This window comes from Ornithorhynchus anatinus, chromosome 8 (genome assembly GCF_004115215.2).
Source record: "Ornithorhynchus anatinus isolate Pmale09 chromosome 8, mOrnAna1.pri.v4, whole genome shotgun sequence".
NCBI classification, from domain to species: domain Eukaryota; kingdom Metazoa; phylum Chordata; class Mammalia; order Monotremata; family Ornithorhynchidae; genus Ornithorhynchus; species Ornithorhynchus anatinus.
In genome coordinates, this window is record NC_041735.1 from 17,597,205 (window position 1) to 17,857,720 (window position 260,516).

Here is a 260,516-nt window from a genome sequence, read left to right on the forward strand (position 1 = left end):
TCCTCTTGCTAGCCTGCCACTCCCTCCCGTCCATATATACCAGACCATCACTCTCTCCACCTTCAAAGCATTAAAGTGACATTTCCTCCAAGAGGTTTTCACCAATTGAGCCTTCTTTTCCTCAGATCATTCTCCCTTCTGCATCATCTATGCATTTGGATCTGTGACCTCTAGGCATTTAATATTCACCCCACCCCCAACACCACGACGCTTCTGTACATATCTTTAAATTATATATTCATATTAATGTCTGCCTCCTCCTTTAGACTGTAAGCTCGTTATGGATAGGGAAAGTGTCTACTAGTTCTGTTGTATTATTCTCCCTCAAGCCCTTAGCACAGGCTCTGCACATAGTAAGCACTCAATAAATGCCATTGATTGAGTGACTGATTGAATCCTAACATCCTAGGATAGAAAGATCTCACAAGAGGTCTACAAGTTCTCTCCCCCAGTTCATCTGGGGAAGAGGGGGAGCAAGACCTGACAGACATTTGACTCAGTTTAAAATCATAACTACAACAAATATTTATTAATCATTTACTATGCACCAAGCACTATACTAAGCACTGAGGTAGATATACGTTATTCAGGTTAGATACAGTCCCTGTCCCACATAGGGTTCATGGTGTAGGTAGAAGAGAAAACAAGAACTGAATCTCCCCATTTTAGAGATGAGAAAACTGAGGCCCAGAGAAGCTAAGTGACTTGCCCAAGGACTCACACAACAGGCAAATGGTGGAGCTGGGATTAGAATCCAGATGTTCTGACTCCCAGACCTGTGCCTTTCAGCTTAGTCTTAAAGAGAAGATGTTCTGTGATCTAAGTAGCTGCATAAATAAGAAAGTTCTTCCTCATGTCTAACCTAAATTCTTACTGCTGGATTTTACCTCAAGTGGGAAACTCTTCTCCTTTACCCTAGCATTTTAGAGAGCTCTTCTCTTCCTTTAGGTTGGGGTTCTTGGAAAAAAGTCACCATGATCTCCATAGATAGTGTCTAATTCTGGAATTTCTACTTTAAACATATTAACCCTGTCTCCCTTCAGAGCCGAACAAGCGCCAAACACACTGCAGGTTGCTATGCTCTGTACTAGGCTCTTGAGAGCCTGGAGCCAGAAGTACCACACCTTTGGACTTGTCCAAAAATGAAATGAGCAACACAGAGGTCAGAGTTTCCAGAATTAATAGGTTATTTATGGACTATGAGGGACAGGGGATACAGAGGATGAAATGAGTGAGTGTTAGCCACTCTATCTCACTGCCTGATTGTTGCTAAGCAATGGGCCAGGCTCTGATGATTCTTTACATATTTAAATGTATGAAAAATAACCCAGAGATCCATATGTGCCTTACAATACTAGAGCACTGGTTTAGGGTATGAAAAAAAAATCTTGCTTTCTCTCTCTCTGCTCCCCGTCCCCCAACACTCCTATTTTTAGTTTAGGATTTGAATTCTGAATTTGATCAGAACACCATGGAGACAGTATAAGCTGAATTGATGAAAAGGAAAATAGAATTGGGAGATCTTTCTTTACAGAGGCAGGCAGGAGGAGGCGACAGCACACATAGGCACTCATTTGTTTTCATTCCAGTAATACTTTTGTAACAAAGGCTACTGCCCTCAGGGACACCAGCAGTCCTTTTATTAAGGCAACACTGTCCAGGATTGGTTTTTCACAGTGCTAAAATATTTTAAAATGCTTGACAGGCATGCCCACAACATCACACATGTCATGCTGGGCAAAACAGTGTGACCTGATGATGTCATAGACTGGGTTGGAGGCTGAGGGCACTTCTTCCAGCTCCCCACTGTTACTGCAGATCAGGGGATCAAAGCTGCTAGAAAGAGGCCATCAGCCACTTCCCACCCCAACTCCCACCCCCCACCGAGCAGCTCTGCCTCCAGCCTGGTGGGAGTCTGAGCCCAGTGTTTGGGTCACACAGAGCTGTCAGGTTGTCCCATCCCTTTCCACTCAGACATGGTCTCTCTCTTCCCTGGAACACCCTTGTCTCTGGTCCCAAGCACCCCAGTGGCAGCGATGACAGGGAGGAGATTGGTGAGGAGGGAGCAAGCATAGAGACCACCTTTTACCTCTTTCACTCCAGAATCTGAGATCAGGAGGTGACACCTGAGGGGTCATGCTGGTTGGGCTGGGCCTAGCTTTAGTGAAGAGGCTTCTATAATCTTCCTCCATAATCTAAGCCTCTGCACTCCAAGTTCTTTCTGGCCATCGACCCTGGAACTCGCTCCTTGTGAGCCTTCAGCGGAGGTGAGGCTCTCCATGTGTACCCAATCCATTGCTGGACTTGAACCCCATAAGCCCTTGTCCAGAGTCCAGTTTCTGGCTCCAAATGCTGACAACCAAGAGAAGCAGAAGTTAGGGGCAGGCCCAGGGTGTTGCCCCCACCAGCCAAAGGATCACTGTTGCCTCCATCACAGTACAGTTTTCATGAGCCAAACAGCTGTTTTGGGACCTTTACTTATGCTGGGACCAAGTTCTGTCCTTCACCACCTTACTTCTGGCACTGCTCTGAAGCACCTTGATAAAAAGGCACTATCAAATGAAACAGGACTGGACTTATCACTTCTGTGGTCCTGAGGAAACCAGAATTTCAAGGTTCAGGGTCAAAAGTGAAGACTTTAAAGAATGGCACTGTCTGCCGCTCATGTGGCTCCACTGCTTATATTGCTACCCTCCCCAGAGCCTGGTGTCCTACACCATTCCAGTCTCCATCTGTGGGGCAATCGAGTGTTTCAGAAACACAGCTGCTGCCATAGAAAGTAATTAAATCCTCCCTTCAAACACTCCTTCAATCCATTCCTGCCCCAAGTTATGAAAAATTGCTATTCCTAAAACCATTCAATACCTACTATGCCACAAGGGTGGGGAGGAGAGAGATCAGGGACTCTGCCAGTTCTTGGAAAGGAATGAGACCTAGAAAAGGCATCCTGGACTAGCATTAGGGATAGATGCTTTCTCAGACTGGACCAGATTCTCCTCCATTCCTTGTCCTGCTCCACTGAGCTTAAACTCTGGATAGGGAATAGAGGAGAACCTGGTCCAGCTCTGGTAGTTGCTAAGAAAGCCCTTTAGATCTTGTTGGCCAAGTGGAGAGTGTGTCCATCTAAGCCAACTTCCCCGCCCAGCTACAGTATCCCCTCTCAACATGACAACAATTAAAAGCTAAAAGGGGACATTTGGTCATTGGTACATATTGAATGCTTACTGTGTGCAGAGCACTATACTGAGCACCTGAAAGAGAACAATACAACAGAGTTGGTAGACACTTTCATGGCCCATAAGGACAGTACAGTCTAGAGAGGAACAAAAATCTTTAAAACTCTTCCCTGAACAAAAAGTAATTAAAAACTCATCCTGGAAGAAACCCGCAATAAATAAATGTCCTTGAGTTTTATTTCCTCAAAGATTACATTGGGTTAGCTAGGCTCCTATCCTGCTATTAGCCTGAGTGGCCTCTAGAGCCCAGATGTAAAGGAGGAGACTTCTGAGGGTGGAAGACAGCAACCCTAAATATCAGTTATTAATCAAGTAGATTACCAGCCCAATCCATAGTCACAAATTGAGAAGCAGTGTGGTTTACTGGAAAGAGCATGGGTTTGGGAGTCAGAGGATATGGTTTCTAATCCTGACTCCTCCACTTGTCTGCTTTATGACCTTGGGCAAGCCACTTAACTTCTCTTAGACTTAGGCTTAACCTGGTCTCCATAGGTCTATCTTTGATTTTTTTTTAATTTGCCATTCAAGCCAAAGATGACTTGGCTGTATTTTACATTTAATTAAGATTTATGTCCCCAGGAATCAAACCACCAAGCTTAGCTTTCATCCATCTTGGCCTCATACGTTCCTCTTAAAACAATTTTCCAGCATAAGAATTTTTTAGATTTCATCTTGACACATAGAAATCACTCTTAGAAATTTAAGAGAATTAATCAGAAAGGGAACTCTCTTAACCTGAAGCCCAGAACCTTTGGCATCAGGGCAAAGATCCCTCCAAGTGTCCCATTGCCTTTTGACATAGTTAGTATCTGGCAAACTGCAGCAGCAAATTTCTTTCTACTACTCACTTTGGAATCAATAAGGGTTTCTAAAGTGGCCTCCACTGAGAATTGTGCCCATCACATTTGAGTGACTATATGATGAAACTGACTCATTCCTGTCTTTAAAAGAGTTCTACTTATAAGAACAACCACGAAACTTCTTAAAACTTGGCATATTTTCCCTTACTTTCCTCCCATTTTTATTACAATTCATGTGTTCATTGGGCTATTAAGGACTCTTGCTGCTTTTCCTGGGAAACCACACCCATGCACATCCACATATGAAACCAAGACATCCAGGCACTGCATTCTAAATTCTTCTTGGATATATATCTGTTTTAAACAGGAACAAGGGTCATGTGTTTCTGTTCAGTCATTTCCAAATAAAAGAGTTCACAATAGTTTGTCAAAAGAAAGAGGACCACAGCAGACATTAATGCATTAAAATCTCATTTTGTAACTATACCAACAATTGGTATTTCTCCAATTTTTTTTTTTCCAGAATACCCCATTTTTGCCACACTTTCACCTGAGAAGATAACCAGCCCCAGCATCTAATTTAGGGTTTGGTTTGCCAAGTTTTCCACAGGGAGTCTGACTTCATCACTTCATCCAACTGAATGAAGCATTTAAGCTTTCCTACTCCAGTCCCCATCATTATCCTCTTACCCTGATACTAGCCTGAGAAGCCTCTAGAGCCCAGATGGGATGGAGGAGAGCTTTAGAGGCTTCCAACAGCCCTGAATATCAGTTTTCAATCAAGTGGATTCCCAGCCCAATCAGTAGCCACATATTGAGAAGCAGTGTGGCTTAGAGCACGAGCTTGGGAGTCAGAAGACGTGAGTTCTAATTCCAGATCCTCCACTTGTCTGCTGTGTGACCTAGGCAAGCCACTTAACTTCTCTGCAAAATGGGGATTAAGACTATGAACCCCAGATGGGTCAACCTGATTACCTTGTATCTACCCCAGCACTTAGAACAGTCTTTGGCACATAGTAAGAGCTTAACAATTACCATAATTATTATATGGATCAATGTGCTGTCACAAATGAATACATTCTAGAAGACCCATTCCCTGCAGGGACAGCCCAGAACCTCTTTAGAACCTTTAAAATCCTGGGGAGACTGTGGCAGTTTTAATAGGCTGTTAATTAGATTGTAGATTAAGGAGATTGTAGATTGTGCCTATTAACTGCACTAACTCTCCCATGCGCCTAATAAATACAATTGATTAAACTATTGAGGAGTCTGAGGAGAGCCACTTAGAAGTACTGTTTTAATCCCTCATATCCAATCCGCCACCAAAACCTGCCGGTCTCACCTTCACAACATCACCAAGATCTGCCCTTTCTTCTCTATCCAAACTGCTAGCTTGTTGGTACAATTTCTCATCATATCCCTACTGGATTACTGCATCAGCATCCTTTGTGATCTCCCAACCTCCTGTCTCTCCCCGCTTCACTCTATACTTCACTCTGCTGCCCGGATTATCTTTCTACAGAAATATGCTGGGCATGTCACCCCTGCTCCTCAAAAATCTCCAGTGGTTGCCTATCAACCTTCGGATGAAGCAAAAACTTCTCACTATTGGCTTCAAAGCTCTCCATCACTTTGTCTTCTCCTACCTCACCTCTCTTCTCTCCTTCTATAGCCCAGCCCACACATTCCACTCCTCTGCCGCTAACCTCCTTACTGTGCCTCGTTCTCGCCTGTCCCGTTGTCGACCCCTGGCCCACATCCTAACTCTGGCCTAGAATGCCCTCCCTCTTCACATCCACCAAACTAGTTCTCTTCCCCCCTTCAAAGCCCTACTGAAAGCTCACCTCCTCCAGGAGGCCTTCCCAGACTGAGTCTCACTTTTTCTCTGATCCTCCTCCCCTCCCCATCACCCCTACTCCCTCCCTCTGCTCTATCCCCCTTCCCACAGTACTTGTGTATATTTGTACATATTTTTTATTCTATTTATTTTATGTGTATATATCTATAATTCTATTTATCTATTTTGATGCTATTGATACCTGTTTACTTGTTTTGTTGTCTGTCTCCCCCTTCTAGACTGTAGGCCCGTTGTTGGGTAGGGATTGTCTCTGTTGCCGAATTGCACTTTCCAAGTTCTTAGTACAGTGCTTTGCACATAGTAAGTGCTCAATAAATACGATTGAATGAATGAAAGATGTTATCATATGACCCAGTGGAAAGAGCACAGGACTGGGAGTTAGGAGACCTGGCATCTAATCCTAGTTCTGACATTTACCTATTATGTGACCTTGGAAGTTATTCTCTGTGCCTTAATTTCCTCATCTGTAAAATGGGGATTCAATACCTGTACTCCCTCCCTCTTAGACTGTGGGATCCATGTCAAACAGGCCCCATGTTTGATCCTGTTTGGATTGTATCCCCCCAGTGCTTGGCACATGATAATAATAATAATCGGGTTATTTGTTAAGCGCTTACTATGTGCCAAGCACTATACTAAACACTGGTGTAGATACAAGCTAATCAGGTTGGACACAGTATTTGTCCCACATGGGGCTCACAGTTTTAATCCCTATTTTACAGATGAGGTAACTGAGGTATAGAGAAGTTAAGTGACTTGTCCAAGATCACATAGCAGAAAAGTGGCAAAGTTGGGATCAGAACGTAGGTCCTTCCGACTCTAAGGCCCATGTTCTATCCAGTAGGCCATGCTGCTTCTCTAGTAAAAGCACTGAAACACCACAATTACATTGCAATAAAAGTATTTATTGAGCACCAATATTAGACTGCTGAATTTGTAACTTGTTATTCATAATTCACTTACTGTCCTACATATTTTTCTCTAGGAACATCCAGACTGGAAATTCCCATTGGGCTGGCTTTAACTGCATCACATATTCCTTTACTTCAGCTGTGCAACTCTAATTGGCTTTGGTTCTGAAGAGAGGTTTTTTTGTTGTTTTCAATCTTCTCACCAAATAGATCAGATCTCTCTGTTCCTTCTTTACGATGGTGACTACTTAAATTTGCAGTTAGAAATAGCCAATTATGTTCTTCATGGGTCTCAGATGTTTCACCAGAAGAGTCCAAAACCAAACCCCAAGTAGGAGGGGATTTAATGACTCCAGAAGGAAATCACATTTGCTCAAATGATGCATGAACAACATTGATAAATTTATTTGCTCTGCCTTTCCCACAACCAGATGCTTGAAGGAATGCCAGCAGAAGAAGCCATGACCATGTTGTAACTGTAAATGGTGCCTTTGACTAATTGGAGCAAAACATTGTTCTAGGGAGGGAAAAAAAAAATGTGCTCTTATCGTTCCACTGGACCATTTTATTCCCAGTGCAGGAAAGGATATATATGATGTATAGTCAGAGAAGATACAATGAGAAAAAACAATGACTACAAACCAAGTGTTTAGGCTTTAGTGAATATTGATCCTTTAAACATTATCAGTTTTTGTAAAGTTCCCTTCCTTGATGCTTCAAATCCCAGATAAATGTGCTGTTTCTGAGTCTAGATTCAAAGAAACAAATTGCTGGAAAGAATTCAAGAGATCATCTGGCTAGGCTTTTGCTCCAGCTGGTGAATGGCAAACCATCATTCCCAGATGGTGAACTCTCCTTTTCTTTAAAGATCTCTAGAGATGGAGGTGCCATGACCTTTTCTGTAGGATATTTCATTGTTCTAACATACAGAGCTCTCCAATCCTCCCTATGTCTAACTGGCCACCCTTCTACTTTAACTGAACTCTCTCCCATTGGCATGGGAGTGAAGAGTGCAATGTAATTAAAGTCAATAGCAACTACTTGTTCCTCCAGACTTTAAGTGGTCTTATTCTTTACCAGTGTACCCACAAACCTCCCCTTATTCCTCCTTTCTCTACTGTGTACCCCCTCAAAATAGAAAGGAAAAAAAAACCAGATCTCAAAAAGCAAAGCAAAAAAAAAAGGACAGAGGAGTCGTGAAGCAGGAATCCTGTACAATTCAGACCCCATGCAATGTCCAAATTAATGAAAAAATACCTCCTCAGCTGGGCAAAGAACAGGACTTACTAAAGAAATGGCCCCAAAGAGGTCAGAATTAAGACTTTAATATTTAACTTTTTGATAATTTAGTACCTTGAGGGGAGATAACATGCATAGCCATTCTGACAAAATGGTTGTGATGTATATGCCTGATATCTCATCTGGATTCCATTTACAGGAAATTATTGGTATACCTGCAGAAAAATGGAAGAGCTAGAGTTAAATGCTGTTTCTCAAAAGGAAAAAGAGGTCATCCACTTGATGAAATTGTACTGCTTGTGACAGCTGCTGGAAAAAATGAAATGTTAATAAACTTATTGTTTTCTTGAGAGAGAGATTTCAAGATTTTTTATATTGCTCAGGGGGTCCTGGGCAAAGGAGCCCTGAATATGGGGAGTAGATGGATAGATTGGATCAGCTCAAGCATCTTCAAATCAATTCTTTTCAATGACTTAGAGCCCTTTGCTACGTAAATTGAGTTTGTCAACTAAGAAGGAGAGCAAGGAAAAGTCTCTCTCACAATTCTCCTGAAATAACAACTTTAGTGAGTTCTGGTAAGGGGACTTCAGAAAAAACAGCACAAAGCATCTCCATCTCTCACCACAGGAAGGACCACTTGTGCTACACAAGGGTTAGCTTTCCAACTTTTTAATGTGCCTTTTCAAAAGCTTTGGTTGCACTTTGACAGAGTCTCGTCATAATGAGGGATGAACCTTACTTCAGTCATCAAATCTTCAGGACTGAGAACCTGAATGAAAACCTGATTCTAGCTACTGATTCTCCTAGCACCATTCTTATTCTCTTGTCCCTGCCAATCAAATTTTCTTAGGAACAGTGAGTGCAACAAGTAAGTGGCCAGAATGCAACATATTATGAAATAAATGGAAACTAAATACATAGAAAATTAAAATTACATACAAAACCTATTTATGGCCAAATTGACTGTAGGGTAGTGTTAGTGTTGTAGCATCATAGAAAGGTTGTGAGCTGGGGGAGGGTGATGGTACATGGTTAATTCCTGCAGTAGTCACTGCGGTCTTCACTGTTATCATTAGCCAGGTATTTTCAGAATTCTTGCTGAGGCTGTCCACCACATGAGATGCTCTCTGGTGGGGTTTTTTTTTTGTTTTTTTGGGGGGTTTTTTTTCAAATGGTATTTGTTAAGCACTTACTATGGACCAGACACTTTACTAAGCACTGGGGGAGACACAAGATAATCAGGTTGGACACAGTCCCCATCTCACAGAGGGCTCACAGTCTTATATCCCATTCTACCTATGAAGTAACTTTGGCACAGAGAAGTTAAGTGACTTGCCCAAATTCACCCAGCAGACAAGTGTCAGAGCCTGGATTAGAACTCAGGTCCTCTGACTCCTAAACCCACACGCTTGTTTTGTTGTCTGCCTCCCCCTTCTAGACTGTGAGCCCGTTGTTGGGTAGGGATTGTCACTATCTGTTGCCAAACTGTACTCTCCAAGTGCTTTGTACAGTGTGCTGCACACAGTGAGCGCTCAATATGATTGAATTAATTAGGCTAGGCTGCTTCTTCAATCAGAAACCTTCACCACTGACAACATAGCTCCAGCAGGCATTTTCCTCCTTTTGGCTATTTCACTCTCTCATCCCCTGTGATCAACTTTGGTAGGAGAATATTTCCTTTGAAAAAAGGCCAGAGACTGGGCAGTGTGGGACAGGGCTTGGGGAGGAGGAGATCATTTTCATTAGCTAAACTGCAGAAACAAAAAAAAATAGAGTCTTTGGGCACATTCCATCCCCTTATTCTTCAGCATCACACTGCGATACTCACTTTGACCCTTCATCTCACCCTTGCACTTGGATTTGCACCCTTTATTTTCCCCTCCATCAGCCTCACAGCACTTATATACATATCCAAAAAGTACTTATTTATAATAATATCTACCTCCTCCACTAGCTCATTATGGGCATCTATCAATTGTTATATTGTGTTCTCCCAAGCACTTAGTAGGGTAGGTCTGCACATAGTAAGCGCTAAATAAATATGATTGATTCCTTCATTCATTAATCTCAGGGGAAAGGTGACAGCAAGAACAGACAATGAAGCAAGTGGAGATTGCCACAAAAATCCAGCAGGATACACCCACCACCGCATTAGCCAAGTGTGATGAAATGTTTACATGCCTCTTTGAACCATGAAAAATGTTAATTATGCCAGGGACCCTGAAGGAAACGAAATATTGATCCCCATGATTTGGAATGGTTGAATTCACTGCCTGCCTTTGCTTTAAGTTCTAAGTACTCTCAATTGGAAATGAGACTTTTCTTCCTTAGTCAACCTTCTTTAAGGGCATAGGGAGTCAGAACACAGGATGAAGCCTGCATTTTCTCTTTTAAAATGGAAACAGTAAGTTATTAAACAAGATTTGGCCCTCTCCTTCATTTCCTTAATGTAGTACCTACCCTTTACTGGGAGGGCTACTGAAAACACAATTCATCCCCAAAGTAAAAGTAGATGTTTCAGAACAGGGAGAACCTGGCATACATATTGTAATCCACTGACTCATCCCCTGTTTCCACAAAAGAGCTGTCCTGCACCTGAGCTGCCCTAGTTGGGTTTGCCAAAGGAGGTCATTAAAACTGGGGATGTAAGAAACAGGCTCTGCAAAGAAAATTGTCATTTGAAAGTTCATACTATTGAAGGGCTAAAGGGGAAGAGAAACATAAAGAAAAGGAGCAATTAATAACAACTTGAAGAAGCAATGGAAATAAGTCCAATGCCAACTACAATTCAGTTAACTCCCAATTAGCTGAGCTAATGGAGTGGTGCTAATGGTGGTGAAAATAATAGAAAGCAATGGCTAATACAATATAGAGAAAACTATTTGGGACTTATGAGGGCAACAGAGAATGGGGGGAAATGCTTAGTCCATACCACTGCTTTCTGGGGCTTAGTCCTGGGAGCTGGAGACAGGGCTGCAGAACCAGTTCCAAAATCCCAGCCCTAGTATTTTGGAGACAGATCTCTAGTAAGCTGAGCAAGTCCATGGTGAGGGTCAGAGATGCTAGCCACTGTCAAAAGCCAGAGAAAGAAGACCTAGTGGACAGCAGGAGGGGCAAATCTTCTACCTTTTAAATGCCCTTCTACTCAGCTCGCTGCTCTCAAAAGTAATCCAACTCCACAATGGGAGTCAGTTGGATTTTAGGTGGAACAAAGGAAGTGGCAGGGTGCTAAAAACTGGCAAAGTAAAGTTCTTGAGGTCTGTCAGAGAGATAGAGGTGGCAGGTAATGAAAGTCCTAGGTTCACTATATTGAAGCAGGTGTGTCTAACCTATCATGTTGACCCTTGGATTGTGAACTCCTTAATGTTGGTATTTTTAATCATTTAGTATGTGCAGAGCACTGTTCTAAGCGCTGGAGTATACAGGGTAATCAGGTTGTCCCACATGAGGCTCACAGTCTTAATCCCCATTTTACAGATGAGGTAACTGAGGCAGAGAGAAGTGAAGTGATTTGCCCAAAGTCACACAGCTGCCAAGTGGCAGAGCTGGGATTCAAACCCATGACCTCTGACTCCCAAGCCCGGACTCTTTCCACTGAGCCATACTGCTCCTTGAGGGCAAGCTTCACATCTACCAACTCTATTGCATTGGACTCTCCCAAGCCCTTAGTACAGTGCTCTGCACAACAGTAAGTGCTCTATAAATACCATTGATTGATTGATTACAGAATCTGAGAGATTCAATAAGGAGGCAGATAAGAGAAGGTTGTAAGGTAACAAACAACTGGTGAGTATAGGTGTACTTCCCAACAAACAACTGGGGAGCACAGGTGTACTTCCCCACCTAAATCAGTGCTCTTGCAGAAAAACTTTGAAGACAATCTATACTCTGCCCCAAAATGATCCTGAATCCTTCCCATGGGTTTTGGGTTCACAGAATGCTTCCTCTAATTGCCAAGAGAATCAAAAGTCTTAAGAAGGGAAACATCAATGTGGGGAGAGGGATTGTCATTTTTAGTGTCGTTAAAGTGTTTCTTTCTCCACAATTTGCTTTTGGGACAAGTGGATGAGGCTAATTTCCAAGGCTGGAAAACACATACCAAAGTTATTATTCACAAATGGGCAGGAGTGGTGAATTTAAGTATAGATTGCATCTGCCCAGGACAACAAACAAGAGGACAAAAATCCTATTGTATTGCATTCTATTGTGCAAAGATATAGTTCAGGCTTTAGTTCGCTGTCATTGAAAAAGATGTAAGGTGTGTTAAAAGTGAACACAAAAAGCTTCATTCACCTGGAGGTTATGAATATAGGCCTGAGAGTACATGTCTCTTGGGACCCTTCACGCCTCATACTGGGACCTGGGTAAATAATTTAATCCTTTGGTAGCTTTGTTTCCCTGAAAATATTGTCTCACTGAACCCAGCTCAAGGGACTGTTTTGAGGATTAATGTGCTAATGGGGGCAAAGTGCTTTAGAAATGAAAAACCATATATGAAAGTATTATTAAATCCCTGTGGAGTGTAGCAAGTGACAATAAAATAGCAGTAATATTTTATGCTCTTTGCCAAATGTGTGTCACCCTCGATAACCTATAAAACAGTCTCTAGCCCACACTGCAAATGAAAGGAAGTAGGACACTTTGATAGAGGAAAAATGGAGAATATTACCTGTCAGCAATGACAGGGAAAACTGAGTAAAAGTGTTTAACTGCTCAAGCTAGTACTTAAAATACACTGCATTCAATTTTGGGTAATTTATCCAGATCTACAATTAACAGTAAAGGGAGCGTCAAAAAAATCATACCATAAACTTTCATTTTAACCCCACAACAAACTTTTTGTTTTTAAGAATGTCTTAAATTATGTTTTGCTATAGGTGTTCCTCACCTGAGCCGGTTTTAGTACCTTCCCAATAACTTGAGAAGCAGCATGGTCTAGTAGAAAGCTCACAGATCTGAGAGTCAGGAGACCTGGGATCTAATCCCGGCGTCTCCACTGGCCTGCTCTGAAACCTTGGGTAAGTCACTTTACATCTCTGTATCTCAATTTTCATATCTGTAAAATGAAAATTAAACAACTGTTCTCCCTCCCCTTTTGACTGTAAGCCTCATAAGGGATAGGGACTGCGTCAGATCTGTTTGCATTGTATCTACCCTACCCTTAGCACATGGCTTGACACACAGTAAATACTTAAGAAATGCCATTATTATTATTAGTGAAGGTTTCAAACACAAAATTAACAAAAGGATTTAAGGGATCTACAATACTGTATTATTATTATTACTACTTAGTCTGAGTCCCATGAAGGACGGGGACTGTCTGACCTAATTGATTTGTATCTTTCAGAGCATTTAGTATAGTGCTTGGCACACAGTAAAAGCTTAAGTAGAATTATTATTGGGAGAATACAATAGAGTTAATAGACATGATCACTGTCCTGAAGGAGCTTATAGTTTAGTAAGACAGACATTAAGATAAATTACAGGAAAGGGGAAGCAATAAGATATAAAAATCCTATAAAAGGATCCTAAAAAGTGCTTCGGAGTGGGTGTGAGTATTCAAGTGTTATCTTCTATACTCTTCCAGTATCTACCCTACTCTCCTTGTTAATATCAACCAGAGAAATGAGCTTAAGGCCTACACAATGTGAAGGTGGTACCACAGATGACAGTCAGGTTTCATATTTATTCAAAAATATATGCAGACAGTCCTCTATAATTGGAAGAACAAAGAAAAGTGTGGTTAGTGGGAATTGTAGCCTCTCAGAACAGCATCTGGAGAGTACTCTACCAATCTCAGCTTCGGGAGAGGCATACCCATTCCATTCCTAGATTGGGCAGTAGCTAGCGAGTGGAAGGCAATCTGCTACAAGTCAAAAGTCACCTGTGCTGGTAAGTAGTGGCATGGGAGAGAGTCGAGGGCAGAGACTCAAGTTTACTGCATGTGAGAAAGCAATGGTAAACCACTCTGTATTTTTATTAAGAAAACTCTACGGATACACTATCAAATGGTTGCAGATGGAGGTGGGGTGTTCTAGGAGTGATGTGTCCACCAAGTTGCTATGGGTTGGAGATGACTCGGCGGCATTAGACAAGTGGGAATTTAGCAGATGATGCTGCTTCAATTGCCCCTCCTTCCTTGGCAGAGAGAGAATTCAATTTAATTTTACATTTCTGGTTGGTGCTATATGACTGCCCAGTGCTGCAGACTCTGATGTGCGCTAATATGCAAGAAGTGTTCATGAACTGAATGGAACTTCTGAAAACTGAAGGGTTGATCCAAGATTCCCCTTTATTTCTTTTGTCTGTGAGAAAAAGAGAAGGAGAATGTCTTTCAGAGCCAATTCAGCCCATCCTTTCTCATCTGCCTTCATCAGTACCTCACTCCAGAAATGAACTAGGGGTCCTTTGGTTCTAACATTAACATTCTTTTGGAAATGAAACAACCCTTCTCTGGATTGTTGCACATGACTTGTAATAGTCACAGCATTTATTGAGCACCCACTGAGTGCAATGCACCATACTAAGCTCTTGGGAAATACAGACAAATGACAACTTGTTTCCCCACAAGGAGCCTGAATTCTAATGGAGGAGATAGGCAAAAATATTTACAAGCAGAGTAATTAAAATAGTTGAATATACAAATGAAAAACATATGTACTAAAGTACTTGGGATGGATATAAACAAGTGCATAAGAGCTAGCGAGATGCTGGTAAATTAATCAGGGAAGGCTTGTTAGAGGAGGAAGTAGATTTTAGGAAGGCACTGAATGTGGGGAGACCTCTGGTCTGTCAAATTGCAGGAGAGCAGGAGTTTCAGACCAGGAGAACAGTGTGAGCAAAGGAGGGAGATGGGAAAGAGGAGAGAGCTAGGTACAGTTAGATAGTTTGTCCTCCTCACCTGCTAATTCCCATCTTGTTCTCCTCACTCCTCTCAAACTAATACATGCAAGGTCAGGGGCAAGTTGGTTGACAGCCTGGAAACCAAGTGTGGAGAGTGTTTACTTGATGTGACAAAGATTAAAACAGGACACTCAAGCCAGAAGGGCAGAACAATCGCTTTAAAAGGCAACCACATTTACTAAGTTCCTGCTTATGGGCTCAAAATGACACTTTATCACCTCAAAGAGGTTTGCGCAGTTTCCAGAAGGGCCTTAAGGACCACAGTGGAAAACATGGCTCCTAACCCTGTCACCTTTGATGCTGGGCAAAGTTGGGTTCCCCACCAAGGCTTAGGAGGGACTGAATTACAGCTGAGACCCTCTTAATTCACAAGTCACAGAAAATCACTAGGCTATCAAGTGGATTTGTGCCTCACATTACTGACTGTGGCAGAATAACAACTTCCATGAAGAAGCTGCACTACCCGTTCTTGAAAAGTCCATTACACAAAACATCTTCCACAATAAACACTCTTGATTTATTGGTGATTTCATTATTTTGATGGGAGAATAGAGAAAAGGATAGGATTTTTTTTTCCATTCACACTAAGGCAGGTAGCGGAATCACAAGATTATTGAATACTAAAAAGCTAATGCAATGCAGATGTTTACTTTCTTTGATTCCTGTCATTTTCCAGAATGGAGTCAGCCCACAGTGAGCACTGACTTTGTCACTGATGATGATGGAGTTTTGCTTCCAGAAAAATAAGCCTTGGTTCTGAGACTTCAGGTCAGAGAACCTGCACGAGAGAATTTCTTACACTCCATCTCTGCCAGTCAAGTTATGGCTGGGGCATGGAGTGCAACACACTGGGAAGTACTTGCAAAAGTCATTTACAGCTGACATGATAGTGGCACAGGGCCAGTGTTGTGCTGGAGTGCCATAACCCATAAGAAGTGGTAGTCATTGCAATCTTCCCAACTACTTTGGGGAGCTAACATCTTATGGTTTGGATTTTATCAGCACCCAGTGCTCTCCCTCTCAGAAATCTCTCAAACGATTTCCTATTTGCTTTCAAAATGTATCACCTTTTTCCTGTGCCTCTAACTCCATCACCTCTTCCCTTTTAGAAACACTCAAATCCATTCTTCTTCCCTCCCTGACTCCCTTTTTCAAACATGCCTTCTGACAGCAACTTACCCTCTGCTTACATTGTCCCCATGCTAAAATAACTTTTTCTGAATTCTGCTATACCTTCCAACAACTGATTATGTCAGTACTCCTATTTCTGTCCAAACTCCTCAAACAGGTTCTATACACATGCTACTTCCACTTCCTCTCCTCCAACTACCTTCTCTCCCTCTACCAAGGTTGCAGACCCTCTACAATTGGTTTCTGCCCTTTTTCAGTCCACTGAGACTGCACTCTCCAAGATCATGATGGTATTTCTTAAGAAATTATATAATAATAATGCTGGCATTTGTTAAGCACTTACGATGTGCAGAGCACTGTTCTAAGCGCTGGGGTAGATACAGGGTAATCTGGTTGTCCCAAGTGAGGCTCACAGTTAATTCCCATTTTACAGATGAGGTAACTGAGGCACTGAGAAGTGAAGTGACTTGCCCACAGTCACACAGCTGACAAGTGGCAGATCCAGGATTCGAACCCATGACCTCTGACTCCCAAGCCTGGGCTCTTTCCATATATGTCAAGCATTATACCAAGCACTGGGGTAGAAACAAAATAATCAGGCTAGTGGCAGTCCCTATCTCTCAGCAGGCTTACAGTCTAAGTAGGAGGGAGAACATCTATTTACATCCCCATTTTAGAGAGAAGTTGCTTACCTAAGGTCACACAACAGGACAAGTGGCATATTCACCAATGATCTCCTTTCCAAATCCAAGATTCCATCTTAATTCTCTTTGACCTCTCAGTTACTTTTGACACTGTGGACCAGTCTCATCTCCGGAGAACACTTTAATCCTGGTTTTATTGACACCGTTCGCTCCTGGATCTCCTGTCACCTCCTCTTCCCTCTATTTTTCCAGCTCTTCCTCTGCCTCCCACACTTTAATTGTAGATGTCCTTCAAGGCTTTGTTCTGAGTCTATTTTCTTCATTTTCCACTTACTCCCTTGGGGAGATCATCCCCTCTCAAGGTTTCAAGTACCACCTCTATGTGGAAGATGCCCAGAAGTAGCTACATAGCCCGAACCTCTCACCTTTACTGCAATGTCATATTTCCTCTTGTGTTCAAGACATCTACACAGGAATGCCTAAAACTGAACTCCTCATCTTCCCTCCCACAAATCCTCTCTCCCTGGAATTTTCTCATCACAGTCGATAGTGCCATTATCCTCCACAACCTCAAGCCCACAACTTGGCACTATCCTTGTTTCCTTTCCCGTTTCCAACTCCTATATTCAGTCTTTCCCTAAGTCCTGCCAGTTTTTCTTCCACAGTATTACTGGTATACCTCTTCCTCTCCATCCAAATGGCCACCATGCTGTTCCAAAACACTTGTAAGACATATCTCTGTTTAGCTATTGCATTAAGCTCTCACTGATTTCCCTGCCTCCAGTTGTTATTTCACTCTACTACCTGGATCATTTTTCTAAAAATGTAATTCTCCATGTCTCCCCTCCTCTTGAAAACCTCCAATGGTTACCCATTCTTTTTCATATCAAGAAGAAACTTTGAGGCACTCAATCAGCAATCTCCCTCCCACTTATCCACTCTTCTCCCAGCTCAACCTCTTCATTCCTCTCAAACTTACTCATGCTGCCTCATTCTCAACTCTGCCTCTGAACTTTTTCTGAAAGTTTCCCCATCTTCAAACCTGTCTGAAATCACATCTATTCCAAAAATCCTTCCCTGATTATTTCTCTCTTCTCCACAGGTTATATTCTCCCAACTACCACTTCAGTACTGATTATGAACTTGATTTTTTCATAAGCATCTTTATCATTTCTGTATATATGGAATTATATACCCTACTATTTAGACACACATAGATAGCCATCTTTCTTTTCTTTTTTATTATCTGACTTCCCACCAAGGTATAAATAAATCTTTGGGGCCAGGGATTGTGTCTTTTTCTATGGTACTCTCCTGAGCACTTAGTTCAGGACCCTGCAGATAGTAGGGGCTCAGTAAGTATTATTGATTGATTTCTTCTAGGCTTGTCCACCTCATATAGGACTTTAGGTGACTTTTCAGTCTGTAGCCTTCCCCATTATTGGCATAGATCCAACAGGGCTAGCTAACCCTAGATTTCTTGATTCCCAGAGCAAGTTGCTTTTTTACCTCCCACTAGACTAAAAGCAAGGCTGACTTTGTAAATAAAACTCTTACCTTTCTGAGGAAGCATGACTATTTGTGACTATCCATGAAAGTTTCAGTCAGGATAGATCACAACCCAGTGGCTTCTGCATATCCATCAGATAGACAATGCAGAAGAACATAAGCAATAATCCACTCTATTTATTGGGCGCTTACTGTGTGTGCAAAGCACATACTAAGCCCTTGGGAGAGTACAGAACAATATAACAGACACATTCTCTGCCCACAATAATGTTATAGTCTAGAGGGAGAGACAGACAATATAAATAAATTACAGATATGTACATAAGTGTTGTGGGACCAGGGGGAGAAGTAGTGAATAAAGGGACCAAGTCACGGTGATGCAGAAGGGAATGGGAGAATAGGAAATGAGGGAGGGATTAGTCAAGGAAGTCCTCTTGTAGGAGATATGCCTTCAATAAGGCTTTGAAGGTGGAGAGAGTAACTGATGGTTAGGAAGAGGGAGGGCATTCCCAGTCAGAGGCAGGACTTGGGCAAGAGGTCAGCAGTGAGATAGACGAGATCAAGGTGCAGTGAGTAACTTGGCATTAGAGAAGGAAAGTGTGCAGACTAGGTTACAGTAGGAGAGTAGTGAGGTGAGGTAGGAAGGGGCAAGGAGATTGAGTGCTTTAAGGCTGATAGTAAGGAGCTTCTGTTTGATGTGGAGGTGGGTGGGCAACCATTGGAGGTTCTTGAGGAGTGGGGAAGCAATATCATAAGATGTCAGACCATTGACCCATCCAGTCCTGTATTCTGTTTCTGGATGTACAAAAGCTTTAGCTTTCAAATTTATGCTCAAGAAGAATTTCTGGGATTCATTTGACCAGTGAATCCCAGTTTTCTGACAAAAAAAAAGGTGGCTAAATCTGCTCTTGATCAGAGCAGAAGGAAAAGAAAGTATATGTCTCATTTGATGCTCAGAAAGTGATGCTCAAGCCATTTGTCCTCTGTCATTCCCCACAGTACTCCAATCTCAAATATTCTATGCTGCATTAAATGATCAGATGCTAACCAGGAAGCTTTCTAATTAAAATACAGTGCTATGACAATGCTTCCCAGCTCAGTTCAAGACCTGTCCTTCATTGCTAACTTCTGTCTAGAAAACATCCTTTCATTCCTACTGAAAGCTGATAGGCTCTTATAATCCAATTCATAGCCCTTTTACTCCTAGCTCTGGCCTCAAAGAGCAGTACACATAATATACACTGAAATGATGCAGAAGTTATCAAAGTGGTGGGCAGTGAAAAAAAACAAAGGAATTACAACTGTCCATTTGTGTCAAATTGACCTGATTCAAAGCAATACTCCAAAATTATTCTACTTTATTCTGTTCCTGTGACTTTAATTTTCTTTCCTTAAGAAAACAGAGTGGGTCTGTCAATTTCTCTTCAGCAAAATGATATTTTTTTTAATAGTTATACACTCTTGGGAACATTCCAGTTGTCAAATAAAGGAAAGTTAGGAATCTTTTCAAAGCAGAAGCTAACCTTTTTCTTTTTTTGGCTAAGCCTTAGGGTTCACATTGCCTTTATTCAAAAGTGTTATCCAAGGACACCTGCAAATTAGTGCATTTCCACCTGAAAATAGTAGAGAGATAACACCTTATTCCTGTCCTTTACCAATTCTGTCATAATGCCTTCTGTGACCATCGTGTTGTGAGACTGACCTTTCAGGTCAAAGGAATTTAAAGAATGAGCACTCAATTTACTTTCATGTTCTCTGTCAGTTTTCACTGCGGTGCTAATCTGGTTTATAAACCAATCTCATCCTTATTCTTACCTAAGTGTTTCAGAGGAATCAACCAACATCAAAAAAAGAACCTGATCTAACAAAGTTAGGAAAGAAGTGTTGTTGTTTTGTTGAAAATGTTATAAATGATCCATCTGTACAAGTACTAGCTGAAAAAGAGTGAAATGCAGATACTGGAAACACTCAATATTATGTTTATCATTTCAGAAATGTTGCTTTGATGATTTGTTCATTCTGACAGAGCTTCACCTAGAATTTTTCATTTGAGTTCCTGATCTTTGGCTCCACGGAGTGAAAGTTTCATGAGAGAGAAAAAATGGAAAGTAATTACCAACCCAGAAAAATCTTTTGAAGTCACATGGAAAGAGAAACATTTAAATTTTTCACTGCACTATCAGAGCCAGCTCTGGTATGAGATTAATGTTCTGAAATTGATGTGATTGAAAGTGACATCAGAAAATAAGTGTATCATGTTGTTATGGTAACTAAATGACTCCTGATGAATCGCACATATCCAGCCCTTCAAACATGGCCAGAAACAAATTACAGACTATGAGGTCCTAAATTCAGCTGGTAAACATCTCTACAACCGCTCCCTTTTGGTAGAGTAAGGGCTAAAATCCTGTCCCATGACAGTAGACAATAAAGGGAACTTCTTGAATAAACTACTGGGCCACATGTGACTATTTGTTTACCATCCTTTGCATTTGGAAAGATATTAAGGTATCTAGGCACCAGAATCTCACGGCTCAAAGAATGGACAGGAGCTAAAATGGAGCAGGACCTGACACATAGGCTCCAGGGAGTCTGCCTATCTTGCATGTGCAATCTTTCTTCTGCTCCCTCCCACACCACACCAAAACTAGAGGGATAGGGATGTACTGAATGCCCTTTCTGACCCCAGTGGCACAGGTAGCTAGAAGCTGTTTCCAGTAACTTGGCCCTAAACACACACTCCCATTCCCCAAAAATATAAGATCCTTTTCATATGGGGCCATAATCCTTTGCCCGGTGCTCAGCACTACATCCCTAGTCTCTTCTCTGGCCAAGTGCGATCTAATAGCAGACTCAGAATCTGCCTTTATCTAGAAATTTCAGGCAAGATAGTGATAACCAATCTGAATTTCAACCTGTGCCCTAACCAATTTGTTCCTACCAGTTTCTCATGCTAGTCCCCTGGAGACTAGCAAGGAGCAAGAGAATATTGCTGAAAAAGGGTCTCGGGTAATTTATCAGAGGACAGATAAATATGAGACTCACGTGCCAATACTATGAATAAATTGCCTCAACTAACCACAGTTAGAGGTTAAAACCTAGTCACAGGAGATACCCAGGCCACTGCAGTGCTTGGTTGATTTGGCTTGATTTTTTCACCTCTACCTTATCCAAATGCCAGTTTAGCATTTACCCTCTTCAATAAAGATTGACAAAGAGAAGAAAATGTTTTGCAAAAATCTCAGAAAAATGTTATTTTCTACAAGGGCAGTTTAATTTGTTTGTGGAGATTTGCAAAGAAATACTTTCTCTTCACCAGTAGTTGAGATAACCTAAAATGGTAGCTGAGACCGATAATGAATTGGAAGTCCATGGCTACAATAGAAGAAGCACTTCATCTTTTTCTGCAGGTTTTTCAAAGATGGTCTCTAAACACCTAAATTAGAAAAAGGTTTTTGCTGATCTCACCTCTTGCCCCCTCTATTCTGATGCTCAGGTAGACAATAAAGGTTGATAGGATCAGATTCAACCCCATACATCTCTGCATTTTCCAAAAGCATCCTGAAGGTTGCCAATGAAGAAAAACCTTTCTATCAAGCTCTCAAGTATGATACATAAAGCAGAAAGAAGTCTAGAGTAGATGACATCACCTACAAGTGAAACAGGAATTACAGCCCAGCACCCAAGACATTTTTCTTTCTAATCTATGCAATGTTGGAGGAATGAGTCCTACATGAACTCTCCCTTTCAGAGGGAGCACGTTGTCTTCCATGATATTTCCTGTTTACTGCTTTAAGACTTTCTTCTCCCCATGTTCATTCTGTAAAGTACTTGTGGGGAAGGACTGTGTCTACTTTATTGGACTCTCCCATTCACTTGTTCACTACATAGTAAAAGTTCAATAAACATCATTGATGGATTGTGTAAAATGATTAAATTTATTAAGGGATGTTGTCAGTTTGTTGAAAGCTTGGCTGAGGAATGAGTAAACTACTCATTGGGTAGTTGAGGGGAGGAAAAGTTTCTTCGGGATTTAATTAATGACTTTTTTATGATTTGCATCTACGCTTTTCCTACTTTGACTATTTGGGAATTTGGGTCTCCTCCTCCCATGGATGAGCCCATGGTTTTTAGATGTTCCCAAGGGTCTAGACCATGCCCTGCACAAGGTAGGCATTCAAGCAATACTGTTGATGATGATAAAAAAAATATATAAAGCCAAGTCCTAGACTCTACAAAGCATCACACACATTTTGTCCCTGAGGTAATATGTCACATTCAATGATGCATCGATGAAAAAAAGGTCTTACAGCATTTCTGACAAAGTATATTAGGTCTGGCATGAAATCTGAAATACGATTTATCCACTCAGAAGCATTTCAGTGCAGATGTTTCAGGTTTTCATTTAAATAATGTAATAACATATGTCATTACACACATATAAACACAGAGATGAAAACAACTTTGAGGATATAAAGTGTCAGAACAGGTAATTTACAGAAGGTAAGGAATTTCCATCCCTGAAGACTTAAAAAAAAAAAAAAAAGAAGCATCTACCCTCTGTGCTGGATGAAAAAATAGAGCTGGAACAGATTACTTCTTGAGGTTCCTTCCAGGTCTAAGATAACAGGGTTTCTATATTTGCATCCAATCAATCAATAGCATTTATTGAGCACTTCCTGTGTTCAGAGCCCCTGGGAGAGTCCAATAGAAGTAATTACTGAAAGTGTCCCATTCCCCCCCTTTCCCCCCCAACGTGTGACTCACAATCAAATGGATTCTCCATTCCTTTTGGATCCTGCTGTGACTGGTCTTCTACTGAACAGGCAGCACTATTAGCTTCAGGGTACTTATTTAGCTGTGGAATTTTTTGAGACTGCTGTCAAGGGGCTGATTTTTTCTTCTTGGGAAGACTTTAAGGGGTCTTAGCATTTTTTACTTTCTACCCAGAAATAAAAAAGTGGGAGAGGACTATCCTATGAATCCCCACAAGGGACAGGGACCATGTCTAATTCACATCTATGTATGTTCTCCCAGCACTTGATACAGTGCTGTGTACACAGTGTTTAATAAATGCTGTTACTATCACTACCAGCCTGAACTGGGTTGCAGGGCTTTACCGGACTAGGCTTGACCTGCTTGCTGTGCTCAGACTGGACAATGTGGAAAGGTATGCTGGTCACTGAAAAGGATGACTGACCCATGCTCTCTTTGCACTTTCCAAGCTATCTCAGGCCCCTTGGTGGTGGATCCTGGTCAGGTCAGTATTCCCTCTCCAGGAGAGCAATGATGACACCCTCCCGTTTGATGTTTTGCACATCCTAAAGGACCCACAAATATGGCAGCCCACAGGATTATCACATGCGGAATGCAAGCTGAACCTGGACCAAAGGAAAATAAATGTCAAGTTGAGTGTGGTCCCTATCATTCACTGATGAAGCTGGATCAGGTCAGATTAGCATCAAGTCCCATTCTCCATTTCTGACAAACATCAGAGTTACTCACTCAATCTTGTTTTCCCCATAAACACAGAAAGTGAATTACAACCTAGAAGTTTTCCTGCTCCTGGACCAACATGTTATCCATCATAATGGATCTTCCTGTTCTTTTCCCCCCAGGCTGTCTCTTTGGATTCTGGCTAAACTTCAAAGACTATTTCCTGTTTTCTATGCCCAAGTGTCTCCTCCCTGGGCCCACAGTCGGTTCTTACCTCTTCCTCCCTGATCCCCACAAATGACACCAGAACCTAGTTTTCCCCCCTCTGGTAGCCCATTTCCATATGCTTCTTTCACTCCGATCTTTTACTTTCTTGAAGCCTGCTTCATCCTTTATGAAGTTATATTCAGAAAGGACCTCAAACATTGTGTGTGTGTGTGTGTGTGTGTGTGTTGGGGGGTGGGGTTGAAGTAATGCAAACATGAAAACAAAACAAAAGTAGGCCAGAGAGAAGGGACCTTCCATGGTAACAGCAAATCTTAAAACTAATCCAGCAATCATATCTACCAAGGAATGGTATTTATTAAGCATATACTGCATGTAGAGCACTGTACTAAGAGTTTGGAAAAATACAACAGAGTTGGTAGATACACTCCCAACACACAACAAGCTAATCAACACCACATCCCTGTATGATCATAAAAGCCTGCAAGACACTTTTGGGGAAAGAGCCTAGAAAAGAGAAGGAAACAGACACTTTTCTCACTAGAGATGAAGCAGCGTGGCGCAGTGGAAAGAGCACGGGCTTTGGAGTCAGGGCTCATGAGTTCGAATCCCAGCTCTGCCACTTGTCAGCTGACTGTGGGCAAGTCACTTAACTTCTCTGTGCCTCAGTTCCCTCATCTGTAAAATGGGGATTAAGACTGTGAGCCCCACGTGGGACAACCTGATTCCCCTGTGTTTACCCCAGCGCTTAGAACAGTGCTCGGCACATAGTAAGCGCTTAACAAATACCAACATTAACATTAACAGTGCTCTGCACATAGTAAGCGCTTAACAAATACCAACATTATTATTAAACAGGGGTGCCCAGCACAAATTCCCCAAGGCCCTGCCAAATTCCCCAGTACTGCTCCCTCTTTTCTCGGGGCAAAGAATTAACTCTCCCAGTTAGAAGAAAAGTGAAGAAGGGTGTGGCAACAGAGCACACATAATCTGCACAACCACGCTGGAAATTTTTTTTGTAAAGAAACCCAAGTCACTATGTTTGTTGAAAACTCCTAAATATTTTTTGCCTTCAACTGTAACTAAAAACTAGAAAAGCTGCAGGCTGACCAGTGCTGTGGACGCATTCGTATAAGGGGTAGGAACCCTTTATGGAAACCAAGAGTGGCTGAAAAGACTGCAGCAAAGCAATCTCCAGCATACTCCCAGGAAAATTCATTCATTCATTCATTCAATAGTATTTATTGAGCGCTTACTATGTGCAGAGCACTGTACTAAGCGCTTGGGATGAACAAGTCGGCAACAGATAGAGACAGTCCCTGCCGTTTGACGGGCTTACAGTCTAATCGGGGGAGACGGACAGACAAGAACAATGGCACTAAACAGCGTCAAGGGGAAGAACATCTCGTAAAAACAATGGCAACTAAATAGAATCAAGGCGATGTACAATTCATTAACAAAATAAATAGGGTAACGAAAATATATACAGTTGAGCGGACGGGTACAGTGCTGTGGGGATGGGAAGGGAGAGGTGGAGGAGCAGAGGGAAAAGGGGAAAATGAGGCTTTAGCTGCGGAGAGGTAAAGGGGGGATGGCAGAGGGAGTAGAGGGGGAAGAGGAGCTCAGTCTGGGAAGGCCTCTTGGAGGAGGTGATTTTTAAGTAAGGTTTTGAAGAGGGAAAGAGAATCAGTTTGGCGGAGGTGAGGAGGGAGGGCGTTCCAGGACCGCGGGAGGACGTGACCCAGGGGTCGACGGCGGGATAGGCGAGACCGAGGGACGGCGAGGAGGTGGGCGGCAGAGGAGCGGAGCGTGCGGGGTGGGCGGTAGAAAGAGAGAAGGGAGGAGAGGTAGGAAGGGGCAAGGTGATGGAGAGCCTTGAAGCCTAGAGTGAGGAGTTTTTGTTTGGAGCGGAGGTCGATAGGCAACCACTGGAGTTGTTTAAGAAGGGGAGTGACATGCCCAGATCGTTTCTGCAGGAAGATGAGCCGGGCAGCGGAGTGAAGAATAGACCGGAGCGGGGCGAGAGAGGAGGAAGGGAGGTCAGAGAGAAGGCTGACACAGTAGTCTAGCCGGGATATAACGAGAGCCCGTAATAGTAAGGTAGCCGTTTGGGTGGAGAGGAAAGGGCGGATCTTGGCGATATTGTAGAGGTGAAACCGGCAGGTCTTGGTAACGGATAGGATGTGTGGGGTGAACGAGAGGGACGAGTCAAGGATGACACCGAGATTGCGGGCCTGCGGGACGGGAAGGATGGTCGTGCCATCCACGGTGATGGAGAAGTCTGGGAGCGGACCGGGCTTGGGAGGGAAGATGAGGAGCTCAGTCTTGCTCATGTTGAGTTTTAGGTGGCGGGCAGACATCCAGGTGGAGACGTCCCGGAGGCAGGAGGAGATGCGAGCCTGAAGGGAGGGGGAGAGGACAGGGGCGGAGATGTAGATCTGCGTGTCATCTGCGTAGAGATGGTAGTCAAAGCCGTGAGAGCGAATGAGTTCACCGAGGGAGTGAGTGTAAATGGAGAACAGAAGAGGGCCAAGAACTGACCCTTGAGGAACTCCAACAGTTAAAGGATGGGAGGGGGAGGAGGCTCCAGCGTAGGAGACCGAGAATGATCGGCCAGAGAGGTAAGAGGAGAACCAGGAGAGGACAGAGTCCGTGAAGCCAAGGTGAGATAAGGTACGGAGGAGGAGGGGATGGTCGACAGTGTCAAAGGCAGCAGAGAGGTCAAGGAGGATCAGAATGGAGTAGGAGCCATTGGATTTGGCAAGAAGGAGGTCATGGGTGACCTTAGAGAGAGCAGTCTCAGTAGAGTGGAGGGGACGGAAGCCAGATTGGAGGGGGTCTAGGAGAGAATGGGAGTTAAGGAATTCTAGGCATCGATTGTAGACGACTCGTTCTAAGATTTTGGAAAGGAAGGGTAGTAGGGAGATAGGACGATAACTGGAGGGGAAATTCTCAAGAGGCTGAAAAGCAATTTATTAATCTTGCACCAAGTAAAGAGCTACTGGGATTGTCCAAGCCTTCCCCAAATACAGAGCAAGATGAAATCAGAAAAGGTAAAAAAAAAACCAACCAGTTGAACTCAGAAATGAGAGATACCAAAAGAAAATGGCAGCAAGGCACGCAGAGAAAAAATAGATCAATATGAGAAGCAGATAGCAAGGATGAGGTTTGCAATTAGTAGTTGATGGTGGGAATGGTGAGGAAGATAGCAGTTTTTCAAACTTATTTACTCTACACAGGTCTTGTTATCTGGGTACAGGGTCAGAGAATGCATTAGTAATTGAATAGAGTCTAAATTAATACATTAGCATCCATTCATGTACGTATCACTCTCAAATTGATCGGTTTACAGCTAGAGAAAAATCTCTTTGTAACCAGCTACTTTATAATAAAAAACACATTTTAACAAGATTCTTCATTGGTTCTCACAACTTCATTTAGTAAAGCATGATGTTATTAAAGAACCCCAATACAAAGTACTCTCATTTAACAAACTCCTCCATAAAGATATCCTTTCAGTTTAAGAAAGTTTGCTGGAATAAGAATTAACAAGCTGACTTCCCTTCCCCCTTCACTCAGCAAAGCTAACAGCATAACTTCTTCAGTGCACAACCAATTTCATATGGTTCCCTCTTGTCTTCATCTCCCTAGAACAAGGTATGTTTCTGTTCCCTGTGCCATGCATTGTGGAAGCCCAGGGAAAAACTAATTTGTTCATTAATGAGCCTTGTAATGAACTCTGTTTTGAAAGTCCTTTATCTCAGCCCCTTGGACTCAGATCTTGGATATTTAAAGGTCCAAGTGAAGAGTATAAAAAAAAAGTCAACCAATCAGCTTTTTGAATCATTTTTGAATCATATATTGATAAAGCAAAAATGTACATAGGTTATCAGAAATTCATTTACCCCACATGGAGCACAGAAGGAGAGAGAGAGAGAGAAAGAGAGACACACACCAGAGGAAGTTCTGAGGAGAGGCCTGGTCACTGAAGTGATATCAGGAGCTGGCTGGCCACCCCCATCATTGTGCTCCCACCAGCCTCTTCTGCCTCTCCCCAACTGGCTCCCCCTTTGTCCCCACCACAGTTTCCTCTATCTCCCCTCAGCTAACAGGGTCCTTGCACTTGTCACCACTATGGGAAGAGGAGAGGATCAGGCATACCTTTCAGCTATGGTTGCTTTTTTTTTTCAAAAAAAAAAAAAGGCCCACTGGCAAATACAACGTCTCACCAAGTAAAATCTATCAATAACTTTCCCTGAAGACTCTGTTTACAAGGATTTCCAACTCCTTACTTGGAGAGGACTTGTTCTTTCTGAAATACCAAACATCTTCACTCTCCACAGCAGCTCAGTTTGAAAATGCTAGGTTAGAGGCTTGGGTTTCTCTGTCACTCCTTTTTCCAAAAAGTGAGCTTCTCTGGCTTTGTCTCCTCACCCGCCCTGTTGAAAAGACATGAACCATTCTGAGGCTTCGGCAGAGCAGAGGGAGAGGCAGAGAATGAATCTCAAAGGCAGGACCCTTGGAGCTGCTGCCCCAAGAACTGAATGTTCTCAGATAAAGAATCAAACCAAAAACAGTAGAACACGTTTGCTTTCAGTCCTTTCTAGTTCCTCACCTGTTGCTATCCACTACTGCTGCTGGGTGCTCCCTTGACTGACAAAACTGAGGGGTCAAATTCTCATCTGTTCCCACTTCTCTTTCAGTGTGGTCTGCTGCAGTTATCATTCTACTGTAATGAAAGAAAAAAGACCTGAGGGAGGAAGGTTTAAGCATAACTTCAGGACACCACTTCTTCCACTGTTTCCCCAAAGAAAGATTCATTCATTCATTGGTATTAATGAATGATGTGTATATATCTATAATTCTATTTTTTTATATTGATGCTATTGATGCCTGTTCACTTGTTTTGATGTCTGTTTCCCCCCTTCTGGACTGTGAGCCCATTGTGGGCAGGGATTATCTCTGTTTGTTGCTAAATTGTACTTTCCAACACTTAGTACAGTGCTCTACACACAGTAAGTGCTCAATAAATATGGCAGAATGAATGAATTTGTTGAGTAACAACTGTGTACAAGGACTGTACTAAGTATGAAAGAAGAATGCAATAAGGGATAAATAAGACTCAGTCCCTTGCCCTTGGGGCCTGCAGTCTAGGAGGGCTGTTTGGGAGGTTGACAATTAGCTTTTGAGGAAAGACTGAAAATAGACAAAACAGCAAAAAGATTCAAGTACACTGTTGAATAATCTTCCTGAAATCTACAAGGAAGACAGATACTGTCATTGAAGCAAGGAATGAGCCAATGACAGGCTCCCTTCAGTGAGGGAGGGTTTGATCCCTGGAACTCTGACCCATGGATCTGCACAACTCAAGCTATTTCTCAGTAGACATGATCCCAAGCCTAGCTTCCCACCCACTGGGTCAAGTGGAAGCTTCCACTGGGCAGCCAAGAACCCTGGTTTTGAAAATAACAAACGGTATTTGAGGGCTTACTGTGTGCAGAAAACTGAACATTACAATGAAGTTGGTAGGCTCAATCCCTGCCCACAAGGAGATTAGGGTTTACAGTCTTGACAATGAAGAGTAAACAAAAAATGGTTATACACAGTGAGAGTGAAAATGAGTGAAAACCTTCAATGTGCCAGATACCAAATAATGAAAATCTAAAATATCACAAAACTCTCCATTTAAAACCTATTTACTTAAAAACTTATTTTTTTTTAGCTTTTGTTTCTATTTTTTGACAGAAATCTCTTCTCTAGACTGACTGTAAGGTCATGGTGGATGGGGAACTAATCTAACAAAACTGTTGTATTGTACTCTCCCAAGTGTTTAGTATAGTGATCTGTACACAGTAAGCACTAAAATACCATTGATTGATTTTAAACTCTTTTCTATAAGTACCATATTGATCTGAAACCAAAACATGGCTTCCTAAACTATTTTCAGCAACAGGTATTGAAGGCATGACATAAAATATGGATGTGTAAAGAACTGCAAACACCATGTTAGTTCTTTGAAGTCTGACTAGCTTTCACTTTTCACAGGCTCCTAGTAACTGCTTCCTGACTTCCTATCCTTTCTCTGCCATTGCTATCCCCAGGAATAAATAGTAAACCTTGAAAATCCTCACACTGTGAGTCTTTCTTCCTGCCCAAATAGGCAAAGATGAGGGAAAAGAATTACAAATTTATCTCTCTCTGACTCTAGCAAGCGGCAAAGATGACAAACAGAACAAAAAAGAATTACATCCTCCACACAACCATCTTCCCTTTTCCCCTGGGAAGTTCCTTAAGGTGGGACAGAGAACAAGACATCCAACTACTCTAGTGCATGGAGAGCACATGCACAGACACACTTTGAGAAGGGGAGGGAAAGGAATGGGAAGACAGAGAATAGCTGAGAAATGTTTTGCTGTGTCAAATTAGTTTTCCTTCCTGAAGAATATAACTTTAGGAGCTCTTCTTAAATCCAAGATCCATTTGGTTTTGATATTTTAATTTCAAAACAGAATCAATGGTATGTGCTAAGCACTATCCTAAACACTGGGGTAGATAAAACAAAAATCAGGTCAGACACAGTTCCAGTCTCACAAGGGGCCCACAGTCTAAGTAGGAGAAAGAACAGGAATTGAATCCTTGGTTTACAGATGAGGAGACTGAGGTGCAGAGAAGTTAAGTGACTTGCCCAGATCACACAGCAAACAAGTGGCAGAGCTGGGATTAGAACCTGGGACAGATCAGGACTTGGGCCAAGTCTCCATGACCTAAATGAAGAGGAGAGTTGAAACTACTACCTTGTTAAATCTAGACTGTAAGCCCCTTGTGGGCAGGGAATATACCTATTAACTCTGTTATATTGTTCTCTCCCAAACACTTAGTACAGTGCTCTGCATACAGTAAGCACTCAATAAATGAATGATTGGGGCAAAAACTCAATAAGGTATTTACAAATACAAAATAGAACAGGTAACCACAAGAGTGACCTGTCAGTGGTGGAAACTGTGGTAGCAAAAATAATATCTGTAGCCTTTGTTGAACACTTACTATGTGCCAAACACTGTACTAAGCTCTGGGGAAGATACTCTGGCGATTCTGTGGGGTTATTGCAAGTCTCCAGTGTCCTGTAGCCTGGCTGTTCTGGAACTCAGAGAATTCCAGAATGTATGACCATGGCCAAAGGGGTACCTCTTTCCAGACATCATTATCTGTCCGCAATTGTTCTACAACTAAAGGGCTTTTTGAATGACCCAGAAATGGGAGAGCTCAGCTAACAAGCTGTTAACTTGAAAGGAGCTAGTCAGTGGAGTTCTACCACAGTGTAAGAAAGGAAAGAAACTTCTAAAAAGTCTAAACAATAAATCAGCCAGACCACTTTGTTTTCTCACTTCCTGTCTTTTAGGACAGGTGAAGCACCTCATTTTGGGTGTAACCATTCTTTGCATCATTCACTTGGCAGGTCAAACAAAATATTTCAGCTAATTACACAGATGAGAGAGTTTTCATCTATCCTGCTGACAGTGATTTTTATTTGTATGTGGGTCTGAAAAAATTAAAATAGTTAGGCAAGCATCATCCCCTTCTGAACTGTGCACACAATTAACCTTTAATGGGCAGCTCTTTCCTTTCTCCTTGACTCACAAGGTCCAAATCTTTACCACAAATTTTTAAAAAATCCCCCCCTTTCCCAACTGGGACATATAGGGATCTCTAACTGTATCTATAGATGCAACTAAAAAATATCCATAGCTCAGAAGCCCCTGTGGCTCAATGCTCGATAGTGCCCTGCTTGCACTGGTTTACAATGAGCCCATTCATCACATCATTTGGCAGCCTGCACCAAAAAGCATCACTTAACCCTACACAGAACCTGTGTGTCTGTAGTATCCTCAAAGTGGAGAAGCAACATGATCCAAGGGAAAGAGCACGGGGCAGGGAAACAGGGGACCTAGGTTCTAATCCCAGCTCTGACATTTGCCTGCTGTGTGACTTCAGACAAATCACTAAACTTCTCTGAGACTCAATTTCCTCAACTGTAAAATGTGGAGATTAAATACCCACACCCATTCTCCCTCCTCTAGGGGCAGGGACTGTGTTAATCTGATTATCCTGTATCTATTCTGGTGCTTGGTATAGTTCTTGGCACCTAGTAAATGCTTAACAAACACCACAGTTATTACTATTATTCATAGTAAGTGAGGGAGAGGAAAATAAGGACCTACAAAAGGGAGTAAGCCAAAAAGTTCACAACTTGCCACTTCCTCTTACTCTCTGTGGAGGCCTCAGAACCCCTGCAGGGCAATGCTGTGGAAGGTAATTAGTCTTCAATGATCATCAGCCACAATTTCATCTGTGCCCCTTGCCAATGCTCTGAACTTCTAATTTGTCCAATTAGAGTGTTTTAACCCTCCAAGACCTTATCTGGAAACATTAACTATTTCTGCCTTGTGAGGGCTGTCAAGGATTGGAGTGGGCTGACATGATATGTATTCTCTTGTCGCCAGCATCATCAGCAAGCCCTGTTCCAGCTAAACCACCATATAGGACTATTCCAGCTAGCTCCCAGCTCCCTTAAAACTCACAATCTAAAGCAAGTGCTGCTGATGTGGACAAACAACAATGAACTAATGGACGGAGCAGAAAACAACAGAGTCTGCCCAATCAGAAGTTTAAGTAAAGCTAGAAAGGTGTTTTTTAATGGTATTTGTTAAGCACTTATTATCTTTCAGGCACTGTACTAAGCACTTGGGGTACATACACACTAATCAGGTTGGACACAGGCCACGTCCCACATGGGAGTCACATTCAATACCCATTTTACAGATGGGGTAATTGAGGAACAGAGACATTAAGAGACTTGCCCAAGATCACACAGGGAATAAGTAGTGGATCTGGGATTAGAACTCAAGTCTTTCTGATTCCCAGGCCCACAGTCTATCCTTTAGTCCATGCTGTTTCTCATGTATTTTTCTTATTTAACTCATCAGTCTTACAGAGTTCAATGCATCTAGCTGAAGGGCAGGAGATGAGTGAGGGGTCATGGCCTCTCTACTTAGAATGTTTTTAGGGGAGCTAGAATTGCAGTCTGGCACTGAAAGGGAAAGGGAAGGGATTTGGGAGAGAACGTACCCACAGTGACAAGAAATAATAATTATGGTAGATGCAAGATAATCAAGCCAGACAGTCCAGTGAGGTGTTTATGTCCAGACTTAGGGCAGCAGGTTTAAAGAAGGTGCTAGTCTGCCCCGCTCCAGGTTGAACACAGCTGGACAGAGACGAGAGTTGGCTTTCTTCATCGCTTCCTATGTACCAGGCATTGTACTAAGCACTGGGGTAAATACAAGGTAATCAGTTTGGACACAGTCCCTGTCCCACATTGGGCTCACAGTCTTAATCCCCATTTTACAGATGCAGTTACAGGCACAGAGAAGTAACAGTTCTTTTGCCAGTCTTCAAATACTTATGCAGCCACAGCAGCCTCAAGGCAAGAGGACAGAAAGCAAAAGGGCCCACAGAGGCTTTTTGTATATGTAGTCTGCAAATGGCTGTTTTCTCTGATTGGCTGTGTTTAGTCCAGTGAGCCCTGGAGGCCTAAAATGGCAGGAAGCAGGAAAGCATCCCTGGTGAGAAGTGCCAAGTCATGAGTGAGAGATGGACTAAGCAGGCATGGGGAAAATTAGTGAGGGTTGAATTAAGTTGAGGTAGGGAGCCTGGTTTCTCTGGTCCTATTCGCCAGGGAGGATAAAGTGGCTACTTATCTCCATGGAATCCCTGGCCTTGGTCTCCCCTCCACTCTTTCCCCTTTACTGACCACCACAGCCTAACCTCTACCTGCTTCCACCCTCAGGCTCAAACCCCAGGAAATTGGTGTCTCCTGACCTGACTTGTACAGTGTATTGGATCATTGAGCCCTGGTCCACTTTGTCCTGGAACTAGAAGCGCTTGAAAGGCAGCTGTCTAACCTGAGGAACCAATATTTTTCCTGCAAGCTCTTCCACAGCTCACCCACCCACTCTGCATACTTCCTGCTCTGCAGCTCTCCAGGCTTTGGCTGTGTGTCAGCCTAATTCATTTTGGCAAATACTCTCTCCTCCAACCACTTAATGAAATAAAAGATTATAGCCTCCCTTGCTTCTAAATACCAACTGAGGCCCCTGAAATTAAGTCATGAAAACTTCATTACAAAATAATCTTTAATAGCTTTCATTAAAGCAGCAGGATCAGAGAAGTGGATACCCTGTGAGTGAAAGAATCAAATTCCTATAATTTCCCAATGCCTTATTTGCCTCTGAAATAGGGTCTTTTGTAAATTAATACGTTAATTGTTTTTACCCCCATATTAGACTTGTGGGTCTAAATTTTGGCTTGAATGCCAGATTAGTCAAATAAATTAACAGCTTTGGGCTGGGTATGGTACCTGGCTTCCCCACTCCTGGGGAAGGTCCACATTCAATCAGTGGCTTTTATTGAAACACTTATTGTGTGCAGAGCACTGTACTAAGCACTTGGGAGAGTAGACTATGAGCCCGCCGTGGACAAGGAACATGTCTGTTATTCTGTTTTGTTGTACTCCCCCAAGGGCTTAATGCAGTACTCTGTACACAGAAAACACTCAATAGACTGAGAAAACAACATAAAACAGAATTGGTAGACACATTCCTTGCCCACGAGGAGCTCACAGCCTAGAGGGGGAGGCAAACATAAAAATAAGTTTTGGAGGTATACATAAATACTGTGGGGCTGAGGGTGGGGTGACTATCAAGTGCTTAATTTGTACAGATCCAAGAGCATAGGTGATGCAGAAGAGAGAGGAAGTAGGGGAAAAGAGAGCTTAATCACGGAAGGCCTCTTGGAGGAGATGTGATTTTAATAAGACTTTGAAAGATGGGTAGATAAAGATAGATAATCTGTAGTATTTGAGGGGGGAGGCTATTCCACCCCAAAAGGAAGACATGGGCAATGGGGTCGGCAGTAAGACAGATGAGATGGAGGAATGGAAATATAGAACAGGCTATGCTAATTATCAAGAACACTGCCAAAACACCTTGTGTGTGGATGAGTGATAATTATATATATTAAGCATTTCCTATGTGGCAAAACACTAAAAATACTTGAGTAAGTAGATGCAAGATAATCAGGACGCTGAATTAAAAGGTTTAGGATTATAAGACTCATATGAACACTCCATCTGGAGACAGGTTTGCCAGTCCCTGCCTGGCTCCATCCTCAGCGAAGAAGCAATACAGCACACTCTACCGTATTTTTGAATATTTTCTCCTATGCATCCACTTTTATGATAATGTGTCTGCCTCCCTGACTCAGTGTGTGTGTGTGTGTGTGTGTGTGTGTGTGTGTAATTTGTCCCTAGTGCCACCCCACAAGGGTCCCTTCCCTAATTCACCCTTAGCAGGAGCTCTACAAACTCTGCACGAACAGCTCTAGAAGGGCTGGCTATTCCAGGTGACTTCTGAGGCCACTGCCATTTCTCTAGGTGGCGATGGTGGCCAGAGTGCTGGCAATCAATCAGTGATGTTTATTGAGAGTTCCCTGTTTGCAAGACACTATGCTAAGCAGCAGCCTCATCTCAGTTGTTTTCTCTGGGCTGGGCTGTAGCATCACCTCTGCATCCATCTAGTGGTGATGACAACCCTGTTTCAGCTTGCCCAATTTGGGGGAGTGGGCCAGGCTGCTAAGGCCACTTCTATGACCACTTAACCCTCCCCTCTTACCTTTCCCTTTTTTGGTCTCTTCTCTCTCTAATCAATTAGAGTGGATGCTCCTTGTGGATACAGAACAGGTCACTTCATTATTCTATAGTTCCCCAGCACCTAGTACAATGCACCACACCAAATGGGTGCTTTATAAATGTTACTTCTACTATTAATCCCCTTCTTTTTCTCTGTCCCTCTTTCTTCAATTCCTTTTAGGCCCTGCCCCTGGAGACCCCACTCCTATCCCACCTAAGAAGATCAGAATTGCAGTCACCTAGAGAGATGTGTTCCAGACCTGCTCAGATGACCAGGGTGAGGGAGGCTGAAGCACTCATTACAAAGCTCTGCTTTCCCATGGTCTGCTTCTCACCTCTTCCCCTCCCTCAGTGTCTTGGGGCAAAACAAGACTGCCAGCCTCCCCCTACTCCTTGCCCTGACTCCCTGGTTTATCTATTCAATTTCTGCCCTGGCACCAAGTTATTTTATCACAGCACGAAATGACCGAACTTCTCAAATGCAAGGCTCTGATGTCACACCCCAAAACAATAGTGTTAGAAACATTGGGAAACCAAGCTGAGCTTGCCTAGCATGACAAGAAATTGGGTAAAATGTTTGTGATGCCTCAGTCCAAAGAACGGAAGAATATTGAGGACAGTTTATGACAAATAAAGAGGCTTTTATTGCAGTGTTATTGCCATATTTTGAGGTTTCTGGTTGGTCCATCTCTATATGACCTCTTTAATCCTCAATCTCTGACTACTCAGTCTTTCACTGGCTCTTTCTCCGTCTCACCCCCTATCTGTGGGTGATCATGGAGTCTTTTCTCAATTTACACTCACTCCCCTGGGGAGAGCATCTGTTCCCACAGCTTCAACTACCACTTCTAGCCAGACAACTCCCAAATCTGCTTCTCTATCCTCGGCCTCTCACTTCCTCTGCAGTCTCCCACCAGCACTTTAAACTTAATAGGTCTAAAACTGAATTTCACATTTTTCCTCCCAAATCCTCTCCTCAGAGCACTTATCCCATTACAGTAACAATACCATCCTCTCTGCCTTTGAAGCCTGAACGATTGGCATTATCCTTGATTTCTCCCTCAATCAATGGTATTTATTGAGTGCTTACTATGTACAGAGCACTGCACTAAACACTTGGGAGAGTATACTATAACAGAGTTGGCTGACATGTTCCCTGCACAAAACAAGCTTACAGTCTAGAGTCAACACTCATCCAGGCCATTGCTAAATCATGCAGTATTTCCTCCACAGTATTTCCCAAATTCCTCCCTCCCTTTCCATCCAAATGGCAACTAGACTGGCGCAGGAGCTCTCTATATCCAGACTAGACTACTGTTTCAACGTCCTTTTGTCAGTCCTTCCTTTGTTTTCCCTATGGCTCAGTGTTCTTTTTAGGCAACCTAGACTAGGAGATAGAACCCTGGATACCCAGTGGAGAGGTCAAAGTTAGGACCAATCATTTGTTCTTTGTGCTTATTCATATTAATCACTTCTCTAAGGTAGAAATGATCCTTAATAGGCCAAGTGCCTGTCTGGCTCCATAGTGATGAAGGAAACATAAGTTTAGATTAAAAAGTGGTAATTTCTCACTGGAAAATAAAATGATTGAAGTTAATTGCTCATTAAGCTCAGCGAACAGCATTTATTTTCTTAATTAAGGCACAAAAAACTGTATTTGCTTTTCCCGTTTAATAGCGCATACATGTCTCCTGCCTATGCAGGTCACTTTCTAGGAATTTAATAGCTGGGTCTTTCTTCAGACCAGTGGCTCTGCTGGCCCGGGCAGCCTGACCTGGTCATGTGAGAGATCCAGCTCTCCTGACCATTGCCTCTACAGTCAAATGCAAAGAGAAGACAGGCCTTTTAGGCCAAAATGAGGAGAGATAATTCAGGGGGTAGGGGGAGGGGAGAGGGAACTCTAGTAACAATTGCCTTGGTATTTTTATAAACCAAGTTTTTACCATCTATATCAGCCTTGCTGGAGATTGGGTAGCAGGTTGATTCAGTAGGTTCCCAAGCCAGTCTCTGGGAGGTTTTTCTGATTTGAGGGATGGATCCAGAGCCAGGAAGAGAAGAGGATAAAGCCCACTGGGACTGAAGGAGAAATAGCCATGGCCCTGGCTAACAGTGGGATTAGCATTCATAATGTGAGCTACCTACCCCAATAAAGCCCCTCTCCAGTCCTTCTCAGCACTGCATTGGGAAAGATAATTGGCACTAAGATAGCTGGCACTAAGGCTTACTCTGATTCATAGCAGGAAGAATGCACTCAAATTATTCATTACCACTACAATGCAAGTTCCTCATGGTCAGGGAATGTGGCCACCAAATCTAGGAAAAGCAGTGAGTCCAGTGGTTAGAGCACAGGCCTGGGAGTCAGAAGGACCTGGGTTCCAATTCCATATCCACTATTTGACTCCTGTGTGAACTTGGACAAGTTGCTTAACTTGTCTGTGCCTCGGCTACCTCATCTGTAAATGGGGATTAAAACCGTGAGCCTCATGTAAGTCACGGACTGCATCCAACTCAACTAGTTTTTATCTGCCTCAGTTCTTAGTACAATGCATGGCACAAAGTAAGCACTTAGCAAATACCATAAAAAAATCTGTTGTATTGTACTCTCCCACACACTTAGTTTAATGCTATATACGCAGTAAATGCTCAATAAATACTATTGATTACCTCTCATTCCTCTACTGAAATGATTGGGAAGGCCAACTCTTCATTAGCAAAAAATACAGATTATTTATATCAAAAATGCATTTTAGTCTTAGTTATTTCAGTCAGAAATTTTTTTGACTCAAGGGGTCTAGAAAATCAAATTAAAGGAAATCTTTATTATCCCAATAATTTGCTTGTAGAGCCTGGCCTCTTTCACCCCAGATAGAGTCCCGTTCTTAACTGCCCTATAGCTCTAATGGAACTTGTACAGAGAATCCAAACTGCAATTGTTTTTTGGTACATCTTTCCATTAAAGTGTTTCTCGTGTTCTATTCATGCCTGTATTTTTAGGGACTAAAAACAAGATTTTGGCATGAATCTAAAGCCTACTTTTGTCATTTCCATCCATTCCCATATGCTGTGGGTATCATTATAGTACAGTAGAAGATGAAAAAAATCTACACTTCTTATATCCAAATTGCACTGTTCCCTACAGAAGATAATTCTGCTCTTTTCTCCTTTGGGCAAGTACGATAAAATAATCTACCAAATGTTCATTAAGTAAAATATAAATAGATCTTAATACAAAAAGATTACCTTAATTCTGCCTTAGCACATGTTTTCTCTATGCATTCTGGACACAACACAGTGGGGTGTTGGGAGCATGCATATGAAATAGGAAGCTTTCTTTAATGTGGGGTTCATCAAAAACATAACCCTGGCAGTAAAGGACTGGTACAGGGTATATAACAATGACCAAGTCTTTCATCAAAAACAACAGACACATATCAATCCTAATAACAAAATGTGGTATTGTAAAGTGTTTGTGTGTGCTAAACACAGTGGTAGGTGCAATACAATCGGATCGGGAGGAATCCCTGTCCTAACATAGGGCTCTCAGTCTAAGGGGAAGAGAAGACAGATATTTAATCCCATTTTATCAATGAGGAAATGGAGGCACAGAGAAGTTAAGTGATTTACCCAATTCACACAAGAGGCAAGCAGTGGGCCTGGGATTGGAACCCAGATCCTGTCACTTCCAGTGCCTTGTGGAGGGTTTACATAAGGCACAAGGTACCTGGCCACCCATGTATATTTCCTCCACAATATTTTCCAAATCCTCCCTTCTCCATCCAAATGACCACAGCCTGGTCCAGGTGCTCACTATGTCCAGACTAGACTACTATATCAACCTCCTTGTATGAGTCCTTCCTTAGGTTTCCCTAAGGCTCAGTGCTCTTTTCAAGCAACCTAGACTAGGAAAAGGAATGCTGGATTCTCAATGGAGAGGTCACAGTTAGGACATGAGTACATGTCATGATTATGCATGAGAGGGTCAGCGCTAGTTATTCTGCAGCACTTGAAGCCGCCTTCTGCTTAGCCTGTTTCCCTTCTGCTGCAGCAATACATAGATCCTCAAAGGACTGAATAGCTGGATGCCAGATCTGATGCCAAAATTGGACAAACAAAACAGCCTGGAATAGATACCTTGTGTTTGGGTCAATCTGTAGTTCAAAAAAACATAATCATTATAGAAATCACAGATCTATAAGTTGTATCGTCTCAAGCATTATGAATTTTTGATCTTTTACCTCATCGATCCCCGTATTGCCTCCTGTAGGTAATTTCTTATAAAGCCAAATCAGTAAATAGCTCTGATACTCATATTTATATTGTCCTATGCAGATTGATATTTTATATGAGACTAGAACATAATTCATTGAGGAATTGTGCTTTTCCAGCTTCCAGAATATCAAGCGGATGTGGCTTATCTTCCAAACTGTACACCCTAAGCTTCACCTAAAGAAACAAGTCCTGTCTAATTTGAACTTTACTTTTCAGGTGCCTTAGATACTACTTAGAAAGCTGTGTCTTTGCATAATTCAAGGAGTAATTACTAAACAGATAAGATAAAAATAGCTCCATATTCTATGAGTGCAATTGTAGGATAATGAAATGGGCAAAAAAAAGCCTGGGTTCACCCATCCTATAAACACAGCACACTGAACTAATTTACCCCCTTCTAACAGTACGCAAAAATAAAGGGCTTTACTTCTGAAATAATTTATAACATCACTCCCTATGGTAAAAAGGATGGACTCGTTGCTCTGGGGGCTCTCTGAGCCCCAACTTCAAAACCTGGAACACGATGATGCTCCCTGTCTCTTTCACAAGGCTGTAGCCTTGGCATTATCCTTGACATCTCTTTCAACCCACACATTCAAATCCTGTCACCAAATCCTGACTTTCTACCTTCACAACATCGCCCTTTCCTCTCCAGCCAAACTACTACTCTGATCCAAGCTTTTATCATATTCCAATTTGACTACTGCATCAGTCTCTTCATTGACTTCCCTACCTCCCGTAATTTCGTACTCCAGTCCTTTCTTCATCCTGTTGGCCAAACCATTAAAAAAAAAAATTCAGTGTATATCTCCCCAGTCCTCAAGAACCCCCAGTAATTGCCCAACCACTTCCACCATAAACAGAAACCCCTTACCATTGGCTTAAAAGCACTCAAATCAGCATGCTCCTTCCTACGTCACCTTTTAGATTTTCTACTAGAACCAGCCAGGCCCACATACTTCACTCTTCTAAAGCCAACCAAAGCCACTGTACCTCAAAGTCATCTATCTCACTGCCAATATCTTGCCCTTATTCTGGTCTGGAACTCCTGCCCCCTTCATATATGACAGACTACCTCTCTTCCCATCTTCAGAGTCTCAAAATCAAATCTCCTCCAAGAGGCATTGCATGAATAAGCCATCATTTTCTCTATTTCCTCTCCCATCTGCGTTGCTATGCACTTGGATCTGTACACCCTTTAAGAACTTGATATTCAACCCCCCTCAGCTCCACGGCATTTATGTACATATCTGTAATTAATTTTAATGTCTGTTTCCCACTCTAGATTAGGAACTTCTTGTGGGCAGGCAACATGGCTCCCAACTCTATTTTACTCTCCCAGATACCTAGTACAGTGTTTTGCACATAGTACTTAATAAATACATTTGACTGGGCATCCTCAATAACTATGTCCACTTGCAACCATGAAATGGAGATGGCTAATTGGACCTTAAAATAATTGCGGTAATTGTTAAGTGCTTACCATGGGTCAAGCACTGTTCTAAACATGGGGATAGGTATAATGTAATCAAGTAACTAAATCACTGAGGTTACTAAGTGAGCTTAAAAGTCACCAAAGTACCCCCAAAGAGCTAATACAAACCCTCCAAGTCTCTGAGCACCCCATACAAGACGCAAGAGCATCGCCCAACTTTTGCTGGCCCAACCCGGGGCTCACTAACCTGGAAGCAGCCATAATCCTTGGGGCAGGGGAGTAGATCTTAGTCTCATCTGTGCAGCAGCAGGACATCAACTTCAGGAAAGCCTCATTCAGGATCATAAAGTCAGGGGTCCACCACCTGGTGGGCAAGTTCAGAATCTCAGCTGCAGCATCACAAACCAATTATTTGGGCTGAGAATCAAAGATACAGACACTCTTCTTTAAATACTTTGTTCATTTCTATCCAAGCCCTTCTTGGGTATTACTTCCCTAGACAGGAACAACTATCTGAGCTCACATTGACCCTTTGAACAAAATCATACCACCTAGCATATACACCCTATAAGTTTAGTGCCATTGTTCTTGTCTGTCCGTCTCCCCCGATTAGACTGTAAGCCCATCAAACGGCAGGGACTGTCTCTATCTGTTGCCGACTTGTTCATCCCAAGCGCTTAGTACAGTGCTCTGCACATAGTAAGCGCTCAATAAATACTATTGAATGAATGAATGAAGTCTTCTCTCCTACAATCCTTGAGAAGGAAATGGGTGCCTTCTGGTGGATACATTCTAATCATCCTAGTTCACTTGGGATGATTTCCTTTACCACCTACTGTAGAGTTAACTTAGTGCCCATTTTCCAAAACCACCTCCCTCTTAGTAAGTGGATCATTGTGCTTCATGTGTTCTCCCAGCGAGATTTGTTGGCCCTGATTCTATTTCCCAGAGGCTTTAGCAAGAGAACGGTATGCAAATCATTAGGTAGGTTTGAAAGACCCGTTAAAAATGCAGTCCAGGAGATAATTCAGGTAAATCATTAGGTGGCTGCAAAAAATTATCTTAAATTCCCCTTTTTCAATTTGGATCAATCACTTGTATTTTTTGAGCACTTACTATATGCAGAACACTGCAATAAGTACTAGGAATAGTACAATATAATGGTGGAGTTGGTAGACACATTCCCCGCCCATGTAACTAGGGCTAAATTTTCAGTGGCCATTAGGTAGTTGCACTCATCAAGAATATGTGGAACTTTTACCCAAAGTGTAGAAGTTTAGTTGTCTTGGGGATTTTTTTTTATTAGTAGTAGTATTTTTTTGTGGCCCTGTAAATATTTTGATACTTAGTACTGTGATGTGCCCAGAGTTGTTGAACGAGAATGAAGGAGGAGAAGGTAAGTGAATGAAAGTTCTCAGCATGAAATTGTCACCATCCCCATTATCATCAAGATTATTTACTGAGTTTCTATCGTTTGCATAACAATGTCCTAGGAACTTGAGCTCAGAACAGCAGTGCTTTGCGTAGTAAGTGCTTGACAAATATAATCAGCACTTAGGAACACCTGACCTCGAGCAGCTGATTGTCTAACTGGATGGCAGCAGATTCATTCAATATAAATCAATGAATAAACAGTAGGCAAAAGAGTAAGAGTATGAGTAGATAAAAGAGGATAAATAAAAAATATACAGCTAAGTGCATAAGAGCACTAATGTGGCTGAAGTGCTTAGTATAGTACTCTGCACACAGTAAGCATTCAATAAATTCATTCAATTGTATTTATTGAGAGCTTACTGTGTGCAGAACACTGTACTAAGCGCTTGGAAGGTACAATTCAGCAATAGATAGAGACAATCCCTATCCAACGATGGGCTCACAGACTAGAAGATTACTGATTGATTGACTGATCAGGAAGGTTGGGGACTAGGCCAGGAAGGCCTCCTGGAGGAGAATTTCTAGAAGGTTTTGAAGGAGAGAAGGTACATGGTGTTGCAAAACAGTGGAGAAAAGGATCTTCCCAGCCAATAGCAATGGGTCAGAGTTGAGAGTTGTTAGGGAGGGATGGAAGGAACAGGCCTGGATTGGCCACCTGACATTTCTGACCAATGCCACAAGGGTCAGTTGTGCCAGGGCTCTTGAGAGAAAAAAAAAATAGTTCCATAGCAGACATGTCAAGCACACTGCCTCATTCTGGATCAATTGCAGTGGAGAAGGGGAGGCAGGTGAATGACATTATTGCAGTTTTTCAACCCCACCACTGGAGCTTGACTAGAGGCTGCCAAGTTTGCTGCTCTTGCTAGAAGATATTCTGTGAGCTCCAGCGGGTTGCCATGCCTCCCACCCCCCATGGCCTGAAATCCCTGGAGAGCCACGGCTGTCTCCAGTAACAGTGACAGCCCTGTTATCCTGGAGCAAGGAGATGGGCTGCCGGCAGGCACTGGGGAGGCATGGTCTCTGCTGCTTTCCTCATCTGCTTTTGTGCTATTATCATACTACACACTGCTCGGTGAATCATCTCCTTGAAGCATTGCTCAGCTTTCCCTTACTAAACCCTTTACCTCCCCTTTCTATTTTCCCTTCCTATTGAGGTCACCTATGGCTTGAGTCTATTCTCCCTAAACATTTCACCCCTCACCCCCACAGCACTTTTGGACATATCTTTTTAATAGCTATAATTTATTTTATTGTCTGTATCCCCAGATAAACTGTAAAGTCATTGAGGGCAGGGATGTATCTACTTATCCTACTATACTCTCTCAAGAGCTCAGGACAGTGCTCTGCAAACAGTAAGCACTCACGTGTCATTAATTGGGTTCAGCGATAAACCTCAACCAACTGTGTGGTGTCATCTTTAAAATATGTAAGGCAACTGCCACAGATTGGTTCATAAAACTCTTTTTAAGTCGACTGCCTAACCTCTACCTGGCAAAAAAAACGCACACACACATCTTGCTGCCCTAGAGCATTTTTACATAGAGCTCTTGGCAACTCTTCTCATTCTTCTGGAATTTGCCAATTCATCATTCAGTAGTATTTACTGAGCACTTACTATGTGCAGAGCACTGTACTAAGTGCTTGAAATGTACAATTCGGCAACAGGTAGAGACAATCCCCGCCCAATGACGGGCTCACAATCTAAACCGGGTAGGCAGACAGCAAAGCAAAACAGAACAAAACAAAAACAAGACATCATCAAGATAAATAGAATCAAGGGGATGTACACCTCATTAAGGAAATAAATAAGGTAATAAGTAATATATACAAATGAGCACAGTGCTGAGGGGAGGAGGAGGGAGCAGAGGGGACTCAATGAGAAGTAGCTTCACCTAGTAGAAAGAGCACAGACCTGGGTTCTAATCCCTGCTATGCAATTTTTCCTAATGTTTGATCTTGAGCAGGCCACTTAACTTCTCTGAGCCTCAGTGTCCTCATCTATAAAATGGGGATTAAATGCCTGTTCTCCCTCTTAGTAGATTGTGATCCTCATGTGGAACAGGAACTGTGTCCAACCTGATTAACTACCCCAGTGCTTGACATTTGTCAAATGTCATTTGCTTGACAAATGTCACTGCTATTATTGAGGTGTCTTGGATAATACTTTTCAGAACAATGTTCAACCAATTCTTGGCATCTTGATTAGCTGTAGTGATGCATACAATTGTCATGACCTGCTGCCAAACAATGATATAATCAATGCAAAGCTATTGTTTAGACCTGGGAGAATCAAGCATGAGTTAATGAGACCTCATTATCTGGGGAAAATTGGCAAAAATCAATTCATAGTTAAAGGGAGTAGAACTCTGCAATCAAGGTTTTTCAAACCTCCCCCCACAGAATTATCCCAAAGCATATCTGGATTCAAAAGACAATGATAAATGTGGGATAAATGATAAATTGGCAGAGATGTCACTCTTGCTTTACAAGAATGTTCCCCAGTCACCAGAAGAGTAAAAAAGATTACGTAGGCCAACCTAAGGAAGTCAATTAAACTACTTCCCTACCTAAGAGCAGATGATAAAATAATGCATAAAATTGAAAGGTGGTAATAAAAAGAAAACCTAAAAATAGTGAGGTTTCCTCCCACCTCAAATAAGGTGAATTTGGATTTTCTGGCCTTGAAAATGGCCTAAAAGGACCAAAATGGGAGCGGGGGCGGGGAGGGAACCAGCTATCTTTCTGGTTTCGTCGCCTAGATGAGGGTTTAAGCTTCCTGCTAGAAACCATCCGCAGAAAGCCACACACTAATATCACTGACATGGTCTGTGGCACAGGCAAAGCTGCCTTTCTTTTCCCCATCTCTCTGGGTTTCTTCTAAGAAGTTCAGAGTTCAACAAATAGATCCTCACAACATTCCGAGAAGGGCAGACAGCAGACTCCTGTCCTCACACTCATTTTAGAGGTGGAGAAGCTGAGGTAGGATGGCAATAAGTGGTTTGCCCAAGGTCATCCTAATATTCTTTCAAAGCCACTATTTGATTGTTGCTAATGGTACCCCCATTTGAGTAACCCCCTGGTGAGTCTTAGACATCGGCCCTGGCATATAGATTCATTATCTTCTTGAAAGAATGGAAGGAGAATTTTCCTAGAATGATAGGCTGTTAAAGGAGGAGGTGCAGAAGTGAAATTCTTCAGCTGTTACTGGGATTATAAATATTTTCTTGTAAATATCAGATCACTGAGCTGGAAAATGGCTGTGATTCTGTTTACATCACAATCAGGGCAAAATACTGGAGATAATGGCTTTCAGGTAGAAAAGACTTCACAGTGAAACACAAGTGCATTCATTTCCTATTGTAAATATTCATCATTGCATGAAAAACCCAGGAACACTGAATTGCAGGGTATTAAAAGAAATGTTCTGCTCTACCATGGTTAGATCTATCCTCCTGCTGAAATTTTTAAAAAGCAATTCTTTGGGTGTGTGTGTATGTATGAAAGAAAGCACTATGCATTAATAAACACTAACTAGAAAACAGAAGAGGAGCTTGGTAACAGGGTACAGAGAAGGGAAAATTAGATATAGAGGAAAAGAGTGGAGTAGGAAGAAAAGAGGAAAGGACACTGAGTTATTCATCTTATTGGAGTTATTCATCTTATTGAAGCTTAGCATGTGTACTTCCGTTATGTGTCTGCATGTGAAAGAAGCAGAGAGCAAGCAGAGCCCAGCCTCTGGGCTTGCCTCATATCTGGCGGCAATTTCCTATGATTTGATTTGGCCATGAGGGGTTAGGTTCCACTTTGCTATTGATTTTTCTCTAGGGACTCGATGTACAAGGGAAATGAAAAAGATTAGTTTCACAACCTCCTGCACAGCCCCCACAGAACAGCTTGTTGGCACTAGTGATGTATTCTGTTGAAGACTTAATAGAGTCGATACTGATCAATGTCAAGAATTTTCATTTCTTTGTAGAAGTAGAGGATTTAAACTAGAAATAAAGTAACTGGAAATATGTCTTTCAGTGACTAATTTTGAGATGACTTGAAAAAGAAAAAAGAACTATGGACTTTACGATGATTTGCTTAACACTATCATACCTTATAATAATAATGTTGGTATTTGTTAAGTGCTTACTATGTGCCGAGCACTGTTCTAAGCACTGGGGTAGACATAGGGGAATCAGGTTGTCCCACGTGGGGCTCACAGTCTTAATCCCCATTTTACAGATGAGGGAACTGAGGCACAGAGAAGTTAAGTGACTTGCCCACAGTCACACAGCCGACAAGTGGCAGAGCTGGGATTCGAACTCATGAGCCCTGACTCCAAAGTCCGTGGCATTAGGCCTTAAATAGGCATAAGGTCATACAGTCACTAGGTCCCTGCTGCCATGATAAAGTTCAAATGTATTTGAAAAGATTTATGCAAACTGGGACTAGGGAAAGGACATTTTCGATTCTTGTCATAGTGACAAATCACCAAAAGGCACAGATGCAGAATAAAATCATATGAAAAGTCTAAATCCTTTCCAGTCCTCCAAGAATTCTGATTGTGCCTGAGTCCTCTCAGCAGACAGTTACCATTACTGAATTGTCTGTCAAGCACTCAATTGTTTTTACTGAGAGCCTACTTTGTGCAGAGCACTATACTAAGTGTTCGAGAGAGTACGATATAACAAAGTTGGTTGACACATTCCCTGCCCACAATAAGCTTACAGTCTAAAATGGGAGAGAGACATTAATATAAATAAATAAATAAATAAATAAATAAATAAATAAATAAATAAATAAATAAATAAATACAAGATAAGTTCTTTGGAGCTGAGGGAAGAGTAAATAAAGGGTGCAAATCAAGTGCAAGGGTGATGCAGAAGGCAGTGGGAGAAGAGGAAATGAGGGTTTAATCGGGAAGACCTCTTGTAGATGTTTGTGAGCCAGAGTGTGCTCATTTCTGTGCCCCAAGGTAGCTCCTCTTTCTCTTGTGTATCACAATCCTGCTTCTCTCAGGAGCGGATTGGGTTGGGGGGCAACTGGTCAAGGGAAAGGCTGCAGCTACTGAACTTCTCTTTTCCTCCCTGCTTTCTTTCTAGTTGCCCCCCAAACCTGGAGGAGAGGATCAGAGCCCAGACACCCAAGTAGCTAGTGGCTGATCTTCCCCTTCCACCACCACCACCATAACTCCGGCCTTGGTGAAACTCAGAAGGTAAAATGGGGAGTAAGACCGTGAACTCTATGTGAGACAGGGACTGTGTCCAACCTGATTGTCTTGTATCTACTCTTTGATTAATTCAGTGACTGGCACACAGTAAGAGTTTAAATACCTAATACCACAAATTATTATAAATTATAATAACTGAATTATCAATTTTAAGTGATTTATTCATACTAATATCCAACTCCCCTTCTGGACTGTAAACTCAAGGGCAGGGAACATTTCTGTTAATTATGTTGTGGTGTATTCTCCCAAGTGGTTAGTACAGTGCTCTGCACATAATAAGAGCTCAATAAATATCACTGAATGATTGATTGATTATTATGTCTAGGATGAAAATATCAGCCAGTTCAAGAGAAATCACATCTCCGCCAGGAGGCCTTCCCTGATTAATTCCTCATTTCCCCACCATATTCCCTCCATCTGCTACTATAGCACTTCTGTGCCACATAAGCATTTGGATATTCACAATCAATAAATCAGTGGTATTTTTTGAGCCCTTACACTGTGCAAAGCACTTTACTAAGTGCTTGGAAGAACATAATACTCTAGAGCACTTACATACTCTATTATTTTTTCCTCTCTGTACTCTATTTTAAGATCTATCTCTTCACTAAATTTTAAGTTCTTTGAGGGTGGGGATCATGTCTCCTAATTCTTTTTTAGTCTATCCCAAAGATTTAGCAGGGTGCCCTAAACAGAGTAGGTGCTTCATAAATACTATTTATTGAAAGCACTTAAATACCAAGTCACTTCACTTCTCTGTGCCTCCCTCAGTTACCTCATTTGTAAAATGGGGATTAAGACTGTGAACCCCATGTGGGACGTGGACCGTGTCGAATCTGATTACCTTGTATCTACCCCACCGCTTAGAACAGTGCCTGGCACATAGTATGTACTTAACTAATTCCATTTAAAAAACATTTTAAAAAGACTTTCTTTTTAGTCATTCATGCTTTCTACTAATTTCCAGGTATCATTAAGGTCCAACTAAAATGGAAAGAAATCCCTAAGTTTTCTGTGGAAAATAGATAAATAAAATTATTCCCCTTTATTTGAGTATTTCAGGTATTGATTTACACAGAGACAGATTTTCTTTTAAAAGAGTTCATTGATTTTTTAATAATGGGTAACAACAAGTGCTGAGTATGGAGCATTTCTTTCAGTAGGCACTCAATAAATATCATTATTACTCCTATCAATAATCTATTGTCAACATGGAATAACTGGTACCCACATGTTGCGGTTTATTATAATAATAATTGTGGCATTTGTTCAGTGCTTACTATCTGCAAAGCACTGTACTAAGTGCTAGAGTAAATAGAAGATAATCAGGTCCCACATGTTGCTCAAGGTGTAAGTAGGAGGGAGCATAGGTAGTCCCATTGTGCATCTGAGGGAACTGAGGCACAGAGAAGTAAAGTGACTTATCCAAGGTCACATAGCAGGTAAATGGCCGAGCCAGGATTAGAATCCAGTCCTCTGACTCCCTGGCTGGGGCTCTTCCAATAGGCCATGATGCTTCTTGGATACTGATTCTCCATATAGTCAGAAAGGATCTTGAAGAGTATGTCCCAGTAAAGATACACTATAACAGATATACGTTATTTGTAAAAATATCAGGATCTGCTAGAAAGTTATGCCTTATGATATGCTCTTCCTACTCATGCTCTATATACTGAATAGATTATTTCTTGATTGTCATCTAGAATAAGCCATATAAGGATTTCTGTTGTCTTATGCCGTTATCTGCCAAATCACTACAGCATGCCTAAAATGAAAGCATTTTACATTACGTATTCCAATAAACTGAGAGGCTTTTTAACAATAACTTTCAGGCACTGAAGCTATGACATTATACATTATTGAACTTTAATAACACTAAACTATGAAGTTGTCTATTAAGAAATATGTAGGCATTTGTACTGCTGAGAAGATTGCTTATATTAGTTATTTTACTTCTATTATTGTGGCACAGACTCCTGCTAAGTCTAGGAAATCTAAAGTCAGTTATTCAGAAACCAGTTGTACCGGGGTGGATTTTTGTATTGTCAGAACTTCCCAAAGCATCAGCGGCATAAAAGAAAAGAACTGGGGAGTAATAATGATGATGGACTGCGCTAACAGATTACAACAGGCACATCGCTGAACTAAGTGCTACAAAGAATGGATGGACATTAATTCAAATACCCTGTCTGGCCCATAAGGAGCTCACAATCTGGGGAGAACAAACACTCGGGGAAACAGTGACAGGAAACATTCAACATTTCAGAAATAACAGCAGTCAAAAATGACATTTCATTTCTCCTAATCATTTTAGTATTTGTTAAGTGCTTACTATGTGCCAAGCATTATAGTAGATACAATTTAGTAGGTCAGCCCCATCCCTGTCCCAAATGGAACTCACAGTCTAAGTATTATAGAGAGCAACTATAGTCTTATGCTATATATGTATAGTGTAGTGTAGTATAGTATTTAGCGAGAGGCCAAAGAGAAGTAAGGTGGCCTAGTGGAAAGAGCACAGGCCTGGGAGTCAGACAACCTGTGTTCTAAACCTAGCTTTGCCACTTGTCTGCTGTGTGATATTGGGCAAGTCACTTAACTTCTCTGTTCTTGTTACCTCATCTTAAAATGGGCATTAATACTTTGAGGCCCATGTGGGACACGGACCGTGTCCAACCTGATTACCCCAGTGCTTAGTACTGTGCCTGGCACTTAACGGATACCATGAAAGATAGCAAGCTACTTAATCTAGAGGATTATAGTCTTCATTTTATAGATGAGGAAACTGCCCAACAATATAGCAGACAAGTGGCAGATCTGGAATTAGAACACATGTCCTCTGACTCCCAGGCCTATGCTCTTTTCACTAGGCCACACTCCTTCTCACTGGCCTCTCACCCCTCCATCCCAAGCATCCCTGTCCAGACACCTCAACCTTCCCAACATTCCCAGTGTAGTGACAGCAACCTCTGCCTGTCCTCCACTCCAAAGGGAGACAGGAATTCTCTTCCATCAGATGTCTCTGACTACCATCTGACTACTCTAGTGACCTCCACAACCCCAAAAAGTAGGGGAGATCTGGGTCACTCCTTGGGTTTCTACTCCCCTCTCTAGATGCGCTCTTCAGCTAATAGTAGTTGAAAAGCCAATAAGCAAGATTCCAGGGAGAGTTGTTTGTTTGCAACTCTGTTAACATTATGAAGAGTGCCTGTCACCTGCTTATTGAAACAGTAGGAGGGAGCTGTTTACTAAAACCAGGGAAGCTTCTCTCCCTAGTTGTTCCCAGCGGGAAAGAACATCAGATAAAGTACAATTAGCCCTTTTACACATTAGCATGTCAGAATTAATATGAGATAAAAATAAGCTAAGGATCCCAGGAACAGGGTCAATCTGCCTGACTTCTACACCAATCTGGAGCTACCCAGAGAACGTAATCTCACAAGAAACAAAAGATGACTTTTAGCAATCCAAGAAAGCAGATTTCAGCCCATCCAGAAAAATGTAAATCCTTTTTTCCTTTCATTGAAAATGAGGCTGTAAATGTTTAGGGCATGAAGGTACATGCTGGTTTGGGTTGTTGCTTTTCTGAAAAATATTTTGATTTGTTCCAAGCAGAAAGAGAGAGAGAGAGAGAGAGAGAGAGAGTTGTGTGTGCATGTTCTGCTTTGAGTGAGATTACAGGAATGAGCTTTATTTTCTTGAAATAAAAAGAAGCATAGCATAGACTGGTCCCCTAAATTCTCATGCCATGTAATCCAGCAGAGAGGCTGCCATCTGAATGTCCTCCCTCTGATCTTCTCCTGACCTCAGACAGCACCACATCCTTCCTGTCCCACAAACCCATAACCTTGGCATTCTCCTCAAGAGAAGCAGCGTGGCTCAGTGGAAAGAGCATGGGCTTTGGAGTCAGGGCTCATGAGTTCGAATCCCAGCTCTGCCACTTGTCAGCTGTGTGACTGTGGGCAAGTCACTTAACTTCTCTGTGCCTCAGTTCCCTCATCTGTAAAATGGGGATTAAGACTGTGAGCCCCACGTGGGACAACCTGATTCCCCTGTGTCTACCCCAGCGTTTAGAACAGTGCTCGGCACATAGTAAGCGCTTAACAAATACCAACATTATTATTATTATCTCTTTCACTCAACCCACATATTCAACCTGCCACTAAATCCTGTTGGTCCAACTTTCACAACATCGCTAAAATCTGCCCTTTCCTCTCCAACTGCTGCCACATTAATCCAAGCACTTATCCTATACCACCTTGAAAACCATATCAGCAGCCTTGCTGACCTCCCTGCCTCCTGTCTTTCCACACTCCAGTCAGTACTTCATTCTGCTCCCCAAATCATTTTTTTTACAAAAACATTCAGTCTGTGTTTCCCCACTCCTCAAGAACCTGCAGTGGTTGCCCATCTACCTCCTCATTAAACAGAAACTCCTCACTACTGTCTTTAAAGCACTCAATCAATCACTTTATCCCCCTCCTACCTCACCTCGCTGCTCTCCTACTACAACCTAGCGCACACACTTCACTCCTCTAATGCCAACCTATTCACTGTACCTTGATCATATCTATCTCACTGCCAACCTCTTGCCCATAATCTGCCTCTGGCATGGAATGTCCTCCCTCTTCATATGCGACAGAAGATGATTCTCCCCCACTTCAGAGCCTTATTGAAGGCACATCTCCTCAAAGGGGCCTTCCCTGACTAAGCCCTCATTTTGTCTTCTCCTACTCTCCCTTCTGCATGCCCCTTTATTCACTCCTCCCTCAGTCCCACAGCACTTATGTATATTTCCTGAATTTATTTATTTACTTGTATCATTGTCTGTAAGGAGCATCATTAGAGACTGCCCACAATGAGCTCAGCATGATGTTATTAAGGCCCCAAGGACCCCTCAAAATCCCAAACCATGAGACATCAGCCTTGCTCCCCAGTGGTCTCCCAGAAAATATAAATGCCACTGGCCAAAACATTCTGATTTTCAAATCCCATTGGCTGCATAGTATTCATTCATTCATTCAATAGTATTTATTGAGCGCTTACTATGTGCAGAGCACTGTACTAAGCACTTAGAATGAACAAGTCGGCAACAGATAGAGACAGTCCCTGCCATTTGACAGGCTTACAGTCTAATCGGGGGAGACGGACAGACAAGAACAATGGCAATAAATGGAGTCAAGGGGAAGAACATCTCGTAAAAACAATGGCAACTAAATAGAATCAAGGCGATGTACATTTCATTAACAAAATAAATAGGGTAATAGGGTAGTAGTGAGAAGTCCTTGCAAATCACTAGCTGAAGCGAGGCTTGGTTTTTCTTGATGTCTTGATGAACAGATTAACCAACAGCCTCCAACTTTTTTATCTCCAGAGGAAGGCTTATTATTCATATGTCTTTTGAAGGTGTTTTTCTGCTAAGATGCCATATCAAATTCTGTAGTAATGGCTCTGACCTTGTAGATCAAACTATTTTTTTTTGGATTATGGCTTTTACAGTGACATCTGATATTTCAGAGAATGTTATGCATCATTTTAAGTTGTTATTCTCTTCTCTACTTGTACCTCACCACCCTAGGACAATTATTAGTTCAAAAATGCTACAGAATTCTGAGATGTGATAGTGGCAGTATGAAACCAAGAGTGTGCCTGAAGTGTTAATAGCACTAAGAGTAGAGTCGGTTTCAAAGGGGTATTAATGTTCTGGGGGGGTTTATAATATGGAAGTCATTTTCATGTATTCACTATTCAAATGTTAATCCTGATACTTTTCACGTGCAAATACGAGTGAAAGATTTCTCGGTAGGACCCACTAGATGTTAAGCTTCTTGAGGGGAGAGGAAAGGGCACACGCTTGGGAGTCAGAGGACCTGTGTTTTAATCTTGCTATTGTCACTTACTTGCTGTGTGACCTTGGTCAAGTCACTTTACTTCTCTGTTCCTCAGTTTTCCTTATCTGTAAAATGGGGATCTAATACCTCTTCCACCTCCTACTTAGGCTGTGATCCCCACGTGGGATCTGATTATCTTGTATCTATCCCAGTGCTTCATAAAGTACTTGGCACATAGTAAGCACTATACGAATACTATTAGTATTATTATTTCTACTGTACTCTCCCATGTGCTGAGTACAGGGCTCTGCACAATATATTCTACTGATTGACTCAAAGTCTTGGTCTAGGTTGTTGAATTTGGGGCGTCACCAATATTTTAGAAAAGCAAAAACAAAAAAACTAAAAACTTTTATCTCAATAACAAGGTTCCTAGTCACAAAGTATTGCAGTTTGCAAACTACAAATTATATAAGCACATTGCAACCCAGTAAACAAGATTGTGATATTCTTTTTATAATTACAGCAGCTTGGAACTAAACTCATCTTGGAAACAGTATGGTTGTGTATACAAAGCAGAGTACTAGTTTCTTATCCTGAGTGTCAGAAGAAAAAGGTTCAATGAATTGTGGAATAAAAAATGAGTTGAAGTAAAAAGCAATAGAAAAAAATGTGTTGTTACAGAATTACTGTCATCCATCTCCTATGACACCATCAATTCCTTGACTGAAAGGAAACCAAAGAACTGAGATGGAAAAATTTCACAGTAAGTTCATAATAAGCATATTTGCATGACAAATAATTTTATAATTATTATTTTAATTGCAATGAAAATCTAAGGGGTGGCAAGAGGCTTAGGGAAAACCTAAAATCCATGCCTACAGTATTACAAAAGGAATGAAAGGTGTACTTGTAAAAGTACATTTAATAGATGTTCAAAGATAATCTCCCCGTTTGATCTTTTTCTTCATTTGTAAGATTCATTTGTAGACTGAAAATCTCTGGAAAGGGGTAGAAGAAGCTGCAGAGTCCGGAACACAGCAGTCTGGAAGGGGAGTGCTATGCCAGAATTTGCCAGGGTTCAGAAACTCCAGGACCTCTGGGCTTGAAACTGCAGGCACGAAAGTAAAGGTAAACATCTATATTTTATGTTTGTGAATATCTGAGATGTTCTTACATCTACAGTACTATATCACTACGCTCCTCTTTCAAATAAACTTGTTTTGACCGAATGTGTGGGCACATATTAATGCAGCCACATGTTCCAGCTCCTCTCAAATAAAAATGCAAAATTTCATCACTGTTGAGCCTCAGCTACTCTTTCTTTACAAATTAAACACCATTAACATTTTGGTTCTGGCTCTACAGAACCCCCACCCCTATAACACTTTCCTACATATCTTTATACTCAGTTACTTCCCCTATCTGTAATTTATTATTATTAATGATAATAATAATAATAATGGCATTTTTAAGCACTTACTATGTGCCAGGCACTGTACTAATCACTGGGGTGGATACAAGCAAATGGGGTTGGACAGAGTCCCCATTCCACTGGGGCTCACATTCTCAATTCCCATTATACAGATGAGGCAACTGAGACATAGAGAAGTGAAGTGACTTGCCCAAGGTCAACTACAGACAAATGGTGAAGCCAGGACTATATCCCCTGACCTTCTGACTCCCAGGCCCATGCTCTATCTACCACACTGTGCTGCCTCTGCTGTTATTTATTTTAATACTGTCTTTCCAGTTAGATTGCAAACTCCTTGAGAGTGAGAATTGAGTCAACTTGCTCTATGTGCCCTTCCATGTGTTTAATACAGTGTTTTCTTCAGAATAGGCTCTCAATAAATACCATTGATTGATTGATTGACCTCGAGCTAATTCATTCAATAGTATTTATTCATTCATTCATTCATTCAATAGTATTTATTGAGCGCTTACTATGTGCAGAGCACTGTACTAAGCGCTTGGGATGAACAAGTCGGCAACAGATAGAGACGGTCCCTGCCGTTTGACGGGCTTACAGTCTAATCGGGGGAGATGGACAGACAAGAACAATGGCAATAAACAGCGTCAAGGGGAAGAACATCTCGTAAAAACCGATGGCAACTAAATAGAATCAAGGCGATGTACAATTCATTAACAAAATAAATAGGGTAACGAAAATATATACAGTTGAGCAGACAAGTACAGTGCTATGGGGATGGGAAGGGAGAGGTGGAGGAGCAGAGGGAAAAGGGGAAAATGAGGCTTTAGCTGCGGAGACGTAAAGGGGGGATGGCAGAGGGAGTAGAGGTGGAAGAGGAGCTCAGTCTGGGAACGCCTCTTGGAGGAGGTGATTTTTAAGTAAGGTTTTGAAGAGGGAAAGAGAATCAGTTTGGCGGAGGTGAGGAGGGAGGGCGTTCCAGGACCGCGGGAGGACGTGACCCAGGGGTCGACGGCGGGATAGGCGAGACCGAGGGACGGTGAGGAGGTGGGCGGCAGAGGAGCAGAGCGTGCGGGGTGGGTGGTAGAAAGAGAGAAGGGAGGAGAGGTAGGAAGGGGCAAGGTGATGGAGAGCCTTGAAGCCTAGAGTGAGGAGTTTTTGTTTGGAGCGGAGGTCGATAGGCAACCACTGGAGTTGTTTAAGAAGGGGAGTGACATGCCCAGATCGTTTCTGCAGGAAGATGAGCCGGGCAGCGGAGTGAAGAATAGACCGGAGCGGGGCGAGAGAGGAGGAAGGGAGGTCAGAGAGAAGGCTGACACGGTAGTCTAGCCGGGATATAACGATAGCCCGTAACAGTAAGGTAGCCGTCTGGGTGGAGAGGAAAGGGCGGATCTTGGCGATATTGTAGAGGTGAAACCGGCAGGTCTTGGTAACGGATAGGAGGTGTGGGGTGAACGAGAGGGACGAGTCAAGGATGACACCGAGATTGCGGGCCCGAGAGACGGGAAGGATGGTCGTGCCATCCACGGTGATAGAGAAGTCTGGGAGAGGACCGGGTTTGGGAGGGAAGATGAAGAGCTCAGTCTTGCTCATGTTGAGTTTTAGGTGGCGGGCCGACGTCCAGGTGGAGACGTCCCGGAGGCGGGAGGAGATGCGAGCCTGAAGGGAGGGGGAGAGGACAGGGGCGGAGATGTAGATCTGCGTGTCATCTGCGTAGAGATGGTAGTCAAAGCCGTGAGAGCGAATGAGTTCACCGAGGGAATGAGTGTAAATGGAGAACAGAAGAGGGCCAAGAACTGACCCTTGAGGAACTCCAACAGTTAAAGGATGGGAGGGGGAGGAGGCTTATGAATCTTCAGAGTTTATGAATCTGCCTCCAGTTCTACTCTTCCTCAGCAACCACTGCAAGAATTCCTCACCATTGGCTTTAAAGCACTCAATCGCCCTTCCCCTTCTTAGCTCGCTACTCTCTTACTCCAACCCAGCCCGCACATTCATTCCATCCCTCTAATGCTAACCTTCTCGCTGTACCTCGATCTCGTCTATCTCACCACCAACTTCTTGCCCACATGCTACTTCTGGCCTGAAACGCCCTCCCTCCTCATATCGGACAGATAATTGTTCTCCCCCACTTCAAAACCTTATGGAAGCCACATCTCCTCCAAGAAGACTTCCCTGACTAAGCCCTCCACCTCTTCTTCTTCTTCTGTTTGTTGCTATACTGATTCATTCAATCGTATTTATTTGGTACTTACTACTTGTAGAGCACTGTACTACTCATCAAACTATTTTCATACAAATTTTATCAAAGAGCTCCTCACTTAAAAAAAATTTCAAAATCAGACAACTCTCCTACCACTGCTTTCTGTTACCCAAAATACAGACGTAAAGATGATTCTGAGAACAGTTGTTCCAGCTATTGTTCCAGGTAGGTTTTCCACAGTGCGAAGCCTTAAAGATTTTATTTTGAATAAATTGCTAAGGGTGGAAACAATCCCTTGATAGAGTTAACTAAGGGAGATGTACATTTTGTCTTTTAACAGCTTTGGTAAGATTTATTTGGGAAAATTGTGCCATGGCAACAGTTTTCTAAAGTATGTTGATCTCTTACTGATTGGACTGCTAACTGTCTTCTTCTATGTCTTAAAACTCCTAGCTGATATATTTAGTCTCAGGGATCTTAATTTATAATTGGGACATTCACACCTATTCACTAAGAAGCTTATTGCAATCCTTTAATTAGCATTCTAAATTTCCTTCTCCTATTATCCCCTCTTCATTTTCCCTCCTTAAGCTTTCCCACACCCACTTCCCCTGAGTATACCTCTTTAAGCTCTGCTGGGCTTGGAACACAGTTCTCCTGCTTCAAACTTCGGAATCCATTTGGGGCCTATTTACTAGTTACACTTGAATGATTAATGTGATGAATGCAAATTTATCCAGTGTCTTTTTTTTTCCTCCTGCACTTTCATATTCTTCATTGAATTAATTTTCAAAAAAGTGTATTCTCAAGGGGCAACTCCTGATAGCTTTTCTGTGATTTAGACTTAGAGACTGGAGATGTGCCAAGAAAGGTTTACTTATCTGCTCTCTCCATCAAATATAGATGAGGCAGCTACAGCTACGGATTTGTCGTGACGGGAAAGAAGAGTGCTTTCATTTTGGGCCGCCTACATTAGATACTGCTCCCTGTGATGGGAAAGTAGTGTTAGGAGGTGCTTGGGGCAGCAGTGTTATAACAAAAGAAATGAGAAGAACAACTGCTGTAGACCTAGCTTGAATGACTTTGAGTGATTGCCTCTATATTCCCTATGTAAGGGAAGAAATATGGTCTAGTGGAAAGAGATGGGCCTGTGAGTAAGAGGATCTGGGTTCTAATAATGCCTCTGCCACTTGTCTGCTGCATGACCCCGGGCAAGTCACTTCACCTCCCTGTGCCTCAGTTTCCACATCTGTAAAATGGGGAATAAATTGTATTCCCTCTCTTTACTCTGTGAACCTCATGTGGGACAGGAACGGTCTAACTTGGATATCTTGCATCAACCAAGGGGCTTAGTACAGTGCTTGGCACATAGTAAGCAGTTAACAAAGATGATTATGATTATATTACATCTCCTACATGAACTTCACTTCATGTATGGCTGCTGTTCGATTCTCATGAACTATACCAGGGAATCAAGCGGTAGATCTTTAATCAGTGCTGGTTATATTTTTACTCAAGAATACATTGCTTTTCCCTTAAAACAATAATAGAGATAGTTATGAAGCTCTTAGTGCCAAGTACTATGCTAAGCCCTGGGTAGATACAATGTGAGCAGATTGGACACATTTCCTGTTCTACCTAGGACTCACAGACTAAGGAGAATGCGTATCTTATCTATATTTTACAGAAGAGGAAACTGAGGCACAGAGAAATTTTGTGAATTCTCAGGGTCATACAGCAATGCAGTTTTCCTCCTGTAGAACAACATAAAAATGAAGAGAGCCAGAATCCCTTCAAGAATATAATTTGTTTAAATGGATCTGATTTCAAGACTGCAAACTAAAAAACCTAACTTTTAAAACATCAGTTTTAAACATCAGTTCGAGGTCAGTGCCTTTCAGGCTGGAGATGGAATTATTGGTCTAGTGTAGTGCAGCCTAAAATGGTGGATCAGAGGTGGAGTTGTGGGGAGGGCTCTCAGCTATCAAACATGTAACTCACTCGCATAGGAATGAGTTGAGATGGGAAAGGAGGGGCAGAAAACAGTAGAGCAAGCTGAGGCAGAATAAAAACAGATTAGAACAGCAATCCATGTACATTTGCATTAAATGCAAGTATGAATGGGCATGTGGGTTTGGAATTTACCTAGAGATAGATGGAGAGATAGAGTCCTCAGTTAAGAATGATGGATGAGAGTCAGACCTGAATCTTTCAGACAGAGAGCCTGTGCAAAGGAATTGATGATGGGGCAAGTGGCTTGTGCAGCACTATACACACTCTCTCTTCCTTACAAAACTTGTTCTTGTTGAGGCATGCAGTGCAATGAAGAATTAGGCTGGAAGGGGAGCACCACATTGCAAAATGTATTGACCAATACCTCTTCTTTCTCATCAGTCTTTACAAAGGTTCATCCGGGGTGCCTGCTCCAGTCTGAAGAGATTATGTTGGGTTTTTTGTTTTGTTTTTTAGCTGTTAGTGTGGATTTCCAACAGAGTGGGACTTTGTCCGAGGTTCTGAGATATCACTTAATATTTTCCTCCTGTTCTTTGAAGGTTTCTGTGACAAGTTAACAGCTGGTCTTCTATCAACCCGCATGAAACAGCTCCCAGGGTTCTGACACATCTGTGGCTAGCCCTGGATGAACCTATGAGCCAATCCCTTGGAGAGACACTCTAAACTCTGGCAATTTTCATGAGCCCCAATTAAGAATTGGTGGCATTCTTAGCCATTCCCATTTTTATATTTCCCCAGACTACAGGTTTCTTTTAAGAAAGAGAAAATAATGAGATTTGAGTTTGTAATTACGTTAATTTTCTGCAATGATGTTAATTTCCCGCCCAGTCTCGGGAAAGCTCAAAAGGGAGCTGAGTACGTATGAGTCATGTGTGGGAGCTGGCCCAGCATACCCTCTAAATACACCCAGCCCCATGTGGGGACAGGGACAGGGGCAGAAGGGAGGTGAGACTCCTGTTTCATGCTGGTGACAATCTTGTTCTCAGGATAGAGCAGTTTAGCTAAAACCTGCAGCACCAGGAGACTGAATGCACCAACTTAGTGAGAATGTTACACTCAGCAGAGATGGGCGGCCATGGGAGGCCATCCATTGAATAAATAGGAAAAAACATTCAGGGTTTTCTCTGGGTTGGGTCAGAGGTGGAGCTGTGGGGAGGGCTCTCAGCTGTCAAACATGTAACTCATCTGGATAAAAATAAAGTGAGGTGGTGAAGGAGAGGCAATAAACAGTATGTGGTTTTCCCCACCACATACGCATACTTCTGCATTTTTAGATTTGAAATATTAAGAATTGAAAATGTATTTTTTTTTTACAAAAGAGTAGTTATTTCTTCTCTTAAATGTGACTAAAAAAATATAGGTGACATGTTAAGAGCCTGACTCATAGATCATTGCTCCCACAGATGAGGGCAGAGGTTGTCTCCAGCATCAAAATATTTTGATTCAGGGTTTAGTTTTGAGTTGCTAATGGAGTTAATAATGCTGTGTTCCCCAGAAAGCCACATTTCTTGTTGCTGAGAAGTCCTAAAAGAAGAAAAGTTTGTGGCATTTCATAGCATATGGTACCCAATCAGGGAAGACCAGGAATGAGAAAAAGTGTGAAACACTGTGGTCTAGTGGAAAGAGCAAGGCCTGGGAGTCAGAGGACCTGGCTTCATTACTGGCCAGCTGTGTGATCTTGTGCAAGTCACTTCTCTGTACCTCAGTTACCTCATCTGTGAAATGGGGATTCAATGCTTATTCTCCTTACTACTTAGACTGTGAGCCTCATGTGGGACAGGTTCCGTCCTTGTACTTACCCCAACGCTTATACTTCTTGGCATGTAGAAAGCACTTAACACACACCACAATATTAAAGGTCCAGGTAGAATTTGCCAATCCTTCTCTCTCCAGTCATGATCCTATGAATGAGCTCTCAGACCTTCAGAGCAACTCCAGCAAATCTCCTCTGGCAGATGCTTCCTTGCCCCCATTCATCCCTGCACTTAGCGGCTATGTTTTCCCCATTAGGCCAGGCAATGCCCCTTCAGTTTTCAGATTCATACTGGCTGGGCAAAGTCCAGCAGGAGATGTCCCACAAATTTTTCCGGTGACAACCAAATGAAGGAAACTCAAAAGTGTGATGAAGTCTTATCTCAAACAGATAGTTACCAGGTCAGCAAAAAAGGAGAGGCAGGAGAAGAGATACAGAGGGGGAAACAGCACCAAAATGGGCCAAGATCAGGATCTGTTAGGCTTAGAGTTGCTCACTGCCCAACAAGAAGCACCACTTAAAATAGGAACTGGACAGGAAACTCAAGGAATTTCAGCCCATATACACTGTCCACTATGAAGTTACTATTGCTTTGAAAACTTTCCATTTTCACTCAAAAAAAAAATTATGGTTTTTACTAAATGCTTACCATGTGGTAGACACTGTACTGAGCACTGGGGTAGATACAGGATAATCAGGATAGGCACAGTCCATGTCTCATGTGGGACTAACAGTCTTAATCCCCTTTTACAGATAAAATAACTGAGGCACAGAGAAGTTAAGTGATTTAAGCTCCCACCACTCAATCTAGAAGGCTTACAAAGATGACAGCTGCTTCCCTTGGCAGATTTCTGAGCTCTTCAAGCTGAAAGTTGCTTGTTACCTCCTGAGATGTCAATTTGATGCCTGACTGGAAAAGGTGCCTATGTACCCCTTTAAATAACTGAAACCGCATATAAGGGCACTGGGTTACGAGTGCTTGCGGTTATGAAAGTGAGAAAGAAAACTGCAAAAATCTGGTAGCCCTACCTTGTTTCCTTCCTCCCACAAAATTCTTTGAAATTATTTTTACAATTTTAAAGGTTCCAAGTTCTAAGATTTAAATATACCAAGTTATTTGGAGGATTCTCTCAACCAACAGCAATCCTCAATTATTAAATTCAGCAGGGCATGTCATAGTCTTGCCAAATCCAATGGCTCCTACTCCAATCTAATCCTCCTTGACCTCTCTGCTGCCTTTGACACTGTCGACCATCCCCTCCTCCTCCATACCTTATCTCACCTTGGCTTCATGGACTCTGTCCTCTCCTGGTTCTCCTCTTACCTCTCTGGCCGGTCATTCTCGGTCTCCTTTGCTGGAGCCTCCTCCCCCTCCCATCCTTTAACTGTTGGAGTTCCTCAAGGGTCAGTTCTTGGCCCTCTTCTGTTCTCCATTTACACTCACTCCCTTGGTGAACTCATTCGCTCTCACGGCTTTGACTACCATCTCTACGCAGATGACACGCAGATCTACATCTCCGCCCCTGTCCTCTCCCCCTCCCTTCAGGCTCGCATCTCCTCCTGCCTCCGGGACGTCTCCACCTGGACGTCGGCCCGCCACCTAAAACTCAACATGAGCAAGACTGAGCTCCTCATCTTCCCTCCCAAACCCGGTCCTCTCCCAGACTTCTCTATCACCGTGGATGGCACGACCATCCTTCCTGTCTCTCAGGCCCGCAATCTCGGTGTCATCCTTGACTCGTCCCTCTCGTTCACCCCACACATCCTATCCGTTACCAAGACCTGCCGGTTTCACCTCTACAATATCGCCAAGATCCGCCCTTTCCTCTCCACCCAAACGGCTACCTTACTGTTACGGGCTATCGTTATATCCCGGCTAGACTACTGTGTCAGCCTTCTCTCTGACCTCCCTTCCTCTTCTCTTGCCCCGCTCCGGTCTATTCTTCACTCCGCTGCCCGGCTCATCTTCCTGCAGAAACGATCTGGGCATGTCACTCCCCTTCTTAAACAACTCCAGTGGTTGCCTATCGACCTCCGCTCCAAACAAAAACTCCTCACTCTAGGCTTCAAGGCTCTCCATCACCTTGCCCCTTCCTACCTCTCCTCCCTTCTCTCTTTCTACCACCCACCCCGCACGCTCCGCTCCTCTGCTGCCCACCTCCTCACCGTCCCTCGGTCTCACCTATCCCACCGTCGACCCCTGGGTCACGTCCTCCCGCGGTCCTGGAACGCCCTCCCTCCTCACCTCCGCCAAACTGATTCTCTTTCCCTCTTCAAAACCCTACTTAAAAATCACCTCCTCCAAGAGGCTTTCCCAGACTGAGCTCCTCTTCCCCCTCTACTCCCTCTGCCATCCCCCTTTACCTCTCCGCAGCTAAAGCCTCATTTTCCCCTTTTCCCGCTGCTCCTCCACCTCTCCCTTCCCATCCCCACAGCACTGTACTCGTCCGCTCAACTGTATATATTTTCGTTACCCTATTTATTTTGTTAATGAATTGTACATCGACTTGATTCTATTTAGTTGCCATTGTTTTTACGAGATGTTCTTCCCCTTGACGCTGTTCATTAGACTGTAAGCCCGTCAAACGGCAGGGACTGTCTCTATCTGTCTCTATCTGTTGCCGACTTGTTCATCCCAAGCGCTTAGTACAGTGCTCTGCACATAGTAAGCGCTCAATAAATACTATTGAATGAAAGATGGGTCCAGTAGGATTTTTTTTTGCCATCCAGTGAGAAGCAACATGGTCTAGTGGATAGACCACCGTCTGGGAGTCAGAAGGACCTGGGTTCTAGTTCTGATTCTGCCACTTGCCTGCTGTGAGACCTTGCACAAGTCACATCACTTCTGTGCCTGTTCATTCATTCAATCATATCTATTGAGCGCTTATTGTGTGCAAAACACTGTACTAGCGCTTAGTTTAGCACTGTTCATCTGAACAATGGGGATTAAGACTGTGAGCCGCACACATGTGGAACTGGGACGGTACCCAACCTGACAGCCTTGTGTATATCCCAGCGCTTAATACAGTGCCTCGCACATAGTAAGCACTTAACAAATACCATTCAAAAAATCCAGTGTGGGCACATGCTCCAGGAAACTACGGATCTCAGCACCAGTCACCTCCTAAACAAGAATAATAATGAGGGTACTTAGCTCTGTGCCAAGCACTGTGCCAAGTCCTGGACTACTTACAAGATAATCAGATCGGACACATTTCCTGTCCCACGTGGGGCTCACAGTCTGAAGGAGGAAGAGAAGTATTTGAACCTCCTTTTACAGGTGAGGATACTGAGTCCCAGAGAGGTTAAGTGACTGGCCTGAGATCACACAGCAGGCAAGTACCCGAGTCAGGATTAGAATACAGGTCTCCTGACTTCCATTCTTATACTCCAAGCACTCTCACTCTTAGTTCCTCTCAAGGTAATCTATTTACTGTGCCTTATTCTCATCTCTCTCATCTCAGACTTCTTGTTCACACCTTCCCTCCTACTTGAATTCCTTCCCCTTCAAATCCAGGAAACCACAGTTCCCACCACCTTCAAAGCCTTTTGGAAATCCCATCTCTGCCAGATCTTTCCCAAATTATTTTTCTTCTTCCTATAACCACTTAACTTCCACCTAAGCATCTCTGCACTAACTACACACAAATACATTTCCACATTAACCTGTGGCACTTTTGTATATAATGATTTACCCTACTATTCAAACACTAACTATACATTGATTTATGCTATTATTCAAACACTAACTCATCTCATCTTGCTCATTTTGGGCAAGGAATGTATCTGCTTATGGTTGAATAGTACTCTCCCAAGTGCTTAGTACAGTGCTCCCCACACAGTAAACGCTCAATAAATATAATTGAATGAATATCTGTTTTTTTCTCTATATAATTTTGTATCTGTCTTCCCTGGTTAGGTCTTTGAGGTGGTGCTCTGCAAATAGTAGGTACTTAATAAATACTACTGGTTAGCTAACTGACTCTCACAAGGACACTAGGACTTTATCCTCAGGCTACTTGTGCTCATTATCGCATCCAGGGTCCTGTTTTGACCAAAGGAGTTTCCCAGATGGCTGAGTAAGTTTCTTAACACTTCATAAACACTCTGCCCCTATTGTCTTTACCAAGTGGCGAAAATTTTGGACCTTTCTTGATGCTGAGACCCCAGGGGAGCTTCTCTTTGGTTTTGGCAGAGTGGAAAGAGCATGGGTCTGGGAGTCAGAGGTAATGAGTTCATTCATTCAGTTGTATTTATTGAGCATTTACCCCGTAATAAATACAATTTACTATAATAGTATAGTATAGTATAACTCAGCAACAAATAGGGACAATCCCTGCCCACAATGGGCTCACAGTCTAGAAGGGGTGCAGATGGGGTGGGTAGGTGGGGTGAGAGGGAGGGGGGAAGGAAAATCTCTAAACCGAGCTCTGCTACTTACTTTTTTAAATGATATTTGTTAAACGTTTACTACGTCTCAGGCACTGTACTAGTACTGAGATAGATACTAGCTAATCAGGTTGGACACAGTCCATGTCCCACATGGGGTTCACAGTCTTAATCCCCATTTTATAGATGAGGTAACCGAGGTACAGGAAAGTTAAGTGACTTGCCCAAGGTCACACAGCAGCCAATCGCAGAGCTGGGCTTAGAAACAAGGTCCTTCTGACTCCCAGGCCCATGTTCTATCCACTAGGCCACACCATTCATTTGTTGTATTAACTTGGGCAAGTCACTTCTCTTTGCCTCAGTTCCCTCATCTTCAAAATGTGTGTTCAATACCTGTTCTCCCTCTTACTTAGATTGTAAGTCCCATGTGGGACCTGATTATCTTGTATTCATTCATTCAGTCATATTTATTGAGCAATTACTATGTGCAGAGCACTGTACTAAGCACTTGGGAGAGTACAATACAACAATAAACAGACACATTCCCTTCCCACAACAAACTTCCCAAGCCCTTAATACAGTGCTCAGTATATAGTAAGCACTTAACAAATACTACAATTATTGTTATTTACTTAGTGGTGTGTATTTTATCCTTGGGTTGTCTAGATATTTTTTTTTAGATTTTTTACTATTAAATGTTCTTGAAAATGTAATTCTTCTAAGGTATTGTATCTTCACTCCCTCTGATCTCCCCTCTTCTCCCCACAATGTAAACTCTGTGAGACTGGGGATGGTGCTTCCTGTAATTCATTGTCATTTCCTTGGAACCTAGTTTCTGAGAAATTTATTAAGCCTCATGAGCCCTCAATAAATTAATACAGTACCACAATACCAGAAACTGGGTTATTCCATTTCACAGATCACTCAATAATATATACTGAGTGTTTTCTCTGTTGAGAGCACTAAACTAATCTTTTGGGAGAGTAGACCCTATTATCCCTGCCCTCAAGAAGCTTATGATCTAGAGGGGGAGACGGACAAAGACTAGAGCCAACCTGTGGTGCTCAGAGTGAAGGAGGATCCAGCCTTTCAGTATTAAAATAAGTATTCCACTTGCAGGGAGACCTAATTTATAGCATGCCCTTGGGATACAAATAAATGTCACAAAATTACTTCAATATGCTATCCAATAAGGGGGGCAATGGTCCAGTTACGCTATGGCATAAAAAAGACCAAGTAGCTAGAAATCGTAGACAAGGGGGAAAAAAATCTGCTTTAAATATTCCTAGTAAGAGTCCGCTGACCAGATTTCTCTTGCTAGGGCAGTTCAGTCGTGTCCATTTTTATCATCCCAGGGAATTTTTCTGCCCAACTTGAAGTTGGACAGTACAGTGGTCACTTCCTTCGAATATTTTGGCTGCTGTTTATGTGATTTAGGCACAAAGCCAGGTACTTTTCACTTCTTTTCATTTTTTTAATATAAACTTTGCCATCTTTTTAAGATTTCTCTTTTCTTCTTTTTTCTCCAGAAAATAACTCTACTATTTCTTTCAGTAGGGATTCTAAACTTGGGACTTATACAGTATCATAAAAATAGCTAAGTTGATTGACACAATCGCTCCCACACAATAACAGTCATTATTACTCAGAAGATCAAAGTGACATATTATAATGTTAAATACAGTACCATTTTAAGTGGTGTGGATTTCACCGAAATTAAGACTAAAAAGCTGCCAGTGAGACAATGGCAATTTGAAAAATAGTTAAGGAATCTTAAAATAATTTAGCGAACTCAGAATTTTTGCAGTTTTGTCTGTTCTTTTTCCCTATTCCTCATCTAGGTAATGTCTATTGCTCAGTGAAATGAAATATTGAGACATATCTAGATAAATGTTTTTCTCTTGAACTATCTTGGCTTTCTCCATTGATCAATTCACAGACTAATCTATCAATTTTCTTCATTTTGTCCATATAAATCACAGCTTAATACTCTGTGTCAAGTGTGATCCGTGTTCATAATTGATAAACTGCAAAGAGAAATTCAGATTTTAAGTTAGAAAAAGACTGCAAGAGCAGGTAGTGGTCTAAGCAACATAATCAATCGATCAATCAATGGTATTTATTGAGTGCTTACTGTGTACAGAGTACTGTTACTAAGCACTTGTTTTATTACTATGTAACAGTTTAGCTGAGTCAGAGGTAAAAGAAGTAAAAAATAATGCAAATATATAGGATATCCCTACCAAATATTATGATTCTTGATCCTTCACCAATATTTCTCACTACAGCTGCCTCACACTTTCTTCCAGGATTTTTCCTCTTGCATTAGATTGTAAACTCCCTGAGGCTAGGGATTGTGTTTAATAATAATAATAATGATGATAATGGCATTTGTTAAGCACTTACTCTGTGCAAAGCACTGTTCTAAGCGCTGGGGAGGATACAAAGTGCTCAGGTTGTCCCACGTGGGGCTCACAGTCTTAATGCCCATTTTACAGATGAGGTGACTGGGGCTCAGAGACGTTAAGTGACTTGCCCAAAGTCACACAGCTGACAAGCAGCTGAGCTGGGATTTGAACCCATGACCTCTGACTCCCCAGCCCAGGCTCTTTCCACTAAGCCACGCTGCTTCTCTGGTTGCATTGTGCAATCCCACTTCCCTGTATTTTATCTTGGGCTTTTCTACCAGGCTGCTCAGTGTGACTCCCACCTCCCATTTTTGTGTTATCATCTCACCTCTTTTCCCTTTCCCCTAATTCCATGGAGTTCTTTATTCTTCCTCAACCCCACAACCCTTTCTCCCAGCATAGCTTTATTCCTGCTTCCATTGCATTCCCCAAGCCCTAAGCCCTAACTTGGCACACCGTAAAAAACTAAGAGAAGTAAAGTGACCTGCGCAAGTTCCCAGAGTAAGGATGTGGCAGAGTCAGGATTATAAACCAGGTCCTCTCCCTCTCAGCCCCATGCTCTTTCACTAGGTCAAGCTACTTCTCAAAAATATATATTGATTTGAAGGAGCGCTTTATGAATCCTCACTGATATTATTGGTTTTGGTTTGTAAACAGCATGGCCTGAGGGACAGTGACAGAAACTGGGAGTCAGGAGACGTGGGTTCTAATCACAGCTCTGCGGCTCGCATCTCTGTGACCTCAGATAAATCGATTAATTTCCCTGTGTCTCTGTTTCCTCATCCGTAAACTAGCTGTTCAGTTAAGACTGTGAGGCCCAAAGTGGAACAGGAACCGTGTTTGATCTGATTGTATTGTATTGACCCCAGGGCTTAGCACATAATATGGTGTCAAAATCATTCATATTAATAACTCGAAGGTAGGGACCAAAATACCATCCTTCAAGGGGACCGCTCAACCTAAAATGAACCCAGTGAGTGTGGGTAAAGGCAAATTACTGCCCTTGCACAACAGCTAGTACCAGCCTAGACTGGTCTGGACCTGGTAATACTGTAAAATGGGGATTAATAATGTTGGTATTTGTCAAGAGCTTACTATGCTCAGAGCACTGTTCTAAGCACTGGGGTAGATACAGGGGTCATCAGGTTGTCCCATGTGAGGCTCGCAGTCTTAATCCCCATTTTACAGATGAGGTAACTGAGGCACAGAGAAGTTAAGTGCCTTGCCCACAGTCACCCAGCTGACCAGTGACTGAGTCGGAATTCGAACCCATGACCTCTGACTGCCAAGCCCGGGGTCTATCCACTGAGCCACGCTGCTTCTCTGGGAGCCTCAGGTGGGACACCCTGATGACCCTGTATCTACCTCAGCGCTTAGAACAGTGCCCGGCACATAGTAAGCGCTTAACAAATACCAACATTATTATTAGAGTCAGCACTTATAATAGTCTATTATTATAGTCGATCGGTGGAACCCCGGCTACGATCGTGGACCGAAACAGGGCTGAGGCACGTGTGGCGCTGAATCGATCGGGGTGGGTTTCGACTGAGATGTACATCCCCCTGATTCTATTTATTGCTATTGTTTTTGTCTGTCTGCCTCCCCCGATTAGACTGTGAGCCCGTCAATGGGCAGGGACTGTCTCTATCTGTTGCTGAATTACTAATAATGTTGCTAATATTGGCATTTGGTTAAGCGCTTACTATGTGCAGAGCACTGTTCTAGGCGCTGGGGTAGATACAGGCGAATGAGGTTGTCCCACGTGAGGCTCACAGTCTTCATCCCCATTTTACAGATGAGGTACCTGAGGCACAGAGAAGTTAAGTGACTTGGCCACAGTCACCCAGCTGACCAGTGGCTGAGTCGGAATTCAAACCCATGACCTCTGACTCCCAAGCCCAGGCAGATAGGGACAGTCCCCGCCCTTTGACGGGCTTACGGTCTAATCGGGAGAGAGAGGGAGAGAGGGAGAGAGGGAGAGAAAAGAGAGGGAAGGAGAGGGAAGGAGAGGGAAGGGGAGGGAAGGGGAGGGAGGAAGGGAGGAAGGGAGGAAGGGAGGAAGGGAGGAAGGCAGGAAGGAATCCCGGAGGGCCCCCTGCGAGGCAGGTTGGGGCCCGGGAAAGGAGAGGAAGGGAAGGGTCCCCGCAGAGCGAGCGCGGGGCTCGGCTTGGCGTCCGGCCGCCAGGGGGCGCCGAGCGTCGAGGGCGTCCGGCCGCCAGGGGGCGCCGAGGCCCCGCACAGCCGCGCCGGCGCCCGGGCTGCTCTCCGCGGAGCGGGGACGATGGGCGAAGCGGAGGCCGGCGGCGGTGGCGGCGACAAAGCCCCGGCCGAGTCGGCGTCGGGCCCGGCCGAGGAGCCCGTGGTCTGGAGCCCTGAGGTCGAAGTTTGCCTTTTCCACGCCATGCTGGGCCACAAGCCTGTCGGTGAGAGGAAGCGGCGACGACACGGCGGAGGCCGCGCCGAGCCCCGGGCTCGAGTAGGGAGCGCGGCGGGCGGGCGGCCGGGGGGGGGCCGCGGGGAAGGCGGAGCCACGGAGGCCGGGCTGCCCCGCTCGGAGGGCAGGCGGTGCCGGGGCCGCAGGGGACCATGTCCAGCCCTGCCTTCCCATTCTGGACTGGCAGGGGCGACCGATGGCCAGGATCCCACCCCCTCTGCCTATGGCCCCCTCTGACAACATCCCCCTCAGCCCATGGCCTTCTCTACCAACCACCCCCTTATCCCCTGGCCCCCTCTGACAACAACCGCTTCAGCCCCTGGCCCCCTCTGACAACATCCCCTCAGCCCATGGCCCTCACTGGCAATGACCCCCTTACCCTGCGGCCCTCCGCCCATGGTCCCCTCTGACAATACCCCCCTCATCCCCATGGCCCCCTCTGACAACACCCCCCTCATCCCCTGGTCCTCTCTGACAACAACGCCCTCATCCCCTGGCCCCCTCTGACAACAACCTCCTCATTCCCTGGCCCCCTGGGGCAACAACCTCCTCAGCCCCTGGTCTCCTCTGACAACAACGCCCTCAGCCCCTGGCCCCCTCTGGCAACAACCTCCTCAGCCCTTGGTCCCCTCTGGCAACAGTCCCCAAAGCCCATGGCCCCCCTGACAACAATGCCTTCAGCCCATGGCCTCCTCTGACAACCACCTCCTCATCCCACGGCCCCCTCTGACAACAACCTCCTCATCTCTTGGCCCCCTCTGATAACAATCCCCTCAGCCCACGGCCCCCTCTGGCAAAATGCCCTCAGCCCACGGCCCCCTCTGACAACAACCTCCTCATCCCACGGCCCCCTCTGACAACAACCTCCTCATCTTTTGGCCCCCTCTGACAAAACGCCCTCAGCCCATGGCCTCCTCTGATAACAATGCCTTCAGCCCGTGGCCCCCATTGACAACAACCCCCTCAGCCCTCAGTCCCCTCTCACAACAACCTCCTCATCCCATGGCCCCCTCTGACAACAACACCCTCAGCCCACTGCCCCCCCGACAACAACCTCCTCATCTCATGGCCCCCTCTGACAACAACCCCGTCAGCCCACAGCCCCCTCTGACAATAACACCCTCAGCCCATGGCCCCCTCTGATAACTCCCTCAGGCCACAACCCCCCTCAGACAACAGTCCCCAAAGCCCATGGCCTTCTCTGACAACAGCCCCCTCTGACTTTGGGCCCTTTCCCACAGGGTGAAGTCTCACCTCTCATCCTGTAGGAAGGCTCTCCTGCCTGGCTCAGCTTTTTTATTAGTAGTAATAATAATTGTGGCATTTGTTAAGCGCTTACTATGTACCAAGCACCGTACTAAGTGCTGGGGCTTATTCAAGATAATCGGCTTGGGCAAAGTCCATGTCCCCATGAGGGGCTCCCAATCTCAATCCCCATTTTACAGATGAGGTTACTGAGGCATAGAGATATTAAATGACTGCCCATGGTCACATAGCAGGCAAGTGGCAGAGACGGGATCAGATGCCAAGTCCTTCTGAAATCCCAGGCCCCGTACTCTATCCACAAGGCCAGAGTAGATAGCAAGTATTCTTGTGGACCCTTCACTCAATCACTATTGACTGAGTGCTTACTGTGTGCAGGATGCTGTAGTAAACACTTGGAATCAAGCAATCAGTAGTACTGATTGAGCGCTGACAGTATCAGACAAGTGCATTAGGTATTTGGAATCAATCAACTATTAGTACTGATTTAGTGCTTAATGTGTGCCAAACACTATACTAAGCATTTGGAATCAATCAACCAGTGGTATTGATTGAACACATATTGTATGCAGAGCACTGTACTAAGTGCTTAGTAGAATGCAATAGAGTAAGTAGATACTATCCCTGCCCTCAAGTAGCTCACAGTCTAGCTGGGTAGACAGACACTAAAATAAATTACAGTTAGGGGAAGGAACCGAGTTTAAAGATATCTATGAAAGTGCTGTGTGGAGAGTACCTAAATAGTTAGAGAGTGATGACTGCAATACACTGGTTATGGAGTACTGGGGAGATAACAGTCAGGGAAAGCTTCCTGGTGGAAATGTGATACTCTTAACTTGGGGATTTACATATACAGCTGGTCCCCATTTCCCCTGATTTGAGCCAAGATATCCCTGGTGGTAGAAGCAAAAGAGAAGTAAAGGTCATTTAAGGTGGAATTTCTCTGTTGGTCTTCCCTACCACAGGTGTGAACCGTCACTTCCATATGATCTGCATTCGAGATAAATTCAGTCAGAATATTGGACGTCAAATTTCCTCCAAAGTCATCTGGGACCATCTGAGTACAATGTATGACATGCAAGCATTGGTAAGGAATTGCATTCCCACATCTCAACCATGTGTGATGGCCTAGGGTTTTTCATGTAAAAAAAACCTGAGATTATTTCTTTTTGAGCCCTGTGCTCCTCCACATGATAGAAAACTCCCAGTGGCTGCTTAGATGTAATCTCCTGAGCCCAAGGATTTAAATCGTACTTGCTGTTCATATTTAAAAGTGGTGTTTTTACTCAAAGTGGAGAGTCCTGCTTGCCTGCATTATAGTAAAATATGTGCATGCCAGTATATATATATTAGGTACCTAGAAATTAAAATTGAGAAAAGGTTTATAAATCATGTCTATAAATCAAGTAAAGTTAAAAATGTATGATTAAACTTGCATCCACCTCTTACAAGTCTTATTGTTCTTTAACTTATCTGGTGAAGTGGGGGAGTGAGCCCTAAGGAGCTCTCACTTTTATGGTGCCAAGTGCAGTCTTATTAAAATCACATCTCCTCTAAAAAACCTTCCCTGACTAAACCCTTATTTTGCCCTACTCCCTCTCCCTTCTGCATCGTCCTTGCAATTGGATTTTTATCCTTTAAGCATTTGATGGTTACCTTATGCTCAGTTCCACAGCATTTATGTATGCATCTGTAATTTATTTTAAATTTTTTTCCACATTTAGACTGCAAACCTGTGGACTGGGATCATGTCTACCAACTCTGTTATATCGCACAATCCCAAGTGCTTAATTCAGTGCTCTGTATACAATAAACACTCAAATACAATTGGTTGATTGATAACCATGTAGTTTATTGCATTTATAACATCACATATCCAGAAGGGACCATAAACCAGGGACCAGCAGCCAGTGCCTCACAAAGATCTGTGCCTAATTCCACTAAAATGATATTGTTGCTCTTGTCTTTAAGATTTTTTTCAGTGATAGGGATTGCACAAACTCCTTTGGTAGCTGGTTCCATAGGTTGTGAGGTTCTTATTTCTTTAGGCAAAGCCCCTGACTAAAAATGAAAAACATTTTTAAGCTTAAAGACAAATTCTCTTATAGTAACTATCTTCTCTATGATTTTTGACTCTAATTTTTGTTGCTTCTTTCAAGACCCATCAAATAGCAAAATGAAGAACCACTTATCATGACATATATCTTTAGAGGCTGCTCTGTGTTAAATGTTGGGATAGATTCAAAGTTACCAGATTGGACAAAGTCCCTGAACTACATGAGGCTTGCAGTTTTACTCAATTATTCAATTAATGCTATTTAGTGAGCATTTACTGTTTGCAGAGCACTGTACTAAGCACTTGGGAGAGTACAGTAGAGTTGGTAGACCTGATTCCTCCCCTCAAGGATCTTACAATATAATGGGAGAGACAGACTTTAAAATAAATTCAGATAAGGGAAGCAATTAAGAGGGAGGGAGACTTGGTAATCTACCCCATATTACAGATGGAGCAACAGAGGCATGGAGAGGTTAAGTGATTTATCCAAGGTCACACAGGCCGGTGGCAGAGCTGGAGCTAGAACCCAAGTTTCCTGTCTCCCACTCTCATGCTCTTTCCTCTGGGCTGCTTGATTACAGTGTATGGTGGTTTTTTTCTTGACCTGTTCAGTGCCTCAGGTAAACATTTCTGGAAGAGGATGACTGACTCCAACATAACATTCATTTCAACATAATCTAGAGTTTGTAGCGTTATTTACTATATATTATTAAAATCATATAGTTTATACAAGTCCTCAGTGTCCAGACTTCTGGGATCCAGCTCTCATCTGCTTGAGTAAACTTGCATTTTAGAGACTCATACATTAGCTTTTACAGATTTTGATTTGCTTACCCTTATTGACAAACCTTTTTTCTTTGTTTCTTTAAAAACAAATTGTACTTTATTGTACTCGATGTCAGCATGAGTCAGAGATTCTTCCATTCCCTAATTCAGAGAAGAATTTTATCCTTCCTGAAGAAATCATTCAAGAGGTTAAAGAAGGTAAGAGCTGATGCCAGGTTAAAAATTCGGTTGAGTTCAGATTAGAGAATCACAAAATTGCTTCATTTACTCAGCCTTTGAACAAGTGCATCATGTGCCAGCCTAAATCCTGTGTTCCACATCAGTAGCCTTGGTAATTAAGGCCTGAGAAAAAAAAACCAACATTGAAATGTGCTTTTTTTTAAAAAAAAAAAATTAAATGCATTTTTTCAGCAACTCCCAAGTGGTGTTTCTGTGTATTAGGTATTCAAAACTGAAGATTATTTTGCTATTGCTATTGGTTTTATTTATACAGTATTTAAGTTAACCTAAAAAACTCAAATAATTTTTGAGTAAATCTCTAAAATCCTCCTTTGGAGTGTGTGCTTTGATATCCAGTTCTTTTGCAATTATACTGCATAATATTTCCTTTGGCAATAAAAGCAATTTTACACATTGGCAGTGAAACTGCTCCCAATCTAGTGTTGAAGAAACTTGCCCTCTGGCTTATTTCATCTCATCTTGGGACATTTATTCTAACCTTGAAAAGTAACAGTGTTCTTTTGGAAAGTCTGAAATCCATACTTTGAAATAGTATTTCTAAATTCTCTCACTTCAGCTTCAAAAACAGCTATTCACTTTGTGTCCTGTATGTTGTAATTAAAAAAAATAATAAAAACAAGTTAAATTTTTTGAAAGAGAGAAGATAAACCAAATGATCAAGGATTTTTAAAATTAGTTTTCCAGCGCAAAAAGCATAATTTTGCCACTAAATAAAACTAAGATATGCCCTCTCCTGGACTATTGCAATTAGATCAAATCACCGTATTTTAATTAGGGCATGGCAGACCTGGAAAAGATTAGAAAATACCCAAAATGATCAGGGGGATGGAACCACTTCCCTATTAGGCTAGAATGAAAAAGATAAGGACTTTTCAGCCTGAAAAGATGAAAGCTGAGAGGAGATGCAAGATCCCAGAATGTATACCTGTAATGGTGATTCAGCAAGTACCACATTACCAGGTCAAGGGAGGCATCCATTTAATAATAAGAATAAGAATAATAGTATTTGTTAAGCACTTTCTATATGCCAAGCACTGTTTTAAGCACTGGGATAGATACAAGGTAATAAAGTCAGACACAGTCCCTGTCCCACAGTCTTAATCCCCATTTGACAGATGAGATAACTGAAGCACAGAGAAGATACATGATTTGCCCAAGACACAGCAAATATGTGGCAGAACTGGGATTAAAATCCAGGTCCTTCTGACTCCCGGGTCCAGGCTCTAGCCATTAGACTGCAGTGCCGGCAGATTCAAAATAGAAGGAAAAACTTTTTTTAAACAATGAGTAGTAAGCTTGTGGAAGTTATCTCAGGAACTTTTGCAGGCAGAAGATATCAGCATGTTCAAAGAGATTTGTGGATGAAAATCCCATAATGGGTTAATAGAAAGCATATTTAGGGATTTGGGGTGACCCATCCCTAGCCATGAGGATGTATGTAAAGATGGAAATCATCACCTAGTTTCTCCAAATATCCTTTGCTACTGTCAGAACTCTGGACTGGATGGACCACAGCATTTCTTATGGGCAGTCTACTAATTAGATGTATGTAGCACTCTTACAGAAGGTCAATAATTGTATTTCTCTTTTCACTTCATATGGAACTTCTTAGGAAGTAGATTTAAGAAATGGTCTATTATAAACAAGCTTTTGAAAAATTTTAAAATCCAGGTATTCATTGGACAAACACCCCCCCTTCAAACAAAATTCTTTGTAAATGGACAATTGCATTTATTCCTTAAGTGTTTTGGATATTATTGATTTAGGTCTTTCACCTGTTAAAATAGCAGAAAATTCTGAGACAGGATCCACCTGAATTTTGAGGTACTCTGCCTCTTCTCCTCTAGCATAATATGAATGTAAGGGGCCCAGGTAAAAGGATTTGTAAATTGTTTAGGATTAATAATCTTCAATAGTTTGCCTAATGGTTGTTTTAACAGGAAAAGTAGTGATTGAAGAAGAGATGAAGGAAGAGATAAAAGAAGAGCTGGAGCCACACACTGGCACTGAAGATGGTAACCATGTGAACTGTTTTATACTTTCACCAAGCTTGTGCAGGAGACAATACATTCTGCCCAGAAGTTTAGGATCAAAGTTTGATCTACCTTAAACTATTTTCTAGAGAATGAATTCCTTTTGATAGTTAACCAGTTTTTCAAAAGCCTTACCACTGAGAAATACCTTTGAAAAGTGCAATGTTAACTGAGTTCCTTCTGTTAGGTGTAGTAGTTTTGAGCTTAATTGAGTTACAGTAATATTTGTAATGTTATTGCACTGTAAAAGCTTTGTTATCCAACACTTTTCCAACCAGTAAAGCTCTTCGAACCACATTTCTGAACACCCCCGAGTACCACAGCAAGCTTGGAAGATTGATTCCCTGGAGGGGAAGCCTCCCCGGTACCAGGAGTTTGATTCGTCGGTACTTTGCTGTGATAGGGAGGAGACCTGACGAAGTCCAGCTACCTGCAAATCCCCTGAAGCTTCTGTAAAGCTTTCCCCATACCTTAGCCGGGCTGTTGTGCCGCTTTCATCTCCCATACAGGTCAAGGTGCTCCTCTGTTTGACCTAGGAAAAGCTCCTTCCTGGGAGTGGTCCTCCTGACAGCCCTACTTCCTCCGCCCTGATGACAAAGCTTTTACTGTAATGGAATCTAGGCACTTTATTATGACTTTCTAAAACCAGTAGAACATATTCGGGCAGCGGCAGCTTTGTAGGCAAAGCCAACTTTAGCAATCAGATGACTATTACTACTACGGTGCCCTCTGCTACAAAAAGAGAGGCTATTTTGTTATCGTGTCTTTTGAAATATCAAACTAAGACTTCTGTCGGAAAAAGGAAAAGGTAAGAAGGACCATAGGCCTTTTAATTAGATAACTTCTTCAATGTGTGTGAAGAAAGTACTGTCTCCTGGCGATTACATGTAGATGTTTGAACAGTCCGAATTGCAGATGTGAAGGTGACTAAATACTTTCAGAAGGTCACAGATATTGAAAGTAACTATCTTTTTTTCATGATAAATCTTTTTTGTTTTATTTGTAATTTGAGCTAGATTGTTTTAATCATCTTTCAGTTTACACACCTTCAGGAAACTTAGGAAAAGCAGCTGAAAAGTCCAGCGGCAAAGAGAAAGAAAAGAGTTCATCTGATACTGGGTCCAAAGAAGGAGCAGACAAGAGGAAACGCAATCGAGTCACAGAAAAAGTCTTAAATGCAAACAGCAACCCTTCCAGTCCAAGTGCAGCCAAAAGGCGCAGAACATAAAAATCTGCTGTGTACGGCAGTAGTGAATATTAAAATTTAGCACAGAGTAGAAAAGAAAAAATGAATTGTTAGGGTGAGTCAAGATAAGGTGCAGGTGAACCTATCTCATATGGTAGTGATTGCTGAAGATATAGCTGATAACTGAATACTCAGGATACCAGGGAGGAAATGGCAGTTTTGCAAGTGTATACTTAAGTCTTTGAAATTATAAACAACCATTATAAGATGCATATCCTGTGTGTTCCTAAAATGAAGTTTCAAGCCCATAGTGGCTGAGATCAAGGAGACTCGGCTCTTAAAAGACTTATTTATTTAAAACTCTCATTTTCTTTTCCTCCTTAATGGTTAATATATCTTTTGGGGCACTGTGGACCAAACTATTCCTTTAACCAGAGTAAATTACCACAGTGAACAAGGTAGACTTAAAGGGAAGCTGTTTCAAACAGAAGGCTTCCTTCCTGGCAGAGCAGTGCTGTCCTATCCCTAGCTCTTAGGTAGATGCAATAAAAAGGAGCATTGTTTGACAGAACAAAATATTTTCTTTTTTGTTTTTTACCCCCTTGAAGTAACTACAACTCTCTCCTTGGAGATGCAGTTATGTTTTTTTTTTCCCAACTGCAAACCAGAGTGGACTTAAAGTAAGGATATTAGCATTTCCAGAATGAATGTTTCATAAGGAAAGGACCTTGAATACACGACCTTCTAGTGTCACACAGGATTTCTCTTCTAGCCATCAGAGACACCGTAAACTGGATATTTTGCCTCCTTCAACTTGTACTGTAATAGTGTATATAATTACTTTGGAATTTCACTATTTAATTTTTAAGAGAAATATTTTACTAGTGTTTTATATGGAAATAATATTGCAAAAGTTTAATCTTGTGTTGTATTTTTTCTGAGCAATTTTTGTTTTAAGTTCGTATCAATATTTTGTGATACCAGTTGCTCAATTTTATATGCTAGAATATTGAAAATTTGTAGCAGTTCTTTTTATTATTATTTTTGAATTTGCTAATCATCCCAACAATGACAGGGTTGGGGAAAGTTTGACCAACATGTTTAAACTGGTAAATGAAACTGGCTCCAAATATTGGTTGAATTACAACTTTGCTAAAGGCTTGACTACTCAATAAAAAGGCACAAAGAAAATCTAGTCTCTTGTAATTTTGAAAAGAAGTAGATTGACACTTAAATTCGATGTGTTTATTTCATGGCTTCTTTGTTAAAGAGTGAATTGTTCAAAGCTCCTCTATTCCTGTGTTTAATAATTACCCTTTAGGAAACAGTAGGGTTTAAATTGGGTGAGCTCTTTGATAGTGGATATTATTTTGGTTGAATTAAAATAGCACAGGAAATGTTTAGTAGAAATTTCTTTCCTGTCTCGGGGTTTAAAAGATAAAAATAGTCAGTGGTGGAATGCTGAAACCACGTTATCCTCTTTTTCCTCCTGCCTATACTTTATATTACTCCTTTGCCACATAGCAGGAAAATGTATTTCTTTGAGCAATAGTACAGTTTTTAATTTTTTTCAGTAGCATGCTCTTCAGAAAAAAAGCACCACGAATTGTTACCATTCTATCGTAGTGTTGAAAAGGTCAGGTCATGTTCATAACAGTCTCTTGGCATTTCAGTGATATTTTCCTAAGCCCTAAAATGAGCATGTTTTTAATTTTCTATTTTTTCTCCTATTCTAATTAGCAAATGATTTTCCCTTTGTTAAATAATTATAATTCTACTGAAGTACTTTCTACCCATGAGTCATTGGATCTGGTATCTCAATTTGGGTGGGAATAAGAATTAATGAGCACACGATACATGTTCATGAAGCATTTTGAGTCCCTTCTCTGAAAGGTATTTTATGTGTATTTTAATGTAGTGAGCTTTTTCTTTTCACTTCTGTTCTTTAAAACTCAAAGCCCATGTATTATTCAAAAGATAAGTTTCTGACAGTGGATTTTCTGGAGCCCACCCTGGGACTGGAAATAGTACAGGTTGGACCCTGGTTCCCCTTCTCCAATTCCCCAACAGAGAAGAGAAGCACTTCTATCATCATGCTTATCCCTGAATTAAGATAGACAGCTAAGGGAGTCACTCACCTTTGGGTGGGATGCACCTGCTTTTGGGGGTTGCCCTGGGGTGGCAGGCCAGACCCTTTAGCAGGAGCGAAGGCTGCTGTTATCACTGCCAAAAAGAATCAGTCATTCAGTTGTATTTATTGCATGAACTGCCCGAAAGAACAAATGGATTTTGGAGCAAATTAAACCATAGTGGTCTTTGGAAAGCCAAATGACTCGACTTAGATTAGCATATTTTGGACACATAATCAGGAGGACTGATTCTCTGGAGAAGACACTAATGCTAGGAAAAGTCCAAGGAAATTATGGAAGAGGCAGACCAGCAGCTGGATGGATCGAGACCATAACAATTATAAAGGAAGAACCACTAGAAAGGTTGCAGATTATGGCAGAGGACTGGACGTTCTGGAGAAAATATATTCATGGAGCCGCTATGAATCTGAAGTGACTCTGACCCTTAATAATAATAAACAGTGTGCAGTGCACTATGCCAAAGGACAGTACAATAGAGATAGAAGACATGATTCCTCCTCTCCAGGAGCTTGCAGTGTAATGGAGAAACAATTTTATGGTAAATCAATATGTACAAAAATGCTTCAGAGGTTATGAGTGTAGAAGAGTTGAAGTAAGGGGGAGAATGCCCTCTGGGGAAAAGAAAATTTAATCTGAGAAGGCCCCGTAGAGGAGGTGGGATTTCAGAGGAAGGGAAGGCAGGGAGGTTGCTATGAGCAAGTGGTTGGGGATGTGAGAGACCAGATTAAGGCACAGTGAGGTGATATTCGGAGGAACAAAAAGTGTGAGCTGAGGTGTGGTGGGAGAGGGGTGGATAAAGTAAGAGAATTAGTGGAGTACCTTAAAGAGTGCTTGATGTGGGGAGGAACAGGTAATCACTGATAGTTTTTGAGATGCCTGTAGGATGATATTTTAGAAAAACAATCTGGGAAGAAGTATGATTTACAGAGGGGAGAGCCTGGAGGCAAAGAGATCAGTGAGAGTGTCAGGAGAGCCAGACTGTGATCAGGTTGGTGGCTGCTTGGCTGAAGATGGGGCAAAAAGGGGTGATGGCAGAGTCCCGATCAGGAGTGGCAACAGTAGTCAACCTTACTGTCATGACTGAACAGTGTCTCCTGGGCCAAAAATGACTTTCCCGCACAGCTAGAAACATTGCCTCCAACTCCTCTTCCTGGCCTGGAAAGGCCTGTTTTGGCACTCAGCAAGTGGTGGTGCTCACTGCCTGCACCCTCTTGGAATTGGCTGGGGATGTTGGCAAATGGAGGTTTAGATAAGTCTCCATTTAGTTTGCCTGTCTCCCCTACCTATTTTCTCCTTGGGTTTTCTTCTTCTCTCCCCTCTTTCTATCCCCTACCTTCCCCACCCCTAAACCTCTCTGAAGCCTGGTCACCTCCCATATACTCTAGACTTAGAAAGAGCAAAAAGCCAAATCGATGTTTAAAGAATCATGGTGTGTATGGGGATATCTTCCAGTGTCTGAGCCCACCCCAGTGTTAAAAACCGAGGCCCAGGAATTGCTTGGTCCTAATAAATTGTGGACAGGGAAGGCTGAGTAACCATGATTATTGCTAATAATTATTATTATGGTATGTAAGTTATGTAAGTGCTTACTATGTGGCCAGGCACTGTATGAAGCGTGGAGGTGGATACAAGCAAATCAGATTGAACTCAGCCCCTGTCCCACGTGGGCCTCCCAGTCTTAATCAGTGGAAAGAACACGGGCTTAGGAGTCTGAGGTCATGGGTTCTAATCCCTGCTCTGCCACCTGGCAGCTGTGTGACTTTGGGCAGGTCACTTAACTTCTCCTTGCCACATAGTAATAATAATAATAATGTTGGTATTTGTTAAGCGCTTACTATGTGCCGAGCATTGTTCTAAGCGCTGGGGTAGACATAGGGGAATCAGGTTGTCCCACGTGGGGCTCACAGTCTTAATCCCCATTTTACAGATGAGGGAACTGAGGCACAGAGAAGTTAAGTGACTTGCCCACAGTCACACAGCCAATAAGTGGCAGAGCTGGGATTCAAACTCATGAGCCCTGACTCCAAAGCCCATGCTTTTTCCACTGATTATGACCCATGTAGAGAAGCAAGGTCAGTGGAAAAGTCATGGGCTTGGGAGTCAGAGTTCATGGGTTCTAATCCCTGCTCTGGCCCTTGTCAGCTGGGGGGACTTTGGGCAAATCATTTAACTTCTCTGTGCCTCAGTTACCTCATCTGTAAAATGGGGATTAAGAATGGGAGCCTCACGTGGGACAACTTTCTATCGTGATTACGTTGTCTTGTTTTTGTCCGTCTGTCTCCCCCGATTAGACTGTAAACCCGTCATTGGGCAGGGACGGTCTCTATCTGCTGCCGAATTGTACATTCCAAGCGCTTAGTACAGTGCTCTGTAAATAGTAAGCGCTCAATAAATACTACTGAATGACTGAATCTCCCCCAGCGCTGAGAACAGTGCTTGGCACATAGTAAGCGCTTGACAGATGCCATCATCATCATTATTATTATGACCTTCTGACTCCCGGGCCCTTGCTCTACCCATTACCCCATTCATTCAATAGTATTTATTGAGCGCTTACTCTGTGCGGAGCACTGTACTAAACGCTCGAAATGGACAATTCGGCAACCGATAAAGACCATCCCTGCCCAGTGACAGGCTCACAGTCGAAACGTACCTCGTGCTGATTCCCCTCCACCCCTCTCCCGCAGGAGACACCTGGGGAAAACCCTTAGGTGGGGTTTTCTTTTAAAACCCACGTGCCCTTTAAAACCCGATTTTTTTTTTTTTACCTGAAGTTATGTATGAGAAACCAAGGTAGAGCCCTGTTTTTTTCGGTTAGAAATTCTGGCATCTTCCAGGCACACGGGAGGGCCGGGCGCGGGCCTTCGACCCTCCGAAGGCGGGTGGAAGCGGGCGGAGCCGCGGCCCCCACGTGGCTTTGGCTTTGTATCCTCCTCCCCGCACCCTCACCCCCCACCACCCCCTTTCACTTTCGTTTCGGCCTCTTCCCCTTCGCCCGTCGGCCGTCCTCCCCGCCCCAGCATGACGGAGGACGGCTATGACTCCACCTGGGAGAGCGACGGCGAAGAGGAGAAGGCGGAAGGAGCAGGAGGAGGAGGAGGAGGAGGAGGAGGAGAAGCCGCGGCCGGGGCGGCCCCCCAAAATGGGGCTGGCGAGACGGAGCAGCCCGGGCTGAGCCGAAGCCCCCCCGGGGTAAGCGCCGAGAAGGGGGACCGGAGGAGGAGGAGGGAGCAGGCGGACCCCCGGTGTCCAGTACCCCCCTCCCTGGGCTCGCTCTTAACGGCCGGTGGCTGCCAAACCATCCTTCCTTCCGTTCCCGCTTTCTCCTCCCCCACCGGAGGGTCGGGCATTCCCAGGGAGGAATCTGCTCCCCCTTTCACTCCTATCCCACCCTCGGCCCACGTCCTCCCGCTGTCCTGAAATGCCCTCCCTCCTCACCTCCGCCAAACTAACCCTCTTCCCCCCCTTCAAAGCCCTACTGAGAGCTCACCTCCTCCAGGAGGCCTTCCCAGGCTGAGCCCCCTCTTTTCCCTCTGCTCCTCCCCCTTCCCCTCCCCTGCGCTGAGCCCCCTTTCTCTCTGCTCCCCCACCATCGGCTCCTCCCCCCTCCCCTTAGCACTGTGCTCATTTGTATATATTATTTATTACCCTATTTATTTTGTGAATGAGGTGTACATCCCCTTGATTCCATTTATCTTGATAATATTGTCTTGTTTTTGTTTTGTTCTGTTTTGCTCCGCTGTCTGTCTCCCCCACTTAGACTGTGAACTGGTTATTGGACAGGGATGGTCTCTATCTGTTGCCGAATTGTACATTCCAAACGTTTAGTACAGTGCTCTGCACATAGCGCTCAATAAATATGAATGAATGAATGAATGAGGGGGTTCGGCCCCAGCCCTTCCCCGTCCGCTGCCCACGGGCCCCATCGTGCTGGCAACGACCTACCCACGGCCCCCCAGCCTTGCTGCCCCCACAGTCCTAGATTCCCATGCCCTCTCCAGCAGGTATCCCTGACAGTCGCACTTCACCGGGCACTTTCCTCAGGCTTGCAATGGGGTCATATGCAAAGGAAATAACTTTCAGGTTTGTTTTGGGGTTTTTCTTTTGAAGGAGGATGGGGAGCGGTTTTTTGCATTGGGAACGGATTGGGTCCCTGGTTCAAGAAGAATGGGGTCGGCTGGTGTACAGAGTGTTGGAAAGGAATTTGTGATATTTAAATACGACCACCCCTCCTCACCATAAATAAAGCCCACTGCCTCTTGAGCTGTCTCCTCACAGTAGTGGAATCCAGTTATAATATAGGATCTCCATGGGCTGGCGAATGCCTAAACCATCCCGAACAGATGGCTGGTTATATATTTTTTTCAATCTCCAGGGATGGCGACTCCACCACCTCCCTCCTAGCCTGGTCCGTTGTTTAATTACTCTGACAATTAAGGAGTTTATGTCCAACCAAAATCTTTCCTGCTTCTTCAATTCCCTGGCCTGGGAGAACATTTGTTTGCATTCTTCCAATAAAAATCCGTAATAGACATAAGATAGTTAAGTCTCGTCAAAGGCTTTTAATTTCCAGCCTTCTAATTCCTTTAATCTTTGCTTACGGGGCCTATTTTCCACCCTTACATCATTTTCATCATAATTTTCTGAGCCCACTTCACTTTTTCCACATCCTTTTTAAAGTCCAGTGATCGACACCCTAGCAAGGTCAGATCCGGGGCAAAAGTATGAGAAGTTCTAACCTCCTGGCCCTTGCATATCATAGCTTTCAAAAGACGGCTTTTTAAAAATAAGATGGTGTTGCCGGCTCATATCTTATTTTTGCAAATCTGGGAAGTCCCTCGTCTTGTTCTGCTGCGTCTCTTCCATTTCTCTCTGGAGCAGACTTCCCCATTGTTTGCTCCAAGTTGCTCAAACATCCATTGAAAAACTGAGAATTGTGGTGCTGACCATTTCTTTAAAAATAATTTGCTTATCTGTGGATTGCATCCAATATTCCATGCTGGAATTGCCCTCCTAATAACCATAGCAATTCCAGGCATTTCCAGGAAGCATTGTGGCCTGGAGTTCTGGACTGAGAACGAGTATCCTGAATTATTATTGAGTAATGGATCACAAGTGGAAATTGGCTTCCCCTTTTTTCCACATTTTTCCTTCCTCTTTCCCTACTTTTCCCCCTCCTTCCATCCTTGAGTGAATGCAGCATGAAATTTACACACGCTTTGAAAGGGCTCCCCAACTACTGACTTGCCCCAGCACCTGAATTCAACAAGCAGTTGTGAATGGATTCAGGAAGATTTGCCATATAATAATAATTATGGTACTTGTTAAGTGTTTACTGTGGGCCAAGTGTTGTACTAACCTCAGGAGTAGATACAAAATAATCAGGTTGGACACAGTTCCTAACCCACATGGGGCTCACAGTCTAAATAGGAGAGATTGGAATTCAGTCCCTATTATGCAGGTGAAGAAACTGAGGCACAGAGAAGTTGAGACTTGCCCAAGTTCACACAGCGGAGCTGGAATTAGGTCCCTCTTTGAAGATAGGATGGCTTTGAGCTACCTCTCCATCTAGCTTTCAGGGGTTTCAATTCCATCCAGATCTCTCCAGGACAAGATTGTGTACTAGTAAGCAGGGTAGGGGTGGGGGTAGAGAGACCCTATATTCACCCCAGCCTCTTGGGGGAAAAGCAGTAAAGGCTCGGTGGAGGTGATGGGGAGAGGGGGATATTTGGGGAGTCCCTGAAAAGGAAAACTTGGTCAGCTCTTCTTGGATATTCCCATTACTGTTGGGAGCTTGGACCCGATCAACTGAAACAGCCTCAAGCCTCTCTCTTTTGGAGCCAGGGTGCCCTAAACCCACTGTGCCTTATTTTAGCTCCTGGGCTAGACTCCGCTGGCTGTCCATAAGCGTGAGGAAAATCCAATATTTTATGTATTTTCCACATCTCCAACACAGTCCGGTTAAGACCAGATAAAGCAATTTCCAAATGTGGCTGCATTTTTGGCAGTGGAAATAGCAGTAAAACTGTCTTGGTTCTGACAATTCCATGAAACCAGATTGCAGTATTAAATCTTGGAGCTTGCCAATATTTCAGGACTTCGAGGCAGAGAGGGTTGCATTTTTCTGAAGATCTTCATGTAGGAGAGAGGGAACCCCTTTGCATGGCAATTTCCAAGGCTAAAGCTGTACCTTTTCTTTCCCCTTTTCCTCCTGACTCCTTTCCTAATCTCTTCAGTCTAAAAATAAATTTGGCCACTCCTAGTGCTACAAGGGCTATGTTTTTAATCTGTAGTTTTGAGAATGGGTGACTATTTCTTACATTCTTCTCTGTGCATTTTACTGGGCAAGTCCACTTACAGAAGCTTGGCCCAATTTAGACACAGGCCTGTCTTAATCTCCACCATTTCCTCATTGTTTGGGTGCATGGGGATCCATTATTCATGCGGTCTTAGACTCAAGTTAATATTTTGGTAGGATCTTTCTTTTTTTTAACCAGATCTCAGGCATATGGCCTCAGCCTCCCCTTCTCCCCTTATCACAGAGTCCTAGTGCATTTATGGAACTACATAAACATACAACTGTGATAGATGTCTTTTAGTATTTCATTAGATACATGGGGAAAGGAATCATATCTACCAGCCATTGAGTTGTACTTTTGCAAGTTCTTAATACAGTGCTCCACACAAAGTAAATGCTCAAATACCTTTGATTATTTTTGTTGCAATTTATTCCATTTTTACAAATTAAATACACTGCAAACAGTCTTGCTAATCTTGATTCACTGAAATAAATAGGTTTCTGGCCAAAGCAGGACTCTGTTCCAAATCATTTCTCTCTAAAAGTGCTTTTGGTAGTAAAAACTCTTCCATTTTATTCATTCGTTCATATCTACTGAGTGCTTACTATGTGCAGACCACTGAACTAAGCACTTGGAAGATACAGTATAACAATCACACACATTCGCTGCCCACAACAAGCTTGCAGTCTACAGAGGGAGACAGAAATCAATATTAATAAATTGCAGATATGTACGTAAATGCTGTGGGTCTGGGAGGGGGGCTGAGTAAAGGGAGCAAGTCAGGGCAAGGAAGAAGGGAGTGGGAGAAGAGGAAAGGAGAGCTTATCCATGTACTAAAGGTTATCCCTATGGAGATGTCCTGGAGGAAGGAGGAGATGAGAGATAGTAGAACAGGTGAGAAGCCGGGTTTTGAGGTAGATTTGGGAGATAGTAGTAATAATAGTGGTATTTAAGCACTTACTATTTGTCAAGCACTGTTCTAAGCACTGGGGAAAATACAAGATCATCAGGTGAGATGCAGTCCCTGTCGTATCTACCAGCTACAGGGCTCACAGTATAAGTAGGATGAACAGGTATTGAATCCCCATTTTACAGATGAGATACGGAGCCCAAGAGAAGTTAAAGGTAACACAGCAGGCATGTGGAGGAGGTGGGATTAGAACCCAGGTCCTCTGACTCCCTCTGGGTAGGAGTGAGACTCTTTCTACCAGGCCATGCTGCTCCTCTAGTGTATGAAGGAGTTGTGAATGTGGAGGTCGTAAATGAAGCCATGGAGAACATGAGCTCCTCCTAGCAGCGAGTGTAAAGTGAGAAGAGGAAGAGGCCCCAAACAGAGCCTCGGGGACACCAACAGTTATTGGATGGAAGGCAGAGGATGAGCCAGGGGAAGAATGAGAAGCATTGATCAAAGATAAGAGGAGAAGCAGAAGAGAATTGTGTCAGAAAAACCAGATTGTTTTCAGTAGAGGGGATTGGTCGACAGTGTTGAAGGCAGCTGAGAGGTCAAGGAGAATCAGGAGGAAGTAGAATTCCTTAGATTTTTCCAAGAAGGAGTTCGAAGATGACCTTGGAAAATGAGGTAGCATGGACTGAACAAGATAAAGATAATATTGTAGAGGATCAAGAAAGGAGTTGGGAGGTGAGGAGTATTTGGAAAGTAAGGGGAGGAGGGAGAAGGAGTGATAGGTGGAGGCTGCGTTTATGTAGGTCGAGGGGGACTTGAGCACGTTTGAAGGAAGAGGGGAAGGAGCCATCAAAGAGTGAATGGTTAAAGGGAAAGATGAGTGGGTGCAGGGGATTTAAGAAGGTGAGCAGGGCTGGGGCCTGAGGCACAGGGAGAAAAGCTAGAGTTTTGAAAGCTGGTGGGAGACGTCTTGAGAGAAGGGTGAAGAGCGTGGAAGTGGTGGTGGAAGGGTGCTGTGGATGTGAGAAAGGTTGGCTTTGGGGAGTTCCATGCCTCATTGTATTGATTTTGTCAACAGAAGAATTGGCTAAGTCAGCAGGGTGAGAGAGAGGAGTGGGAGTTGGAGAACTGGGATTTCAGAGAGGCAGCTAAAGTTCTGAAATAATTGGTGGGGGCAACTGGCATGGGAGTTGATGAGAGAAGTAATGTAGCTAAGCAGAAGAAAGGCCAAAGTTATAGCAAGTAAACATGAATTCAACATGGCTGAGTGGGCCTGGTGCCTAGGTTTCTGCCAACAGAACTCCACAGCAGGAGCAGAGGAAGCCCTCAGTGGAAGACATCCAGGATTGGAGATTGAGAATTTTACTGCCTGTTTGGGAGATTTGTTTGTTTTGAAGCAAATTGTATCTATCAAAAACAAATTAATTTCCTCTGTCTCTAGTCCAGGTTGTTCTCTCTCCTAGTGAGACTCTTCAAGCAGTATTTTAGTCTTTCCACATTCCAGGTTTGCATTGCACTTTGGTATTTGGTGCTCCTTTTATTCAACTGGGTGGGTGTTGGAATTTTCTCAAATTGATTTTTAAAAATCATTTATTCTTAAATTTTTCCAAGCAAGGCATAAAATCATCCTGAACTCAAAAACTGCTTCAAGCTTGTTACAACCTCGTTAACTAAGACACCTGAACCTCAGGGAAAGGAGATTTAGAGTCCTGTTTAACTCCAGCATTCAGTTCTTGACTGTTGGAAAAATCTGACTCCTGTCATTTTCCAGTTTTCCTTATAAACATCTCCTTTGTAGTCACTTCACTTTATTCTCAGCTTTCTCCCATTTCTCCCACACCTTCCAGCAGTGGTTCTTGCTCCACATGTTTTGCACCTGCCTTGCCCCTCTCTCCTCCAGAGGGAGAAGTGACTTTGCTCATTCAGGGCTGAGGCCTCAGTTCGATCCACGAACTCCAGGTCACTTTCAGAATCCAAATTTGCTTTTGCTTTTTTTAAGGTATTGCTTACTATACGTCAAATGCTATTTTAAGTGTTGGGGTAGATACAAGTTAATAAGGTTGGACATCGTCCCTGTCCCACATGGCACTCACAGTCCAAATTGGAAGGAGAACAGGAGAATTGAGGAACAGAGGAGTTATGTGACTTGTCCAAGATCACACAGCAAGCAACTGGCAGAGTAGGGATTAGAATCCAGGGCTTCTGACTCCCCGGCCCATGCTCTTTCCACTAGGCTGTGTTTCCTTCTTCTCTTTGCTTTGACCTAATACTCTTCCTCCTCTCTACCCACTGATTCCCTTCTTCATTTCTGCTTTGTAGTAGTAGCTAGTGATTAGCGGGGAAATGGAAGGGAAGTTGGCAGGGAGAGCTGCAGAATCACAGGAGTTGTCAGCTGAGTTAACCCCAAGATGCACCGGAGTTATATACCTGGCAAATGTTTTTTTCTAAAACCCTATAATGTCAGTCAACCAATTCAAGTTAACACAGATCTCAAAGAAAGGCCGAACCTAAAAAAAAAAAATCTTACATGCAAGTAAGATTTTTAGCCATTGTTCAAAATACATGCTTCACCACTGGTCCTGGAACTCAGGTTCCTGATGGGATTTGCTGTCATTGGCTCCATAGCAAATGTGTAGAAGAGCTAATATAAATGTCCTTGCAAATGTTTCTTGTAAAATCTCTTTACAAGGCTGGTCTGTACAGAAAAGAAGGTAGAACATCCGTTGTTCCTGCCTGTTCTGTTTGCACTGTATGAAATACAGTGAGTGTTGACAATTGGTCTGAGCAAAGGAAAGAAAGTCGGAGTTGGTGATATGAAACAGAGGAAGAACACTAAATGTATGTTCTTGATGGTGTTTAAGGCTTCTTCAAATAGAACCACCTGCCAGTCTGTTCCCAGGTGTGGGTACCTGGGAAAACCTCAATTGTCAAATTTAACTGTTGATTTTCCCCACCATGGATGATGAAGCACCAGATGCAGTTATTTGTTGTGTTATAACCTTTATTCATTATCTCCTGCTTTTCAGCTTCAGGTAATCGGTTCACGCAACTGGAGAGCAGCACGGGACATGCAGAGATACCGACATGAGTATCCGGTATGTCTCCTCATTTTTAGGTTTTTCAAACTCTTTAATCATCTTGTATGGTCTTCTGGATATTATGATGTTGGATATTGAGCCAGATCGCCTAGTCAGTGTTCCCGTGTCCTGGCTTTTTCCTCCTGTTCTCAGAGACAAATTATTACTGACATACATTTTTCAGTATGTAGCGTATCATGTTGAGCTGAGCTTGGGAGCAGAGGTCCTGATTTGTTCCTTAGAAGTGTTCAAACAGCCCCACCATCTTTTTAATACAGTGTCAAACATCCTGCAGAAACGCAATCAACACCCACTGACTAGAAGAACTTTAGAATTTCTAGCAGATTATTTCTTTCCAACCCTTTAGGTCCTTCGTTAGTCTGTTAAACTAAGAGCCAGAGTCTCCTCTTTTCTGGTGTAAGGTTGTAGTTTCTAAGATGTATATTAGGTATCATATTTCTTTGAGTGAATTTTTAGTGATCCTCACATTCCTCCCATCTCCTGCTTTTCCTCACATATCCCCCACCTCTCCCTTTTTTCGTTTCTTTCTTTATGATGATCTTGGTCCCAATTCAGTAAGTCAGCATCCCCCTTCAGGACACTTCTCTCCCAGCTTGGACCCTAATTTGGAGGAGGATGACAGAACCTATTGAGTGTATTCAAAAGTCTGTGGGGCTCTAACACTTTCCTGTTTTTTTAGGACTACAAAGATGAGGGTGAAAGTGACATGGTTAATCTGAGATTTTACAAAAACGAAATTCCATTCCAGCCAAATGGTAAGGTTAAAAAAAATCTGTCCTTCCACAGTGCTACATTGACTAACCTCAGAAATCTGTGTGGCATTCTCATGACTCTCTAGCTCATTGGACCAGTGATTGTGCATTTGTAAGCTTTTTACCCCAATTAACCTTAACACTTTTAGAGTTAAACTATTGGTTTTAGGTCACTATTACTTCTGCTATTACTATATGCTCTGCAATAACATCTTTGTATTAAATTGCTTCAAGAGCTTCAAGTATGTTCTTTTCAACTATGAGCCCCTGTAAGATAGTGACCATGCCTGTTGATTTAAGTCTAGCTCAAGCATCTAGTTCTCTGTTCCGCAAAAATAATAATTGTGGTTTTTGTTAAGTGCTTACTACATGCCAATCACAGTACTAAGCACTAGGGTAGATAGAAAATAACCAGGTTGGACATAGACCTTGTCCCACAGAGGGCTTCAATCTAAGTGGGAGGCAGAATAAATAATGATGAGGAAGCTGAGGCAGAGTTAGTGGCTTGCCCAAGGTCACCCAGTAGGCAGGTGTCAGAGCCAAGATTAGAATTTAAGTCCCATGACTCCTAGGTCCACGCTGTCTCAACTAGGTTCATGGTATTGCTCTGCTCCCCTGGGCATTTAAACAATAGTTTATGTTGGTGAAGGGGAGTCTCATTCTGTTCTCCCAACACCTCAAAGCTCTTCATTTCGAGCCTAACTAGTCACTAGTTAGTCACTAGTCTCCAAACTGGATTTGGAGAAACTTTTTCTTTTTCCTTTTCTTTTACTGTGTTTCAGGACACCAAACCCCTTATAAATAAAATTTTTGCAGTAGTCAATGAGTATGCCCTTCTGTATGCTGCAAGGGGTTCCTCACATGTAGGCAGTTGCAGAACCATTCTTGAAGTAAGGCTGAGGTAGACATCAAAAGACAATGGGGTTTCCCAAGCCCAGATTTCACAAACAGCCAGGTCCAGACCTACATTTTGACTCCTGTGTACTCTCTCCAGGGAAAGGGTTCCCTGACAACATAGAACACTCTTATTGACTCACATATTGTAGTTTTCTTCTGTTCTCTCCAGTTTTCCCACTGCTGTTTCAATCATGGCCTAGTGGCAAGAGCACGGGCTTGGGAGTCAGAGGTTGTGGGTTCTAATCCTGACTCTGCCACTTGGCTGTGTGACCTTGGGCAAGTCACTTAACTTCTCTGTGCCTCAGTTACCTCATCTGTAATATGGGGATTGAGACTGTGAGCCCCACGTGGGACAATCTGATTACGTTGTATTTACCCCAGTGCTTAGAACAGTGCTTGGCACAGCACTTAACAAATACCATCATCATTATCATTATCATTATTAATAAACATGACCAGCTTCACTGCCCCTTGAGCTCTCAACATTGGTGTTTCTGTTGACTTCCCTCCAGTCCATTGGTCATGGGGAGAAATCTATAAAAACGTTAATTTAGACTGTAATCTCCCTGAGGGCAGAGATCTTTGCTGAACCATGTCCCTCCCTTCTTAAAGTCGCCTCCTCCAAAAGGCTCCTAATCAGTGTCCCATTTTCCTGGATATGCCATCTCACCAGCCACCTCAGCAGTAATGTAATACAGACCTGATATTTGCTCACCTGTTTTATCACTATAGGTATTGTTTCCCACATATACCTTTTGTATATTTGGCAGTCTGTGTCTGCTTGTCTTCCGCATTAGATTGTAATCTCCTTGAAGCCATGGACCACGTCTTTATTTCCCAAAACTTGTAACATAGGGCCATGCACGTAGTAGCCATTCAATAAATGTTGTTGATGGAAAGGATGATAATACAGGGAGATCAATTTGAAATGTCGCTACCATTTGACTGTTAATTGATGATTATGAAACGCAACCCAGCGTTAGCGTTTATCTGAAATGACTTAGTCGTGAGGGACTTAAATCCTAGGAGAGCAGTCCAATTGATTATTAATGAATATAGAACCTAGTTGATTCCCAGAAAATCTGGTAATCAGTAGTAATAATAATAATAAAGGTATTTAAGTACTTATTAGGTCCTAAGTGCTGGGTTAGGTATAATATAATCAAATTAGACAATAGTCCCTGTCCCATAGCGGGCTCATAGCTTAAGGGAGAGGAAGAACAGGTATTTCATTGCATTTTATAGATGAGAAAACTGAAGCACAAAAAAATTAAGTGACTTTTCCAAGGTCACATAGCATGCAAATGGTAGAGCTGGAATTAGAACCATTAGAATCCTACTTCCTGACTCACAGCCCTGTGCTCATTCCACCAGGTCACCTGCTTCTCTATCCATGGGGCTTGTGTATATTTGTGTTTCAGGTCTACATATTAATGAGATTCTTAAGAACTGGAAAAATGACTACGACATATTGGAGGACAATCATTCATATATACAGTGGTAAGTCCAGGGTGCTCTGGGGTTGCACAGAAACTGACTGATTCTGTACAAAGGAGGGATCGTGTTCTCTGGGTGTAAGTTTAGGCAGAGAGAACTATTTCCTTAAAAGGGATACCTATGCCAGAGAAAAGTTTACCATATAGCCAACATCCTATCCTCCCATCATAATCTCAAATGCAAGATAAACCCCTTATGTTGTTCCCCCATTAAATCAGAAATCTCATGGTCTTCCAAGAACAGTTCAGTGACACCTTTTCAGGATAGCTTCTCTCTCTTCCTACCTAAAGAGAGGTAGAGTGCAACTATGTTGGATGAATGTGTGTTTACGTCCAAAGAATTCTGCCAGAATGTGCGTTTTCACTAAGCATTTCACCTAGAGCTTGATGGCAGAATTAGAAACCGTTCTTTCTAAAGTATGTCTCTAGATGTAGCATGGTCCAATATTAGAAACAGTTGTGCCCATGCACAGGGTTGGATGCAAGGCAGAACTGTAGTGCAAGTGTTCCCTAATGCAGGGTTCCACAAGAAAGCAGTCTCATGTTCTAGGGGAAGTGGGTGCAGTAGAGTTTATTTGGAGTTCAGAGATGATGCTGGGAGTGCTCCCAGACTATAGAAAATCATGACATAATTTGGCCCTAACATGGTGGAGGAATTAAGAAATTTTCTTCACATAACATGAATCTGTTCTGGTGTAATGCAAGTCACAAGTTGGAGCAAGAAGATTCTGGGTAGGAAGAAATGATCAGTCAGTGGTATTTATTGAGCGCTTACTGTGATCAGAGCACTGTACTAAGCACTTGTACTAAGCACTAAGTACAATACAACCGAGTTGGTATGCGTCCCCTCCCTCAACGAGCTTGCAGTCTAGAGGGGGAGACAGACATTAATAGAAATTAATAGCCTACAGATATGTACATAGGTGCTGTAAGGCTAAGGGTGGGCCTGTACTGAGTGCTTACTATTTGCCAAGCACTGTACTAATTACTATGTGCCTACAGGTGGTATAGATCAAAGCTTGCTACTAAACTTCCCAGCCCATGTTACTGGATGAAAATTGGTGTTTGTGTTTAATACTGTAAAATACCAATGAGTGGTAAGAAGGAAAGGTGTTCTGCTAGTGGTCGGTATAACAATGATACAGGAATATGTATAGAAAAATATCAGGCATGGTGGTACTTTGAACCATCACCCTATGCCCTGTTCCCGCCAAATCAATGATTACTAGAACATGATTATTTCCAAACACAAGGTTCTTCAAAAACACAGCCCCTGTGTTATAGGAGAACTCCCTGTATTAAATAGACACTAATGATGGTATTCAAGTGCCTACTATGTGCCAGGTACTGTACTAAGCACTGGGGTGGATACAAGCAATAAAATCTACTGCTGTGCTTTGGAGTGCAGTCCTTAGCCTTAGAGTAATTGGGTAGTAGTAATTATACCTCTGGGTTATTAGGGATGTTTGAAAATGACAAAGCCTTCTATTGTTCAGCAATTGTAGTGAATATTTGTCTGTTAGAATTCCAGGGTTGTGACTGTAGCAAACGGGGCAGGCAGCTGCCCTGGGTGCAGTGGAGAAATGGGTTAAGAAAGGCTCATGGAGCAACATTTCCTCACCTCCTGCTACCATTTTGTGTCCCACTGCCCCCACCTTGGGCCTCCATGGATGCCACGGTGGTTGGGCAGCAAGGAGCAATGGTCTGGACACAGTGGGGAGGAGCCAGGATGGCAAAGGCTAACTGGCAATGGTCCAACCACCACAGTCTTTCTCTTTGCCTCACATCAAGCCGCCCTCTTACTGCCATAGCAGCCCCAAAAAATCAGTGCAGGCCCAGGATCAAGTTTTGGTTGCCATAGTGCTCCCAGGCCACTGCCAGCCCAGAAACCACTCTGCAATTTCCCTATTGCCACTTCTTCCCTTTCTCCCTCACCTCCCTCACCCCCGCCCAGTACACATACACACAATTCCCCCCCTCTCTTCCCACATCCACCTCCAACTAAATGAGTAGCCTCACTTTGGGAGGGGAGGGGCAAAGAGTCAGGTGCAAAAGCAGTGCATTCCAGCATAAAATTGCAGGCTTCTGCCACCCCTGTGCAACACAATGGTAATAATCTTTTCAGAGTTCTTCTGTCTCACAGGAGCTAATTATATCAACACTACTCCTTTCTCTAACCTCTGAAATTAGCATTTTGACTGCTGTGCCTGACTTGCAATCTTCTTTCCTCTTCAGGTTATTTCCATTACGGGAACAAGGAGTGAATTGGTATGCGAAGCCCCTTACAGCTAGAGAAATTCAGGTTTGACATTTCACATGCCTCTCATTTCACCAACTTATATTTTTTTAATGAGAGGCTGATGTACAAAAGGGGCCCGGATGGCAAAGCTCCCCCATCTTCATTGTCTTTGGTATTTTTATCCCTTCGCCTCCTTCCTTCTGTCACCATTAACTCTGAGGAATCAATTCTGATCTGAACTAGGGAGGAATGGGGAGAGGTCCCAAATCTGATGCAGATAGGAAAACTGTATCTCTCTTGTGGGGATTTTGCTTGTTGTAGCTTGAGGTACAGTTTTGTTTTAGTTACCTTTTAAGAACTGAAGTTGGGATGAGGCATTTCTTCACTAAAGCCTAAAATTGTCCTGTTCTTTCACTTCTCCCCACTGTCAGCTGCCCTTGCTGGTTATGAATTTGTACTTCCAGGAAAACGGACCAGTCAGTAGACTGTGTGTTTCCTGCAGTTGCATTTAAAATGAAACATCCCCAGGCTGCTGATTTTGTAGCTGTCCATGACTGTTTTGAAATGTGTTGTTTTAGACTCTTGAAGAGACACTTGAGAGTCTGGCATAGAACCTAAAATTCCAGAAAGAATCATTTTTAAAAAGGAAGGGTTTGTGATCGAATTTGCTCCAACGTGGCCTTGACTTTTGACTTAAAAAAATAAATAAAAAGATCCAGAGTGTATGTTTTGCAGAATTCAAAACTTGGTATTAAAAGCTAAATTTTTGATAAAGAAACCCCTGAGCAATAGACTTTGACTCTTGGAGTTGCTGCTAGTACTCATGTAGAGATGTTTGTGCTTTGGCTCAGTGGAAAGAGTCTGGGCTTGGGAGTCAGGGGTCAGGGGTTCTAATCCCAGCTCTGCCACTTGTCAGCTGTGTGACTGTGGGTAAGTCACTTAACTTCTCTGTGCCTCAGTTTCCTTATCTGTAAAATGGGGATTAAGACTGTGAGCCTCATGTGGGACAACCTGATTACCCTGTATCTACCCCAGCACTTAGAACAGTGCTTTGTACATAGTAAATGCCTAACAAATATCAACATTATTATTATTTTTCAGGAATTCAAAAGTTCTGATGAAGTTATGAAAAGATTTGTCCAAGCTTATGAGCTCATGTTGGGGTTTTATGGGATAGAACTGGTGGATCCTGAATTGGGGGTAGTGAAAAGGGCAAACAACTACCCGAAGCGATTTCAGAACCTGAATTGGTGAGTTCCAACATTTTTTTCATGTTTGGGGGCCCACATTCCCACCTCCTGGTTTTCCGGCAGATCAAATGGGGGGGAAAAATCACTTCCCTGCAGCCACTTTGCTCTTTGAGCAAAAGAGCAACCCCTACTCTGGGTCTGCTGCCATACAGAACCCTCAAACCCACCCAGAAAAACATTCAGACTGTTTGATCTTTAAATCCTCAAGATGGTGCTGGGACATGAAGTCCTTCCCACTACCCCAGGCCAGGTGATGAGAGAGCTTTTTTAGATCCCTTTGTTGTATGTTGTACTAGTCTATGGCTGCTTGGATTGTGGCAGAGATGAAACCTACAAGTTCCCCACACCAGGGGCCTTGGCCAGGCTGGTAATGTCTGAACTTAACCTCTGAAAACAGCAGATCTGAACATCTAACCATTATCCCCTCTCACCCTCCATCCCAACTCTGTCCCAACATCCCCCAGTCAAGGAGAATTTACACTAGATTGTAAAGTCCTTGAGGGCAGGGATTGTGACTCTTTTGTACTCTCCCAAGCAATTAGTACAGTGCTCTGCACACAGTAAGATCTCAGTAAATACTGTTGATTGATTGATTGAGAAGTCTGCAGGATTGTTGGGCAGTGGCTGCTGGAATAGAGGTGGGAGAGATTCATTCATTCATTCAATAGTATTTATTGAGCGCTTACTATGTGCAGAGCACTGTACTAAGCGCTTGGAATGAACAAGTCGGCAACAGATAGAGACAGTCCCTGCCGTTTGACGGGCTTACAGTCTAATCGGGGGAGACGGACAGACAAGAACAATGGCAATAGAGAGATGCCCATTTCCCCACCAACTACTCAGTTTACAGCAGACCTGAGGTGGTGATTTCTTGGGCAGAGAAGGGGAGGCAAGCAAGGAATTCTATTTTTTTTGTTTTGGGTTATTTTATGGTATTTGTTAAGCGTTTACTGTGTTTCAGGCACTGATCTGAGTGCTTAGATAGATGCAAGCAAATCAGGTTGGACACAGTCCCTTATCCCACATGGGGCTCACAGTCTTAATCCCCATTTTACAGATGAGATAACTGAAGCACAGAGAAGTGAAGTGACTTGCCCAAGATCCCACAGCAGACTAGCAGTGGAGCCAGGATCAGAACCCAGGTCCTTTTGACCGCTAGGCCCATGCTCTATCCACTAGGCCACGCTGCTTCTTGTTCAGAGCCTGAACCTAGCCCGTTCTTCCTCTTCCCCTCTCCCCTCCCCCACACCTCAGGACTGCTACAGATTGAGCAGTTACTGGTGAAATGGGCACCTCTCTCATCATTTCCTTAGGGTATGGGCAGTGGCTACTGGCTGGCATAGTTTCCTCTTTAAAGCAAAAGGTAGAAGGTCTCATTAGTTTATTTGCTCCAGGCTCTTCAAAGCCTTCACCTGGCCTTTCTCTTTCTCACACTGCTTTGTATAAAAAATCCTGCTAGAAAACTAGAATGTTTTTGGACCTGGGGATAGGATATCAGGGCATGGTCTTAAATATTTTCTATATTGAAAGAGGTGAACTTTTGTTCTATATAATAAATGGCTGGGTGGTTCTTGCCAGCTGCTCAGATAAAAAAAATCAAGTATACAGTCAATTGCAGAATATTTGAAAGCCCATCCTATAATTTCCTCATTAATGTTCTCTGCCATGCTTCATGAACCTTAAAATAAAATGAGATTAATGTAAATTCAAAGCCCCCTGCTGCCTTAAATGTGGCAGACTGATCACTTCTGAACTATTATTAATAGCAAGGAAAAACCCTTGCCAATGGATCCTTAGCTCTAAAAGAACTTATTTCTAGGAGAAAGATAATCTAGGACTAGAGGCTGGAACAAAAAGATCTCTGCCCACAGGAGATTAAATTTGTGTTTTTTAATAGCCTGACCATCTTATACTCCTTTCATTTCTTTTCACCCTCTTAGTTTTTCCTGTTCTCTTCCAGGCACAGTCACAATAACCTCCGGATAACTCGCATACTCAAGTGTCTGGGTGAGATGGGTTATGAACATTACCAAGCCCCTCTGGTCAAATTTTTCCTGGAGGAAACCTTAGTTAAACACCGTTTACAGAATGTCAAGCAAAGTGCCTTGGATTACTTTGTGTTCACAGTCAAAAACAAACATCTTCGGCGAGAACTCGTTTACTATGCCTGGAAGAATTTTAAACCACCTAATAAATTTGTCTGGGGGCCTCTTCAGAAACTTCAGAAATTTCAACCCCAGTTATCTATTTTTCAATCGAGTGTGGATGGAGAAGGTTCAGTTGACTCACAAAACGAAGGCCCAGTGGAAAACCAAGCCAAAACTTGCAGGATGAAAGAAATAGAGAGCAGTGGAGTGGGTTTACAGAAGGATTCCAAGGAGAGGAGTTCATTATTGGCAGCAAGCAAAGGGAGTAGTCAGAGAGACCACCAAGAAGAGGAACTGGATGCCCCTCACCCTGAGAAAGAGAAGGATGAGAGTGGGGAAGCTCAAGGCAGGGAAGGAAAGAGGCTGGAGCCTGAGAATCTAAAGGAAAGCAAGAAGAGGAAATATGAAGTGAATAAAATGGAAGATGACCCAGGTGCCAATCAATGTCAGGGTTCTTCTGACATTGAGAAAATAGCTCTCAACTTGAAAGAATGTGCCCTTGAGCAGAGCAGTAGTGAGCATCCCAGCAGGCCCAGGAAAACCATTTCTGATGAAAATGAAATGCCCAGTACTGAGACATTGGAATATGATATGATTGATGAAGTAAGGAAAAAGCGGAAAGTTGACCAAGAAGGACTAGAGAAAGTGCCTGTGGCCACAGTGGTTGAAAGTGGTGACTGTAAAGTAGGGTGCCTCCCCAGCAGTCCAGAAAGCACTGTCAGGGATGTGAAAAAGGCAGAGGAAGATGGTGACAAGCATAAGGATACTGAAATCACTGAAGAGGCTGAAGTGAAACCCAAAGCAGTAACTGCAGATACCATTGCCCCCATGAATCTCTCATCCAGCTCCTCCAGAATCATCAGGCCGGATCTTCAGTCTGGCTCACGAGATGGGCCTGCTGAAGAGGTAGAGACCACTGGAATCTCCCTCGGAGCAGAAGATAAAGCATCAGGGTCTGGAGTTGAGGAGCACTTGGACAGAGAATCTCCTCCTTCAGAGGCCTTCAGCAAGGGAGAAAAGGATGGGGCAGGCAACGGTGCAGCTGTTGAAGTCAAGGCCTTGGGCCAGATGAAACCCTTGCTAGACGAAGCAAAGCGCCCTGAAAACCCAGATAGAGAAGCCATGCAAAGTGGGGAGCCCTTAGGGAATGAAGCAGAAAGCAAACTGTCAAATTGCAGCAAAATAATTGAGAAAGGGTACCATGATCTTGACTTCAAGGAAGGAGGTTCTACAGAATTATAAGAAACTTTCAAAAAAGTCTTTCCACAAACAGGTTTATGGGATGGACTGGCTGAGCCCAGCAGCTTGTGACTTTAAACAGAAAGGATTTTCAAGGTGAGAGAGATGTGAATCTGCAATTGCCATCAGCCTTTTTGGTCCTTCTGTTGCCTATCCCCTCTGGCTCTTTTTTGTAGAATCAAGAGCAAAGGATCAGAGACCTATATTAGAACCATCCAAAATGTTGCTCTCTTTGCAAGTGAGTGTTTAAAATAATTTTCTAGTCAATTTCATGTTCTGCCATATTTGCTTAGTTTGAAAGTTGGCACTACAGTGAATAGGGGAACCAACTTGTTTTCTCTCCAAGTGTCACCTGTGAAGTTCCCAGCTGCAGCTGATCCAAGGCATCCCTCTGATTGAAACATACACCTTCTGACATTCATCCCAAGTTTGAACTCCACTGCTGCTGTGTCTAAGAAAAATGGTACAGGAAACCACAAGCAGTTGTTTTAGCAGTAAATGACTCTAAATCCTCATTTGGAATAACTATACTGAGTGAATATTTGACCACAATTGCTCATCTTAGCCTTTTCCGTGGACTTTCTTCTCTGAACCTTTGCAGGGGGTGAAAGTGACTCCTTTCATCCTGAACAGGTTCCCTTATTAGTTGCTGTTAGTATCCACTGTTCTAAGTATAAAGTCCATGGTTTATTTTGAGGCTGATATTTCTCTTTTCTTTTTCCCTCTTGCCTCTAGGAATTTTAAACAAAATTTTCTGCTCTTCCATTAATGTCCAGTACTTTTTCCTGGGTTTTATGGATCTGTTCATTCTCAAAACCTGAAATTGTTTCTCTGACTACTACAGCTTCTCACTGTATTTGCACTGGGGAAATATCCCCCCAGAAAAGGGCCATAGCTGAGTCCCAGTCCCCTCACTGTTGTAATGGGAAAGAGAAAGGGGTCCCTTGCTCTCAGAAACGACACTTTGTCTGGTATAAGCTATTATGGGCATTTGCCTTTGCCATTTGAAAGTTGTCCACAGCCCACGGAAAGGCATAATCAATTCTCAGGCAGATGTAGCTGGGGAAACAATCCATATTTACTCTTTGTGTCTCAGTTCAGTCCTGTCGATTTAAGGGCCCCTCCCTCCCCTCAACCTTCTCTGCCCCAGAGGTGTCACCCAATAAAACAGATTAACTGCCTTCCTCTTTTCCCCCTTTTGATTTTTTTGCAAATGCCCCTTCTCCTTTAACTTTTCCAAGATGAACAAAATCTCTACTGTGACCCAAACCAGAATGAGAGCATAGACAAAGTCCAAACCAGGGCTTAGAAAACAAAGATTTGCTTTTCCATCAAGTGACTGTGAGGGGCCTCTGCCTCATGCCTCCACCTCCCCCCTTCCCCACTACCTCTGTATTGCAGAATTGTGCTTCACCTACCTCACAGAGTGGTTGTGCAGCAGAGAGAATGAGCACAAAACCCTTAGGATCCTTGAATGAAGAAGCAAAAATGACTTGGAGTCCATTTATGTAACAGGAACTCTTGGTTCCAGGCAGGGTGCTGCCATGGGCTCAGTCATCATGTTACAAGACTGGTTCAGTGCAGCCTGGGTTGTGACTTTTCCTTTCAAACCTTGTCATTTGATGTGACAAAGGTTTATCTGTGCTGGAGTTGACTTTTTAACCAGGTATTTGCATCCTAAAATTGATTGGAAATGTTTTTGGGTTTTTTTTCCTGTTTTAAAGACGCTTTCATTCTCTAAGTTTTGGTTTTAACTGAGTTATTGGAATTTGTTCCGAGAGAAAAAAGGCAATGATTCCTGAAAGAACCTTTAACCACCTCTTCACAAATGTTTGCCCATGATGCGCTCTTCATCTCTTGGTTCTCATTTTGTTATCATTTTTATTAGCAGTCTCCTTTGAAAAATTGGTCTCTGCTCTCTTTCCTCACGCAAGGTCAGTGATGTGAACTGAGCAAGACATTTCAATGGTTAGACACTAAAGTATATTTTAAAAAAATATGATTGGATTGTCTTTCCCACAGTTTCTTTGGGAGTGACTTCTTGAATATTTTTTTTTTCAGTTGGTACAGTGAAACTAGACTCTCTTAATAAAAGTGAGTTAATTGCCAGCCAGTGAGTCTTGTGGTCTGTAACCAGAGGTGATCCACCTGTGCTGTTAGAATATGACTTGTTAGGTGGCTGACAATGGGGCGTTTTGCTGCTAGATCTTTTTTTGCCAATCCAGATTAACAGTGCTAAAAACACTATGTTTAGCTTGTGCCACAAAATGTTTTGCCAGTAAACTTGTCTTCCTGTCTTCCTCATAAATGTCTAGGGAGTGCATCTTATTACAGCTTCTGCCTTGAACAGGATGGGCTTTAATCCAAGGTGAAGGTACATTGCAGGAAAAGTGAGGGACACCTAATTCACTCTGCCAGTCAGGCTGGTAGCTGGCACCAGGATTCATCTTTGGAATAAACTTGATGGTGGGACTAGTAGTCTTCACTTGGAAAGCATTAGTCGTCTTCATATGATATACTAAAGTTAGTGGCTGCATCACATTAGGCTTATCCCAGCCCCAATATACATCTTTCAAAATGTAGGGGAAGCAGCGTGGCTCAGTGGAAAGAGCCTGGGCTTCGGAGTCAGAGGTCATGGATTTGACTCCCGGCTCTGCCATTTGTCAACTGTGTAACTGTGGGCAAGTCACTTAAGTTCTCTGTGCCTCAGTTACCTCATCTGTAAAGTGGAGATTAACTGTGAGCCTCACGTGGGACAACCTGATTACCCTGTATCTACCCCAGCACTTAGAACAGTGCTCTGCACATAGTAAGTGCTTAACAAATACCAACATTATTATTATTAATAAAACACTTGCCTTTTTCAGGCATGTCCAGTGTATATTTTGTAAAGAAAACAATTTTTCAAAGCAAATTTGTCCTTAAAATTCTCAACTTTTTGAGTCATGGAATGCACGAGCAAATGTGCAGAGTGAATCTACTATACTCAAAGAGCATCATAAACTAGCCACCATGCCAGTGGTCTAGATCCTTTGATTTGAAATCCTCCTTCTCCTTTGAGGATGAATTTGGAAGGACACAGATTTTTTAATTTACCCAACCACACTCCCTGTGGAATTTTAGAGTGTGTGTGTGTGTGTGTGAGAGAGAGAGAGAGAATGAGAAAATGAGGTAGGGGTTGGGCACCACAGTGGAAAAGATTGTGAGTTCCATGTGCAATGAGGACCTAATTACCATATAGTATTTAGGTCCTCGTTGCACATGGAACTCACAATCTTTGTGGATTTGGAGATTAATATAATTTTAACTGAACATTTGATGGCAGGCATCTTGCTTTTTCAATTATGACAAGGAATCGGATTTGGCATTCACTGGTGCAGGCCCTGGCAGGTTCAGCGGAGAACACAAACACATCAAAGACTGAAAGGAGACCTTGGTGAAATTCCCATTTGAAATGATGCTGAAGCTATTTGAAGCTTAACGACTGGTATCCAATAATGTTTAGGGCTCATCTCACCACATTCACATTTTGGCAAGAACTAATTAATTGCCTGGCTTCATCCAAAATTAAGGATACAGGAACAGGGAAGCTACTTTCCCCCAATCTTTCCAGTTAGCCCCTATGACACACGCTACATTCAAGCACATTCTATCTCTCTTTCTCTCTCTCTCCCTCAATCCCTCCCTCTCTCTTTCTCCCCCCACCCCCTTGGGAGAGCACAGTTAAGACACATGGACCATCCCTTCAAGGATCAACTGGTATGCTGTGTGTGGTGTTTCTTCTGTCACATATCGCACACAAGGACACACCCAGGGAGATAACCTCCGTGATCCTTTTTTAATATCTAACTGAAGAGCATCCATTTGCCCCAGTTCTGGGTCCAATTTGAGGATATCCAGCTGGTCCTTCTGCACTACTCCCATGAGGAAGGCCAAAAGTTTTCCATTTGATTAATCAAGCCAACAACTTTGTGGGTGGTAGGAATCCCTCCTCATGATGGCCTGCTCATCTTCAGTGTCAAGGTGCCAGATGTGCGACTAATCAGGAGGAAGGACACACACTTCTTGAATAGTAGCTTAAATAATACGTCCTAGCCCTAAAACCTCCAATCTCTGTTGCAAAAGCAGCATGCGAAGTCAACTGGCCAACCCAAGCCCTGTGTGTCAGGTGAGAATGAATCCTTTTCAGTGCCCCACATCCTTTCTCAAATTACCTAGGCCTTCTGGTTCTCCTATTTATCTGATCAATGGTGGGGTCAGATAATTGAGAGTTTACTGGAACTAATTCAAGTTGTGTTTTAGTCAAGCATGGTAATTGGACCTTAACAAAGACTACAAAGATTCTCTTTGCCTCAACTAAGAGATGAGAACCTTCAAACAGTTGGAAATTCTAAAATGCAGTGGACTGAAAATCTGAAGGCCCTATGTAAAAGTCTCATCTAAAGAGTCCAAAAAAATGCACCACAACTCCTGATTAATCTATTGTATTCATCCAAGTTCTTAGTACAATGCTCTGCACAAGTGCTAAATAATTGCCAACAGTGTAATACTGTACTCTCCCAAGTGCTTAGTACAGTACTTCACACAGTAAGAGTTCAAGAAACACAATTTATTGATTAATTGACCAATTCTCCATTTAGTTTCCAGGTGGAGATATTTGGTCACTATCCCTTAAGATTTTATTGCTGAGGCCCATGTAATTCCTCTGAGATCTATTTATATTTCAGTTTTCTTTGATCAGCAGGCCAAGAAGGGTGGGAAAATGGTCACTTTTCCATCATTTGGTGTAAATAGATCTCCTTAGGATCATAAAGTTCATACTAATAATACTTGTATTTAAGTGTGCCAAACACTGTACTAAGCACTGGAACAGAACATAAGATAATCAGGTCAGTCACAAATGGGGCTTTCAGTCTAAGGGGAAGGGAGAAGAGAGATTTAATCCCCATTTTAGTTTTCTAGTATTAGTTAAGTGCTTTCTATGTGCCAGGCACTGTACTAAGCACTGAGGTAGATACAACTTAATCAGGTTGGACATAGACACTGTCCCACACGGGGCTCACTGTATTAATCCACATTTTGCAGATGAGTCACAGAGAAGTTAAGTGACTTGCCCAAGGTCACACAGTAGACAAGTGGCAGAGCTGGGATTAGAACCCAGGTCATTTTGACTCCCAGGCCTGTGCTTTTTCTTCTAGGACATGCTGCCTCTTCTGATGAGAAAACTTCTCTGTACCTCAATTAAGTGACTTGTCTCCAGTCAAATAGCAGGTAAGCGGTGAAAGGGTGTGGACTAGTGGAAAGAGGCCAGGCCTGAGTGTCAAAGCCTGGGTTCTAATCCCAATTCTGCTACTTGCCTGCAGTGTGACCTTGAACAAGCCGCTTAACCTCTTTGTGCCTCAGTTGCCTCATTTGCTTAGTATAGTACCTGGCACATAGTAAGTGCTCAACAAGTACCATCATTATTATTATGAGTCTATTTGGACTGTGAGCCCCATGTAGGATTGGCTTGTATCTTTTCCAGCACTTAGTGCTTGACACATAGTAAGCACTTAACAAATACCATTTAAAAAATAGTGGTGGCAGGATTAGAACCCAGATCCTCTGACTCTTAGTCCCATGCTATTTCTGTTAGGCCACACTTCTGTTTAACTGCAACTCTGCCTCCTGAGGAAGCAGTGAAGGGGCAACAGAGTTGTCACTAAATTAGCTCCTTAAACTGCATTTGATTTCATTTCTCCCTTATTTGGAGTGGTTTCATTATCCTATAGAAAAGCTACCTTCATGTAAGTGTTGAAGAAGATAACATTTCTTTCTCCCAGGAAAGTTCCCAGATAGAGGTGTCCTTTCTCTTGCCACTCTTGGGTTTCTCTCCAATTACATGGCTTGGTGAAGAAGGTTCCCAGATGCTCTTCTGGGGCTGATTGCCCTTTGGCTGGTATTTCTTGGATTCAGGAGAGCCAGGTGTATGTGGGGTGAATAAAGAAGCAGCGTGGCTCACTGGAAAGAGCACGGGCTTTGGAGTCAGAGGTCATGGGTTCGAACCCCGGCTCTGCCACTTGTCAGCTGTGTGACTTTGGGCAAGTCACTTAACTTCTCGGTGCCTCAGTTACGTCATCTGTAAAATGGGGATTAAGACTGTGAGCCCCACATGGGATAACCTGATTCCCCTGTGTCTACCCCAGCGCTTAGAACAGTGCTTGGCACATAGTAAGTGCTTAACAAATACCAACATTATTATTATTAGTTTAGGGCAAATGGAGTCATTGGTCTCACCCTAGAGAATCACTGCTTCAAGACTGCAGACAGAACGTTTTCCCTTAATCTTTGAATCCAGAGAAAAAAGCAGTTAAGCATTTGCTTCCCAAGCTATACTTTGGGTGCCTTACTTTGTGACTGGCAGGCTGACTTTTTTCCTCCCCGCCACCACCCCAACCCGCAGGTGAGAGAGACACACCCTTCGCTCCACACTGGAGCGCTGCAATCTTGAATACTGTCTCTCTGTCCAGGGTGTGAATGGCTCTCCTTTCATGGCTGCAGGTGTCACTCAGCTGGCTGGACTGCCCCCTTTCCTCCCCCTCAACCCCCTCAGTAACCGGGCCTCTGTTCCTGAGCTCTGCTCCTCTTGGCTGCGAGTTCCCGAGCTCTGCCCCTTCAGCTGGAGACTCAGGTTTCTCTGGATGCAGCACAGGGAACTCGGCTAGCTGGGGCTGAGAGGTGGAAGAAGGTTCCCTTGAAACCAGGAGCGGAGGAGGGAGTGGAGCAGAGTCCAGGAGAGCTGTGAGGTGCAGCCCAGCAGCCATGGCTGGATTCTCAGCCCTGGGGCTACTCGTTCTTTGTCAACTTGTAGCAACGTCCTTAGCTCAGGTAAGACCCTCTCTCACTGCTTAGAATGGTCAAAGCCAAGGGAAAAAATCAGGTGAATAGCATGTTTGCTAGTTTCAGTCTGGCTTTCAAAGAGTCTGTAATACCAGAGGTGGAGTTTTAACTTCAGTTTTTCAGCAGATGGAGAAGAATCATACAGTGCAGCTCTGCAATTTAGCAAGCTTACAGAGGCTAGCTTACCTTTTTTTAATTGTTATGCAGGTATCCAGTCACTGCTCCCTGGAATCTGTGTTTAACAGTAATAGGCAGTGATAGTCAAACTCTACCAAAATACTTCAGAAAAGTTTGGGGTTTTTTTTATCCTTTCACTGGAAGGAAGAAGAGGTTATTCACCCATTTCATTGCTGCCTCCTCTCTTGCAAAGATGCTTTTTAGCATATAGAGGCAATCTCTCCCAAGCTCTAGGGTAGCACATCACTCTACTGGTGATTTATTTAGTATCTCACTTGGAACCTTTGGCAAACAGTTCATTGAAGATCTCCATCTTAAATGTTCAACTATATTAGAATACTACATTATATTTAATATATGCATACATATGCACATATATATGTATGTATATAGCCTAAACAAGTGAGGAGTTCTTAAAGCTAGCTCTGAGATCACAGCCCTGACTCTGACAGGAAAAGCTCAACAATGAAATCTTTGTGCACTCCTCTATCCTAGTGGGGCAAGTTACCCTCTGGAGCCCACTCAGTAGAGCAGACTTTTTACAGAACTAAAAGGAAAAAGAAACCCAAAACAAACTATCCCTACCTCCCACCACCTCTGTACTCACTCACAGAGGAACCTTTTTCAGGGCACACAGGCATCATTGTGCTAGCTTTTCAGACTTTCCCCCTCAGACATTAATAACTGAATCATGGATTTTTTTTCTTTTTCCCTGGAGCTCCATCAGTACTGTAAGGAGCTTCAATACACAACGCTTATGTTCATTTTAATACTGCTGCCTGCCAGAGTTTGAATGACATCAGGATGCCTGAACTGATTTGTTTTTAAGCTAACTTGGTGCTCTTACCACAGATAAGTTTGTATTCAGTGCACGTGTAGCTCCAGTGGCTGCTGTGAAAGGAGATAAAGACAATGCCCATCTCAACTCAACCCTGCCAGCAGCTTCACTCGGGTCTGTGGGCATTGGACGAGTCATAACTGAGAGAGATTTGGATTAACTTGGCCCCTGCTAGTTTCCTGTTGCTATAGGGAATATTCTGCTCCTGGTAACATGTGTCCCTGATGCCACCTTTCTGTTTTCATTTCCTTCCCTTCCTCCCAGAGAGCTGGACCCCGTGGGCCTCCAGGACCTCAAGGGCCTCCAGGATCCGCTGGCAAGGACGGGATAGATGTGAGTTTTTCTTGGCAAGGAAGAAAGGGGGAGGGAACCGTGGCCGGAGATTTGGGGCACTTCAGATATAATTTACCCCTGGTTAAATAGGGAGAAGGTGGTGGGACATGAGGAAAACTACTTCCTGCATTGCCTTCTACAGGATCACAAGCTACCCGATACGCAATTCCAAAGTTCAGTGGCAGAGAGGGTATCTTTTTCCTGCAATCTGTTTCAAATGTTTGAAAGAAGAAACAGATCTGTAGCCCTGTACTGTGAAACAAAGTCCAGTATATGATCAGGAAGAGGGAGCCCGCTATGTATAGGCCGCGACTTGATTAATGCCCTTTTGGTGTGCTATGGTTTGATTCTGGCAGGTAGAGTAGCATCTGTGTGGGGAGGAATAAATACTGTGTATGAATGGGGATTTTAGAATCAAAGATTAGGACCGGGGGAAGATCTTGTGGAGAGAGCCAAAGATAGTGGATGAATTTCAATCCCATTCCCTTCCTCCCTTTCAGGGCTGGTGTTTAGGTCCTTCCTGATGTCACTGATGATTTTTTATCAGAGTTTTGCATCAAAGTGAATTTTCCTTCTGCCTGGTGCCACTATGATCTGCCTATGCCTACTGCCCAAAGCATATATTGTTGGTTATACGCAGAGTTTTCAGGCTCTGGAATTGAGGGAGAAACACACATTTCATTGTTAACCCTGAGATGTCCCATTTTCTTTCCAATCGTTAAATGCTAATGTGGAAATGGGATCATTTTACTCAGCCTTAAACGTGTGCCCCAGAAGGAACTGGATTTCTTGACTGTGTTTCTAATGGTTTTCTCTTCTGCAGCCTTGGCTACTCAGCCTCTGTCTCAACCACTTATAGTCAATTTTGGTAAACCATGTTGCATGTTAATAGTAGAAGAGAAAGTTCAGAAACAGTGGAGCTTATCCAACTCTGCCACTGCTCTTGATTTTAAAAAGTAATAGTGACTCAGCCAAATGTCCCTCCTCAACTAGATCGCCCTCACCCCATCCCCCTTTTGGAAGCTATTTGGAAGTTAAAATGGAGAAGAATGGCGCAGGACAGACTGCATAGAACTAAACAGAACAAGGAGCTAGGAAAACACTGTGCAGTCCCTTGTCCCCTAATAAAGAGGAAAAATTCCCACTAATACGGGTGGTGATTAATATGTTACATCCATACTGGTTCCCGGACTTTCCTTGCATTCATTCTGTGTCTTGGGCTGTCACCAAGCAGGGTTGAGGGAAGCCTCAGAATAACACAGAAATGTCTTATGACTAAAGGAGAGAATTTTGTACAATTTATCTCTTCTGTCCAGGGGAGGGGGAGTGGGATCCACCTTGTGAATATTCCTTGATCATTTTTCTCGATACTCTCATTTTCTGATTGGTGTCTTTTGCCCTATAATATAACTGTGAAGTTGCTGCTCTCTTTCAGACCTATTCAAAGGTTTGTTCTTTCCTCAAAAGTAGAAAATTCCCTAGTAGGTTTGGAGTCCAAGCCCAGAGACCTCTGCAGTAACATTAAAACTGTCCTAACATTTATCCCAGCTTCTGCTTTAGGATCCCACCCACCTTTTGTCTCCAAGTTCCCTGCTTCGGCTCTGAGGTGGCTATTTTGTAGCTTTATCCTGGGGAGGAGCGTCTGTCAATCTTTTTCTAATGCCCACTGACTTGCTCCTCAAGGCAGGCATATCTAAAGAATAAGAGGAGGGTATTAATGCATCAGTTCCTTAGAAGCTTTGCTAAAATGCCACCCAAGTATGGGGCAGCATTTGAGGCAGTATCTGTTTTTTGCCCCTATTATTATGTAGAAGTCCTTTCTGACCCTGTGTAACTGGGTTTCCCAGAGACTGGAAAACTCAGCACTCTTCTGAGCTATTATAAAATCCTTGCCTTTGCCCTGTAATTAAGGGAACAATGGAGACAAGTAGAAGATTTATAAAGTTTTGACATGAAACCTGGGACTAAATTGGTCTAAGTCAGTCATTCCAGGCTATTTTTCCAAGATTTGTACGATGCTCTGTCTCTGATAAAGTCTTAGGGTAAGAATTAAAATGAAAATAAATGTTAGCAATATATAAACTGGAGTTTGAGCTCTTCAGATCCCTGTGTCTGCCAGACATAAGCAATGTCTCCAGGAAAAGGTGAGTAGAAAAGCTTCAGGAGCTTCTGATGTTTCTAATGAACTTCATGATTGAGTCTGACTGGACTTTCTCATTGATTCTCTGCTAATCCAGTGCTGCTTCCTGAGAGTAAAATAGCAGATAGATCTGTAGCAGTGAACATGGGGAAATATGGGGCCCTCAGATGGAGAAAGCTGTCTGCACCTGGGAATATATATTGATTTGTTACTCAGGGGCCACTGTTTTCTTGTTTCAGGGAGAAGCTGGTCCCCCTGGTCTGCCTGGACCACCAGTAAGTATTTCCCAAGTTAACTAGTTTGAGAGCAGATTTTTTGCATCTTTGGAGTAGGAGCTTGGCCAGCTCCTAAGTTCATAAGTTGGAACTCATGCATAAATACCAGAAGCAATGGAAAATTCAGCTCCTGCTTTGTTTGACATCAGGTGGCATATTTTAAATACTTCCTATGGCAAGGGAGATTGAAGAGGGAGGGATTTCACTAATTTTATGTCATTTGTATCCTCCCCCTTACTGGGCTAGAGGGTTTGTCTAGAAATGAGATTCCTGTTCTTTGACAAGAACCCAAGAAAGAGGAGGGGAGGAAGAGGGAGAAAAGAAGGAAGAAGGGACAGATAAACTTTAGAGATGCAGAAAAGGATAAGGTAAAGAAGAAAGGAATAAAGAAAGGAGACTTCCAATTTGGGTAACTTGTTTTGGATTCTGGCTTTTGTTTGATATTTTACCTGATAAGTGACAGGGTAGGATAAGTTCCTCATCCATAACTTTATTGCCCCACATTCATTTGGGTGAATTAATGTTCATATTTTGACGGTGAAAAACTTATTCAATTCCAGTTATAGATAGCAGCAGCAGTGGGCTTTGGAGCCTTTGCCATCTTGTTGGGTTGGTAAAACAAAATTGCCTACAGCCTCCATGGACTTTTTGGTCCTCCATCCTTTTGATGCTTGCCTAATAGGAAGCTTCAGAGCATCTCACACTGCAGGAAATCTTGAGAGAAATAGCTTTCAGAGTGTCATTTCAAATAGAAGAGAGTTATTTTAGCCATTCAAGCTGTCTGCTCAATCACACAACCATCCTGGATGTCGTGGGCCATGGTGTTCCAAGTGTGTTTTTCACCCTTGCTGGGATTGGATGGAAAAGCAGGACAGAGCCCTTGAGACTGATGGCATTCACTGTTTCCACCTTCTAATCTCATTCAGGGGCCTAAAGGTACCCCAGGGAAGCCTGGGAAGGCCGGAGATGCTGGGCTGCCAGGACTCCCAGGAGTGGATGTAAGTACTGGAAACTCTTCTCAAACACTTTCAAGCATTTGAAAGTGTCTGAGGTTCGAAGGTTTTGCTGAAGCAGTAGATGTGGTTATTGACCTGATTTTCTCTATTGAACTTCTCAGCAAATTTATTATGAGTGAATAAGATTAATTTTAATTTGCTGTTTCCTGATAGGGTGCTTCTTTTGTGCGGGAGAACCATTTATAGCAAGTACTTGCTCTCTGTCCTTCTGCAGGAGTGAAGATTTGACTATTTTCTGCCTTAAATAACAATGAAACGTGATGGTCATTGTAGAACTTCAGAAATTTGGTGATAATTGAAACATATTTTGAAAGAATAGGATTTTACCCTGCTTATTATCCAGGTTCTTTCTGCTGTTTCTCCCTCCTGATACCATCTCCCTTTCTCTCAAAGGTTTACAGGGGCAGCCGAGGCAGGGAGATAAAACTTAATTCACCCCACTTTACTTCTCAGAATCAGCTCTTGTGAAAAGGTGCAATTGGAGAGACATCCTGGATTAAGTGGGTCTCAAGATTATTTTTATATTATCCATATGATCAAGGAGAGTTAAATCCCTGAATCTTGTTCCCATTGTTGTAGTCCCCAAAATTTCTCCAGCATGCATTATTGTACCACATGCAAATAGTCTGACTACAACTTGAATTTTCTCTTTTCAGTTTAATCCAATAACAATGTCTTCTATTTTGTCTGGTCCTTTCCAGTGTTAAAATTAACCCGCACCCCCCCCCCCAAAAAAAAACACCCAAAACCACCCACTTTCTAACTGAATTGCTTGTGGTCCCTGCTGCTCCCATAGTACATGGGCTTTTCAGAGTGTGGGGGTTGGGTAAGGAGGGTGTGACCAGCCAACAACTCAAGACGGTGCCCAGGGCTTCAAGAGATAGTAGAGTTGCTGTTAGGGGCACCCAGAGTGATAGCAGTTTGGTGATCAGGGGCCAGGTGACACAACCCCTGCCCAGCTCAGTCCCTACCACCTCAGAGTTCCCGTCCCTAGACTTTGTCTTAAACAGAAGCCAAGATCGGGCTTCCAGTATTAGTCCTTCCTTAGACCAAGGTCTTGGGGTTTCAGTGCTCGACAATTCCTTCTTAGTGTGTTTTGGTTTGCTTTCTAATACCGTGAGACCCTAGAGAAGAGTCCCCTTCCCAGCATCTTTCACCCTCCTCCTGCTTCATTTTTCCCTACTGAGAATGTTTTACTGCTGGTGTAGGTCGAAAGCTCAAAGTACTCTGTTCCTCTCTCTATCTTTTCCCTCTCCCCCCCACCCCTTCTCTCCCTCCCAACCCATTAACTTATTTCCTTTTTTCTCCAATCTTAACTTGGCTGTGGAAAATTTCAGCATGGGAAGCAACAGGTAAACAGAAAGTGTCTAACTCAAAATCTACATCCTCTCAGATCTGACTCCACTAGCCAACTTCTCTCTTTCAACTTTATTTTCCTCTACAAGCCAGAGAGCAGGAATTAACCCCTGATTAGCCTATAAGGAATTTTGTGGTTTCTTTTAAATGTACTCTGTAGCAATGGTATGTGTTATACAGTGGGCACTGTGTGGAAGGCTTGCCATGTAGTACAATGCAGTTGGCATTGTTAAAGTTCTACAGCTGCCCCATTAAATAGGTGCCTTACTTGTTCTAGGAAATTAGTAGATGCCTCATTTGAATAATATTTTACTTGTTTTTCATTTGATGCCATCCGCATAGATATGCCCTTAGCTCCTGTATCAGGTTGGGCAGTACAAAAATAACTGGTTGGGAAAATGTCAAGCCAGAATAAAGGGTACATTTGATCTGTTGAATCTCCCTCCCCCCCAACCCTCCCCCCCAGACCACACACACACTCCCCCTAGTTTGTGTGTCTCACTCCTCTATCTTCCTTCCCAGGGTTTGCCAGGTCATGATGGTCCCCCAGGTCCCAAAGGCCCACCTGGAGAAAGGGTAAGTTACTCTTCACTTATTTTCAAAAGAAATTGCATCAGACTTACGATTTCTAGAGCAGTTAATGAAATTCAGGATATCCAGCATAAATCTGGTTCTTGTTAGCTCTACCACCTCAGCTTGGTTTTTGAGTCTCAAATTGCTGAAATTCCTAATTTCATGTGATGCCACAACCCCCGACATCTGTCTTCCTTCCCAGAGACCCAGAGGGGCAGAATCTGAAAGCTGTGGCAAAGGAGAGATTGCCCTTGCTTCAGTTTATATCTGCTGGTCAACATGAGGAAAGACTATTATCCATGGTGATGTAGGTGGCTTTAAATCTGGAGAGAGAAGCTCCCAAGCATCTTTGTATAGGGAACTTTTAGGGGCTTCCTAACACCTAATCAATTAAGCTATGGCAAATAAAACTGAAGTAAAAATATAAAATACAGACCCCAGACCATTCTGCCCTTGAAGCTTCTGTCATTCTCACTGGATGTCATGGGAAAAGGTTTTGCAGACTGGGTTTGGGGATAATAATGTTGGTATTTGTTAAGCGCTTACTATGTGCCGAGCACTGTTCTAAGCGCTGGGGTAGACACAAGGGAATCAGGTTGTCCCACATGGGGCTCACAGTCTCAATCCCCATTTTACAGATGAGGTAACTGAGGCACCGAGAAGTTAAGTGACTTGCCCGAAGTCACACAGCTGACAAATGGCCGAGCCGGGATTTGAACCCATGACCTCTGACTCCAAAACCCGTGCTCTTTCCACTGAGCCACGCTGCTTCTCTTCTTCTGCTTCTCTGGGGATGCCACTGCTACTCTTAGCTGCAGTCAGTGTTTAGTCTGCTTGAGAAACAGTGTGGCCTAGTGGAAAGAGCACAGGCCTGGGAGTCAGAGGACCTGGGTTCTAATTCTGGCTCTGCCAATTGCTTGTTATGTGACCTTGGGCAAGTCATTTCACTTCTCTGTGCCTCAGTTTTCTCAACTGTAAAATTGGATTCAATCCTATTCCCTTCTACTTAGAATGTGAACCCCATGTGAGACAGGGACTGTATCCAACCTGAAAGAACTTGTATCTACCCCAGGGCTTAAACTAGGTCATTGGCAAATAGGTAGCACTTAACAAATACCTTGGAAAAAAAAACGACCAAAAGGCAAGAGCAGCACCTCTGGGCACAGCACCTAACAGGCAGGTGGTAGTCAGTGGATTTCAGTCATAACAAAGCAATTGCCACATGGTGAACTGAAGTGGAGAGAATACAGGCAAGGAGGACTGAAAAAACAAATTCAAGATAAATCAATCAATAATATTTATTGAGCACTTTGTATGTACAGGGAACTGTACTAAGTACTTGGGAGAATACAGTAGAGCTGTTCCCTATTTTTTAATGTTATTTATTAAGTGATTACTATGGGTCAAACACTTTTCAAAGCACTGGGGTAAATACAATACCCAAGTAAGACACAGTTCCTGTCCCACATGGGGTTCACAGTCTAAATAAGAGGGGGGACAGATATTGAATCCAAATTTTGAAGTGGAGGAAACTGAGGCCCAGAGAAGTTAAGTGTCTTGACCAGGGTCACACAGTAGGCAAATGGTTGAATCAGGATTACAACCCAGGTCTTTTGGCTCCCAGGTCTGTGCTCTTGGCAACACTGCTTTACCTGCATGAAGGACAATCTCTGGAGGTGCAGAGTAGCTGAGGATTGCTGGACAGTGATTGTGGGAGACAGACTGGTTGGTGTAAGGCAGACAGGAACAGGAAGGTACTTTAAGAACAAAGTATTTGGGAAAACCATGCCACCAAGAGACTTTTTTTAATGGTATTTAAGTGCTTACTATGTGTCAAACACTGTTCTAAGCACTGGGGTAGATACAAGTTAACTATTTTGGACACAGTCCCTGTCAGGCATGGTACTCTCAGTCTAAGTAGGCAGAAGAACAACTGAAAACAAATGCAAATCTACTACCACTGCCAAGGGCAATCTTTCCAAATGCATAATGGGAAAGGGACCAGGTCAATAGCATCATCTTTGAACCTGAAGGTCAAATATGCAGTATACATCAGTTGGTAATTCAACAGATTCATGTATACTGCAGGTTCAAGGGATCCTCATGCCCTGCAGGGATCCTGACTACCAGCTCTCCCAAGAGCTTAATACAATGCTCTTCACACAGTAAGTGTTCAATAAATTGTCTTGATTGACTGACTGATTTTCTGACTCTAGGGAGCATTAGAAATGGATTTCAAATCTCTCTCCTTCCCTGTGGCCCTGTTCTCAGAGGCAGAGGTGGCCTTTCAGGAGAAGGGACTTTTTGTCCCATTTTCTGAACAAGGGTCAAAAATAGAACCCTAGATTCTCCTTGGCTCTATCCCAGAGTGAAAACATGGGAACAAGACATCCTCAGTTATGCTGTGGGCAGAGTATGTAGGTTTTAAATATGTGTATATGTCAGGAAATCTATGTGAGTTTCCAAACTTGGCCATTTCATGCACTCTGACCAAATCCATCTCACTAACTCCCCAGTTCCCTGGTAACTCGCCAATTCCCAACTAGGAATATCTTCCCCAGAGGCAGCAATGGATTAGAGAGAAGTGAGGCAGAAAGGATTCCAAGGGAGTGTTCAAAGTCATGTGATGGATTGTTGTAATCATTGGGTGATGCCTGGACGTCAGAACTTTTGTGTGTGTGTGTGTGTGAGGGTGTGTTTGTGTTTAAGGCAGGTAAATGCACTGTTCTGTGTTTAAAGGCTGGAGTTGTAGTTTTCAGTCTTGAAAGGCAGAATTCTAAGCCCTTAAGGTGAAAAATGAGTTTCACCTCAAAAGAAGAGGAGGTGCTTGCTGCAGGGCAATGTCAGATTCTTTCCCACTTGATCTTGGGAGCAAAGTTTGATTTTTATTGGATTAACTTCCCTCCCAGCAGGACTACTGTTAATGAAACAGATGAGTTCTCTGAATCCGGCATTTTCTCCAGGTCACTTCTTTGAATTTAAAAGGGAAAGTGGAGGTAATTTGAGTTGGTATGCAGAGGGGGCATGTCCTTACTGTGCGTTAATAAAGACCTTTATGACTGTAGGAATGTAGTTCCCTCTGCACTAAGGAAGTGTTTTTCCCAAGTGGAATTTCTCAGGAATTCTGGTCTCCACTACCCCAGACTCCAGCAGGGTGGCAGGCAGTAAGCAAACTTGTGGTAGGCACCGATTCAAGAAATTAATCTGGAGGATCTTGGGAGCAGATTTTCCTATATAAGAAAAAAAACAACCTTTATATTCCCAACAGAGGGGCTATTGGCATGGATTCCTTTGCAGACACCTTCAGTTTAGAAATTTCACATGGAAGTTTGTCACCACAACTGCCCAATCAACTTTGATCCTGGGAATGGTGAGAGTTTGGGATAGAGTCCCAGTTTTTACAAGCTGTCCTATTTTCCTGCATCTCTCCCATCTCCAGCATATTCCCTTAACACCAAACAGATGGCCAGGCAAAGCAAAGTTGATGAAGGGAATTTTCCTAGAGTCAATTCTCATTCTGGCCTAAAATAGCAGGGATTGCACCAAACACACATGCATCATTGTCACCCCAGAAATCAGTCAATCAAATGTACTTTTTGAGCACTTACAGTATGCAGAACACTGTACTATACACTTGGGAGAGTACAATATAACAGAGTTGGTAGACCTGTTTCATGACCACAAGGAGCTTACAGCTCAGAGGACTGACTGTATGCTTTTTGGTTTTCTCTATCCCCCTCCTGTCCATCTCCGTCACTCCCTTCCCATCCTCCTCCTCTGCTGCCATCGTCAGGGTGTTCAACTGAATTCCCTAGGACCAGGGTGTTGGTGATATAAGCAGGGATGTGTGAAGGTTTTTGTGTCTTCCACTAGCTTTGTCTAGGGCAGACATGACTAGAACATGTCATAACTTAAAGAGCCTAAACCATTTTTTTAAAAATGACTGATATCATACAGTGCTAAATATTAGACTCATAACTTGAGGAAGCTGAATAAATCATTATTGAAAACCAATCTCCTGAATTAAAATGTGAATAAATGTGTGGTGAAGATGATCCCCTCATGGAAATTCTGCCAACCCAAATAATGCCTAAGTGCTCACCCATTCATGAGCCTGGTCACTGTATGATTTCCATACCCAGGAGTTGTTAAAGTAAGTGTAAGAACAGCAAAGCAATGGAAAGGATTTAACTGAACAAGCAGTTCAGATCAGTGGCTGGAAAAAAGCCCAGAAATCTCTCCTCGGGGTTGTCTGAGGTACTTTCTCAAGGTGCCAACTTTTACACACCTCTGTGGCAGCTATTCCCTGGCACCAAGGGGCTGTAAGGGAGTATGTAGGAGGTGCAGAGAAGGCTGGGGAATAGGTGAAAAATTCAGGGGCATCTTTCTAATCTTTTATTCTCCAAATATACACTAAGCAATATGACCTCCTAGAAAGAGCATGAGTCTGTGAATCAGGGACCCGGGTTCTAATTTTAACTCTGCCACTTGCCTGCTGTGTAAATTTGGGAAAGTAAATTAACTTACCTGTGCCTAAGTTTCCTCATCTGTAAAATGGAGATTCAATACCTGCTGTCCCTCCTCATCAAAATGTAAGCCCCATGTGGGTTAGGGATGCATCTGACCTATTTACCTTGCAAGCTGCTACTCCAGAGCTTAGTACAGGCCTTGGCATATAAATGCTTAACAAATCCCAGTTACCATCTGGGTGTACATGACTAAAACTTTTAAGCATAGTGTAGAGTCCTGGACTTTAAAATTAAGTTGACATGCCAATGTAGTTAAACTTGAGGACCTTCTGACCAAGCCCAATTGTTGTATTCTGCATTGATTTCTGTAGGAACAGGCTGACAATTATGGGGTGGAAAAATGTTTTTTGCTGCAAACTGGGGGATTCAGAGAATGGGCATAGACCACTAGAATTGGACTGAATGCAGGGTTTGGGGAAGCAGAGTTTGGGAGATTGTATGGGAACAATGTCCCAGTTATCTAGCCCCTGAAAATTATTTCCTAGGAATTCAATCAGAGTTAGAACAGTGAGAGATTTTTTTCTTCCCACAATAGAGTGTTTGGGGTGTCCAAAACAGAGCTGTTTGCAATCCTGCATTCTGTTGTTTGCCTCTGACCCCCAACAACAATGAATCAATTATTTTTTAAGCTGAATTAACGGAAAATGATGTTTCTCTTTAATCCTAGCAGTAATGCTGGCAAAAAAATGGTGACACACAATCTGCTTTGGCCTCTTTGCCTAGCACAGATCCATGCACCAAGTTCCCAGAACAATGTTGTCTTTCTGCTCAGGCAGAGTAAACTGACTGAGGGAAGCCCTTGCCAGAGTGAGTGTAGGCTGCGTCTCTCATTTAAGCAGGGGCTCCAGGACCATTCTGGAGGGCAGAGCACCGGTAGACTCTCAGGGAGTCTAACCCAGCCTAGCCCGGACTCATTTGGCATTCCCGATGTCTTGCTTGCACATTTTAAACGACTTTGGCACTTAAAGGACTGAAAACTAAAGTGGGCCAGGTGTCAGTTGTTCCTGAGGAGTGAGTAACTGGTGCTTGTTTGGTTGAGTTTTATGCAACTAGAAATATGGAGAGGCTCTAGAGATGAACTGACTACAATACATGCGGCTTAATCAAAAGACCCTTGGATTCCTGTTTACATTTTTGAAACATAATGCGAAAAGGTCCCCATCTAATATCTAAATAAGTGAATATGAAACTTGTGAGGTGGTAATTGATTACCACACTGAGAGGCAGATAACTATGCAAAGTATTACAGAGGCCAAGGGTAGAAGTAAATAAATGTAAAGTAAAGAAGTAAAGAAGTGAATAAAATGATACTGTACAATTGCCAAAGGCTGTGATTTGGAAAGACAAGTAAATAAAGGAATCAAACAAACCCCAGTTCCATATGCTGCCCATCCATTGTATATCCCTGAAGACCAGTCTTCCCCTTCTACCTGCATTGTGTTAGCTTACTTCAACCCCCTCAGGGAAAGCAGCACAGCTGAACTGACAACTTAGAAATGTAAACAGCTGGCAGTGCAGACATCAGGCAGAAGGTGTTTACAGTTGGTGTTGCTTTCCTCCTCCAATATTTAGGAGTTCTCTATCCTCTTGCCTGTGATGAGTCTCTTGTGTGTGGGTGTGCTATGAGCTAAGAATGCCTTTCCATTTTCTTAGTAATTAGATGAGGTGATTACTGTTGAACAGGATCATTGTGGGTTCTGGGTGTACCAACCATTGATCTAGGGGCTCTTAAAAGGGTTGAACATAGATTCTCCTGCATCTTAATAGCCTATTCACTTCCTTTGACTGTTGAGTTTGAGATGTGGTCTTGCAGCCTCACTAGAGATGTTAAGATTCCCCTCTGTGGAAAGGGGAGCAGTCAGTGGACAAACTTGTACTCAAACTCTCCAGTGAGGTGGTGAAGCTTTCCTTATTTCATGATAATGATAACCGGAACTCTTGAACTGAATAATGGCTGCAGTGTTTCTGCTTGATTTCTTGCTATCAAGGGTAGGACATTCGAGTAGGTGAAGAAATGAACTAACCAAGCTAACTGGTGTGATGTAGTGTTTATGGGGTAGGCAACTGGTGTCCCGAAGATCACTCAGCTACTCCTCTTCTGTTTGTGGATAAGATCAGATTGTATGAGGGGGATGTTGGGTTGGGGAGAGAGGATGGGGAAGGGAATGTGGTAATCCATCTTTCTCCCTGAGCACATAGGGGATCTGACTAACCATGGTTTTGAACATGCCTCCTGGGATAAGTGGAACTCTGCTCCCTTTTACTCCCTTTTCTTCCCCTCTAGACTGTAAGCTCCTTTTGGGTAAGGAACGTGTCTACTGACTCTATTGTACTCTTCCAAGCACTTAGTTCAGTGTTCTGCATACAGTAAGAGCTCAATAAATAGAATTGATTGAATGATTGATTTAGCCACTTCAGGCTCCTCAGGATGGACTGACCTCCAGAGACCAAACCAGTCCATCCCCCTGCCCCTCAACAGTCCTGAGCAAACAGGTGCCTATCTCAGTCACTCGAAGGTGGTGGGAGGGATTTGAAAGTTGGAATTTACTTGGCAGTTTTTTTCTCTTCTAGTTCATTTCTCAACAGTCACTGACTGTTTTCAGAGCTCGCCTTTCCCCTATGATTTTTTTTCTGACATGTTTATTTGTGTTAACACCTAAGGAAGACAACAGAAGAATAGAAATTACCCAGATGTCAGGTTTAGTGTCATTAATTAAGTATCATTTGATGACTTTGATAACAATTATAATTTTAGGACAAGAGTTAAGATGACAAATTGCTTTCCAAATAGCAATTTGGGCTTAATGTTCCCCATCTGACATCTATAACCTGGTGTGTCTTCTGAGTCTAAAAGCGGGGAAAAAATCTGCGCAAGGTCACTGATAGGGGTGGGAGAGGCACCTGCTATTCACTGGATATTCTAGGACAATGGGAACAAACTGTGGAAACCAAGACCTGATGGGAGGAGAGAGTCTGGAAACCAAGAAAACCTTCTCAGCCAGGCCAGAGTCTCTTAGGGAGCTGGGGTTCCAGGCAGGCAGTGCCAACTCAAGGAGGATTGAAGAGTGATGGAGGGAGTGAGGAAGAGAGGTATGACTTTCTGTTGGCTTATTTATAAAGTTGAGGCAGCTCCTCAGGGATTTTCTATGAGGTTTCACCCAGAGTAGTAGTTTCAAATGGGAAATACCTGAGAACCAACTTTCTCAAGAAACAAAGGAAACCTTTGGATCTCCCCTCCACCACTCCCAGGTTTGTACTGCCACCTAAAGGCATAGGCTGCTCAACACTGGGTCACAAATTACCAGTGATGTCCAGTCCTGCTGTCCAAAATCCCTCTCACAGGTGCTGCATCTCCAAGCTTTCCTGAGCAATTCTTCATGCCCCCAAAAGAAGCACTCCTGGGCACAGCTGCCACTTCTCATTCCAAATGTAGGGTGGGACTTTGAGGAAATCAGGGGTTGGGATTTAGGTGCTCCCCTCCTACCCTCCGGCTCAAATATTGCCAATCTCAGGGCCCAGAACCTGATGGAACCAGAATCAGATGGAGCCACCTGAGTCAGAAAGTCCAATAGGGTGAAAAGTCGAAGGTTCCTGCCTCAGCATAAGTTTATTGACTGCAAAAACTGTCTGACTGGCCCCAGAGCCTGGGGGAAGAAAAGACTTGAAGCCTGTGGGGACTCCACTTTCTCCACCTGGCCTGGGGCCTGACAGAGGGGGGAGATGCCTGTGGAAAACTCTGGGGCCATGCTGGGTAGTGCACTTCTCCCAGGAGGGAGGCAAGATTAGTAGCTATCATATTGGCAGCTCTGCTTCTAGCCAGGCTCATACAGCTCCCACATTCTGTCAAAATTTATTGAGAGGACAGTGGCCCAGAGTGCTCCCTTCATCCACCAACTCAGCACTGCTGTCGATTATTACAGTGCTCTGCACTCAGTAAGCGCTCAATAAATATGATTGAATGAATGATACATTACCTCACTCTGAGAAATGACCCTTTAGTGCCCCAACTATGCCTTTAAGGGCCCCAAAAGAGTTAAATCCCACCCAGTCTGCCTCGTTTCTGGCCAAGAAGGAGCAGTTGACAGCTAGGTTAACAGCATTAAAGGAGGCCCAGTCAAAGAGTTGGATCAGATGTTGGCTAGGAGGCTTTTGGGCATCTTGTTGTCTACAAATGGCTGTGGCTGTGAGTTTACTTTGTTGGAGAAAGGCAGTGACACATAGCTTACTAGACTCTAGGTGGCCCAAACCAAGCTTAGCAGAGGGGACTGTCTCCATTCCATGTGAGGGTTGTAATTCACACTGGGTTTTTTTTCCACAGGGTAACTTGGGACCTCCAGGACCACCTGGACTGGGGGTGAGTATGTTTGTTTTTTTTATTTGCCTTGAGGAGAGGAGTAATCCAGGAAGAAGCTGGACATTTCCTAGCTGAGTCAGAGATAGAGGATTTAATTTGTAATTTTCCTCTTGCCAACATGAGGCTTTGTTCAGCAAACTACTCTGGTTGCCAGTTTCCCAATTTGTAAGGTGGGGAAAGCCCCAGCCTGCTCCACTTCTCATAAAAGATATAATGGCTGGAAAAAAAAAAAGAGTAGATCTCCTGGGTGGGAATTGGGTCAACTAAATTTATTGTATGCTTCCAAGGGTTTACTCCTGTGCTCTGCACACAGTAAACACTCAATAAATACATTTAATTGGGAGAAAATCACTAAATTCATGCAGAAAATTATCTTCATTTGTTTATGGCTCCTGAGTGGTGTTTAACTTTTTAAGATGAGGACTATTCCCTACTCTTACAGTCACGGCACATGGACAGCAATCTTCTTAGCCTAGAGTTGCCTCTCCTTCATCCATCTCTCCAATTCTGAGAGCTGTGTTGTGGTTCATTGTTCCTGTGGAGAGCAAACCTGAATGGGCAGAAGGAGTTGGGTCTTATCTGTACTGTCCTATTCCATTGTCAGGAAAGAAAAGTCATTTCTCCTAGGAGCCCCTATATGATTCTGACTGAAGTTCTCACTGGGTTTAATATGCCATCTGCTCGCAAGAGCAAACTCAGATCCAGAGTTTGGTTACAGAAAATGGGGGTGAGCTAATGGTGGTATTTGGGTCACTGTTTGGAGAAAGTCAGTACATTCAGTTCTCCAATAATGTGGGGTTGAAAACTCCATGTTAAGGAAATCTGAGGTTAGGGTACCCTTACCTTGACCAACTCTGCCAAGTGCATAATGGTTTTGTCAATTTTGCAGTTGCCTTCTATCAAAGCAGGTATATATTGCCAGAAGAATGTTTGCTAATCCCCAATAATGTTTGAACAAAAATTGCCATAAAAATGTGCATTATAGTAGAACTGAGCATAGCTTTTGGGTATATTAGCTTCGGTAAGAATTTAGTTCTGGTCAGAGAAGAAAAGCAATATCCACACAATTTCTCAGTGGGCTTTTGAGTTGCTTTCAGCAGAGCATTTCCCTCTCCTCCTTCACTTAGTGGATAGTTCCAGCTTTTTCCTCCAGAGCATTTGAAGGAATCAGGAATATAAGAAGGAATGGGAGAAAGTAGTAAAAGGCATGGAGGAATGAAGAGATGGAGAACGGGGCTTTGTGTTTAGTTTACAGGGTCTAATTTCCCACTAAGTCACTCACTTTCCTCTTTGGACTTTGCAGGGTAAAGGACTCCCAGGGCCTCCGGTGAGTACAAAAACCTTCTGAAAAGAGACTTGCTTTGGGTCTTCCTTAAAAGTCAGACCTCTCACTTCTCCTCTTGACCCTCCAAAACCAACCCACCCAAGCCACTTAGACCTTGAGCCATAGGAGCTAGCTTAAATGGAGAGAGGCTGCTCCAGTGGTGATTGAGCTTGGCATAGAGCCTCAGTGATTTATGGCCCAAGTCAGTCACCTCTTAGAAAATGAGCTAGCTCCTTTCTTGTTATTGATCAAAGGCCCCATCTTCATTCAAAAAACATCCAAACCACCATCTCCCCACCCTAACTCTCCTTCCTTACCTGGACAAACTCAAGGCAGCTTTAGTATAGTTTCGTGAACCTTAGACCCAGGTGAATTTATGCAGGCTCTATAGAATCCCAGATCTGGCCAAAGTAGATGCTGCTGTGTTGATGGGTAGGGCAGGCATTTTACTTGTTTTTTGTATATTTTGCCTTCAAACAGGGGAAGGCAGGACCCAGCGGGCTCCCTGGTGGCAATGGAATCCGTGGTCCCACTGTAAGTGGTTCATTTTCTTACTCTCCCCCTCTCACTGTGCTTTTACACTCTCTACTCTCTCACTTCTATCTCTTGCTCTCCGTCTTCTCTCTCACTTTCTTTCCAATTCCATCTCTAACTCCATCTTTCTCTTTCATGCTCTTCTGATATTGTTTCTTGATGTATATTAAGAACCCACAGTGCTCCAGGGGGTGGGGAAAGTAGAAACTTAGTTACTAGAATTCACTTTTCATTTTACCTGATGTGTCATACTGTCTGGTTGTAGGCCACTCAGTTGCTGATGGAAATTATTCTTCTTCTTTCCCCTTTTTAGGGACCCTCTGGACAACCTGGTCTTCCTGGACCACCTGGTCTCCCTGGACCTCCAGTAAGTAAAGACCCTAAACACACTAAAAGCATGGAACCCTCCCACTTTGTCAAAATGTGTGGGGTAGATTTTTTTATTTTCAATATTATTGTTAAGAATGGGCATTATGGGTAGGGCACAGGTGCTGGTCCCAGGCTCCTTGTCCTGTGAGCCAACCTTGAGAATTCCCCAGCCCTGCTCCCTGCCCTCCCCAAAGGGGCTGGCTCAGAGAGTCTGGGGAACTTGCCCATACTAAATCTGGCTCTGCTTTGCTTTTATTCTCCTTTAGCGTCATCAGGGTATGAACCCGGGAGGAGCCTAAATGTGTTGCTTTGTCAAATCTGTTAACTGCAGGTCATGGGCAAGTGTTTAGTGGGATCAGACTAGTCAACTGGATGAAAAAGTAGATCTTTATTTTGCCTTCTAGGGACATCCAGGAATCCTTCCTGATGGCACTAGTGACCTCCAGGTACACTTTTTTTCTCATTTCTTTTCCAATTGGCCTCAACAATAAGTGTGTGGTCTCTCTTGAAGAGAAGCAGAGAGCCAATTTCAGAAGCATAGGTTTCTCTTAAGGAAGTCATTTCTCTATGTGCTGACTCAGCCTTCCCATCTGTAGAAAGGGCTAATTCTACTTGCCCTATCCTTTCCTCCTAGGGGTTTCAGAGAAAACAGTAAATAGATCATGCTTCCTAATGCATGGAGCTTCCCAGGATAGAGGGTCTGTAAATATGAGGAAGTTAAATGCTGTCAAATTTGGTTTATTGTATGAATGTATCTTATTTCTGGGCTTTGTATTTGTCATGGAAATAGTGGCATTTAAAATCATCCTTGCACTTAATGCCAATTTTCTTATCCACTGGATGGACTATCCACAGAAAATGTTTCAATTCTTACCCGCGCTATGAGTTTATCTTCCTTTTTGCCTTCCCTCCTTCCTTCCTACGTGGCCTGACTCAGGCCAGCCAAACTCCAGAAGAAACCAGCTGAGCCCAAAGGGTCTAGAGAGCCCAACTGTAGTTTCATTTGGGAGTGGTCCAGGTATGCCTGAAGCATCGTGTTTGTACTGTTGTGCACATGGACAAAGAGAGACATTATAGCCTCGTGGAAATAGTGTGGCATTGTGAGTCAATAGATCAGGGTTCTAGTCCCAGCTCTGCAACTTGCCTGCTGTGTGACCTCTAACAAGTTATTTAAGTTCTCTGTGCCTTTGTTTTTTCAGCTGTAAAAAATGGGGATAAAACACTTGTTCTCTGTCAATCCATTGAGGGTATTTGAGTGCTTATTGTGTGCAGAGCACTCGGCTAAGTGCTTTGGGACAGTACAGTACAACAGACTGGGTAGATGCCTTCCCTGCCCACAAAACTTACAGTGTAGAGGGGGAGTCGGACATTAATATAAATAACTTATAAATTATAAATAATTTGTGTGAATATATGGCTAAAGGTAGATATGTACATAAGTGCCGTGGTGCTGAGTCTCTCCCACTTAGACCATGAGCCCTAGGTAGCATAGGGACATTTGTTCCAATCTGATTATTTTTTATCTGACCCAGTGCTTAACATATATTTGGGTGTGTATAGCAGGTGCTTAATAAATGCCATTATTAGTAATATTGTTGTTTTGTGATCAGTCATATTTGAGAGTCCTAGTGGATAGAGCCTGGGCCTGGGTGCCAGAAGGTCCTAGGTTCTAATCCTGCCCCTGCCACTGGTCTGCTGTGTGACCTAGGGCAAATCACTTCACTTCTCTGTGCCTCTGTTTCCTCATCTGTAAAATGGGGATGAAGACTGTAAACTCCATGTAGGACAGAGACTATGTCCCACCTGATTAGCTTTTATCTACCTCAGTGCTTAGGACAATGCTTGACACATAGTGCTTAACAAATAGCATTATTATTATTATTACTATGTACAGTGCATTTAACAAATGCCATAATTATTATTACTGTGTGCAGTGCACTGCATTAAGCACTTGGAAGAATACAACAGACTTAATAGATATGATCCCTGCCCTTGAGGAGTTTACAATCTAGTGGGGAGGCAGACACTAAAATTAAGAACAGATAGGAGGAAGTAATAGAGTTAATGTATGTACGTACCACAAGTGCTATGTGGACTATGAGTACCCAAATGCGTAGGTGACTCAGAGAAGTGGGAGAAAGGGGGGGATATTGGATAGGAAGAAGAGATAAATCAGAGAAGGCCTTCAGAAGGAGGTGAGATTTCAGAAGGGCTTTGATGATGGAGAGCAGTGGGGTCTGCTAGTTGTAAGTGTTGGGCAAGGGTAAGTTTCTGGCAGAGACAGGGCATGGCCAAAGGTTTGGCAATGGAAGAAATGACAAAGGAAGCTCAGACAGGCTTGAGAGCAATGAAGTAGACAAACTGGGATATAGTGGGAGAAGAGAGAGGATGAGTAACGGGTAGAGAGTTGATTAGGTGCCTTAAAGCCGATGAATGGGAGTGTCTGTTAGGAATTTACACACGTGAAATTTTTTCACTTAGTGCCCTCTTCCCCCTGATTTTCTCCTATCCTGTGAAGGCTCTATTGTTTGCTCTTCTCCTTGTCTACTTAACTTCAGGTGTGTCTCCCTCATCCTCTCCCACCCCTGCCCATTTAGCAGAGGAAAGCTTCTCCTTTCTGATTTATCTGCTTTTCTGTATTCTCCAAATCCCTTTTCCCTTCCATAAATCAGATAATCGAGAGCTGACTGTAACCGGTCCTCAAGAGAAGCAGCGTGGCCTAGTGGATAGAATATGCCCTGGGCAGCAGAAGGATCTAATCCCAGCTCTGCCATTCACCTGTTGTATGACCTTGGGCAAGTCACTTAATTTCTCTGTGCTTGATACTTTATCTGTAAAATGGGGATTAAGACAGTGAGCCCCATGTAGGACATAGACTGCATCCAACTTGTTACCTATAGCTACCCCAGAGCTTAGTACAGTGCCTAGCACAAGTAAATGCTTAACAAATACCATAAAAAAAGGAATAAGTTCCAGTTTTCTACACATTGTTTAAGGAATGCTGACATTTTTTCCTCTTTGCAGAAAACTGAGTGAGAACAATCTGAGAAATTTCTGGGGCAAATTTGAAACCTGTTCTGTCCAAGAAACCCCAGTAAAGCATAGGCAGCAATGACTGTGATGTTTCACATACATTGCTTTTGGGGGAGGGAGGTGTTTGTTCATTCTAACCTTGGTTTCCAACACATGTCCAGTTTCATAAGCAGGGTTAGCATTTCACGAATTGAGCATTTTTTATGTGTCTAGTTCAAAATTCATATTGAAAAGATCTTTTTGAGGAAACTGTTTATTGCACTATCTGTTGGCACCTCCTTTCCGAAGATAAGAATTTTTTATTCTCGAAAGATTTTTTCTTTCCTTTTTAAGGAAAATGTTTCCACATTTTCCAGAAGTAGAGCCAGGTTTCTGGCAGTAATGAGCTAGTGGCATTTTGGAATTTCACAGCTGTTCTCCTCTCCCCTCCTTTGTTTCCTAATTAATTAGATGCTTAGAACTTGAGAAGAGGCCCTTAGGAGCTGAGATTTTTTTCAATTTTTAAGACACATGAAGCAAAGAGTCCAGTGGAGAGTCTGGAGACCTAGGTTCTAGTCTCAGCTGTGCCTCTAATTCACTGTGTGACCTTGGGCGAGTCACCTGACTTCTCTGGGTCTGGATTTTCTGCTCTATAAAATGGAGAAAATGTGCCTCATTTCCCCTACTGCCTCTCTTCTCCATTATGCATCACCCTTGCACTTGGATTTATATACTTTTAGTGTGTGGTATTCACCCCACCCTCTGCCTCAAAGCATTTTTGCACATGTCTATAATTTATTTTATTTTCTCTCTCCCCCTCTAGACTAAACTCCTTGTGGGCAAAGAACATGTCTGTCAACTGTTATATGGTACTCTCCCAGGCACTTAGTACAGTGCTTTTCACACAGCAAGTACTCAGTAAATTTGATTGCTTGAATCAGGAAAGATGAAACTTTAAGGAAGTTGCTACATAAATAACTATAGAGTACTCCCAGGAGGAACAGTTGGTAAAGATTTCAGAATGAAAGTCAGAGGGATTATTATGGAAACAGCACTATCTCATTCCAGGGTCTTGTCTCAGATGAGAGGCTGAAAGGGTCCTGTGTTTGTTCCCAAATCCTAGTAAACACCAAGGAATTTGTGAGTAGGTCAAAAAAATAGTTCCTAAGAAAAGATAGATTCAGAACCAAGTTGTACATTTATGAAATGACAGGGCTTGGAAAAACCAGCACCTTGTGTGTCCATTTTTAGTGTCTGTTTGGCTTTGCTTCCAAATATCTGGAGGATTTCCTAAATTTAGATGGCAGAAATCATTCTGAGTTTCCAAAGCCCCAAGCTAGGCCTCTGCCCCTCCCTGGGGTTTATTAGACACCCTCTGTTTGACTTAACTTCCTGAGTAGTAGCAGCAGCAAACTCTGGTCCTGAGAACTCCATCATCTAATAAAGAACACTGTTATGATAAATATATTAACCCAGAATTCTGCCTGCCTTTCTAGTGCCCAGCAGTCTGCCCCCCTGGTCCACCAGGCCCTCCAGGAATGCCGGGATTTAAGGTAAGAGAATAAACCCTAAACAGGTAAACAGATTTTTACCAATTCCTATGTGAGCGAACCTACATATTTCAGAGCAGGTGAAGGTCTTGCAAAGTACCCAAAACCCAGCACAGGCCAGCAAATACGTTTCCAAGTGAAACTTCCAAAATTCATTTAAAAGGGAGGTATCATTTGTCTGAACCAAATAGTTGAAATGAGTCTGTTATGTACTATCCAAAAATGAGTCCAGATCATCCAACCAAAATAAGTTCATCTCAGACTGAAGGATCCTGTCCCAATTATCTTGCTGTAGTAGAAAGTGAGGGTCAGTGTGGTTAGGTAGAAAGAACATGGCAGTGGGAGTCAGGAAAGTCTAGGTTCTAGCCCTCACTCTGTCAATGACCTGCTGTATGACCTTAGCCTCAGACTGTGTGCTTCAGTTTCCTCAGCTGTAAAATGGGCATACCTACCTCTTCCTACTTATAGGAATTTTTGTGGGGATAAAATGTGATTATTGATGTGAAAATGCTTGGGAAAAATAAAGGGCTATGCAATAAGAATGTATTATCATCCTTAATAAATAGGGCTTTATTCATTTCCCTAGATGACTATGGTGTCCTGTGGTCTATTGTTAGATAACATTGGCTCATGTCTCATAGCCACAGTTCCAGTAACATGGGTACTTGGTCAGGGCCATACTCTCTTTTGGAGAATGCAGGTCCCTGTCATTGAGGTAAAAAAAAAAAAAGATAAAGGTGTTTCCCTTTTTAATGTGATTGGGGGGGGGGCCTTATAGTTGTAATGAAATGTCTATCATTCCTCTTAATGAGTGATGACTATTTTCCACCAGTTAAACATCTGACAAACAGCAGGTCACAAAGGAAACCTCAGCTTGCTAGCAGTGAATTATTTTTCAAACATCAAACAGACAGTGCTGGAAACTTAGAAGCTGTGTATTTCTACACAGTCTCCTTTGTCTCTGCTTCTACAGATCTTGCTCTTCCCCTGCACCGTTGGTTTTTTTGGTCACCTAAAATGCAAACTAGTGCACAGGCTCTAGAGTGAAGGACTTGAACAGAATATCTTTCATAGTCATTCATTCCATTCCCTAGGCAGAAATGACCCCTGAACAGAGCTTGGGCACTCTGGGTTTCTTAAATAATTCCTTATTGTTATAGTCAACCCCACCAGACTTTTGTCTCAGGATTATTATTGCCAGGACTAGGCTCACTAGAGCATGGCTGCCTAATGAATGATACAAGATCCCAAATCAGAAATGTACTTTAGAAGTTCTGTCTTGGAGCTAGAGATTCCCAGTCATATGTTGTCACCATGATGAATTTGGAGATGTTTAGTTCATAGCTATAGAGCATCCACAATATTCTAGGAGTTGATCCCTAGCCAAATTTAATCTGAGGAATTTTGGCAGTCTGAGACTTTAATCAGTGGAAGATATAAAAGCACAAAAGGCGATGAAGGGCAAATCATGTGTATTTGTTCTGATTTCAGGGACACACTGGATACAAAGGAGAGCAAGGAGAAGTTGGAAAAGATGGTGAGAAGGTAACTGCTCCAAGTAATAGCTATTCACTGGGGAGGGTGATGGAAAGAATAATGTGATTGCAGTCAAGAGGCTGTAGGATTTGGGAGCAAGCTTCTCAAGGGTTCTTTGAAGGGGGAGTAGTTTTGTTCACTTTGAAAGCTAATCTCACTACTGTACGCACATGTACATGGCAGGTAGTCAAATTAAATCTAGACTTTGGATCTGGTTGGAATGGAGGTCAGTAGAAATACAAAAGTAGAAGCTTGGGACATATAGTTGTCTCAAACTGTTGTAGTGAGTTGGGGGAAAACACAATATTTTAAACTAAAGAATGAGGAGTTTGAATGTTGCCAAACTGTGCCCCTGAAGAGCTTTTACATTTAAAGCAGCATGGTCTAGTAAGAGCAGCTTGACCTAATGGAAAAAGCATGGGCCTGGGAGTCAGATGACCTGGGTTATAATCCTGGCTCTGCCTATTGTTTGCTGGAGTCACTTAACTTCTCTGTGCCTCAGTTTTCTCAACTGCAAAATGGGGATTTAATATCTGTTCTCCCTCCTACTTAGACTGTGAGCCCCATGCAGGACAGGGACTATGTCTGGCCTAATTAACTACCCCCATGCTTAGAACAGTGTTTAACAGAGGGTAAGCCCTTAGCAAATATCAAAAAAAACTAACTACAGGTGTAAAGCATCCAGGAATACCAGTGTCAGGTCCATTTAGGCCTTGTCAATGGAGGAAATCTAGTGGAATCAGCAACTTTTCTCCTCCCAAACCAGGGACTCACTCCTGAAAGACCTTTTCACCAGTTCCTCTGCTTGACGAGTTCATAGTAATTATTTCAGCATGGCAACAGTAGCCAAACCATGCTTCTTTGCTTTCTAGTATCCACTGCTCTCAATAGCATGACCGCTTCCTCTACTTTAGCAAATGGACTTCATCAAAGACATTCTGGAGAGACTGTCGCTTAAAGGTCTGGTTTCTTATCTGGCTTTCCAACACTCTTAGCCAGATTCTTGTCTGAGTCTTTCTCTTTCATTTATCAGGCAGTCTGGCCCAAAACTTTTCCATTAGCATTTTAGGAGCTGGACTGGTGCTTTTTATAAAGTGGGGTCTGGTATTTTGCAGTTTTTCTAACCTGGAGTGTGTCCTCCATTTTCAGGGTGATCCAGGCCCTCCTGGCCCTGCAGGAATCCCTGGAACTGTTGGTCTGCAGGTAAGAACCAAAGAAAGGCATCTGGAGTGAGGAGGCCTGTGGTTGGATGAGTAGTTGTGGGTGACATGGTAGGGAACCTAGTTGGAACCAGGATGAGTTCTAGAACAGTTGGAGTGGTCCAGCGTCTAGGCCTAAAGGTTGTGTGCATTTCAATAATGTAGGAAGCCACAAATGCTACTAAGAGGCGGTTGGAAGACGGAGAGTGGGACGGAGAATGCAGTAGAATAGAGAGGACTCTGCATTAAAGAACCTTCCAGAGGGACCTTGCCAAATAGGTGTTTCCTTGACCCGTGGTCACTGTAGCAGAAGAACAGGTATAAATGTAAAAGAAGTTCCATTCAGTGCTAAACAAGGCTAAACACTCAAAGGTCTTTCAGGGGACTGAAATGAAATTTTTCATAGTTCTGGTGCCAGGAATCACTCATCTGCTAAAACTATGCAGCAACAAAGATGAAGGTGATGGTTCCAGCAGCTTCAGGTCCCAGCAGAGCAAAGGTTTTTTTCAATACCATTACGCTCTTCCAAATGAAGTTGGAATAAGATGAAGGTCTGGTTTGGAAGAAACGTGATCTAATAGAATGAGCATTCATTCATTCAATAGTATTTATTGAGCGCTTACTGTGTGCAGAGCACTGTACTAAGCGCTTAGAATGTACAATTCGGCAACAGATAGAGACAATCCCTGCCCAATGATGGGCTGGGACTCGGTGTCAGAAGACCTGGTGATATTGGGCAAGTCACTTAACTTCTCTGGGCAGTCAATTTCCTCATCTGTAAAATACCGATTCTCAATCCCCTCATAGACTTTGTCCTGAGTGAGACAGGATTATCTTGTTTCCAACCCAGTCTTAGCACAGTGCTTGGCACATATTAAGCATTTATAAATATTATTATTATTATTAGGCAGATACCCCATATGTCTGACTAGATAGTAGAGGCAGTCCTCCGTTTCTTCAGCTGCCTTTGTCCTAGACTCTTTTTTATTTCCCATGTACTCACCCAAAACAGTGATTTCAAGAAATGTCTGTGCAGTCTTTTTTGGTTATTGTGGAACTTCTCTCCTGAGGTTTATTTGGAGAGTAACGAGTCCAGCTCTTCTGGGTCACTATTGCAGTTCCTGACTGAGCTCTACAGCTCAGCTCTCTCTTTCAGTGCTCCATTTAAGATTCTCTTTACTTCAGGATTTATTTGTTCCCCTTGCTTCTCTTTTTCTCACAGGGACCTCGAGGGCTGAAAGGATTAGTTGGCCCATTAGGGGCATCTGGAGACCGAGTAAGTATCCCTTGGCCTGGTCTAGCCTTCAAGATAAGCTCATTATGGTCAGGGAATGTGTCTGCTAAGTCTGTTGTATCATACTCTCCCAAGCACTTAGTACAATGTTCTACATATAGTGAGCACTCAATAGATACCTTTGATTCAAGAAATCGGCATACCACAAGTGGGATGGACCACAGCAGATGAGGTCCTCCTTTCTGATAGTATCCCTAGCAGTGTGGCCTAGTGGAAGGAGCACATGTCTGGGAATCAGGAGTCCCAAGTTCTAGTCCCAGCTCTGTCACAGTTTGGTTGCATGACCTGGGGCAAACCATTTATCCTCTCTGGTCCTATAGAGAACAAACCCAGAATGCAATGATTGCCCTTAGCTTATGTTCTATTGCCATGCCAAATCTATGCTCAATTTTCTCATGTGCATTTACTGTATGGCAATACTTGCCATGCTAAGGAAGCAGTCTAATTCTTTCCTTGCTTCTAGGGACCTATTGGTTTCCGAGGGCCTCCAGGAGCCCCAGGACCTCCAGGGAAAGCTGTATGTATGAATTCCTCCTTTGTATAATTGCATTTCTTTGCTTCCCTAGAGTCATATTTACTCTAACTCCCAGAGCTTAGGATCACTGCCAACATTTCAAACTCTCTTTCAGACCCCTGATTTCCTCCCCCAATGGCTTAGGTCCAAGAAGTTCTCCTTCTCTTCTCACTTAATCTGTTCCCCGCAATCTAGTACTAGGAGAGACATTCCCAGGACTAGAACAGACCCCAGCAAGTGGCCCAAGAGAAGCCGCAGAAGCACTGAGACTCCATCCAGTAAGCTCAAATGGGGCCTTCTGGCCTCTATACCTGAAAGAGTAGTTTGCTGCTCCTGTATTGTATTGGCATAAAGCCTCAGAGATGCCATAGCACCTTGCGATTCTCGGAAGGCCTATCTCCAGACTTACATGATGACAATGATGATTGATGGTTCATGGAAATGGTTTTAATGGGGAACACAAAAATAGCAGATCCCTGTCCCAAAGAGTACATTTCTGGCTCCCTTCTCCCTGTTTCTACTAAAAAAAATCCTTCCAAGGCTATGTTCTTTTGAGATTTCTTTCCACTTTGATCTAAACCTTAAGTTACACAGCACAGAATTGGAGTAATTCAGGCCAGACAGAGGTAGTGATACCACCAATGGACTTTGGCTCTCATACTTTTTAATGCAGGAATTCTGTGTACCATATTATTATCACCACCCCTAGCCCTCTTCTCATTATCATCAATTAATTCTTAATACAGCATTAATTAACTGCTGTAGCAGTTCCTAAATAGATTGTATAAAAGTCTCAGTTTTTATATTAAAGGAGCTTCCATGGTGACATTTTCAGGATTGAGACCTGCACTTTTAGATTTCAGTGGCCAGCGTACAGTCTGTGTTTTGTGATTTCTAGGGGGATCGAGGAGACCGAGGACCACAGGGATACCCAGGACCCAAGGGTGACCTGGTAAGAAACAGAAAATCTCCACCTTTTTAAGGAACCTAAGAGATATGGGAGCTGGAAGGTCCCAGGTTGGATATGGGGTTTGGAGTTAGAGGGTGTACTGCTATCTCCTAAGAGGGAGAGAGGAAATATCCAGCTTTTCCTTTTCTTCCTACCATCCTCCAGAAAAGGATGTCTGAGTTGACATTACCTGGATGGATTGAGGATAGATTCCAAAATGTTTCCCCCAATTCCAGAAGTGTCCCTGATTCTATAGGAAGGCATCCTGCTACTAGACCAAACACACTGGTGTGCTTTTAGGGCTCATTTCACCTGTATGGAGTCAAAGTTCTTTGTGCTGAAATTCCCAGTGAAATTCAAGTATGATAAACAGCATGAATTCCTAAACTCTCACACACTCATCAGAACTGTTGGGAAGCTGAAAATAAACAGCACCTGCTTAGTGATTCCTGGTCTTCCCCTGCTAGATTGTAACCACCTTGTTGGTAGGGATAGTATTTTCATTGTATTTCTCCCAAGTACTTAGTGCTGTGCACCCAACAGTTGCTCAGTAAATGCAATTGATTGATTGGCAGGGCTGACTCCTTAACCAATTTGTTTTGCTGTAGTTAGCCATTCTAGGAATAGGAATGTGTTTTAAAGAGGAGTTCTCTGTTACCTCCTGACTCCTTCATATCAATTCATTGCCCTTTTTTAAATCACATGAGACTTTGGGAATGGTTATTGGGATTTTTTTTCTCAACCATTTCCATTTTTCTCATCTGTGGACTGTTGTTGAATGTCAGGCGATCAATAATCTTCTTTGTATTTCTAGGGTAGGTCTGGTCCCAGAGGAACACCTGGAGCTGCAGGACCGATAGGAGAGCCTGTGAGTGACTTTGATTTCACTGAACCCGCTACACCTATATTTCGGAGGCTCTGACAGATGCAAATGTAGTTAGGAGACAAGTTATAGGCTTCTCATGTCTTATCCTTTTTAGTTGCAGTCTCTGTCATTATTTTCTATTTCTGATTAATACCCTTTCAAAATGTGTTAAAAATTGAAGCAGAAAAAGACTCCTATTGGGCTTATTTACATTTGGTATTTTTAGAGAATGGAAATCTGGTGGAAACTAAAATAAAGACATTTTCTAAGGGAAGCAGCGTTGCCTAGTGGAAAGAGCACAGGCATGGGAGTCAGAGGACCTAAGGACTAATCCTGGCTCCTCCACTTGTATTCTGTGTGTCCTTGAGCAAGTCACTTACTTTCTCTGTGCCTGTTAGCTTACGCGTAAAATGGGTTTTAAAATGTGAGCCCCATGTAGGACATGGACTCTGTCCAACCTGATGAACTTGTATCTACCCCAATGCTTTGTACAGTGTCTGCTATACAGTAAGCACTTACCGTATACTACTTTTAAAAAAGCAGCATGGCCAAATTGGAAGACCACAGACTGCAAATCAGGAGACCCATGACTTCTAAAATCGCAGCTCTCCCACTTGCCTGCTGTGTGACCTTGGGCAAGTCACTTAACTCTGACTCAGTTTTCTCAACTATAAAATGGAGATTAAATACCTATGCTCCTTACCCTTAGACTATTAACCCCATGTGGGACAGGGACTATTTCTGAACTGATTATCTTCTAACTACCCCAAGGCCTAGCGCAGTTTTTGGTACATAGTATGCATTTAACAAATGCTACTATTGTTGTTGCTATTATCATTATTATCATCATTATGGGAAAGGTCTCTAATTTGTAATGGTGCTAGAACGAGCTGTGGGTGGAGGATCTGAATTGATGGTTCAAGGGGCAAAGTTTTCTTAAACTTAGTGGAATGTTCTATTTAGAAAATACATGAGTAGCTACTCCAATTTGAAATTGGGGTGGAATGAGCAGAGCACCTTGTGAGCTTCAGGCCCTTAGAGGAAGGTTGGGAAGCTGCAGGTGGCACAGCTGTTGCCTCTGTCTCCTCTTCCCTGGAGTGGTCACGTCCTGCTGTGCTTGCTTTCAGGGTATGCCTGGCAAAGACGGGAGGGATGGAACCCCCGGACACGATGGTGAGAAGGTTTGTAAAACATTGTTCACCCCCACCTGCACACAGAGTATCAGCCTTATAGAGAGGCCCAGCCCTGGGACATACCAAAGGGAATTCAACCCCAAAAGGCAAACAAGATCAGCTGGAAAATTAAGAAAAAAATGAGATTCAGGTAATTGTGGTTTACTTGCTGGGCTCAGGTCAGGCTGAGACCATGAATAACCTGGGCCAAACTAAGGGAGGTCTCCAAAATCTGGGTCTTTAATTTCCCCTCAGCTAATTTGTTCTTTATGAGCCTCTCTGGCAAAAGATTGGTGGGGTCTAAAACAAGGTGTTTGGATTATCAGTGGATTTTAGTCATCCAGGATCTCTGATACCCCAGACCAGGAATAATAAAGCTTGTAAACCTTTCAATAATAGAACCCCCTGATATTCTCCTACTTCCTTATATACACAGCCCCATTTTACACAGGTCTGCCAGACGTCTGGGGACCTGCAGGAAACTGGTTTGAGAATGTGGGTTTGGATAACCGGGGGAATTATTAGCAGAACATTGGCTGATGCTCCTGGTCTCCCTTCATCTGAAAGTCATTCCTCAAAGAGAAAGAAAATGAAGCTGTTTCATTGTTTTCACACATTCTTCTACCACTCTTGGAACTCATGATCCCAAATTGTGTATCATGGGATCCCCTTTTTGTTATATATGTGTGGGGGTGTCAGAGATGGGCCTGGATATTGTCCTGTTCCAAGTGTTGGGATATTTCTCAGCCCTTCTCTGAATCCTCCCTAAATCCTTCAAGTTCCTTCTCTATCCCTTGCAGCTAGCCTAGGACTCCGGCCCCTTCAGGTCTGGTTCTCCTCCAAGTCGTCATTCCCTTTTGATCTCTCTGCTCTGTTTCCTAACCTTTCCATATTTGCAGGGTGAGGCCGCCCGGTTTGGTGCTCCTGGAGAGAAGGGCCCAAATGGACTCCCGGTCAGTATAAGTTTTTGGTTGATAGTTTAGAGTCCACTAAAGTGCCCTGGGGAGAACATTTGTTGCCCCAGGTTAGTGAGCTATCCTTTCAGGTTACAGAATACTCTATTCCCCTCTGGGCATGCTAACTCTCAACCCTTGAAAAATCCTACATTCTGGATCATCACTGGCTCTTCTTGGGTGGCAAGTTAAACCTGTGGAAGCCAGGCTTCTTGACTGGCTAACTCTGAATGGAGTGAAGCTAATGATAGGTGGAGAAAGGGAGATGAAATGAACTAAACTATAAATTCTGGGCCAACAGACTTAGACTTCGATTTGAGGGTAAAACTTGGACCACTTTCTAGATTGCAGGTACCTTCTTTTATAGGAATAAGCTGCCAGCTAGACAGAGTGCAGGTTTTTAAACCTGAAGGGCCTTGAGTAGCAAGGACAGACTGTATGGACTGTGGAAGCATGTGGAGATGAATGAGAAGAGGACTTCAGTTAGGTGCTCTAACAAAGTCACTTCTTGGACTCTCCACATGAAAGACCAGGAAATTCTCTCTGAAAGTGTAGTTCTACCAAACTGATTAAAGTATTTGAGCCCCTTAATTTTCAATGTAGATTCAACTCTGCCATAATGTACCATAATTTGCTTTTTGGATCAAATACGAACAGGGGATTTGGAACCATTGTCTGTCAACAAAAGCCTCTTTGGGTATAGCATTGCCATGATGTTGGAAGAAGTGATTTATATTTGTGTGCAGGATATTAGACATAGTGAATACTACAATGTGAATTTTCCTTAATACAGAATTTTCCAGGAATACAACCCTTGTGCTATAGGAGAACTAAGTGTACTCCAGTTTAAATTACTGCTCAAAGTAATCAAACTCCTGGATCTAACTTGATTATTCTGCTTTCTTGCAGGGTTTACCTGGACACGCAGGAACCAAAGGCGATAAGGGAGAAGTAGTAAGTGAATTCTTCAAAGCACAAATTCTTAGAGGGGAAAACTGTTCTCTGTGTCAGATGAAGACCCCATATTGTCAGTTCCCTCTTAGGAATTATTATTATCATCATTATTGCTGTGCTTATTAAATGCTTACTCTGTTCCAAGCACTGTGGTAAGCGCTGGAATAGATTCAAGATCATCAGATTGGTCAGTCCCTGTCCCACAAAGGGCTCACAGTCTAAGAAGAAGGAAGTAGGATTTAATCCCCATATTATAGGTGAGAAAACTGAGGCACAGAGAAGTTAAAATGGCTTACCCAAGGTCATAAAACAGACAGATGGCAGACTTGGGTTTAGAACCTTGCTCTTTCCACTAGGCCATGCATCTTCCCTAAAATAACTGTGGTATTTATTAAGTATTTTACTATGTGCCAAGCACTATAGTAAGCACTGGAGTAGGTACAAGATAAGTTCCACATGGGGCCACAGTCCAAGTAGGAGGGGAAACAGGTATTGAATCTCCATTTTGTAGATGAGGGAACTGAAGCACAGAGAAGTTAAGTGACTTGGTCAAAGACATACAGGAAACAAATGGCAGAGATGGGATTAGAACCCAGGTTCTTTGACTCCCAGACCTTTGCTCTTTTTACTAGGGCTTGCAGTTTCACCCTTAGAAATTTTCCTGTCATTAGTTCCTCATGCTTCACTCAGATCATGATAAACTGTTATTCTATCAGCTTTGGTCTAGACACAATTAAAAGGCCCCGTGAAGCAGAAGAATCTTTTAAATAAGGATATGGACTCTCCAGGCTACAGGAAGATGTCAGTCAGTCGTATTTATTGAGCACAGACTGTGTGGAGAACAATAGACACATCCTGTACTTCTGACCTGTTTCCCATATGCTGGCATTATCAGAGCTCTGATTAGACAGGGCTTAGTTTAAGCTCAGTGGAACAGAAAACTTGAGGTCCTCCAACTATTCCATTTAAAAAAATTAAACTGAGGCGGAGCAAAGGAGTTAAGTTGGGGTCATGCATCAGTCTCATTAAATACCTGTTGGTCAGATGGGGCTGTCTATAACCGTCAATCAGTCAATTGTATTTATTGGACACTTACTAAGTGAAGAGCATTGAATTTAGATTTTTGGGAGAGTGCAATATTAGTCTGGCAGAATGCACTACAATTTATTCTAGGTCTGCCAATCTCGAAAACTCAGTTTAACTTGCCACCACTTTGTCTTCCTCTTTACCCTATTTATTTTAAGAACCACATCATCTGCCTAAACAGGCCAAGAAACAAAAGCATTTATCCTACTATCTGCCATTAATGTCCCTGGGTTCTCTATCAGATTAGGGAGAGTGCAGATAGAATAACAAATTATTTTCTGAAATCTAACTGTAAGACCTTGGGCAAGTTGTTTAAACCATGAGGCAATCCTTACTTATCTCACAAGTCTTTGAGGAAAGGTATTTTGTCCTTCTCTTGCTACTGCAGGCTGAGGACCTGGCCCAACAGACAGTGGGAGAACTAGATTATTTAAACCATTCTTGCCTTAGCTTCAATAAACCCAGCACTCACTAGCCCATCAATAACTGATGGTCTCTGTCCTGCTCCTTCATTCATTCGATCATATTTATTGAGCACTTACTGTATGCAGAGCAATGTACTTTTTGTCAGTAACTCAGTCTCCACTAAGTTTTCCAGCCATTGGCCACTCCAACACTGCAGTAAAATTCACTTTTCTCCACTCTTTGGGTGGGGTACATGCAGCCTGGTATTCTTGGGCCACTTTGGGGGACCTCTTAGCTAATCTTAGTTCCACAATGAGACTTCTCTTCTTGTAGCCTCATTTATGGTGGTTTGGACCTTACTAGAAAAGGCCCTCTCTTCAGACTGAGATTGGAAAAAAACAAAATAAAGGGGAAAACAAAACTGCAACTGAGATTTTTTTTTTTATCTCCTACAGGGTAAAGCTGGAGAGTTGGGAGAAGCAGGCCCCTCTGGGGAGCCAGGAATCCCGGTAAGAATCTGGTCTATTTATCCCTCTCAACAACTTCAGAGAACTGCTGATAAACGTTCACCCTCAGCAGCTGCTAGGGACCTCCCAATCCATGGGGATGAGGGGGTCCATTGTCCTCATGGCATAGGCTTCAAGACAGCAAAACATTAGTTTTGTCCCACAAATTTTAGGTCAGAGTGGGCGATCAGAGCTTACCCATCCCACTCCAATATGTCAGCTCCACTTTATTGCCTCTTGCTGACAGGCTGTGATACTGCTCAGTCCCTGCAGGATTCCTCTCACCCCATGGCTCCAGGAGCAGAGCAGGGGCTCCTTTCACCCATCCCCACACCTGACTCCTTTAGCCTGGGGAATGCTCAGGAAGTGAGTTGGGTATTGGGGCAGTAGGGCCCCTGAGATGGTGTGAACCCCAATGGGGTCAGGATGAGACTGTGCTTGGAGCTATAATGGCTTCTGCAGCAGCTGCTCCCATTCTTGCCCCAGTGCCAGTGGCTCCAGATAAGCTGGTCCAGCCCAAACTGGCACCAGAGCCACGGCTGCTCATCCAGCAGTGGAGGAGGACAAGGACATTGTATGGCAGCAGTACTCTCTTTCTTTTCCTTTCCTCTCCCTCTCACCACCTCCTCGTTGCTCTCCTTCGCTCCCTCTTTTCCTCATCCCTCCTCCTTCTCCTCTCTACTCCACCTTCTTTTCCCCTCTTTCTTCTTCCTTCTTTTCCACTTTTCCTCCCTCTCCTTCTTTCCTCCACTCCTCAAGGCCCCACTCGATCCTCGATCCCATCACAAAGTCCCCACATTCCCAGAATGGAAAGTTGATGTCACTGTCAGGCTTGTTTGCACCCCCACCTACTTGGCAACATGCTCATTGGCGCCTAGGCAGGGAGCTGGGAGGGTGACCCAGATGAGTGGCTGGCACTCACCTTAGTTTTAATTCTAAGGAGGGTAGTACAGGTTGATGAGCTAGCCCTGTGAGCAAAGTCTCTATAAAATGGAGAAACCTCCCCACCACCCAAGGCCATATGAAGCCCATCTTCCTGCTTGTTGTTGCTGAACAGGGTAAGGTCCTTGCCCTTTAAGTCCTGGCATACTAAAAGATGTTGGTGTTAACTTGGGTAGGTTTGTTCCTAGGAGGAATCCTGTATTAAAATCAAGGGAAAAAAAATGTAAATACTTGTGTTAGTGAACTAGACTGAAAAAGTCGATTATTCAGAAATAGTGGCCTAACTTGATAATTGTAGCAAAGAAACAACTTTGTTTCTGCTTTGTGGGAGTATAGGGAGACGTCGGGGTTCCAGGGGAGAGAGGAGAACCTGGTCATCGAGGATCATCAGTAAGTAGTGCTCTGACTTTTAATCTTATCAAAAAAAACCCTCAAGTCCACTGATCCATGCTTAGGAAAGGGTCCTCTCTTTGGATGAGAATCAAATGAAGGACAAAGCAACAAACTGAAGCAAGAGGAGTTGGTTAGTCATTACAGGGTAGCAACTCAGCCATAACACTCTGTTAATGTGGCCAGCTGGTTTGGTGGTGTTTTTGACCTTGACCATGAATTGCCTCTCAAGGTTGAAGGCTGAAATCTGAAACAATTGGAAAATGCTGCCAACAGCAGACAACATAAAGATCTGTTTTATTCTCACTCTTCCTCCAGAAATAGCAGGAAGTACTAGGTGGGAGGCACAAGAGAGGATGTTTCATCCAAGGAAGTCAGAGCTATGTTGGTGCCGGTTAAACTGTACGGACAGTTTTCTCATTATGTGGCAGCTGTTGGGTTACAGTTTGGCCTGCCCCAGGACCTGTAGTTTTTGGTTCATGGTGATTGATTCACCCTGAGAGGGGTGCTAATTTGCCAGTTCTCTGTGCCCTGATGCCTCTGCAACAGACATCAGTGAGGAAACTGATGTTACTGCCTTCTAGTCCACCATGAACGAAGTGCATGAGATTATCCTAGTTAGGACAGGTATTCTGTAACTTGCCTCAACTCACTGACACTCATGGTTGAATTCTGTTTCTTAGGGATCCCTTGGCCTTCAGGGCCCAACTGGAGTCCCAGGCGTAAGAGGCTTTCAGGTGAGTGAGGTCACTGAGTCCACTGTGGTTTCCACTGTCAGAGCACAAATTCCAAGTGGTTGTATGGGCAACCTAATGGCTGTGGAGATTGTGGCATGGCCCTTGAGCCATGGGATTTGGTCTGGAATCATCAGCATTGATGGGATTCCGTGGAACCTGAAGGAAGGACCAAGTTGCCCTAGCCAGGCCCCTGATTACAAAAGCCTTGGGCCTCGGGAAGGGATGGGCTGAGGCAAGATCAAACACAAAATGCTGTCTTCTCAACTCTGTCCTGTGGGTAAACAACATGGACCCAACAGACTCAGTGGTTCTGCCCTGTCTTCCTCCCTCAGTGCTCAGTGGTCAGCCCTAGGACCTCTAAAGATAGGAGATGCAGAATGATAAAAGGATCTGGGAAGGGAGGGAGAAGGGGAGATCTACTGGCCTCTCATCCATGGAATCTGGCCCAGAGAAAGTGTTTGGAAGATCAGAGCGCATTAAAAAAGGGGGGGGGCAATCTTCTTCTTTCAAAGGGTGTTCTCATTGTTGACCATCAATCCCCTTTGGGTTTGATTACATTCTTCCCTGGGTTTATCTGTGTTGTAAGCTTTTTGGGGTCTGGGGTACAAACCACTAAAATGTGTAACACTTTGGGTTGTCTATAGGGTCGGAAAGGCAACGCTGGGGAACCTGGCTTGCCTGGTCCAACAGGACTACGGGGTGAACTTGGTGAACGAGTAAGTGATTCCCTTTGTTGATCAAAAAAAGGAAATACGGCTATTTGGATGACAGTTTTAAACAGCTAAGCATCATTGCCACCTTGATCCATTTGGTATCTCCTGGGTGTACTCTGAAAAGGAAAAGCTTTTCCTACCCCGCAGTCCATGAGCATCCTAGATCAACTAGGTTGCTGACTCGCTGTGTAAATCTGGAGAAGTTGCTTCACCTCTCTGGCCCTCTATTTCCATAACTATGAAATGGGGAAAATTATCTACACCCTTCCTTTCATCCCAAAGGACACAGACTTTTATTGTATTTTGACTTGTATGGTGTTTTATTTGACCTTGATTCTTCTAGTGTATTGTAGTTTTTTGCGAATGGGGGAAAAAAAACCCATCAACTGCCAAGTAACTTTGTTTTTTACTGGTTGGAAAAGAGAGAGCCTATATTTTAAATGTCACAGTTGTGTAGTCTGTGCTGAACTCTGGGCTTCACCCATTCATGGGTTTAGCTTCCCAGGCTCCTCACTGAGTCTGGGGCTACCTCTTAGCTTTAGGACTGGTATGATTGTTTTGCTCATCTGTTCTCTCTCCTTCCCTACAGGGTCCTGGAGGAGCAGCTGGTCCCAAAGGAAACCAGGTTAGGGAAGAGCCTGACAGACCCTTTCCTTTTGGTTTCCAATTTTCCAGCTGCAAGGCACACCTCAGGAGGAGTGTGTTGGGTGTAGCTGTCAAATGAGGGATCCCAAGTTATGCAAGAATGGCCAGAGAGGTCAAACTCTTTGCAAGTGATGATATTGAGAGTGATTTTTCCACATAAGAACCTGCCAATGTTCTCCTAATTTTGTGTACACACAGTGACTACAACCAAGATGGCTACCTGACCCCTTCCATTTTGAAATGGGTAAACCCCCTTGTCTCTGACGAAAGACAGTGTGCCCTAGTACAGTCCTGCCTAGGGGAGCAGGGGAAGCAGGCCAGCTTCCATCAGATACCAACAGGAGTATGGGATGATTGGGTCATCTCATGGGGTAACCACCTGAGTTTCACAGTTATATCACTGCTCATTTAGATAAACACCAAATTAAGCTCTGTCTGACTCGCTGCCTGAGGAACAAGGGTAGTTGTTGGGTTTTGCCACATCTTTCTCAGAAGTTCTATGGAAAAATCTTCAGAGAGATCTACTTATTTATTTGGAAAAAAACAAGAGTTACCTTTTTCTATCCTTCCTTCTAAGGTTAACAGATTCATAAATTAAAAGGCAATATAGGCATTTGAGCTAATCTTCACAAGCAAAACAACTTTTATAATCAGTCAAGTTGTCTTCATAGAAGATGCAGCTATTGTCCTGATTTCACTCCAGATAGTGCTTGCACATTCATTTCATGTTGATAGAAGATGCTAAAACAGTCTAAATCTCATAGAAGATTAATGTGCAGATACCAAAAACAAGCAATTTCAGTCTTTATCCTTTCCAGACACTTGTTGGATACGTATTATCACCAGGGCTATTTGGGAGTGGGTCTTTTGAGACTGCTCCTCATCTCTTTCTTCACCCCCTTTCCCTTTTTCTTTCCCTGCCACTCCAAGGATAGGAATACAGGTCTGGCCACTCCTCTCTTGCTCTGCTAGCTTATGGATCCCTCCAATCTTTCCCAGGAGGGCCTGGAGGCAGGTACAGCAGGGAAGATCCCTGTTCTGGGCACTAAGCCCTTAACCCATATCAGGGGAGCATTAGAGATGAGCATGAAGACTCCACTCCCCACCCATTTTCTAGGCCGTGAAAGCACAGTGTAGTCAGTATCACTGCAAAAACCAAGTGCCAGACTTAGAGGAGTGCAGTACAGATCAAGTGATGAACTTGGGGTTAGGGAGGAGTGTGTTTGGGAGCAGGGATTTTTCATTCAGAATTTACTGAATTCAACACAGGCATAAAAAGCCCTTCCCTTTGCTGCTTATTAGGAAGAATAAGAAGAATTTTGGAATGTTTTTGTTGTTGAAATAACTTGTATTTGGAAGAGAAGGTATAAATGTGGGATTTTAGGTTCTGGACCCATTCCCAGTGATCCCAGAGAAAACCCCATAGTTTCTTCATGTTTTCCTGAACTTTTTCTCCCACGCCTTTCCCCCTGTCCTCCAAGTCTCTCATTTCTCCCCATTTTTGTCCCTCTTCTTGCCTCCCCCTTTTTCTGCCTCTACCTCACCCCTCTTCCTTGATTCCTCTCCTGCCCGTTGCCCCTATTTTATGTCTTATTTATTTCCTTCCATTCTTATCTTCACCTCCAACTCTATTCTTTCTCTCTTCCATTTTGTTCTCTATCCCAACCCTGCCTGTCACTTACCTGCCTCTGTGTTTCTCCTCCCCTCTTTCCCAGACTCTCCTTTTTCACTCTTCTTGACCTTCATCTTTTCCGGTCTCTCCTCCTTTGCATCTTATATCTCTCCACCTCTTATCCACTCCCACTTTCGAATGATCTCTTCTTATGTCTTCCTTTTCTTGTCCATTACCTTGTTTCCTCTACTCCCTTTTCCTCCTCCTCCTCTTCCTACTTTCTGCCCCTTTCCTCACCTCCCTATCTTTCTTGCTGGGACCCCCTGTCACCTTCCAACTTTCTCTCCTCCTCACCTTTATGCTCTCTTGGATCTCTGGATGTTGAGTCCACATTGGGCTGGGGCATCTGGCTCTGCCCCCCTTCGCTGGGCTGCGTCACTGCCTGCAGGCAGCACCGGACCTGGCTGCATCTGGGCCTTGACACCTATGAACCACATTCCTCCTACTATTTTGGTGTCTGGCAGTGATCAGGCCCCACCGACTTTCAACTGTACTGGGTCACGATGGAGTTGGGAATGATGGACAGACAACTCTCAGGCCTGAGACTTCAGGACCGAGAATCTCCCCCAAAGCATTGGTTATAGTGATTGTGGTTTTTGCAGTGCCACCCACGCTGTCTCTTCCCTCCTGGTCATGTTCCCACTGGGGCTCCAGACTATCTTGGACCTGAACTCTGCCACCTTTTGGCCAGGGGCAGCAGAAACTCCTCATTCTCAGATCCAAGTAGGCACACCCTTGGCCTCCTGGTCATGATTCAGCCACTGTACTCTCCTGCTGCCCAGAGAGACCCGACGAGACCCAGGAGTCAAGGAGATAAACTGGTATTTGCCATTGTAATCGTGCAATATATGAACAGGCTTACAGCAGTAGAGCCAGCCATCCCCTTGCTACCTAAACCTTGTGAAATCTGTCTATTTATAGATTCATTTCAAGCGCCCTCTGGCGGTGGAACGGGAAATAGCAATTATTGCAAAATATCCGTGACATGAGCTACTCAGTAGTGAGCAGTGTCTTGTGTTTATCACTAAACTGAGGCAGAAATGATGTACTTGAAACATATTCTTGAAGCCCGAAATGCAATTGCAGACCTGTCAGGTCTATACAAACCAGGGCTTCCAAGTAAGAGTTCATCAGACCGATTTGGGGTCAGTTTCATAAGAATTATGTGCCACCTCGCTTCTAAGCTGGGGTCAGATCCTGATTAAACCACAGAAGGGTGAAATTTTTAGTAGACAAAAAATTCCACTGATCTCATTGTACTTATTTTTCTTTTGCTTTCTTTCTCTGACACGATGTAGCACTTTTTTCTTCCCTTCTGCTGCCAAACTGCCCAGTGGTACCACATCATCCACATCCCATCAAAACCAGGATATACTTTATAAATCCGCTCACTAGAGGCTATAAAAACAGGCAAGACAGAAGTCATATACAGTTCACAGAAGATGGGATTAGGAAATTTCAAGTAGAATAGCTCACTTCCCTACAGGTAGTGGCTTTTTAAGTTGTCAAAAAGGAAGAAATTTTCCACTTGGGCTTTGACCCCCCAAAGTTGGTTCTAGTACTCTTCTGTTGTCATTTTTAAGTAGATATGTATATATAACTGTGACTGTAAGTATAGTTTGAGAGGTGTGTGTGTGTGTGTGTATGGAGAGAAAGAGACCTGTGCTATCCCTGTTTAAATATGACACTGCTGGTGGTAGTCTTCATCTTTGTGAACTACAGTTTTCATTGGGCACTTTCATTGGGCATGCTGTTAAAGGAAGCAGGGAAAACCTATCTAGCTTCTTTTCCCAAAGGGACTGAACAATATGTTCTTAAATAAAGTAACTCAGGAACCAAGGAGAGGCTATAAGATGTTGCAGTCTCTTCAAAATCTCAACACAATTATCCAATTACACTTCAAGTCACAATGCCTACTACACTGAACCTTGTACATAAGAGGGGTCTGGGTGATAGTTGAACCTATTTACATGGGTTCTACTGAAATTCATAACTATAATCCAAACTGCTTTGTTATCTGAAATACATAGTTCTAGGTTGCTGGCAATTGAAGACCACCTGATTTGGCTTCAGATAGAGCTCATTTATTGAACCTGGTTCATACTATTGATATTAATTTTTAAGTGCACATGGTCTTTTGTTTGCCACTGGGCCCTTGGCCTTCATGTAAACAAATTCATTCAGTGGTGAACCAGCCAGCTCTACCAGTGGCTCATCAGGAAGTCCAGGAGGTTATTGGGTAGAGGGACTACTGGGAATGCTTTATTAATGCAGTGTATCATTTTCAGGGTTATCGCTGGTTCGATGGTCTTCCTGGGGACAAAGGAGAATTGGTAGGTTCAGTTAAGCTATCAAGACTGGAAATAAAAAGCTGGGAGGTTATGTGCATGCTCAAATTCAAATTTGTAAAGCCCAAGTTTGTTGGATGGCCATAAATGAAGGTATCTCTGATCAGCTATTGGGTGGAAATGTTTTCAATCTTTCTGGTACATGGAAAGTTAGAACAGTGGCCTGTTCATGTTGGAACTTTTAGTTTAGAGGAAGCAGGCTGCTGCCTGGATTCTCAGCACAGCTCCAGAGATAAGCTAAGGTCCCTGGATAAATGGGTGGCCTATATGTCAGGCAGTGGCCTGGAGGTAAAGAATATAAATGGAAGTCAGCCAGCTAGGGCCTATGAGCAGTCTTCTCTACACTTTTAATTTAATATAATCATAACTAAGATAATGCAACTTTGATAGATTTCAGCCTTGGTAGCTACTAATCAGCTAAGTATATTTTCCCTCTTCCTGCTTCCCTTTTCTAGGGTCCAAATGGCCCCGTTGGACAAAAGGGAGAGGTAAGTGTTTTACCAGTCATTGGATTAGAAGATTTTAGGATACACATTTCGTCAAATGGCTCCACACAACTTTCATTGTGTAGTCCCCATAAGGCATTTCCCCAGCAATAGAGGGATTCCCTTTCTTCCTTTTCCTTTTATTTAAAGCACTATTAATCAGCTTCTTCTTACATCAAACTGTCCTTTGAACATTGGACCTAGGTGGACATCCTTGTATAAGATTTGACACAGAATATGTAATCACTTGCATAACTCCTCCTTGCATTCATCACACTTAAGTGGAAATGAGGAACTCCAGGAGCTAAATTCAACTGTTAGTGAGTATTTTGTTGTTGGACAAAGAAGGGAAATAATCAGGTAAAATCATTTTGGGGGAAATCATGGATGCTAGAGCTTGGATTAGTGTGTTGGGTAATGACATGATATGGTGGGTTACAAGAAGTTCATAGTGTCGGACAAAACAGTAGGATGCAGCAAATAGCTTGTGATTGATAATGACAATTGCTTGTAATAAGACGTGCCAGGAAGCTGGAGCAATTAGGTCTCCCTACTTAACTGAATTATACGGTTTACCACAGTGTACTTTCAAGTCCACAAGCATCAGGGTGAGACATTTTCTAAAATGCCTTGGAATGGCTTAAAATTTGGATCATTTTCAGAGGAAAGCCACGTCTTTCCTGTATACTTGTTTATTCCCAAATATCTAATGTGATCTTATATGTAATGAAGGCATTTAGTATCTAGTTGGTGCTGGTGATGATATAAGTGAGGTCCAGAGTTCTGCATATGCAGGGATATGATTTCTAATATGTATATCTAATATGTTTTATTTTGTTTGGTTGCTTCTTTTTAGGCAGGGTAGTAGAGGTGAGCTGGGCCCTAAAGGTATTCCAGGCCCTAATGGCACATCTGGTATCCACGGGATTCCAGGCCATCCTGGTCCAGTGGGCTTCCAGGGCATTCAAGGTGTTCTTGGGATTACAGGAAAACCCGGAATTCCAGTAAGTATTCCTTTTTCCTGTTGAACACATACATGAGTGTGCCTGAAATTTGGGCAATCTTTACATGTGAACAATGTCAGCTTTTGGATTCTAGCACTTCAAAGTGTAGAAATAAATGGTTGCTAATATGCCACGATATCAGATATAAGGGAGGAGACAACAATGCAAGTTTTTTTTTAATTTGGGATTTTGCAAGGACTCAATCCCCATGTTATAGAAAAACTGTATGTTGAATAAATAATACCTCTTAAAGCCAAGTATTGAAGGAAAACTGGACTTCATTTCCCAGTTAAGGTCCACCCATTCCTCCCATAACAAGGGGGATGTAGTCTTGAAGAACTTTTGTTTTAGCAAATTTGCATTTTTAGTAACTATCAATTCATTGGGAATTAATGAGTTGGGGTAAATTGTTCAAAAATTCTGCAGCAACTAATATTTTTCTTTACAAATTCCTATATTACTGTTACTTCCACTACTAGTAGAATGTTTTACATCCCTCCCATTCATTGTAATTGTATTAAAATACTGTACAGTTATGAAGCCACAAAGAAACATCAGGAACTGTATGGTTCAGGACAGGAAGGCTAAGCAGACGTTGGGAGGTGTAGCAACCAATGCCAAACACATAGCACAAGCTGTTTTCTAAACTGAGTCTACTTGTGCCTTCTGGTCCATATACCCAGAGCAGATTCAAAACAGATTGTGAGAAGAACACACTGCATCATATCACTCGATCAGTGCTATTTATCGAATACCTACTAAGTGCGGAGCACTGTATCGCATAATTTGTTCTGTCAGAAATGGCCACATCAGCATAATCTATTGAGAGTCGCTATAAATGAGATATGATAGCAGTTGATCCTCTCAGTTCAATAGGAAATAACAGAGTTTGGAATTGTGCATTGAAGAACGTCATGTTCTTAGATGGAGATTTCTGTGGACAGGCATAAATGCACTCTAGTAAAATGAACAAAGGCACCAAATCCTATACCGCCCTTCAGCCTTTGTCCCTTTTAAGCCCTTTACAGCAGCAAAAGAAACATCGCTTTAGCGTCAGGCCGTCCTCTTCTAGCATCCGAGATTGGTGATAGAACATGAGCTTTTGGAACAAGTGCTCCAAGCTCCAAACCAAAAGTCTGGATCATCTCAGAATTGGGTGGGACAGATCCTTCTTAGTACGGAGCCAAAGGGAGGTCCCTTAGGAGCCTTTTATCAGGAAATGAGGGAGCTGTGTGGGATGGGAGAGCCTGAAAAAGTGGGGCCTCCTATAATCTAAATGTCTCTGGGGGCACCTGGACTGTTTGCATTTCTAGGACTACCTATCCCAGATGTGCCCAAGCCAAAGGACTAACTGAGGTAGCGATTCAGGGTCATGCAAACCCCTGCAACTCCCTGGCCAATGCCAGGAGTTTCTATGTGAGGCTGCTGCTGCTGCTGCTGTCTCTGCTGCTTTCACATCGGGAGACCCAGCAAAGCTAGGCCAGTGCAATGACTGCAAGTTCCCCGAAAAAGAGGATGGCGCCAAACCAAGTCAGGAAAACTCAAGGAGGCTAAATTCTTGGAGGCATGGGGTCTACCTTTGTGATGTACCAAGAAGAATGACTCCTTGAAGTGTCCGTGATCCAGAGCTATTTGCCCTGACCTGGCCTCTCAGAAGGGAGTGAAAAAGTAGCTGAAAGAGACTACAGTCAGGGCTTCCAGGACTTGCCTTCCATGACTATAATGTGAAACATGCCGAAAGCTTCCACCTGGACAAAGTGGGGCATCTGTTTTTGAAAGGGTGCTGATTACTACTCAGTAGCTTTGAAATCCTGAATATTCCAAGAGTTTGTTTCTGAGCATTAGAGTCTTTGAAGCCTGCAGCTTGTTAGCCCAACCTCCAGAAGAGAACCTTGGGGCAGTGGGTCCTCATGACCATGGGGACAAATGTCCAGAAGAAATCTGGCACCTTATAAACATTTGTAATCATGTCTTACATTTGCATGACTTTCTCAAGGAATGATATATTAGAAAACAGAATCTAAACATTGCAGGCAATTGTATGAACACATATTAGTATCCATAACTGCCTTGTTGCCTTTAAGGCTGAGATTCTCATCTTTCTAGAAGAGTGGATTTCTTGTAAATAAGCTAATTTTCAAGGTCACTGAGCATGTGAATTGATTTTTTGGAAACCAAAGAGGCTGACCTGGAGCATTAATGATTTGTTTAAATCTTTTTTGTGGATTTCAGGGCAAAGAAGCAAGTGAGCAACACATTAGAGAGCTTTGTGGGGGCATGATAAGTGGTAAGTATCAGGGTTCAAAAAGAGGGTATAGAAAAGGGACAGTTGCTACGTTTCTTCTAGCAGAAACCTGAAATGCAACAATGACTTTGCCATCCTTCATGTGTCTGCCCTAAATGGAGGAAGCTGATATTATTGAGCAGAACAATGTAGGTACATGCTAGTTAAAGACCATGCTGACACTGAAGAAGGCACATCAATGAGCAGATCTGGGGATGGGCAGGTTAAAGAGAATTTGTGCTATAGATCTTCCCCAACCTGGAACTCTCTTCCAATCAGTTGATCAATCAACTGTATTTATTGAGCACTTACTGTTTACAGAATACTGTACTAACCACTTTGGTGAGTACAATGTAATAGAGTTGGTAGACACATTCCCTGCCTATGAGCTTAGTTTAGAGGGGGAGACAGACATTAATATACATAAATTACAGACAGATATGTACATAAGTGCTGAGGAGCTGGGGGGGGTAGGAAGGGTGAAAAAAGGGAGCAAATCATGGTGACGCAGAAAAGAGTGAGAAAAGAGGAAATTAGGATTTATGAAAGGCATCTTGGAGATGTGCTTTGAATAAGCCTTTGAAGGAGGGGAGAGTAATTGTCTGTCAGATATGAAGTGGAAGGGCATTCCAGACCAGTGGCAGGACATGCGTAAGAGGTCGGCAAGACAGACTAAATCGAGGTGCAGTGAGTAGGTTGGCATTAGATGAACGATGTGTGCCAAGTCCCCTCCCAAATCTGCCAGACTCCAGCTCTCCCCATTTTTAGAGTCCTCCTAAAATCCAACCTCCTGCAGGAAGTCTTCCAGATTAATTCCCCAGTGGCATTAGAGTTTACTTATTTACCATCCTCAGCACTGGGGAATATATGTATATTTTTATTTGTGTACTTGATGGCTTATTCTGCTATTTCATCCTGATATATTTGTACTAATTCATGCTTTTCTTCTTCCTCCTGCTGCTATTTTAGTTTGTGTCTGTCTACCCCTGCCTCCCAAGATCCTTGAGGACAAGGAAATGCAGCAAGAGGGAATTAGGTCAAATATTAGAATTTCTTGATTTTAGTAGCAATATGAGTGCTCACTGGGTGCAATGAACTGTACTATGTACTTGGGAATGTACAACACAAAACAGCGACACATTCCCGGCTGACAACAGGAAAGATGACACAAAGATATGACGTACTAAAGTAAACAATTAAATGTATAATTGAATAAACGTATGCAGAAGTGCTGAGATGGATATGAATAAATCCATAAGAGCTAGAAATGGCAGGTGGGTTTGATTAGCTTGAGGTATTGGAGATTGAGGGGAGGACTTGTTAGAGGAGGTGAGATTTTTGGAGGGCTTTGAATATGGGGGGAGCTCTGGTCTGATGGATTTTAGAAAGGAGGGGAGGTCCAGCTCGGGTACAACCTGGACAAGGGCATGGAGGCAGGAGAGTTGAGATTGAGGGACAGTAAGAACGTTAGCTTGGAAAGAATAGAGTGACATATTTGGTGAAAAGAACAGATATTTTAAATGAGGAGAATTGACGGAGAACTTGAGAATCAATCAATTGTATTGAGTACTTACTGTGTGCAGAGGACTCTTCTAAGCACTTGGGAGAGTACACTATAGCAGAGTTGGTAGTCATGTTCTCTGACTACAAGAAGCTTACAGTCTAGAGTGGGGGACAGATGCAAATATAAATGAATAGTGGATATGTACATAAGTAATGTGGGGCTGAGTACGGCGTGAGTAAAGGGTTCAAATCCAAATACAAGGATGATTTAGGGAGTGGGAGAAGAGGAAATGAGGGTGTATTGGGGAAAATCTTCTTGGAGGAGATGTGCTTTGGAATCTGATGAAGAGGAGTTTTTGCTTGTTGTAGAGGAAAATGAGAAACAATTAGAGGCTTTGAGGGAAAAGGGAGATGTGTGATGAGCTATGCTTCAAGAATATGACCCATGCAGCTATATGCAAAATAGATCGGAAGCATTGTGGGGGCCAGTTGGAGACAGGTAGAGTAGCAAGGACACTGGTAAATATGGTTGATGGATTGTTAGAATGGAGCGCATTACAGATTACATTTTAGAAGACGGTATTTATATGGGATTGGGTAAGGTCACTCCTACCTGGAAGTAGGCTGAACTAACTAACCTCTTGGGGCCTTTTCCAGAGCCTCTGGTAATATATCCTTTGAAAAAAGTGTTCAGGCAAGCATAATAGAGAAACTATTAATTACAATTTTACCTGTCTACAAAAATTTAGTATAAATCATACATAGAAAGTGCTGGAGAAAGCTGCTGCTTCTGCTAAGAAAGAGGTCTTTGTAAAAAGGAGTTTTCTTGCATCGTATAAAGGGGGTAGAAGTCCATCAACATTAGGCTTATAAAACAAAAGCATTTAAGTGTTTTTGTTTTGTTTTTCTTCCCCCAAAAGAGCAAATTGCACAGTTAGCTGCCAACTTGAGGAAACCAATGGCACCTGGATCAATTGGCCGTCCTGGCCCAGCTGGCCCACCAGGACCTCCTGGTTCAACAGGATCCATTGGTCATCCTGGTGCTCGAGGCCCTCCTGGATATAGAGGCCCAACAGGCGAGCTGGGAGACCCAGGCCCCAGAGGTGAGTATGACTTAGTCCTCAGTTTGGTGGGCTGCTTTGGCCAGTCCTTGGTTATCTCTAGTAAAGGGAGAGCCAAAGAGTATGGATGGTTGAGTATATTTTATGTGGTAATATAATAGCTAAAACTAAGAAGGAAAGTAGTAGCAACAGCATTTGTTGGGAGTCAAGCAATCCAATTTATATTTATCTAAGTGCTTAGTACAGTGCCTGGCACATAGTAAGTGCTTAACAAATACTGTAATTATTATTATTAACGGGAAGCAGCGTGGTTCAGTGGCAAGAGCCCGGGCTTGGGAGTCAGAGGTCATGGATTCGAATCCCGGCTATGCCACTTGTCAGCTGTGTGACTGTGGGCAAGTCACTTCACTTCTCTGTGCCTGGGGGATGAAGACTGTGAGCCTCACGTGGGACAACCTGATTACCCTGTATCTACCCCAGCACTTAGAAGAGTGCTCTGCACATAGTAAGCTCTTAACAAATACCAACACTATTATTATTATTAACCCAGTGTAGTTAGGATTAGAGTGTGTTTGAATGTTTAGTTCAATAAAAACTGTTATTCATTTAATTGTATTTATTGAGCACTTACTGTGTGCCATACTGTGTAAGTTGTGTTAAGTAGTTTAATCAGCAGTACCTACTGACCTGCTAATAGTCCTCATTATTCTCTCCTTCATTCATTCGTATTTATTGATCTCTTACTCTGTGCAGTATCCTAAGCACTTAAGCACTACACTAAGCACATATTATCCAGTGTTATTCAGGGCCTTGCCAAACTAGAAAGTTGTACTAGTCGGCATGTCATATATGCCTCATAAATGTGCTGTCATATCAAGTGAGGGAGCCATTTGTTTCTTCCCGGGTTGTCTGCTAATCTATTGGCTCAGTTGAAACTGTTTCCTAACCAGCAGCTTTCCTGAGGCTCCAGGGAGTTTTCTGTCAATTCTGCTGTGGTCCTAGCAGGGCAGTCCTGGACAATTAGCAGGGTTTTATTCTGTTAGACTGATTAACGAACAGTCCTCAATCTCCTGTGAAACTTGTTTAAAGGAGTCTCCTACTCTAATCTGCAGTCCTCTGATTGTGGGTGGCCATGGTTCCTGGGCTTTCCAGAGGAACTGACTGAAATCCTCTGACTATATAATCTCCCAGTTGGTCAGCCCTGACATTAGGGATTTTTAATTAACCAACATCTCCCATTCCCCAAACAAACCACATTTTCAAATACGAATAGCAAAAATAGTAATATGAAAAGCTCTCAGTTCTGGTTTGTTCATAGCTGCACCAATTATTGGATTTAACACATTTGAGAACTACTATTTTAGAGATGTGTAAGTTTAAACAGTAAATCACTGCCTAAAGCAAAAGTCTTAGACAAGACTACTAGGTTGAAAATTTTAGAATTACACTTTTAGTTGTCTTAAATTTTCTTCTTTCTCTCACTTTCTTGTCCTTTAATTCCCTTTTCTTTTTCACTTAAGAAATTAATAAGATTTCAAAAATGATTGGAAAGTATATTGTGATTTGATAAAACAATACTTTCTATATTTTGAGTTTGGTTATTCAAGACTTTAAACACTAGAGGGCAAACACAGAGCGATGCATTCCCAAAATGGGAAGTTCTTTTTGCTATGAAATGATTTTGTAATATTCACACTTTTTTTTCAAATTCCAGAGCATTTAAAGTCTTACTAGGCTAATACATTATAGTGCAAGATTATAGTTCAGACCAGTACTGGCTATCAAGGGTATTAAAATATTTTCCATACCTTAGAGTTGTAATAAGTAGTTTAATCAGCAGTACCTGCTGACCTGTTAATAGTCCTCATTATTCTCTCCTTCATTCAATTGTATTTACTGAGCGCTTACTGTGTGCAGAGCACTGTACTAAGCGCTTAGAAAGTACAATTCAGCAATAAAGAGACAATCCCTGCTCAAATGAGTGGTTATGTAAAAGTATTTATGCATAAGTATTTCAAATGAAGGCTTTTTTTGTGCTCCAATTGTGTGAGAGAGTATTTAAGTGAAAGTTTTCTACATTTCTTAAATTCTTTTTTTATGGTATTTAAATGCTTTCTATGTGCCAGGCACTGTATTAAGTGCTGGGGTTGATACAAACAAATCAGCTTGGACACAGTCTGTCCCCCACACAGGACTCAGAGTATTAATCCCCATTTTACAGATGAGGTAACTGGGGGACAGAGAAGTTAAGTGACTTCCTCAAAGTCACAAAGCAGACAAGTGGTGGAGTCAGGATTAGAACCCAGGTCCTTCTGACTTCTAGCCCCATGCTCTACCATTAGGCCCTGCTTGCTCTATACTTTGTTTCTCCTCAGGGGTTTTGGCCTTAATCCCCTGTTAGAGTGGTCCTCAACCCTCCCACCCTATAGCCTTATAGGCTTTGGTGGCTCTCAGGGCTAACCAGAAGCCTTCCTGAGGCTTCAGAGAGTTCTGGGTAGTCTGTCCTGTTGTCCTATCAGAGCAGCTAGCAGGGTTTACTATGTTAGAGTGATTAATGAATAGGTTGGAAATTTTAGAGTTATACTTTTTCTTAAATTTTCTTCCTCCTCTCAATTTTAATAACATCTTTTTCATTTAAGAAATTTAGTAACATTTTTAATGGTATTTAAGCATTTACTATGTGCCAGGCACAGTACTTACAAAGTACAGTGCCAGTGCTAAGTACAAGATAATTTAGGTGGGACACAATCCCTGGCCCACATGAAGCTTATAGCCTTAATCCCCAAAAATGTTAAGTGACTTGCCCAAGGTCACAAAGAAATCAGAGCTGGGACTAGAACCTAGGTCCTCTGACTTCCAGGCCTGTACTCTTTCTACTAGACCACTCTTCTCTTCAAAAATTCTACAGGGCTTCCCTCTCCCTTTCTTCTTCTGAAATAATGCCACGGAGCCTTCCGAACACAGAATTAAGTGAACATGGAGGGGTTTTATGTTTCTTCAGTGTAGAGGAAGAGACCCCAGGAATTCTGACACTTAAACAGAGTAAAATGATTGCTTTCTGCTACTCTAAAAAATATTATGAAATGTCTCTGTAGGAAGTCAAGGTGACAGAGGAGATAAAGGATCGGTTGGAGTAGGTGTTGATGGGCCTGATGGAGATCAGGGACTTCAAGGTAGGTTTAACTGTTTTAGTGAAACATTTTTAGTATTTCTGCAGATTGTTATAGTTGGGTTGTCAATAGCTGATTAACTTTAAATTCCTGTGTTTGAATGGATGATCCATTTTAAATCTTTTATCACTTCACTTTCTAAATAAGAAATATTGATCAGATTTCCCATACAAACCTATTGTCCAACCACACAACCTAATGAACTGCAGAGAGGATGGCATCCTCCTACTTCTTACCTCATTCTTTACTTTAAGAATACTTAGGCAGAGATTCACTGCCTGTGCAGTGGAGGTATAGACATCCACTCCACTTTCTCTCTCTCGGGTGCTCCTTTAAGCCTCACTGGGAAAGGATCATAGAGGAATATGACAGCAGAAACTGAAATGATGGTGAAATTACCATTTCCACATAGAATCAAGTATTCTCAAGTCACACCTCATGCAAAGGTATCACTGTCCAGCCCGAGGGTCAGAGAAAGGTTACATTTTCCTCCAATTACATGTGGATAAGCAGCCCTCCAAGACAGGGGAGAGGGAAAGAAAGGGGGTGAGTACTGGGCTAATTCCAAATGTTTTATGCCAGAGTGGGTGTCTCTTTTATGCCAGAGTGGGTGTCTCTATCTGATCTTCTTATTCTAAGATGACATTTCTGTGGTGAAATTCACCTAGGGATGCATATATGGCTGAAAAGTCAAATGCAAAACCCAAAATGACCCCATACTCACTCAGTCCTTTATTGGTGGTAGTATCTGGTCCTGGTTTTAGGTTTCCTTAGTTCTTTAGCTGCCAAAATAAAATCACTGAACACAGAAAAATTCATTCCAATCACTCATAAAAGACACCACCTATTCAAAATAGAAAATAAATATCCTATAGAGTCTAGGAACTTCACTCAATAGTTGTGGACAAAGTTCTATTTCAGAAGGAAATTCCAGTCACTTCAACTTCATTGTGACTCTAATGAACAGTAATAATAATAAAAAACCCTAATAAAAACAAAGACCCTGATAGTGCAGAATTAGGGATTTTAATTGCAACTTTGAAAAATAGTTGTTCAACAGTACATAAACCCTGTGAAGCTCATAATCCGTTAACCTCAGGAGCTGTTTCCCAAGCCTCTAGTACAGCGCCTTGAGCACAGGACCTGTTGGTATAACTTTTCCCTCAACCGTTGATGTCTGGCTTGGGCCAGAAAAATGGTACACATACCTATTTCAGAAACAGGTGACTATCTTTCAGAAACACAATGATGTAGTCTCACCAGCAGCAGCAACATCTTCAACGTCATAGTAGATGTTGAACTCTTAACAGTTGGAGGTGGGAGAGAGGCAACCTCTAATGCTAAAAAGATCGTTTGAGAGAAAGCCCAAGCAAGGTACATCAAATAATATGGAGTTTCGACAAGCTGCAAGATCTGCCTAACATCTTCCCCTCCAATCTTTCTTAAGGTCCTCAAGGTGTGCCTGGAACTAGTAAAGATGGTCGAGATGGTGCTCATGGTGAACCTGGATTCCCAGGTGATCCTGGTATTCCTGGTGCAATTGGTGCTCAGGGAACTCCAGGAATCTGTGATACTTCAGCCTGCCAGGGAGCTGTTATACGAGGAGGAGGAGAGAAATCTGGTCCCAAAATGTCATAAAGTGTAACAAAAATGAAGTGACTGAACATTTAACTTAATAATGAATTAAAGTAATTCTCCTTGTGATGGACAGTGTACTTTCATCAAAATCGATGTGCCAATATTTCAGTTTTAGATCAAAGCCTTTACCAAAAAAGTAATGATTTTTCCCATAAACAATACTTTTGCCTGCAAGCTGTCTCACCTGCCCTCTGCAAGATTTCCTGAATGGAAGATGGTTCTGTTTTTAGGCATCTCCCTTCATTACATTTGATGACTTTTTTAAAATACTAATCATTTTCTAAGAACATTTTATGACCCCAATCATTTTCCTTCTCTAATCAAAAATGTTGCAGTCTAATATTTGGGATATAACATGTTTGTGTTTGTGTATATATATATAAATTTAAGCTAGAAGAATTTTTGTATTTTCCCAAGTAAGGATATTATTTTATTTCAAAACCCTCTTCCTAGACCCTGTGTATTTACCAGAGGGTGTGAGAATTCCAGGTAAGGGAAAGAAGTGACTTAAAACATCAGGTCAATAATCAATTTTGTAAAAGTAAAATCATTATTTTAAAAACTCATGCATAAGTATGCATTGAGGCCTTGTTTGAATCTCATATTTTTCCATTTATTTTGTCTGAAAAATAAATTGCTAAACCTTGTGAATTTCTGATTTAAACAGTATTTATTTTAGGTGACTTTGTATGTACAATAAATCCTGTTGGTGTTATCTGTTGTAATAAATAAAGCCACTCAAATCTGTTTTAGTCCTGAACACTGTAGTTTATCAAGCATAGCAAATACAATATGAAAATATTCTGTGCATTTAAATAACTCACTGCTCTTGGGTGGTAAAAGAGTTTATTTAAAATAGTACTGTATTCTGCAAACAGCACCGAATGGGTAAAAATATAGGTTCAAGGGAGGAGGGAGGGGGGCGCGTATATACTTCTTTAGGGAAGGTAAACCACTCAATATAACCTAATTACTTAAGATAAACTCAAGAACAATTTAACTTTCAGTGTTCCAAATGTAAAGTGCATATTTAAGGTATTGTTCAAGACAGAACACAAATCTAGATAGAATATTTTAGAACATGTTAAAAAATGGAATTCTGATAATTGAGCAAGTCCTAACGGTAAAGATACTTTCACACTGGCTCTGATCCTCAACAGGTCTAAGAGGGGCATGCATAAATAAATACGTTTTAAATAATTTATACTTACAAAATATATTTTGCAAGTAAATCAGTTGTGGAATCCCTTTCAATAACTGAAGTGTCAATGTTAAAGTAGCCCAACAGTAGAATTCCAAAACTGAAGAAAAGTAGAGATGGATCATCTTTGCATCTGTAAAAATACTAGGTACTCAGTTCAAGCTACTTTATCTCCATATCTGGGCTATTGTGTAGGTTTTCTTGGACTGCACATGTCAAAGAGTCTGGTCTGGTCAGCTTTAGTCTTCGGCCTGTTTTACCACAAAACACACTCTCAAACTCCTAAAGAAATAAAAATAAATTAGTATAATGATTTCTTATATAACACACTAAGGTATAGGACTACTATATTCAAAGAGCCCAAACAACTAAGTTAAGCTAGGTAAAACTATTTAGAATCTTTTTTTTTTTTTACAAAAGCTATGCTCACAAAAGTGTAGCTGACTTATAAAACATCCTACATAAACATATATATTAAAAAGTGATTCCTAATCTAAATATTAGCCTGGTCACACAACAGAGTTGAGTAAATCTGTTGGGGAACTGATATGATTAGGGGTTAGGAAAATAGCCTAGAAAGATAAAAAGCTTACAGAAAATATGATTGGAGTTTACTAAACCATGTGACTGGGATGTTCACTAAATTCCACAACCCCAAGATGAAGGGGAGCCTACAGGGAAGTTGGAAGGTTCACAACAATCAAGGAAACACTCCTTTACATAGAAAAAATGTAAGCCACATAACCATGCTCCGTACAGAACAGAGATTTGGCTATACATGGTGGAAGGGGGATAGAAATTTGAATGGGCCAGAACTTCTGCTTTGGTATAGGGAAAAGCCCAAAATAGTTGCACTCTGCTTATGAAAATTGTTCTGCTGCAGTGGTGGCCCGTGGCCCCACCCCCAACCCCTTCTGTCCTGGGAACCTGAATCCAAAAGTTGACAAGGGACTGAATACCCTCCTCCCCACCACCATCCCGAAAGACCTACAGGGAGCAAACACCACCTCTAGAGGAACAACCCGCAGATGCTCACTCCCAGGCCACACAAACACCCACCATTACTCCCCTCTAATTGCGGCTCTCTCTCCCGTCCCCAGGGTGCTTGGAGTCAGAGCCGAAGGGGTGTTCCACTGAGAAAGAGGGAAGAGCCGGCCCAGCCCTCCATTTCTTGAGGGAGTTGAGTTCAGGCCTTTGCTCCCACTGGGCTGTGGGGACAGTTGCTCCATGTTCAGAGTGGGGAAGAAGAGAGAAATAATGACCCCTTTCTGGGAATTTATGTCCTTCGCTTAACAGGGGAAGACAGGGTTGGAGAGAGGAGGATGCCATTGCCCAACCTACCATGATGACATCACATTACATTATACGACCATCATATCATGATGCCATGGACAATCCAGCTAGAATTTTTTTTTTAGTTTCAGCAATGCTTTTGGAAGAGAGGTTTAAAAGAAAATAAACAAAACCCTTAAAACAGCAGGGAATTCAGGAGCCAAGTGTTTGTTCAGAAACGTCTTAAAGCGCTCATATCTCAAAGCAAAGGCTAAGGTAGAAACATTGCATGATGCTCAGATCTGTGTGGCCTGCCTTCCAAACTGATTTGCATGGTTCACACTGGCAAGGGCAACAGTCATCACACAACTGGTCTATGGAGTTATTGCTGGTTTTAGACTACTGAACTAGACAGAGGTCTGGCCCAGTAATAACAGCATTGCTTACAATCCTTTTAAACCTATTTTGGTGAACATAAGCAAGCATGATGGAGGGGAAAAACTGCTACTCAAGCAATTAAAGATAGTGACACAAACTTATGAACTGCAAATCAGCATCAGATCATGCGAAGGTGAACAGGATGAAGGAAAGAAGTTGTGATAAGGGGGTAGGGCACTATGGGTCTTGGAGACCACAGTGATTTAATGAAAAAGAAAATGCTATCCCAGTTCTTCCAGTAGACACAAAGCTTGCTTAAAAAGTATGGGGGGTAAAATATATGTGTGTGATAATTAGGCTTTTTTTCCCCAATACCTGAGTAAAAATGGTTATTTAACTTTATTCTAAATTTAGTTGACCTCTTTCCAATGGGGGGAAAAGGAAAAGAAAAAACTATTAGGAGTTCGATTTCTAGATTCAATTCTAGGGTAGTGGGGACGCACATATAAGAACTATATTTCCCATCCCCTTAATTCTTACACAAAGTAGTTCTTACGCAAAGTCTGGAAACTCTGAATTTAAACTAAATTGCCAATGAATTTTCCCGGTCTCCTAAAGAAGCACTACTTCCCTTATAAAAGCATGAACATATCTTAAATTATTCCAATTTTTTTCAGTTAGTGTTTCAAAATGCTTACTTTTGAAGATCCAAATAGAGAAATTGGGATTTGCTGTCAAACATCCAACTCTACATACACTTACATAAGTAGTGCCACCATAATGGCAGTGTCCTTTAATATTAAATGCACATAGATAATGCATGCTACTGAATTCTTTGTAGTTCTAATCCAAAACTCTAGCTGTGTCAAATTGCCATGAACCTGCTATATGACAATTTGTTGCTGTAATCTATTTAAACATATAACTTGCTACATTACTACTGTATACTTTCACCCAATCTCTGGATGACAATGCTCCATAAACTTCTGCTCATTATTAACTATCAGAATATTAGAAGAACTAAAGATGAAGGGGCAGACAAAATGTATTAGTTCTTTGCCTCTGTGCCCTTGTTAATAAAACTTTGCCAACCTTTTTCAGGGAATCCCCATGTCTTTCCTGAATGTATTTCAGGAATGCTGTTGTCCACTGTAAAGTTGTTGCTTTATCTGTCTCAGCATTGCAGAATGGAACTAGAAGATTCAACTCATCACAGCAAATCCGGATTCTGCGCCTGCACGTAAACCCCAAAGTAATTATGAAGGGGGAAAAAAAGAAAACTAAACATTTTAAAATGTTCTTTAGTCTATCAAATGGTAGCTCTCACAAAGGCTAATATTTCAGTTTTCTAAGAGTCAATTTTCATATGCAAATGCTACTGGATTTGAGAAGTGATGGAGTTGGAGGGGTAGATTTTGATGCAGGCAGAAGAACTCCTCTTAAGAGATAGCCAAGAATAATGAGAGGGTGGGTATAGGTTGGAAAAAGAGTTGAAGTGAGGGGGAGCTCATGCCTGATGGTTCAGATTGTGTCAACAAGGTAGTCAGTAAAGTCGCTAAGAGTGAGAGGGAAGAGATGTGGGCACTAAGTATAACAGGAGGGAGTCAGTGTAGGACAAATAGTATTATGGAGCACAATAGAGGGCAGAGTACTAGCAAATAAGATGAATGTGAAACAGCCGAAGTCAATCTAGTAGCCTGAATTTCTACCTTCAACAATGATCGGCGGCATAAGCACAGGAGCCGAGAAGCATACTGTGGAGGTGATACAAGGCCGGGGATTAGTGGTGTAAAATTGAGAGAGGGACAAAGGGGTGATGGAATTGAACAGGAGTGGAGGATAAGTGGACTGAGTGGATCTGTGTGCTGAGACAGACGGCTGGGGAGGGAGTCTAGAAATCAGAAGTCTTGGACTATGAGAGGATACTTTTGCAGGAATCTGGGTGATTTTACCCAATCTCTTGATGAGACTACTCCATAAACTTTTGCTCATTATTAACTATTAGTAGAAGAAATAAAGATGAAGGGACAGAAAATGTATTCGTTCTTTGCCTCTGTGCTCTTGTTTATAAAACTCTGCCGACCTTTTTCAGTGAAAGTTTAGGAGGCTGCGTGGCTCAGTGGAAAGAGCACGGGCTTTGGAGTCAGAGGTCATGAGTTCAAATCCCAGCTCTGCCACTTGTCAGCTGTGTGACTGTGGGCGAGTCACTTAACTTCTCTGTGCCTCAGTTACCTCATCTGTAAAATGGGGATTAAGACTGTAAGCCCCACGTGGGACAACCTGATTACCCTGTGTCTACCCCAGCGCTTAGAACAGTGCTCGGCACATAGTAAGCGCTTAACAAATACCAACATCATCATCATCATCATCAAAGGAAGGTTAGGAGGTTGTATACAGAGGATAGTGGAGAGTGGATTTCAGATTTGGTGAGGATAGATATGATACAATGACTAGCAATGATTTGATCCAGTGTGTGTCTGGGCTGGTGAGTGGGTGAGGTGTGGGGCAGGGAGGCCATTTACTTTTAGGTTTGTCCCAGAAAGTTTTGGGGAAAAAAGTTACCAATAAAAACTTGCTTTCAAAATGTGTGCCATACTGAAGATGATATTCTTTTCATTCATTCATTCAATCACATTCATTGAGTGCTTACTGTGTGCAGCACTGTACTAAGTGCTTGGAATGTACAATTCTTTTCCTTTTTAAAGAAAAAAAATCATTTCCCCTACTCGTCCCACCCAAATTATTAAATGTAGTAGTACTATACTAGCTTAGTTTTTCTTGAGATGCTGAGGCCCAGACATTTTGAATGTGATACCAAATTTACTAGTCTACTTATCACTTACAATATCAAATTCCTAAATATATCCAGAAATTAATACATTTGTCAACTACCCAATTATGGCAACAAATTGCATTACTGTAGATTCAATTTAACATCTGCCCAGGCAATAGCTGTAAATACTGAGACAGTGTATTATGATTTGTTTAAATTTTCCCCAGTCAGTATCTGCAGACTTCTCCCCAACCCCCACCACAGAATCCTCTGCCTGGAATAAACCTCTAGAAACCATCTAGTCTACCTTCCTGCAATTGAGCGCGATTGTATTGAAAAACATCACAAAGAAAAATAATTTTCCAACCCTAGTTTTAAATGTCACCCAAGAAAGAAATTCTACAGCCATCTTTCACCTTTTACAGGTCAGGAAAGGCTTAACTTTTAAATCCATAATCCAAAATTATTTTTATCCATTTCTCTAATAATTGTTTTTTAAAACCAAAAGTACAAAGTCAACTCAGTTATCCATGGTCTAGATGAAGGGTCTGAGAAAAACACGGATGAAAAAACTACAGAATTATGAATTTCAACATACCTTCCACAACAAACCACATTCCAAGTTATTAATAAGTAAAATTGGTTACAATTAGACCTCTTTTCAGATCCCCTGGCCATACTTATCCTCTGGGGAAGATTCTGCTGAGCAGGGAAATGGCTAAAAGCAGGTAGAAGACATAAGACATAACAAGGGACTTGAAAACCTCTGGGCCTCAGGGCTAGTAATTGGCCCCTGGATAATTGAGAGGTGACAGTAAATACTAGTACGGTAAATACTGTACTAAAATCGGTATTGTAGCTAAAGTAATATTAAAAGAAAATATGCTTCTAGAAATGTGAAACTGATTGTGACCAGACATTACCTGCGGTCTCTTTCCATGCGGTTATGCCTCTCCCGGCGCTGAGAGCGCCCTCCCAGTAGTCCACTTTGATTTTGATCTTCTACACTTGATTGCGTCGCCTCTGAAGATTGCCAAACAGCTTGGGGCGTTGTGTTGCTCTGGTTTTCTCCTACATTTTGAATTTCACCAAGAGCTCTCCGTTCAACACTTGTGTCCAACTGACGAATTCGATTGCGATTTCTTTTATTTATGGCTTGTTTACATAAAGCTTCTTCTTTGCAAAACAAGGAGAGAGCAGTATTTTAATTTTTGATGCTCAGATTTAGTTACACCTGAACTTATTTAATGAGTTACAATTAAATGTTTTTGCTGTAATTTTTAATCTCTGTAACAGAAAGCTGGATCAATAATCATACTGTTCTCAATCGGCAATCCAACCAAATTATTTGAAATCTATGTGCTCCATGCAATTAATTAGGTTTGCTTTTTGCCACCAAAACCTAACAAAGCCTGATTTGTTTGGTTAAATTAGGAATAATCATATAATACTTTGCAATTTAAGTATCTTGTTAGAGTCACTGAAAACTCTGAAGAGATTCTTGTCATTTACCTTTTTAAAATGAAAAACAATTCCATATTAGTGTAAGACCTAAGGATAAAAATTGTTCAATTTTTCAAGTATTTAGAGAAGACAAATTAAAGACAATTCCCTTCTTTTCCCTTTCTTCCCCTTCTTCCTCTTTCCTTTCACCACCCCATGACCCATTTAAGCCCTACCCTGACCCACCTAAGGTGACCAGAATTTTGGTCACCTTAGTCTTGCCCCTGCCCCAATCAAAGAACCTGGCAGGTGGTTCAGGGACAAGACTGTGGGTTCTGGGGATGGGCTGAGGAGCTCTTCTTGACCTTGATCTGGCCTAAAAGATTGGCAGGAGCCTTAATATGCTGAGCTAGGGATTCACTGTCTCTCCCACCAAATAACTGAGCTAGCCCACAGAGGCTTCTTCCCCTTGATCCAGAAAAACGCAGACTTGGGTGGCAATCCGAGGGTTTCCCCTTCCCTTCACTGAGTTCTGGAGCCCAGGTTGGGGTGGGGTGTGGGCGGGGGGGCGGTGACCCACTAGGCTCCAGTGCTGGGGACTAGCCCCTTTAGGTGTCCCCACCAAACCTGGGTAAGAACCTTTTTCTCTCTATCAGATCTAGAAAGAGCCCACTCACACAGGAGGCCAAAAGGGGTCTTTGGAAGCCCTGCCCCTTACCCAATTTGAAAAGTTGGCACCTTTGTCCCTAGCTTTAGTCTTAGAAGCTTGAAGGATTTCAGACCCCTAAATGAAAGAGACAAAGCCTAAAATAGATTATGACAGTCCATGACTTGGTTGATTCTAAATTCATAACAGAAGAGAAAGAGGAGCAACAATTTGTATTTGGCTCTACGACTCTAATTCAAGGTTCAGTAACCAGGGGGTATGCTCAGTTCATGGAAGATGATGATATTTTTAACCTTTAGAAGACTTTTAAGTCAATTTAGCGAAGTGCCCAGTGTAATTTTTAAAGAAAAAAATTATGCTGCAGAAATTGTACAAGGTAAAGATTTGCCCAGCCTGATTTGCACCCACACTGACATTGATGCATAATTTTCATATGCCCATTGCTTTGCTTCCTGCCATCTTCATTAAAAAGGATGACAGGTTTTAAGTAAGGGTGGGAAAAGATTCCTCTACACTATGGTTAAAAAAAAAAAGCCTCAGCTTTTGTTCTTAAAAGTAAAACAGCAAGACACTGGAAGGACATGCTTCTCACACTTAAAAATACAGTCAGAGGTGGTGGGAAGATATTAAATTCACATATGGGCCACCTCCACATCCTTAGAAAACAAAAGACACATGTTCATCCAGTCACACCACAAATACACTCAAACAATTTACTATACTACTTTAAATATTTGGCAGAATATTTTTTTAATTTTGAAAAATATGATAGCAACATAGGTCCCATTAAGCTCAATGACTTCTACAACACTGTTTCCTTCTAAAAATGAAACTATTTTTTCACCCGACCCCTTTCCTCCACTAGATTTTTCCAATCACTGTTGACACCACCATCATCCTCCCTATCTCACAAGCCTGTAACATTGGCATTATTCTCAACTCCTTCTCAGCCATACAAACCACATAGTCTGTCATCAAATCACATCAGTTCTATAGTCACAGCATCTCTAAAATCCACCCCTTCCTCTGATGACTTCCCTAACTTCAGCCTCTCCAGTCCATAGTTTGCTGCAGCACAGATTTTTTTATATTCTACACATCTTTTCCCACTCTTCAAAAACCTCCAATGTCTGCCTATTCATCTCGGTTTAAAACCGAAACACTTCATCATCAACTTTAGTCGATCAATGGTATTTATTGAGTGCTTAGGGTATGCAGAGCATTGTACTAGGAGAGTACACTACAACAGAGTTAGCATTCCCTGTGCTTACTGTGTGTAGCACTTGGGAGAGTACAATATAATAGAGTTGCCAGACACGGCCCCTGCCCACAAAAACCTGACATTCTTGCTCATCCTCTGTGCGGTGCTGAAAAGACACAGCACCTGACTTCACCCTAACAATCAGGCCCATATTTACCAGGGCCCTAACAGGCCAGGAAGGTTGCATTGGCTTGGAAGAAAAGCAGCAGTAACCTATCCTTGAGCCTTAGGGGGCCACTACTCCCAGTCAATCAGTTTCCGCTGGTCGGGGCTACCCTCGGTTGGGGTCCGCACATTATGGACAACAGAAATGCTAACGCACAAATGACACGACCCCTTCACAACTCGGTGTCATGACTTCATTAAAAAAGATTCAAATACTATCTAGCCTCACTCCTCTTCCCACGTCAACCCAGCCCACACACTCCATTTCTCTTACAACCTACTTACTGAGCCTTGATCTTGACCCTCTCACCACCTACCCCCTTGCTCAACACAGTCCCTCCTGCCTGGAACTCACATCCCCCTTCAGACACAACAGACCTCCGCTTTGCTTTCCTGAATTACCAAGTCCTACTAAAATCACATCCCTTCCCTGATGTTCTTCCCACTCTTTTCTCCCTCCCTTCTGAACCACCTATGCACTTGGGTCCATACCCCTAAGTACTTTGATGCTTACTTCGGCCCTACACCCATAGCACTTATGTACACATCCTAATCTTTGTCATTTCCCTTCTCTGTAAGCTCCTAGAAGGCAGACAGCGTGTTTACCAACTCTACTGTACTCTCCCAAGTGCTTAGTCTATTGCTCTGCACAAAGCAACTACTTAATAAATACCAGTGATTGAATATTACATAGGATATATATCTTACCTCCTACTTTAATCCAAACCTGCTCAGGTAAAGTCTTGTTTCTACTACCTAGAGTCTGTTTTGTTGATTCAATTTCTTGCTGATAACAGAATGAAAATGTCCTGGGCAAGCCAACATCCTGATGTTTGGCAGTTTCAAGTATAGAGCATGAATTACTAGAACTCTGGAAAATAAATCAAGAAATGCTAAGAATGCCTTTTGATTAGCGATGGGCATTTTGATTTAATCTTTACTCACAAACTCTACTTTAACAAAATAAATATGACAAATGTGATGTAAATAAACTTGAGAGTTAAATCCCTGTGGCTTTAATATACTGGCATATTTGATTATTTCAGATATTAACTACACAAACACTATGGAATTCTTAAAAAATGGTTCAAATGGAAAAATTTATAAATTTATCTGTATCAATAAAATCAGTGGAATCTTTACAACTTATTTAAACCAAAGGTATTACACCTTATTGGGTCAATTTAAATCACCGAGAAGCAGCATGGTCTAGTGGGAAGGAATCAGGCCCAGCTCGGCGACTTGTTTCCTGTCTGGCGCTGGACAAGTCACTTCTCTATGCCTCAGCTTCCTCAGCTGTAAAATGGGTATTAAATACTTAATCACCCATCTTCCGACTGTGAGCCCCAGGTGGAACAGGGATTGTCTGATCTGATTCTCTCTACCCCAGTTCTTAGCACAGAGTAAGCTCTTAACCAATATCAGAATTACTATTATTCTTAATATTCTTAACACAAAGGACTTTTCCTACCTGCGTTTGGGAAATACTAGAATTTCCACTAGTAGAACTGGCACTTGTGGTAAATAACGGATACGTAAACTGCAAAGCAGTAGTGGCAGCCGCAGTCTTATTTTTCACCATTGTGGTACATTTGTTCTGCTGCTGGTGAAGAGGAACATTCATCAGTTCTGGTGGATGGCGAATAAGTGTTACCAAACTGCCAAAAAAGAAAAAAAAAAGACAATCCAGAACAAATCAAAAATATGCAGCTGATTCAATAGCAGTCATCTTTTTTGACTGCTTGCCTATTTTCCAAGAAACCATGTTCCATTTCAGTACATATGGATGGGCGCTAGATAATTTTGAAATTTAAACTTTATTCTATAGGAAGTTTTTTTGTGCGTGTGAGTTAAAATTAAATTCACACATCATTGGCATCTGTATAGAACTGGCATCTAGCAAATTAGTTGTATTGATGGTATTGAGAGCCTTTCGAGTGCAACGCATAGCACTAAGCACTTGACAAGGTACAACAGAAGCAGTGTCTCTTCACATTTCAATGTGAATTTTAAAAAGTGAGGTTTAAAGAATTAAGTGCCATATTTCAATAGAAATTATTCTTGGAATTTTAAAAGTTCAACTATATCAAACCATATACATTGGTTTACAAAGTCTTCAAAACTAAATAAGTATTTAAAACACACTTGTTAAGAGTAACTCCAGATTCCTGGGATTCCTGGCACCTGGGTATTTCTGTCTGGATGCTGTTGAATCTGTCTTCCAAGCGAACCCGGACTCCGGATTTAGATCTTGTTTCTGGCACTGGGGCCAGATTTTCCGCAGCTGTGTTTTCTTTGTTTGACCCACCAACGCTTTCTCCGTGTTTCATTCTGACGACACCATGGCCAATGGCCTCCACAGAGTTGCTGTTGGGCGTTTTCTCCACCTGGTTGGCCACAGTCACCGGCAGATTCGATTCACTAAGCAGCATCATCCTGAGCTCTTGAAAATCAATGTGTCCCAGACACTGATTCGAACCCACGAAACTACTATCGGAAGTCAGGCCCGACTGGCAAATCACTGGATATACTGACTGGCTTCCAGTGCTAGCGGAGAAGCTGGGTTGACTGGGGTTAGCGGAGGAGTGGTATTGGGTTTGACCCAACCCGTTGTTACTCGAGAAGGCATTATTTAGCCTGGCCTCAAAGTCCCCTTCGTTGGCCTGGGCCTCCATGTGGGAGTAGAGGATGTGCTGCAGCTGCGTGTACTCGATCTCCGTCATCTCCACCAGGTTGAGGTCTGTGGTTGTAAAGCTGAGGCCTTGCTCGCCAAAAGCGGCCTCGCCGGAGGGGCCCTCGGCAGCATCCAGGCCGGAATGGCCGATGGCAGAAGTCGCGGTTGTTGCAGCTGCGGCGGCCTGGGCTGCGGAGGTTTGGGCCTCTCTGGGCATGGCGCCCGACATGACTTCCGGCCACTGAGGAAGTCGCCTGCCGGGTCGGCTACCTGTGGGCTAGGACAATAATAATTATTATTATAATTATGGTATTTGTTAAGCGCTTACTATGTGCATAGCACTGTTCTAAGTGCTGGGGTAGATACAGGGTAGTCAGATTGTCCCACGTGGGGCTCACATTTTTTAATCCCCATTTTTACAGATGAGGTAACTGAGGCCCAGAGAAGTGAAGTAACTTGCCCAATGTCACACAAGAGACAAGTGGCAGAGCCGGGATTAGAACCCTCGACCTCTGACTCCCAAACCCGGGCTCTTTCCACTAAGCTACGCTGCTTCTCATATTGGAAAGATTTCCATACTCAGAAGTTTGAAAGACTTATGACCGGCTGAAAGTGGAATGAGGCAGCAAGGGATATTATTTTTAGGGTAAAGACTTTGCTGATAGTGGAAAGACTTCCATATTCTGAAGGTTGAAGGAGGAATTATGACCGCTTGAGAGTGGAATAGAGCGAGGGGACCTCCTCGTGTTCCAAGAGCCTTTTAAATCGAGGCCTCCCCCTTTCCCCTTAGCCAGGAAAAGATTCCCTGTCAGGAACCAAGTGGGAAAGAGGCAATGGGAGCCTTCGACAACTAGGGTTTTTTCGCTTTTAATTGTTGAAACTGAATGACTTCATCGGCCGCGGGATACTCCCTCCCCTTTTCCCCTTAGCCAGGAAAAGATTCCCTGACAGAAACCAAGCGGGAAAGGGGCAATGGGAGCCTTCGACAACTAGGATTTTTTAGCTTTCAATTGTTAAAACTGAATGGCTTCATCGGCCCCAGGTTAGTCCCTCCCCCTTTCCCCTTAGCCAGGAAAAGATTCCCTGACACAAACCAAGCGGGAAAGGGGCAATGGGAGCCTTCGACAACTAGGATTTTTTCGCTTTTAGTTTTTGAAACTGAATGGCTTCATCGGCCCCAGGATAGTCCCTCCCCTTTTCCCCTTAGCCAGGAAAAGATTCCCTGACAGAAACCAAGCGGGAAGGGGGCAATGGGAGCCTTCGACCACTAGGATTTTTTCGCTTTTAATTGTTAAAACTGAATGGCTTCATCGGCCCCAGGATAGTCCCTCCCCCTTTCCCCTTAGCCAGGAAAAGATTCCCTGACAGAAACCAAGTGGGAAAGGGGCAATGGGCGCCTTCGACAACTAGGGTTTTTTCGCTTTTAATACAGAAAGGCGTCGCGGCCTGCCTTTCTTTCTGGAGAGGCGAAGGCCTACCGACCTAGGCCAGAAGAAAAGGGGGGGGGGGGCCTACCGACCTGGGCCGGCCGCCCCCCGCGGGGCACCCGGGAAGACCTCGTCGACAACGCGCCCCGCCTCCATTCCCCTTCTTCTCCCACCTACCGGGCGGGACCGTGGTGAGGGGAAGGGGGTGGCGGGAGGGAGAGGGAAGGCCTCTCCCCCCCGCCAAGGGAGAGAGCGAGGCAGAGGAGGAAAGGCGGGAGGCCAAGGGGGCGGGAGGCCAAGGGGGCGGGAGGCCAAGGGGGCGGGAGGCCAAGGGGGCGGGAGGGCGGGCGGCTCGCGCCGAGAGGAGCGCGCACCAAAACCCGGGAAGGCGGAGGGCGACGGGCGGAAGGGCAAGCGGTCCTCCCGTTGGGGGAAACTGATGCCCCCCCCCCCTTCCCAACGGCAAGGCCCGCCCCTTCCCAACGGGCGGGGGACCGGGGAGCTGAGGAGGAAGCGGGCCCGAACCATCCTTAAAACACCTCGCTGGGCGCCGCCTTCACCTTGCTCGCCTCCGAGGCCTTTCCAGGGACTTTAAGGAAGCGCAACGAATGGCGGCGGCGGGACTCGCGAAGGCCGTTGCTCGCGCCGGTAGAGCGCGAGGCGAAAAGGCGCGCGGGCAGGGGCGAGGAGAAACGCCTTGGCGCGCGACCTCGCCTCAAAGAGCGCCTGCGCCGTGGCCGTCCCGGACTGCGGTCAACGTGGGCCGCCGAGCAGCTGCCCCAGTTGCGAAGTCTCCCCTTGCCCCCTTCCCGCTTGGATCCTGACAGGGAATCTTTTCCAGGCTAAGGGGAAAGGGGGAGGGACTATCCTGCGGCCGATGAAGCCATTCAGTTTCAACAATGAAAAGCGAAGAAACCCTAGTTCACGAAGTCTCCCATTGCCCCCTTCCCCCTTGGTTCCTGACAGGAAATCTTTTCCTGGCTAAGGGGAAAGGGGGAGGGAGTGTCCTGCGGCTGATGAAGACATTCAGTTTCAAAAATTAAAAGCGAAAAAAACCTAGTTGTCCAAGGCTCCCATTGCCCCTTTCCTGCTTGGTTTCTGACAGGGAATCTTTTCCAGGCTAAGGGGAAAGGGGGAGGGACTATCCTGGGGCCGATGAAGCCATTCAGTTACAAAAATTAAAAGCGTAAAAACCCTAGTTGTCGAAGGCTCCCATTGCCCCTTTCCTGCTTGGTTTCTGACAGGGAATCTTTTCCAGGCTAGGAGGGAGGGACTATCCTGGGGCCGATGAAGCCATTCAGTTCCAACAATTAAAAGCGAAAAAATCCTAGTTATCGAAGGCTCCCATTGCCCCCTTCCCGCTTGGTTTCTGACAGGGAATCTTTTCCTGACTTAGGGGGAAGGGGGAGGGACTAGCCTGCGGCCGATGAAGTCATTCAGTTTCAACAAAAGCGAAAAAAACCCTAGTTATCGAAGGCTCCCATTGCCCCATTTCCGCTTGGTTTCTGACAGGGATTCCTTTCCAGGCTAAGGGGAAAGGGGGAGGGACTATCCTGCGGCCGATGAAGCCATTCAGTTTCAACTCTTAAAAACGGGGAAAGTAAGCGTAGGATCCGAATTTGGGGGACCTGCGGTAGGGCAATATAACCTAGCAGCCATCATGTCCCTCTCCTCCTGTCTTTTTAGAAGGGTGAGGGGAAAGCCACCCCCTTAACCTTATTTCAAAAACATGTACTTCCTTTTGCAACCCAGCCAAATGCCAATGCTCGACTACGCCTACTCATCGGGGTTAAAACGGTATACTAGAAACTGAAAATTAGTGACGTTTCCTGCTAGAAGGAAAAAAAAAATCACAACCGGTATCCATGTTGCACTCATAAAATCCCTAAATCCTCATGCTCCCTTTCATATCTGAATAACAAAACTTTTTTTTAATTCGTAGTTACCTAAACTGAAAAAGTAAGACGGCCCAGGTTTAAGCAGGCTATCGCTGTTGGCTCATTTGAAATTTGCAGGGCTACTGTCCGTATCATTTTATAAAATTAACCTCTCGGTGGTCATGCCATAATGGGCCCCAGCAAAATAAGCACAAGTTGTAATTACAACGCTCTCACTACATTTAAATACGTGGTCTTTTTCTAGACTGTAAATTCGTTATGGGCAGGGACTGTGTCTGCTAATTCTGTTGTATTGTACTCTCCCAAGTGTTCAGTACAGTGCTCTACACGTAATATGCCCTCAATAAATACCATTGCTTGCTTATGTAGACTGAGCCCCACCCGAGAGGACTGTGCCCAACCTGATTAAGTTGTACCAACCCCAGCGCTTAAAACAGTGCTTGACATTCAGTAAGCTCTTAATAAGTGCCATTATTATCATTTCCACAGTGCCAGTACATATTGTTTCCAAAACAAGAAAATTGATTTGAAAGAACCCAAGTATTTTTTAAGAATTCAGTCCTACATCAGTTTACTTATAATTTTTAATAGTGCAGCAAAAAAGTAAACTCGAAATAGTGCAGTTATTATCCACCTTAAAATTTTACCAGATTCATTCATTCATTCATTCATTCATTCAATAGTATTTATTGAGCGCTTACTATGTGCAGAGCACTGTACTAAGCGCTTGGGATGAACAAGTCGGCAACAGATAGAGACAGTCCCTGCCGTTTGACGGGCTTACAGTCTAATCGGGGGAGACGGACAGACAAGAACAATGGCACTAAACAGCGTATTTCTCTAACCTGGGGGAGGGGGTGGGAGAATCTCAGAGCTATTTAATTACAAGAGTGTCTGATTGAATTCTGGAAATAAATAGGCTAAAACTACAAGGGGTGTATTTCCAGAAGCCCCCAAGTCACCCGCTGAGCTACATTAGGATTTTCAAATATTTTAAAAATACAATTAAAATTTTTCAAAATATAATTTAAAAGTAATTTGTTGTCAATAAGAACATTTTCAGTAATTATAAACAATTCTGGTTATGAAAAGCTGGCTTCCAGTTTGATTGTAGGTCAAACAATAGTAAAAAAATATCACTTTGAACATAACTTCACATTAGGTAAACCTACTGCTGGGAGGATTTCAGAGGTAATAGGGGAAATAAATTTATTTTGATGTATTCTGTGGAAATTAAGAACACTTTCAGATTGCGATAAAGTGTTAAAATTTTTCTCCACACTGAATCTAAATTTTGAATACTTACTCCAAATTGTTTTCTAATAGAATTGTGCTGTGGTATATTGTCATCAGCAAAGTGAAAAAGACAAGCCAATAGTTGTTCCCCTCCCCCGATATCAAAAACTATTTACCAGTGGCTTCAAGGATCCACCAACTCCCTCTGTCCACTTCCTCACCTGCTACTCCCCTGCTTGCCTTGTTCACTCCTTCCAAGCCCACCTCTTAACTGTACCTTGCTTTCAACTTGTCTAATGCCATTTCCCGGGCCTGGTACTTCCTTCCCCATGAATAAGTCAATTGTATTTATTGAGTGTTTACTGTGTAAAGGGTAATGTACTAAGCACTTGGGAAAGTACAAAACAGCAATGTAACAGGTGCATTCCCTGCCCACAATGAGTTTACAGTCCAGAGGGGGAGGCAGACATTAATATAAATAAGTTATGGATATGTACATAAGTGCTGTGTGTCTGGGGGTGGTGTGAATAAAGGGATTAAGTCAGGGCGATGCAGAAGGAATTAGGAAAAGAGGAAATGAGGGACACAATTGAAGTAGCCCAATGTGGGACATGGATTGTGCCCAACCAGATTACCTTGTATTAAGTTAGAACAGTGCCTGGCATATTGTAAGTGCTTAACAAATACCGTTAAAAAAAAATCCCACCTCTTCCAACAAAGCTTCCCCTGACAAAGCCACAGTCTGCATTCCATCTATCCAGCAGCTGTCTCTTGTAATTCTGAATGTCATAGCAGTTGTGTGTTCATATATATACATACATATGTATGTCAATTGAATTTTCATTTGTTCTGATTTTATTGTTTGTAGTTATTTTATATTGGATCCCCCTGTCAAAATGTAAGCTCCTTGTGTTAAGGGACTGTATTTTTGTGCTTCTTTTACTTTTAGGAGGTTCTTTATACCACCGCTACCACTAGCTTCCATTCCTGCTTTCAGATCTGTTTTTTCTACACCAAGTATTTTTCATTTTGAAAATGAATAAACCCAATAGCTTGAACATCCATTTGCCAACCATCCATAGATTCCATCAAAAATGAAGTAAAATTGGTAATGCCAGAAATCTCATAAAAATAGTTGAATAATAATAATAATATTGGTATTTGTTAAGCGCTTACTATGTGCAGAGCACTGTTCTAAGCACTGAGGTAGATACAGGGTAATCAGGTTGTCCCACGTGAGGCTCACAGTCTTAATCCCCATTTTACAGATGAGGGAACTGAGGCACAGAAAAGTTGTGACTTTCCCACAGTCACACAGCTGACAAGTGGCATACCTGGGATTCAAACCCATGAACTCTGACTCCCAAGCCCGTGCTCTTTATTCCACTAAGCCACGTTATCCATCCCCATCTCCATATCAAGCAAATTCCTTACCCATGGTTTCAAGGCGCTTAGTCAGCTCTCCTCCTCCCAACTAACCTTGTTAATCTCCTACTGCAACCCAGCTGGCACACTTCATTCCTCTAACACCAACCTACTCATTTACCTCAATCTTATGTCTTGCCACTGGCCCTTGGCCCACATCCTCCTTCTGGCATGGAACTCGCTCCCCATCTTCATATCCAACAGACCACCACTCTCCCTATTTTCAAAGCCTACAGAAAACATATCTCTTCCACGAGGCCTTCCGTGACTAACCTTCAATAGCCAACCCTCTGCATCACCTATGCATTTGGTTCCATACCCTTTAGGCACTTTGATATTCACCCCACCTCCAGCCCCACAACACTTAGGTACACATACAATCTCTCCTTCTCTGCCACTTCCCCTATATGTAATTTACTCTGTCTCTCCTACTAGGCTGTAAGCTGTTTTGAGGACAGGAATCGTGCCTACCAACTCAACTATATTGTACTCTTCCAAGCACTTAGGATAGTGTTCTAAGCACATCAAGCACTTAATAAATATCATTCACTGATGGACGGTAGCAGCAGGAGGAATCCAGATGGCACCATCACCAATCACAACTGCTATGCTGTCAACTCATTTAAAGCTGAGGGAACAGGAAGTCATTTCTTCCTCCCACTGTCCAGCCTCTGCTTCTGGGTGGTGTTGGGCTAGAATATTCACCTTTCTTTGCCTTTTTCCCTTTGGGTGGGTCCCCATTCCCAAGAGTCCACCCCACACTCTTCCCTGCAGGAGAGGAGCCACCAGTCTGATCTTCCAGCCTGGGCCTCTTTCCCTGTCCCTCCTCTAATTAGGGCCCTGTGCTGGTCTGGTCTATCCAAGTCACCTGCTTTCTTCAGTTTCTGTTCCAGAGAGTGCTCCCAAACTCCGCTTGATCAGTTCCAACCTTTGTCTCCCCTCCGTAGGGATTCTACAGCTGCCTTCTAAATGAAAAGGGGCAAAAAGAGGTGGGGTATGTCAGGGTGGATGGTATTGAGTCGGTCAGTGATATTTACTGAGCATTTACTCTAAGCAGGGGCACTGTACTAAGCAGAGTTGGTAGAAACATTCCCTGACGGTTAGAGTTTACAATTGAGGAGAGTCAGACGTTAAGACAAATTATGGATACGGGCCTAAGTGCTACAGGTGGGGTGAATTTCAAGTACTTAATGATCCAAATGCATAAGCAGGAGAGGGAGCAGGGGAAATGAGGGCATAGTTGGGGAAGGAGTCTTGGAAATGTGATTTAAATGAGGACCTGAAGGTGTAGAGTGTGGTGGTTTGTCATATATGCAGGTGGAGGGAGTTCCAAACCAGAGGAAGGACATAGGCAAGGGGCTGGTGGTGAGACAGACGAGATAGAGATACAATTAGGTTGGCATTAGAGGAGCGGAGAGTATAGGCGGGGTCGTAGTAGGAAATCAGGTAGGGAAGGTAGGAGGGGGCGACCTGACTGGGTGCTTTCACGCTGACGGCAAGTGATTTGTTTGACAAGGAGGTGAATGGGCTACCACTGGAGGTTTTTGAGGAGCTTGGAGAAGTGAACTGAACAGTTTTTTAGAAAAGTGATCAGGGCCGCAGAGTGAAGTATAGACTGGAGTGGAAAGACACAGGAGGAAAAGAGGTGAGCAAGGAGGCCGATGTAGTAGTCAAGGCAGGATATGACAAGTGCTTGGGTCGGCATAATAAGTTTGGATGGAAAGAGTGGATTTTAGCAATGTTGTGAGAGGTCACGGTTGCTAATTCCTGAGAATGATTTTACAAAAAGAATTTGTAGAAGCCAGACAGCTGTTCCCAAATGAACAGCCAGCACTCTCCCCACAACTTTTGCTTTGCCAAGAAAGTTTGTCAGTAATTTTTCATCTTTATGTTTCTAAAAATCACTTCAGCAGTTGGTTACCCTGCTGAAGATCCAAAAGTGCAATACAGTGAAAAGTGATTTATTTTTCTAAATCTCCCAAATCAATTTATGCAAAAAGTCAGACATTTTTTGTAGATGTTTATTCTACTTATAGTAACAAAAACTTACGAAGTCCCATGTTTTAATGTACAGTGATATACTTTGTGATATAAAATACAATTTACAGAAGTTTCTATCAAGTAAACCTAAACAAACACACTAAATTTTTACATTTTTAGGTGTAAATTAGAAACATTTTAGTTGTTCTTTTAAAAACGTATATCACACTGGATACTTGAGCTTTATACCTACGTAATTTAACATTTTAACTATTGGATACACAGATCACCCAAATGACTTTAAGTTCTTGATGTTTTAGGAACCTGAAAATTTGTCTATTTATAAAGTGTAAAATACGTAGTGATGTACAATGGAGCAACAGACCCCAAGAAGCAAATGATATTTTCTAACTTTACATTTGCAAAAGTCATTTATGAAAATATAAAAAATTAGCAAAGTGTATTTGTACACAGTCAAATAAATTAGCAAGATTTTCTATTTCACAATTCAGAAGTACTCGAAAAATACATGAAAAGAAGTATACTGTATTTCACAGTGAAGCTTTTCCACTTAGTTTTTAGTACTTTAACTAATATCACTTTTATTTCAGACTTTATGCAAATGTTTCTATTTTCAGTGGTAAACTTTTAAATACACTATCAGTATTATTGACTGACAAATATTAACAGTTCAGAATTTAGATATATCCTACTGGAATAATGAAGAGTTAAACAGGAACATTCTGCAAACAAAATGTTTTTCATTACTCAGAACAACCAAAATAATTTTAAGATGCACACAATTTATTTTTGGCTAAATTTGTATATTCTAATCATTTTCCCATGAACTGTTTAAAAACAACAGGTATATTTTGGATTTAGGGACATTATAACATTTTGTATGGCAATATAAATCTGGCAATACCATGTTGTATTTTAAACCAAAATTCTTTCCTGGTTGAATATCATAATTCAGATTCCTTTATATCAAAAAGGAAGGATAGTGCACTTATAAGCTTAGCATTTCTTAATACTCCAATTATTCTAGTAATACTGTTTTTCCACAGTCTTTTGATAAATACATACAGTCCACCTATTGTAAAAACACAGGACAGCAATATGTAGCCCCCTTATAAAGCACTTTACTACAGTCCTGTAGAAACATTTTTTTTTTTTTACAGATACATGAGATGTAAAGGTATGGCTCCGAAGGTCCAATGAAATTCCCTTATAAAATTACAATAGTCAAGTTACTGGAAAACATAACTTTATATTCTGAAAAAGCAATATGCTTTTTGTAGACTTTTCCCATTTTTGCATTAATTATAAATGGAAATTTTAAGAACCCCAAGTAAAAAAAAAAAAGGATTTTAGAATTGTAAAGAAGTGAAATTTTGTAGGAAAACATGTTACACAGAAAATTACAGTAAACTGAAGTCTGTTATGTTCTTGTTTTCATCTACCAAACAATGTTCATAAATGTTCAAAAATGTCTTCGTTCATCAACACATTTTGTAAGGCTGGCTTTAAGAGGGATTTTCATAAAGATGAGAATATGTACACCAAAAACCCCAAATGAAGTCTTTTATATACAAGTCAGGCAAGTGTGGGGTACAATTAGGTTCATGTCTGGGAGGAAGATGATGAACCTTCTACTTCAGCTGTTTTTTTTATTTCCTTCGGTTCTTCTGGTTTCAAATCCCTAATTTCTTTACTTTTACTTCGATCCTTACGATCTTTTCCTCGATCTCGATCTCTATCTTTTTCACGGTCTCTGTCACGTTCACGGTCTCTGTCTCTTGCTCGATCCCAATCCCGGTCTCTGCTTCTTGATCTATCCCGATCCCGGTCTCTGCTTCTTGATCTGTCCCGATCCCGTCTTCTGTCTCGATCTCTTTCACGGTCCCGATCTCTATTTCTGCTTCGGTTTCTTTCCCAATCCTTGTTCCGTTCTGATTCTCTTTCTTTGTCTTTGTTTGGGTTTCTTTCTTTGTTTTTATCCCACTCGCGATTTGTGTCTTTTTCTCTGTGTCTTTCCCAATCTCTGTTTCTTTCCCAGTCTCTTTCCTTCTCCCTACTCCAGTTTCTGCTTCGGTCTCTCTCCCAAGGTTTACTATGATCCCGGTCTCTTCTTCTTTCTTCAAATCCTCTGCTTTGTCGATTCTCTGATGCCTGAGTTTCAGGCTCATCTAATGGCTTTTCTTTAGAACCTCCTTCAAACCTATCTCGTGGTCTGGCTTCAAAATTCTGGTTTCTGAACTCATGATTTTTGCCATCTCTGAAGTCTGATGAAGGCCACTGGGCCTCTGATTCGGGTCCCTGCCCAGATGTATTTGATAAGGAAGCAGAAGGGCCAGCTTCATCCCACCTCTCCTTCCTGTGTTGGGGTGGGTGGCTTGGAAGATCAAGCAGCGGCCTGGGACCTGATTTCATACCTTGTTGAGACTGCCCCTGAAAGTGAAATCTTGAAGGGGGCGGTTCATTTTTTTCAGAAAACGGTGCGGATCCTCTTGGTCCACCAAACTGATGTGGGGCTGGACCTCTCTGATTTGCAAATCTTGGTGGTGAATTTACCCTTTGTTCTTCAAATTGTTGTGGCTGAATTCCCCGAGGGCCTTGCATGAAATTAGGAGCTGAACCTCTAGGGCCATCAAACTGGTTGGGGTGGGGGCCCCTGGGGCCATCAAACTGGTTGGGATGGGGGCCCCTAGAACCATCAAACTGATTGGGGTGGGGGCCCCTGGGGCCATCAAACTGGTTGGAATGGGGGCCCCTGGGGCCATCAAACTGATTAGGATGGGGGCCCCTGGGACCATCAAACTGGTTCGGATGGGGACCCCTGGGGCCGTCAAACTGGTTGGGATGGGGGCCCCTGGGGCCGTCAAACTGGTTGGGATGGGGGCCCCTGGGGCCGTCAAACTGGTTGGGATGGGGGCCCCGGGGACCGTCAAACTGGTTGGGATGTGGGCCCCTGGGGCCGTCAAACTGGTTGGGATGAGGGCCCCTGGGGCCGTCAAACTGGTTGGGATGAGGGCCCCTGGGGCCGTCAAACTGGTTGGGATGGGGGCCCCTGGGGCCATCAAACTGGTTGGGATGGGGGCCCCGGGGACCGTCAAACTGGTTGGGATGTGGGCCCCTGGGGCCCACAAAATGACCAGGTGGAGGTCCTCTTTGCCCTCCAAACTGAGAAGGCGGAGGTCCTCCTCGAGGTCCTTTAAATTGAGATAACAAAGGTCTTCTTTGGCCTCCAAAAGGGAAAGGTGTTGGCCCTCTATTTCCCATAAACTGGGACTGTTCTGGCCCTTCATACTGTGAAGGAGGTCCGGTCATCTCATTGTATTGAGACTCTTGAAACTCTCGTTTTTCCCCATGAGGATCCCTACGATCTTCCACTTGGGATGGTGATACTCCTCGTGACCCAGCAAGATATGTTGAAGGACCTCTGTTGTCATTGAAAGGAGGTGGCCCATGCTGCCCAGAGAATAATGAAGGAATAGGCCCTTTTTGTCCAAATCTGGCAGGTGGAGGCCCTCTTTGTCCATCATTGTTGGAAACAGTATTTTCTTCTGAAAACTGAGGTCCTGGTCCTCTTGGTCCTGGAAAATTTGGTGCATGAGATCCTAAAGATGCACCAAAATTTCGTGATGGAGGTTCATTTTGTCCTTGAAACTGTGGCTGAGGTGGACCTCCCTTTTGTCCAGGTAGAGGGAATGAAGAATTGCCTCTGTTGTCATCACTGGGTTTAGACTGTGCTCCTCTTTCTCCTTCTGCTTGAACCGAAGGATCACTTTTTTCTGGAAACGGAACACTTCTGAGATCTTCATACGGGGATGAGCCAAGAGATTTTTCCTGAGATGTAAACGCTGCATTTGGAAAAGGATCTCTTGCCCCTATTTTAGAATTAAAAGTTGACCCATCATTTGGCCCAAAGAAATTTGTCTGCAGAGGTGCATTAGTGGGTGTTGGTAACAATACTTTCCGTAGAGGCTTTGATGCAACTTCCCCAGGAACTACTGGATGCAAGCTTTCTGACTGTTTAGCTGTGCTTTCTAAATTTTCAGTTTTACTGTTAGGAGCACCCGGGTCAGAAAATGTGGCCATTTTTTCACCTGAAACCCACTGATTACTATAGGGCAACTGAGTAGTAGGAATTATTTCTTTATCTCCTTGTGATGGTGTTGATACCTGGCTCAAATTATCAGCTGCAGGAGTCTCTTTTGTACATGCACCACTAACTAATGTACTTAGAAGTGTCTTTGACTGGGAATTATCACCCTCATTATTCTCTGTAACCATTCTCCTAGCTTGACGAGGGTCTCTACTTTGTCTCGGATCACAACTTGGGTTCACTGCTGGGGTCAGCTGATTTGAGGATGAAGATGAATCTGACTTTTCTACTGTTTGTTGTTCTTGCTGGAATAATTCATTCTTTGTCAAAGAAGATTTTGGAGGCGGTGACATTAAAGCATCTGAAACTGAAAAGTGAGCCATTGAGACCCCAACTGCAGCCCTTTGTTGCCTAAGGGCTTCTTCCTGTTCTTCTAGTTGTCTTTTCTGTTCTTCGATTTGCTTATTTAGTTCTTCTAACATTTTCTGCTGTTCTACTAAAGAAGGAGCAGCTACGTCAGTCCCATATTCGGTTGATTTTTCTGCGGAACTACTTTTTGTATCGGTGCACATTTTATTAGGTAAGTCGTCAATCGTAACTTTAGCTTCTTCTAAAATGGTTTCATCTTCTGGGTCATAAGCCACATCTTCTTTTTCTGATGTTTCACAGGTGTTTTCAATCTCATACCGCTTTTCACTTTCAGCAGCTGGGGTTTCAAAGGCTTTCTCTGGATCATATTCTTCTTCAGGATCATAAGGTCTATCATCTTCCTCTTCCTCTAGAGCTTTGTCTTTTGACATCTGACCAAATTGCTGAACAATTGGATCAAGCATTGGAGTAGTAGTCATTCCTTCATCCACAGGTATTTTAGCCTCATTACCTGAAGACTGAACAGGTTCAGAGTCCTTAGCAGTGGATTCAAATGCTTTCTTCTTTCCAAAAAGAGTCTGAAGAATGTGCTCTAGTGGTGAGGCTGTTTTTGAAGTGGTCGAATTAACAGAAGAGGAAGTTGGGACTGTAGTGGCTGTTGAGGCTGTCACTGGAATTGATGGAGTTGTAATACTCGGGCCCACTCCTGTTTTAAGTGATGACAGTATTTTTAAAACTGAAGAGGATGCCGGGGCTGTTGCTGGCTCTGGAAGAGGGGGTGGAGGTGGAGGAGATCCTGGAGGTGTGGTACTAATAGGCGGGTACTTCGATTGTTTCTTTTCTGGTTGAGAAGTTGTAGTTCCTTTGGGGTAGACTGACACTTCCGCTTCTTCTTGAGCTTGAAGTCGGTTTCGCTTTTCGTCAGTCTTGTCCAATTCTCCAGAAGTCGAAGAGCGTTTAACTTTCTGACAAATTACTAAACCAAGAATTATATTTGGACGAAGGGACTCAAGGCCTGAAACACAATGAAATAAAATAGGCATCTTTAGAGTATTGTAACAAAGCCAACTTTTATACTTTTAGCAATAAAATCCCCTCAGGATTGGCAGTTCTCAAATATGGGTATCCAATAATTTTGGAGGCAATTACCAAATAATAACAATAAAAAACATTGTCCCTGAAAAGTTGCATTTATCATATATTTCTTTGTTTTCATTTGTCTAAAACCACTGAAACATTAATAGCCTAACTTTAAAAGGCACAGCCCCCCTCCAATATGTTTTAATATTCTGAATAATGCCACTGCAAGAGAACGACTGTTCTGGATTCTCTGATTTTGATCCCCTGAACTCCCTCCCTCCACCATCACTCCCACACATGAGAAATTAAATTTTTGCTGCTAACTTCAAAATCCGATTCACTTCAGATAAAATATTTGCAACATAATATGATATTTAATTACTAAATTAGGTATAACAGCAGGGCGAAAAAGACGAACATTTGGGTAAACATAGGATGAAATAGCACTGAAACTACATGAAAACACATATACACTTTTACACATGTACATAAATTACACCAGGGACTAATCCTCCAGTTTAAAAATAGATTATTCCTAATTTCACGCTGTGAGGGGGGAAAGTCAAATGCATCACAAAGTTCAAGCATCCACAATCAAGCTCCTTGCATCTCCAGTGGTTACATTTCTTGATTTCCTTAGTGTTTATCTTCTATTCACTACTATTTTGTGTAAAACATCATTGAATTGTAAAGCAGCAATCTATTTGAAAATATACATCTCCTTTATAGTATGGTACAAAATTCCTTATAGGAAGTACAATGTATTCTCAAATTGCTAGGGCAGAACAATGCTAGAATAAGTATGTGTTCTCTTTTGAAGTAGAGTGAACTGATAGTATGCCTTCAGTTTACTACAAATAAGAATTGACTTTTACATTTTCAATGTTTGAGTCATTAACTTAAATGTAATAAATGTATTTCTAAAGCTTGGAGAAATAAGTAAAAAGAGGAAAAGGAATTAAAGTATCAAGGAAGGTTTACTAATAAGCATAAATGACTATATTAATGTCCTGTTACTGAGATTCACAAAATGAAGCTTTACTGAGTTTCATTAAACTATTCTACTGATCCTTCTTTAGATTCAAATAAATTAAGCCTAGAATTATCTAATGTTTAAATAGCAGTCTCTTTAGATAAAGTATTTGATATTTAAAAGGTTAATTTTAAAAATTAAATTTCAGGATATGTATATCAAAGTACACACCAAACATAGAGGAACTAAAATCAGTGGCAGTTTTTTTGTGTTCCAATGTTGAGCTGACTTTTCAATGGCAAAAATTTTAAAAGACATTTTATTAGGGAGTAAACATATTGAAAAGTAATGAATTTAAACTATAAACATCAAAATTATTTTCAATGAATAAGAAGTTAAAGCAATACCTTTCTAGTAAAGAGAATTATTGTATTACTCCCATAAAGGACCCTGTACTTTATAGCCTTATAAACAACTCATGATTATCCATAAAATTGGGAGTTTGGAGCACAAAGAAAATGGAAAGCCAGATTAAAATCAAAATAATTTAGATTGTGTGATCATAGTTTCATCTCATTTTCTTTGCCCTATCTACTTGTAGATGCTTATGATCACAAAAATGACCAAGAACACCACCATCACCACCAAAAAAAAAACCCCAGGCAATTAGGGAGGGAGATAAGAAGGAAGTAGAAAGAGAAGCAAACATTAAGTCCTTGAGGGCAAGGACTGTGTCTATTCATTTCTACTGTACTCTCCTAAGAGCATAGTACAATGCTCTGCACACATAAATACCACTGATAGAAGCAAAGGACATAGACTGTCCACATTGTCAGCCTTGGAAAAAATTTCAAGGAAAAAAGAGGATTCAAAATGTGAGCCATTGTATCTTAATTTACACTATCCATATATTTTAAAATACTAATTTAATCTATATCTTAAATCCTGTGCTTAAATTTGTAGTAAATATGGCAATAATTGCAAAATTTGCCTTATTTAAAATACTATAGCTCTGGACATAAACTTGCTTAGGTAATGCTAGTAGTTTTTTGCATACATTTTGCATCCAATTTAGAGATTTCAAACTTATCTTTTAGTGTATTGATAAAATTAAATTATGTTCTACTGAGATCCTGAGCTAGTGTGAAAAAATACAAGTCCTATCCATTTGCCAGTCAATTGGACTAGTTTCACATACTGAGATGCTTTCATTCTTCAAAACACTCCCATGAATGTTGTCTCCTAAACTCCGAGATCCTTAATAAATTGGAAAACCATTTTACTTAACCTAAAACAAACTGTGGCCAAATCTTCTTGTCAGTTAACACTTTAGAGACTAGGGAGATGTACAAGAAATTAAGGGACATTGAATAGCATGAACATTTTGAAACTACGTATTTCGAATGAATCAAACAGCTATATATTTGCAATGAGACTAAAAATCTGATTAAAAAGAAGCTTTAAATTCTCACTTATATTTGAATGTTAAATTAACAGGATTTTTTAAAAAATGAGGGGTTTACCCAGGCTTATTAGCTACATAAGCAAAATGAAGATTATAGAAAAAGGTCAGCTGCAGTCTTCTGCAACTCAATAGTATTGAAGTTACCATCATCTACGGAACAGAAATTAGGGTTTCATTCTAACACATTTCCATAAAGGATGAAAATGGCATTAAAAAAAACCCCTGGACTCCAAATTTATTTTTAAAAATCTCCAGAACTATAATCTCAGTAGAATTTAAAATTATCAGCAATTCACTAGCTGCAAGACATTTAAGTTAGAGGAAATTCATAAGACTAGCACTCAAGAAATATAAAACTAGGAGAACTGAGAAGTCTATGTTAACTATTATAAAATGTTAAATCACAAATAGAATGCAACAAAATTGGGAGCAGAAAGAAAATAAGTTGATCAAGGAGGCCAGTGAGTTGGCCATTTGGTAGGATTTTGCAATATGTACTTAGCAGAGATCAAAATCAACTACTCTGTCCTGTTCAAAGTGTAATACTGGTTCCACTATGACAAAATGGTGTTATTCAGAAATTGTTTACAATTGCCAATTTTTACTAAAAATGTAATTTTTTACAGTTGTGACTCCTGTGTGTATTTCATGAATTACTTTACAAATCTATTAATTTCAGTTAACTTTTTACCTTCAAATCATCAACGTTCTATTGAGGTAAATCTGTCTACACAAGACTTGATTTAAATGATACCCTCATCATCTGCTGCTCTACAGATGGACTTACTAAGAAATTATAAATAAGGCATTTAAACGTGAAATGCAGTTGTGACAGGACTGTCTACAACATGAATATGCACCATGGTCATTTTCTTAAAATCTAAACTTCATCTTGCTGAATGTGTCACTGGTGTCCAAAATAAAATTCTAGTCAGTTTAATGCCCAATATGCCAGCTACAGGGAAAAAAGACTTATGAAATAAAGATTTTAGGGTATTAAAACAGAAAAGAATTGCCCATTTTTTTCATGATTCTACCTTTTGATATTTACTGGTGGAAGCAATATTTACAGATAATAAAACTTGTGGCAGATAGGGCATCTATTTGTCTTAATACCCTAATAAAATACAAAAAGATGGATTTGAAGGATAAAAGGTAACCAAATGGGTTTAAAGCAAATGTTCTATTTGTAGTTCAATATCCTTTTGGAAATGGGCAAACAATTGAACAGGATTTCACTTAGGACTCAATGATGTAAGTGAACACCAGTTAACTTGTTCACTTCCAAACTTCAATTTGTTGGCCACAAAATTGAGAATGTTACTCCTTTAGGGAAATAGGATTAAGACATGTAGTCTTGAAGGGTGCAGAAATTGGATGAAACAATATGGAAAAAGTGGCTGAAGAAAAAAGGGTGAAGTATAAGGACTGGATTGGAAGTCAGAAACTCACTAGAAGTGTAACTCCACTGAATGAACAAAGCTACTTCAATTTTCTCAACGTATAAAGCACGAAGGAGCTTTACTTACCTACCCAGTTTGTAGTGTTGAAATTATTTGTAAAGCATATGATAAGATGTATAGCATTAAAAGGAAGGAATCACACATAGAAGTTGTTGCTGGAAGAGCATTACCCCTCTTCCTGAGGGAGGTTTGAAAACTCTGGGTATGCTTCAATGCAGTGCAGTAAACAAACCAGGCAAATCAGTAGTAGCCTATGGCATCATGTGGGTTAAAATGAGCTCTTTCAATTTGGATCTATTATATGTCAGGATTTTTTTTGGAGAAGCTCCAATTTCAGAAACCATGTTTTAAGATTTAGGAGAATTCAGCATTAACACTGATAAAATAAGATTTCTAAAATATTCCAAGAGAACTAAGGACATTCACTTTTAAAGGAGAAAGGGAAGCCTCTTCAAAGGTGATGTTTAAAGAAGGCCAGGACCAACTAATTCTCAGCAATGACTAAACACATTTGACCATGCTTCAATAGGCAACTTTTGATAAAAGTGGAATGGAACATTATAGCTTCTAAAGATGGTTATAGGGCCCCTTATTTCATCTTCTCAGTGCTCGTTTCAATCCCATCAAAGGAAGCTTGGAGATAATGAAGTCCATCCTTTCTCGAGAGCCGAACTAAGCAGCCTGTCTGTTTGGCTTACTCAAATTTCTCACCCTTCCTCAAAAAAAAATTTGTTTCTCCCAGTCTGCTTCCCAGTGTTCCACCATATAGTACTTAAATTGAATATTTCCCTACATGTACTCAAATGTCTGTACCTACTAAAATAAAATGCAAACTCCAGCTAAAATAATGTTGTGTGCAAGTCTTATGAGTACTTCAGAAGGAACTGTCCCCTTTGTTACCATTTTCAAAACTAAATTGTCAGGAAATAAATGTATAATGCTCTTCTGATAAATCAAAGGTACAGAAGTCCTCATCTTCGTCGAGACATCAGTCCATCAGAATGCTGCAAACAAGTTGGTGCCTGAATTTCTGTAGAGTGATTTACTGAAATTTGATATTTTCCAAGAGGGATACTAAAATGTGTGGATTTAAGGAGACAATGACAGGTTTTCATAAAATACTTTTATTGATTTTGAAGGGGGAGATAGGGCAGGATATTCCATTCAATCTGAAGTCTGATTACAGTTCTAGTTCCAAACTTACACATATATACATAACTGAAGTTGCTTACCTGAACTCACAGCATCACTTAGCTAGTATCAGAACACAAGTAAGGATGGACACAAAAATTAATAGCAATTCAAGAATTCTTATATATTTCTCATGTGAGAAGTTTAAGTGAAAGGAACCTCTTAATTCCAACCCTAAAAGGGAAGATAGCAGCAATGCCCTTCAGGGTTCATTTGGAAAAGTAGTATCTCTATTTAATCCATGAGAAATAAAATTGGGAGTCCCTCGGAAACTGTGAACTTATTTTTTTATGGTTGGCACTGTTAGTTGGAACTATTCTTATCGCTGTGACCGAAGCAGACCCTATCCTGTCCCCAGCCTCTGCTGTCTCTTTGGTCACCAACAGTCACTGCTCCACCTATTCAATGGCTGGTCACTTCTGCGTCAAACAGAAACTCCTTACTATTGGCTTTAAAGCACTCAATCAGCTTGTCCCCCGCCACCTTACCTATCTCCTATCACAGCCCAACCCATACACTTCACCACACTTCACTCCTCTAGTGCCAGCTTGCTCACTGTGCCCCAATCTCATCTAGCTCGCCACCAACCCCTTTCCCACATCCTTCCTCTGGCCTGCAAACTCTCTCTCCCCCCCATATATGCCAGAACACCACTCTCCCCCATTTCAAAGCCTTGTTAAAGGTTACATTAAGCCCAAGAAGTCTTCCTCAATTAAGCCCTTTCCCCAGCTCCCTCTCCCTTCTGAGAGGACTACGCACTTGGATCTATGACCTCTGGTCATTTGGTATTTGCTCCGCCCTCAGCATTTATGAATGTATCTATAAACCATTCATTTATATTAATATCTGTCTTCCCATGTAGACTGTAAGGTCCCTGTGGTCAGGGAACAAGTCTACCAACTCTGCTGTACTGTACTGCCCCGAGTACTTAGTATGGTGCTCTGCACACAGTAAGCACTTGATAAATACCACTGTTGGACTGAATGGCCACTGTCATCCTGCCCCAGTTTGGAAGGCCATGAGTTACAGTATAAAATTTTGCAGTCAGGTGCAGATAGTATTTATTTTACCTATTCATGGGGGATTCCCTACTAATCCTTTGAGAATACCCAGAGACAACTACTTTGACATTCCTAATCCAACGCGTCTGAAAAATCAACAAGCACACACTTGAGAAAGAAAGCATCATGGCTTATTGTGATGCCTATTAAATGCCAGGATTAATTAGGAGCTAATCGTGTTCACGGAATCCAAAAGCAACTACTGTTTCAAGCAGTTGAATTTAGAGTGGACTGCATTCATGGTAGCCCAGCCTCCATGAAAATAAATCCTGACTCATGCTTGCCCCCTCTCCCTCCATCAGTCAGTACACCAGAAAAATTTATTATCTTCTTTTCAGCATCTATTCCCTGATGTTTGGTTTAGAGGGTTAATGTTTTTGAATTTATTTGATATAGGAGGTTGCTGAATGAGGGTGGGGATGATGTAATTTTTAAATTTGTATTTATAAATAAAAATTTATGTCTGTCCCCTCCACTAGAATATATGTTCCTTGATAGTAGAATTCATGTCTATTTACTGTACTGCACTCACCCATGCACTTAATACAGTGCTCTGGAAACAGTAAGTGCTAAATACTATGGTTTGTTTTTATAATATATAATATTTTAAAATATGTAAGTGATGGCATTAGTTTTATCATATTGAGCACACTACTATACAGTTACTGAAATACTATCCTGTTTTTCCAGTAGTTTCCCTTGACCACTCATATAACCACCTTGAATTTGTTGGTGATGGCACCAATGTTCTTTATGGTGCTTCAGTTATCAGAGGGAATAAAATCCACTCTCTGCATTATTGGAAGGTATAAATAGAAACACCCTAACCCTGAATACCATCTGTGTGTGACTGTAAAATCTTTAGAAAAGCAGCATGGATAACCTAGTGAAAAGACCATGGACCTAACAGACAGGGGACCTGGGTTCCAATTCCAAATCTGCCACTTGCCTGCTAGGTGACCTAGGGTAAAGTCACTTAATTTCTTGGTGCCTGTTTCCTCATCTGTAAAATGGAGATGAAATACCTGTTCACCCTCCTCCTTGGACTGAGAGCCCCATGTGGGCCAGGAATTCCTGATAATCTTGTATCTATACCAGTACTTGGCACAAAGTAAGTGCTTAACTAATCATTGTGGTATTAAGTGCAGGGGGGTGCACTTATTTCTATTCACTGGATCACAAATGCCTGTATATAAAAATGGTTACACATTGTTTAAAAAGCTACCTTTCATATGTATGTGTGTGTGTGTGTGTGTGTGTGTGTGTGTTCAATTGATATTCACCCCACTCTCAGCCCCATATCACTTATGCCATTGACTGATGGATTTCTGTAGGAAGAACATGTGTGGCAGGAAGCTTAGAATGTTGTCCATTCAATTTGGGGTAAAAGGTCACCTCACCAGGTAAGTCATTACTCTAGAAGAAATTAGGCATTTTTTAGTCTCACAATAAATGCACCTTAATTAAAATGAAGAGGAAGTGATTAAATTGTCTAAATTAAAGATGAATGTTGGAAGAACAAGACCAAATTTTATCTCTAGATGGCCACCTTTAGCCAATGACTGACCATAGATTCTTCAGTTGGTTGGTAAGCTAGCACTCAGCTTCTTATTCTTCACTCCAGATCGGGAAAGCAGGAATTGTCCTGCCTATGGGCTGGCTGAGAAGCCAGCGACCTCTTCTTCATCCATTTCTGGAACTGGGAACTGGAGCACAGATTCCAACTCACCAGTCGGATGGCATTTCTTCACCGAGTGCAGGGGTAGTGGGAAATGAAAGCCTTTAGGTGGTGTTTGGGGGGGGGGGGGGGGAGGTGTTGGGGGAGGATTTCTGACCTGGACACCACAGCATCTAGAGTGGATCTTTATTGTTTTAACTTCTAGTAGCTGAAAAAGCATTAGCTCTGATTTTGCTATCACAAAACACAGAGCTCTACTTAGGGCTCAAATAATGCTGGAAAGTGTAATTTTTGAGCCTGGCATGAAGTCCATGAACAGGTTCACACGCACCTAGCTCCGTTATCTAGCCGAGTTCAGACACACAGTCCCCATATTGCTGGAGTGAAATCCAGCTCATGTCCAAATGAGGACTGATAGGGGTTGTGCCTGGAGCAGTCTGGAAGGGAATGAGGAGATGATTGGTAGGCCTTGGCTGATATGTGAAGTGGATCCAGTAAGACTGAGAAAATTACAAACAATGCCTTCTTGAAAAACAAGAAAGTGGCACAGTACTTAAAGAGTTGTTTGGGTAAAATTTAAACTTCTAAGATAACAGTAATGTCCCTTCCGTTAATTGTTTTGAAACAGATTCACTATAAACTTCAGTTTTGAGAGTGAGAAAAGTTATGTATAGTAACCACAAACCCTCCAAAAGCCCCTACGTGTGTCCTGTTTGGGAAGTAAGTTCATAAGCACACCCCAGTACGCTACTACAAGCACACTTCAATAACACTGAGATGAGCAAACTCCACCTTCTCTGATGAAGAATAATGTGGAAGAAAAAAGTGACAATTGACAAGACTGGAATGTATTCTTAGTGAGAGAAACTTGTTTGGTTAGACAGAGGTAGTTTAGCAAGCATGGCTTTCAAGTAAATAATTATTCAAAGGAGATGCAACAGGAGGTGGAGGCGGGGAAAGAATATTTTTTGAGTTTGCTCATTCCCAACAAACATCATCAAAAAAATGGAAGATCCTGTTACAAGAGGATCATGATGCAAAAAATTTTTCAAACATTACCTTTCTTCTCCATCAGATATGTTGAGTTTAGAGTGGGCTAAAGTTTGGATTTTCCATGGACTTGAAGCTTATGGCACCCAATGCTACAATTTATTTTTGCCTTTATGATAAACTTCATTAATTCACAGTATTTTCTATCTTTATGGGAAGCGTGAGCCTAATGGTGGAACAATTCTAAAGTCAGGTGTGGCAGACTTGTTTCTTTCCGGGATTAAAAATTTCCCTCCTTTTCCTACCAGAGTAATTAGAGATAACTACACTTCCAGGGTACTTTAAGATGATCTTGTCACAAATTCACTGAGAACACCTAGTTTGGGGGATAATTTTGGATTATGAGTGTACCTCTTAGCTACCCAGAAATTCTGAGCTTACCTGGTCCCTCAAAGGGCAAGAGTTTGGATGGAATTGGGTCCTTAGCACTCAGTGGAATCAGGTAGAGGTCCTTGATGTGCCTGTTGTTATTAGCTACAACACCAAAACGGCCTCGGCTGCTAAAATAGGAGTAGAGAGAAATATAGGCAACTTCTTCCTCTTCAGTTGCTGGATGGAAGCGAATCAAACACAGCTCCTAAAATGTAAAAAGGGGAAAAAGTTGACCTAATTCTACTCTACTAAGTAAACCAGTGAAAGGGACTTATTCATACAGAAACTAAACGCAAAACTGGATCAATATGAACCAGTCATATTTAAAGGGGAATCTTAAAATTCATGAAACAATATATTGCCAAATTATAATCAGTTATGTGCAAAAAAGCCACAATTTGTTAATGGCATTAAAAAAGGATGCTAAACAGAAAAGACTTCTGTTTTAGTTTAATATATTAGCTTTGGGGATGGGGGTAGGGTTATGTTTTACTTTCCTGGATAAAATCTGATTTACAGAAAAGATATCAGAACGCTTTACTAAAATGAAAGCTATTTCCCCATTCTCTATAGAGTGGATTTTAAATGAATACCTTAGAAACAGAAGATTTGAGTTTGCCAACATAATCCCAGACTGTCTTCGGTGAGATCCTCCCACCAATATGAATTGTATCTGGCAAATCCTAAACAGAAAAGCATTGGTTGAAATTAGTGGTTGAAAGGATGGATTAAAAGGTCAAAACTGTAATTCCAATGAATTCAGCTATCACACTTTTAATATAGCTATGCACTACTCCCATGAAAGTGTTGATAATTATATTGCAGTTCACTTCAATAAATAATTAGGAACATGGCAATTTAAATAAAATCCTCCAACTTCTTTTAACTGCAAAGGGAGTGCAGACTGCTGGGGAATTGGAAAATAGCTACAGGTGTTTGTGAGAGAAATCCAAACAAAAGATCCCATTTGGATTGATCAAATCCACTCTGTTTCTTCTTTGTGAAGGAAATGTACTTTTAAACTAAATTTTGTCAACCCTCCCATCCACCCACAGCATTTATATGCCCACTCTCCCAATATTAGTTGCCTGCTTTACATGTCTGCTTTTCCCACTAGGCTGTATGGTCCTTGACAGCAAGCAGTGCTCTAGTTGCTCTTTTGTACTCTCTGTATTGAAGTTTGGCTTTATATGTGTCTCTTAAATGGAAGCAGTTTTCACATGATATTGCATTAGAACAAAGCAGTAAACTCTAACATCGTGAAAGCTACTGTGTTAAATACTAGTGCTTTCTCTTCTCTCATAGGATTTGTCAGCATAATGTGAGTATGAATTGCCACACTGCACTTGAGAAGGAGTGCGAGGTCTCGTTGACCAAAGGACAAATCAAGTTTCCCAACTGCTGGTCCCACCATATAAACTTCAAAACTATACGCCTTTTAGTATTTGTTATCTTTAAGATATTTAGTTAAGCTAAGTGGACATTCAGTTAAGAGAGCCAGACTACAAGGGAGTGAAAATTCCTAGAAGCAAAACACCCATACACACATTCATCCATTCTAACCTCACTGAGGTAATCAAAGCACCCAGAGACAGGGTATGCCTTAGTGACAAACTTCGCTACACTTTGCATATTAATAAATCCTTTCCAAATGGTGTTGAGGCGAGACAGGAAGAGGGAAGTATCTCCTTCTTGAGGGGACCGTGATTCCGGGATGCTGCAAAACAGAACCATAGGAAACTGTGTCAATTTAAGCCTTCCCTTGACTAAACGATGCTTGAAAGTTACAAGATTCTTCAAAAGCATCTTATAATGGAAGTTATAATCCTGCTTAATGAATATGTCCCCTTAATCTTAATTTAATTTTCAGTAAAACTACTTCAGATTTCAAAGAAAATGGATGGGCTGAAGGGCAAAATACATGAAAAGGAGGACTTTTCCCTTCTTAAAATACCACATATTCTTTTTTTTAATGTTGTGCACCTTCCATGATACATGCACAATCCCTGTTAATTTCTCCTCTCTATTAAGGTGGTCAATTTTGCAAATTCCAAATGGAGGGGCATTTTGGACAGCACTTTAATACCTAGAATTTTAAAGGAGAAGCAGCGTGACCTAGAAGAACACGATCCTGGGAGTCAGAGGACCCGGGGTCTAATCTCAGCTCTGATACTGGTGGACTGGAAAACAGCTGGGATTTACTGAGAAACAGCTATTGGACACAGGAAGTGAGCAACAATGTAAAAGGAAAGCTTGTTGTGGGCAGGGAATGTGACTAACAACTCACATTGTATTCTACCTAAGCACTTGGTACAGTGCCCTGCATATAGCAAGTGCTCAAAATGATGATGATGATGATTAAAATAATTTGAAAAAACCCAACACTATTCTATTGGATTAGAATCCTATATAAATTACATACTTAATATTTGGTGATGGCGGAACCACTAAATATCTTGGATCTGGTGATGAAGATGGTTTTGCCAATATGGATTTTGGTACTGCTGTGGGGGTCACAACAGGTTTCGGCATTTCTTGTTTTGTCTCTCCAGTAGATGCTCCTTTGTCTGTAAGAGTGCCAGAACTAGTACGCAATGCTGAAGCAACAGTAGAACTGCTCATTGCAGTTCGAGGATCCCTGCCAGATACAGTTACTGTAGTAGTAACAACTCCAGCAGCACAGGAGATTGGGTAAACTGAGCTTTCTTCCAGCACAGATGGCTCTGCATTACTTTGTCCCTGTGATACTGGAAAATTTTTTTCCACGTTTGGTTGTGGAATGTTTTCGACATCTGATTCAAGAGTAGCGTCATCTGCGGTTTCAGAAGCAACTTCGTCAGTAGACTGAGCAGTAGTCCCAGACACGGTGCTGTCATATTTTGACTTTGGTTCCACCTTCTTAGCCGAGGTTGAATTTTTTGATTTCTTTATAGCCGGCTCATCTTCTGATGACTGTACCTGACCTGAAAAATTGAAAGAAGTTACAGGTGTTATGCAGTTTTCAAAATGAAACAAAATTATATTATATAGCATACTGTCTTAAGGCAGAGGATACTGCTTGCTACTGAACCTAAATTGAAAATAGATATGCCCTAAAATAATTCTGTAAATATTTTTTAAGCCTCTACTGAAGCCAGAGTTTGTTCAAGGGTCCAAGTCATATGATTTACAAGAAACTGATTGAATAACTATTTTAGTCTCCATATAAAAATTTGAAACTAATATTTTGCTTGATATTCACCTGTACAGATTTTGCAATTCAGGTCAAAAAGATGAGCTCGATGCTGACTTGTTGTATCTTTTAACATACTGCTGAAAATATCAAGGAGAGGAGCATTGCTTTTTTCAGGTGCAACTCGGGATGATTCTTGCTGCTCCTAAAAGTAGACACAGGATTTAAAAAAATCATTTTAAAAAATATTCTCTACAAATTGTTAGCATTTTTTTGTTTACACATTTTAAAAACAATCACCTGAAATAAATTTTGCCCACAAACATTAGTCATTTAAGTCCTTTTCTAGAAAAAATGGTCATGAAGTACAATTGATCATAAAATGTTTACATGTTAAGAGAAATATAAATTATAAACAAAGAAATGAATAAAATGCCTTACCACACTTACATCTGAGTCTGACACTGGTGGAGAATCTTCCATATCTGGTATAGCTTCCTGTTTAGTGGCAGGTTTCTTGCTTTCATTTGGCTGTTTATTTCTGGCCTCCACCTAAATGTTTTTTAAAATAAACAAATTAGGTTATATTTCAAAATATCATACCATGTTGGAATAAAACTAACCTGTGATTAATTATAGATCAATCTGGAAAGTAACCCATCCTCCCTGCCTTCTGAACCAAAGCAGAATATTCTTCCAGAACTGGGGCACTGTAGTATTACTACTTACAGATTTTGTGGGCCTCTCTTTCCATACTGACAACTCTTTAGACAGAAGTTCTTCAGGCTTCATTCTTACAAGTTTTGACAAAGGAATTTCCTCACGTAGAACACGGTGAAAGAGTCCCTGCAAAGAAGCAGTTTGGGGTTTTTTTTAGGCTAAAATTCCAGTTCACAGAAAGAACATGTCACCAGTGTTATTTATTGAGTACCTACTGGTTCTAGGCACTAGCGAGAGAACAGCAGAGTCGGCAGACAGGTTCCCTGCCCACAGTGAGTTTACACATATCGCTTAGTACCGTGCTTTGCACACATAAGCACTCAATAAATAGGACTGAATGAATGAACACGGTACTCTGGAAACAGCCTCTACTGTAGCTATTAAACGGTAAAATTCATTTTATGTTACTGTTGTCAAATTGCACCTTTCCTTTTCAAATTGCAAATGTCAACCACCCTAATCAAAATTTATTTCTAATCTCTTAGCATTCAAGTATACATGCCCCATTAATCACCACTTCGTGCACAGAACTCATTTTCCTTCTTTCTTTGCCATTTATTTTAATATCTCTCCCATCATACTGAAAACTCCGAAGGCAAGGATTGTTTCAGCATGGGCTTGGAAGTCAAAGGCTCTGGGTTCTAAATCCTGGCTTCACCACTTGCCTGCTAAGTGACTTGCCCAAGGTCACACAACTTCTCTGTGCTTCACTTCTCTCATGTGCAAAATGGGAATTCAATACCTGTGCTCCCTCGTACCTAGAATGCAAGCTTCATATGGGATCTGATTACCTTATATCTAATTCTACACTTAGTACAGTGCTACGCACAGAATAAACACTTAAGAAGAAATACAATTATTATTATTGTACTCGTCCAAGTACAGTGCTCTGCACAGAGGCACTCAAATCCCATTGACTGATCTACTTTTGTTCAGGGTTATTGGCCAAGTTATATTTCATCCAGTTCCCAAAGTCTTGGGATGCTGAAAATTATGGTGCATTTATGTGGTTTCCGATAAAATTTTAGTTTTGCTTACAAGTTTCCCCATAGAATGAAAACCAATACACAAACCTGATTTTTAGGATCCTTGAGGTTAAACATAATGCTGCGATATTTACTTTTGTAACGGTTGTCTGTAACGTGAAACAAGTTAAACAGTTCCTTCTCAATATGCAGGGCAATCTTTCCCACTTCATTTTCCGTCATTATTAAGTCATCACTATCATTGACTCTACAATGTAAAAACAAAAGTTGAATATTTAAGGCATTGTTTAATTTTTATTACTGTGTTTTAAAGATTAGACTGTAAGCCCGTCAAACGGCAGGGACTGTCTCTATCTGTTGCCGACTTGTTCATCCCAAGCGCTTAGTACAGTGCTCTGCACATAGTAAGCGCTCAATAAATACTATTGAATGAGAAGATTAGGTCTATCATTCTCAATGTGAACCACAGTGTAAAAAATAGACTGCTCTTCTCTACTGCTACCAAATCATTGGGCATTACTTAAATAATAAGCGCATTAATGCTGATTTTGTTTGGCTAGATGCAAGATCTACAATATTATATTCACTGAGAATGACTTGCTGCTCCTAAAAGTAGACACAAAAATATTCTCTACAAATTGTTAGCATTTTTTTGTTTACACATTTTAAAAACAATCACCTGAAATAAATTTTGCCCACAAACATCAGTCATTTAAGTCCTTTTCTAGAAAAAATGGTCATGAAGTACAATTGATCATAAAATGTTTACATGTTAAGAGAAATATAAATTATAAACAAACATGTTCAATGCACAATTGAAACTGGGATTTTTTTAAACTTTCACTATTACTTCAAAGATAGTTCAAAATCATCTTTTTTTTCAATATATGTCATCTTTAAAACATCCTAGGAGGTTTAAATCTCAATATTCTTCAGTCCCCATTAGGTAGAAATGCTGCTCATGTATCTAAAATTACAGTCCCCAAAACAGATGCAAGTAGCTCACCTTTTCCACAAAATCTCTTTTAGCGATCGTCGAATATTCTGTCGAATTTGAGAATTGGGTTGTGACTGAGAGGGGTTAGCTCCAAATTTTGCTGCTACAGATGAAGAAGTAGGAATAGAAGATCCTGCTGTCTTTTTAACCCCCCCAGTTAAAGACGACAGACTTAATTTTTTAGAACTGGATCCTGCAGTGGCATAAGAGAGTCCAGACTGTTTAGTAGTTGAAACACTGCCTGATGTAGTGGCTGAAAGCCAAGATTTTTTTGGGATCACACCTTTGAAATTTCCAGGAGAATTTTTAATTGGTTGTTTGGGAACTGATGGGTTAGAAATTGGTGTGGATTTTTTGGGGGCTAAATTTCTAGATATAACAGATGACTGCTTTCCGACTGCAGAGGTCGAAGTTGAAGCAACCACTTTTTTTGATACAACTGGAACTGCTGACTTATCTTCAATCCTCTTTTCTTCTTTAATAGCTAGAAAGAAAAAGGAAAAAAAAACTTTGATGGAAAGCACTTAATACCAAAAAAAGGTGAAACTATATACATAAACAGGATCATTTACTGTAATGTACATATTCAAAAAAGTCAGAGTAAAATACATTATTTCCAGTTCTAACACTTAGCAGAATGAAGCTGCACCACATTCAATAGATCACCTTCAAAGATTACAGACAACAGCTTCATCATGAATGTATGAGAAAACCAAGCTAATTCTCACATATTAAAATTACAGATTTTAGCAGTGACTGTATATTTCCATTATTCATGAATGTGAGTATTCAGCACCTGGATCAGGTTAAAAATCATTCAATACGGAATCCTGAGTTTTAAAAAGCTTTCAGTTATTGTCAGATAGCTAAATCTGGGATTTTGATAAAATAAACCCCTTGTTCTAGATTGCACAATAATTTGTTAATTATGCTAAAATTGGGAGTACAATCAGAGGCACCACTTGTTAACTAACAATCAAATCCGGAATCCCGGGCATAGAAATGAAGGCAGGAAAATCATTGTTAGGCATGGCATTTTATATAGCCTTTGTTTATAATAGCTATGCATCCCGCATGGAATTTCTTCAAATGACTGTCTCCACTTGAAGAATTAATGAACCATATAAACAATCAACCAAGTTAACACCAAACATTACAGGAAAGTCAGTATATTTTACTTTAATAATAATAATAATGATGGTATTTGTTAAGCGCTTACTATGTGCAGAGCACTGTTCTAAGCGCTGGGGTAGACACGGGAATCAGGTTGTCCCACGTGGGGCTCACAGTCTTCATCCCCATTTTACATATGAGGGAACTGAGGCACAGAGAAGTGAAGCGACTTGCCCACAGTCACACAGCTGGCAAGTGGCAGAGCCGGGATTTGAACTCATGACCTCTGACTCCAAAGCCTGGGCTCTTTCCACTGAGCCACGCTGCTTCTCTAAACTTTAGACATTCAAGGTCAGGTTGATTCTCTTGAAAATGTGCAGTACAAACTGAACTAAAATCAAGGAGGGGGAAATTACACTTGTCGTTTGAAAACAATGGGGGTGGCTAAATAATCCCTTTATAACACACTAAAAATCTGCATAAACCCCCACTCCCTGATGGTTTCATTTTCAACAGATCAGGATAGTCTTACTCAGATATAGCTGAATCCCCAAAAAAGAGAATCAAACACCACCATTACAAGAGAACTAGACCACACCCATACTTAGTGCACAGTAAATATCCAACAGGACATAAAGCCAGCAAGTGTGTAAAATGACCTCACTTAACAATAATTGATAAATATGGTGTTCCTTAAACACCTATGTGTCATGCACTGTTCCACCCGAGGTTGATGCATGTCAATGAGGTCAGACACAGTGCCCATCCCACATGGAATTCAGTTTAAGTAGGACGGAGAACAAGAATTAACATTTCACAGATGAGGAAATGGAGGCACAGAGAAGTTAGTTGTCTTGCCTAAGGGCACAGAGAGGGCAAATGGCAGAGCTGGAATTAGGATCAAGGTCATCTGACTCCCAGAACCATGTTCTTTTCCACTAGGCCATGTTCCATAATAATAATAATAATGTTGATATTTGTTAAGCGCTTACTATGTGCCAAGCACTGTTCTAAGCGCTGGGGTAGACACAGGGAAATCAGGTTGTCCCACGTGGGGCTCACAGTCTTAATCCCCATTTTACAGATGAGGGAACTGAGGCACAGAGAAGTTAAGTTACTTGCCCAAAGTCCCACAGTTGGCAAGTGGCAGAGCCGGGGTTCGAACCCATGACCTCTGACTCCAAAGCCCGTGCTCTTTCCAGTGAGCCACGCTGCTTCTCATCAACTTCCTGAGTTCTCAAAGGCATACATGGACTGGACCTGGGGCAAAATTTGTGTTTTGAAGGCTTTTTTTTTTCTTTTAGAAAAATGTGTTTGGCTTGATTCTGTGTAGGGCAAATCTAACGTGAAATACCAGCTTGCTACTGGTAATTTTCATTTCCTAGCCTTGATGCCTAATCACTACAATGGGTTGTCCATTAGATTTTATATTCTTCTTGGGCAAGGACTTATTCCATGTTCCTCAGCAGTAATGTGCTATGCAAGGGAAAGGTGCGCAAAGGCTGCATGCAAAGACAAGGAGAGCACGGAATTACAGTGAAAGGAAAGTGCTATATAGCTGGCATTAAGATAGCTGGGATGAATGATGAGCCCTGCAGTCTCAAGGAATTTCCTTCAATAAATTAAACAGTAAGATAGCAATGGACACATATCACTTCTACTTGTAGTAGACCTGCGTGTGCCTTCCTCGGCCACACCACCAAGAAATGATCAGGGGGTCAATCATATTTACTGAGCTGCGTGAAAAACCCTGTACTATGAAAGCGCTTGAAAGAGAACAATACAGAGAGTTGGTAGATACATTTCCTACCAATAAGAAGCTTGCAGTTTAGTGGGGAACTTATGGTCAAATTTCAGAATTTGAGCCGCTGATCATAAATATAACCTTATGGCTACTAGCCTCTGGTAAATGTCATCTGCTTGACAGCTTTAATTCATCTTTGAATAACTCACTGTTAATAACCACTGTTCACGGATCACAGCTGATAGCCTGGAAATCGCTGCCCCTACTAGAGTATTAGAGGACAATAATAATTATTATTATGGTACTTGTTAAACCCTTACTATGTGCCAAGGGCCATTCTAAGCACTGCGATAGATACAAATTATTCAGGTTGGACGGTCATTGTCTCTCATGGGGTTCATGGTCTTAACCCCCATCGGATAGATGAGGGAACTGAGGCCCAGAGTAGTTAAGTGACTCACTCACTATGCAGACATGTGGCAGAGCTGGGATTAGAATCCAAGTCTTTCTGACTCCCAGTCCTGGACTCTATGCACTAAGCCATGCTGCTGCTCACAATCTCTTTTAAATTGTGCAGATAATTGAGTGTTTTAAAATATACGTTTAGGCCACAGTTAGTATTTTGTTCCCATATAAAATGCTCAAAACAGAGGCAGGTTTATTTTGACATGCTTTAAGTGGGAGGGAAACTGTCACTATCAAATTAGCTGATACCTTCTATTAAATGTGACTTTCCATTTCTGGAAACTGAAAGGGAAATCTTTACATAGAGCCATAAAATATTGGGGGGCCTTTTTTTATATATAAACTCTTATTTGACTTTACATTACAAATCTCTTGCAAAATACTAGAAAATATGGAGACAATACCATCCTTGTAAATCTTATCTGTAGCTTCCCCTTTTACAAAGCCCACAGATAGTCAGAATTTGAATATAGGCATTTGAGAAGATAGGTGTTATCCCTAACCAAGTTGCATTTTTTAAAGAAAGCTCTACCCTACATATTAACGTGGGAGTAAGCATTAGGGAGGTTAAAAAAAAACCTAAAGCATATATAACAAGGATTAGAACACTGAATCAAATTATTTAAGATATTTGAAAACAGTGGCCACTGTTGTCCCGGGATTTAGATGTGACTGGGAATTTCTCAAACTACCACATCAAAAGGACAGCTCTAACATATAATAATAATGGTATTTAAGCACTTGCTATATACTAAGCACTGGAGTAGATACAAGATAATTAGGTCACAGTCTAGTAGGAAGGATGACAGGCATTTAATCCTTATTTTACAGATGAAGAAACTGAAGCACAGAAAAATTGAAGTGCCTTGCCCATGGTCACACAGAGGGCAAAACTTAGACTGTGAGGCCTATCTGGGATAGAGACTGTGCTGAATGAGGTTATATTTTTTTCTACTCCAGTGGTTAGGACAATGGCTTATATATAGGAACTGCTTAAAAAGCACCATTAAAAACAAAAACAAACAACAAAAAAGAACAACAAAAAAAAAACCCTAGCAGGATTAGAATTGGAATGCAGATCCTCTGACTGGTCCACTACCAGCCTAGCAAAATAATAATGAGCATCAAGAGGGTGGCCAAAGGCAGCATTAAAAAACACCAAACCCAGAGACACATTACCCTGGAGTCCTTGGTGTAAAATGACATAACATGTAATTTTGAGGAAGTCTATCCCAACAGACTTTCTGTAAGGAGACCTCAGGACCCTCCCCCACCCACTCCAACATGGTCCAGAGTCAAGTCCATTTAAACACAGGTGCCATTTCTAAGATGCTAACTTACTGGCAGGAACTGCTGAGATGTGCATGTAGTGTAATTGATAGCAGCTTGCTGTTTAGTAATATAGGACATGGGAATCTGGTTCTCTATTAGCTGAAAAGCAGACTCCATCAAAAAACCAGACGAATGGCAACCCTAATTATTCATAAGAATTTCTTCATGGGTGGCAGATTGGTAAAGTATAAGAGTACAGGACGAGGAGTAGGGAGACCAAGGTTCTAATCCCAAGCATTGGCTTGCTGTGTTACCTTGGACAAGTTATCTGATTTCCTAATCCATAAATTGGCAATGAAATATGATTTTTCTGCCTCAGTGTGAGGTGCTCTCAATCCTTTATCCTGAGCATTGTAGAGTGCCTAGCACAAACAAAGTGCTTAATAATATAGTTTTAAGTGCAAATGTCTTTAGAGCACTCAGCTTTGTTGCAGCAAAGAAAGGCATTTATCTTCTAGCCACTTGTTATTTACAGGCCATTATCATAATCTAATTAAGATTCAATTCATATAAGAATTAGTTGCTTCGACTGGGATAGAGCTTGATAAAAAGATTTAATGCCATTTTTGTTGTAATCATAAAACAGGTTTTTTAAAGATACAAGCATTTCATTTCTTCCCCACTTGATGAGCTTTTCAGGCACTTATTACATGTCCAGATCTCTGTGGCAATTTAAAAAAATGCCAGGATGCATCACATCACCAAGAAGGGAAAATATTGTGGTGGAATATTCAAAGGGTCCCATTGGTTCCTGTGCTGGGCAGCAGTGGCATGGGAGAGAGTCAAGGGCGGAGACTCAAACTTACTGAGTGGAAGGCGGCAATGGTAAACCACTTCTATATTTTTACCAAGAAAACTCTACAGAAACACTACCAGAACGATTGCAGATAGCGGTGGGGTGTTCTGGGAGAGATGTGTCCATGGAGTCACTACGGGTCAGAAATGACTCTTTGGTTATAAGACAAGATCCATTGGCTCAGTAATTTCCTATCACTGCTGATGTTAGAAATACATTTTGGATGAGTATCCTTCACAAATCGAATCCAGGGTATGGAGTAGTGATGCTCAGATAGACCTGAATAACGTATAAACTATATCTACCCACTGCAATACACTGTGTGTGGTTCATGAATCAAGGATATAATTGATAGTTCTTATAAACTAAAACCTTGATGATATAGTTTTAACCTTGGGGGAGCTGGAGAGGGGGACGACAGGGACTTGATGAAGAGTGGTCCCATCAGACGTGGTTGCACATTCCGACCGAACCATCCCCAAATCTTGCCTTTCCTTTTCCTCCTACCACACAACTGACTTTAAGGGTTATAGGACTCCTAGCAGACAGCAGTGGTTGAAAAGTCTATAGGTAGGTTCGCTGAGTTTTGGAAGGCTCTCGGAGCCATCTTGAGGGATATTTCCACTTACTCTAGAGAATGAAGAAAGTGCTGCAGGGGATTAGAGGCCACCTCAAACGGCACCACTCCAAGACATCAAGCGTTAGTACCCCTTTCGGGGTTCACCTTTTAAGGACACTACTAAGATACCACCCAATCTCCAAATAATGACAGCGTTAAGATTTAGCAAATAGGCTGATACTACTCTGCCTATTGTGCATTTGTTCCCGTGATACTTCAGATACACCTAAATTTGAAAAAAAAAAAAAACCAACAAAACAAAACCCACTAGGGCATGGCATTATCAAGCTTGCTTTCTAACCAATTAAATAAAGTCTGTTTTCTATTCCATTACAAGGCAATCAAGGTGATGTGGAAATCAAGTTGCAATGTTCTAAAAAGATGCCGTTCCAAAAATGCCCACATTTTTCCTTAGGAAATACGAGGCACTGTTTTTTTTTCCTCCCTACATCGCATCTCTTGTCTTAAAAGGTACTATCAATTCTGGCATTTACGTGTCAAAGGAATACCTAACCATGACTAATTCTAAAAATATACTTTTCAATTGAAGGAATTGATTGATTTGAATTTTACCTAGGACCAAAATAGAATGCTAAGAATTATCCTAACCCCTGCTTTTCCTGCTTCCTGGCCTACTTCCAGGCAAAGTGAAAAATCAAATTCTGATTTACACTGATAATTCACTTGAGAACAAATTATACATTGATATTATGCAGAAGTGCATATTCGGGAAAAACTGAATTTGTATAATTTTCGCCTGAAGTGTCTCCTTACTGAACTTTAATTAGAAATCTCTCAAAGTTCTAAGAAATTCTTCTCTTATAAAAATTTCAACTGCAATTCTAAAACAGGCTACTGGTTTCTGAATTTCTAATTGGGGGGAGGGTCTTGAAAAGTTAACTAATCAAAAATGTCATGCTCATCTACCAAATATTAGCTGTGCACTGAGAGTCACTACCAATTCTACTGAGTGCATGGGTTGAAGGCAGGCATGAGACACATTTAAAGCCCCGTCTCCATTTCCCTGAATGAAAAAAGAATCTTGACTTCATATCCTTATTCTTGTCCAACATTAATTTTATTGCCCTTCTAAAATATGAATGATGGCTAATTTGTCAGATTCCCTTTCAAGGCTTCCCTTCTTCCCTTGTCAACTATATCTACTATGATTGGATTCATATATGAGGAAAATATGCCTATTTCCTTCCCCTACAAAAGATTCTTCTTTTTGTACTGTGTAGGTATAAATTTTTAGGACATGGAAAAATAGTCTTTCAAACCCATGTGAAATGCTGTACAAAAGTGTGAATCCCAATTGCATGTATGCAGCCATTTACCTTCTGATTTCTTCTTGCTGAATCTCTCTCCAGGTTCGTTTCCACAGAAAACTGCTTCAGAACTTCCATTTAAGTAAATGAAAGTGACCCGAATTTCATGTTATCTTTCCAAGTTTGCTTCCATGGTTTTGGAAGCTATGTGTATGTTCATGTACGTGTTATAAAAAGTGCAAAAGTAGTAAGTAGTCCAACAGCATTTTCACACGAAAAAATACCTGGAATTCCTGAAATTTCTTGCGAAAGACAGTTGGCTTCTTCAGCGACGTGACCTCAATGGTATTTTCAAAGGTCTTTCCTGGAGTGCAAGTATCTTATAATCTTATAGATTATAGGACACATCTGCAGCATTTTACTGCCATCAGGATGGTCCTCTTAACAAATGTGGGTGGAATTTGGGCAGATCTTCAATGAGACTATTGCCACATCCCCCGGCCCCACCCACTGGTCCCAAATGGCAGAGGCACTGGAGCGAAAATCAATGTCAAACATGGGGACCAGGCCAAAAGGCAAGTGCTGCTCATCAGATTGTGTGTGCAAAGCTGTTGCTCAGGTTCAAAACACTCGCTGTTTTTCTGGTTGTCATAAACAAATTTTGGAACACTACTTTAGCTCCAATCAAAAACTCACAAGAATGTCAGCTGCATAGTTACCAAGGTAAGAGTCGATTATGGGTATATTATGAATATTGGAAGAATACAGCCAGTATCAAATTATCAATGTATGGCCCGAGGAAAATGTTAAAAATCAGGGAAGCCATTAAAATAAGACCAGCCAATCACACAGAGCCAACTGTTGATTAAAGGAGAACAGCACCGCAAATACGCACACCCTCCTGAGCAAACTTCATTTTCGTCATGCATTTCAAATCTCTCTCCACCGAACTTGTACCAGAGCTACTCTAACCAATGCTTACTTTGTCCTGGGAGAGGTCTGCTTGAGGCCAAATAACAGCACCTCTCCAATCTTCTCCCAGCAGGAACACTTCGGGGTGGAGGTGGGGAAATGAGGAAGGTTTGAGGATTGCAGGCTCCTCTACTTCAAGGACCTTACGCTGCAGGAAAGGCAGCATTGGTCTCCAGATTGACACTTCCCTTTCTGTTGTGTGAGAAGCTAAGAGATGCTGAGAGATTTCAGAGGCTCCTCATTGGCGGCTCTGGTTCCCACTCCAGTGGATTCTGGTAGTTCCATTCTTTCCATTCTCGTTCTCACCTGCTCTCATCCCTATGTTGCTTGCTGCAGCCCCTTGGACTCTGCCCCAAGGGGTGTCAGGACAACAGCATAAAGTTCTGAGGCTCAGACAGCATGTTTGAAGCCCTGCCCCTCTCCCTACTTTCCCAACCTTCTCGAAGAAGGAAGACATAGGCCCCGTATAACATACAAAATGGAGATAGGACCCAGAATAACAGAGTTGGCTGTATTATGTAACAGATTTCCTTCCAAAGTCAGAAAAACATACTTTAAGTGAATACTATGCTACAGAATCTATAATTCCTTATATGTTGTACATGTAGATGGCAATGTGTTTCCTTGGGACCGGCTTGCTTCTTACTGACATCTAAATCCAGCAATGTTTTTAAAAAGGGGACACTATTTTTAACCTGTAATAATGTAACTAGTAAATTATTCATGAGTTTGTTTCTCCATTTAACCGCTTTCCTTTTTTTGCTCAACACACCATTTTTGAGGAAAGTTGGTTAAAAAGAGGGCAAGGGACCTACATAAGGACACTAATTCTGAATGGACAGAGATACAATTTGGATGTTAGTGATCCATGCAGTTTGACACATTTGTCAAAATCAAGCTTTTTCTTTAGAAAAGTGAAACGAAGCAGGGAGGCTATAATTAATGTAGACCATATTCCAGCTGATTTGGATTTAACAAAGTTTTTTGGAGATAAACTGAAGTAGTAGAAAATGTTCCTCTGAACACTATCATAGATTGCTATTTTAAGTAGGTCTCTAAAGAGCCTATATATTCACAAGTATTTCCAGGAACATATTTCAATTCTTTTCAGATCAATAACAAGATATAAGCTACTAGTACTTGAAGAACTAGTAAATGGCGGAAAGAAAATAGTGCACAAATAGCCCAGGAACTTTTCAGCACCAATGGTTAGGGGAGAAAGGAAAGGGGAAAAAAAAAACCCACAAGGGCAATTTCACATATTACAATCAAGCCCAAGGACTTACTAGTTTCTTTTCCAAAATATGTATTGGGAGCTGAATCCAAAAGAAAAACACATTTGGAACTAGATTTGCTACTTCTGGGAATAGCACTGATTTAGGAATTTTCTAAAGAGGCACATTCCTTTGAGGTTGGTACATATCAAACATACATTTATAAATTAGGACTGAATTTACACTGAAGTGTTAAAATAAACTCCCTTAATTTGTCTGCTGTGTAGCCTTGGGCAAATCACTTCACTACTCTGTGCGTCAGTTACCTCATTGTGTAAAAAGGGGAATGAGACTGTGAGCCCCAAGTGGGACAGGGACTGTGTCCAACTCGATTTGATTGTTTCCACCTCAGCATTTAGTAAAGTACATAACAAGCACTAACGAATACCACAATTATTACTATTAAATTCTTTATCTTGTATTTTCTGAAGCCCCGCGCGTCTCCCTACATCTCCCTACTTTCTGGAAGAAGGAAGTCAAAGCCCCCAGATAATACACAAAATGGAAGTTGGACAGAGTTGGCTGGTTTCCTTCAAGGCAGTAAGAAAAAAACAACAACAAACAGTTTCAGTGGTTTACCTTGCTTCCTGTGTTTCCAGAATTGGTGGCCAATTTCTTACCCCAACTATTAAAAATAATTTAATTTTCAGCTCTTTGCTATTTCCTGCAATGTTCCTCTAGACTGAAAATTCTTATGGGCAGGGAAGGTATCTGCTAATTCTGTTCTATTGCGCTCTCCCAAGCACTTTAAGTATAGTGCTCTGCACATGGTAAGCACTCAAATACCACTGATCGATTGACTCCAACCAAATTATGGAATTTAGTGTACTGGATCAATGAGGTTCATCTTTGCCTGATTAATGATTACCTTTTATAAGATCCCTTGCTACTGAAAGCACTCAGAACTTTTCTGTAACGTAATATAGTTGTGAACGAGAAGCATATTTGAAAATGAAATCCACAAGGATCTAATATGCCTCAACATCCTTTAAATTAGAAGTTACATCTGCAAAAGTAGACAACACCCTTTACTACTGGTAACCATTCCCTTGGTAAAGATCCAGCGACGTTTTCTGTTGTTCCACAGATGATTTCTTGAATAAATCTCCATGTGTCATATGAAACCTACCTGAACAGGAACACTTAACTAGATTCCTTGAAATTGATAGGAGAATATCTTCTGTCTTACTTTCGTGATCTTGGAAATTAGGGGCAATATTTATTTTAACCTTTGTACTTAACCAAAAATAGTTAAATAAGTAAAAGATGTGTCAGATACTTACCAGAATAAAATTTTTAGTCAAAATTACAAAATGTTATACACTCAAGGAACATTCCTAACTTTTAGTTTGATGATCAGATCTCTAATAACTCACAATTCCATTAAACTGGAATGAGAAGGGCAAAATGCCTGAAGAGCCAAGAGCTGAAGGCAGGAATTCAGCAATACACAGAGCATTCCTTTTAGCTGGAGTAAGACTGAACTGCCTATAAAATAATAAATGTGCTAGTTCTACTTACCTTCATTTTGATGATTAGCTGCCCATTCTTGAAAACTGCACACAATCGTGTGAATAATGTTTGACTTGTGAATTAAGCCAGATAAACAAATTGCATTGATTTCAGAAAAATATAAAAGTTATCCCTAAAAAATCCACTTGATGAAAACTATGTATTGGAAATTTTTAAAAATCAAGGTTGTCTGCTAGAACAGTTTCTACAATAGGTACATAATTAAGTTTCTGGTCTTAGTGTGTTGCTGCTAAGCACACACAATTTAAAAAAGCCTTAGAGCTGAATGCTTAGAACTGAGCATGAGACCAAAGTTACTGTTGAAAACAGGCACATTTGTCACCCGTAATAAAGTCTAACTTTGGTACTTTAACCTACTGAGAACAGTAATGGTTACTTCTTGGAAAACATTTACCAAGTCAACCAATGAATTTACATTCAGCAACCATTTCATACAACCATTTTTGACCATTTTATAACATCACAATACTCTAAAGAGATGGACTGCACCTTGGGATTCTTCCGATAGGTCTGCATGAATCTTTGAAGGTGAGAGATGGGTTCAAAAATACTGCTAAAACCTCCTGACCATCTAGAGCCAAAATGAATGGCTTACTTAGAAAGAATATAAAGACAAATCCCTATGCGATACATACATTTATATAACAGTGAAGATGAAATGGCCAGTAGTCTTTTCTGGCTTTACTGCATTGTAAATTGTGATCGCTTGCCCAGGATGGTGTGCTGCTTTCTGAAGTTATCGTCTCCTTAGTAAGTGGGACTGGGGCTTGCTTCATTCTTATTGGCTGTCAAAAACCATTTTCTTTGCACAGATCTCTTTTTTGTCCAGAGCTGGTCTCTTCTGAACAGAAGACAGTTTAATACCCACCTGTATCATAAAAGTGCAATAATTACTCATGCAATATCCAAAAGTTAAGGCAATTATTTTCACATTATAAATATAGCATTGAACTTAACTGCAAAATCACAGGAACCCAACTGAGAATACAGCCAAATCATAGGAAAGCACATTACTTAGAGGTCCACATTGATTAGTATACAGCCAACTATTTTAAACTAGACCATCAACTAGCACTTTCAGAGACTAAATTTGGATTCTAAAAGAGTCTAGAGGTTTTAAAACTAGAAATTTTCCCCAGGAGGCATAATAAAAAAGCATTAGCTGCATTTAATTTTAGAAAAGCATTTCATGCCAGCATGTTTACTGTAGAAAATGCAGCCTGGACTTTCTGGAGGTTCTAAGCTCTAAGATTGTAAGGCCTATTAATGTTACATTAATAAACTTCGGATTTTTCAAGCTATTTTCATTAATATTGGTTTAAATTTAAATTAATCAATGGTATTTATTGAGCACTGTACTGAGTGCTTGGGAGGGAACACCACAAAATAGTTGTTAGATGTTCCCTGCCCACAATCTTTAACACACACCTTGTTATAAGTGGAAAATAAGTGTTCAATTAAACTACAATCCATCAAACTAACCCCACTGCATATAATATTCAATGTTCAATCCGTGAACCATCAGCCAATCAGGTGTTAACCACCAATGAAACACAACTTGTTTTGTTGTAAATTACTTGCATCAAAGGGGTAGCCAACTTACCTGGGTACTAGATTTCAGAAGACTGGATTTTTCCGGTTTTGGCTTGATCTTTTCTTCACTTTTGGTTTTGGTTCTTTGCCTGCACTCAAAAACTTCATGGTGGCTGCGGCATGTTTAAGGATACAGTCATTGCTGCAGTATACAGAGTCAGGTTGAGCTACACTAGAACAACCTGGACCAATGCATTTTGAGGCCCCAGGAGTCTCAATAACCTGCAAATTTAAGAATGGAAGCATATAGTATATGGTTCATATACAAATTTGAGTAAAAATACAACACATTCTATTTATTCTGCACTAAGTTCATTTGTGGCTTATGCTTATCCATTAAAAGTATGCCAACATCTAAAATGAGACTCCAGGGTAATTATTCACATTTCTATCTACAGAACTAAAATTTCATGAACACAAAATGTGGAGCCCGTTTATTTGCTTTAATTCAACACAGAAAAAATTCTCTTTTATCTTAACTGTTTTGAAGAGGTCAACAGAAAAACATATTGCCTTTTCTTTTACCCCCATAACGATCATGTTGTAAGCACAGACCATTAATCTTTATTAACCAGAAAATTTCATTTTAAGTAATAGCTTTGGTATTTCTGTCCTTCTTCATTATAAGGTTGATAAAATAATTTAGAAAGTCGAAGAGTCAGCATCTAGGTGTTCAAAGAGAGAAACTAAGGCACGCTTGCTTTTCCTTAGGTGGCACAAAAATAAAACTAAATAAAAGAACTAACAGGACAGAAAGCCACCAGAAACTCTCAAGTTTTGTTAGCAATCTGGGATGACTAAGGATGGAAGTCCTGCTTGGAAAGTTCTGGGAGCCACTTTCCTTATTGCCCCTCAATGGATTGGGCACTTGTCACAGCAACGTTTCCCCCCATTACTATTTCTCATCTATTTTAAATTCAGTGAAAAATCCCTTGGATATTCAATATCGGACAGCTTTAAAAACTTAATAGCAAGGCAGATAGGGATATGATTAGAAGCACACGGAGCAAAATACTTACAGGTTGGAATATTTTCAGTTTTTCTTGCCACTTGGATTTGGCAGCTTTCTCAATTCTTCCCTTGATTCCCTGGTCCTCGCTTGATTTTTGCTCAACTGTTCCAATGCTTGTAAATTCTGTGCCATCAGCATTTTATGCCTAAATTTAGCTTCCCTGGAGATCTGATTCTGAAACTGATTCATCTTGTACTTGTAAGATAGTGCAATTTGGACAGATGTAATCTTCTCCATTTCTTTCCAAAAGTCTCCCACGAGCTTCAGAAATCCCCACACAATCACCATGAAACCATTCTTCGCATCGATCACAACATATCATAATCTGAAATATAAAGTTATTTGGGAGGGTCAATTAAAGTTTCAGTGTAACTACAAGCCATTTATCCATCCTATGTTTTGCAAATCTTGCAAATCTAAAGCAGAGAGACTTTTGCTTTACAAATGCTAGGTATGCCTATAGCTTTCCTTGACCGAATCCTGCATTAATTTAGGGCACATACTTCTTAGCGTGTGCACCACTTACCTGTTGTTATGAGGCTGGCGACAAATGCAATAACAGGGCATTAGGATCATAAACCTCACATTCATGCTTCCGTTTCACCAACTCTTCTGGCTCTCCGTCTTTGTCTTTAATCCCCATGGGAGCTTTCACTTCCACCTTATCTGGACTATCTTCTTTGGGTCCTGATGCTCTGCTATCTCGATCTGCAGCCATGGCTTCTTGTTTCAATGGGCAGTTCAGTTTTGACCATACTGCCTGCTCAACATCAACTGTCTGTAATGGATCCTCTTCTCGACGCTTCTTTCGAAGGCGATTTTGGATACCTTTCAGGGTCAATTCTGTGGGTTCTTGTTCACGCTTCCGTCTAAGACGATCTGAAGTTCCTTCAAAGCCGTAGCCCATCGCTTGTCACTATCAGAGGTATCACTCATCATCATCTTTGGCTTCCTTCTCGTCGAGCAGAGTGACCTTAACATTTCTAGAGTGAGACTTTTGCCCAGATTTAATTTCAGGTGTCTTTCTTCACTTCCTTCAGAAGCAGTTTCAACATCTGTCATGGACAGGAAGCTGCCTCGCCTGAATCTTCCAGTGAAACAGTGGCATTCCTTCTTCCTCTACGCCTCACTGTTGTAAGAAATTCTCAACCCTTTCTGTTCGCTTGGGTTGCCGGCCACTTCGCCTTAGAGACAGGTTTTGCTGCTGCTGGGGCTGCTGATCCAGAGTGTCTATTTCAGCATCCCCTGCACCTTTCAACGTTTTGGGCCAATGGTAGGTTCCTCCTAAAACCCAGGTTTTCCTGAGACTCTTTTAACTTGTGGGTTTGATAGTTTTTGGGAGACTCCCTCATTAAGTAAGTGTCACCTTTATCATCTGAACCTAATGAGAGGAGCACATTAAAAATTTCATGAGCTGGTCCCAAGAAGATGAATTCGCTCCAAAAAACAGGGATGATTTAGGAGGGGGGAGGGGGAAGGCAATGCAAAATCAAATCCAGCTGTTGTAGGCACTTTAAAGAAGTGTTTTCCACATTTATATCCTATATGTGTGAAATTATGGTAATAGCCTTATTAAAATCTAATAAGAAAATAGTTTGTGGCTAGGATAAACACTGACGGTAGCAAAGGCCACCTTTTTTATCTTAAAAACTGGATATTTACTACCACTGAGAACAAAATAGCCATTTCATTCTGAAGAATGACCATTTAATGAAATCAATAATGTTGAAATTGCTCATTTATAGGTTTTTATATTCAAGTAATAATTTTCTCCAATATTTACAATTTTTTCCTCTGTGTTCTATAAAGAGGAAAAAACATATACCTTTGAGTACTGTTTCCATGGGCTGCCCAGGTTTGATTCAGATTTTCAGTGACCCAGATGACTGTGAATTTACGGTTTGTTCCATTGTAGAGATTCTCCAGTTGGTCCAACTGAAAAACCTAAAAAACATAAAATATAAAATACAAGTAATTTTATCAATTCTGTGCTGAATGAGTATAATACAAGATCTGGTGGAAGTTTAGCAAACACTCGATAGAGACTAAATGTAACTCCAAAAAGCGGATGTTGAGGCCTAAACACCGATACTTAAAAATACGATAACTTTTTCCTGGTCCATTTTAAATAAATCAGGACTTAAGTTTCTCTTTCCAATTTTCTCATTAGTTTGAGAACAGTGGCACATTTGCTATCTGGCTTGATTTAAAATCCATAATGCAATGTTTATAAAGAGGTTTAATCATTCTTTATAAAATTTTGGATATATTTAGAGGAGTTGTGATGAAATTACTGGGTGGGGAGAAAGGAAAGGAGGAAGCCTTTTGCTGGAAAAAGGAAAACTCCTCTCATTAGCTTTAGCAACAGAGATACAAGAAATGGACCAGAAACACAAGTTGAGAAACGTTGCCCAAGTCTGCTCTGGTGGCAACTCACTTTTAGAGAAATTTTTGTTTATAATGTTCGGTATTTGTTAAGCGCTTACTATGTGCAGAGCACTGTTTAGCAAGTAAGCCAAGAAGCCTGTAATAATGATGATAATGGTATTTGTTAAGCGCTTACTATGTGCCAAGCACTGTTCTAAGCACTGGGGTAGATATTAGGGTAATCAGGTTGTCCCACTTGAGGCTCACAGTTCTTAATCCCATTTCACAGATGAGGTAACTGAGGCATCGAGGCGTTTAAGTGACTTGGCCAAAGTGACACAGCTGAAAGGTTGTTGGAGCCAGGATTAGAACCCATGACCTCCGACTCCTAAAGGCCCGTGCTCTTCCACTGAGCCACGTTGCGAAGACTGCTGTTCACCCTGATTTTCTTCACTGTCTTTAATCTTATGTATGAGAGCTTACAACTGCAGTGACATATAGCTCTACCTGGCTAAAATATCATTTGGGGAAATCAGTTTGTTAAAATGAAAACTTAGGCAAAAATCACAAGATAATTCATTCCAATTGTTGGAATACATAGCCTTTAGTAACATCACTTAGGGGTATTCAATGAAGAGTTTTAGAAATCATTGAATACCAACTTCTAACAATCTGTTAAAAGCCCTTCACAAAATACAAAAAATTGAAAGCAACTCAGGTTTGTAAAAAATACATTTAGAGACATGAAAATGAAATTCATAGTAAATTTAAACAGACAAGCAACTTACCTGATGGAACATTGGATGTTTGAATTATTTCTCCCTGAAGTTCTAGGTTAGTCAGAAACTGGAAGATGGAAGCAATGGATCAGGGTCATCAAATAATATTGCTTAACTATCCACTGGATTAAAGGCTGAGAAGCAATAGGCTGTTGATACCAATGCAAAAGGTTTGGTAACACCAATCCTTCACTTGGAGTAAGCTTCTGAAAGAGGTTGAGAAAAGATTTTTTTTTTTAAACATTTTCCCAGGAAGCACTAAATTTTAGTTTTACCATTATAAATGTTATATAACATTTTTGTAGCATACAATTTCAGAGTAGCAATTATGCTAATATTTTATTTTTCAATTGAATGAATATGTATTATTTAATTTCAGAAGAGCTGCAGAAAATTGGAAAATATTGTCATTTCACATGGGTCTAGAAATAGATATTTAAAATTTTGCACAAACAAGAGCCATTAAACCTTAAAATCTTGCAAAAGCACCAGGAGAAATCAACTTTTACTTCTCCAAATGGCACACTTTTTTCTTACCAAAAAGGCTACTTTTTGTACCACAAGACTCTTCAATCAATATGGAGTCTTCATTTATATTTTATAACTTCTGCCATTGCTGTTAATATGCCAAAAATTAGAAGAGTAAACACAGACACAGTTTTAGAAATCAATTAATTGCTAAATATTTCACACTTTAACCATTTCCCCCAAAATATTAATGTCATTTTACTGAGCACAGAGGACTATACGAAGCACTTGGCAGAGTACGATATAATAGAGTTGGCAAACATGTTCCCTGCACACAAAGAGCTTACAGTCCAGAAGGGAATTCTCATTATATAAGAGGTTCTGAGCCTTAAGAACAAATTTCATAGTTCAGTACCTCAAATAAACCAGTCTGAATCCCTCAAATCTAGGATCATCCAGATATGCACCTTGTCACTTCCTCTGAGTCTCATTCTTAATTTTCACATCTCTAGCCAAATTTGGCATTTCAATACCTCTCCCTTTTCCTTCTAAGTCCATCCACCAGGAGCTCAAGCTTCAGGCATCTTACCTGTGGCTCAGCTTCACTCCAACTGACCCTCAACTGTAGTTTCTCTTAGATCACCTGGAACTCAGACCAAAACATTCCAATTCATTCCTTTTAAAGAGACAGTATATCTCCTCTCTAAGCTGCCTACCTTCATTTAGTCAAAAGGTGAAAACATGATTGCTAATAATCTCTTAATAAATGTGAGATACTCTTTCCCAAAATATTCTACAAAAAGACAGCAATCTACACCTTTCACAGTTGCCTGAAAAAATTTTATGCTATCTATAAAATACCAAATATTATGGGGAAGATCAAACTGCCTAAACAAAACCTTCAAAATAAATGACAGGTCTTTAAGAACCAAATATTGCTTTATTTAACCATTAAATGTGAAAAGCTTTTTTCATTTTTTTGCTTCTACTGCATTCTCAAACTCTTGATCTAGTGCTTGGTACTCAGTAAATTGTCTTTAAGTATTAAAAAAAAAAAACCCCAATTACTTACCAAACTCCAAAAATGTAGATGTTATAGTACCAGTTTCCTCCTAACTCTAAATGTTAATTCTAACCCTCATGGCTTTCTTGAGCGGGACTCCCAGACTCATGACACCCAGTCCTCTGACAAGCTCTGAGAAATTTCAGAGTTGAATTGAACAAAATGATGGATTTTAAGTTCTATAAAGCCTGCCTCCCTACAGTTCATATCCCGCTACAATCCCTTGGTTCCTTTTCACTGTTGCCCCCCCATGCATTTCAGACCCTAATTGCACACATTTTATTTTATTCCAAGCTCCTTGTGGCCAGGGAACATGTCTACCAACTCTGCTGTATTACACTTTCCCAAGTGCTTAATGGCATTTGTTAAGCACTTACTATGTGCCGAGCACTGTTCTAAGCACTGGGGTAGACACAGGGGAATCAGGTTGTCCCACGTGGGGCTCACAGTCTTAATCCCCATTTTACAGATGAGGTAACTGAGGCACAGAGAAGTTAAGTGACTTGCCATGCACATAGTAAGAGCTCAATAAACACCATGTACTGATTGATTCTACACGAAAACCCAAGTTTTTCAGTTGATCCACAAGCATCTTGAATGAAAAACTACTATCATATAAACAGGCTCTAAATATCTTTGTCCAGAATGACGGCATATCAGCTAGAAGTGGAAATTACTGTCAAAATTTAAAATGAGTTCACTCTTTAAAAATTAATCCTTTCAAACAGAAAGAAACAATTTCAGATGCCTACGCAATTATACATTGAAAATTGGTAAGAATAAAGGAACAGGACACCAGGATACACTGGCCCAATTAGGATTTACCAAATTATCTGCAAAATCCTCACTACTGAATAGCTTTTATTACTGTAGCACAACTAAAAAGGAGTTGATGCCACCCTAAGGGAGACTGGTAAATGAAAACAACAAAACTGTTTTTCCTATCTCAGGGATTACTGAGATAAAACCATTAAGAAAAAAAAAACTTGCCCTACAATAAACACACTTTGATAGTAGCATCTCTCTTTCTCTCTCTCTCTCTACCACCACCCCCACCTCCTCCAACACATTCTAACCAGAAACAAAGGATGACCAAAGGAGGTTTCTCAAATTTCCCTAATGTTCTAGTCAAAGCGTGTACACACACACACACACACACACACACACACACACACACACACACACACACGCACACTCTGACAGTCCTGACTGCAATACATCTTGTCCTAACCAGTGGGAAAACCACATACTGCAACCTAAAATGATTTTATTATGTAATTTTTACAGAACTATGGTAGCATGTTGTTTGTTTTCCTTTTTAACAATATTAATGGTATTTGTTAAGGATTTACTATATGCCAAACACTCTTCTAAGTGATAGGGTGGATACAAGATAATCAGGTTGGATAGAGTACCTTTCTCATATGGGGCCCAGAGTCTAGATAAAAGGAAGTAGAATTTAATCCCAACTTTACAGATGAGGAAACTGAGGCACAGAAGTTAAGGGTTAGAACATTCTTGATATGTGCCATAATAAAATACTTCTCCCAGGTGACAGCACACTTGAAAACATCTCAAGCACATGAAATTTGGTTCATAACCAAGTGCATTTATGTGACAAGATTCCCAATGGAAAACCAGGCTCTAAATAAACAGCCCACCACTATCCCTAATTTCAAAAACTCCTAAAATCACATTTCCAAGAAGACTGAGCTCTTATTTTCCTTCTCTGCCCTTCCGGCTGCAGCTATGTATCTCTTATGCACTGAAGTAGTGTGGCTCAATGGAAAGAGGCCGGGCTTGGGAGTCAGAGGTCATGGGTTCGAATACTGGTTCCGCTGCTTGCCAGCTGTGTGACTTTGGGCAAGTCACTTAACTTCTCTGTGCCTCAGTTACCTCATCTGTAAAAAATGGGGATTAAGACTGTGGGTCAACCTGATCACCTTGTATCCCCCCAGCGCTTAGAACAGTGCTTTGCATATAGTAAGCGCTTAACAAATATCACCAATTATTATTATTATACTCACCCCAGTCTCACAGTACATTCTCATACTCAACCATTTTCCCTATCTAGCATCTATTTTAATACCCATCTGCCCCTGTAGACTGTAAGGTCCTTGGGGGCAGGGATTACATCTACCAACTCCACTATATTGTATTTTCCCAAGCTCTGCAGTACAGTGCTCTGCACACAGTAAGCGCTCAATAAATCCTATTGATTGATAAGTCATTTTAAGCTTGAGTCACTGTAATGATTATAAATGCATATCTAGATGTGATCTCTCACTGGTCTTATTTAGACTTCTCCAAGAACCACCCCCACACATGAAATCCAGAAACACCCACTCAAAGTTTCTGAACTTGCAGCACCTTCCTCATTAATTAAGCGTGGAATTGCTGGCTGAATTAGCATTCTGTCAGGCAGAAGAGGGTCAGCTGTGTGTCAGAAGCCCATATTTCTTGTGACTTTCCTGGTATTGTATTGTATTGTAGCATGGATTACCCCTTTACCCTGTGGAGTGGGAAAACTTCAAGTGGATTCCTGGGCAACCAAGTTTAGGTCAGCAACAACTAACCAAACCTAAGATGCAACACTCCCCACACTGACCAGTTTGGAAATAGCCAGGAGTGTGAGAGACAGAAACTCACATCGAAGAGCCTTCCCTTAGGTAGGGCACACATTGCCACTTCCTATGCTAAATCTGATATGGGGTGGATCCATTTCAGATTACCATATTCCCTCACACGATATCGTGTTGGGGTGTGTGTGTGTGTGTGTGTGTGGAGGGCGGGTGGAGGGAGGGAAACTTCCATCAAGGTGTGCTTATTGTAGGACAAATTTTCGTTAACATTGGGTTTAATTCACTAATCCATGAGATATGGAAAACTGTTTAGTTATTTCCTTTTACCAATCTCCCTAATGGTGGCATTAACTCCTTTTCAGTTGAGCTACAATTTCTCCTTCCCGACTTTGGAGGAGGAAATATAAAATCATTTTTGTATGTAATGAAAGCAGCAAAGGAGGACAGGAAGCATCAGAAAGCCAAGGATAAAGGCTTACAGGTAGGAAGAGAAGTGGGGGAATTATCACAATTATTTTGATGTCTATTGTATTCAGCACTTGGGAGAACACAATAAAAGAGATATAGTCTCAAATGACCTCATACCATGTTCTTCACCCCTTTCTTTCCTGCTTGAACTATTTATTTTGTTAATGAGGTGTACTTCCCCTTGATTCTATTTATCGTGATTAAATTGTCTTTTTTGTCCCTGTCTCCCCAGATTAGACTGTAAACCTGGCAATGGACAGGGACTGTCTATCTGTTGCCAAACTGTTCATTCCAAGCGCTTAGTACAGTGCTCTGCACATAGTAAGTGCTCAATAAATACTACTGAATGAATAGCCCTTCCCATAATAATAGTAATAATAATAATAATAATAACAGCAATAGTGTAATTTAAGCACTCTGTGCCAAGCACTGTACTAAACATCAGGGTCATTAAAAAGATAACCTGGTCAGAGACAGGTCCTGTCCCACACGGGCTTACATAAATCATTCAATAATATTTACTGATTGAGCAGTTACTCTTTGTAGAGGACTGTACTAAGCGCTTGGGAAAACTCAACAAAATTAGTAGACATAATTCAAGTTCACAAGCAACTTACAATCTAAACAGGAAAAACACGCACTGAATCCCCATTTAACACAAACTGAAAGATAAATTAAGTGCTCTTTCCACTAGGCTTTGCTGTTCTCTTATTTTTGTAAGGCAAAAATTATGGCCAACAGTGAGATCATTATGGTAATTTCTACCTACCTCATTTCAGGATCAACAATCTGTCACTTTTTGACATGAAACTACTCAACTACATTTGCTCAACAGTGCTTACCCTAGAAACTTTCATGCCTCATCAGATAGAAGACAATAGCTAGTATAAAATAATATTCAATGGGAAACAGAAATTTTTGTGTTATCTCTTTAAGCCAATAAAGACTCCATGAAAGCTTAATGAACTCGAATTCAGACCCCAAGAAATAATATTTTTACTAGTGAAATGCCTTTTTCATTATTTGATGTCTGATTAAACTTCCAAGCAAAGGAAACCTAATGTTTTCTTTTAAAGACTAACTATCCCGAGTCTTAGGTGTTTCACAATCAAACTCTCATGACTTGATAACTGTACACAGATTCGGATATCTGAGGCCATAAATTCTATTTGAGTGTCACAAGGAGGCAGTAATGCTCCGAGTTAATAAAAAAGATTTAATTGTGTTAAAGTCCTTGCCCGGTTCTAAAACAAATTTCAGTGTCCAATAACAGCAGAACACTGTAATAAACACTTGGGAGAATAAGAGTAAGTAGACCTGTTCCCTGCTCACAAGAAGCTCACAATCACTGATATTTGTTAAACACATCTGTTATACTGTACTCTCCCAAGTGCTTTAGTACAGTGTTCTTATAGTAAATTCTCAATAAATATGATTGACTGACACTGGGCAAAGCTCTGTACCAAAGCTCTTGGGAGAGTACTACCGAGTTGGCAGACATGCTCCCTGCCCACCAAGAGTTTACATTGTGGGAGGAGAGACAGATATTAATGTAAATAAATTACAGACATGTGCTGGGGGCTGAAGGTGGGGTGAATATCAACAGCTTAAAGGATAGAGATCCAAGTGCACAGGTGATCCAAAAAGAGAGGAAGTAGTGGAACAGCAGGCTTAACTGAAGAAGGCATTTTGAAGGATGTGACTTTAACAAGGCTTTGATGGTGAGGAGAGTGGTGGTGGTCTGTTATATATGAAGGGGGAGGAAGTTCCAGACCGTGGGCAAGGGTTTGGTGGCGAGACAGAAGAGACTGAGGTACAGTGAACGGGACAGAAGCGACTGAGGTACAGTGAATAAGTTGGCATCAGAGGAACAAAGGGTACAGACTGGGTTGTAATAGGAAATCAGCGAGGTAAGGCAAGAGGGCGCAAACTGATTGAATGCTTTAAAGAAATAAGGAGTTTGGATGGTGAGGAAAGGACAGATTAAGACAATGTTGTGACAGTAAAACCAACAGAATTTGGTGACAGACTAATTGTGGGCTGAAATAGAGAGTAGATGATAACACCAAAGTTATGGTTTTGTGAGATAAGGAGGACAGTGGTGTGGTCTACAGTAATGGGAAAGATTGGGGATTGCAGGGTATTTAGGGGCAGGGGGAGATGAGGAGTTCTGTTTTGGACATACTTAGTTTGCGGTGTCAGCGGGACATCCAGGTAGAGATGTCCTGAAGGCAGGAGGATATGAGAGACTACAGAGAAGGAGAGAGGTCAGAGCTGGAGAGGAAGACTTGGGAAACACCTTCACAGAGATGGTAGTTGAAGCCACAAGAACAAATGAGATCTAACTTGCACATAACCAAATTAAATACAATGACTGAGACTGACATCTAGAAAAGTTAGAATGTGGGACATGCCCAGAATAATTTTACTGGCAAGCAAAGAGCAATTTTTTCCTCAGAAATAAAATGCCCAGAGATGGACATTTTTTAGAAGAAAATGCACAAGAGGTAGGCCAAATTTCAACTTCTATTACTTTCCCAAATAAATCTCAAAACTGTAGCCCATTTTGGAGAATATCCAAAAATGCCAATACACTTGGGAGAATCTGGAGACCAACTGAGGTATAAACTTCAAGTCCATCATACTAGGGATCCTGTTTCCTTAGAATAACAATAACGATAGTAATATTAAAGGTATTTAAGCCGTAATACGTGTCAGGCAGTCAGATGATAATAATAATCATCAGTTTGGGCACAGTCCCTGATCCGAAAAGGGCTCACAGCTCCAGTCAATTCTCTTCAAAGTCCACTTCCTGAATTTTTTCTTCATGCATCAGTTAGCCTGTATATGAATTACAAAATATCAAAGGGAAGGAGTGTGTCCCAGTGAAAAAAGCAGGGACCTAGGAATCAGAGGACCTCAGTTCTAATCCTAGTTCCAGCACTTGTCTGCTGTGTGACTGTGGGCAAGTCCCTTAGGTTCTCTGTGCCTCAGTTTCTTCATCTGTAAAATGGGGATTAAACCCCTACTTCGCCCCTTACAGGGACTGCAAGCCCCATGTGAGACAGGGACTGGGTCTAGCCAGATTATTTTGTATCTACTAGTGTTTACAACAGCAGTTGGATCACAGTAAGTGCTTAACGAGTACCAATCATTATTAAGTGGGTTGCAAACAACAATTCTGATCTTACTCAATATTTAAATATTGCATATTAAGGTAATTATCACCTATTATGTAAAACTTAATTAACTTATCTAAAACCTATGAACAAAGTTTGCTAGTTTAAATATTGACATTCAACAAAATCTACTCCTAAAGATGGAAATCCTTTCACTTCCCTAACAGTTTTAAATGTAATAACGTGAGTTATTTTTGCAATCACCTAAACTCCCCAAGAAACATCATGATCAGTTGATAAACATTAAGGCAAAAATGTTCAGTTTATTCCCACCTAAGCCTCACTGTTCCATTACTTAGTGGTTGACGTAACCACCTAGTGGTTAGAAAATTTTAATTTTAGTTCATTTCAGCAGAATTCAAATGCCCTAAAATATCTGAACTCTACATAGCAATGGACCTTGGAATCCCCACTAAGTGCCAGGTCGCCAGCAACAAGAGACACTTGCAGCAGAATTTGGGGTATCGGCTTTCAGTGCAATTCCAGATACCATGTTACCGGAGCATTGTGGCCACCTTGGAGCAAAATGAGCTTTGGCTATTTTTGTGGGGGCTACTGAGAAAACCTCAACCTCCTTATTTAATTTTTGGAGATAATAGTTTTCACTGAGCTCCTACTTGGAGCAAAGCAAAGGACACTGTTCCCTGATGACAAGGAGCTTACACTCTGATTGGAAACACAAAAGATGCTTAGGGAAACTCTGTACTCCTCTGTTCTGTTGTCTGGCCACCCAGGCACTATGGGAGCTTACCCTATATGGTACAGAGTACAGGACGGGTTCAGAAACTCAAGGAGATACACTCATGGTTTTATTTCATGTAACAAAAGAAACAGCATGGCGTAGGGGATAGAGCAAGGGCCCAGGAGTCAGAAGGTCATGAGTTCTCATCCTGGCTCCACCACTTGTCTGTTGTGTGAATTTGGGCAAGTCACTTCACTTCTCTGAGTCTCAGTTACCTCATCTGTAAAATGGGGATTGAGACTGTGAGCCCCATGTAGGACAGGGACTGTGTCCAACCCAATTTGCTTGTATCCACCCAGGAGCTTAGTACAATGCTTGGCGCATAGTAAGCACTTAAATATCATTATTATTAAAAGCTTAGTTCTATCAGAAAAAAAATCAATGGTATTTCAATATACTCTATGCAAACTGGGCAAATATAATGGAGTTAGGGGACACGATCCTTACTATCAAGAAGTTTACAATCTAACAAGGGAGAAAGACACTAAAATGAAATTACAAGGTAAGCTACCAAATATAAAGAGATCCACACATGTACTATGGGAGGAGGAGGATAGGGGAATATCTAAATTCAGTAGTGAGGAGGAAAAAATGTACTTAACACTAAATTAGTACCTCTCAGTTTTTAAAGACCATTACCTGATAAAAGCTACTAAAATCTTAAGTGAACTTTGAAGGATTTCCAAGAAAATTCATGAAAAGAATGACTGTTGCTCTGATCCTGCCTGCTCTGTCAAAATTACAAAAAAAACCCAAAAAACTGGACGAGAAAGAGGAAGGACTATCAGACTGGGAGAAAAGAAAATATTCGATTTTTCCAAACTTACTGTTCTCTGAGTGTACTTACATCTGACTTCAGTCTGGGGCAAATTTTTCCAGAACAAGAAGTAAACTCTTTGACAACCCTACCGTATTTGTGATCTCCTAATGCATATATACCTAATAATAATGATTTCAGTTCAATCAGTGGTATTTATCGAGCATTTACTGTGTGTAGAGTGCTGACCTCCACAAACTAAAACGCCTCACTACTGGCTTCAAAGCTCTCCATCACCTTATCGAGCATGCTTCTTATTGAGAAGCAGCATGGCTCAGTGGAAAGAGCACGGGCTTTGGAGTCAGGGCTCATGAGTTCGAATCCCAGCTCTGCTACTTGTCAGCTGTGTGACTGTGGGCAAGTCACTTCACTTCTCTGTGCCTCAGTTCCCTCATCTGTAAAATGGGGATTAAGACTGTGAGCCCCACGTGGGACAACCTGATTCCCCTATGTCTACCCCAGCGCTTAGAACAGTGCTCGGCACATAATAAGCGCTTAACAAATACCAACATTATTATTATTATCGAGCATTTGATTTCAGCTCAATCCGTGGTATTTATTGTCTCACCATGGCCTGGAATGCCCTCCCTCCTCAAATCCACCAATCATTCTTCCCCACTTCAAAGCCCTACTGAAGGCTCACCTCCTCCAAGAGGCCTTCCCAGACTAAGCCCCCCTTTTCCTCAAGTCCCCCTCCACCGCATCACCTTGACTTTGCTCTCCTTCCTGCCCCACAGCACTCATGTAGATATACATATATCTACAATTCTATTTATATTGATGCCGGCATACTTGTTTTGATGTCTGCCTCCCCACCTTCTAGACTCTAAGCCCGGAATGGGCAGGGATTGTCTTTATTGCTTAATTGTACTTTCCAAGTGCTTTGTACAGTGCTCTGCACACAGTAAGCACTCAATAAATACGACTGAATGAATGAATGTACTAATCACGTGGGAGAGCACAGTACTTTACAATCTAGTAGGGGAGACATATATTAGGAGAAGCAGCAGCACCACTTACAAGGATATGCACATAATTGCTGTGTGGAAATGCTGCTAAGGACCTACAAACATAAGAGACACAGAAGGCAGAGAGAACTGGGTGGGGAGAAGAACACAAGAGAAAATTTCCAGGAGTAAATATGATTTTTAGAAAGACTAAAAATCCTACTCTGTGAACCTTACATGAGGCAGGGACTGTATCTGATGTTACCGTTTTCTTTTATCTACCTCTGTGCTTAGTACAGTTCTTGGCACATAGTAAGCCCTTAATACAATATTTCAATATTCATGCTTTGAAGATCGGGAAAGTGGTGGTTTGTATACAGGAACACGGAGTGCAGATCAGGCAGGAGGAAGGGTGAGCAAGGAATTGTTGATGAAAGCCCCAAAAAGTGGGTTGTTGTTAAAGGAGCAAAGCGTGCGATCCGGGTTGTAATGGGAGAGTTGCAAGGATAAATAGAAGGAAGAGAGCTTATCAAGTGCTCTGAGTTCTTCATAAAGTGCTTAGTTTTCTTTCCAAATAAACAAAAAAACATTAAAAAATTCTGGTTGAGAAACATAGGAGGGGATGTGGGAGTGAGTCAGATAAGATTCCTCATTAATTTTGTCTCTGGAACAGTGCAAAACAATTTTAAACCTGCTCTCCCAATCTTTCCTGAGCCTAGCTATTTGCTTACCAGTCTTTCTCCTTTCACTGTCAACTATTTATTTAATACAATTGAGGGCTGATCACTTCCCCTTTTTACAAAGGAACACCACCATCCTAGCCATTATTCCGGTGAACTTTTGCCTGCTTTAGTGCTTATCTGAAACTAATGCTGGTTTTTTGAATCTGTTCTTTCTTTTCCAAAGGAAGCATTCAGTGCCCAATTAACCTTTATCAAGTTTCTTAAAAAAGAATAAAGGATGCTTTAAACATGTAAATTACAACTAGACAGAAACGACTGGAGGCTATTAATCTGGACAGTCACATGTAAGAATTGCATATTCCCAAAAATAAGTCAATCTCTCCAGACATCTTAAATCAGTTTATAAAGATGTCAGTAAGATGTTCATAAAATTTAAAATGATAAAAATGGAATTTTAAGACCATCAACAGGAACTATCTTATTTTATAAATCACCACTAAGTAGTTACTACTTCTGACTGACTGAAAACAACCTGAAGGATATGCTTTGAAGTGTATTTGGGTCTAATATCATTACCTCTGCAGCTAAGGATGGAAGTTAAAAAAGCAGCTGCCCTTGAAAGATGGAAAGAGAAGGAGAGAGGGAGGGTTACATTCCATAAGTACCAAACTGGGGGTGGGGGGGGATTGTGTCAAAAAAAAAAAAACACGTTTGAGGAAAGAAATTGGAAAAAACTCTTTTAAGCATAATTACCTTATTTTCCATTTACAATCTGAATACTTATGATGATCCAATATGAAGCTGCACTGTTTTGGACATACAGTATTAATTAACTCCTGATTATTTCACTGATGGATCAAGGAATGAAATTAAACTGTTTCCCACAACAACCTAAATAACTGAAGTTATTAGGGCATTTCTTATTGAAAGGCAATAGACTCTAATGGTTAGTCATTTGACTATACCTAAATTTCTAGGCTAGTAATAATAATAAAATTATTTATGGTATTTGTTAAGTGCTTACTATGTACTAAGCACTGTTCTAAGCACTGGGTTAGATACAGGGTAAGGTTAGATACAGGGTAATCAGGTTGTCCCAGGTGGGGCTCACACTTTTAATCCCCTCCTATGTTTCTCAACCAGAAGTTTTTAATGTTTTTTTGTTTATTTGGAAAGAAAACTAAGCATTTTATGAAGAACTCAGAGCACTTGATAAGCTCTCTTCCTTCTATTTATCCTTGCAACTCTCCCATTACAACCCAGATTGCACGCTTTGCTCCTTTAACAACAACCCACTTATTGGGGCTCTCATCAATTTTACAGGTGAGGTTACAGAGGCACAGAGAAGTTAACTTGATTTATCCAAGGTCACAGAGCAGACAAGTGGCGGAGCCGGAATTAGAACCCACTTCCTTTGACTCCCAAGTCTGTGCTCTTTCCACTAAGCCATGATGCTTCTTTAGTAACTCATATAGGGGCCTATAAACAGACATACCCTAAAATGGCAACAGGAGTCATATTTCTAGAATTTGTTAGATACAATTCAGCTTTCATTGTTATGATTGCTTAACAGGCCCTTCATCTGGTAAACTGAACTATGCTTTTCAAAGACCAGCAATGATTCAGAGAAATACAAGTGACACTGGAACACTTTGTGGACAGAGTTTGATGCAGGGGAAAGACAGGAACCCCGGCCATCAAGAGGCACACACCATAATAGGAAAAGAGACACAGATTATTTTATTTACTATTTGTAAAACTATATTTTACATATAGGAGGTAAAGCAATGGAATGATGAGTATGCTTAAATAGTAAAATATATAAATACTTGAAGAGGGAGTTCCAGGCAGAAGGAGGCCAGGATCAGAAGTGGGAAAGTCAAAAATGAAACAAGTGAGAATGTTAACTTGGGAGAAAGAAAAGTGGTGGGAGAAGAATAAGAGATCTTATGGAGTGCCTTCAATCCAACAGTCAAGTGTCCTGGTCAAAACTGGAGGTTTTTGAGGTGTGGAAAGTGGGCAACAGAGTGAAGTAGAGCCAGAGGCGAAAGCCAGGAAGAGGGAGATGATGATTCAAACCAGCAGAATTTAGTGAGCACTTTTATGCATACCACTGTACTAAGCAGTTGGCGTGGGGCAAGGGGGAGCCGAAGGTAATGCAGTAGAGTTTGAATGAAGACTGCCTTCAAAGACCTTGTTATTTAGTGAGAGGTAATTTCGTGAGTGACAAAATTAAAGATGGGGTAAGAAAGTGGAAATGAAATATTTTGATACATAAGCACTTAATTACTAGAGCATGGATGTAAATTTGAACAGAAGTATGACTGGGATGATCTCAAGCAATGGAAGTGAGCACTTACTGTGTGGACAGCACTGTACTAAATGCTTGGGAAACTACAATACAACAGAGTTGGTAGTCACATCTCCTGCCCACAAGGAGTTTACAGCCTAGATTATCATACAGACATTAATACAAGTTTCAGATGTGTAAGTGCTGTGGGATGAATGACCTGGGGGGAGAAATCTGGAAAAGTCTCTGGAAGGAGGTGGGATTTCAGAAGGGCACTGAAGTTAGAGGGAGGCCTGGGGGATTTGAAGAGGGAAGGAGTTCTAGACAGGAAAAAGGTTTTGAGCAGCATAATAAGTTAGCTTGAGAGGACTGAAGAGTGAGCTAAACTGTTGTGGGAGAGGAGTGGATAGGAGGAAACTGATGGAGTGTCTCAAAGCCAGTGGTCAGGAGTTTCTGCTCCTCTCTCTTTACAATCCAACCACCACACTTCGCTCCTCTAACACCAACTTAATTTATGTACATTGATCTCACCTCTCGTCTCTGATTGCCTGAGAGAAATGGGTAACCAATCCAAGATTTTTTTCGCTGAGTGGGATAAGTGAAAAACAATGGTTTTGAAAAAGATGACCTGGGCAGCAGAGTGAAAGTATAGACTATAGGCAAGAAAAATTGTCAGAAGGCTCAAAATGTAGTCTAGTTGGAATATGAGTGCCTGGACTGGGGTGGTGGCCATTTGAGAGGCAGGGCAGACTCAAAAATGTGAAGAAAAAACCATAAAGATTTAACAAACAATGTTGAAAGAGGGCAAGGAGTCAGGGACAATATCAAGTATGCAGACTATAGAGATGGAGAGGATGATGGTGTGCTGTGTTGGACAAGTTAATTGGAGAGAATATGAGATAGAAGAGGTTCAGTTTTAGATATAGACCTTAAGATGCCTGGCAACATCCAAGAGGAAATGTTCTGGAGGCAAAAAGAAACAAATGGAAGATCGCGGAAGTGAGAGATCAGGGCTAGCAACATAGTTTTGGGAATCACTTGCACAGAGGTGGTAGCCGAACTCATGGCAACATCTGAGAAGAGTCGGGGATGCAGAACAGAGTCTTGAGGGGTATCCATGATAAGGGATGGGAGCCAGAGGAAGAGCAGATAAAATAGACTGAAGAGAAAATGGAGCCAATAAAACTGGAGTAGATAGAAAGCATTTCCAAAGGTTAAAGGTAGAGCAGAAGGAACTTGGCTGGGTGGAAAGAGTATGGGGCCTGGGAGTCGGAGGACTTGGGCTCTAATCCCGGATCCTCCCCTTGTCTCCTGTATGACCTTCGGCAAGTCCCATAACTTCTCTGGGCCTTAGTTTTTCATCTGTAAGATGGAATTAAATCCTACTCCCTCCTAATCGGACTGTGAGCAACCTGATTATCTTGTAGAGTGTTTGGCACATGGTAAGTGCTTAACAAGTACTATAATAATTAGCCAATTATCACCTTTCCCCCAAATCCAATGAAATAAAATTACTATTACTTCAATAATAGTAACATTATGCATTAATAATAATATTGGTATTTCATTAGATTTGACAAGAGGTAGTCATTGGCAACCTAAGAGTGTAGTGTCAGTAGGGTGAAAGAGGTGGAATTGTAGTGGGTCAAGAATAGAATTGGACAGGGGGAGAGAAAGTGGAAATAGGTGTACAGAACCCACTTGAGGAGTCTAGATAATTAGAGCAGAAAGTTAAGGTGATAGATGGAGGGCATAGAGATTTTTTTTTTTTTTTTTACTGTTGGTGAAACTTGAACATATCTGAAGGCAGCAGGCAAGGAACCACCAAAGAATATGCAGTTCAATAATGGGCCTTAGCATCTAAGAATGTCATATAAAAGTGTAAATATTCCTAACTAAAAACCTTCAGTACTCTATTTCTTGTTAATGAAGGGTCCACAATGTGGGAGCACTAAGTGCTCATTAACCTTTTCAAACGAATAGTTCTAGAATCCTCTTAACCAACGCTTTTATAAAAAACAGTTGGCAAGTAACTTTTTGGAGCTAAACAATGATCTGTTATGTGTGAACCAGACGGAATGCAGGAACACTACGAACACTAACTATACTGACCACCAAAGATGACACCTCAGCTCATTTCAAACTAAGGACACTGTTGGAAGACACGGACACCAGAGTGGATATTGAGATAGCCATAGGTGAAATTTACTCTATTATTGAATAAATGTAAATATTCTTCGCAACCCACTTAATGATGACAAAATATAAAATGCTATCTTTCAGTACACTGCCTAGGTAAATTCACAATTTAAGAGCACATTTTTTCTCCTAAATTATGCAACTCAACCCAGGACACCAGAGGAATTTTGGAGGAAAAAGTGCAAAGTCTTAGGGATATACCTAGGGCCACGTTCAACTCATACACTATATACACCTCACTGAAAGGACTCTAATGTAGAACCAAATATTCACATCTTGGGAGGAAGGGGAAAAAATAATAGTGCCAGATAAACCATGTGAGAGGATTAATTTGGGAAAGATTCTATAAATATATTTTTTGCAGATCGCTGAGAATTAAATCAAAAATATTTAATTAATTGATCTTTGTTGCTTAGTAATTTGGAGCCTTTAATGCCAATAATTTTTGAAACACGAAACTGCACAAATATCAACTCTATTTTTCTAATAATTAGGCCTCTTAACTAAGTCAAACATGGTAAGCTTCAAAAAACTGATTTTCAATATAAAAAAAAAATGAAAACCCTCCTTTTTGGCTGGCAGTCCTTTTGGGGATTTTATTCAACAGCCACTTCCAGAGAAATTGATTTCTCTAACTCTGATGTTTTAGATAATAGTTCCAATTTTTATATCTAGGTTATTTAAGACTGTGAGCCCCATGTGGGACAGGGACTATGTTCAACCTGACACAGCCCAGTATTTACAACAGTGCATGACACATAGTAAATGCTTATAACTTTTAAAAGTTTGACATGCTCTACCATCATGGAGTAGTGAGGTCTAACCTCACGATTTGTAAGAACAAAAATGCTTGTCAAATCTAGAAACTAAAGGTTAATATTCACATTCTCAAGTCTAAACTTTGCAGAAATCCTCCTTTAATTTTGAAAAACCTTTTTAAACAATCAAAACTCTTGAATACTAACGCTGTTCTTTGTCTCTGGGACCTAAAATACTAAGAAACCTCCACTGGCCTGTTTCTCGATCTCTCTCTCTCTCCAATACCTCGATCACTAAAACTGTAATACTAAGTCACAAAGGGATAACTTCTTCCACCCTTACTCTGAAAGCCAATGACCGCGTTCACTTTGCAAAAAGTTATCTAAGTACTCCAACGTTCTGTTGCCAATAATCGGTTTTCTAAATCCTCATCTCCCTTCTCCGTAGTACAACAGATGTCCGACTGCTCAACCAGAGCGAGAAGTTTGTGTGTGAAAAGTAAAAAAAACAAGATTTGTCTGTTTTACAATCACTTAATAACACTATGGGCTTCTAAATGATTGAACTTATGTGCAAAACGCACCTACGGCATATTGCTGCCAATGCAGATCTTCTACTCTAAATAAATTTCTGCCTGAAGTCATAAAATTGGAGAAAAAAAATGACCAACTCGGGCACCAACTGAAAAGTAAGATACCTTTCTTTTGCAATGCCAAATCGCCTTTTGGCTTCCATAACAAAGCCCAGCTCTTTCTCTAAGGGTTTTCGCAAGGCTGGAGAAAAGTCCGGAGAGTTGGGAGTGCGGGGGTGGGGGAGCGTTGCCGATGCACGCCCGCAGGCAGGGGACACCCAGACCCGCACCGCACACAGTGGCACCCCTCCCCCCAGACACACCTGAGTATGGGGACCCCTAAAAAGGCCTCTGCCTGAGAAGGGGTTGGGCAGAAGTGGGGGAAGGAGTTAGTAGGGTTGACGGAGCTTCTCGTCGATGGCAGGGGGCCGGGGAGTGTCTTCCCGGAACGGTATCCGGGGGCTGAAGGCGGGCGGCTGGGGCGGGACGATGAGCGGGCCCGGGTTCACCTCTCCCCCAAACCCGACCCCAAGAACGGACGGGCGGTCGGGCCGACACCCTCCTCCCCCCCCCGGCCCCGCTGGCGCCTCCCAGCCCGGGCTGCGGCCGCCATTTTCTCGGTGAGCCGGGAGCTCGCAGGCCGGCAAGGCCTCGTCCGCCCGCCCCCCCGGATATCTGTGTGTGAACGTGTGTGTGTGTATGTGTGTGTATTTGGGGGGGAGGCTTGCAGGGGGGGGGATAAGAGAGAGAAGGAGGCAGGCCTGCCCGGCTAGGCGCTCGCCCCCCTGTCCCCCCCAACCCCCAGGGCGCACGCGGCGGAGGGAGCGGGAAGGAAGAGGACAAGGAGGAGGAGGCGGCGGCGGCGGCGGTCGGGACTCTTCCCGGAGTGCCGGGGTGGTCACTCACCGTGGGGGTCTCAGCGGCGGCCCGCTCTCGCAGCCATTTCCTCTCGGATGCAGCGGCGGGAAGGAAGGAGGGAGGGCGGGCGGCGGCCTCGCTGCGATCATCGAGTGCGCGGCGGCGGCGGCAAGAGAAGCCCCGGCGGCGAGACACGATGGCGCTGCCGCCGCCGCCGCCCGGCACACTGAGGACAGTGGGCCCTGCCTACGAGGAAGAGGAATTGCAACTTCGACTGGGAACGGCGGCCGGACGATTGGCCCCTCCCTGCTTTGTGATCGAAGGTGAACACGCTCGGCTCATTGGCTCACACTTAAGGAGCCGGGGCGATGGAATTTTGCAAACCCTAAAATCCCCCCCCCCCCCGCCCCCCCAGGCGGTCTGCTGCTAAAAGAGTGGCCCGGGGACGGGTTGGCGGGCACCGACTCCAAGCTGGGGTGATGATGATGATGATAATACTAATCATGTCGGTTAAGCGTTTACGAAGTGTCAGGCGCTAAGGTGGAGGCAAAGGAAAGCGAGATCGGGAGGTTGGTTTCCTCTACCTGTGAACTCTCTGAAATCGCTGGGCAAGTAGACTAACTGCTAACGAACTACGAAGGGGTACTTGGACAATGCCATTTCAAGGACACTGTTTTCAGAGTTCAGGCCCTCTCAGTCCAGAGAGCTGTAGGGTACCACCGGTAGTGGCCGAGCAAAACTACAAGTGTCCAATTTGTTCCTCCGTCTGTTTTTTTAGGGTCACAGTGGCACCAGTCACACTCTCTCCTCTCTCCACACAACCATCGTGGAAGTCTCATCCCACTGAATCGGGACAGGCAAGGTGAAGCAGCAATCATCCATTTCCTAGACCCAATCTTCTAAAAGTTGGGAAGGTTAACGGAAGCTTCACATATTGCCCTGTGGGAGTGGTGAGAAGCCTGAAGAGTAATTCTTTAACTTTATTTTACTAATTCGTGTTGCTTTTTTACTATGTTAATTCTTTTCTGGATCTGTCATCAGTCCTCTCATCACCTCCTCACTTTTAGATAGTGAATCTCTGAGGTATCTTAATAATCTTGGCTTTCCCCAAAGCACATAGTACAGTGTTCTGGAAGGTCAAAACCCCTAACAAATGCAGTGAAGAAGAATAAATAAAAGTCTATTCACTTCTATTTGACCTTCCTACCTTTGGTTTAATATAACTAAATTAATTCCACAAGGATATTGGCTAATTATGCAAAACTCTTTTACTAAATCAAGAAAAAAATTAAGATCAATTAGTTCTGGCAATTCCTCTAATTAGTGGTGGAGAGGAAATAAGAGGTCCGAGAAGAGGGACCTCTGGGGAGAAGGGAAGAGACCAAAAGAACCAGATTTCCACATGATGCATCTCCAGTCCTCCTGTTTCTCCTCCTCATCTACCTCTTCCACTGCCCTGGCTTTCACCCTTCCTCTCTGCCCCCACCATCATTCGACATGATTTTTAGGCTAGTTAATAATTTAAAAGCCCAAAGCAAAAAATTACCTAAATGGCTCCACTGCACTACCTAAGTCACCTCTTACTGTTAGCAAAGGTAGTGCAGGAAACAAAAGTCATTACAAATTAAGGGGAAAATGTGCATGACTATATGAAAGTAGGAACTTCAGACATTCCCAAATCTGGCTTCCAGGCTTCCTCGAGGCTAGAATCTCATTTGTGGTCAGGGAACATATCTGCCAGCGCTGCTGTATTGTACTCTCCTAAGCACTTAGTAAAGTGCTCGGCACAGAGTAAGTGCTACATAAATACCACTGACTGATTTCTACACATTGCATCTCTCTTTTCCTAAACTCGAATGCTTCCTTCCCCTGAAGCCAACCTATTCACTGTGCCTACTTCACTCTTGCTTGAACTACTTCCTCCTGCGCAACAGGCAGACCACTGCCTTCCTCATCTTCGAAGTCCTTCTCAAATCACTTCTCCAGAAGGCCTATCCTAATTAATCTCTCATGTCCCCACCTATATCCCCTGCTTCAGTATTTTCACAACACCTAAGGACTTGGTGTTCAACCCCAACCTCTCTTGGAGCACTTATGTACATTTCTTAAAACTATTACTCCCATCTGTGATTTCTTTTAGTATCTTTCTCCCCTGCTAGATTGTAATTTCCTACAGGTAAGGATCATGTCTGCTAATCTACTGTACACACAGTAGGCATCGAACAAAGTATTATTTTTTAAAAAAATAAATCGTGAGCTCCAGCTTCAATCATATCAATGAATAATCAAATTAAGGTTGTAAAAGGCTTCCAGACAAGGACAAGATTCCCAATCTTTAATCTGTAGATTTCCCAAGGAAATCTAACCTGTATTTCAGCAAAAAGGGCTTGGTGCTTCCACAAAAATAGGTTTTGGTGGATAATACCTATATGTATTTCAGGAGGATTTTTTAAAATGAGGGTAAAAAGTCTGAAATTTCCAAATTTGGGGTTTAATTTCAGGTTTATTTTTATGCTTCCCACACAACACGGATATGACAAATGTTTGTGAGGGGGTGGTGATATTGCTCTATCCAGTGTTTGCAAATACATTAAAAGGGCTCAACAAGGAATTGGCAGTCTATTTGGGTAGAACAGCAATCCCTGGGACACAAAGAGCCAAACAGTTGAAACACATATCATCGTGACTTACTCCATGGTGATTCTAATAGTTTTAAATGCCTTAAACCCCATCAGGCACAGTAACGGTTTTAAATGCCTCATCTTCACTGTGCCAGAACAGCATTCCCCAATTGCCCATGGGGGTATAGAGGGGTTTTGGTGGGGGTGGGGTGAGGCTAAGTTTGAGAGGATAAAAAGGAGTAAGGCAGGGAGGAATGAAGGGATGACAAGTGCTTCAAATGGGCTATCTGTTGCTGGACTCTAACTCCCCTCAATCTCCCCTGGGGAGAGCTGAGCTGAAACCTTGATGTTCAAAGCCATCTGCTGAAGCTTATAGGTAGGTTGCGGCCCTAAGGTCATGTGTGGCAGTCACATCACATGTGTAAGACGTTTGGTGGGCAAAGTCCTAAGCCCGAGGCCCTGGGTGGTGGTTTTAAATGAATACTTCTCCCCCTCCAGAGCCTTATTTCCTTACAAGAAGAGCCAGATAAGGCTTGTGAGCCTCGGATGCCTACCCCTGGGGGTAAACTAACACTCACCTCAACTTTTATCCTTTCAGATTCCAACACCAATCCAAATCTCTTTTTGGTATGAAGGTGACTCTATGATGGTATGGGAAGAATGGTCAATCACAGAGGAGGCAGGATTTATGGTCAAGTTTTGCTTAAAATGCCCAAGGAAACTCCACGTATTTTACAGTGAGAAGGAAAACATTTCAGAAAAAGAGTGACCAAACGTTCCATGTGACTGCATTAACTAAAGTAAATCACATAAGTTAACTAGATTGACTTGTTAAGCCTGACCTCATTAGGATGACTAGTTTAGACCTTTTTAGGAATGTAATTGCTAAGAAAGACTGAACTTTTAAAAAACATTAAAGGGGTTCTTCATCTTTAACCCTAACTTACAATTTAAAAGAGTAGGATTGGGAAAACTCCATTTTTATGAATAATATTATTCAGTCATTAGTAATTGAGGGTGCAGAGAAGTAGGGCAAAGGAGAGCAATAGTAAAAACCAAATAGTAACAAAAAGAGTCTGAGAAAGAAGAAAGGCAGGGCAAGGCTAAAACTGAAGAAATATGGGAGGGGAGTATGGGGAAAAGAGAAATGGAGAGAGGGCTTGGGAAGCAATTGCAAAAATATGGGGGGGCGGTGGTTTATGGCGGGAGAGAAGATATCAGTGGGCCCCACAGTCTGCTGGGTCAGCCACAAAACGCTCTTTAAAAGTACCCACAAGAAAAGAGCCCCACTTAGCAGCTAATTCTTAGTCACAGAGGCTCTGAATTCTCCTATTTCTCAATCCTATTTTTGACTATTTCTCAAAAGTCTCAGATTTTTGGTTCAAGGATTCGACATGCAACATGTAGATTGATAGCAACATATCCTCTCTGTCAGGGGCATTTGATTCAAAAATCCTTTAAGGCAGAATAAACCACTAAACCCATTAAAAAGGAAAAAAAATTGGCCAACAATTATATTTGAATGAGGGAGACTAGTAAGACTATAAAACCAATAAAAATTAAGATTTTACTCGAGTAAAATTGTGAAGGAAATCTATTCCAGCAGCTTATTCCCTTCCCTTAATAGTTGTGGTCAGATTATAATGTCAACAACAGAAGACAGTGATTTCAAATAAAAAATTCTGCCACAAGAGTGGATGAACTAGGTTACAATTTTTTTAAAATTTTAGTTTGATTGCAAGTGTCAACATAAGATTACTGATAAGACAGAATCACTTTTAAAAAACCCCTTGATTGAGTGAGCAAATTGTCTTCATAAAATCCTAACGGGATTTATCCTCGTTTACATCAATGTAAATCTAAGAGTCAAAATCCCAGCTGGATAATTACACAATGGGTGTAAATTCAAATTGACTGCACGGAAGAAGCAATGGTAAAACCACTTCCATATTTTTACCAAGAAAACTCAAATGGATACACCACCATTACGATTCATTCAATAGTATTTATTGAGCGCTTCTATGTGCAGAGCACTGTACTCAGCGTTTGGAATGTACAAATTGGCAACAGATAGAGACGTCCTGCCCTTTGACAGGCTTGCATTGGAGTGGGGTGTTCCGGCAGAGATGTGTCCATGGAGTCGCTATGGTGGAATACGACTCGACAGCATAAGACACAGACTCCAAAATGCTGTAGGAAATGGTGGCAAGAGAAAATCTGTACTTTTATGGGGTGGACACTATGAACCTGAGGGGAGACACCCCTGGTGTTCCCTGGTAGAATTCAACCGGCCCCCCCGCCCCCCCCCAAGAATAAATATGACTGAGTTGGGTTAATGCTATTTTTCCAAGAACCTTTCAAAATCTCTTATGCAAACCTGTAGAAATGTTTTTGCAAAGTTCGACTTAAACACTATGAAAAGCGGCACAGTCTAATGGAAAGAGCAAGGGTTTTGGAGTCAGAGGATGTGGGTTCTAATCCAGCTCCTCCACTTAACAATAATAATGGTATTGTTAAGCATTTACTTTGTGACAGGCACTGTACTAAGCGCTGGGGTGGCAATTTGGACAAATCGAGTTGGACACAGCCCCTGGCCCATGTGGGACTCACAGTCTCAATTCCCATTTTACAGTTGAGGCAATAGGCACAGTGAAGTGACTTGCCCAAGGACACAGGACAGACAGTTGGCAGAGTCAAGATTAGAACCCATGACCTTCTGACTCCCAGGTCTATGCTCTATACACTACACCCATGCTGCTTCTTGGTTGTGTGACCTGGGCAAGCCACTTCACTTTTCTGTGCCTCAGCTACCTCATTGTAAAATGGGGATTAAGACTGTGAGCCCTGTGTGAGACAGGGACTGTTTCCAACTGATTACCTTCTATCTACTTCAGCGCTCAGTACAGTCGGGGCACATATTAAGCACCTAATAATAGCATATAAAAGTTTCCCAAATACCTAAGTCGTATTGCACTTTTATCTTTCAAAGTGCTTACACGGCAATTTAATAATTTGTTCTAACACCCCCTGAAAGGTAGCAAAAGATAGGTATTATTATACGCATTTACAAGAAGAGATTTGAGGCTTAGTGGACTCGCCTAAACGACTTGCCCAAGGTCACAGAGCAGTAAAATCCTCCAGACCTGTGTTTTAGCAGGGAAACTTATCTAAACGTAAATTAAAAAAAAATTCAGTTGGTAAGTTAAAAATACAACGTAAAGGCTATTAGCATAGCCGCTCAAATGAAACAAAAACCAAAAAGGATTAGCCCTTGTATACTTTCAGGGTGTAAAGACTAGATTGTAATTCCCTAATCACAACATTACTTTTGACAAAGAAGTGACTGAATCAAAAGGCCTGATTTAGCTATTGTACTGCTTCTTCCTCTATCAGGGTGATCATTATAAAGAGATGATGGAAAGAAATAAAGGCAAATTTACCGTATCCTTCTACGAAAGTGAAAACAAGCACCCAACCTATTTCAACTTCCGGCTTAATCTATATTATTGATTCCCCTCCCGCACCACTGCGTTGTTCCTTATATTATCGCTTCTTACCTGTTAAATTTCCCGGTAATATTCTACCATTCGTAGCTGTAATCTCCTCTTTCCTGTGTTTGAAGCTCTAACATGCGGAGGCGGATCCGAAAAAGACGGAAGCCAGGAAGTATTTCCAAGGGGGTGGGACCAACCCATAGTTTCTCCCTAAATGACAATTTGGGGTAAACCCCACCTTTTAGGGAGGAGTTTGAAGTATCAAACCAATGAAACGGAATGGAGAAAGAAAGAACTTCCAATGCCCTAGGGAAAAAAGAGAACACCGATTGGCTGGGAATAACAACAACAACACTATATAGATAAACAAGGAGAGGAAATTGTGGTATTTTGATGGAATGCGCATTTATTACAGTGAAAAATGAAATATTTTTTCCCGATGCCTGAACGCCTTATTTTAATCTTGTTCCTGCTCGATTCTCCTAGGTTTGGAATGGAGTTGAATTTCTGGGAGGCCCAAGTATATTAAAGTAAAACACAGTGATTTCAGTGTTTACATATGATGAGAGTTGTGCTTGATCTCATGCTTTCAAGAGTATCAGGTTCTTGTTTATTTCCCTACATTTGAGGTGGTAAGTTTAAAGGTCCACATTTGCATTATTTGAGGGGGGATAAATCTACGCATTTTGTAACCACCTGGTTATTCAAAGAAGAGGCTCGATCTTGGATTTGCCCCGTAGAATCGTGTTCATCCGCCCTCTGTCTGAACACCTGACCAGGGTCTGTCAACATCATTTTTGATTCAGACTGACCTTTGTTCGATAACAGCTCACACACAAAGAAGGTCAGGTCCTGGGCAATGATTAACCAAAAAAACCCTAACTAAAAGTTGAATTAAGCGTTTCATCCCAGTACAAGCCCGACTCTGTGTGTGTGTGTGGGGGGGGGTCCACATTCAAGTTGGGAGGGCGCTTCGGGTGGGGAGAACGGGGGCGATAACTGGAATGAACTGAAATCGCCTCTTTTCGACTCTTTTGAGGCGCGACACGTCGAGGCCACTTCTCACTTACTCTCTCGCCCCAGCGGGGCTGGCAAAAAGGGGGTCAAAGCCGTTGACGCAACTACGGCGCGACGGGCGACAGGACGCCATTTTGGGCGCCCCTGACTTCCGCCCCCTCCTCCACCGCCTCGGGTCGCTCGGGGAAGGAGAGAAGGACGCCTCTGCGCAGGACCGGAAGTGAGGGGACGGCCGACCTTCCGAACTCCCTGTCCGTCACGGGGAGGTTTTACTGGCCAACCGCCGGCGGTCTCGCGAGATCCGTTGAGGGGGCGGGCGGGTTTTCGTCGTCGTCGTCGTCGTCGTCGTGGTGGTCGTCGTCCTCAGGCGACGCCAGCTCTCCCCGCCCCCCTCCTTCGAGCCGGCTGCGGAGAAAGGCGCCGGCCGCGGAGACCCGCGCACCGAAGGAGGCGGGCTCCGCACGGTAAGATGGCGGCGGGCGAGGGGGCAGGGGGGACGGGGCGGGGTCGAGGAGAAGAAGCCGGGGGCGGCCCCCACGCCTCCGCCCGGCCTTCGCCGGGGGCGGCCATCGCTTCAGGCCTCCGAGTCGGAGGTTCCGGGAAGAAGGAGCCGATAATAATAATAATAATGTTGGTATTTGTTCAGCGCTTACTATGTGCAGAGCACTGTTCTAAGCGCCGGGGGAGATCCGGGGTCCTCAGCTGGTCCCACGTGGGGCTCACAGTCTTCATCCCCCTTTTCCAGATGAGGGAACTGAGGCACAGAGAAGTGAAGTGACTTGCCCCCAGTCACCCAGCCCGGGAGTCAGGGTCCGCGGGAACGGGCCGCCCGTCAGCTGTGTGACTGTGGGCAAGTCACTTCACTTCTCTGTGCCTCAGTTACCTCATCTGTAAATGGGGATGAAGACTGTGAGCCCCGACGTGGGACAACCTGGTTTCCCCTGTGTCTACCGCAGCGCTTTAGAACAGTGCTCCGCACATAGTAAGCCTTAACAAATACCAACATTATTAAGGAGGGACCTCAGTGCGTTAGAAAGTATCAGCGGGTATGTTAGTTGGACCACATCACCAATTGCCCCATGTCATCTCTGGACTTGTGAACGGTTGGATGCTGCTCCAAAAAACCCCTGCCCAAGTCAGTCAGTAGTATTTTGTGGAGCGCTTATTAAGTGCAGAGCACGTGACTGAGCGCTTGGGATGGACAGTTGGGCCACAGAGACAGTCCCCTACCCAATGGCAGGGACAAGTCCAGCCTCCGGATGGTCGGAAAAGCCCGCCCGTTGTGGCAGTCATTTCAGTTAGTCAGTCCGTATTTATTGAGCGCTTACTAGGTGCAGAGCACTGGACTAGCGCTGGGGATGGACAGTTCGGCAACAGATAGAGACAGTTCCCTGCTAAGGGCAGGGGATAAGTTCCTGCCTCAATGGCCGCGCAGGTAGTAATAATAATAATAAAGTTGGTATTTGTTAAGCGCTTACTATGTGCAGAGCACTGTTCTAAGCGCCGGGGTAGATATACAGGGTAATCAGGTGGTCCCACGTGAGGCTCACGGTTAATCCCCATTTTCCAGATGAGGGAACTGAGGCACAGAGAAGTGGGTGAGTTGCCCCCTGTCACCCAGCTGACAAGTGGCAGAGCCGGGATTCGAACCCAGGAGCTCAGACTCCCAAGCCCGGGCTCTTTGCACTTGAGCCACGCCGCTCGCCGGCCGGTTTTGAGCGCTTACTGTGTGCAGAGCACTGGACTGAGCGCTTGGGCAATGGACAGTTGGGCAACAGAGACAGTCCTGCCCACTGACAGGGACAAGTCCACCTCAATGGCTGCGCAGGTAGTGGCGCCGCCTGGTAGGGAAAACCCCGCCGTCGTGGAGTCGTTCAGTCAGTCAATCGTATTTAATAATGTTGGTATTAGCGCTTACTATGTGCATTTACTGAGTGCTTACTATGTGCAGGGCACTGGACCAAACGCTTGGATGGACAGTTCGCAACAGATAGCGGGACAGTCAGCCTCAGTGGCCTCGCAGGCTGGTAGGGAAAGCCCGCCCGTCGTGGAGTCATTCAGTCAATCGCATTTATTGAGCGCTTACTATGTGCAGAGCACTGGACTAAGCGCTTGGGTTGGACACTTAGGCAACAGAAACAATCCCTGCCAGTGACACGCTCACAGTTGAAACGGGGAGGCACACAAACCACAGAGCAAACCAAAGCGGAGCCTCGCACCTTGGCCTTTGCGGCCTGCGACGGGGAAGAACCCCCCCCCACGATATAGTCCTTTGCTCAGCCCTGAGAGAAACATTGTGGCTCAGTGGAAGTAGCACGGGTTTTGGAAGGGTCGTGGTTCTAATCCCTGCCGCCTGTCAGCCGTGTGACTTTGAGCAAGTCGCAGTCGCTTCTCCTGGCCTCAGTTCCTCATCTGGAAAATGGGGATGGAGGCTGTGAGCCCTACGTGGGACAACCTGATTACCCTGTGGCTCGATGGAAAGAGCCCGGGCTTGGGGGTCAGAGGTCATGGGTTCTAATCCTCGCTCCGCTGCTTGCCAGCTGTGTGACTTTGCGGCAAATTACCTAACTTCTCCCATGCTGCATTTACCTCATCTGTATTATGTTGTTTTTGTCCATCTGTCTCCCCCGATTAGACTGTGCAGCCACATCATGGGCAGGGATTGTCTCTATCTGTTGCCGAATTGTACATTCCAAGCCCTTAGTACAGTGTTCTGCACATAGTAAGTGCTCAATAAATACTATTGAATGAATGAATAAATAAAATGGGGATGAAAACTGAGCCCCTCATGGGACAACCTGATTACTTGTGTCCCCCCCAGTGCTTAGAACAGTGCCTTGCACATAGTAAGCGCTTAACAAATACCACCATTATTATTATCCTAGAGCTTAGAACAGTGCTTGGCACATAGTAAGCGCTTAACAATTACCACCATTACTTGGGCAAGTCACTTCTCCTCTCTGTGCTTCAGTTCCCTCATCTGTAAAATGGGGATGAAGACTGTGAGCCTCATGTGGGACAACCTGATTACCTTGTATCTACCCCAGCGCTTAGAACAGTGCCTGGCACATAGTAAGTGCTTAACAAATAGGAGTATTATTATTAGTAATAGTAGTAGTAAGCGCTCAGTAAATACGATTGAATGAGTTTCCCGCCTGGGAGAGCGGCTGGAATTCCCGTTTGTGGGCTGGGCCGGCCACCGCTTCGGCACTTGTTCGTGGGCTTAGAATGGAGAAGCAGCGTGGCTCAGTGGGAAGAGCCCGAGCGGGGAAGTCAGAGGTCATGGGTTCGAATCCCAGCCCCGCCGCTTGTCAACTGGGTGACTCTGGGCAAGTTACTTCCCATCTCTGGGCCTCATCTGCATAAGGGCAATTAATGATAATAATAACGTTGGTGTTGTTCAGCGCTTACTATGTGCCGAGAACTGAGTGCTGGGGTAGATACAGGGTCATCAGATTGTCCCATGTGGAGCTCACAGTATTTATCCCCATTTTACAGATGAGGTTACAGGCATAGAGAAGTTAAGAGAGTTGTCCAAGGTGACCCAGCTGACAAGTGCCATAAACGGGATTAGAACCCATGACCTCCGACTCCCAAGCCCGGGGTCTTTCCACTAAGCCACGCTGCTTCTCTAATAATAATGTTGGTATTTGTTAAGCACTTTCTATGTGCCGAGCACTGTTCTAAGCGCTGGGATAGATACAGGGTAATCAGGTTGTCCCACGTGAGGCTCACAGTCTTAATCCCCATTTTACAGTTGAGGTAACTGAGTCACTGAGAAGTTAAGTGATTAAGACTGTGAGCCTCACGTGGGACAGCCTGATCATCTTGTATCCCCCTCCCCCAGCGCTTAAAAAAGTGCTTGACACATGGTAAGCGCTTAACAAATGCCATCATTTATTATTATTATTCAGTTGTGGAGGGTCTGCGTGCACCCGGTGGGTATCAGCCCCTTACCCTAGACGCTGCCCAGAGATTCACGGACACAGTCCGTGGACAAGGACGGAGTGGACACTGCCCTCTAGACCGTAAACTCCTCGTGGGCCGGAGTCCCGTTGGCCAACTCGTTATTCTCCCAAGCGCTTAGCGGAGTGTGGTCCGCCTGGTAATCGCCAAATCAGTACCATCGATGATGATGATGACAGCCTTTTGGCAAGGTTTGTTGAGGATGTTGGAAGGTGGGGCAGGGGAGGCGTAGGTGTCAAAAGATGATATGGAGTTCGGAGAAGACTGTGTGAGCTTCTGGAATGGCAAATTCCTGGATTTTATTTATTTCGGTGAGGGGTGGCGGGGTCTCCTTTATTTTTTTGGTGACCTTAGTTTGTAGCACTTAAAAGGGGAGTTCAGATAACAGGCTTAAAAATCACAGTGATTATTTACATTCATACCGAAATGTTAAACTTCCTGGGCATTGAACTGTGAAGAAGAATGCCGTTTTGATCATTAATTTCTACCAAATGGGAAATAACTTTAAGGTGATTCAGCAGACCTGATGACAAGGTAAATATGCAGGTTGCTTCATAAGTGTTTTGGAAGTCAGGTGCTGACACAGGTAAAATAAGGATTTAGGTTAAGATGGGGAGTGCTGTAATTTAAAACATTTTCAATTTGCATTGTTTTAATTTTAATGATATAAGGAGAAATTTGCAGTTTTGGTCTTTAGGTCCACTCTGCGGGAAAGAGCCATCTGTTTTACTCTGGCAGTATTGCAGTCTGTACTTGTAAGGGGTGGTAGCAAAGGTTTTGTTCTGTTTCTAGTGAAAGTAGTCATGACATGTGGAGAAAAGTACACAATTATATCCTGTTTTTATTTTTACAATGTTTGCTTCCCTGTAGCTACATTCAGAATGAGTTATGCTGAAAAACCTGATGAAATCACTAAAGATGAGTGGATGGAAAAACTCAATAATTTACACATTCAGAGAGCTGACATGAACCGCCTTATCATGAACTATCTTGTTACAGGTAATAGTGAGCAAGAAATGTCGATGTTTTATAGCCTTGTGCCTTGTGCGTGACGTTTTAAGATTTAATAACTTTTCTGCACGTGTAAAACTGCTTCACTGCTGAACTCATGAGTTTTGTTTTTGCTATAACTTTTTGAACACCTACTGTACCTTTTGCAAATTCAGCTTTTAAAAATAAATTTTTCATAATCATAAGAAAAATTGTGACCATAGGCAAAATGCTGAGTTATTTTTCATATTAAAACTTTTGCCAGGGCTCAAGCTTTTCTGGATCTGTCCTACAGGTAATATTAACTCTATCTTTAAAAAGACCCTTATTTTTTAAGGCCAAATTTGTATACAATACAGGGAGTCATATTCTTGATGAGACTTGTATTAAGGAAGACTCAAGTTATAGTACATGCATCTTGACTGATGCCAAGTGCGACTCTTTTTTTCTGACCTCACATCCTATCTAGATAAATGTGAGCTGTTGGATTAACGTAATAACCTCTCAAGTGCATTGTGAAACCATGCCCTGTGATAGAATTAAGTGTGAACTATTCCCTAACACCCTTAAGAAAAATCTCCCCTAGTTCTATTGGAAACTTTCATAGAAGCATGCTTAACTTTCATGAACTTTCATCATTTAGAGAAGCAGCGTGGCTCAGTGGAAAGAGCACGGGCTTTGGAGTCAGGGCTCATGAGTTCGAATCCCAGCTCTGCTACTTGTTGGCTGTGTGACTGTGGGCAAGTCACTTAACTTCTCTGTGCCTCAGTTCTCTCATCTGTAAAATGGGGATTAAGACTGTGAGCCCCACGTGGGACAACCTGATTCCCCTATGTCTACCCCAGCGCTTAGAACAGTGCTCGGCACATAGTAAGCGCTTAACAAATACCAACATTATTATTATTATCCTGGTAGAGTGATGTCTTAAAATTTATCAATTTTGGTTAGCCACTGAGAGATTTAGGGTATAAATGTAATGTATGTATTATATATGTATAAATATATATTAAGAGTATAAAAGTAATATGGAGGCTAGCAATCTCCAATATACAGGCCAAAACCATGGCTTTGACCACTATAGTCCACACCTCTGCTTCAGGCTCCACACTGAGTTTTCTTCTTTGCTTGGGATAAACCAACATGATAGCTTTCAAGTGCAAGTATCACTAGTACTTTCTCACTAACATCAGTCAATCCCTGACATTTATGGAGAGTTTAGTGAGCACAGAGACTTGTACTATGCAGTTAGGAGTGTATTTGTAGCCAGCCACATTAATTATCTGAACCTATTTCCAGAAAGTGTCCCTTTTCCCTAAGGGAAGAAAAAAAGGAAATCAAGTGGTCACTTGCTCCCTGGAGTTAGTCTGTGGGCCATACAAAGGTGGAGGCATTCATATTCTACAACCCTGTTTATGACTGCAGGTAAAACCTGTGTAGTGGGAGTTGGCACATACTTTCGTAGCTCAGCCGGTTTGTGTTGAATCACTGAAATGGATGTGGAAACAGATGAATGGCTTCCATGAATCTTAACTAATGAAAAGCCTTCTTGAAGTAGTGCAGCCAAAGCTTACAGCTCTGCCTGTTTTATCCTTTCGAGGCCTCTAAATTTCTGGTCCTTCTTAGGCAGAAGGTTAAGCTGCAATCAGGTTTTTTGTTGTTGTTGTTGCTGTGGTTTTCTTTCCTTTTTTAAAGACCTCTATTAGAAGGAGATGATTTCCATGTAACTTTTCCCTCTGCCTTCTCTGGAGTTCCTTTCTAAAAAAAAAAAAAAAGTCTCACGTTATGGACTGTTTGCAGCTGCAAAAGGACCTTCTAAAATAAAAGGATTCTGAACCGGATTGTCCAAGTGCTTACTCGTGAAAATGATTCTAACATTAATAATATTTTTCCATTACAGAGGGTTTTAAGGAAGCAGCAGAAAAGTTTCGGATGGAGTCTGGAATTGAGCCAAGTGTTGATCTGGAGACACTGGATGAAAGGATAAAAATTAGAGAGATGATATTGAAAGGTCAGATTCAGGAAGCCATTGCATTGATAAACAGTCTCCACCCAGAACTGCTAGACACAAATCGATATCTCTACTTCCACTTACAGGTGAGGTCATGTAACGAATACCTTGAGTTTCTTCACTTACACAGTGGTGCTTGGATAGTAACGTAAAGTTTGCATAATACAGTAATTTTTATTGTTAGCAATTCATCTCCATTTTGAAACTGTACATTTTAGAAGTACTTTAAATGGTATCTTATTGAGCACTTACTGTGTGTGGAGCACTGTACTAAGCGCTTGGGAAAGTCCAGTACAACAGAGCTGGTAAACATGTTCCTTGCCTCAGGAAGTTCAGAAAATCCATCATTTTTAGAGCTGCATTTAACCGTTCACTAGTACAGAGATGACATGTAATTTATACGATGTGGTCCAATTAATAAGTATTTGCCTAAGAATATTAAATTTACTGTTTTTTTGTTCCTTATGTGCAGCAACAACATTTAATTGAGCTAATTAGACAACGAGAGACAGAAGCAGCATTGGAATTTGCTCAGACCCAACTGGCAGAACAAGGAGAGGAAAGTAGAGAATGTTTGACAGAAATGGAACGCACCCTGGCATTACTTGCCTTTGATAATCCTGAAGAGTCACCATTTGGAGATTTGCTTAATATGATGCAGAGGCAAAAGGTAAAATTGTAATTAATTTCTTTGCTGATAGCATTTCTGAACCATAAGACCTAATTCCTTAGGGAAGCAGTGTAGATTAATGGAAAGAGCTCAGGCTTGAGAATCAGAGGACCTAGGGTCCTAATCCCGCCTCCACTACTTACTTTCTTTGTGACCTTGGACAAGTCACTTGAACTTTTCTGTGATTGTTTCCTTATCTGTAAAATAGGGATTCAGTACCCATTCTCTCTCCTGTTTAGACTGTGGGCCTCATGAGGGATGAGGACTGTCCAATCTGATGATCTTATATCTACCCTAATGTTTAGGAGAGTTTTCACACATACTGCTTAATAAATGCTGTTATCATTATCAATCAATGCTATTTATTGAGCGCTTACTGTGGGCAGAGGACTGTGATCCCTGTCCACAAGGAGTTTACAGTCTAAAGGGGGAGACAGATACTAAAATAGAGTAGGGAGAAGGGAGATAGTAGAGTATAAAGCCATTCACATAAGTATTGGGGGACTGAAGTGAGTATCACTCTCCTATTTAAACTGCGAGCCCCACGTGGGACGAGGGACTGCATCCAAAAGGATTATCTTGTATCTACCCCAGGGCTTACCAGCATGCCTGGCATGTAGTAAGTGCTTAACAAATGCCATTATTACTATTATCGTCATCATCAAAGTGCTTAAGGGGTATACGGCCAAGTTCACAGTCAATGCAGAGGGGAGGGAGGATAGGAGAAATAAAGGGCGCAGTCTGGGAAGAACTCTGTGCTTATGTGTCAAGGACTGTTCTAAGCGCTGGGATAGGTGTACGTTAGGGTAGACACAGTCCCTGTCCCATGTGGGGCTCACATTCTAAGTAGGAGGGAGAACAGATATTAAATCCCATTTTTCAAATGAGGAAACTGAGGCATAGAGAAGGTAAGGGACTTGCCCAAAGTGAGACAGCAGTCAGTTGAAGGCATGGGGATTAAAACCCAGGTTCTTTGATGCATAGGCCTGTACTCTTTCCACTAGACCATGCTGCTTCTCTTGGAAGAGATATGATTTTAGGAGGGTTTTGTAGGTGGGGAGGGTGATATGATTGGGGAGGGAGTTCCAGGCCCAAGGGAGAATGTGGGGAAGGGGGTATGTGACGAGATAGATGAAATGGAGGTCCAGAGAGTAGGTAGGCATTAATGAAAGTTATTCAAGTGCCTGAAAAGCCAGTGGTAAAGAGTTTGATGCAGAGGTGGGTGGGTGACCGCTGGAGGTTGTTGAGGAGAGGGGAGATGACAGAACATTCCTTTAGAAAAAGTATCCAGGCAGCAGAGTGAACTAAGGACTTAAGTGAGGAGAGACAAGAGGCGGGAAGGTCAGCAAGGAAGCCGATACAGGAGCCAAATAAGTAATCGAGGGCTTGGAACAGGATGATTTTTATGGAATACTTTTATTGTCCAAAATATTTTTAATTATGCCCATAATACAAGATTTAAAAGACTATCACTTTCTTTAAATTACTCTTATAATCTTCTTAATCCATAACTTGTAGGAAATCTAGGATATCGTGGACATTTCAGACTATATTTTGAGGAGAAAACTCTCTATTCTCCCTTACTCACACTTGAATGTATTCAAGTGTATTTACAAAGTTCTCCTTGGACTTGGTGAGGGAATCTTTTTCTCCCCTCAAAGTCCTTAATTTAAGTGCCTCAGAGAATGAGTACCATGTAAATACAGTTTTTAAAAAACCTGGGAGGGGTTGCTGGCTCTCAATTTTGTATTTTTTTCCTTGATCACCTTTTCTTATCTGAAGTGTTTTATGTAATCAATCAATCAATGGTATTTGAGTGCTTTTTTTGTGCAGAGCACTGAACTAAGCTCTGAGGACAATACAGTTGGTAGACGTGATCCCTGCTCCCCAAGGAGCTTAAAGTCTAAGGGGGTGGCAGATGAAAAAAAAATTACAAGGTAAGCAACTGAGTATAAGGATATGCGCATACCCCTGTGGGAGTGGGGTAGGATGTACTTTACTTCAGGAAGGTTTTTAAGGGTCCCTGTATTTGGCCGTTTGAAAAATATTTAAAACAATTTGATAGGAGCAGCTATTAAAATTTTGCCCTTTAATTGTTCTCTGAAAGTGAACAAGTACATTTATGATAGCTTGTTTATGATGTCGACATCTTTTCTCTGAATACACAGGCAGCTCTGGCTTAGTGAAAAGAGCATCGCACTGGGTTCAAATCCCAACCGCCTCCGCCTCCGCCCCCTCTCCCCACTTGCCTGTAGGGAAACCTTGAGCAGGTCACTTATCTTCTCTGTGCCTCAGTTTTCTCATCTGTAAAATGGGGATAAAATTCCCATTCCCTTCCATCTTGGTCTGTGAGCCTTGCAAGTGGACAGCAGCTGTGTCTGATCTGATTATCTTTTATCGATTCAATGCTTGGCACATGCTTAATTAATTACCATTATTCTAAAATTCATTTTTTTTCTAGGTATGGAGTGAAGTTAACCAGGCGGTTCTAGACTATGAAAACCGTGAGTCAACTCCCAAGTTGGCAAAGTTACTGAAACTTCTACTCTGGGCTCAGAATGAGTTGGACCAGAAGAAAGTAAAGTATCCTAAAATGACAGACCTCAGCAAGGGGACGATTGAAGAACCCAAGTAAAATGTGCAGATGGACACCTAGCAATGTTACTACTGCACAGTATTCATCATATCAGTCTGTGACTGAAAGATTTTTACTACAGTACAGGACTCAACTTTTCTTTTTCCTTTTTTCCCATTTTTTTCCTCTTTTTTGGAACAACCATCTTATTTAAAAGAAGTGACCCTTTTAAATGCTAGAAAATTGTATTGAAAGGGGTCTTATCTCTTTAGAAGTATAATTTAGGCTATGCACTATGATACATTTTTAAAATTTAGAAAGTTGCATTTTGCATTTTTACATCCCAGTGCTCTTTCTGTTTCTCATCGGCTACTAACGATTTTTTGTTAGTTTAGTGGCCACTGAATGCTGTAGTACTAAAGAATGCCAGTTACCTCCCACATAAATTGTTTGTAGAGCAATGTTATTGGATTTATATTAAGTTAGAGCTAGATAATGCATTTTCATTATTCATGAATTCATTTGAGGTTTCACCTATAAAATTTTCATCAGGGTCACTTTTTTGCATAGGAAATGGTGTATAAACTTGTAAATCGTAACTCAAGGACTTCTTTCGTGCGGGTGTTTGTGTCCTCCCCCCCCCCCGCACAGATTTTGGTTCTTATGGCTTTTTGGGGAAGTGGGAGGGATTGTGGGTTTTGGGTTTTTTGTGGGGGGTTTTTGTTGTGGGGTTTTTTGTTTTTTTTTTATGTTTTGGTGCTTTATATGGTGAGAGACTTGTGTTCACAATGGATCAATGAACCATTTTTTTACAGGAAGTCTTGCTGGAAATAAAGGTTGCTCTTTGATTTAATGAAAGACCAAAATGACTTCTAAAGAAATGACACTTACTCATCACTTCTTATAAGACTTATCATTAATTTTTTTTTCTTGTGGTCATTGCAGTAACCCCACCTGGTAACTGCAGCCTTAAAAGCCACTTTCCATCCCTTTCCCCCTTCTGACTTTTGGGGACATAGCCTTTATGGGAATGATAGTCTGTAGTGCTAGTCATGACAATTTCCTTATGTTTTGTTTTTTTTTGTACCTTTGTCTAAATGGTATAAGCTTATTTCAAAATTCTCCTTTTGCTCTGTCTTTTCAAATGTAACAATATTTAATCACTTGGTGAACTAATGTTAAAGCACTGCTCAGTCTCAATCCTTTCTACTTTTTTCAGTTTATCGCCAAGCACCCATATGGATGTCTTGATCCTATTTAATTAGAAGTTGTAAGTACTGAAATGAGGGGATATTGTGCATAAATGGCTTAATTTCACAGCACTGGTGTACAAATTATATATACATATACACATAAAGTGTATAACATATTATATATATATATTCTTAATTGTGAATACATATGTTTGGGTGTACTCTTGAGCTCAGTGTTATTAAATTAGATTCAAATTTAAAATGAGATTTCATGGAATTGTTGAACGATCAAAATGGAAGAATACACTGATGTGAAACATTTCGATGTACAGGCTCTTCTAGTTGTATTAGAGATGGTATTGTCTAATATGGCTTATTTTTTCCCTGTAGCTTGAATTTCATGCTATTTGAAGGCAGTGCTGGCACATAAGACTTAAAATGGGTAGTAATAACCATTTATCACTTGCATTACTGTGAAATCTGTTGTCTTCCCTTTCTAGGGAGATGGTTACTTAGCTCTTGAGTAGAATTTTTATGAGGAGATACTTCAGCAACAGGGGTAGGCTGAGGTATTAAAAATGCCTGTTTTTTAAACTGGATCATGTGATCTGCCATATAATTTCTTATTGGTTTACTTGGTGAGCTTTCTACAAGATGCAGTATTTATAATTCAACTTCTTTAGCATTGGTTATCTATAGGTTATTTACTGGTCCACTTAGCTTAAATACATTGTTAATACAATTTAAGATTACTTTAGTAAGTGCTAAAAATCTTAATTTAATATTCAATTATTTGTATAGTAATAGTAATTTAATTCCAAATTGCAAAGATGAGAAAATTGTGACTTTTCACTAATAGGCCAGTTTTCCCTTAGATGGACTCTATGCAGAACTTGATTGTTTGTTTATCCAGGGTGAAGTACAGAGTGACGTATTCTCATTCTGCACCTTTAGAAATGACAAATGGCAACCTTTGTTGTGCCAGAAAAATCGTACCATATTATGTAGAATATAGCAATCAGGTAAAATACATTCATTTCTTGTATCTTTACACCAGCCTATTTAATAGCACCATCAGAGATTGAAACATATATTTTTAGATTTTTAATAATATTTCCTTTCTATAGGATTATTTCATTTGGGGTTTTGAGGACAAAAAGTAAGAGAAAACAGTTTTAAACTCCAGATAAATACTTATGTAGCAACAAGAATATATTAGGATATGAGACAAGGTAAAAGCTGCACATCATTTTTTCAGAAATTCCTAAAATAACTATAAGTACGCTTGTAGGCCTCTTTACTGGTGTATATAAGATAGTTTGCATATATAAATAATATATAATCAAATTGAAATACTCTTGAATGGTAGGGGCTCTGAATTGTATAGATTATGGGAATACTGTACCCAGGAAATACCTTCAAGACATACCAGTATACGAATGGATTTTGTTAAATGCATGAAATGTCTTATTTGGTAGATACATGGTTGGTATTTTGTTATTCCCATTATTGTCAAATAGTAATTTTGATAAGCTATATTAAAAGCCACTTTGAATTTGCTGTTACTAAAAATCAGAAACCCAGGCTTTGGTTTTTTTTTTTTGTTTTTTTTTTTTTTGTGCAATATTCTCCATAGTGTAAAAGATGCTATTACTGTTGAACTGAATAGGTGTAGTCAAAGGTAGGTATTTCAGTGTACTGTTTCAGTACAGTCACTTTCCCATACACAAACTATATCTTGATTTCCAGTGTAATTTAGTATTGTGAAAAGTTGCACTATAATCAGACTTAAACTTTTTGCCTCAAACCCCACGTTTGACCCAACTGTCCCAATATAAGACGTAACTTGGAAGTTTTACCATGACCCTTTTTATCTGCCTTTTACACTTTTTTGGTAAAGTGCCTTGACAATAACAGGAGTAAACATATTTCTGACAATGCCAGTACTTCCTATATTTCTGACAAAATGGAAATACAAGATAATTACAATAATTAATTGTGGGATTTAAGCCCTAAACTGTGTGCCAAGCACTCTTTGCTAGGTTAGACAATTAGATCAGACACAATCCCTGTCCCACATGGGGCTCACAGCCTAAGTAGGAAAGAGAACAGGTATTTCATCCCCATTTTACAGATTAAGAAACCTAGGTATAAAAAAAGTTGTGACTTGTCTAAGGTCACAGAGCAGGCAAGTAGCTGAGTTGGTTTAGAACCCGGGACTCCTGACTTCCAATCCTGTGTTCTTTCCACTAGGACACACTACTGTCACTATAACTATCTTATAACCATCCTCTGTTACCCTAAAAACCCTTCCAGAACATACATACCATTTGGACTGTAAAGTATTTTTCCTACTTGAAAGCCTGAGAGGAAGTAATGGTTTTTCTTATATAGTGTTTGTCTTGTGTGGAAAAGGTGACAATACAATCTATTACACATTCCTGGAGAATGATAGAAATAATGTTAGTCTTTAAAGAGTCAAAGTGCATGTTCTTTTCGGTATTTTCATATGAGTTTAGGATCCTTGGCTTTGTAAATCCCAAGCACTGCCTCAAAACTTTTAGGTAAAATGTTCTGAGTAATCAATTTAAAGAGGCTGGGGTACCTGCTTAAATTTCATTTCCTAAGATTTCTGTAAACCATATGTATTTTGCAGAGTGGGGAAAGCTGATCTTTGTCATTATTGAATTATGTGTGGAAGTTGTCTCGCCTGTATTCTTTTAGGGGAATTTTTCCCAAGGGAGCTATTCCAGTCAAGGAAAAGGATGAACAAAAACACTAAATTCAAATTAAAAGCTAATTGGGTTCTTATCTGTAATCCCTCCCCTCCCCCATACTGAAAATAGTTTGACTTGTACTAGGTGCCTTAAGTGTTGGCAAATTAGGTGAAAAATTAGCCCAGGTTAAATATCGTTACTTAGTTTTCATTCAAACATGAAAAGTCTCTGATTTTGCTTGGTTGAAAATCTCAGACCTTAGCACTGGAAGCAAATATTGTTTGAAATTCGTAGAGTATAATTAGAAATGTAAATGTACATTTTTATATACAGCTACTGTACAAGATTATAGTATGCAGTATACTTTTTTGCAGCATTTAACTCCTGCAATTCTTAATTATGCCTGAGCAGAATGCCCTGCCCATTTTTTTCCCTTCCATTTCAACTGTTTCTGAAATTGGAGGATTATTTGTCTTTCATGCCAGTTCTTGTTTGAAAGAAAAACATTTACTATATTTCACAGGATGTATACTTGGAAACACTTTTCTATAAAAAGAAATATTTGATTGTTAGGAAAGAGAGGTTGAATTCATGTAATATCCCATGTATACTTGAGGGACCAAAGATAAACATGCTCTTTTGTCTGTTTTCTTTTACCTTTACACGTTCCCATTTTGGTTAAGTTGTTTACACTTTCTATGTCTTACCTCTTCTAAATTATTGTTTTTCCTCTTAGAATTTTCCTACCACCATTTGATCCGTTTTTAAAATGGAAAATCTGATCCTATTTTCCCTAAAGCATCTTTTAGCGGACACCTTTTCGAAAACTTTTTAAGTGGAAGTGATCCGCTTATGAATGTCCCTCTTAAAATGACTATAAGCCAAGATTTCCTGAGCTATTCACTAGACTTTTTACTTTACAACTCCTCCTGCCAAATAAAATTGGAGGAAATTGACCATTCTGTTTTTTGATGATGCCACTGAAGTCTTCAAATCTTTGCTTTTAGGTTGTACTGTTGTTAACTTTGAGACAATATTTGTGTGAAGATACAGAAGATAAGTTTTTATGAAGTTTGTCAAACAGAAATACAGCAATTCATTCATTCATTCAATAGTATTTATTGAGCACTTACCATGTGCAGAGCACTGTACAAAGCGCTTGGAATGTACAATTCGGCAACAGATAGGGACAATCCCTGCCCATTGACGGGTTTACAGTCTATAATCAGGGGAGACAGACAAAAACAATAGCAATAAATAGAATCAAGGGGATATCCATCTCATTAACAAAATAAATATGATAATAAAAATATATACAAATGAGCAGACGAGCACAGTGCTGAGGGGAAGGGAGAAGGGGAGGAGCAGAGGGAAAGGAGGGGAAAGGGGGCTTAGCTGAGGGGAGGTGAAGGGGGGCAGAGAGGCAGCAGAGGGAAAAGGGGAAGCTCAGTCTGGGTAGGCCTCTTGGAGAAGGTGAGCTCTCAGTAGGGCTTTGAAGAGGGGAAGAGAGTTGGCGGAGGTGAGGAGGGAGGGCATTCCAGGACAGCGGGAGGACGAGGGCCGGGGTCAACGGTGGGATAGGCAAGAATCTCTTCTACACCTCTGCAGGGAGTTTTGAAAATGAGTGGGGGCTTCATGGATGAAAGAAGTATTCAGAGCCAGGTAGAGAAGGTTGAAAACTGGACATTTGGCAATTTGAAAATGTATATGCATTAAGTTTATACACTAGAGAGGCAAGTGAAGGGAGAAGTATAAGTACTTTGAGCTGGAAAACTAAATGCATTTATACATGTGTGCACACATACACAGTTTCATGTATTTGTTTATATTTGAGGAAAAGTGAAAGGGAAATTTATGTAAAATGAGGATAATATTTAGGAAACATTCTTGGAGCTATAAGAAAACTAGGGACTTAAACATGCATGACGTTTTCTGTCATTTCATAGTTACGTTTCTTAGTTGAAGCATTTCCCTTTCAGTGCAATCTGTACCCCGTGCAGAATTTTAGAAAGGCAGTTAGGCATAAATTGGGTCCACTACTAGAAAATTTTGACAATGTGGTCACGTGCCTAAGTAACACTATCTACATATGAACAGAATAAATGGAGACAGACAAGGTTTGAGTGTTTGAAATTCACCTTCTGGGAAGATGTGTGTATGTTTGAATCAATTGTGGGCAGTATCACCTCCAATCCTAGTGATTCCAGGGCTTGACACTATAAAATCTGTACTTGGCATTGGCTATTTTTCTTAAATTTAGCAATATTGTGTTTTTAGGAAAGTTAGATTTTTTAAAAAATTTTTCCTTCAGATAATTCTATGGTGATGTACCTTATGCTCCTTTATTACAAGGATAAAAATTCCAAAGAAAATTAAATTGTTTCAGAAGGTATCGTTCAAGAAAGTAATCTTGAACCAACTTTTGTGGTTACCAAAATTTTTTGACTCAAGTTAACCTAAATTCAGTTTTTATAAGTCTTGTGAAACATTTCCCACAACACAATTGTATAGTTCTATTAAATCAATAATTAAAAAAACCCAACAGGTTTTGTTCATCATTATAGATTCACACTTACTCTAGTTAAGTATAGAAACTGAAATTAACCACTTTTGGATGTGCATGTTCAAATATCTTTGCATGTAGCAAACTTTATTAATGAATGTCTTCAGTAACGTTGAACATAAAGAAGATCAATATATAGAAATCTATGAAATTTACTCACCTTTCTAAATTCACTGAAGACCTGGCAGTAGTTTGAATGGGACAGTATTTTAATATGGTATTTAAATTCTTTTTTAAAAAATGATATTGGTAAAGTGCTTACTATGTTGCCAGGCACTACTAAGTGCTGGGTATATACAATCAGATTGGACACAGTCCCTTTCTCAAATTGGGCTCCCCAGTCTTAATTCCCATTTTGCAGATGAAGTAACTGAGGCACTGAGAAGTTAAGTGACTTGCCCAAGGTCACACAGCAGGTACCTGTCAGAGCTGGGATTAGAACCCAGGTCCTCTGAACTCCCAGAGTTGTGCTCTTCCCACTAGACCATGCTGGTTCTTGTCCATCAGGCACTGTTTTAAATGCTGGGGTAAATAGAAGTTAATCAGGCCAGATACACTCCCTGTTTCACATGTCGTTTACATTTTAAAGTAGGAGGGAGAACAGGTTTTGAATCCCCATTTTGTAGTTGAGGAAGCTGAGGCACAGAGAAGTTAAGTGACTTACCCAAGGTCATACAGCAAGTGGTGGAGCTGGGATTAGAACTCGGGTTCTCTGGCTCCCAGTCCTATGCTATAACCACTAAGCCATGCTGCTCCCCTTGTAAATAAAGTAATCCTTCTGAAATGCTGATAAATGCCTCCTCAAGATAATCTGCTGCATTGGGAAATTGGTCTAAATTCCACAAGCACCTTCAGTTAATGAAGTTAATGCATCCTTTTTTGTTGCCATAATGTTGCATTTGAGGGAGTGTATGCAGAATTACAGTGTACCAAAAACAATTTTCTGGAAAACAGACCAAGAATCACAAAGCAGCGTGGCTCAGTGGAAAGGCTTTGGGAGTTAGAGGATGTGGGTTCTAATTCTTCCTCCACTTGCTTGCTGTGTGACCTAGGGCAAGTCACTTAATTTAGCTGTGCCTCAGTTACCTCATCTGTAAAATGGGGATTAAAAGTGTGAGCCCCACGTGGGACAACCTGATTACCCTGTATCTAACCCAGCGCTTAGAACAGTGCTTAGCACATAACACTTAACAAATACCATAATTATTATATTTACTAGTGTTTTCATGTCGACTGTAAACGCCTTGTGTGAAGGAAATGTGTCCACTATGTTGCACTGTGCTCTCCCAATTTCTTAGTATACTGCTGTGCACACAATAAGGGCTCAGTAAATGGCATTGATATATCCCCAGTTCCCCTTGCTTTGCAGCTGAAGTACACAATACTCCTGGCCACACAATACCGCAATTTCTCGCTTCATTTACATTTTTGTGTAGTCATTTTCCTCTATAAGTTTAGTGGGGAATCTTAGAGATTGGCTAATATTTGGCATTAAAAATTTGAATTGTCCTAGCTGTAAATTGGTGGGTCCAGTTTTTGCAGCCACCACTGAGTTGTCACCTATGTTCCTGCCATCTGCTCAGCAACACTACCCTTCCCTCATCCACTCCAACGCCCACTGCTCCCACCAAGTATTCCAGACCTTGAATTCCCTACTGAGATCTCCAGTGCCTCCCCTGTCTCTCAGCCCTGCTAATTTTGTCAATTACTTGGTATCCAAAACTGAAGCCAGGAAGGGTGAGCGCCCCTCAAAATCTCCCTCACCTTCCCCTCTTTACCCCAGAGTTGGTAGGCCCGTGCCATGTAAAAGTAGCTTTCCGGCTTTCCTCTTGCCAAGGGTTTCTTTTCTGTCCTTGCCCACGGGAAGTGGTGTTATACAGATGCAGCGTGGTTTAGTGGAAAGACCACGGGCTTGGGAGTCAGGTCATGGGTTCTAATCCTGGCTCTGCCACTT

General features: G+C 42.0%; 6 protein-coding genes and 1 long non-coding RNA gene across 10 annotated transcripts; 4 read left to right on the forward strand and 3 right to left on the reverse strand.

Moving 5' to 3' along the window:
* Positions 1-70,283: 70,283 nt before the first annotated feature.
* On the forward strand, positions 70,284-79,206 carry LOC100074714 (MRG domain binding protein). Its single transcript, XM_029070583.2, has 5 exons — positions 70,284-70,440; positions 72,680-72,801; positions 74,673-74,754; positions 76,737-76,811; positions 77,867-79,206. Exons 1-5 carry the CDS (start codon positions 70,299-70,301, stop codon positions 78,055-78,057), a joined length of 612 nt encoding a protein of 203 aa, XP_028926416.1. The 5' UTR covers positions 70,284-70,298; the 3' UTR covers positions 78,058-79,206.
* On the reverse strand, positions 73,546-83,085 carry LOC114813757. Its single transcript, XR_005660252.1, has 4 exons — positions 82,934-83,085; positions 80,154-80,238; positions 74,605-74,898; positions 73,546-73,775 (listed from the first exon to the last, which is right to left on the reverse strand). It is a non-coding gene; the product is annotated as an uncharacterized LOC114813757 (long non-coding RNA).
* Positions 83,086-83,132: 47 nt separating this feature from the next.
* On the forward strand, positions 83,133-102,790 carry OGFR (opioid growth factor receptor). The gene is made up of 7 exons (XM_029070579.2): positions 83,133-83,357; positions 90,395-90,463; positions 91,146-91,221; positions 93,537-93,615; positions 95,847-95,913; positions 96,952-97,100; positions 99,061-102,790. The coding sequence occupies exons 1-7, from the start codon at positions 83,187-83,189 to the stop codon at positions 100,487-100,489; spliced, it is 2,040 nt and encodes a 679-aa protein (XP_028926412.1). The 5' UTR covers positions 83,133-83,186; the 3' UTR covers positions 100,490-102,790.
* A 4,310-nt stretch (positions 102,791-107,100) lies between these two features.
* COL9A3 (collagen type IX alpha 3 chain) lies at positions 107,101-160,517 on the forward strand. The gene is made up of 32 exons (XM_029070584.2): positions 107,101-107,353; positions 108,645-108,713; positions 111,093-111,128; positions 112,055-112,126; positions 114,023-114,076; positions 122,921-122,956; positions 124,260-124,283; positions 124,761-124,814; positions 125,128-125,181; positions 125,588-125,629; positions 129,692-129,748; positions 131,237-131,290; positions 132,431-132,484; positions 133,703-133,756; positions 134,238-134,291; positions 135,187-135,240; positions 136,052-136,105; positions 137,230-137,283; positions 138,174-138,227; positions 139,137-139,181; positions 141,128-141,181; positions 142,457-142,510; positions 143,194-143,247; positions 143,892-143,963; positions 144,550-144,585; positions 148,566-148,610; positions 149,081-149,119; positions 149,971-150,114; positions 152,347-152,401; positions 154,822-155,004; positions 158,058-158,135; positions 159,580-160,517. Exons 1-32 carry the CDS (start codon positions 107,288-107,290, stop codon positions 159,768-159,770), a joined length of 2,046 nt encoding a protein of 681 aa, XP_028926417.1. The 5' UTR covers positions 107,101-107,287; the 3' UTR covers positions 159,771-160,517.
* An 82-nt stretch (positions 160,518-160,599) lies between these two features.
* Positions 160,600-173,849, reverse strand: TCFL5 (transcription factor like 5). Of its 4 annotated transcripts, none has more exons than XM_001506080.4 (7): positions 173,592-173,849; positions 171,076-171,881; positions 170,402-170,588; positions 169,639-169,801; positions 166,318-166,570; positions 163,714-163,855; positions 160,600-161,253 (listed from the first exon to the last, which is right to left on the reverse strand). In XM_001506080.4, the coding sequence occupies exons 2-7, from the start codon at positions 171,831-171,833 to the stop codon at positions 161,134-161,136; spliced, it is 1,623 nt and encodes a 540-aa protein (XP_001506130.2). In that variant the 5' UTR covers positions 171,834-171,881; positions 173,592-173,849; the 3' UTR covers positions 160,600-161,133. The 4 variants fall into 4 exon arrangements, with proteins under 4 accessions (XP_001506130.2, XP_028926415.1, XP_028926413.1 ...); XM_029070582.2 differs by lacking the exon at positions 173,592-173,849 and adding an exon at positions 173,124-173,240 and having other exon boundaries at positions 171,115-171,881; XM_029070580.2 differs by lacking the exon at positions 173,592-173,849 and adding an exon at positions 173,124-173,239.
* A 5,744-nt stretch (positions 173,850-179,593) lies between these two features.
* DIDO1 (death inducer-obliterator 1) lies at positions 179,594-215,820 on the reverse strand. Its single transcript, XM_029070673.2, is given in 23 exon segments — positions 179,594-185,062; positions 194,390-194,585; positions 194,974-195,063; positions 195,944-196,097; positions 196,803-197,343; positions 197,622-197,757; positions 198,003-198,104; positions 198,282-198,398; positions 199,346-199,505; positions 200,265-200,739; positions 212,007-212,038; positions 212,040-212,065; positions 212,067-212,121; positions 212,154-212,239; positions 212,975-213,045; positions 213,048-213,186; positions 213,984-214,301; positions 214,499-214,534; positions 214,536-214,855; positions 214,858-215,043; positions 215,046-215,123; positions 215,126-215,260; positions 215,802-215,820. Coding segments are annotated over 23 exon segments (7,341 nt in total). The 3' UTR covers positions 179,594-181,193.
* A 26,383-nt stretch (positions 215,821-242,203) lies between these two features.
* GID8 (GID complex subunit 8 homolog) lies at positions 242,204-252,149 on the forward strand. The gene is made up of 5 exons (XM_001505390.4): positions 242,204-242,344; positions 246,717-246,845; positions 248,734-248,930; positions 249,317-249,514; positions 251,976-252,149. The coding sequence occupies exons 2-5, from the start codon at positions 246,728-246,730 to the stop codon at positions 252,147-252,149; spliced, it is 687 nt and encodes a 228-aa protein (XP_001505440.1). The 5' UTR covers positions 242,204-242,344; positions 246,717-246,727.
* Positions 252,150-260,516: the final 8,367 nt, after the last annotated feature.

Excerpts from the sequence above, each read along its gene's own strand:
- COL9A3 (XM_029070584.2), top strand. The coding sequence starts at position 107,288 with ATGGCTGGATTCTCAGCCCTGGGGCTACTCGTTCTTTGTCAACTTGTA. Across the intron at positions 148,611-149,080 it reads CTGGGGACAAAGGAGAATTG|GGTCCAAATGGCCCCGTTGG; the intron begins GTAGGTTCAGTT and ends TCCCTTTTCTAG. Across the intron at positions 158,136-159,579 it reads TGGAGATCAGGGACTTCAAG|GTCCTCAAGGTGTGCCTGGA; the intron begins GTAGGTTTAACT and ends ATCTTTCTTAAG.
- LOC100074714 (XM_029070583.2), top strand. The coding sequence starts at position 70,299 with ATGGGCGAAGCGGAGGCCGGCGGCGGTGGCGGCGACAAAGCCCCGGCC. Across the intron at positions 70,441-72,679 it reads GCTGGGCCACAAGCCTGTCG|GTGTGAACCGTCACTTCCAT; the intron begins GTGAGAGGAAGC and ends TCCCTACCACAG. Across the intron at positions 72,802-74,672 it reads TGTATGACATGCAAGCATTG|CATGAGTCAGAGATTCTTCC; the intron begins GTAAGGAATTGC and ends ACTCGATGTCAG.
- GID8 (XM_001505390.4), top strand. The coding sequence starts at position 246,728 with ATGAGTTATGCTGAAAAACCTGATGAAATCACTAAAGATGAGTGGATG. Across the intron at positions 248,931-249,316 it reads ATCTCTACTTCCACTTACAG|CAACAACATTTAATTGAGCT; the intron begins GTGAGGTCATGT and ends CCTTATGTGCAG. Across the intron at positions 249,515-251,975 it reads ATATGATGCAGAGGCAAAAG|GTATGGAGTGAAGTTAACCA; the intron begins GTAAAATTGTAA and ends TTTTTTTTCTAG.
- TCFL5 (XM_001506080.4), bottom strand. The coding sequence starts at position 171,833 with ATGTCGGGCGCCATGCCCAGAGAGGCCCAAACCTCCGCAGCCCAGGCC. Across the intron at positions 163,856-166,317 it reads CGCATGGAAAGAGACCGCAG|GCGCAGAATCCGGATTTGCT; the intron begins GTAATGTCTGGT and ends GTTTACGTGCAG. Across the intron at positions 161,254-163,713 it reads ATGGGGATTCCCTGAAAAAG|GAGTTTGAGAGTGTGTTTTG; the intron begins GTTGGCAAAGTT and ends TTATTTCTTTAG.
- OGFR (XM_029070579.2), top strand. The coding sequence starts at position 83,187 with ATGACGGAGGACGGCTATGACTCCACCTGGGAGAGCGACGGCGAAGAG. Across the intron at positions 83,358-90,394 it reads TGAGCCGAAGCCCCCCCGGG|CTTCAGGTAATCGGTTCACG; the intron begins GTAAGCGCCGAG and ends CCTGCTTTTCAG. Across the intron at positions 91,222-93,536 it reads AATTCCATTCCAGCCAAATG|GTCTACATATTAATGAGATT; the intron begins GTAAGGTTAAAA and ends TTTGTGTTTCAG.